The sequence below is a fragment of the Macaca fascicularis genome, chromosome 2, assembly GCF_037993035.2.
Source record: "Macaca fascicularis isolate 582-1 chromosome 2, T2T-MFA8v1.1".
Lineage (NCBI taxonomy): Eukaryota > Metazoa > Chordata > Mammalia > Primates > Cercopithecidae > Macaca > Macaca fascicularis.
In genome coordinates this window covers 31278572-31566929 of record NC_088376.1, presented here as the reverse complement: position 1 = coordinate 31566929, position 288358 = coordinate 31278572, and the positions used below count along the sequence as shown (strand labels likewise).

Genomic DNA, 288358 nt, shown 5'->3' with positions numbered 1-288358 from the left:
CTCAAACATCATTTCTTTTCTCTAGCTTCCTTCTCTCACTTTTCCTTCCCTGACTCCAGTGTCTCAAAGTTTAAGTCCCCTCAAAAGCAAAATTTGTGACAAGGCCTTGGACACAGTTTGTTTAACTGGCACAAGTAAGGGAGTAGAAAAAGTAAGATGGGAAAGGAGAAAAACCAATGGAGTGTGCATGAGTCAATCAATCGGTTATTGCTGTGGGCAACTGGGACTCAGTCCTGCTCAGACCCCTGAGGGTACTGCACAGAATATGCCTTGGAATTGTCCCACTGTGGAACAGGGAAGCTGGGTATTTATTTGCCAACTCTATCCCTCATTGGTTAAGAAATGCTTCTGGGGTTGGTAAATCCCCAGCACTTCAGGCTGCCCTGAGCACAGCTGAGCAAGACCCACACTTGTGCCACAAAGGAAGAAAGCTCTTCCTCAGACATGGAAGCAGAAAGGCTCAGGCTTGAAGAGGGAAGCTGTCAGCATGCATAGAAAATTCACATTGCAGCTTCAGGGAAACTCAAGTGGGACTGATGGGATATGAGACTGGTAGGATGTGGAGTGTTTGCTACCCACACCATCCTATAGTTAATTCCTCCCTTACAGGTACCCATGTGACACTTTACAAATTTCTTCATAATAACCCTGATTAGTCCATACTTGTTTGTTTGTGAAGCATGTTTTAAGCACATCATATGTTTCTGTTTTGTATTCAATCCTCACAACAACACAAGAGGCAGGTACTATAATTATCCTCATCTAATAATGATAAAACTGAGTCACAGGGATTAACTAATTTTTTGTTTATGTGCTTATTTCTGCTTCCAGACCATGAGCACCTGAAAGGCCTGGTCTTTGTGTTTTTGTTGTTTGTACTCTCCCATCCAACACACTGACTGGCATTTCAGGAGTACTTGGTACATATTACTTGAGTCAGGTTATTCAGAAGACTCAAAGTCACAATGGAACATGGAAAGAAGTACATGGCTTTAATCAATGTCATTTTTAGAACTGCTCTTCAATAATTAATTAATTTGATGGCAAACAGGTTTTCTACTAACATTTCTAGAAGTGGGCATCAAGATTTGTCAAGAAAATGAAGTTATTTTAATTGTTAATTTTCAAAAGCACAGAGGACAATATTTTAAAACTTTAGCCTATTCTGTTTTATTAATCTTGAAATGTTTTATTTTATCTCATTTGTGGATTTATCTTGTGGCCGATGCTCAAAGCATTGCTAAAAGTGGATGTTGCTCAGTCAAGATACGCAAATATGTGCTGCTGTAACAAACAACCCTAATATCTCAGTGATTTCAAAGAACAAAGATTGGCTTACACTCACACTTCATGTCTGCTTTGTGTTAGCTGTGGGCTCTGATCTGTGTCATCTTAACTCTGGGACCCGGGTAGATGGAGCATCCACTGTCAGGAACATTGGCGGTTGCCAAGGCAGAGGGAAAGAACACTATGGAGGATATAATTCTGATAATGAATTTCTCAACCTGGAGATGACAGATATCAGTTCTGATCACAATTCACTTGCTAGAACTAATCACATGGCACCACTACACCATAAGGAAGACTAGAAGTGCAATCCTGCTGTATGTCCTAAAGGAGAGGAGTCTGGACATTGATAAACAATATTAACAATTATCATAAGCACTCATTTTCATCATTATTCAGCCTGACACTGATTGGATAGTCTCCAGCACCTCTTCCCTGCTATCCAACTTCCTCATAGCAACTACTATAATATTTCTCAAATATATTATGTCATAAAAAAGAAACAAAACCCCTTGATATATCTTCATTGCTACCAGGGTAAAATCTGCCTTGTCCTTGACAAGACCCCCATGACCTGGCCGCTGCTAACTGCACTGCCCTGCTCACGTGTCCATTTATTTGTATATGCTGTTCCTCTTCCCTTCTTCCCAGCTCTGCTTTGCAGAGTGTCAGGAGATTAATTTTGAACCTTGCCTAATGAGATGGTAGGTTGGATTGGCAGATCTTACTACAACTTTGTCTATAAAAGATACACTTGAAATTTTCTTAAATTCTAGGAAGTATAGGCATTCTTTCTTTTCTCCTTTCCTTCCTTTTTTTCTTTCTTTCTTTCTTTTTTTTTTTTTTTTTGAGACGGTGTCTCTCTCTGTCCCCCAGGCTGGAGTGCAGCGGCACGATCTCGGCTCACTGCAAGCTCCGCCTCCTGGGTTCACGCCATTCTCCTGCCTTAGCCTCCCGAGTAGCTGGGACTACAGGCGCCCGCCACCACGCCCGGCTAATTTTTTTGTATTTTTTTTTTTTAGTAGAGACTGGATTTCACCGTGGTTTTGATCTCCTGACCTTGTGATCCACCCGCCTCGGCCTCCCAAAGTGCTGGGATTACAGGCGTGAGCCACCTCACCTGGCCCTTCCTTTTTTTCTTTCTACAAATATTTATTTGAGTATCTACCAGGCGTCCTGATGGGTCCTAGGAATATAAAGTTCATCCAGACATGGTCCCTGCCTTCATACGGCTTATAGTTTGGTGGGGGGAGACATACTAATCACACTGCATAAGTTTGAATTTGATTCAAATACAAATTGAAATAAATAAACTAAAATGAAGATGAGTTACACAAGATAGAAGGTTGCTTCTCTCTCATGTCACTGTAGGTAGACCAGTGTTGATACTGTGCCCCACAGTGTTAGTGACCCGGGTTCCTTCTATCTTGCTGTTTCTTATCCCCAGCATGTGACTTCCACTTCAGGGTCCAAGATAATGGCTTAGTCTCCAACCATCATGTCTGTATTCCAGCCAGAGGAAGGAGAAAGGTATAATGAAAGGCATGTCCTGGAAAATGAACACATCACTTCCACTTACAAATCTTTGGCCATAATTTAATCACAACTCCACACTTAGCTGTAATAAGGGCTTGTAAGTTACGTGCCCTGTTAAAAACTGGGGCTTCTGTTACCAAGAAAGAAAGTGAAAGCAGACCGAGGGACCAGGCTTGGTCTAGAAGATTAAAGAGAAACTTAAAAAGAATTGAGATCTGAAAAATAGGTAGGCTTTAACTAGGGGAAGAGTGACCAGTAAGAATAAACATCATGTGCAAAGGACCTGTGACAAGGGAGAGCCAGCCTGTTGGAAGGACTAGAAACAAACAAGCAAACAAAAATCCACAGTGTCTGAAGTACAGAAGAGGAAGGAATGTGAAGCAACTTGAAGGAATGTAAATGACCCCTAACTATGTTGTCAGAGGACAATGTTGCAGAGCCCTGGAGAGCTTATTAGGGATTGTGATCTTCACTCTAAAAACAATGGTATGTCATTAAAGGTCTTTAGGAGGACAGTATGATCAAGTTTACATTGTAACTTGTAGGAAACAAATTAGAGAGGACAAGAGTAGATGTTAAAAGAGCAGTGACCTCCAGATGAGAGATGAATGTAACTTGATCTAAGATAATGCTAGGAAAGAAAATAAAAATGGGAGGAGTCAAGAACTATTTTTAGAAGGCAAACTCAACAGGACTTAGGTCTGAATTAGTGTGGGAAAGGAGTGAGGAAGAGAAGAAGGAAGGGATAAGAATGGAGCAAGAAATAAGAAATGAATTTAAGAATATTATTTCTTAAATACGAAAATGAAAACTGGCATTCAGGCAATGCAAGGGGATCTCAGGATACTTGTGCAACATAGCACACATAATGTACTATAATGTAAAATCACTTGAGACATGAGGCTCATACAGGTCAATTGTAAGTTGTCTCTCTTAAGATTTATTTTAAGAAGTGCATCTAGTCTTCATGATTTGCATTGAAATTGTTTATTTAAAATTATAAGTTGTCTCTCTTAAGATTTATTTGAAGAAGTACATCCAGTCTTCATGATTTGCATTAAAATAAAAATCCATTTTGCTTTTGGTTTAATATTTGCTATCAGTTTCCCATTGTAGGAATTAAAAGAAATCTACTCTATTCTAGAGGCAGTACTGACCCTCCAAAACGTGTAATGGGGTCTCTACAGATTTTGAAGTGATGAAATCTCCATTTCCTCTGCAGCCCTCTCAAGTTCCTCTTGAAGAGGAAGTGAAAGTTAACTCCCAGTTCTTCCTCGTCACAGGAAGACAGCTGACTGGAAAGAATATATATAAATGGATTATATTCAAGAGTGCCTTGGAAAAAGGAAATACTGGTCATTCAACCTACAAAATTTATTTGGCACTATCCTGTGTTAGGCCCTAGGCATAACTGGAATGGTCAGACTGGACAAACTGAGTCTGTCAAGAAGGCATCAGGAAGAATAAAATCATGATGCAAACTATCTTCTTTCCTTTGTCTTGAGATTAACCAGTAGTTTCCATAACTCAGTGTGCACCTGATTTTTTTCATTACAATTACAAAAAGAATTAACTTTAATTTTTACACTTTGATGCAATGCTAAGGGACTGTTTGGACCACAATTTAGTCTCTGCTTCGAGTATATTGAAAATAGCCCAAAGTAGCTGTCAAGGCATAAACAACTCAGGAGGAAGCATTGCTGTGGTTTTACTGAACAGATGGTCTGATGACGTCAGTGTCTCCAAATTACCTGCAGCCAAAGCAGATGGAAAAATTACCATCGAAGCCCAAGCTTGATGGCAGACAGGGAGTCACAGAGAACTTCAGGGGAGAAAGTCCTATGGGATGATTTTTTTGCTTTGTTTTCAAGCTCTACTAGGAATCTTTTCCTCTTCCCAAATTCCTTGAATAAAATCACAAGAATTACTACAGTTGGTCCCACAAACAACCACCACGAAGCCAGGGCCGGCGGACATGGCATTCAGTAATGCCTCTGCCACTAAAAAATAAAATTGATTCTAAAAAGAGATTATTAATTGTGTAAAAGTGTTGATGTAGCTGAAAAGAAACATCTCAGCGCTATAATTGAATATGACAGTTCTTGGAAAATCATCATAATGGATGCATATTTAGCTCTGGACACATTGTATTTTGCAAGATTGACGTTCCATCTTTCTCCAAAAGGCTGCATTACGATTAACATTTTCACCTAGGACTGACTGCCCAGCCCTTTATCTCTGTTGATCTTATTTCCTTGTTTAGTATTGTGTTTTCACCTTTTCCTGCATGCCAGTGTCTGGGTCTTTACTTCCTTTATGCAAAGTTGTCAGCTGCATTAAAGTGATGCATTCCAGCCTTAACTATAGATCAGCCAATCCGTGCTGGATTATCTTGAGTTCAAAATCTAAAATCTGAGTCCGAATCATAGAGCTTTCTGTTTACAAATGAAGAAGTAGGCATTCGAGTTTCCATACTTGTCTGTGAGCACAGAGTGGGGAAGTGCCTGAAGGCAGAACAAGAATGCAGGGGTCTACTTTCTCAAGCCTCATGACCTCTATAGCTCTACAAACCCCAAGTGTCCCTAACTCTTTTCTCTCAAGGGATACAGACTCTGATATAATAGGATTATATGCTTCAGACTCAAAGAGAATGCAGTAGGAGCTGAAAAGCAAATTTTAGGTGTATTTTTCTAGAACACTATTGTCTACTTTTCATGGCAGCCTAGCATGGTGCAAGGTCGTCTTGGTTTCAGTTCCAGGAAAAAATACCCAGCGAGAAGAATCTGAGTACAAGAAATTTTGGGGAGATATGGTCCCAGGAAGCAAATGTGGGGAAGAGAGGAAGCAAGACAAGGAAAGGAAAAAATAAGCCTCAGAGTCATCCCAACCAAGAGGTGAGGGAGATGGGGTATGTATCCTCCAACTCTCATCTGTCATTATATGAGAGCTGTTTCCAGGGGCATTAACTCCCTTTGCTTCTGAGACTACTGGCCTGCCTCACTGGGATGACAGAAAGCCCTCAAGTGGAGCATGGCCGATGCTTGCAACAGAAGGCAGTGAAATGATGAGTGCCATGTGGGGTGTGGGCAGAGTATGGGCAGCAGTTGCTATAGTCAGATTTGGGTTCATATCTGCATCCATTCACTTGCTGGATGGTCTCAGACAAGGTACTTTCCTTCTCTAATTCTAAATTTTTTCATCTGTAAAATGGGGAGAACAGTACCATCATGTAATATTATAAGCAGTAAATGGAATGATAATCCAGTAAAGTGCTTAGCACCATTCTTAACACAGAGGAGGCCCTTGATATGTAGCATTATTATCATTATTCGTTTTCTTGACTGCATCAAGTGCCTGGGGAAAAAATGAAATTTAGAATCACATCAGGTGCTACAGCAGGTAGAGCACTTAGGTCAACGTCCAGATTTCACAGCAGAGGAAGCTTGAGGATGAGGGAAGTGGCTGTCTGTCCCAAGAAGAAAAATCTTCTAATAGAGTGTGGCAGAGCCAAACCTGTACACTAGAGCATCTGGTTCCATGTGCAGTGCTCTTTCCAGCACCCTGAACTGACTCCTTTAGAATTATTTGTAGAATATAGATCTAGGAGGAAGAGTGAATGATCATTCTGTCCTGGATGGCAAAAATGTTTTCCTCACAACTTTGTTAAGTTGGCAGTGGCAGCCTTCTTGTCTGTGTCGAGAAAGATTCTGATGACATGGTGCGTGAGGTAAATGTGTGTGACTGATTACCAACGTCTGCCATTGACCTGGGAGCACACACTGGCTGGGTATACACTGATCCTGTTGGGGTTGAAGTTATTAAGAAAGTTGACTGCTGGACTTGAATTTATCACCAAGGGAACAAGATAACCATTTTGTTTGTTCATTTTATTGCAATGATAGTGCTTATTGATCATAGAAAAGTTTTAAAGATATAAACAAGTGTGATGGTTAATACCAAGTGTCAACTTGATTGGATTGAAGGATGCAAAGTATTAATCCTGGGTGTGTCTGTGAAGGTGTTGCCAAAGGGGAGATTAACATTTGAGTCAGTGGGCTGGGGAAGGCAGACCCACCCTTAATCTGGAGGGCACCATCTAATCAGCTTCCAGCAAAAAACAGGCAGGAAAACATGAAAAGGTTAGACTGGCCTAGCCTCTCAGCCTACGTCTTTCTCCCATGCTGGATGCTTCCTGCCCTCGAACTTCAGACTCCAAGTTCTTCAGTTTTGGAACTCGGACTGACTCTTCTTGCTCCTCAGCCTGCAGATGGCCTATTGTGGGACCTTGTGATCATGTGAGTTAATACTTAATAAACTCCATATATATTCCATTAATTCTGTCCTTCTAGAGAACCCTGATTAATACAAAGAGAAAGTAAAAATTACCTCTAAGGTACAGCAAAGAGGAGAATTGATCTCTGGGACTGATTCAGAGTAAGGAAGAAGGCTGAAAAACAGAAATTAATAATTGAAGGCCTTTATAAGGAGCCATCGGCTCCTCCACATCTGGATGCAGAGCAACAGGCAGCCAGGCATTTAGTCACAGGACCAAGGAAAAAAGAATGAAAGAAATTTTAAAAAGCTAAATCACCTCAAGTTGACCTATAAATTCAATGATACCAAGCAAAACATCAACAGGGTTTTTCACAGAACTAGAAGCTGACTCTAAAATGTATCTGGAAGAGTGAGGGGACAGAGTGAAAGCATTTCTGAAGAAGACTGGGGAGATGTTTACCTTATGGATAACCCAAGTTATTATGAAGCAACTGGAAGGAAGACAGTGCTGAACTGGCACAGCAGTAGATAAAGTGACCAGTGGAGCACAAGGCAGTGTTCCCAAACAGACCTATGAATACATAGAACTCTGATAGATGGTAGGGGCGGCTTGGCAGTTGGGAGAGGAGGAACTGTATGTTAAGTGCAGCTAAAAATGTACTTATCCATATGGATAGAAATGAAACTGGACTCCTACCTCACACCATACCCTGGAATTGCTCCTGACAAATGAAAGTCTTTAACAATCAAAGCAAAACTTTAAAATTATTAGGAGAAAGTATAGATTAATATTTTTTGACCTTGGGGGAAGGAAAGGATTTCTTATTTAAGACATGAAGAGTGCAGCTGCAAGAAAATCTCAGTCAGGCCAATGCAGAGCCCCAGAACAGAAATGTCCCAAACCTGGTACCTTCACCACGTTCAGTCATTGCCTGGGGCAGGCTGAAGACACTGTGGCCACCAAGAGGACACAAGTGATTTCCAGGGGTGTGGCAGATGAAGGCCATCAGCTAACTGCCCTCATCCCAATAGGTTCTCTCTTGCGGGAAATCTGAGTGGCTCATCCCCATGGCTGCCACACGCCAGGATTGAGGTAATCTGGCTGTAGGATTGAGATAACCATAAGTAAAACAACTCCAAAGTCCCACATTTGGATTAATTACTTCAGGGATGAAGGATCATGACATGCAGGTTCTTGTTAGCTTCTTTTTTGGAAAATGGCTCTTTCTGAATCTGTCCCTAGATTTGAGTGTCTACCTTACATTGGACACAAGCTCTTTGTTCGCTGACTTACTGCATGATTCTCCAGCAGTCATTGGCTGTGTGACAATGTTATTTTTACTTTATGCAAAGACTGAAAGATTTGTGAAGTGGAAGTGGAAGATTGGGAAAGCACAGTCCAAGAAAGTGTGCATGAGGTGAGGTGAGGGAATTGTGGTGGATTATGTCATGGACACAAAGTATCCCATAGCGGTATGCATAGACCTTTGCAATGTGACTTTGATGCTCCTCCGTCCAAAGGTGAAGTCTATACCCTCTTCAAACTGAGCTGGCTCTGTGACTTGCTTTCACCAATAGAATGTGGTGCAAGTTATGTTGTGCAGATTCTAGAGCCTAGACTTCAAGAGTTTGTGCAGCTTCTTCCTGTTCTCATTTGGAATCCTGCCCTGTGGCCACAATATGATGATGAAGCCCAGATGAAAGACCACACAGAGAGAGAGGTCCAGAGCCTAGCTAACCTTCCATAGTGACCCCAGGTAAGACCAGCAGAGAAACCACCCAGTCACAACTCACAATCATGAGAAATGATGCGTTCTTACTGTTTTGAGCCACTAAGTTTTGGAGTGGCTTCTTAACGACATAACAGACAACTGAAACTGATATAATCAAGATCTTGAATGGATTCTGAATATAGAAAAGTGGGGTAATCATGAGCAGGTGGAGACTTATTTATTTATCTTTCTTTTTTTTTTTTTTTTTTTTTTTTTGAGACGGAGTCTCGCTCTGTAGCCCAGGCTGGAGTGCAGTGGCCGGATCTCAGCTCACTGCAAGCTCCGCCTCCCGGGTTCACGCCATTCTCCGGCCTCAGCCTCCCGAGTAGCTGGGACTACAGGCGCTGCCACCTCGCCCGGCTATTTTTTGTATTTCTTAGTAGAGACGGGGTTTCACCGTGTTAGCCAGGATGGTCTCGATCTCCTGACCTCGTGATCCGCCCATCTCGGCCTCCCAAAGTGCTGGGATTACAGGCTTGAGCCACCGCGCCCGGCCATTTATTTATCTTTCGAACATTCAGTGGGCATCTAGTATACACCAGGCACTTTCATGTGTATCTCATTTAGTCTTTCTAACAGCCTTATGAGATAGGTGCCACCACATAGATGTGGATATTGAGGCACAGAGGGATGAAATAACTAGCCCAAGGTCATGTGGCTGGAAAGTGGCAGGTCTGGGACTTGACTTTATGTCTTTCTGGTTCCAAAGTCCCTGCTCATGACCACATCTCTACACTGCCACTGGCACTTAAAATGAACCCATTGAAGAATACTAAAAAATAAACAGAAATAGGGAAAGAACACTCAAGCTTTATAACTCTTGCTTTCTGTGTTTATTTCTGTGTTATTGTAAGTTATTCTTCTTTATGCTCCAAACTGATAAATGGTTCAATAACAGGTTTAAGGTGGGTTATGAGGGAAGGAGATGCAGGAAGGTTGAGCTGGTACAGACTGAATAAGAAATTCATCTCTTTGCCCCCAACACATTCCAGCTGAAGCTCATTTTATTGTCGTCTAAGCTCTGTCTAAATTGTTCAATTTATGTGACAAAGTCTTGATGGTATCTCTTTAAGGCTGTCAGAGGAGCCAATGCAATGTCAATTCAGAAGTGAAGTCATCGTTACAAAAGTGCCTTTGGTGGAAAATGACAATGTGGGAAGTCTTACCTGTTCATTTGGAACCCTATTATCTGCATTCCTATTCAGACTTCTGTTTCAGGAATTCCTTCTTTGAATTATTATTGTAAAAAAAATGGATGTTCTGAGATTGACCAGGGTTGCAAGAAATATAAGGACTGGAAAATTCAAACATACTTGTGAAAAATAAATTGACTTGCATTTATTAATAATTCATATCAAGGCAGAATGCCTTCTAAAGCAATCATCGACATTCATTTATTCATTCATTCATTCATTCAACATAAATATGTGAAGGACTTACTGAGTGCCAGGCATTGTGCTAAGCACTAGAGATAGGAAGACAAATGTTATCTGTTTCTAGCACTCAAGTGCTATGTAGTTTAGTTAGAATACAAAATTAAACAAAAGCCCAACACAAATTTTCTTGTCATTTTCCCTAAATTTGAGGGAAAAAAATCAATAATCTAAAAAGTTGCTTTGCACTGATTTTCTAATTAATGTGATAGAACTGCAAAAATTCAGCCACTCACACCAATCTCCTATAAAACCAAAGACTATATAGTTACATACCACATGTTTATTTCATTTCTAGTAAATGCTAACTATTCTCCCAAATTTGTCATCTAGAACTTGGTAGAAATTTCTTTCTGCATGGAACCGTAAAGGAGATTCATGTTATGGATGACTATAGAAGAAAATAACTCAGAAATTCCTGTAAGGCAAATGAGCTTCATTCCACCTTTTCTTTTGTGCCTCTTGGATTGCACATTAGCACTCTAGCTTAGAAATGTATCGATATTTGAAGACCAGCATTTTAAAAATGAGAACCAGGTTAGAAAATTGGCTCCAGAGGCGAGTTCTACAGTCATGGGCAGGGAATGTTCTGGCCTCTGCTGAGTGGGTTTACATGTGTTCCTTATCTTCTTTGTGCCTTGCCTTCCTCCCTATAAAATTAAGGTCGGTGTGGATGAGCTAATATCCGGGATCTTCCCCAGAGTAAAACTTTTATGGCTAAAGCACCCTTATTTGTTTTCTTTAGATACCTATGGCATCTTCTTAAGAAATTGGAGACAGAATTCCTCAGGATAAGCTTTATTTCACTTTGCAATCTTCATCTTTACCTGTAATTTTAAAGTTTTTTAAAGCTGAATTTTCTGTATTGTTTTCCAGGATAAGGAATATGGGGTGTGTGTGTGTGTGTGTGTGTGTGTGTGTGTGTGTGTGTGTGTTGTTATAGTTTAAGATACAAGAGAAGATGGGCACAGTTCACCATGATGAGACTGACACTTCTTAGGATTTGGGAATTTTGAGAAACTGCTGGCTTCAGTGTTAGCCATCTGCTGGACTTATATAATCCACCCAGCAATAAAACACTAGGCTCTCCCATATGCTCTTCTCTGCCCCTGGGTGAAGGAGTAAACAAGGTGGGAGTTCACATATCTGTGTTCCAGCCCGGATTTGGCACCTGCTAGCTGTGTGACAAAGAGTAGCTTTCTTAATCTGAGCCTCAATTTCTTCATCTGTAAAATGAGCTACACTTATTTATGTTTACCTAGAATGTCTGGGATCTGTTTAGGTACATTTAACACTATCTTAAGAGTTTAGGTAAATTTTGTTAAAAATAACACAATTAATACCAAAATAATTTCAGCATGTAGTAGGTCTATGTTCAGTTGCACTTCAGTGGTTAAAAAAGAAGTTGCTTTTCCAAACATGGTTGACCTAGTGCTTTGCCTGTGACATCCCTAAAGTTGTCTATCATGATCCATGCTGCCCTAGCTGTATGCCAGCCTTGTCCCCTTCAATATCACCACTTTCATATTTGTAGCTTCAGGGACCCACCTTTGCCACACCCTAGAATAGAGCTCTTCTATTATTACAACAGAGGAAGAGATGAGATAGTCTAGATGGCTCTTCCTTAGAAATTCATCCTCTAAAACAGACCTTTGTACAATTTTTAGGGTAAGGAGTTTTGCTGATGGTATGAGACATGAAGAACATGTACTCCAAGGTGGAGTCTCCCATCCTAGATGCTGCTGACATTTCAGGCTCACTAACTGTTACGAAGGGCTGTCCTGCGCATTGTCGGATATTTGCAGCATCACTGGCCTCTTCCCATTACATGCCAGTAACACTCCCTTCCCCAACTGTGACAACAAAAACATTTCTAGATTTTGCCAAATGTCCTCCAGAGGGCAGAATCACCCCTGATCGAGAACCTCTCCATGAAGGGCAATGCCTTTTTGATGTATAAACCTCCCCATTATCAAAAGCAGACCTTGAGACCAGGAATTGGGTGCAAGTAGTTTATCTGGGAGATGATCTTAGGAAGCATTGTGAAGGAGTAGGGAAAGGAGTAGGAGAAGGGAAACCCAGTAATGGGTGAGCTTATGCGCAGTTTACTGCTGTGGGCCTCAAGAGGTCAGTTTTACTGGGGACTCCTGGGACTATGCAGAATGCACCTAGGAATTGCCTCCCAGAGAAGCAGGGAAGCCACGGTGTTTATTCTTCAATCCATGGGGCAGTAGCCCCACCCCCATGCCTATTCACCCAACCCCCAGCCTTTTTCTTTTTGGTTCAGATCCTTTTTAGTCTTATAACAGCAAAGCATGTTTTGTTTTTCTTTCTTTTAAATGCCTGATTAATAAAAATATTCGTTGTAAATAATTCTATTTTTTGAATTCTCAGATCCTCTAACTGTAGTTAGGCTAAACAATATCCCAAATCTCCCCAGCACTAACATTCAAGGACTGTCTAGTGATTTGAGGCCAACCCTGAGAAATAAATGGAAAGAACATAGTCTGATGGCAGAGGTATAGGGTGGGTGGAGAGGCACTCATCCTTTATCTTGCAAATTGAATACGGAAATAATTGCAAAAGAACAGGTAAGACTTCCCACATTGTCATTTTCCACTAAAGGCACTTTTGTAACGATGACTTCACTTCTGAATTGACATTGCATTGGCTCCTCTGACAGCCTTAAAGAGATACCATCAAGACTTTGTCACATAAATTGAACAATTTAGACAGAGCTTAGACGACAATAAAATGAGCTTCAGCTGGAATGTGTTGGGGGCAAAGAGATGAATTTCTTATTCAGTCTGTACCAGCTCAACCTTCTTGCATCTCCTTCCCTCATAACCCACCTTAAACCCATTATTGAATCATTTATCAGTTTGGAGCATAAAGAAGAAATCCAATTTTAGCAAAGAAAGCTAGAAATAGCTGCCAATCATCTCAGCAAATGGTAGACTGGTGAGTCTCCTTTATTTATTTACTTATTTTGTTTTTAAAATGAAAATTGTTTTCTTAACATTAAAATTGTCTAAGAGAATACCTTGTGAATCAAAAGATTATATTGTTTTCTGGCAATGAAAGCTTTGATAGACAACCGCTGACTTGGCCATAGCTCCTGCTTTCCCTCTAAGGAGTTCAAAGCACTTTCAGTTATGCAATATCACCTTATTTCATTTTGTAAAACTGAGGCAAAAGAAGAGAGAGAGGATGAATACACATGATCCTTTATTTGTCCAATTAAGGTGCAAAATATTAAATATTATGGTAAAAAAATAAAATATTAAGATACAAAAAAATAAGTGGGTCGGCCAATGTAACCCGGAGAGTCTAAGTACTATGACAGGAGCCTCCTGAATCTTACACTACATACATTCCATAGATGTGACCCATGACCCTGGCAGGGTTTTCTCTTTAAGTAATCTGCATGTCAGAAAACATGTGCAGGATTCGGAACAGAAAGCTCCACCAAGCAGTTTGAAAAGTGTATCTCTAAGGCCAGATCCAAGGTCTTTGGCATGATTCTTATCCTGATCAGAACAAAGTGCAAAGATTTCACACCAGCTGAGACTTTTTAACATTAAGAAAGAGAAAACAATCATCCCCTTCCCTGCCAGGCATGGCAGTGCAAAGACCAGCAAAGTTTACCTTTCTTGAAAACCCATGATCTGCTTTTCAAGGGGATGATGAAAGCGCCAGGAATAGACAATGGTTCTGAAACACTGGCTGACTTTTGAATATTCATGACTATTCTGATGCAAATGAATATCTCAAATTGAGCTGTTTTTGCCGAGGTGCTGTTGGAAATGTATACGCTTATGAAATTGCTTTCCTAGTTCTGCGTATCTCCAAGAATGGCTTCCTATGCTTATTTATAATTCTCCTAGAAGGATTCCCAGGTGTCAGCCTTGAACTGGAGTTTTAGCTGGTTTCTTTTCACCAAAAACTAGGGCTACAGTTCAGCTTAACCCAATAGGAAAGCCTTACTTTGTTTTATAGTAGCCCACATCTGATAGGCCCTCCCTGTTCTGCCAGTGGCCCGAGGCTTATCACACATCAAATTGTTTTTCCTTTGAGGTAACCTCAAACCAAAGCTCACTGTTCCCTGAAGAACAAAGAGAGAGTGAGAACGTTGAGCCAGTGCTTGGGAGTGCTCAGAGGGTCAGGAAGCCAGGAGGACTGTTTGGATTTTGCTGACTCTATGCACTAGAAGGGTCTCACCGTGGTGGGCATTGGGCGTGGCATGTGGCTTTGCCAGATCAAAAGACTTTGAAGAAGACACATAGACTTCATGGGCTGATGGAGACTTTAGAGACCTCCAAAGCGCAGTGAGTGTTTCAGTTGTTCCTGGGAAGCTGTGGGACCTCCTTCCCTCTTCAGCTTGGATTTAGAAACAGTGACTGCCGGTCAGGCCCAGGACAAAAATGGGAGGCAGGAAGGGGTGGTCACTCCTAGAGGGAAAACATGGGTCATTGTGAAGTCAAGGACAGTTTCTGAAAGAAGACAGTTGCTGAGCTCTGTCCAAGGCCAATAAAGGAAGCTGCTGGGAGCCTCCTATGTCTCTCACTAGGTGGGGTGAGCTTCTGTGCCTCAGATACCCGCTGGGATATGGCAGGGAAGCCTTGTTCCAGGGCAGTCAGGTTCCACAAGAGGAGAGGATGCTCTCTTCCGGGTCTTTAATCTGCCTGGGCTCCTGGGACTGTCACTAGGACACCGCCTGAAAGGCCGTGCATGCGGCCTCTGACTCCATCCTTGTGTAGTCATTGGAAGTTTACTTTCTTGCCTCCCAGTCTTCCTCTCTCCAACCCAGGCTTCACCCACAAATACTCCCTGTGCCCATGGAGAGGACACTCCTCTCCACACCTGACTCATGGTTATTCAGTGAGTACTTAACTATGTTCCAGGCCCTGTGCAAGACTGGGGACACAAAGTGAATTCAACGCAATCTTATTCTGTTCAGTGCTTCTTGGTCTATGAATCCAAACTTCTTTTCCACCCCCAATCTGTCTCTCTGTTCCATGATTATTCTCTTGCCATATCTTTGCCTGGGTGTTTTCTTTACCTAGAGTGCCCTCTCCTCTCAGCTCCAATTTTGCAAAGCCTACGCCCACTTCTGAGGCATGCAAGAGTTGTCTTCTCCATTCAGCCTCCTCTGTTTTTTTCCTTTTCTCCCAACTTCTGTGTCATATCTGTTCTGTGTAATTTAGCACATAATTTTAAATGGCCTTACTTTGTCTAGTGACTATTTTGAGTGTGTAAACTAGTCTGGTCTCCCTAACAAATACATAAATTCTTCAAGGGTTGGAGCCCTATTTTACAGTTATTCTGACTCTCTTCTCAACTTTCCATTCCCAGTCTAGCACTCAGCAAAAAGCTCAGTGTATGGTAAATGTCCAATAACTACTGTTGGTTATTGTCAGAGTGACTCTAATGAGGACAGTGCACTGCTCCTGACGGTCTGTCAGCAGGAATGGAGGTGGGTAGGTGGTGGGAGGGTGAGGAACCTGTCTGTAGCCCAAGTTTCTGGTCATATACAGCAGCTCTGTCTCTGAAGTAGCCCCTGAATATAATATAAGCAATGATATCAGCAATTCGTAACTAAAAGGCAGAGAAACATTTATACAAAGAGTAGATCTCATTAATTTTCTTTCAGATCATGGGAAGTTTCTACTCCACAAAAAGTTCTAAGAGTCATCAAACATGACCTTCATGTGACCTTTGGCAAATTCCTTACCTTTCTGAGCTTCCTCATATTTCATTATCTACAAAATGGGAATAACAGCACCTAACTGACAGGGTTGTTGAGGGGATTAAATTAAGTCATGCATGTAAACCATTTAGCCCAAAGTCTGGAAAAGAGTAGCCACTAAATGATTAATTGCTATTGTACTTGTTATCATTGTTATTGTTGTCTTGTTAAACCAATATTTTCCAAAGTCTGATAAGGGGATTATTAAGTGGTAGATAAGATAGTTTTAGCTGGTGCATTGACTGACTTTAAAAAATTTTTAATGTATGCTAGGAAAAATATTTAATCACATTTGCAACTTCATGGATAGTATTTCTATTTAATTATTTACTGCTGCATAGCAAACAATCTGCAAACTTCCTGGCTTTAAACAATGATTTATTTATTTAATTTGTGGTCTGGGCTAGGCTCAGTCAAGTAGTTCTGCTGTTCTTCACTCCCACATCTGGCCCCTGAGCATAGATGGCTGAAACGGTTGGGGCTAGCTGGGACTCTCTCCTTCAGTGCCATCTCTCCAGCAAGGTGCCTGAACTTTTTTACATGGTGGCTCAGGGGTCCAAGAGCAAGTGTTCCCAGAGAACAACTGCCATCATGCAAGTGCTTTTCAAGTCTCTGATGGCGTCTTACTGCAAATGTCCCATTGGCCAAAACAAGTCACATGCTCAGCTCAGAGTCAGCATCCAGGGATCGCACAAGGCTGTGAATAGTAGGTGATGTGGTTCATTGGGGGTCACCAATGTAGCAGTTTACCACAGCCATAATTTACCCAGGGTTGCACAGCTATTAAGTATCAAGGCAGAATCTGTGGTCTTAATCAACATTCAGCTGTCCTCAAGTAGTGTTTCAATGATCTATTCTCAAACTAGGGACTTAAAGCAGCACATATTGTATTATGCTCATTGATTTTGTAGGCTGTAAATTCAGATAGCTCACAGCAAAGATGGCTCATCTGTACTTCATAGTGTCTAGAACCTCAGCTGGGATGGCTTAAATTTCTGAGAGCTGGCTGAGATGGTTCAACCAGAGTCATATGTATGGAGTCTCAGTTCTCACTGCCTGGTGACTTCCTCAGTTCTCCTCCATGTGACCTTCCCACATAAGCCCTAGCACCTGGGCTTTTTCACAGCATGGTGGTCTTGAGTATTCAGATTTCTTACGTAGTGGCTGGCTTCTCTTTAGAGAACAAGGTGAAAGCTGTCAAGCCTCTTAAAGAGGTCATATTCTATTGGTCAAAAAATGTCACAAGACCAACCCAGAATCACAGAAAGGAGAAACGGACTCTTGATGACAGAAGTAGCATGAATGTTCACAGAGGGAAGGAATTGATGGTGGCCATATTTGGAGACTTTGTACCACAGTATGCTTAAGGACTAAAATCCTTAATACTAATTTAAGACTTTTTAAAAATAGAGTTTAGTTTTTAAAGAATTAGATTCACAGAAAATATTGAGAGAAAGGTACAAGGATTTCCCATATATTCTCTGTTCCCACACATGCATAGCCATCATCAGCATCCTGAACAAGTGGTATATTTATTACAGTTGATGAACCTACACTGACACATCATTATCATTCAAAGACCAGAGTTTACATTAGGATTCACTGTTGGTGTGCATTTGTTTAAAACATTAGATAAATGTAAAATGACATGTATCCACCTTCACAGTATCATACAGAGTAGTTTCACGGCCCTAAAAATCCTCTGTGCTCCTCCTATTCATTCCTTTCTCTCTACTAACCCCTGGAAACCACTGATCTTTTTGCTATCTCCATAGTTTTGCGTTCTCCAGATTGTCATGTAGTTGGAATCATACAACATGCAACCTTTTGTCTTCTTTCACTTAGTAATATGCATTTAAGTTTCCTCCATGTCTTTTCATGGCCTGCTAGGTCATTTCTTGTTAGTGCTGAATAATATTCCATTGTCTGGATGCACAGTTTATCCATTCACCTACTGAAAGACATCTTGATTGCTTCTAAGTTTTGGCAATTGTCAATAAAGCTGCTATAAACATTTGTGTGCAGGTTTTTGTGTAGATATAAATTTCAACTCTTTTGGGTAAATATCCAAGAAGCACAATTGGCTGACTTGAATTTAAGGTTTTAAAGTTAGTCAGGCTGAAGAAAAAAATAAGTTAATAATGTGAGACTGAGCCACTTGAAAATTTCTACAAAACTGTTGGAAATTTCTGGTTTTGTAGATCAGGTTCCAATATTGGTAGGTTTACATGGTTCAACCTGGAAGTACAGGGGTCCTAGGATACGGCAAAGATCTCAGTAGTGACATGCAAATAACTAAAGTTTGGGAAACATCTCCTAATTGAAGTATTTTACCTCCTAGTGACTTTTATTCCCTCACATGTGTTTGACTAAAACTTGGAAGATGCCTATTTGGACAATGTGTTTTGTTGTTGGTGATGGTGGTGGTGGTGGTTTAGAAAAGGGGTGATGTAGACTACAACATGTCAGGTGCCTATTGAACATTCATCAAAATGTCCTTGGCCCAAGGGACCACAAACTTCCCTGGGTTTGCTACAAGCCAGACACCTGAGACAGCTGGCAGACTCTTTGAACTTCCTGGGGAAAATGTCTTTGATTCTTTTTGGTTCCCAATTTTCTACATCTTCAGATATGTCAACAGAAACTCCATCAACTTGGTGAGACATGAAAACCATTTTCTGGCATAAGCAGGTGCAAGACATTGGAAAATGAATCATTTGAACATTTGGTTATAAGGGGTGTGCATCTGAGGAGATTATTCTCCAAAATAGACTGCCCAACAGTTGAAGAGACTTCTCAGACTAGGCTCTGACGATGAATCAGAACTTCAGAGATGGTGAGGGTAGGATTTAGACACTTTACAGAATTTTACTCTGTAGTTAGTCTCTACTAGGTTAAAAAAAAATTTCCCTCATCACCATCCTCATTGTTTTTCAGCCTGGCAGTCCATCGTCATGGAAAGAAAGATTGTAACCAAATACGCTGTGGATCTTCAATTAAAATATTCCAATATTGTTTGAAGGTTTGGAATTGGTAAAATAATTTTAGGGTTGCTTTCTTTCATCTCAACTCTTTCTGAGTGAAATTTGTAGGAGAAAATTTTTATTCAAAAATAGTATCCAGAATATTTCAATGTTCCAAATAAAGTCAGCACCAAGTCCACAGCCCCCTCCAAAAAGAAAACAAAAACAAAACCCCAAAATACTCCAAACCGTTTTTTGTAATGGAATTTCCTGAAGAAAGACTTCAAAAGGTCTAACTACCTCCAAGACAGCTTAAGTCACACTCTTCCCTTAAGTCTCAGTAATGTACTTGCCTCATATTCTCAGTGGCTTCTCAAGTTATTTTGGCTGCTCAGCTCTGACAGTTAAATAAAAACTTGATGATAGAAGAGGTTTCGTTATGTGTGTGAACGTATTTTCTTCAGCTAATCAGTGAACGGCAGACTAGAAGTCATTCAGAGGCAGGAACAATAACGTCAAAGCTAATTCAGTCCCTCACAGGTCAAGACTGTGACCATAGCTATAACCTTTGTCAGACAAACAAATGCATAGCACTTCTGTGCGCATCTTTCCTGTTCAGAAAATCACACCTTAAAATAAGTGGGCATTGATTTCTCTTGCTCCCATCTGTGTTTATCTTAGGTTCTTTCACTGGGGGTAAAGCAGAGATGGTGTTGTTCCTGCCTGGCCAGTAACTCTTCCACACTTTTCACTCCTACAGCATTTCAATAGCACATGTCAGGATCACACTTGTTATTACATGCTTATTACTCATCACTGATACATTTAATTTTATTTTTGTTTTTATTTATTTATTTTTGAGACAGAAGCTCACTCTGTCACCCAGGCTGGAGTGCAGTGGCACAATCTCAGCTCACTGCAACCTCTGCCTCCTGGGTTCAAATGATATTCCTGCCTCAGCCTCCCAAGTAGCTGGGACTACAGGCGAGTGCCACTACATCTGGCTAATTTTTGTATTTTTTAGTAAAGACAGGATTTCTCCATGTTGGCCAGGCTGGTCTCGATCTCCTGGCCTCAAGTGATCCGCCTGCCTTGGCCTTCCAAAGTGCTGGGATTACAGGCGTGAGCCATCACGTCTGGCTGATATGCTGAATTTTCATATCACATTATTTTTCTCTTATATGAACATCCCCAAATATCAGAGTCTTTGTTTAAGGATCTTTATCTTTTCAGAAAGATAAACTGATTTTACAGTTAAATTCTGGAACCAGTTATTCTTAATTTTTCTCATTTTTGATGCAAGTTATATAGAGATGACAGATTTTATTGTGATTGCCCTGGACTGTCAAAATGGTCTTAAATTTAAAAATTCCTTCATCCAGAAGTTGTTTAAATATATATTTATTTAGCAAACAAAGCAAGAGTATGCAGAATAACAATAAAGCTTCCTCAGGGATTACACACGACTAATTTTTTTCCAGTGAATGCCAACTAGAACTAAAATCGCCTAGTGAACCATGTTCTGCCTGTGTCATCATCTTAATTGCCAAATCTTGAAAACCTAGCAAAGAAAAATGATGTCCGTAATTTCTAATTATAAACATGTAAGGTGGGGTGACCTTGAATGCTAAATTTCCAATTAAGAGATGCAAATAAACAGTCACATCATGTTTCACAATACCAGCCATCTGTTCCCAGAGACTCTAGGTTCTCCCTCGCTGTAAGAAATAGTTAAGTAAAAGAGAGAGTGAGATATCTTCTTTTATAGCCAGTATAGATTAGAAATCATACCACACATATTTTAATGAATATAATTTTATTACTCTAAGAATATTTTATTGCTTTTTAAAAATGATGGCCAAAAGATCCTTGTTTAATATTTAGAAATGTATGAAGTAAAAAGTGACAGAGTACCCTGTAATTTCTCTATCCCCATCCCTACTTCAGATAGAACCACTTTAGACTCTTCAGAAAATTTATTTTTCATCCTTTTGCTCACTTGAAAAAATGAGTTCTGCCTTCTTCCTTATTGATTTCCAAGAGCTCTTTATATGTGGCATTTAACTACATGAGATTTGTAGGTGTGAGACTAAATGCTGTGAATAATAAACAAATCTTGTGTAAATAGGAATAGAATAAACTCTCTACTAAGCAAAATGTTTTGTGGAAGATCCTTTATGTGTTTTAATTTTGTATGGAAGTTTACCCTCGTTGTTAGAGAACACCCCTTCCAAAGACTGGACACAGTGATTACATTTTGTTAACATCTTGGCTTGGCTGTTTTGGGGATAATAAGGTTTCGAATTGGAATCTGTTCCCCAGCAGTTATTGCCTGCATGGTTATACTTTACAAAATGCATGCTCTGCCATCAAGGAGTTGGAGGATAAGTCCCATCTTTTATATGTGTGCTACACATAGGGACTGCCTTCCAAAGAGTACAGTATGGACAGGGAGATAATGTAAATTTTCAGTGGAGAAACATGTCCAGCATGACCGCCGCCGTGTAATCAACGTTAATATTAGTAGTGGTAAGTCATGCTCACAGTATACAGCGTAGATATGATGTGATCAGAATGGCACTTTACTTCTGTGGTCTCTCTCTCCAAAACTGATAACCACAGTCTAACCATGAGAAAAACACACCGAACAAACCCACACTGGCAGATATTGTACAAAATATCTGATTAGTACTCCTCAAAACTGTTAAAACAGGTCATCACAAACAAGGAAAATCCGGGAAACTGTCACAGCCTAGAGGAGTCTAGGGAAATATGACTACTAAGTATATATAGTACAGTATCCTGGATGAGATTGTGGGGAAGAAAAGGGGCATTGCTAAAGTTGAAGGAAATAAAAATAATGTGTGGAGTTTCATTAACAACAATGCATCATTATTGGCTTATTAGTTGTGACAAGTGTACCATAAAATATAAGATGCTAATAACAGAGGAATCTGGGTGTGGTAACTCTGTACGATCCTTGCAAATTTTCTTTAAATCTTAAACTATGCTAAAATAAGTGTGCTACAAAAAAGAATGGCAAATATTTGAACTGACTCATTTCCCCAGTGAAGCTATAAACCTGATTTAGACTGATTGTGACTATGACACCCTCCAAGGCTGACCCTGAACTTTATTAATTTAAGAGCAGGAGCAACGAAACAAAATCGAACTTTGGAATGATTTTCTAGGGAAGCTGAAGTTAAGGTTAGTAGTCAGTGTGGCCATATGGCCAGACCAGTGAAAATACTGAGCTGGTAGAGACCATAAAGGTGACTCCACTGAACCATTTCATTTTGTAGGTGAAGCAATTGAGGCCCAGAAAGAAGGCATTCACCTAGGGTTTTGTGAACACTGACATTGAACCCATATTTTCTGCCTCCTATTTCAGAGTTCATTCTCCTCCCTCATGCTTCTTCCTGAACCCTTCTGCTCAACACAAAAACTTGCTTTTGCTTTCCTCCTATTTTATCCAAAGAGTGATGGGGGTGCCACATATCCTAAACATTGTATTTAAAAAAGAGAGAAAAATAAATGAAATTTGGGATTAAGTTGAGACGGGTCTGAATACCAGCACTGTTTTGGTCTTTGAGCCTATTTTCCTCACCTACAAAAATGACTCCAATAATCCCTGCCTCTCAGGATTCAGTGAGATTCTGTACATAAGACCTAGTACAGAGTCTGGCCACCCAGGACCCTCAATAATTGATGGTTTCCATAAAAATACATCTTTGTATACCAATGGCAGTGATAAGATGCCATGGGCCCTTAAATAGCACATATGAATTACGTACTAACTGTATTCATGGAAGCTTTTCCTAACCAGGGATCTTCCATAAAGCCAGCTACTTCTGCAGGCCTTCCTCCTCACCACAATGTTCTCTGTTAGAATCAAGGCTAGTGAATAGGGAGATTTACATGGCAAATTAGTGCATGAGTTTCAAGAGATAGCCTCCTCCTGCATGGGGGCTAGGAGACAGCAGTTTGACTAAATGCATCATTATTAGGATATATTTTTTAAATCACAGGTTGGAAGCAACATAATTTGAAGCCTTGGAATGTTCAGCTTGGTCTCTAAATATTACATTGATATTGAATTGTCTCTTTTCCTCACAGCTGATAAAAAACTGAGACTTGTGTTTCAGATGGCAATTAATAAGGATAATCTCCATTCTTCATTTGTATTTTAAAGCAAAAAGCAGCGTGTGCATTCTATGAGTGATCTTGTGGCTTGCCTTTGATGGCCAGCCCCAAACACTCTTACTTATCGTAGAGGCAGGCAAGGAAATGTGGCAAGACAAACCACTATTGCATAGTTTGTCAAAGCTTAAAATATTTTTAAAAAGTAATGGATTAGCAGCTTTCATCATGGAGTTCTTTAGGAGAACATTTCTAACATTGCAGAAAGGTCTTATGAGCTGTTCCAGAGGATAATTTCCTCAGGCTCTTCTGTTCTGTAGATCCCTGAAAATCTTGTCTAGACTGAATATCTATTAGTCAGGATAGGCTAAGTTTTGCTGCAATAACAACTTCCAAACCTTGGTGGCTTCAAACAACAAAGGTCTATTTCTCAGTCATATTACATGTCCAGTGCAGGACCTAGGTTGAGAAAGAACCCACCATCTGGAAAATTGTCAATCACTCTGGCAGAGGAAAAGAAAGTTCTGTGGGTCTTGAACCATCAATTGATGCCCCAGATTAAATGGCATGTCATTTTCATTCACAACTCATTGGCCAGAGCAAGTCATATAATCCCACCTAACCACTAGGGGAACCAAGAATTTCAAAGAGAAAACCTGGATATTAGTGAGCTGGTCTGTTAATATCAGTTGACATGATCACTTATTCATTTTTGCTCGTGAATTTATTCAACAGATGTTTTAATATCTTCTGGTAAGTCCTGGGCATATAGCGATGAGCAAGAAGGCATGATTCTTGTTCTTAGGGAGCTTACTTACTATTTGCCAGTAAATGACGATTAAAAGAACAATGACAGTGACAAGATATAAGTGTTCTGATAAGGAAAGAACAAGATGCTTCAACATTAGAAAGCAAACAGTTTTCATGGGTATCAGGGAGATAACCAGAACCAGAGTATTTGTTTGAGTTAAAGAATCCGGAATCAGCACTGGGATAGGAAAGCAGGGGCTTTTGTTTATTCCTTCAATCTCTCCATGTGCAGATTTGCTCCATTCCTGAATGAAGCCCAAAAGAAGCGTTTAGCTAGCCCTCCATGCCAAGTGGTCATTCTGACTGCAAATGCCTTGGGCAGGTTCCTGGAGGTTACATGGACACTTGCCTATGTGGTCACACTAGCCCATGCTCACAAGATTCTCCATGGTACCCTGGGCTGGTGTTCCTGACACAGAGGCCGAGCTGGGCAGCAGGTGTGCAGGCCCGTCTGGATTTTCACACTGGAGCAGCCAAGAGCCCAGGGTCACTTCAGTGAGTCTCCATGGCATTGTGGATGGAGGCAGCAGGGAGGTGCCTCCAGATCCTGCCTGGATCGCTCTTGCTCCCTTCCAAGTTCCCTGGTACCTTGCCCTTATCTTCTGACCTGCCCATCCACAGAAGAGGACATGTGGCTGAGTGTCACAGTTCAGTTCCTGTTATCTGGTTTAGGGGGTGTCTACCAAGTACAAATTCATTAAATCCCCATGATGTGATTCTTTTTCTTTATCCTTCCCTTTAAATTCATTAATTCATTTATTCATTCAAAATAGACATGCTGGGAGACAGCATGACAGTTACAAGCATGGACTCTGAGGTTGGACTTCCTGAGTTTGCATCACAGCTCTGCCACTTGTAGCGTGTGACCCTGAGCAAGTTACTTAACCCTTCTGTGCCTCATCTACAAACTGGGAATAATAATTTACCTACCTCAGATGCTTGCTGTGAGGATTGCATTTGTTAATAGAAGTAAAGTGCTTTGAAAGGTACCTGGCACATAGTAAGCACTCAAATTAGCTGTTATTATTTTCAGTATTGTCATTATTATTGTTCCTAAGTACCTGCTGAAGAGCTCAGCAGCACACTTTTTAATTAGGGCTGAGGAAGATACGAAGTCAGTGAAGCAGCTGTGTAGCATGGTGGCTAAGGTCCAAGCTCTGCAGTCAGCCAGACCTGGATTCAAGTCTGGGCTCTACCATTTACTAACTGTGTGACTTTGGGTAAATTATGAAGCTCGTTCATGTGTAAAATGTCGATATTCTCATGGTTTTCATGGGAATTGGCTGAGATGATGCATGTACCTCAGCACTTAGCACCTACTGACCACTCAGTCTGGCTATAGAAGCAGCACTAGGGGGCAAAGAAGACAGTTAGTGGATGCTAGACAAGGAAAGAAGCACGTAATAGATGGCTGTTCTTGAGATGCGGAGGACAGTGAGTTGGAACCATGCAGGGCAGAAGTATGGGCTCCAAAAAGGAAGCAGGGATTTCTGAGGGGGTGATCATAGAAGGTTTTTTGTATGAGATATCATGGAACCTGGGCCTTGAAGGGTGGGTAGGGATTGGTCAGGCAGGAAAGGAGGAAGCAATCCACATATAGGAAGAGGCAGGCCTTGAAGCCCAAGCTAATGTGATCTCATCTTATTGGGTAAACAATGGGGAGCCATTGAAGGATTTTGAGTTGGAGAGTGACTTGGTCACTGAGATCAAAGAAGGAAGTGGGAGAGTAACTTCACAGAGCAATGGGGCAATGGGGCCAATTGACATGTATTCAAGTAGAGCAGATACAAATCATAACAGTGGCATTTAGAGCACTTACTGTGGGCCTGGTGCCATCCTAAGCCTTTACTTGCATTAACTTGTTAAATCTTCATAGCAATTCCACTGAATGGGTATTCTTACTATTCCCAAGTTACAGATAACACAGAGTGGTTAAGTGATTTGCTTAAAATCACACAATGCAAAAGTCTAGGTCCAGGATTCAAACTTAGATAGCCTGGCCCTGAGCCTGTGAGATGCCTGCAGTTTTGTGGGCACCAGAAAAGGACAGAGCGAAAGGGAATATACAGATGTTGGGAGATGTTGCTTCTCCAAGGAGGACTGATGGGAAGAGTGATTTAAAATTCATCTTGGGATATAGGAGAACCCTGTTTCTCTGAAACGTTGAAGAAAGGGGAACTATGAGTAGAAGAAGGCAGTGTAGGATGAGGGCAATTGAAAGACCTCCTGGGAAGTAGCTTAGATGTTCTGACTCGAGGAAGAATTGAGAGGGAGGTGGCAGAAGGGTGGTGCTTATTGGGGGTTTATTTAAAAAAGGGAGCTTTTGAAACAGAGCCCCTGACCATATAACCTAACAAAAGGTTTGTTGTGCCAGACTAGGCACTTTCTGAGAAGGCAGTGCAGCCAGAACTGAACTGGCTGCCCAATTCCAAGCTCTGTCATTTTCTAGCTGTGTGACTTCGGGCGTGTCACTTAACTTCTCCATGTCTCAGTGTCCTCATTTGGAAAATGAAGCTACTTACCTCAGAGGGTTGTTGAGAGGATTGGATCTGCTAGTTAATGGAGATCACTTAGGGCTTAGGATAGTTAGCCCTGTGCAAGTAGTAGCTATAATTATGGTTATTGTTATTTTTTTCTACCATGCCAGAAATATTTTTAATAGCTTTACTGAAGTATAAGTGGTATACAAAGAACTACAGATACGCAATATGCACAATTGATGAGTTTGGACATATGCAAAAACCTGTAATACCACCACTGTGATCAAAATAATAGTCACATCTATTACCTCCCAAAGTTCCCTTGTGTCCGTTTGTTTTTGGTGTGTGTGTGTGTGTGTGTGTGTGTGTGTGTTAAGAACATTTAGCATGAGATCTTCCCTCTTATCAAAATTTGAAGTGTCTCATACTGTATTATAAATTATAGGCACTATGTTGTACAATAGATCCCTAGAACTTAATCATTGAGCGGAACTAAAATTTTACAGCCATTGAACAACAACTCTCCACTTCCCCAATCCTCAACCCCTGGAAACCACTATTGTATTCTGTGCTTCTGTGAGTATATTATAGATAGCTCATACAAGTGGAATCACTCGCAGAAATCCTGACAGCTCAGGGCAGAAAGGAAATAGTTGTAGCTGGTGGCCCAGGGCTCTCAGGGCGAACCCCACAGCCTGGTGGCTGGAGTACAAGAGCTTCCATGATGCTTCAGGTTGTAGGTGTGCAATGACTACCTTTGGTCAATGCACTTTCTTCTTTTTCTGGTGACAAATTCCAGAATCACCAAGGAAGCCTTTTGATTCTAATTCCTGTCGTGAGAACTGATGTGTTCAGTAGCATGCTTACAAATAAGATACCAAGCCCAGGGGAAACATGGAGGCTTATGAAAAAATGCCAGATACACTAACAAAGGAACTTGGGTAATCTGTGCTTCAAACCACAGATGCTACCACCCCCTCATCAAGGTTTCAGTTGGTTTAAAAGCCTTCTCCTCAATTTCCTGTTTCAGGGCAGATCTTCTATCTTATTTGCCTTTACCATCTGCCATCTCCCCGCCCTCACTCCAGGGGCATTAGAGATTCTGATCACTAACAAAACTGAAGGTGTTGGGACAGGTGACTTACAAGGCTTACAGACAGCAAACCTTCTGTGAGAGATGGAATTCAAAAGGATTCCATTTTAATTTGAGAGCATACTGTGTTACATCTGTAGGATGTGACACACTCAATTGATAACTACTCACTATATCAGCAATATTTTGTACTCAATCTGCCAGCATCTCAGATGAGATTAATTTCAGAGGTACTGTCTTTTGATGCTGGGGAGCCACATTGGCGACCCCAGTTCACCTATTGACTTGGGTCATTGGAATTGGCAAGAATCAGGCAGGTGGAGAAAATGTACCTCTCAATTCTCCACTAGATACTCCCATGCAAACACACCTCCACAGGCTTATTCCACTAATTAAAAATTATTTGGATTTACAAATACCTGTGTACCTTATGGAATTCTTACCATTTGTCTTTCATTACCCAGTTGAATCAGAGTCTCTGGGGGCCACCTGAATTTCCTAAAGCCGGGGCAGAGGTGAGAAAAGAGGTGAGGAGGTTTTCAGAAGCATTTGATCTTCTTTGAAAATTTGCCCAGGATCTTTTGGCCTTCTATGCTGAATGCCACTGAAAGATGACCACAAAGAAAATGTCATAAAGAAGTTACAGAATGAGTACTTATGTGCAGAAGAAAGCATCTGAATTTCTTTAAAATTCAGTCACTCAGAGGACCATCATTTATTTAATAAGCATTTATATTCAATGCTCTCAGCCTTGTCTGCACATTGGAATCGCCTGCCAATATTTTAAACACTCTGATGTCCAGGATACACCTCAGACCAGTTAAACCAGAATCTCTGGAAGTGGGATCCAAGCATCCATATTTTTGGAAAGCTCCCCGCTAGGGAATTCCAAGGTGCAGCTGACATACATGGTGCTGAGTCCTTTTTTGCATGTATTAATCCATTTAATTCTCACAGCAATCTTATAAGAGAGGTGCTGACGTTGTTCCCATTTTACAGATGAGGAGACAGAGGCACAGCAAAGTCTCATGCTTTGCCCAAGAACACACAGCTGATAAATTTCAGAGTGTGGATTTGAACCCAGGCCATCTGGCTCCAGATTTCATGCTCTTAGCCAACAGGTTCATTTCCTCTCACTACATGAGAAACACAAGTTCCTGGCAAAGCCTCTTACTGTAAAGTAGCCATGGAGCCAGGGATGGAGGCCCTGATCTGTTTTCCGGGAAGCCGAGCAAAAGATCTTACCAAGCAATGCCACATTTATAATTAGTGGTTTCAAAAAATTTCTACCAGAAACTGCAAACTTTCCCATTCCTCCCACAGACTGAGGGTAAAATTTCCAACTTTTCCTTTCCTTTCCCATATCCACCCAAAAAAAGGTCAAGAGCTGGGATCCAGCCGGAATTAAGTGGAGCGTGGGTGTAGTTCGTCAGCTGGGTCTTCTATTTGTGGTTAAGGTCCAGCCCATCAGGTTGAAGGCTTACTGACATGTGTGTGGGAATGAGAGGCTCATCATATGCTTGTCTTAAATTAGTCTGCTGCTTCATTAGATGGACTAAAGAGCTAAGGAAAGAGGATGGGGCTGCAAGGGGAATGGTATCTGGTCCCAGTTCCTCCCCAAAACCAGCCCTGGGACCTTAGTGAGTAACTTCACTTCCCTCTGGGTTTGGCCACCTCTTCTGTAAAATTAAGAGTTGGATTCCATTCGAAGTCACATCTCAGTTCAGCCAAGAGACATGCTTTTCTTGGCCCCACAGTGCTTTCAAATTTTTTGAATTAATTGCCAACATTAAACAATTGGAATCATTGACATAAAAATCTAGATTTCCAGCTTCTTTTGAAAAATTGGAAGAGATGTTCTTGCCACATTGGGTCCTATAGGGCAACCATGAACTGAAGTTGAGAGCCATCCATTCTCTTTAGATGGGACATACTCTCCCCAGGTTTCCATTCCTCACGTAGCCAATGTCATTGTTTACTTACCTGCCTGGCCCCTATAGACTACAGGGAAATCTGATCATAGTCCCTTCCAGAAGTCGAAATACCTTTATCTGTGGGATCTTATAACCTGTAAGGCAGGGATGAAGTCTTATAGATTCGGGCTTAGTCAAAATTTTCATATAAAGATAAGGACGATCAAAGGAAAACTAATAAATGGTAATGTTCTCTCTTAGATACTTGCCTATGCTTTATCTTTAACCTCAAAACATATAATTCATAATGTTTGGCATACTTTCTGTGTATTTTTATATTCTGGCTCACTTTTGGAAGGCATAAGCAGAGGCAAAACAAAAGCCATAAAAGGTTATAAAGAAATTGCGTGGTCAAGAAGAGAGAGGACACCAGGATAATGTGTTCACAGAAGAACAGTCTGAAATTACAGAGGAACTACCCGTTCTTTAAAACAAAATAATCTGAAATAAATTCCAAGAAAATATGCCAGGTGGGTGCTAAATCTGATGTTTACACACAGTCCACATTAAATAAAATTCTATTCTCTGCTAGGATGTGAAGTTTTTAGGGAGCTAGGCTATTTATTTAGAAGCTTTCATTTGACCAAAAGTCACTAGAAATCACACATAAATTTAATTTTGTTGACTCTTCAAGCTCTTCAGATGGACAATAATAAAAATACAGCTAGATGCAAATAAATTACTGTAATGTAGCCTGACCACTCACAACTTTGTTTTATGCATTTTGTTTATTTTTATTGAATATTTGTGAAAACAAAAGTAATATATACATACATAAAATACAGTAGAAAGGCGAGAAATGAGAAGTAAATGTCTCTTCTCCTTTATCTTTTATTATTTATTGTAGTAAAATACATATAAAATTTACCATCTGGACCATTTTTAAGTGTACCATTCAGTAGAGTTAAGTATATTCACATTGTCATGTTTTCTCTCTTATTTTAACCCTTAATATTAACCCCAGTTATATTTTTCTATATTATTTCAGAAAAATATATGCACATTTTAATTATTCAGACAAATAAATTTCCTTGAATCTTCCAAAGCTTTGACATCACCATAGACCAATCTTGCTTGTTCTTTGCAATGATTACAGAATACTCCGTTTTTATAAATAGAACACAATTTACTTAACCAATTCTTTATTAGTGGATACTTAGGCCATCTTGAGATCTTGGCTACTACTGAAAAGAAAAAAAATCCTATAGTAAACATATTTGGTCCATACATCTTGACCTATGTACAAGTATGTCTTGTGGATAAATTCTCAGCAGCCCATAAACTGAAACATTTGTTTGGTTGAAACTTTTCTATCTGAACATGGATATAGTTGCATAACACTTTTTAGATTGGGCAGAATACTCATCATAAACTATAACGACATAGGTGATAAATTTCAGTGGTAGCTTGGACCCTGGGATTAGATGACTTGCCTGCAAATCTAGGCTTTCACAGACTAGCTGTGGGGCCTTGGAAAACTTGCTTACAACATCACTTGCTTCAACTTCCTCATCTGAAAAATGGGATAAATAATACTACCTGCCTCTGAGGGTTGATGGAAGAATTGCTGAATGAATAGTACCTGGCACATAGTAAGCATTATATGCATTAGCTATTATTTTAGGTCTCTTAATCATAAAATTTGAGCTTGATATTTTAGACATGATAGCTCATCAGATATTTTCAATTAAAAGTTTTCAAGATCCCAGCATTTTATTCTATAATTCTATTCCCAAGGCATCTGTAAAATAGACAAAACCTCACAACATGCAAAAACTAAAAGGCCTTACCTGTACTCAATCAATTCTTGTTTTCTTATGTTTCTTTAGGAGTACTTTGATTTCTCTTTCTTTTTTCTTATATTTGGCATGGAAATTGCACTTAATTTTCCTAAACTTACTCTGGGTCAAATGAAAACCCAGGATGACTTTTTGTGAGAACAGTTCTTTACCACACCCTAAATGTCTGATAATCTCCTCCATACTTTGCATAATAATTTTGACTTTGTTTTGTTACTTATAATGACTCATTTCTTTTCATAATGAGGATACAGCCAAAAGAATACCTATGATGTCCTTCTCCTCAGTTTCCCTGAGTTGGGTGGGTGAGAGAAGAAACCTGCAGATTTACCAATAGCTCATCTGATGGGTGCCACTGGCTACCTGCCCGGATTGTGAAGGTCTTACTTTGTGTCACGGAGCCCAAACCACTCACTCTTTGTTCCAGACTAGTTCTTCCTTGCTTATTTTTATCTTTACAGAAAGCCTCTCCTGTCCCTCTCTATTGCTCTGATTAATGGTCTTTTGTTAGAGTGACAAGGATGATTCAGGTGAAACAACAGAAACACTGGCCAAGAAGAGGTTGGTTGGCAGGAAAGATGGTGGGATGGCATGTGGACAGGTCTTGTGCAGATGGATTCTGTCCAGTGTAGTGGCCGTAGCTGGGTGCTGTGGTGTGCACCTGTAATTCCAGCTACTTGGGAGACTGAGGTAGGAGGATCCCTTCAGTTTAGGAGTTCAAGGCCAACCTGGGCAATATAGTGAGACGCTGTCTCAAAAAAAAAAAAAAATAATAATTCAAAGGCCTCTTAGCTCCTGCCGTTACTTTGTGGCCACAAGGGGTCCCTCTGCCCTAGATTGTCAGGTGATGGCAAAACATATAGTCTTTTTAAGGTCAAAGAAACAATAAGGGATTTTGTAGACTTCATTTTAAAGCCTCAGATGCAAGCTGACTTGCTGTGAGTAATTACAGTTGGAAAGAAGTTTTGTTGCTGTCCTTTGTTGTTTGTTAGTAACAATGCTTTGAACTGATTTCTGAAAAGGTGCATATCCTAGGGCAGTGGCCCTAATGCCCTGAACTGCTCTGACTGAGCTCTGGCCTCAACTCCAGGCAGAGCTGAAGGATTCATGCTGAAAGCTAACAAAGAACCTAAATATTTTTTGAGCACTGATTATGTGCCAGACTTTGTTCTAGAACCTGAGAAGACAGTGAACAGAGTGGAGAAAGCACCAGTGTTCAGGGAGCTTACTTAGTGGTAAGAGCAGTTATAGACAGATAAATAGCCAATAGAATTGGTAATGGTAAAGAACAAGAAAAATAAAGTGGGATAAGAAAGGTCAAGAATGACAGCAGTAAGAAAATGAAGTAAAAGACATCATATTGAAAAGGAAGGTTTGAGATGACATAATTTTATATGTAGAAAATTCTAAAGAATCCACTAAGACACCATTTGAACAAATAAGTTGTTCAACAAGTTTGCAAGATACAAGATCAATATACAAAACTCAGTATATTTTTATATATTTTCAATGAACAATATGAAAAAATAAGAAAATAATTATATTTATAATAGCATCAAATAGAATAAAATATTTAGGAATAAATTTAACAAAAGAATTACAAAATATGTACTCCAAAAACTGCATAATATTGTTGAAAGAAATTAACAAAGGGCTAGATAAATAAAAAGGTGTTCTATGTTCAGGAATCAGAAGATTTATTGTCAAGATGGCAACGCTCCCTAAACCGATCTACAGACTCAATCCCTATCAGAATCCCAATTGGCTCCCTTGTCATCATTTACAAGACAATCCTAAAATGTATATGGAATTGCAAGGGACCCCCAAATAAATAAAATAATCTTGAAAAACACGAACAAAGTTGACTTTCTGATTTGATTTAATTTGATTTTGAGATGGAGTCCCTCTCTGTCGCCCAGGCTGGAGTGCAATGGTGCGATCTTGGCTCACTGCAACCTCCACCTCCCGGGATCAAGCAATTTTCCTGCCTTAACCTCCCGAGTAGCTGGGATTACAGGCATGTGCCACCATACCCAGTTAATTTTTATATTTTTAGTAAAGACAGAGTTTCACCATGTTGGCCAGGCTGGTCTTGAACTCCTGACCTCAAGTGATCCACCCGCCTTGGCCTCCCAAAATGCTGGGATTACAGGTGTGAGCCATCCTGCCTGGCCCACACTTTCTGATTTTAAAACTTACTACCAAGCAACAGTAATCAAGATAGTATGATACTGGCATAGTATAAACATACAGGTCAACTGGATAGCCATTGCAAGTGAATGGATTTGGATCTTTACCTCTCACTACATATGAAAATTGACTCAAAATGGATCAAAGGCTTACATGTGAGAGCCAAAACATAAAACTTTTAGAAGAAAACCCAGGGGTAAATCTTGATCTTGAATTTGGCAGTGGATTCCTTGATATAACATTAAAAGCACAAGCAGCAAAAGAAAATATACTTAAAATGTACTTCACTAAAGTGAAAAACTTGTGGGCCTTCAAGAACCTCAAGAGAGTGAAAAGACACCCCCAAAGAATGGAGGGAAATATTTACAAATCATATATCTGATAAGGAACTTAAATCTAGAATACGTAAAGAACTCTTGAAACTGAGTAAGAAAAATCCAATTAAAAATGAGCAACAGATCTGAATAGGCATTTCTTCAAGAAAGATGTACAAGTAAGCACACGAAAAGAGGTTCAGTATCATTAGCCATCAGGGAAATGCAAATTGAAATCACAATGATATGCCACTTCACTCCCACCAGGATATTTATAATTTAAAAGTCAGATAACAAGTGTTGACTAGGATGTGGAAAAGCTGGAAAAAATGTTAAACAAATATTAGTAATCAGACATTACTAGTGTGAATACAAACTGGTGAAGCCACTTCGGAAAACAGTTTGGCAGTTCCTCAAGTGATTAAACCTACTTACATTTGGCACAGCAATTCTCCTAGGTATATACCCAAGAGAAATGAAAACATGTCCACACAAAAACTTGTGCATAAATATTTATAGCATTATTATCCATAATAGCCAAAAGATGGAAACAACCCAAATGTCCATCAATTGATGAATAAACAAAATGTGATATATCCATACCATGGAATATCATTCATGCATGAAAAAGAATGAAGTACTGATACATGCTACTATGTGGATGAACCTTGAAAACATTATGCTAAGTGAGAGGAACCAGTCACAAAAGGCCATATATTATATGATTTCATGTATATGAGATGTACAGAATAAACAAATATATGGAAACATATATAGAGACCTAGTGTAGATTAGTGGTAGCTTAGGCCTGAGCTTAAGGCTGGAGTGAATTTGAGAGTAATAGCTATAGGGGACAGGGTTTCTTTCTGAGGGGACAAAAATATTCTATAATTGATTGTGGTGATGTCTGCACAACTGTGAATGTAATAAAATACCATTGAACTGTGTACTTTTAAAATGGGTGACTTTTATGGTAGATGAATTATATAAATATAAAGCTATTATAAACAGAGAGAGAGAGAGAAAAGGAAGAAAGAAAGGAAAAAGGGAGGGAAAGTGGGAGGAAACATGTCAGCATCAGAATTTGAGGGAAGTACCAGTAGCTTGAAAGAAAAAACTAAGGGAGTGACAAGGGTAGAGAAGAGGGGACTCTTTCAAAGGGGAATATGCATCTTAAAAACCTCTTTAATAGGGCGACATTTATTTCAGCTGAGACTTTCAGGAAGGGAAGAAATGAACCATATGGATATCTGGAGAAAAAGAGTTCTGGGCGAGCGATTAGCAAGTACAAAGGCCCCTTGGCAGGCATGTGAGTGGTGCATTTGAAGAGCAGCATGGAGATGTAGGTGGCAGAGGCAGAATGAGTGAGCGAGGCAGGGAGCATGATGAGGTCTAAGGAGCAGCGGGGGCCGGATAATGTGGGGCTGGCAGAGCCCCATTGGGACGACTTTGGATTTTTACTGAGTAAAACGGAGAGTAATTGCAGGGATTTGAGCAGATAACATGCCCCGATTTCCCATTTACAAAGATAATTCTCACTGCAGTGTGGCAAATAGGCTGTAAGGGATGGAATGTGAGGGAAGTGGCAAAGCCAGGGAGGATGCCATTGGCACAGTTCAGGTGAGATGGCTTTCTGTTTCTGTGCTGTGCTTTAGTTTCTCTCTTATAATTAAGGGGACAATAGAAACAGAAATTTAGTAGGAACAGAACCTACAGTCTGAAAGCACACACCACTTAAAAGCAAAATTTCCTGGAAGAGTGTGGACAAATGGCCATCATTCACAGTGCATAAAAATGTTTGCTTCCAATTTAACATTCTGCATGATGTCAATTAATGGCATAAGTATGTGTTTGATGTCTTTCTCCCCCATTAGGCTGAAAGCTTCACAATGGTCAGAACCATGTCCATTGTGTTCTGGGACATTGTGCTAAGTCCCTGGTGACTAGGAGACGGTCTGACACAAAATACATACTCAAAAAACAACAACAACAACAAAACGAAAACAAAAACAAAAAACAAAACTCATTGAATGAACCAATAAATGAGCAGTTGTCAATCATCTTGTCCCTAGTTATTTCAGTGTGTTCTAAAGGCAGTAGGTGACCACCAAGCATCTGTGTCCTCCTCTATATTTCCCAGCCTTCCTTGCAGTTAGTTGTGGCCATGTGACTGTTGATGGCCAGCAAAAAGTGAGCAGAAACAACAAGTACTAAGATGGTAGCTGGAGTGTATTCCGCATCATTCTATTCTCTTAGGAGACGGTCTTGCAGGCTACAAATTCTAGATGGCAGAGCCACAAGATGGAGTAGGACAACCTGACCTATGTAAGATTTAACAAGCGTTAGAAACAAACTTTTTTTCAGTTTGTCCAGTTAGATTTTTCTTTTGTGGCAGTAAATATTATTGCTTTAACATATTGTTTCCCCCACATTTTCCGAGTACAAACCTTTGTAGTATATGCCAAACTGCTGGATTATTTTGGATAATGACAGTTGGAAATTGCCTGCTGCCTCTCAAGTTTAATTTTTCTTGCCACTGTCTCCTTCTTACAGGGCAAGATGTTAATGCTTTTCAGATATTCTCAACACATTTGGAATCACAATAGTAGCAGAGTGGCATATTTCATAATTTCTGTAAGGCACTCAGTGGAGCTGGACCCAAGGCCCTGGTGATAATAATGGAGGCCACCTAGTCAAGTTCTAATAAATAGGGATGGACATCCTCTCATAATTTTTCCAGCAATTGGAGGTGAAAGTGTGAAGTCTTCATTCAGCTGGGAAAAGACATTGGCAGATGTTTGGAAGAGATGAACTTTGGCTGAGCTCCATTGTAAATGTTCTTGGCTTGATTTGTTCTCTTCATCTCTTTATTCTGCCCACTCAACTCCTTTCTCAGTTTCTTGTTACCCAGAAAGTAGTCTGTGGGATCTAGTGATTAGGATAACTAATGTTTTGTGTTTTATTTTTAACACTAAGCCAGCAAATCCACTATTTTTACCTATTATATCTGGAATAAAAGAACACAACGAGAAGTTCAATAAAAATAGTTTATTTTAGTAAGAGAAGGAACAGCCAGACAGGATAGAATTCACCCCCGAGAGTATTTAGAGTTCTACGTTAATCTTTTCATCTACTAGTTACCGTGTACTGACCCAAGTACTGTAAACAGCTTTTCAACAGTAATAGCAGTTACCATTTTTAAAAACTTGCATACCTCCTCCTCTGCACAGAGCAGTTCACTCAAATAGTTCCTAAGGGACAAGTGGTTTCTGGAAGCAGCTGAAAGTGGAATTAGTTCTGGTAGCCTCAGGACTACCCCAAGGCACAGAGAGGGTGACCCAGGCTGCGGTGGCACTCCATGCTGCGGCACTCCGCTGGCTGCTGGCTTTTTCATATCCCTGCAGGATACTCTGAACCATGGAAGGAGCCTATGCAAGTGAAGCATGCCCTGAAGCTTAAGCTTAAGCTGATTAGTTTCCAGGTAAATTCACCACTGCTCTCAACACACAAGGATCCGTTGATCCTATAAGGCAGGGACAAATTGTTCACCTGAAGACTTTGACCCACAGGAGCAAAATATTTGTTCCTGTAATCCTTCCATGGCCCAGACAGTTCATATTATTACCGACACTTACAGGTCAGGAAACTAAGGATCATGGAGAGAGGTATCTTTTCCCAAAACCCACAGCCAAACAGTGGGTAGGAGTGCCGAGATTCCCACCGGCCTCGCCCTTTGCACACACTGAGGTTCGCCGTCACTAGTTCCATTGTTGGTCTTTCTGGCCAGGAGAGGACGTGAGAGAGCAGAGGAGAAGCTTTGACAACGGAGGTGATAGAGAACCTTGGAAGTTCCTCCTCACAGCCTTCCTCCTGCCCTGACTTCCCATCAGCTGAAGAGTGTCTCCGCTTCTCCACATGCATATTTGTTTGTGCTTTATGAATTTTTTCCTTCTGATGAGGTCCTTCGTGAAAAGTTTACTTCCTTTGTTCCTGTAAAATTGGTAAGGGTGACATGCCCCAACTGCAAACCCAACAATCACCCACGCTCCTGGGGCTCCCCTGGGTCCTTCAGCCAATGTGATTTGGCCCAATGCCTCCCACCCCCTCACCCAGCAATGGGTTTAGGCCCTGTACCCTACATTCCTGTCATGATCTTATTCACTCATTCATTCATATATTCAAAAATATTTACTGGCTGTCAACTTTGTGCCTGGCACTATAACAAGAATAGCTGGGAACACCATGACACTTCTTCAGTGTGGAAATATTTCACCCTCCTCTGTGATCGTCAGGTTTGTATGCGTATGTTTGCTTGTTTGTTTTAGAGACAGGGTGTCTCTATGTTGCCGGGCTGGAGTGCCGTTGCTATTCACAGGTGCAATCGTAACACGCTACAGCTCCAAACTCCTGGGCTCAAGCAACCCTCCTGCATCAGCCTCCCAAGATGCATACCACGTTACCCGGCTCTGTGATGGTTAGTTTTATGTGTTAACTTAGGCCCAGTCCCCTGTTACTCAATCAAATATTAATCTAGGTGCCCCAACAAAGGTATTTTACAGATGGTAGTTGAAGTCCAAAATCAGTTGACTGTAAGTAAGGAAATTTTCCTCAATAACCTGAGTGGCCTGATTCAATCAGTTGAAAAGCCTTAGGAGCAAAGCTGAGGTTTCTTTGAAGAAGAAAAAATTCTGCCTAAAACTGTAGCTCCAGCTCCTGCCCAAGAGTTCAGCCTGCCAGTCCTCCTGGACCTGTGGATTTTAGACTTGCCTACCCAGCCTTCAGAATCACATAAAGCAGGTCTTTGCTATAAATGTCTTAATATATGTCTCCTATTGGTTCTGTTTCTCTGGGTAATCCCCACCAATACACCTTGCTTGACACCTATGAAGTTATCCATTTCGATCGTGCTCACTTTGTCAGTCTTTGGCTTGCAGAGAAAGATAAGCGAAGTGTTAAAGTTGGCAAAGTAACTTGGTTGCCTTCGATGGTGATCTCACCTCAGTAAAATCTGAGGCAGGTCACCATTTTAGGTGACTTCAAAGTTTCTGGGATAGGATGGAAAATGGGACGGGAGCTTAGAATGGGAAAATCAAATGCCATGCCATTGCTGGCCCTAGTTTGATTAGCCACCAAGAGGCCACTGGGCCTCACAAATCTGTTCCAGGGAAGTCCTCTCCCATCAACAAAGCAAAAGTATGTGACACAAAGTGTGGATTACTCCCTGAAAGGCCCATCTTAGTTGCTTTTAAGTAACAAAGGTGTCTCTACTTAAGACTTTAGTAGGTGCCTGGCTCATACATTGTTAATGTCTTTGAGGAAAACAACTGAGGAATAGTATTGTCAAAATCTGTCATGGGCTCTAAAAACTCGGATTTCTATTTCCTGGTGTATAAAATTTGAGGAGTGGACTTCCCAAGTTCCTTTCCAATGCCAACATACTTATGTTTCTCTTTGATAAACCTGTCAGTTTTTATTACCAATTAGAATAGTCTACAAAGTAAAAAATGTTTGGCAATGGATTTGAGTGGGCACTCCTCAGAGAACCTGAATTGTGGAAAATCAGCCTTATCAGGAGGCCTGTGCCAGAGTGGGAGAGCCAGCCACAGTCCCCTAGAAAGTTACAAGCCTACCTTCTGAGAGACATTTGCACAGTTACGGGAATTCTTCTGAAACGGAGAACTCTGCCAGTTGCTGTTTATCACAGTTTCTCGGTTTGCTTTTCAAGTACGAGATTGTGAGAGAATTACCTTCATTGCTAAGACAATATTTGTTTCCTTAGATTCTCAGTGAGTGAACCCAAGACCTGGGGCCAATATGTACAGGACTTTGTAGAAAAGAAAGATTTTGTGAGGGAAAGGAAAAGGGGGTCTTCTAAATTTGGATTGACATTAGTTTGATGAGTAATGGAAAACAACCAAAACCAAACTAATTCTTTGTCAAATCCTACCACAGAGGCACATTTCAAAAAAAAGACATCAATGCTCCTGAAATCGGGGAAAGCGCCACCACAGGAATTTCAAATTTCCATCACCACAAACATCCTCCAGCGGTCAGCACCAAAGCCAGATGACATGACCTCCAATCCATCTGTAGCCTGAAAAAATAACTTGTTTCAGTTATTACAAAAATTTAACAGACTTTATACGACTTGTTCCCAAATCTATATAGATGGTGTGATAAGAAACCAAATATAAATTATATTTAAAAGCCCTACTGATCCCTAGTAGCTTTCAGTCTTTTGACCACTCAGATCACTGAAAGCCTAACTGCTTGTACACCAAGAACCATTTTTGACTTTGAAAGAAGGTCCTCTGAGCACAAAGTGAAACTGCCTTTGCAAAGATTATAACTGAGGAGATTATGACAGTGAAAGAGATCAGACCTAACCGACTCCATCTTGCTTCTAACCTTTAAACTGTCCTTGTTCATTCCTGGGCATAGGGAAAACTAACCTTAGAAAGAAATGTAGTTGTTTATAGTTTAACTCTGAAACAAACTTAATAATAGCCCTTTGCCTGGAACCAGTCTGCCTTTGTAGGACTAACAGATTAGCTACAAGATGAGAAATTACGGTTTAGGGACGATGCAACCTCTGACTACAAGAGTCTGAACCTCCTCAAATTGCTCCTGGGAATACCATCAGTATTGTAAAAGTTAAGATTAGTGCCCGAGATATTTTGCAGACTCTGTACTTCATGCACCAGCTGATACCACCCAGACCAGTAATCTGGCTCAACCAGTTCTTTGATCCCACCCAGGAACTGAAGACAGCAAGAAATACTTACTTCAACCCCCTATGATTCCATCTTCAACCTGACCAGTCAGCACTCCCCACTTCCTGAGCCCCTGCGTCCCAAATTATCCTTAAAAACTCTGATCCCCAAATGCTCCGAGAGATTGATTTGAGTAATAATAAAACTTCAGTCTCCTGCAGAGTGAGCCATGCGTGAATTACTCTTTCTCCATTGCAGTTTCCCTGTCTTGATAAATCGGCTCTGTCTAGGCAAGGTGAACCGTTGGGCAGTTAAAAAAAGTTGGATCCATTGTATTGTAAATGAGGAAGAAGCAGCTATGCACTATCAGGCTTGCCTTGCTGGCCGGCCCTTGGCTTCGTGGAGTCCCTCCAAGCCCACAGTTGCTGGTTCTGTCCACACACTCTCCCACCCCAGTTGTCAGACATGAAAGACATCCCCAGCTGTCTAGGGCGAGAGGGGACACAGAGAGGAAGCTGCAAGGCCTGCCTGTGTTTGTGCCTTAACCTTTAAAAGCAGAGCCCTGCAAAAGGACAAGGGCAGTTTAATTTAGATCTTTCTGGAGCTTAAACTCAGCTCTTTTCTTTTGTTTTTTGGATTCCACCTTGTTGCTCTTTCCTTTCTTGCTGGGTTGTGTTTGCATTTTCTCCTGAATGTGTGGTTTCTATCTCATCCAGCAGATCTAAGGTAATTTCAGTTTTGTTTCTAAAAATGTCATTGTCTGCTTCTTTCCCACCCTCTGTCTTTTGTCTTTGGATTATGTGAATATTTAGCCGCATAACACATAGAGATTCTCTTCCCAGTGCTTTATTTTAGGACTACCCGGATCAGATGTAGTCAATAAAACACTCATCTCTCAGTTTTTAGCTCTAATATGATGTCTAATAAATAGGTTAAGTGACATTACATGAAGCAGAATTGTGGGCTACTGCATTTTTTTTGCCTGCATATTTTTTGGTACAGGAGAAGTAAGACACTAGATTTTGGATATGCTTTCCTATTTTCTTAAACAAACTCTAACAGTTGTTATCTGTCAAACCTAGGGGACTTCAAATGCTGATACTTTGTGGCTTCAATATGACTACATACATAATCTGGAAATAGTCTAACCTTCATTTAGTAAAAGCACACATTGTTTTTTTGCTGCAGCATCTCAATGTTGGAATAATCTCTTATTCTTAGACTTTATGTCTTTCCATTCTTAAGTCATCCTGAAACTAGCTCAATACATTGAGCTGGCTATGTTGTTTTTCAGATGGATTTCCTGAATTGCTAGCATCAAGTACTTTGCTCTCTTTTCATGACACCCCACTTCTATTTATAGCCAACAGACGATCAGAAGCCAGGGTCAAGGACAGTTGTTGTTTGGTCGAGCCCAGCTGTTGAACGCTGATTGGTAACTGGCAAGGTGTGGTAATTGCCATCTGGCCATGCCAGGGTCCTGATAGCACTGCCAGCATTTGTTTAATTCAGGCAAAGCAGCTAACTTCAGCTTGCTCTGCCGAAGCAAACCTGTGTTGGACATCTCAACCAGTAAAATTGGTTCCCAAGCTTAAATCCAGCTTGAAAATTTAAAGCAGCACCATATGCGTCATTGGGGTCTATCATGACACACTTTATGTACCCCTTGGTTAGGATTCAGAGACAGAAGCATGTAGTCTCAATTCCTTTCTGACAAACAGCATTGAGTACTTTTGCAGAACGTAAACTAGAAAACCAATTTCTGTAGCTCAGAAAGATGAGTATTTTTATGGCTTTCCATACTGGAAGGGAGAGATGCATTAAATCAATCAAATGAATTAACATGGCATCACGGAGCAATATCCTCCAGAAATTAGATCAGCCCCTAAAAGAAATCAAGTCATTGTTAAATGGTGGAGTGTCATTTCTGTTAGTGAGTGACCTGCCACTTGTGAGGGTTGATGGACTGGTGGGAAAAATGCCACTCTTGGTTTAAACTTTACTGGGATTAGTATTCAGAACTCTTGGCAAGATTTATGCAGATCCTTCTTTGTACTTGCAAATTACTTTCACTATAATTTCAATCATTATTAATCAGCAGGCATTGTGTGAATGACAGATGCTATATCATCTCTACAAAACAGTCCTCAGGATCTGATATTCCATAGTCATTTTCCCCATGCAAGGACCAACAAAGCCCAGCATCTTCACCATCTTTCTGAGTGAGGTTGGAATGTTTTCCCTTTTTTAGGAGAGGAAATTGAGTCACGGTAAGAATAAATGCCTCTCTGGGAGCCAGGATGACACCTGACCTCAGTTTCTCTCTTAGAAGTAAAGGACCCAGGCAAGTGTTCACAAGGAAATGCATTTCCTTCCTGGAGACAGTGATTTTACTTTGAGGATAAAAATTAGTAAGATGTCTTCCTCATAAAAATCTTATTGAGGCTCTCAGAATATAAACCTTGATATTCTCATGTTCAGAGACCCTGCTTTTAGGGACCTTGTGTGGTTTGGTGGCCAAGAGCATCCACTTTGGGGCCCACGTGGTCCAAAGTTGAATCCTAGCTCTGCTACTCACTTTGTGACCAGATGCTAGCTGGGAGAGGTGGGTGTCCCTCTGAGTCCTGAGTTTCTGTTTGCATGGCCTGGGCTCAGAGGCTCGCTTAGGGCAGAGCACAGGTCAGATGGGCTGTGGGTTACATCTGCAGCCTGGGCTCTGGTTGTTCCCACCCCTTCCTTTCTCACCCATCCAGGACAGAATCTGTGGTTAAGAACCGCTGTGTGGACACATAGAGTGAATCTTTGTCAAATATAATATTTAGTAGCTGTATAATTAAATTTAAAGGTATCTCTGACAAAATCCCAAATAGTCTTACCAGTAGCCTTTCCAGTTGTGTGTAGGAAGTGATTGTGTTTTTGACTGGTTTTGATATGAGAAATATCACACACAAAAGAAAATCCCAACCATTAGGGTATTTGACTGATAAAATATCTTACTGTAAGGATCATGAAGAGATAATTCAATACAGATGGTTAATGAAGATATTTTTACTTTATTGGTAATTTCAAGAAATACAAATTCAAAGAACTACAAAATCAAATTTTCACCTGTTACGTTTGTAGATTTAAAAAGAAAATTGACTACTGGTGAGGATGTAGAAAGATGCGCAATCCCGTTCATGGTTGGCCAGAAATTTGATACAATTTTTATTATACATTGACAAATAACTAGGAAGTTATCCTCCAGAATATACAGAACGAAATAGTACCAGAACAAAAATAGTACCAAACTTTCTTCCAGTTATTAATACTGAGTGTTATTAATACTGGGAAGTTATTTGTCAATATATAACAAAAACCCTTTAAAATGTTTATATCCTTCAACGGAGTCATCTATTTTAAAGAAAAAATAATTTTATAAAGGAAACAAAAAGTTATACTCAAATGTATCCATTGCAGTGCTACAATTTTTAATGGTGAGAATTGGAAACAAGCTGAGAACAATAAAAGCGTGGGTGGTTAAATATGCTACTTAGAATGAAATATTATGCTGGCATTAAAATGAAATTTTAGTAATAATCTGTGGTCATAGCTACCATTTATGAAGGGTTTACTATATGCCAGGCCCCAAGCTAAGCACTTTGAATATATATTATTTTATTTAAATCTTATTACAACAGATTAATTACCTCCCAACTTCCAACAATTTTATTTATCACCTCATTTAAACTCATTGACAAATTAGAAAATGGCGAAAACAGTGTTAACATGAGTGAATTCTCTTGATATTCCTTTAAGCAAAAAAAAGAAGAAAGTATACAAAGTTGCATGCACAGTAGTCCCCTCTTATCTGCAGGGGATGCCTTCCAAGACCCCCCACTGGATGCCTGAAACCTCAAATAGAACTGAATCCTATATATTCTCTGTTTTTTCAAACTGACAGCCACAACAACTACTAAGTGATATACATCATGGATACTCTGGACAAAAGGATAGTTCACATCTCAGGAAGACCTAGTGGGACAGTGTGGGAGTTCATCAAGCTCCTTAGAATATTGCACGATTTTAAACTCATGAATTGTTTATTTTTAGAATTTTTCATTTACTATTTCCAGACTGCAGTTGACTGTGAATAACTAAAACCTTGGAAAGTGAAGTGCAGGTGAGAGGGGACTGCCGTAGTTTCAGCTCAACTACAGAAGTACAATAAACCCACTCATAATCTTATAAGTAGGGATAAAACTCCAAACTGCATACAGTGTAGGTTTGTATTATTACCAACTTCCTGAAGTATCAGTGGGGGCTGGAAGGTAGAGGACAGCCCCATCGCTAGTCATGTTTTGTCCAAATGCATTATTCTACAGCTGTGGATACATGAAGTTTAGTGAGAAATTTACCGAGATGTTGAGTGATTTTTTCTCTGTATTGTAGCATTATGGGTAATTTATGCTTTTCTGGCTTTTCCAAATTTTTAAAGCATTCATTAAAAATGCTTTGAAAAGTTTAGAAAACTTAAAGCAATTTGTTTTACTAATTTTTTAAAATAAGGGGGCAATGGCATCTGTATTCTTTACAGTCCTTTTAGATCTGACAGCTCAGTAATTTAGACAGGAGAGGGAAAAGGCAAAGCCCAGTGGTCAGAGGGAGATGGGAGGCGTGTCCCTTTCCAGTTACAGTGAGGGGGCACGTGACGCCTGTGGCAGCATCTGTGGTCACATATGTTACAAGTGAAAAAAATATCACAATGCGGTTGGTAAAGCCTTGGGCATTACCCAACCTCATGTAGCTACCAAAATGCTTATTAAAAAACTATTTACAAGAGAAAGAAAGACACTATTAAGGGGTAAAACTAGTTTTCTGTATTCTCTATGAATAGAGATGCTCCCCCAAGTCAGCATGAGAGGCTAATTAGGGAACAGCGCTCTTTGACAAGAAACAAGAAGCAGGCTGGTCTCCTTCTGCTGTCTGCAAGATCTTTGAAAACTGAACTGAAGTTATCTTTGAGGCCGGCCCAGCATTTGTTAAATCTGAGGTTCTGCAGCTGCCCCCGCTGCAAGGCGTGCTTCCAGCTCCTGCAGAAACCCAAGCAACCAGGGGAAAGTGCCGGAGGTGGTGAGCAGAAGCAGGAAGAGGGGCGATCCCCCTGCAGGATGGGATGCCAGGCCCAGGGCTGGGCCCTACAGGAAGTGCCCAGCTTTTGTTGAGGTGGCTGTGCCAAGCAGCAGAGGGCCCGCCCTTGTTTGCTGGGGTTTTCCTACTGGGTTCCGTAATGAGGTGGCTTAAAAGCAGAAGAGTCAGAGAACCCTAAACCCTGGCTCAGGCCTGAAGGCTGAAGTTAGGTGCATTTAGAGAAATCGTTCATGTATGCAGGGGGCAGCTGGAGCAACTGGGAGACAGAAATGCCAAGTATTAGGTTCCAGATGGGCTCCTAGCAACATCATGTTAACTTTCCAGAGTGCTTTCACCTTTCTTCAGAGCCACTCATTCATTCCTTCAACTGATGTTTACTCAGTATTGTTATAGGCAGTGGAGAAGCCAAGAGAAATAAGACACCTTTGCTGCCCATCCAGGTAGGAGACAGAGAACCAACAAACACATTTCAGTGTGGTGAGTGCTGTGGTGGGCCCAAGACCAGGGCACTGTGGGCACTCCCTGGAGAAGAACCTCGCCGAAGCCAGGGGTTCAAAGAAGTGATAATATCTGAGCTACGTCTTACTTTGATGCATCTCGGACTGTAATGGATGCAAAAAGCACTTGCGCATCTTGTTAAAATGCAGGTTCTGATTCAGCAGGATTGGGGTGGAGTCTGAGATTCTGCATTTTTAACAAGCTCCCAAGTAATGACAGTGCTACTGGTCCAAGGTCCACACTTCAAGTAGCAAAGTCCTAAATGGTGTCTAAGAAGGAGTTAGCCAGGTGGAGAAGTGGGAAAGGATATTCCTAAGAGAAGGAACATCCCATGCACTCCACTTAGGAAGCAGGAAGGGTTGCCCCTTGAGGGAAGCTGGGGTTTTGCTGCATAGGCTTGAAATTGCCCTGGGCTTGCCTCTTTATTCTATTAGGGGTTTAATTCATTTAAAGTTTGAATCATTCATTCGAGTCTTTAAGGCTCAGCCCTAAACCTGATATTCTGAGAAATATATTCCTAACACTCACCTGACATGTGTCCTTATTGGTGCCTAAAGATCTTTTTTCCTTAGTGATCTTTTCCTATCATGTAGATGATAAGATCCTCGGAGCAAACCCAGTGGTGATGATCCATCAACATGATTGAGTTCTCAGGGTCCTAGGCTATAGCTGCACAAGGGAACTCATTGCCTGTTCACACCATAGCTAGCACCGTGCCTGCTACACACAAGAAGCTAGTGCTCATTACATACTGAGTTTAAAATGAATGGATGAATTAATATAAATACCTCAGGCAGAGTTCAGTAAGAAAATAGCAGAGTGGTTGGGAGTACAAGCACTGGAGTTACAATGCCTGGGTGCAATCCTGGCTCTGCAAGTGCTAGCTTCATTAACCTGGGCACATCCTATAAACCCTTTGTGCCTCAATTCCTCATCTGCAAAATGAAATTGATAGTAAATGCTGCCTCAAAGGATTGTTGAATGCAATAAATAGCATAATACATATTGATTACTTCCAACAATTATAAACATTCAATAATTGTTATCTGTTATTTTTGTTAAGGGCTGAAGTTGACATTAGCCAACCTGTCCACATATTGACTGGGATAGCTTGGTGAGGATGGAAATGTTTGTCTGAGGCAGGGATTATGGGTGAACTTATGAATCTTTGCCATGGCTGCCCTTCATTAACACATATTATGTATTATTTTTCATAAAATACTTATTTGAAGCTAAAATAGGAAATCACATACATAACGATAAAAGCAGAGGTCTTGGCGGGATTCTTCAAACGGGACCCTCAAGTATGAGCTGGTTTCATGAGACCACCTCTAGTTATTAGGGGTTGCTGTGTGGGAGAATTTTATTCTGTCTGCCTGTGTAATCACCTGAGCTGGCCTTTTGGAATTTTAGATGATGTAATAAAAATAGGAATGTTTGGTCAACAGGCAGCCAGTAGATATACACCTGGCTGAAATTGTATGTCATATGGATGAGAAGGCTATGGAAACTTGTGACTTCACAGCTCAATACTTTTGTGGATTATTTACAGTTTAGAGTGGCTATTGAAAGACTCTAGGGTTGATACTGTCTTATCTTCTTTTCTTTTTTTATTCATAAATACTTAGACCTGCACTGTCTGGTACAATTGTCACTAGCCACCTGTGGCTATTTAAACTAATGACAAATAAAATTAAAAATTCAGTTGCACTAGACACAATTCAAGTGCCCAATGGCCACATGTGGCCAGGTGTCCCTAAACTGGACAGCACAGATAGAAATATAGGACATTCCATTGGACATTACTGTCAGAGTGTGAGCTGTAGACTTTAAGAGTTGCAGGTTGTAACTGAGTTACCCAGAGATGGCAAAATCCCAGAACTCATGCAATAAGGATGTTGCAGAATCAAATACGAAAATTAGGAAATGTAAAGGGCAAGTTTGTGTTACCTTTAGACAATAAAGTTCGACTCTACAGAGTTTTGTTCAATAGCTATTAAATAACCAGGCACTTTATGTAAACTAAACAAAGGGCTCTGGGGAAGAAAGCAAAGCCTGTCAGAGACAATCACTGGCCCTAAACTGCTTGCTGGTGAGTTGGATAGATACTGAGTGCATAGAACATAGTCCAAGGACGTATGTGAGGAAAAGCTGATGAAATACTGAGACTGGAGTGAGTTCAATACAGGAGGTGATGCTTGACTTTAACATGATAGGAGGCACAAGTGGGACTGAGTCAAGGAGATGGTAATGGGTACAGCATGCTGGGGAAACAGAGAATAGGTAACTCCAGATGAATTAAAAATATTAATAGGACTCGAATGTCAATCTAAGGTGATTAGACATCACTCTACACAAGGTGGGAGCCATAGAAGGATTGGGAGCACACGAGTGCCATCATGCAGGTAGTATTTCACCAAGTTGAGTCTGGCAGGGCTAAAGAGCTGGACTGGAAGAACCAGCCATCTTTGCTGGGATACCAGCCCAGAGGTTGTAGAGCAAATCCAGGCAAGAGGTGAGAAAGGCCTGACCAAGGTCAATGGAAGGGAAAATGAAAAGGGAAGAAATGAAAAGGGAAGAAATAAAAAGGAAAATTCAAAAGGTTTTGACTGATTGGAAAGATAACTGGCAGAAATGTAGCCAAAATGGCTTACCTGTTTTGGATGTTTAGGGTTCAAGAAATACCTGATGGTTTGGAACTTGACAGGTTGCTTCTCAATGCAATTTCACTGAGTCCTATTACACCTTCTTAGACTGCTATCTAATGTTGTTGTGTGCATTTGGTGTCCACCTAACTCCAGAGTAAGCAATTTGGGGCCAGTGATTATGTTTGCCAGGCTTTGCTTTCTGCCCCAGAGCTCGTAGTTTAGTGCCATGCGTGGAAAAAGTGCCCAGTTATTGAACAGCTGTTCTACAATTAACTATAGTCAAGCCCTATTGTCTAAACTTATCCTTTAAATATACTGAGGTAAAGAGAAGGAATTACTCATTTTAAAATAAAAATTCTGATAAAATATTCCATTATTTTGGTAAATAGAGATGACTGTCTATGAAATGCCAGTTTTCTGAAAAATGGGGGTACAAATACCTACCTCATAGAGTGCTGAGAATTACATGAGATGCATGCAAACTAGCATGTGGTGAGCCATCAGTAAGTGTTGGTTCATTCTAATCTAATGAACTGAATTCTGCATGGGATCGAAAGATCCACATGTGATTTTATACCTGTTATCTCCCTACTCACTCGTTTGTTGGGTGCCATAAAATGAGGGATGTTCTGGGGTTCTTCCAGATCACGCCAGGCAGAATTGTTAAACACCTTGTTTGCTCAGTGCTGCAGAAGCCAGGGAGGGGCCCCAGAGATAATTGCTCACCCCAGTGTCTGGCTTTCCCCTCGCCTGTTCCTGCTTTTGTTACTCTTCTGGAGTGGGATAGTTGTCAGGGGAGCACCACAGGATAAGAAACATAACAGTAATAAAGAAAACTTTCCAGGAGGAAAGGATGCAGTTTTTGTATGTGATGCGGCTGGTTTTCATAAGCATCAGAAAAACAGTGTCATTGCCCTCAAGTTCAATGTCAACTTCTGCCAGAACCCACCCCAGGTAGGGCCATGGCACTGTGGGAAGGGCCACAGCTTCTTCCAATCACTGGAAGTTGGGTGCCTTCCAACTAGTTCTCCCTTATCTTATATATTGAGGTCAGACAAAGCTATTTCATAGACTATCTTCAGCTTGTCGAGAACTCTCGGGGGCCCCCTTTTGCCTAAACAGGAGGCCTGAACTCCAAAGCTTTGTTTCTCTCCAAAAACCTCATCCACCATGTAGACTCAATCTTACTTTCTCATTTTCCAAGTCCATCCCTATCTTCCATAAGGAAGAAGTTCACTATTTCATGTACCGAAAGATCCAATACCCACTGCCCTTCTGGCTTTGGCCACAGCCCTCACCCCGGATGACTTCTCTTTTGCCTTCTGCTTTGCTGCATTTCACTCATCCTTCTACAGAGCTAAGACCCACTTCTTTCAAGATGCCTTTTAAAATTATTCCAGCCGGTAAGCATGTCACCTTTTTCTGGATTCCTACTGCACTTATTTACAGTGACAAAAATTTACTACTCTCTAATTGTCTCTTGTTTCTTACTGCTGTTTTTTCCAACTAGATTGAAGTCAGGGTTTATGTCTTGCCCTTCGATTCACATTATCAAAATTGAAGGTGAGGGCCCTTTGGCATTTAAAAAATCTTAATTCTCCTTCAGGGCTTTCAAAGCGACCTCTCAGAGACTTGGCCACGGGGCAGAGCTTCCATCTTTTCTCTCCTTCCCCCACCTATTCCCAGTCTTGGCTTCTCTCAAGTCCTGATTTTAGATGCTTTACATACTGAGTAAACTTTTGTCTGAAGAAAGGCTTCCTTCGCTAAAGCTTGAGAACTACACAGGTCCCAGCCATTGGAAACTTGAGAGTTGGCTGACTAGTTATAGTGGTGAGGAGTATTCTAGATTGACCCATTCTGCCTCATGTGTATCTAAAAGCTCAACTACTTCAGGGAAGTAAAGTAGAGAATGGGGCTCAGCCCTTGGGAGATGTAACCCCACACATAGAAAAAGTAATTTGTTGCTTGTAGTAAAGTTGGAAAGCACAAAAAAGTATAAAGAAAATAAAAATAATCTCGAATCTTCCTACCCAAAAGGAACACTTAATCTTGGTGTACTTTTTGGTTTTTCAGTCACACACATTTCACATCAATATAATTTGTCCCAGTTGGGATCATCCCACATATTGAATTTGGTGTCCTCCTCTTTTCCCATACAATTATACCACGATCACTAAAATTCCTCTTAGACATATTTGTGATGGCTCATTGTTGCAGATTGGTTCACCAGGAGGCAGACTCTGAGATACAGACTGGCATGGAGGATGTTTATGAAGGACCGCCCTTGAAATCAACATCTGCCAAAAGGAAGAGAGGAAGAAGGGTTAGACAGAGGGAGAGGCTGAACTGTGATGTAGGCCTTACCCAACCCCATAGGGGAACTCTGGAATTGGGATGGCCCTCTCAGCTGTCCTAGATTGGAGCAAAGGGGCCAGACCTTTATATCTCCAGATGGACTTCTCATTGGTTGCTGCCCCAAAAGAACACATGCTCTTGGATGAGGCAGTCTCCAAAGAGAGTTCACAGCTGAACTCCATTTGGGGCAGCAGTCCCATCATCTGGGAGAATAGTCCCTTCATTCCTGAAGGGGGATCAGAGCAGCATGTCACAGCCTCCACCGCACTCATAACACTACCCGTTAACATAACACTCATAACGCTATGCACTGTAGTGCAGAGTGTAGTTTACTGTGCTTTCCATAATGGCTGAAATTGAGGACTTACTATACAGCAGCGTTGTGCTGGGTGATCTCACTTAGACCCCAGAACTGCCCAAAGAGATTATTGTTAATGGCATCCCCTTTGACTGATGTGGAAATAAGACCAGACACTAAGTGGGTCCCACAGCTGATAAGTGCGGGAAGCCAGGACTTGAACCCTAAGCCCTAGCTTTATTTGTTTTAGTAAGTACCTAAATGAATGTTTCTAGGTAAGAATTTCAGTTTCTATGCAAAAACGTTACTGCATATTAAATGAAAAGATGCATACTGTACTGCATTTCCCTTTCATCTTCAGAACAGACTAGAAAGATGATTTTCAGAAATGGTAAACATGATCATTGCTAGTCCAAGGTGAATTAGAACACTTAAATAACATGAGGGCATACTTTCAAAAGTTGTGAATAAATGACAATAAGAACTGTAAGGGTTTACTTACATCACCTTTGATTTAAACTGATTTATTCAAAACACAAAGCAGCAACTATATGTCGATGTGAAACCTCAAGCTCAACCTGCCCTTTTTTTTTGTCTACTTTGTGTGTAAATTATTATTTCTACTACATGTAAGCAGGAAGGGTAATGCTAGGCCTTCTATGTGGCTGTCTAAGAGCCATTTATGCGCATTGCAATTAGTGTCATTTTTGAAAAGCTATTTCAATTAAGGGATGATAAAAATTACCATTTTATTCTTCATATTATTGTAGAATTTAGGATTTTTTGGGTTAAGTTTACTTTCCATTCTTACCTTCATACAACCATTTTATTAATTTTTTTCAACCAGACTGCCTAGATTTTTAAATATTTTTTAAAGAAAATCTTCCAAAATAGAGGTTTTACCAATTTTTTGCATTGCTCTATTTGCCATACTATAATCCACACGTGCTGCTGATGAGTCAAGATCAATACTCTTTCAGGGTAATTGCATTTATTTATTTATTTATCCCACTTATGCATCAGCACAAAAATTAAAATTCAGGGTCAGTTATTGCTGGGGAGTGTTCTCCGCAATGTAATTTGGTTGCTAGGCAACCTGTGGGCGGGCGTTAGCAAGAGGAAGAGAAAGCTCCTCCGCCAGCAATTCAATAGCAGTATTGGCTTTCATTTCAAACGTGCTAAATAATAGGGCCCTGCAATTTGCCTCCGTCAGCCCAAGTTGCTTACTTTTCTTCTTGAATGGAAAATTAATCTGGTTTAGTGCCGGGTAACATTTGCAACAATACTTCCTCTGCCAGGCATTAAAAGTTTCCCACTTTGGGAAATAAGAAAGTTCTGTGTCTTTCTTCATGTTTTATCAGGTTTTGTTCCCCCTTTCTTTTCCTTTTCCCCCTCTCTCTCTCTTTGTTAAGAAAATGCATCTGTTAACAGTCTTGTAGCGCAAGATCAAGGCAAGAGGTAGCAGAGCTCAGGAAAAAGAGATCAGGACAGCCCTTTATTTCTGAGGTGTAGGTAGGGTTGGGTATAAGGAGTCCTCCTAGGGTCTGAGGAGATAAGAGAATTGACCTAGGCATAGAGAGTGCTTGGGGAACTTGGCCAGAGGTCAAAGTCGACCACATTTCTATATCAGCTCAGGTCCGGCATATCCTCTACTTGACCCCCGTCCACACATAAAGCAGAACATAACACCTGGCACAGAGTAGATGCTCAAGAAACATGTGTTGGCAACACACAAATCCTAATGGAATGAGCCTGGATACAGGAAGTTCTATCAGAACAGCTGCAGTCAGTCATGGCATTGTTGGGGAGCATGTTTTAGGCCTTATGTAATTTCCTGTCTCGGGATGAAAAAAAATGGACTAACAGCCAAGGCTGGCAAGCTGTTCCTGGTTGAATGTGAACCAGGCTCCAGTTCTGCATCACCAAAAACCCTCCTATGCTTTCCCCCTTTTGAGTAAATTAATTTTCATCTGCCTGCTCTGAGTTTGCAAGAGCTATTGAGAATGGGTCAGGGTTACCTTCAGAACAGATTTAACAGGATCTCTATGCCTTTGCAAGATTTAAAAACCTGGTCCAGGCTAGGGATACCAAGACATTATTTTGAGGTTCTTTGGAAACGTGTCTTCTCTCCTTTCTTCCTTTCTGTTGCCGTAGGTAATTTAGAGCCTTATTGTCTTAGGGCTAGCTCAATCCAGCCTACTAACTAGGCTTCCTCCTGGGACACTCCTCTTCCAGTCTACCCACTGTGTCCTCACAACCTTCTTCCTTCCATATGAGGTCGTTGGTAGAATCTTCTCCAATCATTTGTCTTTTCTCTTGATACTACGTGCATCCACTGTTGTTTCATAAGATCATATCAGCTCTTTTCAAAACCACAGACGGCAGAAATCCCAGGTCAGTGTGCCTTAAAATGGAAGCCAAGCCACCTTGGTGGTCTTCAGAGATTTTCTCTAGGGGCTGGGAGCTCTCAAAGTTTGAGTCCCTGTGCCCTTGTAGTTTTTCACTTGAGCAGCTCACCCTCTATAGTGCTTGTATTATTGAATTTTTGAACTCAAGCTTGTGGTTTACACTGATCTTATAATGGGCAGTCAGAGGGGAGAGGCACAAATAGGAGAAAGAGAGAAGAAATCAGAGTTAGATTTTTAGAAGTTAGGCATGCAAGGAAAGAGAACAAACGGAACCATCAGAAGAATAAAGAGGAAACAAGATGGAAGAAGCCAATTAGGGCCACTGTAAGGACTTAGTGATCTTAGAGCAAAAACCATGCTTTCAGATGATTAAAGAGAAATAGATGGCAGAATAAGAGAATCAGGAATGCTGAGAAGAGGTGAAGGCCCTGAGCATATGGATTTGGATAAGCCTTTTGGGGAGAGGGGAGTGCATATTACAATTAGCAGGCATTGACCGGGGCAAGACAGATCACAGCAACTGGAATCTCTCTTCCTCTCATCCTTTCTTCCACTTCTGACATTTTCCATTCTTTTTTCTTCTCTTTGGGGTATCTTACATTTCTTTTCTCTTCTGTGAATGAATCAATTAATCAATCATCCTCCCTTCTCTCTTAAACGTGTTTTTGTGAACTGTAGGTCTTGACCTATTAACAGGTGATGAAATCAGTTTTGAAGCATTTTCAAAACATTGAAATACAATAGAATAGTAGGCTAGGTGCGGTGACTCACGCCTGTAATCCCAGCACTTTGGGAGGCTGAGGTGGGCGGATCACCTGAGGTCAGGAGTTCGAGACCAGCTTGGCCAACATGGTAAAACCCTGTCTCTATTAAAATACAAAAATTAGCCGGGTGTGGTGGTGTGCACCAGCTACTCAGGAGGCTGAGGCAGGAGAATCACTTGAACCCAGGAGGTGGAGGTTGCAGTGAGTCGAGATGGCACCACTGCACTCCAGCCTGGGCGGCAGAATAAGACTCCCTCTCAAGAAAAAAAAAAAAAGAAATAGAATAGAATATAGAGAATAAAAGACAATAAAATAGAAAATATTTGTGTGCAACTTAGGGTCAGGGTAAACTTGTTTCAGTTATGTGTGTGTAAAATTATTTCAATCAGTCCAGAAAAGTTTGAAGGCAATGATATAATTTACAACTGAGGAAATTTCTTTATTTTTTGGTGTAATTAGTAATGTTTTCGATGAGAACTTTTAAGAGGGTCATGTTGATAACGTTTTAATATTTCTTTCTCTCAACTTCTGTCCCAAACAAAAATAATCTTGAATTTTTAAATTACTTTTCCCTGAATTTTTTTTTTCTTGTGTATTAGCACCCCTGGAAAGAAAATATGTTTTGTAGGCGAAAAACGTCCTAACACTCAGAGTTTACACAGAATACGGACTTCAGTTAAACCTGTAGGCAATCTCCATTTGCTGGATACAAATTAATTGCAATGGGTGGGTTGTTGGCTCAGAGAAGGTGAGTTTTATTAACACTCTCTTGGATGCAGTCATGGCAGGCAACAGAATGTTGAGACATGCAATCAGTTAATTTTTTGTAAAATATGGCAGGCATGGCCTGGAACTAGGAGAGATAAGTGGAGAGTAACCAACCCTGCCTTCAAGAAACTTTCCTCCTTGACCACAAATCTATATTTTACTTCTGGTTTACTTGATATGTTCCTTTTCACTAAACATTTTAATAACATACACCTGTATAGTAATTTCACCATCATTTTAAATTTTTTCTGTTTTGTAAATTATAAAAGTGATATGTAATATATAGAAATATATATATAACAATTTGTTATATATATAACAAATATATATATATATTTGTTGAATCAAAGTCAAACAATACAGACGTGTAAAGGAAAAACTCAAAAAATCCTCTTCTCACTACTTCACCACTCCCCCACCACACACACATACATAGCCCCCTGTTTCATGTCTCACTTCAATATCCTTTTGGCTTGTATCCCTCTAGATAGAGACAAATGCTATGAACATTTTAATGTGCACACAAGTCACCTGGGATCTCGTTAAATACAGGTTCTAACTCAGCAGGTCTGGGGTGGGCCCTGACACCCTACATTTCTAACAAGCTCTCAGGTGATGCTGATGCTACTGGTCCAGGGATCATGCTTTGAGTAACAAGGGGCTAGACTGTTGCACTGTCCTATACAGTAGCTAATCACCACATACGACTCTTTAAATTTAAATTTCAGTTACTTAAAAAGGAGAGAAAGTATTCTTTTACAAGCTGCCTCTTCTTTTTCTTCTTAAGTAGTATATATTACCTTCTAATCTCCCCCAAATGATTTTTAAATTTTATTTTTATTATATGTTTACATACAGTATTTAACAAAAAATATTGAGATCACACATAATTTTTGGTGCATATCTAATTAAATATTTATAGTGAGAGAAGGATGATTATCTGCTTATCATTTATTCAATTATTCATTCATTCAATGACAGTTGTTGAGTATCTACTATGATAATCTAGACAAAACACAAACCTTGACATCAAATTATTTTCAATCATAAATTGAGAGCTCAAAATTTGTAGCCTATCTCCATATCAGTAAAACTACCCACAAACTATCTTTTACCCATAACTGGCTATCCTCTGTTTAAGGAACTGATACACTCATAGAATAAGATCCCGTAGTCTTACAAGGATGGATATGATTTAAACCCAAGTGATCTTAACTGGATGAATTCCTGAACCCTGATTTGTGCCCAGGCCAAAAAAGTTCACTTTAATCAGTTGCTTTTATGGAAAGAATATTCTTGTTGCTTTTGACTTATAGAGTAATGCAAGTTTTCTTTTTAGAAAGCACTTAAGAATTTTTAAAATTTGTTATTAATCAACTTATTGAGGCATGATTTACTTACAATAAAATGCACAGATTAAAGGTATATCATATGATGAACTTTAACAAATATATACCCTTGTGTATATTCTGCACTATCCTGATGTTGAATATTTCTGTCACCCAGTATAGTTCCATTCTGCCTCTTTGCACTCAAGCACAACTTCCACTCCTACTCTCCCTCCCTGCCCTAAGAAACTGCTGTTCTGATTTCTATCATTATAGTTAAGTTTTGCAGGTTTTAGAACTTTTCATAAATGGAATCATATTACAGTGTATACTCTTTTTTTTGTCATTCAGCATAATGGTTCTGAGAGTCATCGTGTTGTTGTGGTGTTGGTACTTTGCTCCTTTTTATTACTGAGTAGTATTTCATGATATGAAGGTATTACAATTTATTACTCAACTGTGATCAACATTTGACTTGCTTCCAGTGTGAGGCTATTCTGGATAAAACTGCTATATACATCAATGTACATTACTTTTTGTAGATATGTGTTTTATATCTCTTAAACATCTAGAAGTAGCTGAGTCATAGAGTAGATAAACATCTACCTTTAGAAGAAGTTACCAAATTACTTTCCAAAGTGGTTGTACCACTTTACATACCCATTGGTAATGTACCAGCGTTCATTTCTCCACATCCTCATCAACATTTGGTGTTGTCAGTCATTTTAATTTTTACCAATTCTAGTAAGTTTCTCATTGTGGTTGCAATTTTCATTCCCGTGATAACCAATAATGTTGAATGTCTTTTATTTTCGAGCTCTTTAGCATTTGTATAATTTCTTTTTGAAACGGCTATTCCAATGTTTTGCTCATTGGTTTGTTTCTTATTAATGGATTGTAAGAGTTCTTTTTATATTCTGGATACAAGGCCAGGGTGAGGTATGTGTATTACTAATGCTTTCTCTCAGCAACTGGTTTATCATTGCATTTTCTTAATGGTGACTTTTGAGAAGCAGAAACTTCCTAATTTTGATGGAATATAATTATCTCTTTTTTCTTTTATGGCTAAAACTTCTTATTTCTTAAGAAATCTTTGCCTACCCCAAATGGCAAAGATATTTTCCTGGAGTTCTTCTAGATGTTTTATAGTTTTAGCTTTTACATTTAGGACTATGATCCACTTTGAGTTAATTTTAGTGGATGGTGTGAGATAAAGGTTGAGATTCAGTTCATTCCACATAGATATCTAGTTGTTCCAGCATCATTTGTTTAAAAGACTATCCTTATCTTTTTCCATTGAATTATCTTGGCGCTTTTGTCAAAAATCAGTTGATTGTATATGTGTGGCATGATAGGTATAGTTAAGCACTGGTATATTTAAGCCCTAGTATATTTGTATATTTTTTTTCTGTCTTAAAATCTTGAATGTATTCAAGCCTGGGGTGATGACTGGAACTGACCTAGATGAGAACAGTCAAGTAGTGTGCATTGCAGGACATTTCCTACCAAGCTCCTCATTTTCTGATGCTCCTCAGTGCTTCCACATGGAGATTCTACAACAGGCAAAACCCTGAGCTCAGTCTGAGAGGGGCCTCTTAAAACTCTGTAGTCCCATTCCCTCACCCATCACCTCATCCTACCCCTCCTTCAAGTCCTGAGAGTACTAGAGGAGAGGACCTCTCATGCTTTGAGGCAGAACCCAGCACACCGGTGGCAATGGTCTGGATGGAGCCTTCCTCATGGACCTGGAGACTTCTCTCTGAACCACCCTTTCTGGCCCTTTCTGTTGGGTTTAAGGGGGCCACAAGTTGTAGGAGACAGTTGGGGTATATTTAAATCCTGCTCTATAGTAAGTCCTACTTGATGAGGTTGTAAATCGTGGTTCATTGCTTCAGTTGCTTTGTTTGTGTTAAAATACTCACTAATTTCATTCAGCAAAGAAGAATGATCTAAAGAAAGAAACTGAAACTTGGAGTTAGATTCCAAGACTTGGATTGGACTTCCAATTCTTTTACTTTCCTAGTGTGTACTCATCATAAATAATAGGAGTGCTGTTAGTGACACACAGGATTGTTGTGAACATCAAATAAGAGCACTCTGCAAACTGTGTATTCAAATGATATTTTAAGCATCTTTCCTTCAGTAGCCCCAAAAGTTGCTATATTCAAATCTGAGTCATTACTTAAATAGGCTTTGTTGAAATAAAGTGCATAATGACTTTGAGTGGATCCACTCTCTTTAAAAACTCAGCGAACATTTGCTTCCTGAGTGATTCCCCTGGAACCTTGAAATACATGAGAAATGATTCTACAGAGGATAACTGCTGCAAGCCTAGGTCATAGTCAACTTGTCATTTGTTAAGGATTAATGCTTTTGCTGAAAAAGTATCAAAAATATTGGCAAGACCATGGGCTGGACATAGAGTACTTTCTTTATGGCATATAAACAAAAACAAAACTTTTCCCCAAAAGGCTACATAATACCTTACTTCATGTATTATAAAATATGTATCATTATATTTCCCCGATATTAATTAATTTCAGTAAATATTTTGTTGGTAAACATTTTTCCCTAACTACAATAGTGATGCAAACTCATTATAGAAAACTAGGAAACTATAGACACGTATAAAGTTGAAATTGAAAATTGCCTAGCATCTTCGCACTGAGAGGTAACCATTACTAACATTTTAATGAGTATTTTTGTAGCCATTTGTACTCACATATACACGTATTTTTAGAATTCATATTTTTGATATAGTTTTGCACATTGCTTTTTTTCTCATTATAAGCAGATTTCAATGTCAATTAATATGTTCAGAAAAATAATTTTGAAAGCTGCCAAATATTTTATCTATACTTAGAATTTCTAAAAATTATTTAAATATTGTTTTTTCTAATTATTGTTAAATTAAATTTATCAAAATTACATTTTATCTACTTAAATTTGTAACTGTTGAATTTCAGTTGCTGAAATAATTCTGTTTACAATAAGAAAAATAAAATATGTCCACTCAAATACACACACTAATTTTAAAAGTAGATCATGCATTCTTAGCAGGGACAATATCAACTAAAAGGAAGTAAAAAATTGGTTTTGAGTAAAAAGAGCTTTCTTTTTTTCATGGATAAAGTATAGATATAATGTACATAGAGCATATAAACAGATATGCAATATATCAGTAGTATTAAAATTTTGTGGAGGAGAGAGATGATTAGGAAAACAAAGTCTAAAAAGATTTCTTAGGATGTGATAATGAAAGATAGATTGAGAAACACAGATAATCTGGTAGAATTAAAATCCTGTAGGGCAATGCAATTGCTTTAAACTTATGCTCATTTCAAGGAAATAAGCTTCCTCTCTAACATACAGAAACTTCTGATATTCTATCTGGTAACAGGTGGTCATTTCTTTTTGAGTACAGGATGCAGAAAGAAGAAAATATTCAAGTTAAATTAAGGTTAAAATTTCACACGTTGTAATTCCATTTAAATAATAGCACTACATTTTAACACTATTCATTGTCAAATGGAAAACTCATTTTCTTACCTTAAAACCCAGAATCAATCATTTGCCTCTTAAAACAAAGTATTGTGGTTATTTTATTTTTATTTGAATTTGACAAACTTCAGTGGTTTTCCAAGAGTATCAATTGTAGTTTTATATGCAAATCTAATAATTGAAAAGACACAATCACCACAAGAACAAAAATGGTAGCAAATGACTTAGGTTGTCTTTTAATAATAGCTTTATTGAGACATAATTCACACCTATAAAATTCCACCTTTTAGAATGAACTATTCAGTGGTTTTTAGTATATTTACATAGTTGTATAATCATCAGCACTATCTAATTTCAGAACCTTTTCATCGCCCTAAAAAGAAAGCCCACACCTATTAACAGTCACTCCCCATTTCCCTTTCCCCACAGCCCTTGAAACCATTAATCTACTTCCTATCTCTATCAATTTTCTATTCTGGACCATTCGTAGATTTGGAATCATACAACATATGACCCTTTGTGACTGGCTTCTTTCACTTAGCACAATGCTTTCAAAGTTCACCCATGTTGTAGCATCCATCAGTACTTCATGCTTTTTTTGCTTTGAATAATATTCCACTGTATGGTTATACTATGATTTGTTTATCCATTCCTTAGTTGGACATTTGGGCCGTTTCTACTTTTTGGCTGTTATAAATAATGCTGCCATGAACATTTATGTATTAAGTTTTGTGTGGACATATGTTTTCAACTTTCCAGGTATATACCTAGAAGTGAATTGTCAGGTCATAAGGTAATTACGTTTATTTTGAGAAACTATGAAACTGTTTTCCAAAGCAGCTGTAACATTTTACAATCCCATCGGCAATATGTGAGGGTTCCAATTTCTTCACATCTTTATCAACATTTGTTATCGTCTTTTTAATTTTAATTACCCTTGTGGGGCTGAAGTAGTTTTAATTTGCATTTCCCCAATGAGCAATAATATTGACTGCCTTTTCATGTGCTTATTGGCATTTCAAATGTCTTCTTTGGAAAAATGTCTATTCAAATCCTTTTCCCATTTTTAAATTGGGTAATTTGTCTTTTTATTGTTGAGTTATAAGAGTTCTTTATATATTCTGGATATAAGTCCCTTATAAGATATATGATTTGGAAATATTTTCTCTCATTCCTTGGATTATCTTTTTACTTTTTTGATGATGTCCTTTGAAGCACAAAAGTTTTAAATTTTGATAATGTCAAATGTATCTATATTTTCTATTGTCACTTGTGCTTTTGGTGTTATACTTAAGAAAACATTATTTAATCTAATATCATAAAAATTATTTGTTTTATTCTAGTAGTTTTATAGTTTTGCTTTTACATGTAGGTCTTTGATCCAGTTTAGGTGACATTTTGTGAAATATGGCATAAATCAGGTGAGAGTCCAACGTCACTGTTTTTCATGTGGATATCCAATTATTGCAGTGCCATTTGCTGAATAACTTAGGTTTTGAATCAAGATATAATAATGGTCGATTAACAGGTTAAGATCCTTGTCTGAAACAACCTTTCTCTTTTTCAATTCTATCACCCTTTTTTCTTCCTTTCCTTATGTGTAAAATGCCATTTATTGTAATAATATTTGGAAGTCATATCTTTTACTGAAGACTATTATTACCAAAGATGGGAAAGTGAAGTGTCTGGCTGGTTATTTCCTCATCTACAAAATTCAGGGCTTGGGCCTAGATTTTTGAGCTCACCGATACCCTGATTAATATGAATTTAGCATACATCTCATCCACATATTGTCACTTTAAAAATAATTAACATGTTATAAAATCCTATAGCATTAAAATTGCTATCAAGTAATATAATGTTTCTTCAAAAGGACTAAATTTAAACTTGGAAAAAAAATAGGATTCTGGTGATGGTGAGGGAGGGTTTTTAAGGGAGAGACAGTGAAACTTATCAGGTGCAATAGATAATAATCTCCAATAAAGGAGCTCTGGATTTAGCAGCAAGGACATCATTGGTGACCTTTGAGGGAAATCTCAGTAATTGGTGAGTGAAATGAGTAATTTTACGTGTCAACCTGGCTAGACTGTAGTTCCCAGTAGTGCCCACCTAATCTAATTGTTGCTCTGAAGGTATTTCGTAAATGTACAATCAGTTGACTTTAAGTAAAGGAAAATTTTTTTGATAATCTGGGTGGTCCTCATCCAATCTTAAGAGCAAAGCTGAGGTTTCTCTGAAGAAGAAGAAATCCAGGCTGCTGGCCTGCCCTGCAGATTTCAAGCTTGTCAGATTCCACAACTGCATAAGCTAATTTCTTGAAATCTCTCTCTTTGTATGCAAATACATATATATGAATGTACATACACACATAAATGCTATTATATAATATACCTAATATGCAAACATAATTATATGTAATATATAATTATATATTATGATATATTCCATACACACATATATACACACTGATTTTATATATCTATAAAATATATCTGATTTTATATATTTATCTATAGATATTATCTATCTATCTATCTATCTATCTATCTAGACAGAGAGAGAGAAATGTTTGCCAGGAAAATAAAGGGGAGACCAGAGGGCAGCAAGTAAAGCATTTTGGTTATTTGGGAGAGTGAAGGGGTTTCAACTAGTTGAATGTAACAAAGTATTGTATTTAGACACTCCACAATAGAACCCTTTGGTTATATTTAATAAAGGTTTTTTTAATAGAACTAACTTTTTTTACATTTATCTCCCTTCTTTTTTGTAAACATGCATGGAGTAGTTTAACTTTATGATCTCATGGTATAATTTTAGGATCTGGACTCCCATTAAAAGTTTCTCTTTTTCACTGAGTGCCAACTACTTGGATTGCACGCTTAGTAGCAAGAAATGATCAGTCAGGCTCCATAACATCTTCCTTATAAATTCCCCCTTTTTACATGTTAGCAGGCATCATTAAAAAAGTCACAAAAGAATCATCGGGGGAAAATCATAAAAACAAAAACTAAAAATTGTAACTTGTATACTAGCCATGGAATCATGGCTATCATGGAATCATAATTAATCATGGAACAACATAATTAGAAGTTCATTGGATAAAGTCAAGGAAGTATGTTCTTTATAAAATGTAAGGAAGTACTGATAATGCCAGAGAAGTAAGGATTTTGCTTTCTTGTCTAAGTCCACAAAATGATACCGTCTTCTAATTACACGTTACAAGCGTAAATTTACATTCTAAAGTGCATGCTGTAAGGGAAAAAAGAAAGGATTTGGCTTACTTTTGTACAGAACTGGATACAGTAGTCTACAGACAAGCTGGCATATGTTGACATAATTTGATTAAATACTGTCTAGCTATAATTTAAGTCCTGTTACACTCTATTGATTGCATCCTAGGGCTATGTTGGCTTTGAAAAACTTCAGCTTTGTTGATGAGCATCAGGTTTACTGGCTACTAAAAAAAATGTAGTTAATAAACCGGTGAAACTGCCTGAGTCTGGTCGTGGAGTTTTGTTCCAGAAGAACTCCATGAACATATTATATAAGCATGAAATCTGAATTTTCTTGAGTCTAGTGACTTTCAACCTTTTTGATGTCTTAGATATTGTTGTGTCATGCTTAGTTCTCAACATGAGAGTAGAGTATTTGTCAGGGAAGACTATGGCAATAATGTGTATATAGATCTCCAACTGATTTTAAAATTTGAAGAAAGCCTCCATTAATTTGTTGAGATTATATGTTAACGGATATAATTCATAGTAATCTGGGGTCTTTACTTTTCTTGAAAATTTTACTTTTTACATTAAACATCATATAAATCACTGAGTGGTGTGTACTATCATTAGCTAAGAGGTTACTGGTTAGTTAGGTTATATTGTTAAGTGCATTCTTCTTAATAATTTTTAGTGTTTATCCTTTGGGAGGACAGAAAAACAAACTGCATATGATAGAAGCCCTTTAGAAAGGCTGATTTGTGTTGTCATGGTTTGATAAAATGGATTTTAACAGACAAATCTGTTAAAGTAATAGATTACTGAAAAGTAATATATTAGTATCAAAGTTTTTCTATGAGTAGCTGTATAGAAACTTGTTGCTGCTTGATATCTTTTAATTGTGACAGTTGCTATAAATAATATGAACTAAACCACAAAATTATGCTGAAATACAATTTGTTAATTTCTCATGAGAGAAGGTGGAGATTATAAAGTTCTTAATGGAAGGGACTCTAATTTACCTATTATTTATTGTCACTGGTAGCATAGGAACTGGTACATAATAGGCATTATACATTTTTATGAATAAATTAATAAATTGTTTTTTGTTAAATCACAAATAATAATAAACTTATGAATAAATTAATCAATTGATTGGAGCCATTGGCTGAGGAATATTTATTCTGATCCAGCATTGGCCCTAATAATTAGTTTTTAATAAGGTGATGGGTTGATATAAACTCTGGCTTTCAACTATGAAACTGTATGCACTCTTAGCTCAGAGGCCAGATTAAAATTCAATCTGATGAAAATTGGAGACCTGTTATGAGGTAGTGAGAACTCAACTGTGGACATATTGGAGAGTTGACTGATTAAAGGTAAAAAAAACCTCAATAGCCTCATCCAGTCATCCTCCTATTGTAAAATAGAGGGGATTTAATGACTGTGTGTTTGGTGTTCTCTTGATGAAGACCAGATATCCATTGTTTGACAGACTGAATATTATGCTCATTTGGTCAACCCACTTTTTTCCTAATTTTGCAGGGGGTAGATATTATTATGAATGCATTCTGGCTTATTCTTAAGATATGCTACTTTCATCAGTCTGCTAATATTCCTCTCTCCTAAGTTCAAGCCCCAGAAATGGGCAGTTCACAGTAAGTTTTATTAGATTTTACAAGAGATGTTAAACACTTAGAGAGCAAGCTTTCCAGCTTTCCATCTGACATCCTTATTTAGGCAAATTATTATATGCAGTTGCCTAATTGTTAGTCACAGCAGGCCTAAAACTACAAAACCTGCTTGAGATATGTTTGTCTAGAAGCTGTTCAATTTCAATTGTCAGCCTCCAACAGTAATGTTGGTAGAATAATCATGATGCATTTCTAGTATACCAAAACTAATCTGTAGTAAAATTAATCTACTTATTTTATTTGGTCCTTTCACTCAACAAGTACAAATGGCACACATGCATGGCTAAGTCCAAAAGGAGATACAAAGTACGAGAAACAGTTCCCGCCTTTCAAGAATTAAATTCTAATTGGTTGATTTATCTTACCTATTGAGAAGCTAGGGTAGCCCCATTAATGAGAGTTTATTTTGGCAAAAACTACCAAAAGAAGTATAATTTAAGTCTTAGAATATAATTTTAAAGAGAGAATCAAGAATAAAGATATTTGCTATTTTTGCTAATTTACGTTGTTATAGAGATACAAACCAATGTAATAAGATAAGAAAAAATATTATATAATACAATTAAAAAAACAAAATAGAAATAAACATGTATCTTTGAGTATGGATAGAAAACTATCTGAGAGAATAAACTAGATGATTAAAAGTGGTTGTTTTAATAAGTGGGGCTGTGAAGTTAAAAGGAAATTGACTTTTACTTGTTCTCTCCCTTCGCTTCAGTAAAGTCTGAATTTTATGTTCTACCACAAATATGTATAATTGATTGCATTTCTGAGTTAAAAAATCAAGGAATTAACATAAGCATGAAATGGTAAGCCAGAAAGAGAAAGTGGGTCATAAAAACTGAAGACAGGTAAGAAGCAGATTTTTTTATTTTTTTATTTTGTTTGAGACAGAGTCTCGCTCTGTTGCCCAGGCTAGAGTGTGGTGGTGCAATCTTGGCTCACTGAAAGCTCTGCCTCCTGGGTTCACACCATTCTCCTGCCTCAGCTTCCTGAGTAGCTAGGACTACAGACTCTCAAACCACCACAACTGGCTAATTTTTGTATTTTTCAGTAGAGATGGGGTTTCACTGTGTTAGCCAGGATGATCTCAATCTCCTGACCTCGTGATCCACCTGCCTTGGCCTCCCAAAATGCTGGGATTACAGGCGTGAGCCACCGCACCCAGCCAGAAGCAGATTTTAAGGGCTGGGGGATGGAGTCAAAGAGTGGAGAGCTGGTAGGGTGAGAGCAGAAAATTATCACTAAAACGGAAAGGGTGACTGGGGACCATCCACCTGTGACAAAACTATGACAATGAGCTTTTATGTGCATCATGAAGTGTGGTGTGCTTATGTGTTTAAATGGTTAGAGTAAGGCTGAAAATGGGAATGTGCACAAATTAATCTATTTCAAATGCTTAAGCATGGAAAAGTACAATCTGATTTACATTTTCCTATAACCTCTGTATTTAAAAATATTTTAAACATATAGGAAATTTGAAAAAAGGTACAGTGAACATCTATATACTCTTCATCTAATTGCACTAAATGCAGTTGCCTAATTGTTAGTCACAGCAGTTGTTAATATTTTGTGCCCTCTATGTCTGTTGACATACATTTTTCCCAAAAACATTTGAAAATAGGTTGCAGACATCATGGCATTTCACCCCTAAATATTTCTTCATATATATAACACATATAACTGTCAAATAGTAATACTATCTATTGGTTTTACGCCTCTTAATGTGTTCCTGACCCTGTAATAAATACTTTGCATATATTAGCTAATTAATCCTCATAATAGTCCCTTGAGGAAGATCTGACTGATGTCCATTTTATTGATGAAGACCAAGATGGGAATCAAGCTGATCCCTGACTGACTCCAAAGTCCCTGCTTAAAAAAACAAGGCAGAATATAGTTGAGGCCTTAGTGAGTGAATTGACACTAAGTTTCCATTGAACTTCAGAGCAGGGAGCAATCATGGCAGTCCTCAGTGAAGCATTGTTACTGCTTCATCCTCAGATTCCACAGTGGTTTAGAAATGTTTTCCAGAAAGGGATACCTTAAGCTGAACTGACACAGACGGTTTTCTCTCTTTTACTGTTATTAGGAACTTATGGCCTGAGATCACTGACATTTAGATATCTATTTTCCCTTTTCGTTTCCAGAAGTAAAATTAACTCTATGTAAACATTTTCTTCACATCAGCTTCTCCTTATGTATAACTGCAATTACATGCTCCCAAATCAAAGGGAATTACAATACATATTATATGAAATTTATGTTACTCTGATGGCATTAACTATTTTCCTGGGGAAAAGTAATAGATTACTATCAAACATTTTCTTTGAATAGCCGTGTAGAGACTTTTTAAATCATAGGAGCTGTCATAGCAGGTCTCTTTCTAATGTATATAGTAATGTTATGTGTGCAAATATATCATCTGGAATGTACAATATCATAAGTGCGAAACTAAACATGGTTCATAACTCAACAAAACAAAAGTGAGACTGTGCCAAAACATCTTTGCTCTTCACATTTCCCATTGCAGAAACATTTAAAGAAAGATTATTTCTGAAAATGTTCATGAGTCAGAAGTGGGGAATGAGTAATTCTGTGCTTTGGACTTTATTAATGTTTTACTGCTGAAGAGATATCATCCAGTTTTTTCAGTAAAGTGCTGAGTGACTGCTTCATCCTCAGATTCCTCTGGATTCTTTAAAAAAACTTGAAGATAATTTGAACAACTGAGTTACTGTTATCCTCTGAATTTAGCACTGAGTTTTCTTGATATGTTCTAATAAAGTGAACAATTATTTAATCTAATTTTTTCCTGGGTGGAAATGACTACTAGGGGCTGAGGGTTACAATAACCTTAGAATATAATAGGTCAACAATATTCTTTAGCAAGTAGAAAACAAGGTTAGGTTGACTCATTCAAAGTCAGAATATGCATAAAAATATATTAGTTTGTTGACATTTCAGCTTTTTTGGTGGATTTTAAGAAATCCATCATAATGAAAAGGTCAACAAAAACTATTCATGAGGCCCATGATGGGAATGAATTTTATGTCTTATAATTTGTACATTCTAATGGGATTTAAAAGTCTCTAAATCTCATTCTTCTGTATATTATTTATCCCCATCCTCATATTTCCCCCATAAATTATAGCATTTTTGGCTCTTCTTATAAATGAGTCAAGGAATTTTTTCAAAGACCCACTTTGAGATTCCATATTTTAAGACAGTAGGGCCATGCTATTTTAATTCCTAGTTAACCACTTATTACTGGGCATCAACTGTGGTTCCAGCATTGGAATTGGAAAAGAAAACAAATCATCTATTTTTTTCCCTTTTCATGCTTAGAGCTTACAAATGGACCTCATTTTCCCATTTGGCACACCCAGGCTTTAGTACAGTGATCCTGGCTTGCTAATAGCAATAGCAAGAATGAACACAATCTTTTCAGGGAAGCCTTACTTTTAAGGTGCTGAAGCAGAACAAGGGTTTTCATGTTAGAGTAAGAGGCATCTCCTAAATTGCATAGTGGGGACTAGATTTTAATCTATAACTTCATCATGCCATTTTGTTATTGGGAGGAGCTAAATAACACAAAGACCTATCCCTTGAGAGTTATGTTAAAAACAAAATGTTTTCCCTCCAAATACATAGCCTTTGAAAGCTGAAGCGGGTCAGGGCTGTCATAGAACTGAAGAACCTATTCCTTCTGCTGTTGAGAGCACTATCAGCAGATGGCCCTTAGCCCTATGTAGAGTTGACCTTCGTTGGAGAAAGTCACCTCCCCCAGGTCAGGCTATCTTTCTAGGGCAAACCATAACTAATAATTGGCCAATGGAGAAGTATAAAACCTGGCACCATTGCCTGCTCCAACTTGGGACAACTCTGAAGGGCCAACTCTGAAGGAACTCTGAAGGGGAGTCAGCTCCTGAACTCCCCGAGGAGAACTCAACCTCTCCTCTTCTGCGCAATCCTGCTGTTTTTTTCTTCCCCTTTTACAGTTGTTTATCCCAAGAACACTCCTAGTAAACCTCCTACACATTAATTTCCATCTCAGAGTCAGTTTCCTGGAGAATTATTCTCAGACAATGACTGTGTGAATGAGAATTCATTCAATTTTTGACAGAATTTTGTAAAACACAAAATGAAGGATCCTTGGCTATCAACAGCTTTGATACATATTTCTTCATTCAACTTCTTCACAGTGGACATTTCCTTTTTATTTGAGTTTGATATGAATAAAACCCTTTTCATGATGTGGTACTGACAACCTCCCCCACCTCCCCACCTCCGGTTTTCTTATGTTTTTCACAATGCTGAATACTGTTTGATGTAAGATTCAAGGCTAAACTTTCAGAGTATGTGATGATTTTGAGGCTTGATTTACTGCTCTTTGGCCTTGGTTTGTTTCCGTTTGATTTTGGAGGATCATTAATCTTCCCGGGAAAGCCTCCAGGGGTGGAAGGTGCCCTGGCCATTCGTTGATGTAAGCAGAATTATTCAGATGCTCATGTATCTTCCCCTCTTCTGACAATCTTTATCTTGTCTCCAAATGTGGCAATATTTAAAAGAAGAAAAATAACGCTAGAGGGCAAAGGCATAATTGTTTGAGGTTTACCACAAGGATGTAACTGGGGCTACCACTAGTTTGTTGGTGAGATGACAAAGGGCGCTGAGCTCTGGCTCACTGGCAGCTGTTGACCCAAGGCTGGAGAAAGTCACTTCACAGGGCACTGGAATTGCTCATCATGCAGCGAATCCCTCACAGCCCGTGGACCCACCAGTGTGCTGATATGCCGGCTCTAGAACCTTATAGGTGCCTCTGCCCTCTCCAGATTTCTCCCCTGTGGATGCTCTTACACCTCCACATGACCTCAGTCCTGGAGTCACACTGGGAATCTGAACCAGATTAGTGGGACCCTATACACTGAATTGTGGGGAACAGCATAGCACAATGGTTAAGTGGACATACACTAGAGCCTTGTTTCAATCTTGGCTCTGCTCCTAACTGTGTGATCTTAGAAAAGTTATGTAACCTCTCTGTGCCTCAATTTTCTTGTCTGCAAAATGAAGATGATAACTGTCTAATTTACAAGGTTGTTGTCAGGATTATATAAGTTAATATATGTCTAGTACTTAGAAAGGCACCTAGTACATATTCCTCACTGAATGTACTTTTTGAAATATAAGTAAAAATCTGTATAAGTGATAAAATAATGCAGCAAGAAGTACATTTGATGTGGAAATATAATCATAGAACTAGCTCTATCAACAAGCCCAGAAGTCTCCACTGATAAATTCTAAATAGAAAATACAGACATAAAGTAGAATGTGGACCCTAATACTCTGAAGTTCCTCTACTAACTGCATTTGTAATAAAATATAAATCAGAAAAATAATTCTAGGGGAATGGTGGATACATGGGCATTCTAATGTTGGCAACATGGCCAAATTTATGTAGTATTAAAGTTGGACTTTAAGAGCTAAGAAATATAATGACATCCAAAGAAAATACAGTTTTTCATAGCCAACAGAAACACAAATATAGAATGATTAATTTTGGTGTATCTCAAACTTGCTTAAATCAACATATCTTCTACTCCTGTTAATGGTATGATTAAATATCATGATGCAAATCACTTACCCATGAAGCAAATGAATCCCAGCTGGTGACAATGAGCTGGACAGTCATAATAATTTGTTTAGTATACATACACCCATTATGTTTTCAGACAAAGGGAGGAAAATGAAGCACAAATTTTTCTTCTTAGCAAGGCATCATTTAAGCATAAACTAGAATATTCAAGATGTTCAGGCTTAGAAAACATGAGTATGTCTTGGGAGGGTGTATGTGTCCAGGAATTTATCCATTTCTTCTAGATTTTCTAGTTTATTTGCATAGAGGTGTTTATAATATTCTCTGATGGTAGTTTGTATTTCTGTGGGATCGGTGGTGATATCCCCTTTGTCATTTTTTTGTGTCTATTTGATTCTTCTCTCTTTTCTTCTTTATTAGTCTTGCTAGCGGTCTATCAATTTTGCTGATCTTTTCAAAAAAACCCAGCTCCTGGATTCATTGATTTTTTTGAAGGGTTTTGTGTCTCTATCTCCTTTGGTTCTGCTCTGATCTTAGTTATTTCTTGCCTTCTGCTAGCTTTTGAATGTGTTTGCTCTTGCTTCTCTAGTTCTTTAAATTGGGTTGTTAGGGTGTCAATTTTAGATCTTTCCTACTTTCTCTTGTGGGCATTTAGTGCTATAAATTTCCCTCTACACACTGCTTTAAATGTGTCCCAGACGTTCTGGTATGTTGTGTCTTTGTTCTCATTGGTTTCAAAGAACATCTTTATTTCTGCCTTCATTTCGTTATGTACCCAGTAGTCATTCAGGAGCAGGTTGTTCAGTTTCCATATAGTTGAGTAGTTTTGAGTGAGTTTCTTAATCCTGAGTTCTAGTTTGATTGCACTGTGGTCTGAGAGACAGTTTGTTATAATTTCTCTTCTTTTACATTTGCTGAGGAGTGCTTTATTTCCAACTATGTGTTCAATTTTGGAATAAGTGCGATGTGGTACTGAGAAGAATGTATATTCTGTTGATTTGGGGTGGAGAGTTCTGTAGATGTCTATTAGGTCCGCTTGGCACAGAGCTGAGTTCAATTCTTGGATAGCCTTGTTAACTTTCTGTCTTGTTGATCTGTCTAATGTTGACAGTGGGGTGTTAAAGTCTCTGAAGAGACCAATAACGGGCTCTGAAATTGAGGCAATAATTAATAGCCTACCAACCAAAAAAAGTCCAGGACCAGACAGATTAACAGCCGAATTCTACCAGAGGTACAAGGAGGAGCTGGTATTATTCCTTCTGAGACTATTCCAATCAATAGAAAAAGAGGGAATCCTCCCTAACTCATTTCATGAGGTCAACATCTTCCTGATACCAAAGCCTGGCAGAGATACAACAAAAAAAGAGAATTTTAGACAAATATCCTTGATGAACATTGATGCAGAAATCCTCAATAAAATATTGGCAAACCAAATCCAGCAGCACATCAAAAAGTTTATCCACCATGATCAAGTAGGCTTCATTCCTGGGATGCAAGGCTGGTTCAACATATGCAAATCAATCAACGTAATCCATCATATAAATGGAACCAAAGACAAAAACCACATGATTATCTCAATAGATGCAGAAAAGGCCTTTGACAAAATTCCACAGTCCTTCATGCTAAAAACTCTCAATAAATTAGATATCGGTGGGACATATCTCAAAATAATAAGAGTTATTTAGGACAGACCTACAGCCAGTATCATACTGAATGGGCAAAAACTGGAAGCATTCCCTTTGAAAACTGGCACAGGAGAGGGATGCCCTCTCTCACCACTCCTATTCAACATAGTGTTGGAAGTTCTGGCCAGGACAATCAGGCAGGAGAAAGAAATAGAGTATATTCAATTAGGAAAAAAGGAAGTCAAATTGTCCCTGTTTGCAGATGACATGATTGTATATTTAGAAAACCCCATCGTCTCAGCAGAAAATCTCCTTAAGCTGATAAGCAACTTCAGCAAAGTCTCAAGATACAAAATCAATGTGCAAAAAACACAAGCATTCTTATACACCAGTAACAGACAAACAGAAGCCAAATCACGAGTGAACTCCCATTCACAATTGCTTCAAAGAGAATAAAATACCTAGGAATCTAACTTACAAGGAATGTGAAGAACCTCTTCAAGGAGAACTCCAAACCACTGCTCAATAAAATAAAAGAAGACACAAACAAATGGAAGAACATTCCATGCTCATGGATAAGAAGAATCAATATCGTGAAAATGGCCATACTGTCCAAGGTAATTTATAGATTCAATGCCATCCCCATCAAGCAACAAATGAATTTCTTCAGAGAATTGGAAGAAACTACTTTAAAGTTCATATGGAATCAAAAAAGAGCTCACATTGCCAAGTCAATCCTAAGCCAAAAGAACAAAGCTGGAGGCACCACGCTACCTGACTTCAAACTATACTACAAGGCTACAGTAACCAAAACAGCATGGTACTGGTACCAAAACAGAGATATAGACCAATGGAACAGAACAGAGCCCTCAAAAATAATACCACACATCTACAACCACCAGATCTTTGACAAACCTGACCAAAACAAGAAATGGGGAAAGGATTCCCTATTTAATAAATGGTACTGGGAAAACTGGCTAGCTGTATGTAGAAAGTTGAAACTGGATCCCTTCCTTACACCTTATACAAAAATTAATTCAAGGTGGAGTAAAGACTTAAATGTTAGACCTAAAACCATAAAAACCCTAGAAGAAAACCTAGGCAATACCATTCAGGACACAGGCATGGGCAAGGACTTCATGCCTAAAACACCAAAAGCAAAAGCAACAAAAGCCAAAGTTGACAAATGGGATCTAATTAAAGAGCTTTCACACAGCAAAAGAAACTACCATCAGAGTGAACAGGCAACCTACAGAATGGGAGAAAATTTTTGCAATCTACTCATCTGACAAAGGGCTAATATCCAGAACCTACAAAAAGCTCAAACAAATTTACAAGAAAAAAACAAACCCATCAAAAAGTGGGTGAAGGATATGAACAGACACTTCTCAAAAGGAGACATTTATGCAGCCAACAGACAAATGAAAAAATGCTCATCATCACTGGCCATCAGAGAAATGCAAATCAAAACCACAATGAGATACCATCTCACACCAGTTAGAATGGCAATCATTAAAAAGTCAGGAAACAAGAGGTGCTGGAGAAGATGTGGAGAAATAGGAACACTTTTACACTGTTGGTGGGACTGTAAACTAGTTCAACCATTGTGGAAGACAGTGTGGCGATTCCTCAAGGATCTAGAACTAGAAATACCATTTGACCCAGCCATCCCATTACTGGGTATATACCCAAAGGATTATAAATCATGCTGCTACAAAGACACATGCACACGTATGTTTACTGCGGCACTATTCACAATAGCAAAGACTTGGAACCAACCCACATGTCCATCAATGATAGACTGGATTAAGAAAATGTGGTACATAAACACCATGAAATACTATGCAGCCATAAAAAAGGATGAGTTCATGTCCTTTGTAGGGACATGGAGGAAGCTGGACAGCATCATTCTCAGCAAACTATTGCAAGGACAAAAAACCAAACACCACATATTCTCACTTATAGGTGGGAATTGACCAATGAGAACACTTGGACACAGGAAGGAGAACATCACACACCGGGGCCTGTTGTCCGGTGGGGGTATGGGGGAGGGATAGCATTAGGAGATATACCTAATGTAAATGACGAGTTAATGGGTGCAGCACACCAACATGGCACATGCATACATATGTAACAAACCTCCACATTGTGCACATGTACCCTAGAACTTAAAGTATAATAAATACATTAATTTCAAAAAAGGAAAAAAAAGAAAACATAAGTGTCAGATAATAATTATTTCCAAAAACTAATCCCAAGAAAAACAGACTTCTTGTTTTTATCTTCCCTTGCTTGGTGAAAGAGCTGCAGTTTAAATTATTTTAAAAATAGCAGGTGTGATGAATACTCCTACTGACTGTTAATCTTTGAAGAGATGCAGGTGCTGGCCACTGGTGGAATCAAAAATATGCTCAGAATTGTTTTGACATCTGTATTTATAAAACAAATGGTGGCAGGGAATTGGGTTTCTGATAAAAGCAGCTCTTTTTTGTTATAAGTTGCATGTATATTAAATATTTGTTTACAGTCTTTGTTTTTTATGCATTCAAGTTTAAGTAAAACCAATACAAAAGAAATAGATGAATGAACATATGACTTTAAGATTAAAATTAGTATTAAAATGTAAATAAAATGTGGAAAGTGTTCTAAAAAGAACAACAACAAAATAAGAGGCCTCTTAACGTCCTTTGAAACCTTCAAATGCCCTAGACGCTAATGGTGGGAACTCACCCATCATCATGTTAACTATATTAACCATACTCCCAGTCAGTGATAATAACTTCACTTCTACTGAAAATTAAGTGAGTTTCTAACAAATTTGCAATAAAAATATTCATTGATTTTGTTTTTCCCTTTTTATATTTTTGAACCAATATTTTATTTATTTATTTAAGATCTGAAACATTTTCTATAGCCTGTGAGAATCCCCTAGCGTTTGGGCATTGCATCTATGGTGTCTAAGGAATAAAACAGCCCAGTTATGAAGGTTTCTGGATCATGGTTTCCTCATCTGTGAAGGGAGTGTTTCTCAAACTGAAATATAAAGCAGCTGTTAGCATGTAGACTCTATCGTGGGCTCTTGATGAGGGGTCAGTGGAGGTGGGAATGAGGTGAGTTGGCATTACAGCTTCTGGAGAAGTGTAAGGTAGAGAATGTGACTTTGGTGAAGTCAGTGTCTCTAGGACTCTAGTATAGCCAATGTTTTCCTGAAAAAAATTCTGAGAGGTCAATTCACACCCCTTGATGACTCTCCTTAGGTGAGACCCTAAAATTCTCTGTGGCCACACTATCTGATGTGCTAGCCACTAGCCACATGTGGCTAGTTAAATTTAATTAAAATAAAATAAAATAAAAAATTTAGCTCCTCAGGTACACTACCTAGGCAGATTTCACATAGTGATAAGCCACACCAACCAGTGTCTACAATATTAAAGAATGCAGATACAGATCATTTCCAACACGGCAGAAAGTTCTACTGGACAACACTGTTCTACAGTCTTGGTGTCTGGTTTTCTTTCAGAGGAAACCACTTGCTCTTTTAACAGATAAATAATTTTTTTAAAAGAATTTCATTGAGGTATAATTTATACAACCTAAAACTCACCCATTCTAGGTGCATGAGTCAATTTTCAGTAAATTTACTAGGAATCTTCTTCTGAACCACAGAACACAGAAAATGATTGTGGTGACTGTTTTCCCAATTCTCCCAAAATGAAGAAAAAAAAATATGATAGCTAACACAATCCTAGATCCCAAGGTAATAAGTTAATATTAATACATTACATACTATGAATGGATGTCTTAGTGAATTGGGACTTAATTTCTCCTGGACTCCTAGGTGAGAAAGACAAAACACAATTTGGCAGCATTTAAAATTACATCAAATAGAGATGAGAGTAAGTACAGCTGAATTTTCCTAAGTGATAGCTGTGGTGCAATTGCACTGTATAACCAAAATTTGGTAACTGTTGTGGTCATGTTGCAATATAGCATAGCATTTCCTTTTCTTTCTTCATAAACAGAAGTATCTTTATAAAAAAATGAGACTTTAAACCCATTCAAACATGGCTAAACTACTTTGAAACATTTAATTCATGTAATAGTATTTAGTGTAATAGTACACTACTGTATGTACATACTGTAATAGTACAGTATACTATCACTTAATATAGTATGTAACAGTATCCCACACTATACCATTATGGCAATATCAATATTGCATTCTTTAAAATTCAGGTGTTTTCTTTGTCATCTTTTCTAATTTTGCACCTTCCAAATGCCTGATTTTTGCTTATTTATTATATATTCCTTTATTTTTTCATCTGGGTTTTACATTTTTTTTAGTCAATCTATTCTGAGTTGATTTTTGTTAACTTTTTTCATAGTTTTAATCAAAACTCTGTATTTTCTACTGGTGTGCCATTAGTATAAAGAAATACCCTTGGGGTTGGGTGTGGTGGCTCACACTTGTAATCCAGCAATTTTGGGAGGCCAAGGCAGGTGGATCTTGAACCAGGAGTTCAAGACTAGCCTGGGCCGCATATCAAGAATCCATCTCTACAAAAATTTTTTGAAAAAATTAGCCAGGCATGGTGGTATACGCCTGTACTCCCAGCTACTTGGGAGGCTGAGGTGGGAGGATCGCTTGAGCCCAGAAATTTGAAGTGGCAGTGAGCTATGATTGCACTGCTGCACTCCAGACTGGGCAACACAGTGAGATCCTGTCACTAAAAATTAAAAAGTAAAAAAAAAAAAAACAAAAAAAAATGGCACTGAATTTTGTGACTCTGTTAAACTGTCTGATATTTTTCTGAATTCCTTAATGCTTTTGTGGCTTGTTGTTTATTTCTAGTTTTTAGACATAGCTGCATTAACTTGCTAAAACAGAATTTATAACAAAATTTTGTTCATTGTATTTACATATCATTGTTTCCTTTTAAAGTACATTATGCTAGTATTTATATTTGGCTTTTACTGTTAATGCATTTATGCTCTATTAAGGCAGTAATCCTTTACTTTGCTGTATTTATTTTGCTTATTTTTGGTGATTAATTTTATTACATATTTTATTCTAATATACTAATGATACATTCTTGGGGTAAATCCTGCTTTTTCCATATTGGACAATTTTTTAACCTATTACATTTCATTTGCTAAAATTTTGCTTAAGGTTTTGCACCTTTGTTTCATTAATGATTGTCTAGCCCTGACAAGCTTGAGGCTCAACAGATTTACTTTAGAAACATTGTTCCCTAAGGAAACCTAACACCTTAAAAATATTTTTGGAGAGCAATTTAAGCAGCATAAAGCATTATTTATTAAAATTCTCCAGTTACTGCATCAGGGTCATAATATCTAACTTTTCCTATGTATGTTTCAGGAATTGATCATGTTTTTTAATTGCATATGCTTTTATTACCTGTTTGTGAGAAATCATATGAACATGATCACTCAATTAGCCATACACTTACATCTAAGAACAACACTCTTTAACACCTAATAAAATCTATGCTGTTTTAACTGTCTTTTCCCTGATTTCACTAACTTGTAATTCCTTTTTCATTGGGTCAATATATCAATTTTGTCCGTTTTGTCAACATGCAAACTATTGTTTTGTTGGTTTATTCCTATTGTTCCTCCTTTATATTTAAAATGTCTGTTGTATTTTTATATATTCCTACTTTGTTTTGGTTCATTACATTGTTCCATTTTAGAATTCTTTAATACAGAATTTATGAATGATGTTCTTATTCTCACTTTCTTATTAATGTATATCTAAGAGACAAATTTCCTTTTTAGTACATTTTTGCTAGCATCTCAGGCTATTTAAATTTGTTGTTACTATAGCTTTACACAAATTAATATGAAATTTTTAATGTTTATCTCTGTGTAATTTGTTTCTGTGCAATTCCATTTTTCCTATTTAAGTATAATTATCTTGTTATGGTGTCATATGAGAATACGGTTTTGTAGGTTTCATGCTATTGTTTCCTGCACTAACTCAAGTGCATATTTTCTCTCCCAGTATATGATTAATTTGTATAAGTAGAATCTTTACAATCCCTTGCCCTATGATTCCATAGTTTCCATGTGTCTATTTTTCTACTTTATTCCTAATATTTGTCTGCTATAGTTTCTCTTTTATTTGAGCACAGATTCTACCATTATAGCTTTAGTACTGAGAGCTGCAATTACAATTCTATGAGTTTCTTTTTATACTTGGCGAGCTTCTCCCAGACATGTCTTGAACAAGGACTGGCTTCAAGGGTGACTCATGTGGTCACACAGGGTCCTGCTCTCAGAACTCGGTTTAATGCTCTATTGTTACCTTCTTGAAATTCTCAGTAATTTCTGAACAAAAGGCCCTGAATTTTCATTTTGCAAAGGGCTCCTGCAAACTACGTAGCTGGTCCTGCTCATTCCTTATGTTCTGTGACTATGCTGAACTCGTTTTTATCACAGGCTGATTGGGGAGGATTTGTTGGGTTTTCTGGATAAGTCATTCTATCATCTAAAACACAATCCTCTTCTAGCCAGGCAGCTTTGAGAAAGTCCCCTGGTGAGCTCTTCCCATTTCCTCATCCCCAGGGTGAAATCGCTGCTAAAAGTTCTCTTCTTGTGTCTCCTTCGCTTCATGTCAAATGTTCCTTTACTACAGTAGTCCTCCCTTACCTGAAGTTTCGCTTTCCTCAGTTTCAGTTATCCATGGTCAACTGCAATCCAAAAATATTAAACTGAAAGTTTCAGAAATAAACAATTCATACGTTTTAAATTGCACAACATTCTGAGTAGCTTGATTAAATCTCTCAACATCCCCCTCCATCCATCCCACGGGAGACATGAATCATCCCTTTGTCAAGCATATTCACACTGTATATGCTACCTTTCCATTAGTCAGTAGCCTTCTCAGTTATAAGATTGAAAAAAAATTGTGTTATATATAGGGTTCAGTACTATCTGCAGCTCAGGCATCCACTGGGGACTTGGAACATATCCCCTGAAAATAAGGGAGTACTACTCTTCTTCCAGGGCAGCTCGAGGTCAGGTGCTAAACCCATGAGACTCACCTCAGGCTCCGCTAGGGCTTTTGCCTGGAGCAGCAGCAGCAGGAGCAAAAGTCAACTCTGCCCCAACCTCTCTCCCACAGCCAAGAATCCTCATCCCCCTCAGCCTCATAACACAGAGGACTGGGTTTGCTCCTGTGCACTGCATTTAAGGCTTACGACCTTTTCTCCCATACTCCTCTCTGCCTTAGCTTGTCTTCACTGTGGTTAGATCTTGGGCAAGTCACTTCACTTTTCTGTGCCTCCTTAGCCTGCCCATCTGTAAAATGGAGAAAATAAAATTAGCTGTTTATCAGAGTTTCTGTCAGGGCTAAGTGAGGTGAAGCATGAGAAGCTCTTGAAATAGTGCCTGGTGCATATTGAATGTTCACTGATTCTTCACTGTGATACATGGTTAACCCTCAAGGATATCCCAAGATGGCAGTACTATTTGAACACCGATGTGTTTTTTTGTCTTTTTGTACAGGGACCTTAGGAAGGGAAGCAGAAAGGAAGGGATTCGTGGAGTGCAATTCTCCAAGCCCAGGTGCCCCGAGCAAGGGAATAGCTGACCAGGATGACTGAACTGGGTCTCAATCTGCTGAAGATAATAGAGATGTAGAGGTGTTCACATAGCTACCATTCCTTTTGGACTGGACTTTCCAGGAGGGTGTCCTGGCATTTTTTTCTCCTCAGTATTCCACAGTGGTAAAGTTAATGGACTTCGGAGCCATACTTGGCCCTGAGCAAGTGATATAACTTTGCTTATGCCTCAGTGCCTCATCTGTACAATGGGAATAAGTATGTTCAACCCGCTCCTCTTTCTCATCTCAGCACGGCATTCCTCCTTCCCTCTCGCTCACTGAGGGAGACGATGTGGCTCAGAAGAAGGTGAGCCCGTTCTTTGTTATCACTGATAGACCAGATACCCTTTGCTTCGCTTTTCTATCTTCAAACTTCTCTTTTTTAGTATAGCTGCTGCTGAAGGCTTACATTATACTCATAGGAATCTCACCTCCAAATCCTGGAAACACAATTTTGATGAAATAAGTCTGTGAAACCTAAATCTCAAAGCAGGCCCATCCCAGAGTCCCTCTGTACTCCCTCTGAAGGGCCTGTGTTCAGGGATGTGAGGCTACCTCTCTGATACCCTGCTTAGCTCATGATGCCTGCATGTCCCATCCTGAGGGCTGGATTACTATAAATTGACTCACACAGGGAAACAAAATAAGTTTTTGTTGTTTCATCTCTGCCCCGTATTCCACGCATGCCAGAAACAAGTAGGGCTCCCAAGCCAGCCACACAAGGAAAGTCCTAATTCTCCTGACACTTTCTTTCATTTTGATGCTTATGAATAATCTTATTTCCAACCCATGAGCCCTATTACTTGCCCACCTTTCTGGATTCGGAAATGGTTTTCCCCATTACAGTCTCCGGTTCTTGAGCTACCCCAGCTCTTTGTTGATGAGATTATGATTTAGGTTTTGTATTCTCGATGTTTTACGTTTCATTGTCTTCAGAATTATCAGCTTGTATTTAAAACTAAGACTTTTTATAATATGCTGTGTGCTGAGGCGTGAGTGGGTATACAAATAATCCCCCAAGCCAACGTAATACACAGGAATCAGTTGCCAATAGCACTGCAAAGAGAATATAGTTGGTATGTACTAACAAATATCCATATTCTGTGATTGAACAGACATTTTATTATATTCGAAATGGAAATAAGGGGGTCACTAGCTGGGGCTCTGGAAAGTGGGTACATGGACATTTTTATCCTGAAATATTTATTGCACCCCAAACTCTCCTTTAATGGGACCAGGGAGAAGGGAATTACAATAAATATAGATGAGGCCGATACTTCCTATGTGTGCCAGAGATAGCTTGTGGGTCTGTCTAATTGACCTTTGGGGAAATTATTTGTGAGCTCCAGTTGCTGTCTTTCCAATCAGCAGTCACACTGTCCGTTAAGGTTTGCAAATGTTGGTCTGCATCCACCCTGGCAGGCAGATCAGGCGGCAGGTCAGGAGACAGGTCACCATTTTTATGCCTGTGTGGCCAAGGAGGAAAATGAAATCGCAAAGGTTTAAAGGATTTGCCTTATGCCAAGCAATGACCAACTGGCAAGGGTTCTGATCCATACTCTCAGCTAGAGTATCTCGGGTCTGGGGGCCAAGTCACATAGCCAGGCTGCTTCCTAACACCCAAAATTAGACAGAAGGTTTGAATTTCTCTACAAGTAAGAGTGAGAAGAGTAGACTGTTGGAATGAAATGTTTACTCACCACTGCAGAGAATAGAGCTTATGAAAGACTTAAGATTTAAGCTGAGTGTTTAAAAGGAAAAGAGAGACAGAACAGAGATAGTTGAGATCATTTTTATGGCTGAAATGTCACTGTAGATTAGCAAGGTCTTCTTAGAGGAACAGATGAATAAAATAACATAGAGATGGTTCAGTGTACAAAGTGTTTATGGAAGCAATAATGCTGAGTTTGACCCTGGAGAATACGATGATAAAAAAAAAAAAAAACCAAAACACTATTTTGGATACAACATAGAGTTAAAACCCCAAGGTACCCATCATCAGAATTGGAGATTGAGGGTGATTTAAAATTTCTCCATGTACTCTAACAGCATTAATATTGTACTCTACCAGACATTTTACTTGCCCCTAACTATTACAAACACAGCAAATGTACAGCATCAAAGAAGTTACCATGTTAGGAAGAGGGTCATTCTATAATTCTTCAAGTGGAAAATCTACCCCAAGTAGAGAACATCCTGAGATCTTTGGCTCAATGATAAAAATAAACTAGTGAACCTAATTTAAAAGGTAGAAAATTGGACCAGCTAGATGAAACATGTGAACTGAAACTGCAGGAATATATGATTACAAAGGTATTCCATTTCAAAACAGTATATAGGCAATTGAACACCCCCGTGAGAAACACGTGTTTGGAAGAGGGCTGAAACGTTTCATTACACCACACCACATAGTAATTCCACGAAAATGAAGAGTAAGAAAACTGAAAAAAAAAAATTCTAACATCTAATTTGACTTCAAAAAAAGTTTTTAAAAATCTGTGATTAAACACCCAGAATCAGCAGGTCAAAGGGAGCCATTCATTATGACCTTTGCCTTCAGGCTGGAACTTTTTATACCATCCCTGTAGATAATTGTCTACCTTCTTAAGGTTCTTGTGAAAAGGAAATTCCAAAGCCTTGTTGGTAATGCATATCAGTGTCTGATGTCAGAGCAGGGACAATTTCCTTTATGTGGCGCCCAAAATCCCTGTGGCTACAGCTTATCCACTTCCTCCAGTTCTTGTCCTTGTCCCAGTTGAGTTCAAGATCCTCTATTTACAGGGTCACACGATTTTAAAAGAACATTTAAGGCCTCTTCTTCTTCATCTTGTCTTAACTAAGGTTTAATAGTGCAAGAAACATTTGCATAGGGACTAGTGAGTAGAAGAGGAACTTAGATGTGTCTTTGCTTGGGCTACCCAGCTTCCCTGGAATGACCTTCTGACCCCTGTCCAGCAAGCCATCTCCATCACTTTCTCCAAGGCCTAGGTTCTCTCAAGTCTCATTGCCCTCCCAACCCTTCTCTTAGGTATTTCTCTGTCTCAGGGCAGACATTGAGCCAGACTATAAAATCGCAATGTGGCTTGCAACCTCTCCTCACTTACCCAAGCTCCCCTCTAAGGTTTTTTGGAATAAGGGTTCGGAGGCAGCCCCCCTGAACCTTGTCCTGCCACCTTCTGGGTAGCAAGATTAACCTGTCTTTTCTCTCTCATGTGAGTGCCATATGTCTCTGCCAAAAAGAACAGGGTGACATTTAGCTCATTTTTTGCTAATGAGCATAAGTGGGAGCTGTCTAGGGAAGCTTCCTTTTGCCAGGTAATTTGTACATTTTAACAGCAACCTTCTGGAGATTGTGTCGTCTCTTGTGTTGTGTATTGTTGATGGTTAGAATTTCCAACTAATTAAGAAAGGAGTCGGGCAGTGTGCCAGGCTGAAGGGGTGATGTTTTTGGTCTGGTAAGGCTTTGTTAATCTTACGTCTCAGAGATAGGTCACAGTTTTTACTAACTCATAGCAGGGCCGGGACTGTTCCCTTTATTATTTTTAACTACTTTAAAAACTGGAACTGTAATGCATACATAATGAAAAATAAGCCTCCCTTCTCCTACCCCAAACTCCCAGTCACCTTCCCCCAACAGCATCAAATACAGTCCTTTTCACACAATACATATATAAATCATAAATACTAGCAACATGATATACTTATTGGTATTAGTTAATAAGGAAAAACAGGAAGAAAAGTTGGAAGGGACAGAATAAAACATATTCAGCTGAACCAAAGAAAGAGGCCTTATGAAATAAGAAAGGTTTTATAAGCATATGAAAGGCAAAGATGGATTTTAAAACAGGCTTATTAATTAAAATCAACAAATGTATGGAGGATATATGATATGTCAGGTCCTAGGCTGGTGTAGAGAGTTTGAGGATTAATCCTATGTAGTGTCAAACTCTGATGAGCTCATTTAGTATGGAGAAAAGATTTGTAAGTTATACTCTGTTGATCTCAAGCTCATGTGGGGAAAAAGACTCATACATAAATAATTGCAATATATTATAATGAAGGCCATTGTTGAGGTATGTACTAAGTGCTTTAAGAGCCTAGAGGAGCAATTAATTTTCTGGAGTCAGAAACATCTTATCAAAGGAGGAAGCATTTGTGTTTTTTTGAAGGATGCCTCTGAGTTCTTCCGATGGAGAGAGGGAAACAGGAATTCTAAACCTAGCAAACACCATAAGCAAACACACTGAGGTTGAGACTGCATGGCCTTTTCAGAGAAGTAGATCGACATGACTAGCATTTATGGAGCATATCTAGGTAGGAGACCATGCTAGAAAAGAAGATTGGGCCAGGTTATGATGGAACTTGTGCATCTCCTAAAGGGAACCAAGTTTGTTTTAAAGTGAACTGTTGGAGACTTTGGGGTTGAGTAGTGATCCTCCAGGACAATGCAGATGGTGGTTTGAGAAACAGATTGAAGCTGGGAGGGAGTAGAGGCAGGCAGGGTTGGGAGGTTATTGCAGAAATTCAATAGACAATAGTGCAATGAGACAGTAAAGCAGGCCATTCTGGTGGGAATGGGTTTGAAAGATACTTCTCAGTTGATTTACAATGCCTCAATGGTTAACTGGAATAAGAGGCCCTGGGAGTGGAAGATGATGCTAAGTTCTTCATTCAGTCTACAGCATGGATAGCATACCAGGAAAACAGATGTTTAAAGGGCAGATTCAACAAATTAAAATGAAGGTATGTTGAGTTTAAGATTCCTGGGGCACAGTCAGGCCAAGAATCTCATCAGGGAAAGAGAGAGTTTCAACAATAAAAGGAGAGTTAGCAATACTAAATGTTCCATAAACGCCAAGACAGGTAATGACTAAAAAGTAGCCATTGAGTTTGTTGATTAGGATTTTAACCATGATCTTTGGGAGGACAGTTTCCGTAGAAGGGGATGGAAGCCAGTTACAATAGGCTGGTAACAAAAAGATATAGTGAACATCAGAGAGAAAAGAATTTTTTTTTTTGACAGAAATTTCAGTGTGAGGAGCATGGAGAGTGAGAAGGTGTAGCTTGAGAAGGAAAGAGAGTTGAGGAAAAATTTTTATGAAGGGATGTCTAGAATGTATTTGTATGTGGAAGGAAGCAAAAAGCATAGAGAATGGACCAAGAGAGGTGACAAAGCAAGGCAGAAGAGCTGGAAGAACTGCCTTGGTGCTTCAAGGTTTACAAAGGAAAGAGAAGCTCCCTGAGGGGTTGGTCTACTCTGCTTACCACTTGCCTCTTTAACTCAGAGACTTACTTTCCCCTGGAATCTCACGCTGCTGCAGCCATCACACTGGCTGTGGGGGTGGGAGAACGAGTTCCTCTGTCTTTCAGAGGCCGTCACTTTATCCATGATGGTACAGCTGAGAGGAGCTATTAATACCTAACCCCTCTTTATTAACAACTTGGGGGAATTAGACCATAAAAGCACATTTAAACACAAAGTCCCTATCCTCAAAGCCCACAGGCTCAGCTTCATGGGGTTTCTGATGAAGGCAACTTCTTCCCCTCCTGGCTCTTGGAGGTCCTAGTCTTCTCCTCAGTCCCTTGGATCACCCATGAAGACTCAAGGCACCAGACCCGAGAGACAGTGGTCTAAGGCTGTCTTCCAAATCCCTGACTCCTTCCTGCCCTTGTATGATTGAAGCTGGGATTGGCCACTCACTCAGGGTAGACCCCATTCCAGCTTCTGCCCACTAGAGGGTAACAAAACCCCTTGTTCCCAAAAGATCAATCACATCAGAGCAGAAGAGTCCAATAATCATAGAAAACATACATAGATGGTTTCTGATTTAGGGTTAACCTTAGACAGCAGGGGTGGTGGGTGAAGTAAGGATAAGTGGAATGGAAAAAAGTTAAAGCAGTTTATTTTTTGCTGCATTTTGTGAAGCAGAATCCTAGGACAACTGGTGAGATTGAGAGCCAGTGGGTTAGTTGGGATTTGAAGAGTAACAGTTTAGAGAATAAAGATTTATGCCAATTAGCAAAGGATAAAATATTGTTCAATATACCAGAGGCTCTGCTGAAGACAGAAATCATACAGATGTAACACAGCCTAGCTATATGATTTTTTTTCCAAAGCAGAGTGGCAGCTGGGGGCATGCATGGAGAAAGCCATAGTTAGATTTATTCAAAGCTGTATATTGTCAAGGTGGGCACAGCAGAAGGACAAGAATGTGAGGGATCTATGATGCTAGTGAGAATGTGGTTTAATTGAAGGTCTTGGTCATGAGGCCCAGGCTAGGCTGGGGGAAAAAGTATAAAAAGGGGTGCTGATAGACTAAGGGATTGGGAAGGCGTGGAGAAAGTACAGGTCTTGCTAAGACTGACAGGTGGGTTTGAGGGAAGTAAGAGAATGGGACTGATGAAAGCGCAGAGTTTCTGGCTAGACAATCAGTCCCTGAATTTCAGATTTCAGAGATGAAATATTCCTGGGGTTGGGATTTGGGAGTGGGTAGATGAAGGGAAGTAGTTTGGGAGCAACACATCACATATTGGGATGTGTAAAATGATGTGGTCATCAGATATTCTGACTTCTTAAAACTCATGAAAATAAACCTGTCAATAAAAAACAGATTGACAAGACCCAAAGAAATGCAGAATTTGGAAGGCATTTGCTAAGCTTTGCTTATCATGCCATTTGGAGGTGGGACAGGAAAAAAAATAGGTCTCTCTATAGAATTCATAAAGAACAATACGTGAAGACCTCAATTTGTGGATGTCCTTCCCTTAAGAGAATGAACTAACTAACTAAATAACACGTTTTATGTTCCAGATATCTGGCTTCTCTAGAAAAATAAGATGGTCTTGGCAGCACTTAGCCAAGATTCCCTCAAAGTAGCAATAAGATTCCTCACCAGAATACCTGAATCTAACATTCCATGTTGCCATACTACACCTGGCTGGGTATCAGTTGCTATTTATCAGTACGTTCACACATCTTTTTTAGAGTTAAGAGGAAAGTGAAATATTTCTTGTAGCAAGGCCCTAACAAAATTAGAAAGCCAGAAGTGAATCAGGAAGAGTATTACTCTGATACGCAAAGTATATCGTTGTTGAAAAAACATGAATTATGATGCTATTATGAAACAAATCCCTCCAACTTCATTTATTACATTACCTACCTGGCCCCCATACACATTTGAGTTTGCAATGACTCCTGTAATAAAATAATGGTAGACATACAATCAAATACATGAGAGAGAATTTATAAAACCAGTGTAATAAGTAACAGTTATTTTTGAGGAACTCATTAATACAGTCCCTCATATTGTATCCTTTTGCTGATAGAATGATCTTTTCAAATTCCCATTGATTAACAGATTCCCTCAAAATGCTACCAATAGCCACTGAAAAAACTTAATGAACTCACAAAGTAGTTTCTCAGTGGCTGAAAAGCATAGCTGTAATTCCCTGAGTGCCTAACTTCTTGGCAGCCATAGACACTTGTGGAGGATGGATCCAAGGAAAATGGGTGAAGGATCTTTAGTGTCAGAAGAGAGGAAAATATGGAAATGAAAACTTTTGGCAGTCCTAACTTGCCACATTACTGCTCAGGAAAAAAGGCAATCAATTGCTACATATTTCTTGTTGTTGAGGATCATGATAAAATAAATATAATTTAAGCTGTAGGAGCATAATAGATTAAAATCAGCCCCTTGGATTGACTCAGGAAGCAAATGAGTAGCCAGCGTGGACTAGTACATTGATATAATCTGCTATTTCCTTAAAGCATTTTGGTCATCTACTTTCTGCTCTAGTTAGCATTTATGTTAAGCATATGAACAGCAGTTGAATATGAAGGCTCAGAGGTTGAACTGCATCTTTGGAGAAATAGAGGAAATAACATGTGATTGAGGTTTGAGAAATGAAAATTGTCATAATACATTAAGGAAGAAAATAATCTGAAAGCCAAGTACTTACTGAATCAGAAAAAAAAGTTGGAGAGTCCTAATATTGGAGCCTGTGAACTGGAAACTAGATATGAATTCATAACCTACAAGGGTATAAATGATGGCAAGAAGTCAGTAAACTGAGTCAGTGTTATTTTGAGAGACTGAAGGAAGGTTCTTATGGAACAGGGAGTCTGAATAGTTCAAGTTCTGGGCATTAAATTGATGATGCAAATAGAAGACAGTTTGGTGAAGAGTGACAATGATTAAAATCTGAGATGGATTGAAATATGAAGAAAATTTAAAAGCGACAAAGCCATGTACTGTTGGCATGATACAGTGAGATTTTAAAGGTATCTACTTTAAATATTATGAGCAGGTTGCTCACCAGAATCCAACCATTAGCAAATAGATAAAATAAATTGGCATAAGCATCATGGAGCTATTTAGAATGGGCATTTTATTAATGTCTTGCCTATATTTTATTGCCCTGCTCTGAAATGTCTGAGGGAACCATTAGACAATATTTGCTGAGGAGTGACTATTATATTTTGGCTCTTTTTCTAACTCCAACTTCTATGAATTTCACAATGCCATGAAAACACTTCAGCAAGAATTTTGGCAAAATAGTTACAATTTCTTCAATAATATTGCTTGTGTAATATGAGGAATGGACAGCAACCACTTAGTGACTGCAGAGAGACAAGCAGGAATGAGGAAAAACAATTACTTACTACACTATTTGTGATGAAAAATCTGAGTTTAGCTTATTAAAAAGACTGTTGTGAGCCAAGCATTGCACATGTCAGAAGAACATGCTGCTTCCCTTCACCATGTCTGAGATATGGTACCTACAGTTGGGCTGTTTGTGGGATAAAGAAGTACTGCTATAACATCAGCAGGTGTGTGACCAGTGGCTTGTGGGAGACAAGCACTTATGGGGATAAAAAGGAATCTGGCACAGGCCTTGGGCCTCTGGCATCATTAGTTACAGGTCTGCCAAGATGCTTTGGGAAACATTTTAATTTAAATGTCAAGTCTATTTCAACGAAGCTCCCTGGTTTGACCTGTTAGGAGTCCAGAGTGAGATGGATAGGTGCTCATTTTGGAGGGCACTGGTGAATCAGCTGGTGCTTCTATAAAAAAGCATCCTGGGGGTTAAACCTCTGTTAAGTCCCTACTCAGCCCAGGAAACTCACAGTGAGAGCCACCGGATCTATGGCTGTCATAGCATTTTACTAGTGACTCGTAAATGCAGGAAAGATTAGATACTAACAGAAAAGGCAGAGACACCTCTGGGTGTTTATTAAAAATATCCAAATTAGGGAACTTGAAGAATAAAGACGCCAGCATTCTTTTTTTTCCTCCCCCGAAGCATACTCACAGGCTACTATGACTATAAATTTAATAAAGCAGAGTTAAGAGCCTGATTTGAATTATTTCAATATTTTTTCCTCCAAAACTATCACAAGACAGAAAAAGAAATTTTTTTTGAAACACAACTAGAAAAAAAAAAAAAAAAAAAAGAAAAGAGATGAGACTGAATAAAACACTAAAGCATTGTCCTTCGATGTAAAATTATTTCTGTTAGTGTGTAGGCCCAGGTTGGAAAGAGATGTACAAAAGCTCGTCTGATGGGTTACAAAAACACGAATCCAGAGGATCTGAAGAATTAAAACGCCCCCAAGAATAATATGAAAGTATTTTATGTCGCTTCAGGGGCAAGGGCGAGTATGTATACGTACGTAAAGCCCATTTCCTCAGAGGCTCCTAGGCAGTCTGTTACAACACCACGCTAATGAAAGTCAGGTCTTTAAGTTCACTCTACTGCGGACTATCAGTTTCTCCTTCGCGCCCTGCGGGGACTCCATTTCTGGAAAAGAAAGCACACGAGTTGGGGAAGGGCTGGGGTGCTAGAGAGGGTAGGAGGCTGGAGCCCACGGAACCTGGGATGGAGAGGTGGGTGAGCCCAGGCCTGGGGCGTGGGGTGGCGCGGGGGTGGTGGTGGAAGGGCTGGGGTCTCACGCTTCGGAGTTTTGGGTCTTGTCTGGCTCCAGGGAGGGAGATCCAGGGGAGATATTTGCGAGCGGAAGCCACACGACCACTGTGGACTTTCAGGCCAGTCACTCCGCCTTAAGTGGGTGCCGGAGAACCAGAGGAGGGGCTGACTGTAACGCTGCAAGTGGGATCCTGTCCCAAAAGATGAGCCTGACCTAGGCTGGGCCCCGCAGGCAGGCAGGGCCAGCCGGCATCCCTGGTAGGGGAATCGGGAAGGTCTCAGTGATAAATCTCTGTGTGGAGACTCAGAGGGCACGAAATAGGCTCTGCTGATGTCCTCTGCCTCTCACAGCCTGCCAGCCACCCCAGCCTTCACCCCTGCCTCAGCATCCTTCCAGCTAGTTGAATCAGTCAGGAGCCCAACAGAACGGAATTGGTTTCAGTGTATGAAATGGGTCTGACCCACTGGGGAAGTCAGAGAGGAGCGTCCCGAGCTGGGTGGGAAGGAAACGAGTTCAGTGCGCGGGGCTGGGGCAGGAATGAGGCGCAGCGGCCGAGATCCTAAGCCCCAGGACCCTGGTTCCGGGCTCCGAGGCCTGCGCGGTAGTTGCCCCTCGGGGTTCCGGGCGGGTGACTGACAGTTGCAGCAGCTCGGGGGAGGCGAAAGATAGGCAAGGAATTGGGTCTCCAGTCCACTCGGCTTTGAGGTACCCGCGGCCCGATGACCCGGCCTCGGTGACAGCAGCCGCGACGGCGGCAATCTAGAGCGGGAGCTGGGCGGCTCGCGGTGGGTCAGGGGGCGACCGAGGAGGGACCACGCGGCCTGTAGGGGGCAGCGCCGAGCTCAGGAGGAGACAGCAGCCGGCGGGTGGGGTGGGTCTGGGCTGCCCCCTCCGGGAGCTGCCCTGGGGCCGCACGGCGATTGTCACACCCGGCCGCCCCTGTCCACCGTGCGCTTCCTCTCGGCGCCGCGGGCCTCAACCGGGGCTCTGAGGGACGTGACAGAGCTCGGCACGCGGCGGCCTTTGGGGAGTTAGGGTCCGGAGAGACCCGCGCGTCGCCCCCCGCCCGCCCGGGCCGGGAGACCTTCGGGAGCCGCCTCCGCGTGTCCAGAGAGCGTCGGGGCGGCCGCTACTTCCCCTCGTCCTTCGCCGGAGGTGGGCGCCTTTTCCTGCGTGGCGGGTGCTCCGACCCCAGTTGCTCTGAGCCCCGGGGGAGCGCGCCCCGAGCCCCTGACGTGGGCGCCCTGTTACTTCGAGCTGGGTGCCTGGGGCCCCTGAGGTGGGCGCGGGTTGCCCCGGGGTGGGCGCCCGGCCCGCGCGGGTTATTTTTGGCGCCCGCAGAGGCGCGTGTGTTGGGGCGTGTTTTCCTTCCCCAGGTGCCGGGAGCCGGGGCTCCGCCGGCGCCCGAGCTGACTCGTCTCTCTCTTCTCTCCGCTGCAGGAATCTTTCGATAATTCTGTCGCCGCGACTTTAACCGTGCACAAGGCGAGAGCTCGAAACAAACATCACATCTAAATTAAAAAAAAAAAAAAAAAAAAAAAAAAAAAGCGGAAGAAGCGGCCGAGGCGGCGGCGGCGGGAGGAGGAGAGGAGGAGAGGAGGAGGGGCCGCGCGCGGCGGCCCGAGGCGGCGGCGAGGACGCGGGGACGCGAGGACGCGGCTTTGTGCAGGCGGGTCGCGGGGCGCCCATGGCGGAGTGCGGCCGGGGGGGCGCCGCCGGCGGGGCCCTGCCCACCTCCCCGGGCCCGGCCCTCGGCGCCAAGGGCGCCCTGAAAGCCGGAGTAGGGGAAGGCGGTGGCGGGGGAGGTCGCCTCGGCCACGGGCGGGCGCGCTATGACAGCGGCGGGGTTTCCAACGGAGACTGCAGCCTCGGCGTGTCCGGCGACGAAGCCCGGGCCAGCCCTGCCAGGGGACCCCGCGGCGTTGCGCTCGCCCCGACCCCCAGCGCGGTTGTCTGTCCCGTCCCCCGGGAGAGCAAGCCGGGCGGCCTGCCCCGCCGGAGCAGCATCATCAAGGTAGGTGGGAGAAGGGCGCTCATCGCCCACCGTCAGCCGTCCTTGGGGTCTGTTTCCCCCCTGGGGGAGTGGTGGTGGAAGGAGGAAGCCCACTGCTAACAGGAACCACTGGAGCATGGGTGCTTGGGGTGGTTGAGCGGGGATTGGATGCAAATGGTATGTGGAAAGAATGGAGAGGTGATCCCTAATGTGCAGGGGGAGCTGTGCTCAGACATCCTCAATTGAACTTGGGGCTGTCACCTCTTCCAGGATTGGTCTGGCATTAGGGCCTTGTACCTGCCTGGGTAGGGCATACTCTTAGGTGTAGCCTAGTCTGGTTAACAGACTCCCTGTAAGATTTCTATTGTATCTTAAACACAGATAGGGATTATATGAAATGTGAGAACGTTTTCTTAAAAATCCCAGGCGGCGAACACAGGGTGAACAGAGATTATTTAATAGGTTTCTTCTGATCTGTATCTAGTTAGTTGTCTCTTACAAATGTTTACACTTGGAGGGTGCAAAATCTCCCAGTCTCCGGTCACTAAGTCACAAAGAAAAATAGACTAGATTTCTGAACATAAATGCAGATTTCCGCTTTCTTCGGCTCGAAAGCTCTGAGAGATTACAGTTCCACATGATTTAATCTTTTTCCTTGCTGCAGTAGGCAGGCCTCGAGTTCTGTGGAAGTTCTTTTGGGCAGTTTGCTTGGTTTTGCTTGCACAGTGTTAGCGGAAGAAAGCGATTGTTTTGAGCATTTTAAACTCAAGAAGTGATATTAGGAACTCCCGAGTTTGTGTTGGTTTCATTCTAATGTTACATTTTGGTCCGCTAGGTAAAAATACTTCTTGTGACGTGAAGTGCAAAAAAAACCAAAAAGTTGATGAGCTAAGAAGAGCAGAGCCTTAGGCAAGACCAGCTCATTCTCAAGTTTGGAGCAAATGAAAACATTGCTTTCTGAAAATCAAGGAGCTATCAGGACAGGGAGCAGCAAAGCAAATTGACAGGCTGCACCCACCCTTCCTGTGGCTGATAAGTGGTGGGAGAGAGGGCAGAACGTGCTACAGTGATATCTGAAATTTCATTGGACCTACAGAAATCGTCCAAGTACTGTGAAAATGTCTGATGGTGTTATCAACTTATGCAGTCATCTAGTGAAATATACCATCTTGCTACTCTATGTAAGAGGCAGTTGTGAAACTGCATTTCGCTTTGTCATCTGTTTGCACAGTTTATGTCTGGGCAAGGACACAATTTGAAGGGCTTGGAGATCAAGTGTATTAACTACCTGCAGCACACACTTAGAGATAAACTAAGGAAAGTAAAGTGTCTTTTTGCTGCATACATAGCTTTTAGTGACTTACGTTTTCTTTTACTCTGTGGCTTATGTTTCCATGGATGTTGCTTTCAACTGTGCATGTTAATCCTATTGACAGAGTTATGTGACATTTCTGTTTTTATTTGTCATAAAATATTTGTGGTGATTTTGCATTTTGGTGTTAATAAAATTTGAGGTGAAAATTCCAGAGAAGATAGATACCAGCCTACCTAATTTTAACCCCTTTCTTTTAATTGTTTTGAGAACTTTTTGCATTTAAAAAAAATCAAACTTTATTAGTGAGATTCATAGTGAGATTCATAGTGTAACTTACTGAATTACAAAAACGTTTGTTTTAATTTTACATTAATGCGCGATGAGCAAGAAGGATGATTTGTTAGTATTTCTGATATGTGGAATTGGGAACTTGTCAATGGATATCATTTCTTCATTGAAGGCTCTAGAAGCACATGGGGGAAATGATTAATTGTTCAAAAATCACTGATTTTAGAAATGATATCGATAACACGTTGAATTCTGAAACTTTCAAAAATATTTTGTCATTTTTCTTCTTTGTAAAGAAGGCATTTGGCTTCTTGTTCACCAGTGTACCCCTAGATACAAAGTGCCAGGAACGTAGTAGCAGCTCAATAAATTGCTTATTGAATGAATGGAGAAAGTACATATTTTCTCTGAGTTCTGTTAATTTATAAAATAATTGTTTTTGGATTTACCAGTGTCATAGTTTGTTCATTGTATTGTACCTCCAAAGAAGGCTTGACATACTCCTTTTTCTTGCCTCTATTTTCACTTTGCATTTTCTTAAACTTCTGAAAATTATGGAAGTAGTGTTGAAAGTTGATCAAGACTGGGTTACAGGAAAGAGAGGATGTTATATTTAAATAGCTAACTACTTGGTATATTTCCCCTTGAATTGGTGCCTTGGAGCATCAAGATTTTTGGAATGTATTGTGGTATTTTCTGAAGATAACTTCCAGCATCAGGACAGTACCCTAATAGAAAACAAAGTCTTTAACATCAAATTTCATAAAGCAATGAATACTGCACAGATAGTTTTGTCATGTGAATGGCAGAAATTACGTTTCACTTTTGTTTTTTTTTTAAAAAGAGAATAAAAAGCTAAAGCCCACGTGAAAAAGCGATAGTGACATGTTTCCATGGTTTCCTTCTTTTTTTTTTAATATAAGGGATGAATGCAGTCAGGTGGTCTCTGAGTAGAGGCAGGAGTAGATTAGTAAGCAAGGTGGTAATTGGGGACTTGAGGGAATAGCAGGGAGTGAATGCTACCTGGGGAACTGAGGCCAGTATATATGGGGTCGTATTAGTTGAAATGTTGGGCTTCTGAACTGTGCTTCTCTCCTAGCTTCCATCTTCATTACAGTCTTGACATCCCTCTTTGATGGAGATCCTTAAATCAGAGGGAGAAATAATGGCCTAAATGTGGTATAAGGTGGGCAAAGAAAAGGGACTGTTGCTAAAGTGCAGGGCATATGCAGAAATACACTGCAGGCTGACCCAAATCTTATTCCTCCTTTAAAATAATTGATTTGGTACTGCATCTGTTTTGTAAATGTGGTGTTGAGTAAGAAATTGTTGTAAAACCATATTTTCTGCCAAAATAGATGCACAGATCTATACTAAAAGAGCTCCTTGGTTATGTTAACAGTGTTGATTAAAATTCAGAGTGAGCAGCATTATAGAACCTTTTACAAATACCTTGAGATGATAAAGAAATCATGGAAATCATCACCAGACTTTTCTACTTTTCCTTAGCTTATTGAAAATAACGGTAGACTTTTGCGATTATTTACAAAGGCCCATTACTGGATTTTAGAGAAGAAGCCATTATGTTTGTCATCTTAAGTAATCTAGTAAATGAAAACATCACTTTCATTTTCTCTTTCCATAATTGATTTCATCACTCTATTCAATATAATCTATGCTTTATTTTGAAACAGTTAATTTGGTTAATTGTTCAGATGGCATCCATTATTTGCAAATAGCTCAATCCTTGAATTCAAGAGCTTGGTCTAAAAATATGAAGTAGCATTTTAGGCCTTAGATTTCTGTTTAAGTTTAGAAAGAAATGAAGTTAAAATGTCTATTGCTGTGGATGATTTATTTTAGTCAGAACTAGTTAAATACTTTGGTTGATACTTTAAAAAATGAGGTATGATTTATATACAGTAAAATTCACACTGGTTTGTGTCCAGTTTTGTGAACTTTGACTAATACATTCAGTCATATAATCACCACCATCATGAAGATATAGGGCACTAACATCACCTCAGAAATCTCCCCCAGGTCTCTTTGTGGTCCTCATCCCCAGAAAATGGCAACCATTGATCTTTGGTTCTTTTTTAATCAGTAGGAAATTCAGCCATTGCATTATTTTGGTATTTAGAAGCAATAACAGTAGCCAACATTTGTTAAACACGCACTACATGCAAAACATGTGAAAAGTGCTTACCGTAATTCTCTGACTTGGTCCTGTGCTAACCACAGAGACAGGAGGAAATCAGAGTTCAGAGAGGTTAACCCCGTGCCCCAGGTGCTGGAGCTACTTCTTGTATCCTGCTTGGGTATGGCTGTACTCCATTGCTTCCTCACATTGCAGTGGCAGTTTGAATTTTCTGTGTAGTCAAGGCAGCATCAGTGACTTGGGACCTCGGATTTGATTGTCCGCTTTAAATGTAGGAGATATTGGAAGAAGGAAAAGAATCTCTGTTTCTGCTGGTGGAAGAAGTTGGCAGATAATATAGCCAGGCAGCTGTTTAGTCACCTGTTGTGGCTGCTTGACCAGGGCTTGCAGCTTCACAGGGACCAATGGTCTGACCTTGCCCAACGTGGCAGCCCTTATTTTTCTTAATGTAATTATTGCCATTATCATGGTATCTTGTGTAGGAGAAACACTTTTACTATCTTTATACTAATATGTTTACCTATGTCTTGACACTGAGCTCTCCAACATGGACAACAAGCAGCCTTTTCACATCTCTTATACACATTTAAATGAAATAAAAGTTTTATATGTGTCTTGGCCCATGATTTAAGTAAACTAGGCTCCTTGCAGGCAGAAGTTGGGCTGTATTTACCAGTTCTTCACAGATAACAAACACTCAGTAACCATTTTTTAATTGGATCTTAAAAATAATATATGCATTTGACTTTACACATTTTTTTTTTTGAATGGGGGGAAACAAAGATACCATATGCCCAGCAAACCTGTGGGCACATCGTAAATAATTAAACAGGCAGTAGCTGGATAACAAAATGAATTTGTCTGGATAGATAGGGAGCCTGGATCATTTAGGTCAGAAACATCTAATGGCCAATCAGCAACTCCCCAATTTACTTTGTGCTAATACATTTTAGACTACACAAGATAACTGTTGAAAGACCAAAGCATAGTTGCTTGTTTTAGCCCGCTCAAAGAGCTTCTGTCACAATTCAGTTTAGGTTTTCAAAAGCACAGTATGTTAATTTTCATACCCTAAAATCTACTTGCTCCCTATGGCTTTCCTCCTTCTCCATTTTCCAGCCTCCCCCAAATGGTTGTATTTGATTTACATTGTTTTTCACCAAATCCAAATAGGCAACTAACAGGAAATTGTTTATTTTGTTAATTGCTGATTTCCGCCACTTAAGTTACTCTCTTAGAATGCTCTATCCCAGAATCTATTCACCTCCTTTTATAGTTCTTTGTGCTCTGCAAGGAGCCTAAACTAGAATGTTACTTTCTTTTTTAATGCTTAAGTTACCCAGGCTTCAATATTCAACAAAATAGGGCAACATTATTTACAGCCTAAATGCAGATATAAATGAAGTATGAACATTTATAGTTTTTCTTCATACTTTATACTTATGTGTTCAAGAATAGATGCTTCCTTCCTTCTTAATACTAAGTTTTGGATGCCAGTTATTTACTTATCTACCAGACTTCTGGATTAGTTTAACTTCTTTTCTGTTCTGTATTGGTGAGATTCAAATATTTTTACCAGTGGTCCACAGGATCTGTGACTGTTATGTTTATAAACTGCCTGCCCAGCTTTTTTCTGCTGATAAGAATGGTAAATCGAGAGGGTTGTGCTTAGCATGAGTGTCATTTGTGACTCAAACTGAAGTCAGAGCCACTAGAGCCAGCCACTATTCTTTGTATCAGAATAATTCCATAGCTTTAGGGTGCCCAAAGTGTATAACTCATTGCATTGAGCTTCAGCAACAATTATGTGAATGCTCCATACTTCTGGCAGGACACTTGTACCCACCCATTCCAGAATGGCAAACCAGGGCAGGTTTTTAGGCCCTCTTAACACTAGCACTTGGTCTCGTTACTGGGGTAATTAGGTAAAATGTGTTTTAGCTAGTAATCTCAGCTGGGCTGCATCCTGGGGTCGAGGGCTGACCCCAGGCCATGTGTTGCATATCTGGATTATTCAGGAGGCAGAATAGTGGTGGGAACAATAGAAAGTCTGTAGTTAGGGGCTTGGATTAGATCCCGGCTTCCCCGGTTCCTTTCTTTATGGCCTTGGGCAAGATACTGAAGTCTGTATGTCTGGTTACTCCATCTCTAAAACAGGTGGAGTAAAACCTCCTCTCATAGTATTGTTGTGAAGATTAAAAAAGATGATGTGTGAGCAGTGTGTATCACTTAATAAGCATTAGTGTGTTTTTCTGATTTTTAGTTTCTGTTGTTTAGAGTTACCCTGAGATGAGCAAACTCCTTTAGAGAGATGAGCAGACTAACATGGCCATGCTTGTTTTGGAAGTTTTGTCTTTTGAAATATGCAGAATGTGCCTAGGGAAATTTCTCAGACATGTTCCATAGATGCTCTCAAGAATTGTTTTGGTGCCCTTCTAAATCTGATACCTCAGTACAGCTGCGCATACATGTAAATAGCCCCAACTATGAAATCAGAGGGTATTGAACATACAGTTTCATTGTGCCAAGCACCAACTGTCTTGCTTTGCCCAGGACAATCCAGATTTACATCTTTTGCTGTGACAAGATTATTAATAGTGCCTCCTTTAACTCTCAAAGGCATCTCATCTTGGACGATAAATAATATGGTCATACTTGTAATCTTTTCACAAACTGCCTTACAGCCTTATGCTGGTTCACAAACTGCCATGAGGTTCCCCTGTGTGCCTAAACTTAGCCTTTATGGTGACGCCTCTCTTTCCTCAGGTTTCCTTCTGTGTTAGTCATCTTTAAGGTTTTCCTCAGTTAACCACTTCCCAGTTAGAATGAACGATTTCTCCGCCTTCCAGGCACCACTCTCCCTGTATCTCTATACAGTCCTTCTGCCTCTTAGGCAACTACATCTTATTCATCCTGAATTTATGAAAACACCTAGTTTAATGTCTTGTGAAAAGTATGTGTTTAAGTATATATTTGTTGAATAAATGTGTGAATGGATAAATAAGGGGACAAGAATGAGTCTTAGGAGTTGGACGAAGATGTTACTTAGACTTAACTCCAACTGGTTTTGATTAGATTATAAAAGTCAGTGGGATGTGTGCTTCAAAGAAGAAGTATATTCATGTACATAGTTTTGAAAACAAAGGAAATACCTTCATTTAAAGTTGAATCTAGGAATTTAGTTGATTCTGTAACTGTTCTGTAAGATGTTAATATAAATGATCTCTCCCTTTTGTGCCCTGAAACAAGAATAGGCCTTTGAAATTTTCTTTTGATTTATATTCTACTGTCAGAGTTTACAAAGGATGGCAAGAGAGCATTATTGTTTGCTAAGGGATTTAATCTCTTTTCTGGTATTTGGTTTCTTTAAGTGATACCTGTAGTTTTTGCTCAGTTTTTGTTTATTTTTGAGGAACTAAATTACTTAAACTTGATTGTCATTAATATTGGCTAGTCACATGGTATTCATTGGAAGTGCTATAAAATTAATAATTAGAAAGAAAATACATAAGGAATCTGGAGTACTGATAGAGTTGTACTCTATGACAAAACATCCCTCAGCATGTTTTGTCACGTAATGGTAGAAATTCTGCCCTTTGTTGCAGTGCAAGGATTGGGTGAAGAAGAGATGCTAGGAGATGCTTTGTATGCATTATCTCATGCAAGTCTCACCAGAACCTGCAAGGAGACATTATCATTCTCCTTACAGACAAGGAAACCCATTCTACGAGGTTTGGGAATTTCCACGCAAGGTTAGAGGCAAAGCCAGCTGCAGACCAGGTTTGACTGTCCACGTTTTGAACTGCTCCATCACCCTCTCCCACTCCATCCTCTGGATTACTTTGATTTTTTCTTTCTTCTCCTACTTGCCCAAGCCATTTTGACTTCTTGATCTTAGCAATTTCTACCGGTACTAAAATAGACAACTAATTTTTAATGAGAAAAGTTTAGCTTTTTGTGGCCGAATCTTGCGATGAAACCAGTGTGTACCTAACCAACATGAAGCCATAGCCATAGTCCTGCCATCATGCCTCAAGTTTCTGTCGGATCCACAAACTAAGACCTTGTCCTTTTCCTCTCTACTCTCTGATGGATTAGAAATTCTTTAAGGAGGGTCAGTTTCCATTTTTGTTTCTTTTTTAACAAAAAGTCAATTTATAGTTCTATGCATTTTAGGGTCCTGGAAGGTAAAGCAGGTAACAATTAGTAGCAGTTTGTTTTTTAGGTGGGCTTCTTATGGTATCTATTCCAATTATTGTTTTGGAATTGTCAACTAATTATAGAATTTTAGAATACAGTGATACAACATATTACTGTGTAGTCAATATTCAGTATATTTTTGGAGTGTGCTAAATGTACTGATTTGGATATTGCAGATATTAACATCCCAGAAACCAAGCAGCTGGGTTTTAAAGTGATTAATAATGGAGATTCATGAGATTTTCACAGCGGAAAGAGATCATGTAAAATTCTTTTGTAGTTAGAGATACACAAGGCCATACTGATTAGTACATTTAGCTCCTAGCTATGGTTGAATTCATTTATTTGCATATCAGCATAACAGAATTGGAAAAATTTGTTATGTAATACTGCAGTATGTGAGTATTAATAGAACAAGATGTGGTCTTCTAGACAAAAAAAAAAATAGACAGCTATTTTTTGTGAATTTGTTTTTTGCTATAGATAGCTGCATGTGTACACATGCTATACCTGTGTATGCATATACCCTGAAGACTGTTTATAAATAGTAAAGATTAAGAGCAAACCAAATAATGTAGTGGTAGGTTGACACAAATCCTGTGTCTCTCTCAGAGACTGATGGACTGATGGGTAGCAGGCATATGCTCTTTAAGTTGAAAATGCCCAGGAGTGGGTAGGCTGTTACCTATGAGCATTGCTGATGAAGGCTCTGTTGCTTTTGACCAATTAGTGTGGTCACAGAGGGTTAAGTGACCTCATTTGCAGCATCAGAATTACAAGCCATATGACTCTCTCCATATGGTTTCTTGCTGCCTTTTATTTTTTATTCTAAACTCTGATATTCTGTAGGCATAGTAAATGTATTTTTTCAAGTTATTTATATGGTTTAATGTTTATTATTGAAAAAAATAAAGGATATTGCTTAGATTTTTATTTCTGTCAATCCATGCTAATATCTTATATTAAATGCCAATAAAATTATTCAGATGTTTTCATATTGAAGCCAATAGAATTCCTGTTGAAATACTGGTTTTGAGAATGTCTTCATCTGTGGAGTATTTGATGGTTTGTTGAAAGAGATCTGTATGCTCTTTCAAAGCTTTTCCTGGTTTATATATATTTCCAGAAATAATTTTCTATACATTAAAAATATTAGCAGTAGAATTATTGTATCATAGGACATGTGTATATTCAGCCTTAGTAGATACTATTAAGTGATTTTCCTAACTGGTCCAGCCAATTTACACACCTATCAGGTTATATGAATGCTAGGTGCTCTGAATGCACACATTTGGTATTATCAGTGTTTCTTTGTCTTTTTGCCTTTTGATTGTAACTATTGTGATGGTTATGTAATGGTACTTTACTGCGGCTTTTTGGCTGAATTTCTCTCATGGCTAATGATGTTGAGCACCTTTTTATATGTTTCTTGGCCATTTGGATATTCTTTTTTATGAAAATGCCTGTTCAAGTCTTTTGCCCATTTAAAGAGTCAGATTGTTTTTGTTTTAAAAAAAATGGTATGTAGGGCTTAATTTACATTTTCTGAGTATGTGTTTTGTGATATATGTATATTCAAGTTGTTTATATGGTTTAATGTTTATTATTGAAGAAAAAGCATATTGCTTAAATTTTTATTTCTATCCATGCTAATAACTTATATTAAATGCCTATATAAGTATTCAGATGATATGTATGTTTTGTGATATATATATCACAAAAGACATTTTCAAGATGTATAGATATGTTGAAAATGCCTTCTCCTATTATGTGACTTGCCTTTTCACTGTCTTAAAGGATATATTTTAATGAATAACAATTCTTAATTTTAGAGAAGTTCAGTTTATCGATATTTTTCTTTATGGATATTATTTTTGTGTCCTTTTTCAGAAATGTTTACTTAGCCTAATTCTATGAAGATAGTCATTTATTTAACCACTAGAGTCTTATTGTTCTATTTTTCATGTTTAGATCTGGATTTTATTTTGTGTGTGTGGTGTGAGGTAGGGTTAAATATTTTCTTTCCATATAAATATCCAATTAATTCAGTACCATTTATTTGAAAATAGAATCTCTTTCCCACTGCACTGCATTGGTCCTTGGTCCCAGATAAAGTGGCCATTTATGTGTGGGTCTGTTTTTGGAGTCTATTTTGTTATATACACATAAAGTCCTTATGTACTTACCACACTGTCTTTCTGGCTAGGTATATACCTAACAGAAGTTACTCCATATGTATATTGAAAGACATTTCCAAGAGTCCTTAAAACAGCATTAATTCTAACAGTCCCAAATTGGAAGCAACAACTCAAATGCGTATCTTATAAAATAGCGTATCATACAGTGGTATTCCTTTTCCTATGAGGAAAAGGAATAAAGAACACAAACAGCAGATGACTACCCCATGCACTGATTGAGTCTCCCAAGCATAATGTTAAGGGAAAGAAACCAGCCACAAAAGAATATATATTTTTGATTATACTTATATAAAGTTCAAAAGCAGCTGAACTAATTTGAAGTGGTAAAAGTTATAATAGTGGTTACACTTGGGAATAATAATTGATGGGGAAGCAAGGGACCTACTGGGTACCGGTAATGTTTGGTTTCTGCATCTGGTTGGTGATTCCAAATGTAGGTTCACTTTGTAAAAATTCATTAAGTTTTACACTTAGGATTTTTTTCTGGAAGTCTATCATATTGTAACAAATTAAGTTTATTCAAACAATTAAATTGTGAGCATTAATCAAACTCAGATACCAATTGGTTACTTCCTCCTCCTGCACTATTTAGGGCCGTGCCTTTTACAGTTTTCTGCTGTCTGTGGATCAGCATGTGAAATGTTTCTGCTGCTGTGGACACTTGTACATGGTGAGACCTGCTAAAGCCCTGCGCTGGTTGATGGCCTGGAGAGGGGTTGGGTGGAGAGAGGGGCAACTTGCTGGAAGAACCTGAGGACTGGATCTTCCTTGGAATATACTGAAATCACCAAAGTAGCTGGACCTGGGTGGAAAGTTGGCACAGTAGTGAAGAGTGTGTTGGTCACTGTAGTTGTTTTATACTGCAGGTGTGATTGCTTGGAGTTTTTATGATTTGTTCACTGTAGTTTTGAGCTTCAGGTGCATTAGAAAGTTTTAATATTTGAAAATATGCTGCTCATAATAAAACTTTGAGAACCACTCATGTGTGGAGCATCTGCTCTTCACATAACAGTTTTCTAGATAGAGCTTTTTGGTCTCAAAAGCAGTTAACAGACCAAAAACAGTTATTCAGATATATGGACAAAATGGAGAGTTGTTTGATCACCACTGAGTAATAGCATACCTAGGATCTCAGGTTGTCGGTCAACAGAGAGTTTTAGCTTTACTGAACACTTATGCTCTCCAATCTAAATATTCTTTTGGGTAGGAAAGGAGGAAGGGAAAATAATAAATCTTCAGATGGGTCATTTTAAGACACTGGAATTACCTGGATTCTAAAACATAGTAATGTGAAGACCCCACCTGGCTGCAATTGAATCAGAACCTCTGGGAGTTTCCTAAAGTGCCCTGGGAGATTTTCAAGTATAGCCAGGGTAACAACAGCTGTGAAACCTTTCTTATCCGTTGAGTTCTCGACTTCCCTGTGTAGCTTTCTTAGCTATGAGAGAACAAGCAGCTCCCGGAATCCTGCAGATGGTAGTTGGTGACCATGTGGCTGGTGGGGTGTAGGGGGCAGGATTAAACCTTAACTTGCCTCAGTGGAGTTTTTCTTTAAGGGAGTCGAGCTGTCCTTTTTTGGAGGGGATATAAAATGTCAATGAAGGGGAACAATTCCTTAGTCAAATTTGGAGAAATAGATTTTATATGTGAAAATGACAGTCTGCCCTGTGTGTCATATAAATGTATTTTTGATCTAGGTGAAGGTAAAAATTATGTCAAAATTAAAAAAGAAAACAGCCCTGGGTTGGTTATTTGGAGCCTTAATCCCCCTGGATTAATCATCACTGTGCAGCTCCTAGTGCCTGTAGTTTCTGGCGAGTCCCTGGGCCCTTGTCCATCCCTCACAAGAGAAAATATATCAGTGTACCCATGGCATTCTGCAGCATGTAGGAGGAGCTTCCCCAGGAGAAATTGTCTTTGGAAAGCATAGGTTGACAGAGGCACGAGCACTATTTCTAGAGAGAGGTGATTGGATGTTTCACTTTGCTAAAAAAGTGTAGTAAAAACGCTGTTTACTCACAGAAGATTATAAATCGGCACTTGCCAGACAGGTGTCTGTTTGTAAGGGTGATTTATGCGGGGAGGATGTGACCCAGTCTGGTGATGTTCCAATGCCCCTCCTGAGGGTGGGCTGACAGCCTGGGTTGGCACGTCATGACCTTTGTGTGAACGTGTACTTTCTGAATTCTAGAGCATTTTCCTCTTGCCATACCGACCTTTGCGGTAAGGAGGAATGAACACTGAACTCCTGAAGCATCTATAAAACACATTTTATCGGCTGCAAAGCAGTAACATGAAGATTTCAGTCATTACTTGTTTGTAACCTTAATTATACGGTGTGTACTCATTTTCTCCTCAACTGGACTGCACAAGTTATTAGAGGTTGTCATTCCCATTTATTTTTTTAGGTTGGTTTTTTTTCTCTTCCGCATTGACAAAGATGAGTCTTCTAGCCAAGAAGCTTGTGCCCCTCACTTGTCTTGAGTAGGCACCAAGGAAGAATAGTGCCCTGCGGGGAAGGCCAAGTCCTTGGAGACTCCTGTTTAGAGGCTGGAGAGGCACCAACAGTTTGGCAGCAGCAAAGTTTTCTGAAGCTGTCCCGCTCTTGATTGTGACCCAGTTGTTAACATATATGCCTTTGACAGGCAGTTTTATTTATGTACTCTAAATGGGAGGCATAGTAGAAATGAACTTTAACATTCTTTGGGGAGAGAAAATCTACAACCTTTTTTTTTTTTTTTTTTGGAACATTTAGTACTCAGTAATATTTACCAAGTGAAGAATCAGAGAGGTTTCCTTTCCTACAGCATAATTAGCCAGATCTTCATACCCATCTTCATTGTTAGGAAAAAAAGTATGGTTGAAAAAGATTTTAAAATAGTTAAATAGCCCTTTTGTCCTAAAGAATAGCTGCCGGGTATGAATGCTACCCAGAGGGGTCTGGAAGCAAGAGAGTGAAACAGTGCAAGAGAAACAGGCACATAGCCACCTAGCGAGCGTTCTGCTGGGCTCCTTACTGGGAAGTTGGTGAGACGTGTGGCCTCTGTGGCAGTGGCCCTGACCTGTCCTCATCATTACTGGTTGCCAGACAGTAAAGTAAGACAAGGTGGAGGATGGCTTAGAAGATATCACCAAAATAACAGGGCTTCATAAAGCTCCTGTCCCCAGATACAGTTTGGCAACTCTCAGGGCCATCATTCCTGGGAACAACAGGGCCACAGGATCTATTATGTTCTAAAATGGCACTTAAAACCTTTCCACACCAGGTCACACATGGAAAATGATACAATTGTCTAGATAACATGAGGAGATTGCTTGGGGCCAGAGGCCCCAACCAGCTGTGGCAGGGGTTGGAGGGTGGAGGGGGAGGGGGCTGCAGAGACCCATACCTTGGCAGGCCACTTGGCAGTAATATTTGGCAGTAACCACTAGTGCTGTGCTGGGGCGTGCTTGTCAGGAGGTTGTGCCTTAAAGGTGGTAGAGTGAAGAACGGAGGAAAAATGAAAGGTACATTAAGCTGCAGAGTGCTATGTATCTGTCACTGTCGAGGGGATGCCCTTTGCACCATGATTCCAGTGGCTAACTCACTTTAGTGGTGAGTTGAAGCTTGGCCTCAAGGCATGTCATGGAGCTGTAGCCACTGTGGAAACAATACTGGCGAACAGGTTAGCCTGTATATGGATGGAGCATCTCAGCAGGGAGAGGAACAGTTGAGCATCTACCTTCACAAGAGGACTGCTTTCCTATATAGAGAGGACTGTTAGTCCATCCTTGGGCTTTTCTGCTGTATCTAAACAGAGCAGACCATTGGGGTCATGTTTGAAAACAGCAACAACAGAGTATCAAGTAGGTACAGAGGCTGAATTCCCTGAATTTTTGTGCGGAAGTTCATAGCAGAGACCTGGACACTAGTTGGAGAGCTGGCCTGTGGAGACCAAGAGCTGCAAGTTGAGAGTCATGAGTTCTGATTCGGGTCTGCACCTCTGCTTGGTTAAAGTGTTAAATGTGTCAAGAAGACTGTGATTTCTCCTCTTTTTTCTGTAAAAAGTGTATGAAATCTTGTCTGCCTGATTTCTTGTATGTCTTTTTGGGACCAGGGCAAGTACTTTTTGCATGACTGACATGGTAAGTAAAACCTGTATAGATCTTGGGAAGAGCTCTTGGTCTGAATGAATCAGTTTTTGCTATTTTACTATTGATTTGATCTTTGTGTGAGAAAGATCTGTGCTGTTCCTGAAAATTCACTTATAAATCCATTAAAATATCCCCCCGTCAAAACACCCTAACAAGAAACTCTATCCTATTTTAGAGGGCACGTTTACTTTTTCCCATCTCTTATTTGAAACATTGTTTTCAATATTCCCTGCTTTGCTTTTTAAAATATCATGTTTTAGTTTTTTATTTTTATTTTGGTTCACTCTGGCTTTGGTTTAATTACCCTTTTAAATGGAAACATGTAACTGCAGGCCCAGTCCATCGTTTGTATTAGTTTGCAGCACTCTGAACTTGGGTGGGTTGGTCATGATTGTTTTAGTTGCTACCGGAATAAGACTGTTGAGATCTTAATCTCAGAGTCTTGAAGGATTCTGTTACTGAGGTAGCAGCGACTGTGATACTAAAGAAAATAGCCTTCATTTTTTCTTCTAGACAGAGGTAAAAATTCAGAGAAGAATTCAAGGAGTTAGGGCAATAAGATTAATTTAAACAGTTATTTCTATATGTTGTTTATTGTCACTAGACTTAAAAAGACAATAAAAATTTTAACTGATAAAATTGCACATTATCTTTGTTTTCTTCATAGAGCATATCAAATTCAGATGAAAGAAGATATAAACTTTCCATCTAGCATGTATTTTGACTTTTAAGAAAATCAGTTAAACTATCTTACCGTGTTCTCTCTACAGTATATTGAAATAAAGCTATATGTTGATTTGCTCATTTCATTAGGATTATTATCCTAATGTTTTAAAAGGTTTTTAAAGCTCCTGAAGCAAGATGTTATAAAAATGCAAAAAACTTCATAACCAAAAAAAGTCTGGGAAAGTTCATTTGTATGCTAATAACAGCTCATATTTGCATAGCTCTTTTATCCCTACAGGCCAATTTTAACATCAACTCAGTGGGCTCTCACAATGCTCCTGTTCAGTGGACATCATCAGTGGCCTCCATTTTACAGGTGAAAAAGTGGAGGCCCATATAAAATACACGTGGTCCCACTAGACTTTGGCAAGGTTGGGCTTTGGACTCAGATCTGCTGGTTACTCTCCAAGCCACTTGGGTACCTTCTCACATTTTATATGTGTAAATTGGGAAGGTAGCAATTCATTTCTCTGTCACTTCAAAAATAGAAACTTAGTATCATCAAAAGATAATCTTGGGGTGGCACTGTTTGAGGTGGTGAATTGTTTGCTAGTTGAGAAACCAAAGAGTTGTTTTTCTTCTATGAAAGGAGCTGAAGTTTAACGCCTTGATCATGTGTTGCTGGCCCACTGGTACTTAGAAAAATTAACTGCTCCACTGCTTATTTTGATAAGGCAGAGCATCTGTTTGTCCTTGAAGTTTCAAAAAATTATATTTATGCACTAAGTTTATTTGGCAAGTCAGACCTGTTTGTTCCAGTAAAGCAACAGTATCTCCCCTGGCCATTCTGGAAGCCACCTGTTGCTTTCAAGAGTTACATGGAAGGGGCTGCTCCTGAGATACTGAAGACTCTTCAGAATGTCAGGGCCACATACTGGGGCCATGTGACCCATTGGGGAGCTGGTGCTGATGAGGTCAAGGTCCCAGGCTGTCGTCCTCTGTGCAGGGAGCTTCGCAGAGAGCAAGACTCCACTCCATAGTCCAAGTCTGCATCCTCGACTTGGGCAGTGTCCACACAAATGGGCAACTGTTGGCAAGGGCATCTATGTATGTCCAACCTGTCACCACTCCCTTACCATCCTTAGTATATAGTCTTACCACTTGTGTCTCAGAGAAGCCCTTTAGCCTTTGTCTTGAGACCTGTACACTGGTCTTCCTCTGTTAATTAACAGGCAGGGAGCTGCCTCTCCTCCCAGTTGTCCCTGCACTGTGGATCGCATCCTCTCCCTCCTGTGTCTTTAACTTCTCTGTCTGTGCTGTGTTTCCCCCATCAGCCTGTAAGCATTCTCAGGTTCTAAAAAACAAGAAAGGTAGTAGTAGCTTCCCTCCAGCCTCCTGAGCTCTCTGTTCAGCGATCTCCTAAACTCTCTTCTCCCTATTTTCAGCTGTATCTGAAGAGTATCTGTGATCTCCTTCTCCGTTTGCTTTCCTTCCATTCACCCCTCCACTCTGCCCTGCTTGTGAAGGTCATCAGGGCTCTCCATGCCACACAGTGAATAGGCCTCTTCTCTCATTCCTTGTCTTATTCTGGACAGCTCTTCCATAGCCATAGCTGCAGTTACCCATGGATTCACTGGTGACTCTCACATTGATGTTTCCAGCTCAGATTTGCCCTCTGAGCCCAGACACTGCTGTCTGCTCAGCATCCCCTCTAGCATGCTCCCAGCCATCTCACTACAATATATTCACATCCAGCCTTCCCTGTCTTATCCTGCCCCCTCCTCCTATCTGGTCCTTTTCTGAAGTTATTTAGTTTGGCAAATGACACCACCATCCATTCTGCTTTCTTTGTGGCCATTGAATCGGACTGGATGAAAGAGAGAGTATTTTTTTAAGGAGTTGGCAAGGTTAAGAAATTATAGCAAGCTCTTTCATAGGAGAAGTGCATTTATGTTTTTGAAGAGAAATGATCAGTTCTGATAGGGGCTGCTGTTAAAATTAAACAATCGCATGATTTCCATGCATTTACCTTTTTCTAGGAGAAATGATCAGTTCTGATACATGCTGCTATTAAAATTAAACAAGTGCACAATTTCTATAGCAAGAACATGGGCTGAACTGAATTAAAGTGATTTAACTCTTAAGTGTAACTTTCTCTCTAAAATGCTTTGGGGCCAGGCACGGTGGCTCACGCCTGTAATTCCAGCACTTTGGGATGCCAAGGCGGGTAGATCACTGAAGATCAGGGGTTTGAGACCAGTCTGGCCAACATGGTGAAACCCTGTCTCTATTAAAAATACAAAATTAGCTGGGCATAGTGATGCATGCCTGTAATCCCAGCTACTCAGGAGGCTGAGGCAGGAGAATTGCTTGAACTTGGGAGGCAGAGGTTAGAGTGAGCTGAGATCACACCACTACACTCCAGCCTGGGAGACAGAGCTAGACTCCATCTCAAAAAAAAAAAAAAAAAAGAAGGCAGTGTGTGTGTGTGTGTGTGTGTGTGCGTGCGCGCGCGTGCATGTGCATGCTTTGGAAGGAATCATACAAGTATGTAGGGGTTAGCCTGCCTCTACCCTCAACCTTCGTTAATCTTTGAGTCTCTCTTACCATCATTTGCCATGCATTGGTTAATTTGAAATACAAAGCAAATGTAATTGGGATCTGGCTCAGATGCATTTGTTTTTCATAGGAAAGGTATTATAAGTTAGGAATTGGGCATTATTTGCATGCCAGAGAGGGACGATTTTTAAGTATTTTGAAAAGGAGTATTCAAGTGTAGCAATTATTTTCTTTTAAGATTTCAATTTCAACTGTGATCATCTTTAGACTTGGATATCAGTTCTCATCCTGGTACCCATGATTAACAGTTTTTTCCTATTGACTTCTTTCTTGTTATTTTGAAGTTTATTTGAAAAAAATTATTTTTTATGCCAAAGATGTTACTAAGGTATTTTGCTGCAGGTGAGTATTGGGTAGGATGCAATGACACTATGTGTGGTCTGTAAGTTGTCATGGGGGTGACTTTCATGTTATGGACTAGTTTAGTTCCTCTTCGATAGGCACTGAAACAGGCCTGTCCTACCATATCATCACAGACATCTGTCTCTTATATTGGAAAAATGCTAAGAAGGCAAAGTATACCGGAGCTCCTGCCCTTAAATTTTACTTTCATTGCTGAATATGATGAGGCACAATAGCCCTGTTGCTGGTTTTACAGCAGGGTTCTTGCCAATGAAAGTGTGGAATCGGTAGGAGTTCTGATGTGTCCAGCAGTGAGTGCTCAGATGTATGAGAGGACCGAGCCCCAAAGGTTCAGCAAAGTCATGTGTTATATGGTCAAGTGGGAGAAGTCACACCTAGTTGGAGAGACCCCGTGAAGCTTTATTTCTGGGAAATGGTCAGGTTGGTTTTGTGGCTGAGTATAGAAGGAAAGATTTGAAGCAGTTTCTGGTACATGATATCATACACACTCAAGGTTGCTGGCATTTCTTCTAATATTCTTAAGCAGGTTTTGGCAGGACAGGTCCCTTCAGCCTGCACGTGGGTGAGCCCACTGGCATTCTTCATTACAACCACATGGTAGTTTTTGTTGATTATGTGCATGTGGAGACTATCAAAAAAATTCAGCGTTTGTGATCTTTTTTTGGGAAGTACAGTGGCAATGGATATCTTTGAACTCTAACATTGTGATGGTAAGAAAACTTTGGTCCTGTGAAGGAGGAGCACTTAGATGTTGGGCCGCTAATCTGGCTTTGCTGTTTTGGTGAAAAAAGTCCCAGGTGTTGTGGGAACTTGGAGCTTTCTATATCCCTGCTTAGTTTTGTTAAGCCTGCTGGCCAGTAATCCTGAAAAACATTTGATGCGTTGACTGCCTGCACAGTTGTCAATTTGGCCAGAGTCAGAAACATGAATTTTAATCCTTAACCTTTTCAGGAGATCTTGACAAAAAAAAAAAAAAAGCAAACTTTGGAGTTCATTTTGTTAACACTTAGGGTTACGGGTTTTCTAGAGAACCAGTTTGGGGTATGTGTGTGTGGCGGGGGTGGGGAGAGAATGTGCTTGTGTTTTAAAAAAGGGAAAACTGTTTTCACAGGGAGTTGTTTACCGGTGGGTTGGCTTATTTGGTGCCTCTCTTCCCTTTGAATGAGGCTTGTCTTTCAATTCAAGGCTTTGCCATCAACATGATGTATGCTGCTGAGAAAGTAGGAATGCTTTTGCCCGGCTGCCATCCTGGAAGCACAGCCTGAGAGCAGACAACCAAGTGCATCTGCTGGCCAGTCAGAAATTGATATGGTTTGGCTGTGTCCCCACCCAAATTTTGTCTTCAATTGTAGCTCTCATAATCACCACATGTCATGGGAGGGACCCGATGGGAGGTAATTGAATCATGGGGGCGGTTACCTCCTTGCTGTTCTCATGATAGTGAGTGAGTTCTCACGAGATCTGATGGTTTTATAATGGGCTTTCCCTCGCCTTAGCTCTGTACTTCTCCTTGCCGCCGCCATGTTAGGGAGAATGTATTTGCTTCCCCTTCTGCCATGATTGTAAGTTTCCTGAGGCTTCCCCAGCCCTGCAAAACTGTGAGTCAATTAAACCTCTTTCTTTTATGAATTAACTAGTCTCAGGTATTTCTTCATAGCAGCATGAGAAAAGACTACTACAGGAATGGTACAACTCTGGCAGTCTTTTTGCAAGCAGAAGCCTGTATACTCCAGGAGAAACTAGAGAATGCTTTTGAGGGTTATTTTGGTTCTGAGAGTCCCATTGAAATGTGGACTGAATCCTCTCCTTCATGACACAGACAGCATCAGTGGTGCTGTCCTTGCCACAGAAGGCCCCAGGGTGTGTGGGCACAGCGAGTGATGCAAGTGATGTAACCAGAAGAGGTTTTGGGGGATTTTCACACTTCTTTACACATGCTATCCTAGCTTGGCAAAGTGGTCTGTGATTCCCCCACTCAGTACTACGTCTCTGTCTTTTATCATTAAAAGAAAAACTAGAAGTCAAAGCTGATTGGCTGTCAAACACCAGGCTCCAGTTTCAACCTCCGTATCAAACCAAAATAGCAGCCTTCTAATGGAAATTTTCTTTTAGTATAAAATGTACTTTCTTTTTTATCTGTGCTATTTACATTCATTTTAATTTTTTTGAAAGCAGCCAGTTGATTTTTGCATTTAAATGAGAGAAGTGTAATTATTTACAAAAATTTAAAATTTTCTATGTAAAGGAAATAAATTTCCAATGACGAAATTGGGTACCAAAAAATTAATTGCAAAATTTTGTAGTTATGTGCCTGTGTTTCTGAGAGGTTTTCATCAGATTTTCAAAGGGATCTGAAATTAAACAAGCAGCCAAACAACTGATTCAGAGCAAGCTTCTGCTGTTGCAGCAGCTCTAGCTCACAGTTTAGACCTCCTCAGAAAAGCAACAGCATACAGGGAACCTATTAGTTGTGTACCCCAATCTTTGGTGAACCTGGAGGGAGGTAATTGACGGGGAGGCAGGGGCCCTGAAAATGGAGTAGGTGTTGATGAGTGCCCATAACTTTCCAGGCCCAGCCAGGGCACCACTAACCATCTTCTCCTTTGGCAAGAAATCCAGATCCACCTGGAGAGGCTTTTGGGGTAGGGAGGACTTTATATGCAGCAGGACTGCATTAATGACTTTCAGGCCCTTTTCCTTTGTAGGCTCCTTCCTCCATTAAAAAAAAATTGAAAATTATGACTGTGTTAGTCAAATCTGTTAATATTATGTATTAAAATGCTTTATCTGAGCTAAAGGTCCTTTTTTCCCTTCTGATTTTAAAAGAAATTAAAACGTTTTTGTGAGCCCCTAAAAACATTGTGGGGCTGTAAGCATTGTGCCTGTTGTACCCAGTGAATAAGTTGGCCCTGAAGTATGCAGATCATCCCTTGATTTTTTTCTAAAATGTATAAGGAAGATGTGGAATATACAAGCGAATATGTTCTTTTTACTCTCAATCTATTATTTTTGAATAAAGTTGAGATAAATCATTAGCATATTATTAATTTGCATTTTGAAGAATTTTGAGTTAATATGGAACTTATATCTTTGATATAGATTTCTTATATTGTTAATTTTTGCAAAGGTAATCATTTCAAAATTTTAATCAAATTTGAGTTTTTAAAACTAAAATTTTACTGTATTAGTATCAGTAATGAATACTCTACAGTTGGAAAATATTTACTCTTCTGAGTGTATTTGCAATGAAAAATATTTTAAGTGTTCTTTCCAGTTTATTTGTTTTGTGAATATATGTAATACTTTTTACATAATACATTATTTTCTAAAATAAAGGTTCATAAATTAGTTTTATATAATAACTTATATGTCTTTTCCTGATTCTGAGAAGTTTTCTATGAATTCTTTGAGTAAAAATCTATTTTAAAAAATAACAGGCAATAATTTGTGACTAGGAAATTTCAGAGTGGCCAGGAAAAGCATGCTAAAAATAGAAACTGTTTATTTACTCTGTGCTCCACCCAGTCTAAAACACAGCCATGTGGTTGCAGACTTGGGGAAGGCCCTGTGGTAACTTGGAAGGTGTTTTTCCCCCACCGAGTTGCAGAGTTTAAGAGATCATTCTTATAACTTCTGAATCCTGTTTCCTTTGTTTAGCAACTCAGATAAACGACTTTTGCAAGCTGTTATTTGAAAATGAGTTTGACCATATTCATTCAGTTTTTAGTTTCTTATCATCCTCCTTTCTTCTTATATATTTAATTTAAGCCCTGTTTCGTGAAAGGAAATTTTGAGATTGGAGGTTTTACCAATAACTTATACTCTCAAAATTTGTCAGTTTATAATTTAAACTTTCAGGTGTTTTTCATTATAGTCTAAAAAAATAGCCACTTATTTGTTCATTTTGTTACAAAAGGGGCTAGATTATGCATTTAGTTCTTGGGTAGGCTTATCACCTAGGAACAACACAACTTTATAGGACTGAATGTTAACCAGACAAGCCTGTGATTTATGTGCACAGAAAACACAAACCATAACCACCAAAAAGGCAGCCCAGTGATATCAGTGTTGGGTCAGCCACACATTTTATTAGTCAGATGCTTAGAGCATCTACCACCATTCAGGACTCCTTGCCCAAATGCTGCTGCTTTATTGACTCTGTGCCAAGGTGTTTGGGCACTGTGATGCCCAGTTCCCCAGAGCACTCCATTAGGGGCTGGTGTGAATAAGACTGGGGGGGGTCACCTATAGGCCTTAGTTTCCTTATCTCTAAAATGTATATAGTGATGAGATTAGCCTCACTGGGGTTTTGAGAGAATTAATTGAAGTCATGCAAGTAAAGCTCAGCTTTCAATAATTAGTAGCGTTTTTTTGTTTGTTTGTTTTGTTTTTTTTGGTATTAACTTACAGCATAGCAAAAGTCTAGATTTACTTTAGGAGTTGTGCCCTTGAAGTAGAATTTGGTTGTTTGCTTTACCTGCCTTCATGATGACTGCGCAAAAGAAATAAATATCAGTTCATTTCATTGTATTCAATTTGTTTTGTTTCAAAACAAGTTAAATGAATCTTCAATTTTTTTGTTCCAGTTATATCTATTCATGTCAATATTTTATTCCAGATGATGTTTAAGCAAATATAAGTGAAAATACTGTGTGGGCTGATTTGACACTGTTTGTCATTCCTATTGTATGTTTGACTCCCGACCTCCATTTCATGGGTTTTCTGTCTCTCTATTTAAACTTTTTATTATCAGAAATGGACACAAATAGAGAGAATAGTATGGTAAACTCTTATGTACCCATCTCCCACCTTTAGCAGTTAACAGCTCATGGCTAATATCGTTTCCTCTGCATTCCTATCCACTTATCCTCATCCTGTGTTATTTTAAAGCAAATTCCAGACACCATATTATCCATAAATATATTTTTTTACCATCCACAATATTATTATTATACCTGTAAAATAGTAGTAATTCCTCAATATCATCAACTATCAATAGTGTTCCAATTATTTTTAAGAGACATAGCTTAAAAAAATTAGTTTGTTTAATTTAGGGTCCAGTTAAGGTCCCATACATTACAATTGGTTGACGTGTCTCTTTTTTCTTTTAATGTACCCCAGTCAGTTGCTCATTGCCTGTGGGCAGGGGGATATAACATCCCTGGATTAGCTGAGAGCTGTTAGTAGCTAACACTCAGGGCAGTTGCAGGGATTTGGACAGGGCACCCACCACATGCACTGCTTCGGGGGGTGGTGGGTAATTTTCAGGCACAGGGAACAGCATAATCAGAGACCCATGAATGCACAGCACAGCATGTTTGGTGGAGTGACAAAGGTTGGCAGTGTGGGAGGTGGGCAGCTCAGGTTGGGGTGTTGGGGATTGAGGCTGTGTTCCAGGTGTTTTATTATACATTTTTGATGGTGGGCTTAAAAATAGCTTGTTTGTTCAGATGAAGATGAAATTAATAAAAGTGTAATATGAGTAGAGACTATTGGAAATATATAATGTATCAACATACATTTATTTTCTGATGTGTAATTTGGAAAATTATGGTAGTACTTGAGAAGCATCATGACATCTTAAGTTAACTAGATATTTGGAGCAAAGTATGCTTCAGCCTTCTTTCTATTTTTTCTCATATTATAAAAGTAGCGTTAGTATATGATGATATCCCAGAGGGCAGACCATGGTTATCAGTGTGTCTCAGGAGTGGTATAAAAGAGCTTATGTTATCTGCCTGCTGCACTTACGTAAAATAAATATTTTGCTTACTCAAGAGAGCAGTATTTTAATGTTTTTTTCCAGTACATTTAAAATACTTGAAATTGTTATCCTTGTTTTGAGTTTCAGTTCTTGGTGTGGTAACTTAAAATGTACACTCTCAATATACAGGTTTTTGCTGTTTCTTAATAGCAAGGACCTGTGTTCAAATTTTAGCTCTGACACTTACTGTTTGTTGAGCAAGTTATATAACTTCTTGTAGCTTCCTCATCTAGGAAAAGGGAATAATAATAGTGTTCCTACAGAGGACTGCTGTGCTGATTAAATGAGAGTGAATCTATAACATTTAGCAAAAGGTTTGGCACACCAAAGCACCCAATGGTTTTAGATATTGCTGTTTTTACTATTAGTGTTTTCTTATTAAATATATTTCAGGATCATTGATTTAAGGTACACTAAGCAGATAATGTCTAAGGTATTAAGAGGATTAGGAACAAAAATATTAACTTGTATGTGTCCTGGGATTGAAATTTGCACACCACAACCCAGATATTCTTTTATTAATATATTCTGTAACTTCCTTTCTCTTCTATAACTGATATAATATTTCTCTGGAGTCCCATTTCTGTTCAGCAAAAGCCAGGGAGATGTTAAAAATAATTCTGTCTTTTTTGGTTTAAAACAACCTCCATTAGCTTAAATGCCATCTTTTTTGAATAATTCAGAAATTTAAAGATCAGGATGGTTTCTTCCTACTTTAAAGGCTCTTCCCCTCCCTTCCCTAGGAAACAATATAATTGGTCTGACTGATTACCATTATTGTTATTTGGCTATGGCCCACCATGATCACATCACACCCACAGATTCTGCTTTCTGTCACCTTACCAAGATGAATTAGCAGCTAATTCATAAGCAGCTCTCCCCACCTCTCCTGTAGCACCAGTTTTCACTCTCCACTGGATTATTCCCATCAGCATCAAGCATTCTGATATTTCTTTCATATATTCTTGATGCGACTTCTCCTGCTGGCTACTGCACAATTTCTTTGCCCCCTTTGCAGCAAAAACAATTTGAAGAGTTGTCAGTGCTCACTGTCTTCAATTCCTTGCTCCTGTTTTTCTTAAAGCCACTCCCTTGAGGTCCTCACTGTCACTATTCTCCAAAGCCACTCTTGTCAAGGTCACCAGTAACCTCCAAGTTCCTAAATCCCTCAAGTCAGTTTGCAGTCCTCCCCTTACTTCACCCATCAGTAGTGTTTGGCATGGCTGATCATTCCCCATCTTGGTACACTTACTTTGCTTGGATGCCAGGGCTCTCTACTCTCCCAGTTCTCCTCCTGTCTCACTCATCAGTCTTTTCAGTCTCCTTTGTTGACTCCTTCTCTTTGCTTGCAGCATTGGAGTGATCCCAGCCTTCTTTCTATCTGTTCTTTTCTATCTGTTCACACTACCCTGATATTCTCATCCTGTCTTGTGGCTTTAAGTGCCATTTATATGCCAACCACTCCCAAATTTACATCTCTACCCCGACTCTCTTCTATGATCCAAGCACATATGTCCTACTAGATTTTCCACTATATCGCACTAGATCTTTCCACTTTTCATACCTGAAACACAACCCCCCTCTTTTCCCCACCCAGCCTGCTCCCATCTGTAGCTTTCTTTCTTAGTTTGATGATATCCTTTCAGTTGCTCAGGCCTTGGAGTCTTCCCCACCCAGCCTGCTCCCATCTGTAGCCTTCTTTCTTAGTTTGATGATATCCTTTCAGTTGCTCAGGCCTTGGAGTCATCCTTGACTCCTTTCTTATCTCATGTACTACCTCAAGTCTATCAACAAACACTTTTGGTTTTATCTTCAAGATTTACCTAGTGATAGCGTACTGTAGGTATTATTCCCAATATAGAATTTGTAATGGGGCCGGGCACGGTGGCTCACCCTGTAATCCCAGCACTTTGGGAGGCCAAGGTGGGTGGATCACTTGAGGCCAGAAGTTCAAGACCAGCCTGGCCAACATGGTGAAACCCTATCTCAACCCAGAATACAAAAATTAGCTGGGCGTGGTGGTATGTACCTACAATCCTAGCTACTCCGGAGGCTGAGGCAGGAGAATCACTTGAACCTGAGGGGCAGAGGTTGCAGAGAGCCGAGATAGCGTCCCTGCATTCCTGCCTGGGCCACAGAGCAAGACTCCGTCTCAAAAAAAAAAAAAAAAAAAAAGAATTAGTAATGGGCACAGCTCTGATTTGAATACAGGTCTGTCAGGCTCCAAAGTTTTCTCCATGGTTTTGCATTAATATATTTTTAATTTTATATTAGCAAAGTTATTTTTATTTTAATATCATAGCCTAGTGGGAGAGTAGGGACACTATTTAAAACCAAGGAGCAGAAAAAGAATACTCCAGAGTATCTTTAGAATTTACTTAGTCTCCCTAGTTCTAGGAAATCTGAATCTAACTCATATATTAGATTGTATTTTCTTTGGAACAAACCCAGATCTTTAAGAAAGAGGAGTTCAGAGCCTCCTTTCTCAATTAACTAATCATCTATAAGCTTTACTTTTGTCATACAAAGGTGCTGGACTCCCAGAGTTCATGCAGTCACAACTCAAATGGTGAAGAGGAAACCTGAGGCCGGGCGCGGTGGCTCAAGCCTGTAATCCCAGCACTTTGGGAGGCCAAGGCGGGCGGATCACGAGGTCAGGAGATCGAGACCATCCTGGCTAACACGGTGAAACCCCGTCTCTACTAAAAATACAAAAAACTAGCCGGGTGCGGTGGCGGGCGCCTGTAGTCCCAGCTACTCGGGAGGCTGAGGCAGGAGAATGGCGTAAACCCGGGAGGCGGAGCTTGCAGTGAGCTGAGATCCGGCCACTGCACTCCAGCCTGGGTGACAGAGCAAGACTCCGTCTCAAAAAAAAAAAAAAAAAAAGAGGAAACCTGAACTGTCTCTAGTTATTTTTAGGTGTTCCTGATAATCAATTTTCATGCAAAATGCAAATTATCATTTATTTGTCCCTTTGTTTTCATGAATGCAGGTTAAGCATCTGTAATCCAAATATCCAAAATGTTCCAAAATCTGAAACTTTTTGAGCACCAACATGATGCCACAAGTGGAAAATTCCTTACCTTACAGCACCTTTGCTTTCAGTGTACATAAACTTTGTTTCATACATGAAATTATTAACAATATTGTATAAAATTACCTTCAGGCTATATGTATAAGATGTATATGAAACATAAATGAATTTCTTGTATAGACTTGGATTCCATCCCCAAGATGTCTCATTAGGTACATGCAAATATTCCAAAATCCAAAAAAATCTGAAACACTTCTGGTTCCAAGCATTCCAGAGAAGGTATACTTAATATGTAGCAGTATATGGATGCCTTGCCTCATAGTCAGCCTCCTCAGTGGTTTAATGCAACCGTTAAATTATTTTTGTTTTAAAATATTTGATCTGGGTTAGAATTTATGGAAATACTTCACGTCAGTTTTTTGTTTTTTTTTTTTTAAATAGCCAAATAGTGTTTCAAAATTGTATCAAGATTGTGATTGGTGTTTAACTTTAGAAGCAAAACTGACATGGAAGGAAGAAAAAGGTAGGTAAAATGGTGAATTTTGGTATTGATGTGTTTGGACATCTGCATCCTTATCAAAAGAAAGAATGTATATAGTTGGACAAAATTGAAGGTCCATATGATATATTTAGAAAATATCACTTGTTAGTGGTTTAACATGTGTATAGTGGTTTTACTTCAAGCACTTTCAAAGATTTGAGTTTGTTTCTCCCCTCATAACTCTTCAACAGTCATATTAGTTTGCTTTACCATTTTTCTTTGAAGGGAACTGAGACTGATTCAGTTGTGCAAGGTGATGAGCAACATTGCTCAAAAAGCCAGAAATAGATTTGTGGGCTCCTGACTGTGAGACCAGGTGCTCTCTCCACTGAGTTATTCTGCTTTCTTTGACTGTTTTCTTTGCTTTAAAAAATATTAATGCACAATTCTGAATTACTGTTGACTGTGAGATAAATTCATGTTAGATCTATAAATAATGCACTTTCCAACCAAACCAGTCAATGGAACAAAAACCTTTTTGAGACATTGGTGTTGAAAGATGGCCTCCTCCCACCAGCTGACTGTATTCTCATCATCCCCCACATCTGTCCCATTGTTTCTGATGCTAGTACCAGGCTCCTGTCTCCAACACGTGCTTAGATAATTACAAGAATTAACCTTTCTGTTCTTCTCCCTTTCCCCCAAATCCTTTTTCACAGTTTCCAGAATAGTTCTCCTACAGCACTACTTTGTGAAATTCTCTCAACATGTTCTATGATACCCTTTGCTCTGAGGCTGAAGCTTTAACCTTCCTCTTGGTTTCCAGGACCTCCCATGTATCATCAGTGCTCCTGTAGCATCCTCTTCCACTTCCCACCAACCTCTGTCTTGGCCAGACTGGGCCTCGCAAGCTGACATTACTTCACCTCCCTTGTAGTCTTGTAATCTGTACCCTATTCCAGAATTACTCTCCCTCTCCTTTTGGTTAGCAAGCCCAGCTCTTCTCTAGGGACTTTTCTTACCCATTTGCTAGAATTTTGGTTGTAGGTGTTGTAGGTGTGCCCTGTATCTTTTATCTGGTAAGAGTCTTCTGTGGGTTTACTAATATTTTCATTTAGAAAATAGGATCACTACCTAATGATGTAGGGTGTGGTGTAAAATTTTTCTCAATTATATTTTCAGATTATTGCTGGAATTCTGTTATGATTAGTAAGCAAATGAATTAATATTTTAATGGTTGACTGCCTTCTGATATGTTTACCTCAAATATCATTTTAAATTATAGATTTAAATTTTAAGAAAAACAAATATTTACATTTAGTCAAAGATTTTGTGAAATGTAGTGACCTTGTTTTGAGAAAGAGAAATGAAGTGCAATTACTGAATGGAATATGAATATATAAATGTATATGTATGTGTATATATGTAAAAAATAGCTGTCATGTAGTCACTATTTTTGTGACAGTGTGTTGATAAAAAATCTTCATAATAATTTTGAGGAGAACACTAGAGGTGCTAGATTTAGAAATCAATGATTTTATGGAAGAAAGATCTGCCTGTAAATTTTGCTCCTGTTATGAAAAAAAGGGAGACCCTTATTTCAGATTATTGAAATACAAGGGACTGTAGCATTAATGTAACACCCACTATAATGTGTTTTGTTTAAAAATGTTTTCTTCAACACCCTGTGATATGTAACTTGCAATTCTCTGATCCTGGGGACCTTTAGCAACCATGCTCTGTGTTGTCATGTTTTAAATTTGTGGCTCTAAAATGCAATTCAATTGTGTTTAGCCAGTGTTGATCTTTTTCTTTCTTCTTGTTTAATTTGGGACTTTCAGTGTATGCCATTATTTATGAGAAATGCTTTAGTTCTGAGTTGTGGAGAAAGTAGTTGGAGATAAAATTAAGGTAACTCTAACATAGATCTTAATATAGTCTATAAAGTTTTCATGAGGATAATACAGTGAGTTTTATATGTGGAGAAATATATAGAATAGTGAGTGGAGGAATTAGGGAGCAACATATTCAGTTTAATTGTCTTAAGCACTAATATGATCCAAGAGAAAGGTGAGTTTTCAAAAGATGTATTTCTTAAATTCATCTGTCATTAAAATTAGTATGTTGAATTGGATTCTCAGCTCATGAATTAAAATGTAAGTGTACTTACATGATAAATTAGATTTAAATTTCAAGGTTTTTTTTTTTTCTCTTGGTGGTCCAATTTCATTGTGTTAAAATATGTAGGTATCTGTCTTTTTGAATAGATTTGGTAAACTTTGGTTTTCATGAAGTTAAAATGAATGATTAAAAATTTGTATAGAACTTGTTAGAGTCTTCCTGTTATAGGATTTAGGGGGTAGGTGTGATTTAAAGATTCCTAAAATATTCCTTTATTTATTTTATGTATTTTTTATTGTTTTTAGAAACAGGGTCTCACTCTGTCACCCAGGCTGGAGTGCAGTGGCATGAACATAGCAGCCTCAACTTCCTGGACTCAAGTGACCCTCCCTCCTCAGCCTCCTGAGTTGCTGAGACTACAGGCAAATACCACAATGTCCAGCTAATTTTTAAATTTTTCTGTAGAGAGGAGATCTTGCAGTGATGCCCAGGCTGGTCTTGAACACCTGTCCTCAAGTGATCCTCCCACCTCAGCTACCTAAAGTGCTGGGATTATGAGCCACTGCCGCTGGCCTAAAATATTTGTATAAATTGAAAGACAATACTTTTGAGTTTAAGGAAATGAAGATTTGATCTGCTTATAAAGCTGTCTTAGTAGATGGATGTTGGAACAAATCAATTAAAACATATCTTTTATAATGTGGTAAAGAAAAATTAACGTAAGCTGAACAATGCATAACATTAGTGAACATTCTTCTCACTATGAGGTTCATGCTTTTGATAAAGCTCTAGAAGTTGCTTCAGACGTCATTGAAATTTGTGTATTTACTCTCACCTTGCCTATTTATTTATTTATTTATTTACCTTGCAGCCTTTTTTATTTTTAAGGTGAGAGATTCTGGGTGCTAATATCCACACATTCACTGTACACTGATATTTAGCCAAAACATGAAATAGAAAAAGCTGGCATATATTTACTGTTATAATCTTTGAAAATTTTCAGTATTTCCTGTTATACTTATTCATGCTCCATAATTTTTTGGCACTGGAAACAGTTACTTCCCTGTGGTTTAGATATATTTTTTGTAGTATAGGTAGGTTTCTTTGCTGCTCTAATATTTTTCCTTTTAATTTTATTATTTTTTTCCTCTTCTTATTCAGATAGTGTTTCATCTCTGTCATTAGGAAACTACTTCTCATAGATTTATTCTGTTTATGCGTTTTTTCCTTCCAAATTTATCAGCTGAACTATGAAAACATTGTTTCTTAAAAGGTTATTTTGACATTATTTGGGTCAGGCCAGGTTTGACATAGGGAAAAGGACAGTGCTTCTCCTTTGCCTTCCCATCCACCACTAATGAAAGGAGAAAGAAGTAGAGGCAAAGGATAGAGAGAGGAGGATCACCTCGTTCAGCTTACATTTCAGATGCAGGGAATGCAATAAATAACATGAAGAAAGTCCAGGCTCAACTCACTCACACCTCAGGAGGTGATTCACAAGCATGTAACACAGCCTGCTATGGTTTCCATTATTCATAAATAATCAAATCAAAGCATGCTTAGTAAGGGCCCATAATCTTAAAAAGCATTCTGTGTTTTCATCTGACTAAAAGTTTTTCCTTTGCTTGTTGCAGATGACAGCCTACTTTAATATTATAGCACCAGCACAGTACAACTGACTCAGTAAACCTGCCACACTATGGAACAGAGGTTTGGGGAAGAATGTGGAATGTGAAATCTAAGCTTATTCAACCTCTTAAAACAATGACTATCCATATATTTTGCTTTTGAGCTAGTAGTTTCTCACTTATTTTGGTTAAAAAAATATAACATCCTTTGTTGGGTTATAGGTTTCACTGAGGCAGATGGGTTTCTGTAGAGAATTAGTCCCGACATCTACTGAGAGTATCTTCCCTCCAGCATTGAAGAAGGGAAATAAGAAAATGGCCCATAGCATAGAGGAAGGATCAGGTGGGAAGCAGCTTCTCCTTAAATTATTTCTGATGGAAAAATATATTCTGGAGCTTGGCATTTGAGTTACTTATTGCCAAAACTCCAGGAATAACTTACTGTCAAGAGCACCCAGTATGTTAAAGAAAATATTCTAAAATAAGTAAATTAGTACCATCCATGTAAAGAATCAGTGGTGTTGTGGCCTCAAATGAATGTGCTTCATATGATGGTATCATCTTTTTAATTAAGAGGAAAAGTCGAAATAATTGATGAACATTTGCAATTATTTTGATATCAATTACTTAAAGAGACTTAAACCGTAAATATATTATCCACAAAATTTTGAAAGATAAAAGATAAAGATAGTTAAAATCCTTGATTTTTCCTCTTTGGTATTCAAGGCTGTGTGGTAACTTATATCTTTGGCTTCCTTTTCTCTTTTGTGGTCGCACATTATCCATGTGTCATCCTGTACCTCAGAGGGTAGAGGAACAGCTTGTGTGTTCTTTATGTCCCCCCTCCCCTAGCCTGTGTTCTTTGTCTTACAAGCCCCTGGGAGACTCATAGTTTCCTCAGTAGGTTGCCTGGCAGTAACCGGAGAATGAGATAGCTATGCTATAAAAGGCTCTTCCTTCCTTGGCCCATCCTTTTCCTGGTACTTAGCCCCTTTCTGTCCTTCACATCCGGATGTACATAGGACACGGTCCCATTTTGTTAAGGACACACATCCTCTGTGTAGCAGTGGATTCCTCTTCCTTTCAATTAGAGTCACGTCTGAAGGATCTTTTTAGCTTTCTGGACTATCTGGTTACCTAACCAATAAATTAGAATAATTAGTCCTATTACTAGGCTCAACAGTAATGAGGAGTCTTAATAGCTTTTGTTTTAGGTCAAAACTTGCTCATTTGGTTATCTACAAACTATATAACACACCACCTCAAACTTAGTGGCATAGAACAGTGACCATTTTATTATGATCATGGATTCTGTGGATTGACAGTTTGAACAGGACACATCAGAAATGTCTTGTCTCTGCTCTCTGATGTATTCTGATGACTAGAAACTGGAGGGTTCACTTCCAGGATGGCTTCCATACTCACATGTTGGGCACTTTTGCAGGGACAGCAGGAATGTTGGGCTCAGCTGAGAATGTCAGCCAGTGTGTCTATGTGTAGCCTCTCCACTTGATGGTCCCAGATAGTTGGATGTTCCCCAGAGTAAGCCTTCAAGGAGAACTAGATAAAAGCTGCATGGCGTCTTCTGACCTAAGCTTAGAAGTTACACTGAGTCACTTCGACTGCATTCTTTTAGCTACAAATGAATCATAGACCAGCACTGATTCAGAGAGATGGAAATGAGACCCCACTCCTTGATGGGGGAGTGGCAGGTGCACACTGAAGAAGATCATGTAGGATGCAATATTGTGGTGGTCATCTTGGGAACTTATGCAAAAGGGAAACTCAGTCATCTTGATGTTTTGATTCCATAATGCCAGTCTTCTATTTTCTTATGCGAATCATTCAAATGTCTCATTATTTGAAAATTTGGTATTATGTAGAAAAAATTTGGATGAGTACCTGAATATTCCCCTTTTTACCTATGTGTATTACCATCTGACAGATAACTTTTGTATTACTGCATGAATCAAAGGAGCAGTGTTCAACACAGTCTTGGTTCATACCCTTAATCTGAGAAACTAAAATAAGACTGTAAGATTGTGCCAGGTTATTGTAAGGAAGAACAGATTATCACTGTGAACTTTACAGTCAGCAAGGCATTTAAACCAGGAAGACAAAAGGAGAGAGATGTTAAAACAATAGATTTTCTGCTTTATATGAAAATCTCATCTTTTAAGTAGCTGGTTATTGAAACATTACATATTTATGACAGAGAAGACTTTTACCTGTTAATAACAAAATTCAATTTGTGTCTCAGCGATAAAACAGTTTCCTCCTCTTCTCCTATTTATGATAGATTTTTATGTATGAAAATGCAATTAATTTAAAAGAATAATAGGTGAGTCTGGTAACTAAATAGGAAAATAGTCTCTTTTTACAATGGAGGGAAAGTCCCCTATTGCTAATGGCTGTACTGTAAATAGCCACAGAGAGATGCATTTTAGGGTTTGAACATTAGCTTCATATTACTGTAATAGTTAAGGTAATGGGACAGAATTGTGTTCCATAGGATGTAGAATTATAATAACTTTATGTGTTGAAGGAAGAAGGCTAAGCCAGTATAATGACCTGGGCAAGGATTTCACTTTGCTGGGTCTCAGTTTCTTCATCTATAAAGGGCTGAAACCTCACCTAGTTATATAATTCTTTGACTTTGTTGCTCTTTGCACTCACTCACTGGAATAAAGCAGTCAAAGTTAATGTTAAATATAGGAGTACAAAGGTCATTCAGCTAAGTTTCAGAAAGTTAACAAATCCTTATCACTTTACACTTCACAGCATATATAAACTTGTATCCATTAATCCCAAAAGTTAAACAGAAGTACTTCAGGAAAACTCTGGATTAAATAAATTATTTAAAAATATATGGACATCATTCTTAAACTTAGAGCAGTTGTTAACCATAATACTTAGCTGTGAAATATTGTAATTAAAATTTTTAGTTTTATTCGTTTGAATCAAAAAACTGAATTCACTCATTTGGAGCCAAAATTTAAATTACTAAATAATAATTTAATAGGATATATTACAGATGAATTTCTGAAACTTGTTCTTCTGAGTTTAAAGTGTCTTTATATACTAGCTAGTTTGAAGTCTAGGGGCTGCGATATTTTTGTACTATTTGGTTATAAGATGTTAGGAATTTGTCCATTTCGCCTGCGTTTTCAGATTTATTAGCATAATGTTCATCAAATTATCTCGCCTTTTTACAACCCACTGCATATGTAGTTTTGTTCCTCTTTTCCTTACTAGAATTGTTTGTCCTTTTTTACTGATCAGGTATGCCAGAGATTTATCAGTTTCATAATCCTTTTAAGCATCAGTTTGTGGCTTTGTTGATTTTATGTATTGTTCTGTTGTATCCCTTTTCTGTTTCATTAATTTCTGGTTTTATCTTTATTATTTCCATTATCCTTATTTCTTTACTTTTTCTTTCTTTGGGTTTATTCTTTTTGCTATTTTTTTGACTTTTAAAGTTGTATGCTTAGCTCTTTAATATTTAGCCTTCCACTAGCTTATGAATTCTGCGCCTATATAGTTGGCTTACAGAAAAAGTATACTCCTTATGACTGGCCTTTTTTGGAGTCTGATTAAGGGGGACACCTGTTTTCTCGGAGGTGCTTCCCTCCGAGTGAGGAAGAGTCACCTGAGGTATTGGCACATGAATAAGTGTTCTTGGGAATCCTCATCGCAAAGATTCTGTGAACATGGACTTCTGAAATGGTATTTTCTGTAAGCTGTGGGGTCAGAATTAGAGTATAATCTTGTCAACCCCAATTTTATTTTCCTGACTGCCTCTGAGAGTAGAAATCAGTGATGCAAATATCCTGTGTGTTTTTACACAAATTGAAATTATTTTTCCATAATATTTTGTTAATGGTGCTAGTTGTGTTTGTAGTTGAGTTACTTTGTCACCTCTAAAGCATCTTCCACACTGTAGCATGTGAATGGAACAATAGGTACTTGAGTCACTTGATCATGGATTCCAGATTCTGGAACAGCCTCTTTAGAAGGCAACTGAGGATATTATTTACTGATTTGAGTGGCTTTAGAATATCATTTAACTTTTTAAAATTATATTTATTAGATGTGATCTTAATCTTTACATGTTTTTCTTTTATAAATGAGATAATAATAAGGCATTATTAGTGTTGTATAATTCTCAAGGGTATTCCACATAAACATTAAAAGTTAATTTATAAAACTTAATTTTATTGCTTACTATGATTATATGATAAATTCTCGCTTATTGAGAATCTGAACTGGAAAGGTCAACCAAAAATTTAAAAGCAGATATGTAAATTAGGGTGAGAGATAACAAGAGCAAGTGCTTTGAGCCCTGTAAGTGGCTATTACATACTAGCAAGGCTATTGATGAGGGTGGAGAGGACCTTTAGGGAGGGCATGCTTAAAGAATGCAGGAATGAAAATACTTGTATGGTGTTTTAATTCATTTTAAAACTATATTTTCTTCTCATTTAACCATAGGCCACTCAGTTCCTCAAATACTATGAATAAATAGGATTTTATTGGATTGATAAGCACTGTATTACAACCACTACGAGATGAGAATACAGTAAAACAGTTTGAATACTAATTTCTTGCACCAAATCATAATCTATAAACGTGTTTTGGTAATTCCACATTTATAGCTTTCCTTTATTTTTGTCCTTTAAAGGAAGTTTGGTGTGGTAATGGCCATTAAAACTATTTCTCATTTCAGTGAAAGTTTGAATTAGGAGTTTTATGTAGATGAATCAAATAGATTAAGGCCATTTCTTAAAAAGGTGCTTAACATTTTGACTGAAAAGCATCTTTAAACATTACAAGTTTTATTTTATTTGTGGGCCCAGCTCATATGATAAGTTTTCCTAAGGGCATGGAGCAGAGCTCTCAGCTTCTTAAGTGTGTTTATAGCAACAGATATATGCTCAATGGTAGGGAGAGAGCTAGTCAGATGTTTTAGTCATATATTTTTTAAATGGACAATTCCAGAATAAGGTTGCCTTTGAAAAGTGTCTTTCAAATAATTAGTGTCAAGTACATTATTTTAGTTTTAATTTAATCATCTGTTTCATATATAAGAAAGCTCTCAATATCGTGACCAAGGGATTGGGGCGGTCTGATGTATTGGAAATGTGACTTACTTGCTCCAGACACTTTGAGAAAGTGTGAGTTGGTGAATTTCACATCCATTCTTGGCAAGCTGATAGAATATCTAGGAAAGGGTAAGATTATTGAACACATGAGCTGAGAATAATCTTTTGAGGGAAACAGTATCTAGATTTTCCTAAAAGGGGATCTTATTTCGGCAGACTTTCAGCATTCTTCAAAGGCTGGGTGAGGATGTGGATGAGAAAAACAGGAGATGTACTGCTCCCTGTATAATACAACAATGTGAAATAAAAGTATGGCAGACTTTGAGGGAACAAGATTCTAAATTCCCAGAATATCACTAACTTATTTTCATATACAAGTGCAAATTTTTTTCTAAAGACAGGTGTAAATCATTCTAGTATGATCTTTATAACCACCACCTTTCTATTAATCAGGCAATCATCAAGAAAGAATTTGATTGTGAAGGGTACAGGTTGAACTGTTCTTTAAGTAAGGACACAAGAAATATTAAGATTACTATGGAAAAATCTCATCCAAGAAACTGGAAGCTATGGGAAAAAGAAAATTAAAGATTCTTTGATTTTAGTAGGTTGGTTGAGTTATACATATTTTTAGCAGAGCAAAAAAAAAAAAAAAAGAGAAAATAGTTGCATGCTACTATTTAAAAAGAATGTGATACAACTATTTTTAATCTATGTCAGGGTAGGAGGAAAATTTATACTTTTTAATAGTTATGAACTTTTAAAATTCCTATGAAGCAGAATCTTTACTGCTAGAACAATTTGGCTCTGCAGTTTTTGTTATGTTAAAACTTATTCAGGAAGAATTTCAGTATTCAGAATTCAGCACTCTGATTTACAGTTTTAATAGGAATGCAAAGTCAAACCTATTTTAAGCATATAACCTCCCTCAAAGCTTTAAAACAATTCTGAAATTTTATAGAGTTCTAAAATTGGTAACTTTAAAGATTTAAAATCACTTCATGCTTTTCTAACTGGATGGAACTTTCTTTGATACATTGTGTATCAACTCTCATGAAAGATTATTTCCTTTCTCAAAAGAAATCATTCCTAAGATCTCATAATTCCACCATATATAACTATGGAGGAGGCCAAATTAGGGAAATACGTCTTCCTATGCATGTATGTGTTTATACTCTAATATTGTTTAATACAGGGCTTAGAAACAATATTAGGTGCTGTTGAAGATAATCCTGTACGGGATATTTCTGTCAGTATTGTACTAAATATCATAATTGGGAATGGGCAAATGAAACTCTACCTGTGAATGGGCATAGAGTATTTTCCTAGCCCATAGTAATTAAAATAGAAATATTATGTTTTAAGAAAAAAATGTTAGAGACAGCTAAGTATACCACCTCAAGAGGGTAATCATAGTACAGGGTTTAATAAAAGACAGTCCTTCCCTCACCCACCCTCCATCAAGGCACCCATTAATACCTTGGACAAACAGAAAAGCTTCTGGAGGCAAAATATTGCATATCAAACCTTGATTTCCCTGTCAATACTTACTGTAAAGGTGAAAAAAAGGATTCATTAGAGAAAACAATAACCCCTCTATAATACATATTTAAAATATAGCAACCTCTTTCTAAGAATGAATTTAAAAGATCACTAAGTATAGGAAAATATTTTTGAGTGTCAAAATAAGCTTGGCTCCCCCACAACCACCAACCAGCCATTAAAATGTGATTTGTGTTGGAATCCCTGACCAATCAGAGTGACTTAGACTCTACAACATCTAGGGTAGGGGTCTCAGTCTTTTGTCTCCTGTTGGAGGGATAAGGGAGAGCTCAGTCCATAACAGTGGCTGTTCACCACCCTGGTGATTTGAGAGTGGAGGTGGGAGCAGTCAGCTGGTCAGCTGGAGGGCAGATATCACATCAGGTGATCTAGCAGTGAGGAGAGGGGAAGATCAGGGAGGTAGCAGCATAGCTGCAAAAGGAGCAAGGGAGCAATGACAGCAGAAGGCTGAAGGCCGGTGAAAGTGGCCAGGGTTGCACAGGTAGAGGCTTGGATTTCTACCTGCCATTTCCTCTTGCCCTCTTCAGGGTCTTTAGCACAGCACCCACCTCTCAGTGGACTTTTACTGACAAGGAATTCTATTCTTTCAGACTTTCACTCTTCTTGTGTCAGAAACACCTGGTGGCATGGGGTTTGGTTCATTTGCCCTCATACACTCACATAACCACTTCTGTTAGTACCACCCTTAATTAAATATTTTTTTCATTTGTCATCAGATTTGGGGAGTTTTCAGCCATGGCTTCTTCAAATATTCTTTCTGTGCCTTTCTCTCCTCTCATTATGGAACTCCTATTATGCATATATTGCTATAATTAATGGTATCCTACAACTTTCTTAGACTACTCATTTTCCTTCATTTCTTTTTCTTTCTGCTGCTCAGATTGGGTAATCTTAATTGACCTGTCTTCACGTTTGCTGATTCCTTCTGCTGTTGAGTCCTTCTGGTGAAATTTTCTATTAAGTTATTATACTTCTCATCTCCGGAATTTCTGTTTGGCTCCGTTTAAAAAGTCGTTTTGATCTATTTATTGATCTTCTCTATTTGGTGAGACATCATTCTCATGATTTCCTTTAGTTCTTTGTGCATGATTCCGTTTATTTCTTTGAGTGTATTTAACATAGTTGATTAAAAATCTTTGATTAGTACATGCAATGTGTGGGTTTCCTCAGGCAGTTTTTACTAATTGCCTTTTTTCCTGTGTACGGGCAATACTTTGTTCCTTTGCATATCATGTAGTTTTGTTGAAAACTGTAATTTTTAATATTATAATGTGGCAACTCTGGAAATGAGATTTCCCCCAGGGTTTGTTGCTGCTTATTATAGTTGTTGTTTTTGATTTGATTAGTGACATTTTTATACTAATTTTATAAAGCCTGTATTCTTTGTCATATAGGTCCGTTGAAGCTTCTGTTCCATTAGCTTAGCAGTCAGTTAGTGATTGACAGAAATTTCCTTAAACACCTGGGACAAAATACCACAAACAACTCCTAGTCTTTGTACTTGGCTTCTGTGTATATGTCAAAACATGTTTTAATACAAACCAGGCAGTTTACAACTCTGCCTTAGCCTTCACTTCCTATTTGCACAGAGCCTGGAGGTCAGCCAGAGGTGAGAGTTTAGGGGCGTCTCAGGTCTTTCCTGAGCATGCGCTTGGCCCTAGCAAGTTAACTTTTCTACAACTTACAGTCACTCTCTGCTGGACTATACCAGTTAAAGGTCATTGGAAGAGAAAATGCAGAGTGATAGATTTCTCCTTTTACTCTATAAGGAACACTGCCCTGTTTCCAGCAGCAGCATGAAGGTAGTTTACTAGCATTGTTCAGTATAAGTCAGTGATTGCAAATAACCATGATATTCTTAAAGCAATGATTTTTACTAGGTATTAGAGTATACCTCTAGGTCAGGATTTTAGATTTTATTTAGCTTGATTTCATATATATGGAATTTAAACCTACAGAATACAGGGTTTTTTTTTTAATGTAAAATGATTTAGGCCAGTATGGTTAACCAGCATGTACACTTAGAATTCCAAAATTCTGTTTGCACATATATTTATCTTAGTCAGTTCGAGTTATAAACATGAGCTCTATTGCTCATTTTCTTTATTGCTGCTATCTAATATGATGTTTTTAATTTCTTGAGATGCAATTCTCATACCATACAGTCTATTTTTTAAGAGCATACAATCCATTAGTTTTATTGTATTTATAGTTATGCAACCATTACCACTATCTAACTGCAGAACATTTTCACGTCTCTTTTCATACCTTGCCCAATAACAGTTACCCCCAGTCCCTGGCAACCAGTAAATTACTGTCTCTCTGAATTTGCCCTCCCTAAACATTTTATATAAATGGAATCATACAATATATGGCCTTTTCCAACTGGCTTCTTTCATTTAGCAAAATATTTTTAAAGGTTCATCCATGTTGCAGCATGTATCAGTACTTCTTTCCTTTTCATGGCTGAGTAATATTCCATTGTGTGGGTATGCCACAGTTTATCTGTTCATCAGTTAAAGTACATATGGGTTACTTCTACCTTTTGGCTATTACGGACTATGCTGCTGTGATCATTAATATACAAGTTTTTGTGTGGATGTATATTTTAATTTCTCTTTGGGTATATATCTAGAAGTGGAATTGATGGTAACTCTATATTTAATTTTTTGAAAAACTGTGAGATTGTTTTCTAAAGCAGCCCAATCTGCTTTTAGGTGACAAGTTCAAGTTCACAAAGAAAAGGAGTGGGCCATATTGACTTATACTTCTATAAATGAAGTGTTTCAAATATTGACAATTTGCAAGGAGGATGTCTGCATGAAAACAGCTAAAATTATTTTTTTTGATCAGCTTCCCCAGGGCTTCTGAGTGTTACTGCCATGCTCATCAGAATTACGTCTTTTGCTGATTCTTCATGATAATTGATATTTCTATTTAATCAACTTTAAGTTGCTGTCAAACAGAAAAAGCCCATTATTCATAATCAAATGCTCCAGAATCAGACAGATGCAAGGGCTGGCTTTACTACTTCATAGCACTGTCACTTTGAGGAATAATGCCTTTTCTTGAAGAAAAACTTCATTTTCCTCCTCTATAAAGTGGGATTAACAGTATCTACCTCTAGGTGTTCCTGTGTTAGAATGAGGTCATGTATGCAAAGCAGTTGCCTGGCATTTCCTAAGTTCTAAATAAATGTTAACTATTGTTATTATTATTAATGTTTTGTCATTATTTAAATGTAATTTTTGAAAGATAAATAATGTCTTAAAATACTCTCTGAAACTACTTAGAGACAAAGCCTATTTTAATATAGTGATCAGATTTTTAATCTAGCAAACAAAATCATTTGTAATCAAAATCTTTTTTTTTTTTTTTGAGACAGAGTCTCACTCTATCACTCATGCTGGAGTGCAGTGGTGCAATCTCGGCTCACTGCAAGCTCCGCCTCCCGGGTTCACGCCATTCTCCTGCCTCAGTCCCCCCAGTAGCTGGGACTACAGGTGCCCGCCACCACACCTGGCTAATTTTTTGTATTTTTAGTAGGGACAGAGTTTCACTGTGTTAGCCAGGATGGTCTTGATTTCCTGACCTTGTGATCCACCTGCCTCAGCCTCCCAAAGTGCTGGGATTACAGATGTAAGTCACTGCGCCTGGCCACCCTTTTTTAAGGTGAAGGAAGAATGGGATGTGGGTAGCTGAAAAAAATCAATTTAAAATATTTCTTTGCTAGTTATTCATTTTGTCCTTGATATGTATTTAATTTAAAGCAATTTATTTTTCTTTTCTTTCTTCCCTGAAGCAATGTAATTTGAACACAGACTTATTTTTTTTATTAGCTAAAGTGCAATGTTAAACAAAATCGTCATCCCTTTTAGCACTACTTTTAAGTTACTCTTTAAGGAAGAACTGGGTAAACCCTTCACAGAATGTTTGCAAAACATCTGATTGCACAATATGGTGTAAACTGTCGCATTTCTCTTTCATTTTTTAATAGTGACCAAAGTGAATTTTTTTCCAGTGATTGCTCCATAATATTATGCTAAAAATGTGTTGTAAATAAAAGATTGATAATAAAATACAAAAAGCATGAAATAAACAATAGAAGACAAATATGAAAATAGTCAAGAATGGTTAGCAAACATTCTGATTAAACCTTTTTTGTTAGTTTAAAAGGAATGCATCATTGCTTAGTCTTTGTTCTAAATGAGATGTCCCATTATCTGTATCTGGAGCATCAACAAGTTTTTATGGCTTGGTGGCATCAGAAGTTTAAGAGCTAAAAGGGACTTTGGTCGTAAAGGTTGGGCTAGCACAGGGTTTCTCAGCCTGGGCACCACTGACAATTTTGCGTTGATAATTATTTGTTTTTGGGGCTGTTCTGTGCATTGTAAGATGTAGGCTCTACCCACTAGATGTCAGTGGTGCAGGGTTCCCCCTGCCTGCCCATTTCCCCTGCTCCCACCACACACAATGAGAACCACTGATCTGGAGTTTGTCAAAGTGTACACTCCATGCAGCACCACTCATGTTGGAGGGGCTGAGATACTCCAGGAAAAGATTCTGTTGTCAACTAAGTTTGGGAAACCCTTATTTAGACAACAACAAAAAATTGTCAGAGCTCTCAATGTGATATGTAAAGTGAATTGCCAAGAGGCGAACATGCAGCATGTCTCAGCTTATTTGACAGCAGCCCGTTTTTCAAAGGCAGCTTGCAGGATGGAACATACTCCCATTCCTGTGCTCCAACTCTCATTTTCCAGGTGAGGAAATTGAGGTCTAGGGAGGTTATATGACCAACCAAAGACTCTGCATTACCTAATTTCATAATTGCTGTGTGAGCATGTACTGCACGCTAGCTCCTGTGTTAGGCACTGGAGAGGCAACGGTGATACACAGGATAGGCAGACAGACCCAGTAACTACAACACAATGTGGTTAGTGCTAGGAGGGAGGCCCTCCAGGAGGCTGAGAGAGCACCTCGAAATGGGCACTTCATTCAAATTGAGTAGATGAGCTGAGTCCATGTTGTGCATGTTTTAGCTGAGGCATCTGTGGAGATAGACCAGTTTGGGAGACCAGGCAGTAGACTGCCTACAGAGGCCGATTTTGCATTCTGTGTATAATAATTGAGGCAAGGGACCATAAGAGAGCCCTCTAGGGATGAGAAGCTGAGGGTAGAACCTTGGGGGAAATCCATGTTTAAGGGTGCACCAAGGAAGAGCAGCCCCAGATAGAGACCACAAAGGACATAGGAGAAAGTACTGAGCCACGCAAAGGGTGCAGTCTGATGTTGCAGAGAGGCAGCTGCAACCTGCAGGGTTGAGGGCCTGGGCTCTGGAGCTGAGCTGGTATTTGAATCCTAACTGCCTAGCTCGCAGGGTGTGTGATGTTTGTCACCTGTTGCATTACTTCCCAAAGGCTCAAGTTATAAAAGGGGTGTAATTGTAAAGCCTACTTCATCTACTTGTTGTGAAGCCTAGCTAAAGTATGGGAAGTATGGAGTACCATGCTTGACATATAAGAAATGCTTAGTAAATATTGGGTGATGCTATCCTTATTATTATCAAATGACATGAGGACTCAGAAACATTCATTGAATTTGCTATCATGGAGGTTGTGGGTGACCTTGGCAAAAATCCATTTCTGTGGAGGGACAGATGGTTTGAGAGTGAGTGGGAGGTGAAACAGCAGAGGCTGTGAGTTTAGAAATTTTCTCAAGGTTAGTTGTGAATGGGATTGGGCGGGGGGGTGGGGGTGGTGGTGATTGCTGCACGACAGACTTGGAATTTGAGTGCTGGGTTAAAAGAATGCCACAGGGGAGGCTTGGGAAGTTTAAATCTGAGGGTAAGACGCCGGGAGAGATGAAGATGGTGATGCTAAGCAAGGAGTGAGAGACAACTAGGAAAGCAAGGAGCTTGGGAGGGAGGGGAGGAGGGAATGGGGCTCAGGGAGGAGGAAACAAACTGCCCTGCACTAGGACTTGCCTCAGAGCCTATGGAGGCTACCAGAGTTAAGATTTGTAGGTTCCTGAAAATGAGGATTTAGTGGACCATTTTGACCTTCTGTCCTTAATGATAACATATTTTTAAATCCTGAAAGGCAAGAAAAGAGAAATTTCCCAAAAAGACTTCTGAGAAGGCGGGCAAGAATCAGAGCCTCCTGGTGAAGTTATCAGACACTCTGGGAGTTAGCTTGGAATGCATACTCAACTCACTTGCAATCATTCTTAACTTTTAGAGAAAGCCTCCCAAATTTAACTTTATTGAACAGCAGCCATTGGCTGTTTTCCTGATTTCTCTGTGCACAGATAGAACTTCCAGCATCTCCTCCTTTTCTGCTGACCCTTGATGTGCTGTTTTTCTGACCAGGAATAGCAAACTTTCCTCTTTCTCAGTCTCCTGTACTGGGCAGGAGGAATTCTCGCCATCTCCAAATCTTGGAGGACTGGGGAAGTTGAGTCCTTCTGAAGCTTGAAGAGAATGCTCTCTGCATCCTGACATAGGAACTATTTGAGTATAAAGAAGATGCTGCATGCATACATTCAAAGGAACTAGTGAATAGCTGGCATGCATTTTGATACTGTGCTAATTGGTAGCCCTGAGGTCTTTGGGCTTTGTTTATAGACTTCTCCCAAGACCCTCCAAGTAAGGCCTGCATGTTACTTCTCACAGGCTCTCAGAGAGTCTTGGGAAGACAGAGGCCTCTCTTTTAGACACGGAGAAGTATTGTGGGAGGTGACTTGCCCAAGGACACACAAGACTCCTGTGACTTTCAAGTTAGAGTGGTATTATGCAGCCAGAATTCGCCTGGTGTGACTTCTGTCTCAGAACCTAGAACAGTGCTCTTCTGCAGTAAAGACTCCTACTTTATTCCCTTTTCTCTTAGTATAAAAAATTTAATGTGGGTTAGAGGTTTTTATTATTTCTCCATTTAACTTGAGAAAGCAACCTCATGGGTTCATATTTTTGTTTCCCTCCTTTTAAAGGCAGGCGAGATTTCACGAGTAGATGAAAAAACACCCAAATTTGAGGGAGTGTTCCAAGTACATAAATACTTGTGGCTGAGAGAAAACAATGGCCCTCCCTCAAATACTGCAGGGAAGAACCAGTATTGGGAGCAGCTGTGTTTGAAAGTCTCCTAATTGTTATTTATTCTATCTGTAGATCTATAGTCCAACCAATGTATGAATAGGGCCTTGGCTGATTATATCTCTGTTTTGATCAGAACTGCTATAAATAAAAGACTTGTAGTATACTGTTTTCTTAAACTCCTAGGGTTTTACCACAAATCAGAGTTGTTTCTTGTGATTCAGCCTTCTTCAGCCTCTGTTCATCTCTAAGAAATTGAACCTAGAGTAGTAAACAAGTGATACTTCTGTAAACTCCCTAAGGGATGACTCCTCAGATCTGTGAACCCCATCATCCCTCCTAATCTCAAGTCACTTATTTTCTTATGCTTTGTGGAGTTCTCCTATAAGCACCTGAACTCCAGCATGTCCCAAATGATTTTCTCCTTAAGTCTGCTGCTCCTGCATGAGTTCCTATGTCCATTAATGGCATTCTTTATGACACAAGCAAGAAATCTTGGCACCATCTTTATCTCTCTTTTTGCTTACTCCAGTGTACATTTGACTACTCCATTTCCAAGATGATATTCTAGGCATGTCCGTCTTCTATTTTTTCCTCTGTAAAGGCAGGTAGTAGGGTAGGATCCATATCTTTACCTTCAGTACCTTTTGCTTGGAAGATAATGCTTCCTGCTGGCCAGTTCCCATTCCTCAGCCCAAATACTACATCTTTGGCAAGCCATTCCTCTCTGAATCTCCTTCCCAGGAAGATGCATTCACTTCTTCCTCTGGATTGCCATTTTTTTTTTTTTTTAACTCTAATGCTCATGAAACTTTGTGGTAAATTTTTATTTGAAGGTCTGGCTCTTCTGCTACATTCTGAGATCTTTGAGAGTAGGAACAGTAGATCTGTGTCTGGCACATATGTAAGCACAAAAGCTATTGACTATATTTAATTGACTTGAATTAGAAAAAGATGTGTGAAATAAAAGAGGAACAATTAAATGCTTATTTGTATTTGATCTCATTTTAGTATTTTTCTCTTTCCATTTCATTCTCTCCTCTCTCTTAGAAAAAAGCATGTAAATGTTCTGTTCCTATAAAAACAATTTAGAGACTTTCTTTATCAGCAGACAGAATAACCTGGTTACATTGTCGATGTTCTGTCTAAATGAAGTTTAACTAACAACTGTTAAACAGTTAAAAATATTTAACTAACAAATATTATTTATAGGGAGCAGGCATTGGTCTTGGAGTCTGAGGGTCCAGGTTCCAGTTTGGTTGCTGCCATTTATTACGTGAATGACCCCAGGCAAGTCTCTTTTTCTAAGGTTCAGTTTTCTCCCTTGCAAATGAGAATAATACCTCCCTGACAAGATTATTTTAAGAACTTAATGAGACATTGGATATGAAAGCATCTTGTATAGTGTAAAACACTAAATTCTGAGATAGAAAAAACTTATGATTGCATATTTGTGTCCCCCCAAAATTCATACATTGAAATACAATCCCCAGTGTGATGATTTGAGATAATTAGGTCATGAGGGAGGAGCTCTCATGAATGGGATTAGTGCCCTTATAAGAAGAGGCCAGAGAGCTAGCTCACTGTCTTTCTGCCATGTGAAGATATAAGGAAAAGGTGGTCATCTGCAGCCTGGAGAGGGCCCTCACCAGAACCCGACCATGCTGGCATCCTGATCTCACACTTCCAGCCTTCAGAACTGTGAGAAACAAATTTATGTTGTTTTAAGCTACCAGTCTATGGTAATTTGTTATGGCTGCCAGAATTAGGATAGCTCTTAATTTTCAGTTGAATCTGAATTTATATGTATTTCTTAGGCCTGGATTTGAAAACCATTCTGCTATATGGTTTAGGTAGTATCAGCTGTTAGCATATGCATTGTCTCAAGGACTGACTTTTCAATGTCTATCTTTATTTCAGGTTAGTAACATCCTTTGTTTGGTAATAACATGCATATTATTTCACCTGATGTTTTCCTAAGACAATTAGATTGAATTTTTTTCTTCTCACTTAAACATTTTGGAGTACTATTAGTCCACTTCCATGTTTCAGATAATATTGAATTCAGGGTGTACTTTTTAAAATCTTGGTAATTAAATTTAGCAGTTTTGTTTGGAGGTATTTATTTTCATCTTAGTAATAAGACAAGAAATAAGATGTTTCATAATTACCATATTTTGTTTGGGATTTCTTCTGAATTTTCTCTCTCTCCATGACAGTTCTCTTTTGGGAGAGGGCCTTCTCTCTACAGTCATATGCTGGTAGATAATGCATGGTAGCTGATCGGTGCTAGAAAATACAGGAGATCCAGAGCATCTTACTCCCTTGAACGTATCTTTTAGCCACAGGGAACAAATCGAAGGCATGAATGACAACTTATTAGCTGTAGATGGAATCCGTAGCCCAGTACTGCTTAAGAAGAAACAGCCCCACTCTGTCCTGCCATGATGGCTGTTCCAAGTCAAAGGAAAGGAGAAGTCTGTTGGAGAAGATTTTCTTTCTTTTTTTCTTTTTCTTGTTTTCTTTAGTTCATCCATTCATTTTTTTTCTAATATTATGGTACCCAAAAGCAGAATTTGTAGTTAGTACTCTTGGCTGTAGAAATTCAGTTTTGCTTTTCCTTTAAGGCTGATTCCAGCACCACTTTATGAGAAAAAACTGTCATAGTTTCACATTGCCTCTAAGAAAATGAAACGCACCTAAGTATTATTGGACAGCAAGAGTATTTTTACAGTGGTTACTGCTCAGGAAATTTGAGTGAAGGACTGCAAAAGCGGAGCAAAGCAGACCTGAGAGAGAAGGCAGCAGTGCTCCCCTGCGACATGCTCTGTCACTGGGCAGGGAAGACGCTGCTGCTACGTCTGCATAGCTTCATTCAAGAGCACTGGAAATTGTAAGGTGTTTGTTTTGTTTCATTTTGGGAGTGGTGGAAGATTAGCCTTTGTGCTTCTCCTCTAAAGAGTTTTGTCAAACACAACTACTTAGTTAAACAAAATCCAAAGTAAGCTATCATTGAAATATGAAATATACTAACTAAGCCAAACAATGAAAGATTATACAGGGAAAGGCCTTCCTCCCCATTTTGACTTCAGCCACTCAGTTTTCCTTCCCACAGGTGTGTCCTTCCAGAGATATTTGACTCAAGAATCACCGCATATATTCATGTGCCTGCTTTTTCATACACTGTAGCAGCATATTAGAATATTGTTCAGCATTTTTTCTTTCTTTTTTTTTAACCTTACACTATTTCCTGATGTTTTCCAAGTAAATATTTTATTCTTTTCTTATGATTGTGTAGTAATCCATTGTATAGATGTATAATTTATTTAGCCATTTTCTTGAGGAATATTTAGGTTGGTTTTCATCTTTGATTATTACCAAAGTTCATGGAATGAAGGAGCTGTTATAAAATTATCTTCTTGGTGAAAGCTGCCCTTTAATGTGCTCTGTTGACAGGATTGATAATTTGTCCTAGATAGAAGAATAAAGAGAACTATGCAGGAGCTCTGTTTCCAAAACAAGTAAAAATTACATCTGATGAAGCATAAAGGAGACTGAACAAGGACACAAGAACCACACAAATTGTGTATAAAATATGCAGCTTCAGTACATTGCTGCCTGGTGTCTTGCCCTCTCAGACAACTGACCCCAAGGGTATGTCTTACAGAATAGTTGAACATGTTTAACAGAAACGTTCTTGGTGTTGTGGACCTCAAAAGACTTGATGTGGCTGGCGTGGTGGGTCACACCTATAATCGCAGCACTCTGGGAGGCCGAGGCAGGCAGATCACCTGAGGTCAAGAGTTCGAGACCAGCCTGGCCAACATGGTGAAACCTGTCTCTACTAAAAATACAAAAATTAGCCAGTCATGATGGTGGGTGCCTGTAATCCCAACTACTCAGGAGGCTGAGGCAGGAGAATCGCTTGAACCCAGGAGGCGGAGGTTGCAGTGAGCCGAGATTGCACCACTGCACTCTAGCCTGAATGACAGAGTGAGACTGTTAAACAAGCAAGCGAAAAAGGTTTGGTATATGAATAAGGAAAGGAGCCCTAGATATTGGGCATGCAAAGGCTTTTGTGTTCTCTGAAAAGGTCATGCAATGATAGAAGTTACCTGAGACACCTGTAAACTAACGACCCACAGTTAAATCCACATAGTGTGGCTAGTGCTGTGGTTTTGGGTAAATGCAGGATGCTGTGGACAGTGGGTGCCTAGAGCTACATTTCATTCAAGTGCTGGAGAAGCAGGAGAGGTTGACCCTCAGGAAGTGCCTGCTAAGCTGAGCCCTGGAGAATGTGAGGAGTATAAGTTAGGAAAGGGTAGGATAGTGTGAGGAACTGTGTTCTAGGAGAGGGAACAGCAGCATGCCCAGAGATCATCATGGCCCATTTGAGCTTCAGAAGTGTGCCTGTTGGGGGTCCAGAGAGGAGACTGGCAAGGTAATCAGGCATTGGAATCACCATAGTTCTCAACAAGTGTCAGGGAGGTTGGACGTAAGGCTATGGGAGGCCAGTGAAGACCTTTATCTGGAGTGGGAGATTATTTGATTTGTGTTTAAAAATCTCATCCTGCCTGCCAGGTGGAGAATGAACCAGAAAGGGGTGGGATGCTATGTAGGAAGCTGTTGCAGTAATCCAAGTGAAAGGTGATGGTGACCTGAATTAGGAAATGGCAGTGCAAGTAGGAAGAAGTAGACATAGAAGAGCTCTTCAGACAGTGGAATCAACAGGAGTTAGCAATTTTGAGACACGGGCATGGAGGCAGAGACCCTCAGCCCTCTGGTGGTTCACTTTTAACAGAAAGATTATGTGCAATGCATTTAATATTCATGCATCTTTATGATACCATCCTTGCTATTTCTTTTGGACAAACCTGGAAATAGACTTGCTGAGTCAAAGGAAAGATTTTGAAATCTTTCAATAATGTGGTCAAATTGCCTCCAGAAAGGCTGATATACCAATTTACCTGTCCATTACCAATTAGGGCACTAACTTCAGCCTCACTGAGTATTATCACTTTGAATTGACACCAATCTGATAGGCAGAAAATACATATCTTTTCTTTGTTTTAATTTGCATTTCTGTGAGTACTGGCAAAGTTGAAGTTTTTTTCATGCTTATTAACTAATTATATTTCCACAAATTACATATTCATGTTTTTGCTTATTTTCTCCCTGGGCTGTTTATCTTTGTCTTTTTTATTTCTAAGAGCTCTATTGCTGTTTAGTTGCCTAACCCTGTGTCTTTTTTAAATTTGTTGCAGGATTGCTCTCATTTATTTATGCTTTTGTTTATGTTTTGTGGATCGGAAAGATTTTTTTAAATGTATTAAAATATTTTGTTCATGCTCTATGCCTGTAGTTCAATGTCAAGAAAATTATTCCTCAACCCCAGGTTGAGGTATAAATATTGAGATTTTTATAAATATTCACATTTATTTTCATTTTTTACCTTCAGGTCTTTAATTCATCAGGAATTTTCGGATATAAGATGTGTTATAGGAATCTATCTCTTTTTGTTCCGAATAATAAATTTTTTTTTCTGAACCAAAAATTGGGACAGCCTAGTCTATGTAACAAAGAACATTTATGCATTTGTGTGGCAGAAACAGTCTTAGAGAGTAGATGCAATAATATTGGAACTTCTGGAACATTTGATGTTATATATGTTGATAGATTATAGAGAGATAAGATTTAAGGACTAATACTTATACCTGGGCAACATCAGGGAACCTGTGCCATTATTAAAAAATTAAAAAAGAAAGAATGGCTCCCAACACCCATTCAGAATAGAATGTTCGAAATCCAGAGTGCATGAGAAAGTTCAGGATCCAGATCGTAAAATATTGCCAATGGTTTATGTAGCGCAACCTGCATTTCACCAATAGCTCATCTTATCCTTCCTATCTGAAGCACTAGTTCACATCAAAATGACTTTTCAGGTCCGTGGTGTCTCTAATCTTTGTATGTTCGTAGGTTTCTTTCTATGTAGAACATCTGAAGACAACTCATTCTCTTGAGGCCGTCAGAGCAAGACCAAAGGTTGTAGGGCCTTGACCACAGTACTAAAGCAAAGCCTCAAAATGACTTAAGGAATCGTAGGAAATAAAATGCCACAGTCCTGGACATTTATCATTTGGCAGCAAGCTAAACATTTCCTAAAACTTTTAGAAGTAATTTAGGTGCCTAATGGAAATTTTCTATTTTCAAATTCTGGAGTTGCTTAAACTGTTTAGGAGAAATTTAGCTGGAGTCTGGTGATGGGACTGTTTGTATGTGCTTGACTAAGAGTGGCTGTGTTGTCCACATTAGCATGACCGTGGGCTCTTTATTGAAGCCCTGGTTCCGGTTCTCAGTAAGGGCCGTTTGCAAGAGTGAGGTGGAGTTTGGTGGCTTTCAGGCCACCCAGAGTGCCATGTGTATCTGTTTGATAAACTCTGTGGTTTGTCTGTTCTATGTGTTTTTGCCAGATTGTTTAAAAAAAAGAAAGAAAGAAAAAGCAAACAAGCAGGCATCATATGTTAAAAGTTTATCTTTTAGTTTTGGAAAATCTAAGTGTAATTTTATTCCTGAAAGAAGAAAAAGTTGTTTCCCTGGGGAGATAATTTTGGGGTGCATAGATATTTTTAAGGCTGTAGATATGAAATGAAAATGAATATATGACTTTGTCAATACTTTTTTTCAGTAGGGTAAGCCATATTTTTTCAAAAAAGCAAGGCTGGAATCAACTACTCTTAGCATATCAGAGATCAGGAAAAAATGAGTATTGGAAGCCATTCTTTTTTTTCTTCATAACAGCATAGGCTTTCTGATGTTGTCCAGGTGTATGTATTAACCCTTCAGTCTTATCTTTATAGTCCAGGATTTTTCAACCTCAGTACTGTGAACATTTTGAGCTGGATAATTTTTGGCGGGGGGAGCGGGGACTCTCCCTTTGTATTATAGGATGTTTAGCAATATCTGTGGTTTCTACTCACTAGCTAGTCTCTACCCACTAAATGCCAGTGCCACCCCCATCAGCCATGACAACAAAAAAGTGTCCCCAGGCATTGCCAAATGTCTCCTTAGGAGCAGATTATACCTGGTTGAGAACCACTGGCATAGCCAATGCAGAGGAAGCAGGATTGGTCAGATTGGAGTTTGTATTTGACTTTTATATGGTCTATTTTCAAGTAAATTGTCTTCAGAGCAAGAATAGGCTACCAGGAGGAAACCTCTAACTAAACTTCATGAAAATATAATTAAATTTCATAGCATTCCAAGGCACTAACTAAATTTGTTATATTGAAATGGAATCAGTGAACTGAGACCTGAGGACAGGTTGAGAACCTGGGAGGTTATTTTCTAGAAAGACTGATCTCAGTTGATTTCAAGCAAAGGGCAGGAATCATGTGGTATTTCTATGGTGAGTCAGTTGTGGTCATTAAATTTAGTTATTTGCTGTGCTAATAGCATAAATCAAAGAACAGGAAACTTCCTTCCTAAAATATCCGCCTGCCCTGCGAGGTTGTGCTGGCTGCATCAGATTTGCTGTTGTGGCCTTCTGTGGATGGTTGACCAATTCAGATGAAGCATCCCCCTGCTGTGGAAAATCTGGAAAATCAGCCAAAGTTTGTTTCAAAAACCTTACTTGACTACATATTTTAATGACTCCACGTTATACACTTGACTAGAAATTAGTGGTGTGTGTTTTCCTCGCATATGGTTGAATTTCCCCCTCCCTGTTGCTGACTTTAAAAGATGTTTCTTTTTTATGAACACTGAGAGTACAAATCAAACAAAAGCCAAAGGAGCCACATCACAGGCTCAGTCTCTAGCAGCAAATGTTGTACTTGCATTAATTTTGGATAACAGGTTACAGTTTTAAATTGGATTTTTTTTATAATGCAACAGAAATTACTTTATGAGAAGTTGGTTTGAAAGGTGGCAATTTATGTGTAATTTGATGTTCCATATTAAAATATACATGTCTTACATAATTTTTAGTACTACTTTCAAGCATAACTACCCATATAATGCAATCGTGGTAATTCATTGTTACATGTATTTTTACTAATTACTGAACTGGAGTGAATTATAAATCTCTGCCAAAAACATTGCCTTGCTTATACTGGGCAAGCAATTAATCATGTTTGGATCTGTTCTTTAAAATTTTTGATGATTTTATAAAGCTTTTGGATAATTAAATTAAGATGAACTACTTCCACGCTGTGTAAAATACCTTGTAATGCAGTTTTAAAGGGCTATAAAATAATAATTAAAACTTAGAATTACCAGCTTCCAATGATCATTTCAATAATCATTGCTGACAGAGGAAAGAAGAGGTATTATACAAAACAAGAAAGCGTTTGGAAAGAAATACAAGAAGCCTCAGCTATCCTCATTTTCTTTCTGTTCAGCCTTACTGTGTTGTATCTGCAGTAGGAGTTGACTGGATGGTAGAAGGGGAAAGCCATAGGCTAAGGGAAGACAGTACACTTATGGAAGATTGTGTATTAACCATTTTCTTTCCCTAACAGATTTTGATTGTCCCTTATTTGAATACATTTCTATGTGAAACCAAGAAATAGTAATCTGTTTTTTTTGTTGCATGTATAGTGCAAAGGTAGCTTGAGAAGCAGTATGATAGGATGGCCACCAGGATGTCATAGCTGGAAGCCTTCTTGGAAGTGCAGGGAGCAAGAACGTCTTTTGAGCTTCTTTTGCCTGTACCTTTTCTCCCTTTGTTTTGTGCCCCACCCAGGCATGAGTTCTTTAAATCAAGGATTTCTATTCAGTTTACTGTTTTCATATTTTTACCTGAAACAGAGAGAGATAGCTAGCACTGTTACTCTAAAACTAGAGCAAAAGAATTCAGAAATATGAAGAAAATTTATGTAAGTGTTTGAGGGAGAATATTAGTTTTGTTTCTGACTTTTATTCAACTTTAAAAACTTAACAGCTAGCTGTATCATCTGACCTTGTCTCCATCTAAGTATAGAGATTCCTAGAAATATTGTGAATCCATGCTATATGTTTTGGTTTCCTGAAAATCAACTAAGGCCCATACATGCTGTGCAGATGTTGAAAGTACAATTCTCCCTGTAGATAGTGAAGGGTAAGCGGGTAATCACACACTCTTTCTTGTCATATTTTCTTTTAGGGCGAGAGTCTAGTAGCCACTGGAATTTGGACTAGTAGTCCAAACTACTAGTGTTTAGTCTTCTAGAGTTTAATAGGTCTATCGATATAGAAACAAATATAAATCTTTAGTCTGTGCATTATTATCTTTAAATGCTTATTTTAGAAAAATCTGCTGGTTGAGTTTATTGGGACATGGAACTAATGAGGTCAAAGTCATGGGTATGAGCTCTGCTGCTAGCACTTAGCTTTGCCAGATTCTGTGATTACATAGACTGCCTTGAAAGAGGTGGTTTTCAAGGGAGCAGGTTTAAAGAGAGAATCTTTCATTCCACAGTTATTTGTGAATGTTGTGCTGGACAGACACCTGTAGACAAAGCAGACCACAAACACATAAATAAATGTGAAAACTATCAGATATGTGCATGCAGAGTATTAAAATTGGGTGAAACAATTAAAAAGTAGTTATTTCTATAATAAAATTTATAAAGATGGATTAAGCTTCAGTGGAACAAAAATGAGGATACAGTTATAGAGCCTCTGAATATACACAAATCCAGGTCTCATTCTGTTTACACTGCACAAAATATTGGGGACAGCTTTTCTTGGGGAGATCCTTTTCATTATTTCCACTCCATGTTTTCCTACAAAGTAACATATTTAGAAAACCTCAGAAAAACGTTTGTTTCTAGGACAGCATAGAAGGGGAAGAAACAGTCTATTTTCCTTGTGGGGCATTGGGGGAACAGAGGGAAGACCCAGGCACATGAGTGGTGGGTGGTACCTGAGGGCTTGGGGTCTAAAGAAGAAGAGTCATACTATTAAAAAACATCCATATTTGAGACAGTGACATTCAAAGCCCTAAACGAGTGGGGTTTGGAGGAGACCATGGAAAGTAAGAAAAGGACACACAAAATGACAGGAAGTCATGGGATGTCTGGATTACCATCTTGTGTGAAGTTCCTAGGCAGCACCCTCCCTCGTCCAGATGTCCCTCCCGGCGGGCCAGCACCTCCATTGAGTTCTGGCTCCTGCCTTTCCCCATTGTCCTTCCTGCGTCTTCTTCAAAAAACTTTCACTAGAATGACTTTCCTTGCAGCCTCTGAATCTGTTCACTTCTCACATCCGAAACCAGCCCTTTCTTCCTCTGTTTAGTTTCTCTCGTGTCCTTTTTAATCAAAAAAAGGTCAACTCTCTCTCTCCTTACTGTCTCTTTTCCTGTGTTCCCACAACTGTGTAATCTTGCGTTTGCTTTTGCAAAGGCCACAGCTAAGTTCCATGTTGTAAACTGAGTTATTTTAAAATAGACCTTGCAACAGTAGGCACTGGGGGCTACTGGGTGGAAGAGGGGCGTGGGTTGAAAAACTACCTATCAGATACTGTGCTCACTACCTGGGTGACAGGATCAATCGTGCAGCAAACCTCAACAACATGCAATTTACTCATGTCACAAATGTACTTCCTAAACCTAAAATAGACGTTGGAAAAATAAAAATAAAATAAAATGAAATAAAATAGGTCTTGGCATCAGATAGGATAGAGGTTCGAATCTTGGCTCTGCTACAAACTGAGTGATATCAGGCAAGTTATTTAACCTGTCTAAACCTCACATTATGAGATATGATAATAGCTTCTTTTATTATAAAGATCAAATGTGATGAGTATGTGATATATCATAAATTGTCCAATGCACTTAGCATTGTGCCAGCCCACAGGAAGTGCTTCATGAGGGATGGCTGCTGCTCCTACTTCTACTAAACAGTGTTGTTGCAGTTACTACTAGTGGACCTGCTGCTGCTTTTAATTTTGTAGGCCTGCAGTCCTCTTTATGCTGTGAGCCCTTGGCTTCCACGTCTGTACTCTATAGACTTGCTTATTCTAACCCTGCCTGCAGCTTTCCTCTCCTTCTGACCTCCTTGGCCTTTTCCCACTACTGAGAGAAGGGGGCTCCCATGAATTCAGTTCTTGGCCCCCTGTTCTCACCACTTTGCCATCCATACTCACCGCTTTAACTCCCTTCTGTATGCTTATGACTCTCATGTTTATCTCTATTGCCTGCTGACATCATTACTGGGATATCTCATGTCTCCTTCACTCATCACATGTTAAAAACCCCCATCACTTCTCAATTCCACTGTTGCATTAGCCTCCTGACTATTCTTTTTTCTTCCATTTTTGGCCCTTTTTAAACTAAGTTGCCCCATAGCCAGAGTGATTTCTGGAAAAGGCCAATCAGATGATTCTCTTTTAAAAACTGTTCAGCCAAGCACCCCACTCTAGCCCCAGCCTTAGCAGTACCAGCTCCAGAGTCTCTCCGTGATAGTCACGACGCCACTGTCTACTTAGCACCCCATGTCACAGTATGTGCTGTGGAAATATCCATGCCAGTAGGACAACTGAGTATACTGCACGCTTTTTGCCTCGAAGCCTCATAATGTTGGCTCTGCCTGGAATATCTTTCCTCCTCTCTACTTAGCTCACTGTGATTCTTCTCAGCACAAACTTCATCTTCGTAAGGCCCTTTCTAATCTTAGTTGGGCTGAGGGCCCCCCTCTGTTCTCCCACAACACCTCAACTATCTCTCAGCCTATAATTGTGACCCATTTTTTTTTTCAGTTAAATAAAACCCAACAGAATGGACTAGAAGAGAAAATGCTGTTTTGTATATTTGTCTGTACTTGTATACAGGATTGTGGTATAAGTTTTTTCAAGGTCACAGTGAAAAAAAAAAAAAAGGGCTTGGAAAACAGATTTGTGATGCTATACTGAGATTATCTGTTCATGTTACTCCATGATTTGTAAACTCCTTAAGAACCAGGACCATTGTTATCTTTTTAGCCCTAGTGTTAAGCAAAGCTTTAGTCAATAAAAACTTGTTTAATGGAATCTGCTAATTCTTGAATAAGCAAAGATGAGGAGAAATCGTGAAGTATGTGAATACCTAGGATGAAATAAATGATTTGTGAAAAGTTACTTCTCTGAGTCTAAATGGGTTAGTAACTGTGGGCCCCCAGACTGAGCCTCCTTGTCCGGTGGACCAATAGAACCCTATATAGGAAATCTGGAGTGAGAATCTGCTGAGGAGAGTGCCTCGTTCTCTTTTGTCAAATGTGTATATGCAGATTCTGCAGTTACATAGGGGAAAGTCAGCTGTTTTTATTTGTTTAGGGAGACCGAGCTCCTACCACATTAGACTGTGTGAATGGCTTTTCCTGCAACCAGGATGGTGGAGGAAGGAAAGGGTGACAGGTGAAAGGTTTCATATCAACTTCCCCTTACCTTTTCCTGCGGGCAGGCTAGAAAACAAGCTGTGAAGGAGAAGGAGTGCATCCTTCCCTCTCGGGCTCACTGATGCATTTTCAGCACCGAAGCATGTGGCAGGAGATGCAGGATGCTCCTTTAAGAGGTCACCACATTTCTTCTGTCCTAGCAGGGAGCCAGACGTGACTCGAACACGCTTGCCACTTTTCCATTCTTCTCATTGTTCTGTTCTCTTTTTCAGATTTTTATTTGTTCTTAATACTTTTATTGCTTTCATGTTTTCACTGCTACTATGCCTTTTTCTTCCTCATTTCATCCCATTCCTCCCTTCCACCTCCCTAAAAGCAAAGAATAAAATAAACAACTGTAAACAACACTTGTAAAAGAGAAATTAGTTATCAAATGACTTCCACTTAATTTGGGGACCTCCACTTAATACAGGGAAACAAGTTTTAGTGTCATAGACCACGTATCTAAAAATGATAGTGTTCCTTAAGGGGTCATGCCTAACTTATCTTTATCCCTGTAGGCATAGTATGGTGCTGTGCATAGAAAAATTAGCTCAATAATTGTTTGTTGTCCAGCTAGATTGAATTAATAAAGATTAAGTGTGATGCTACAGCTACATTCTGTTTGACTTGCCCTGAAACAGTTTCCTTGCTCTCTCTTTCATGTCCTTATCTGCCTCCTTCTTTTAAACATTGTGAGTACTTTATTTTATACTCCTGATACGTTGACATAAATGACAGTCTTGACAGATTTGATATTATTAAAAACACTACTGAATAATATGCTTGTGCTTCTTGAAGTCAGACACTTCATTTGTGAAAAGTTGATTCTCTATTAACTGTGAGAACAATTATCCTCTGTACTAACTCTAAAACCCTTCCATTGACAAATGGCCTCCTGAGTGTTGCTTTAGGTATCCTCAAAGCCACCTAACAGGAATTGCCCCAAGAAGACTTGAGTGCCAGCCTATCCTGAGGCCCCAAGCTGGGAGAAGTTTGAGTAGCAAATTATAAAGGAAACAGTTTTCAAAGAACTTTCTCGATTGGCAATAGCATTATTTTCAGATTTTACAAACAATGCATATTTACTATAAAAATCATACTGCAGAAAGGCATATAAAAGAAAGTGAAAATTACCTGCTTTCTATGATCTGTCCTTTTTAGTGTATACTCATCTCTGTTTTTGCATACATATATATTTTTTAAAAAACATTGTTCTAAAATGTTATTATCTGCTTAAAAAATAACACAGATATCCATGTAATCAGTGTAGCTCTATATCCTTGTTTTTAATGGTTGTAAGGTGTTTTATTGTAAGGTTATTCCATAATTTTTAAACTATGTTTAGGTTGTTTCTATTTTTTCAGCATTATAAAATAATTTTCTAATTAAGATCTGTTCTAGGTAGCTTGATTTGTGCAAATAACTTAATCACCATTTGGATCCTTGCTTACTTCTGTGAAAGGTGGAGTTGAGCTTGAGCTTGATGATCTCTTAGGTATTATGTTTAAGGTCACTTTTTATTACATATGGTTTCATGCCTTCAATTCATAGCTTTCCTTGGCAGAAGTGGAATAAGCAGTGGTTAAGGGCATGACTGTTGTAATCACAGTGCTTGGATCCAAATTCTTTTTATTGCACTTACTAGCTGTGTGACCTTGGGAAAATTGTACAACCTTTTTGAGCCTCAGCTTCCTGATCTGTATATGGAGATGGTAGTACTAACATTATAATGATGTTGTAAGGATTCAATGAAGTGTAATGCACATAAAGTGCTTAGCATGGTGCCTTATATACATACTAAACACTCAATACAGGTTAGTCAATCTTTTTATTATCAGGATTTCCACTTCTAATGTGTCAGAAGCCTACCCATTTTTCAGTGGGGAGCCAGATGACTCTCCATCTTTCCAGGTGGTCAGGCCAAGAACATTGGAGTCATCATTGACACCTGTTAATGAGCTGAACTGTGCCCCCTCAAAATTCATCTGTTGAAGTTTTAACCCTTAGTGCCTCAGACTGTAACTGTACTTGGAGATAGGGCCTTTAAAGAGGTAACTAAAGTTCAATGAGATCATTGGGGTGGGCTCTAATCTAACATGTGTCCTCATAAGGGAGATTAGCACAGGCACACAGGGATAAACAGACATGTGAAGACACAGAGAGGAGATGGCTATTGGCAAGCCAAGGAGAGAGGCCTGGGAAGAAACCTGGAGCACCTTAATCTTGGACTTACAGTACCAGAACCATAAGAAAATAAATTCATGTTTTTATTTTTTGAGGACTTTAGTTAATAATAATGTATTCCAGGTTTTTGTTTTGTTTTTTTGACAGAGTCTCGCTCTGTCACCCAAGCTGGAGTGCAGTGGCATGATCTTGGGTCATTGGAATGTCCACCTCCCGGGTTCAAGCAATTCTCCTACCTCAGCCTCCTGAGTAGCTGGGATTACAGCCACCCACCACCACACCTGGCTAATTTTTGTAGTTTTAGTAGAGCCGGGTTTTCACCATGTTGGCCAGGCTGGTCTTGAACTCCTGACCTCAGGTGATCTGCCTGCCTGGGCCTCCCAAAGTGCTGGGATTACAGGTGTGAGCCACCGTGCCCAGCCTATTCCGAATTTTTTAAAAGCACACATTGCTGTGTGCTTCCCAGTTTCCTCTGCCTGGAACACTCTTCCTGCAGATAGCTGTGGTGCTCAACCTCACCTGGTTCAGGTCTTTACTCAAAAATCATCTTCTCAGCAAGACTTTACCCTATCACCCTGTTTAAAATTACACACACACACACACACACACACACACACACACACACACACACACACAGCACTTGTCTTCTCTTTCTTGCTTTCCTCCATAGTATTTATATTATATATCTTACATGCCATGTATTTTACTTGTATTTTTAAATATTGTGTTGGTTTTTTATTGTAAGTGCCCTGAGGGGTGAAGTTTTTTTCTGCTTTGTTCCTTGTATATCCACAGGATCTAGAACATTGCCTGGCACATCGTCAGCACTCCATAAACATGTTTGGAATGAATGGACTTGTTTTTTGGCTCCCTTCCAGTCTCCTGCTCTCACTTTGTGTTCCTATAGCACCACCTCTCTTGTGGCTTTTCATATATTCTGGCTTTACTATAGTGTGTTGTCTGCCCCAACCCCAGACTGCAAAGTCCTTGATCAGAAACAATTCCTCATATTCCTTCTACTGTGCAGTGGCACACTCTGTATAGGAGGTGCTCAATAAACAGTGTAATGAATATATTAACATCAGCAGTCAGCAGGAATACAGTCACTCCGTTTCCATTTCTTTCCCCCACACAGCAAATTTGTAGACCCTGGGGTCATGGTTCCACTTTATGAATGAAGTAGAGACCTTTCTGACCCAGCACACATTTACCCATCACTTCGTTTTATCTTCTACAGGTTTATTCACATCCTCTCTACCTTTCCCTCCTTTCGCTTTCTCTTAGAACTCTTCTCTAGTTATGTCATACATTTCACTACTTTTCTTTTTTCCGCCCTCACATTGGATCCCTTTCTTAGCTAACAGATGCCTATTACTAAAAAGAACAAGAACAGTGGTGGTCCATAAACGTTAATCACCAGAGAAACAGTGTAAACTTTTGAGAGCAGTAGGCTTTTGAGTCCAAGTCATGAACCTTCCAGACTGAGGTAGCCTTTGTGGAAATAGAAAGACTTAAATTGGATGTTGGAAATGGGAAGGATTTGGATAGAAGAGAAGAAGGGGAAAGGTGGTTTAAATAGCGGGAAATGAGAAGCAAAAAGGAGGCAGCGGAGAGCGCACCTTGTTCACCAGCTTTCCCAGTGCCTCAGTGGGCCTAGCGGACCCTTCAGAATTCCACAGGAGAGGATTTCCAGTCTTCACTCTCCTTCAGTTACTATTATTTTTCTTCATATACTAGATGGAGTAGGAGGATCAAAATGAAAGCTTTAAAATTTATTTTTAATTGAATTTAAATTGTTTTCTGTTTGGTTTAACTACTAGTATTTCAACAGTAAGTTTCCCTTACTTTTAAGTTGTCTGCCTACATTATTTCAGCTACATTGTGGATTAAATAGGCTTTTCTGGGTTGGTCTGCGATTATAAGGACTATTTATATTACAGCTTTTATGGGAGAATGAGTTCAGGGTTGCAAACAACCGACCTATGTATAAACTTTTGGAATACAACTTAATGGCGGACTGTTTTCTTATAACTGTTTTAAATTTTGTTTTGTTTTTTTATTTTGCTTTTCTAGTCTATAAATGGAATATGGTGTGTCTTCTTTCCTTTGATTCCATTGTTACTCTGTGCAGCTAATTAGAAAGTTTATAGAAGTTATAAGCCCTGTCGTAAGTCATTTTACTTCAAATTTCTTATATTGTAATATTTTAAAATAATTAATACTTTCTTTCCGCCTTTTAATCAGATAATCAGGGAGAGCTTTTCTTTTATATTAGTTTTCCCACATAAGAGTAAATGAATGAATATAAATTAAAGTTTTATTCTTTTTTTTTTTTTTTTTGAGACTGGATTTTGCTCTGTTGCCCAGACTGGAGTGCAGTGGCACGGTCATGGCTCACTGCAGCCTCAACACCCTGGGCTCAGGTGATCCTCCCACCTCAGCCTCTCAAGTAGCTGGAACCACAGGCACATGCCACCACAACTGGCTAATTTTATTTTTTTATAGACAGGGTCTCAGGCTGCCCTCAAACTCCTGGCTTCAAGCGATGCTCCTACCTCAGCCTCCCAAAGTGCTGGGATTATAGGCGTGAGCCACTGCATCCAGCTAAAGTTTTATTCTTATGAGTCATCATTATTTTGTGTGGGAGCTCAACCTAAACTGCTAAAAGAGCAGTAAATAAAGATTTTCTTAAACTCTCACAGTTGTGAGATTGGACGACAGAAGATTTGAACTCCTCAAGAGAAGTGATGGTGTGGGTTCCTAAAACCACACTCAGATAATGGGGCTGGAGGAATAACGATTCCTACTGTGACTGTCAGAAAGGCCCATCTGCAAAGCCTTTGGGTTGACACTTCCTGTCTGTTTGGTGTTTTGCTCTTTTGGGGAGTATTCCATCACATCCATGGGGTAGGAGTGTTTTAGAAACAAAATATCCTCTGCTTTTCAACAGTTTCGTCTCCATTTATTTTAGTATTCCAAATAATTACAAAATTTACCCCAAGTCAGAGAAGAAACTACCTTTGCCACCAAAATGTTCATGATTACCTCAGTGACTGGCAATATTTTAATGCTCTACCCACCCTACTTTCCAGAAAGCCCTTTCATTCTTTCTCTAGAGAAATTCTAATCAAAAAATTAATTGCTGGTTGAGAGTATTTCTCCAGTTACAAAAACTCATTTCTTAAAATTTAGCATTTAAGAGAAGGCTAATTTGGAAGTTAATTATGGTTAATATGATATCAATAATTATTGTCTTTTCATTAGTTTTATAAAATAGCTCATTTGATTCATTAAGGATTGTTAGGGATGAATAAAGAAAAACATGTATTTTAATTGTCCTCCTTTCTAAATCATCCAGCAGATATTTACATTGCGTTGTTTTCCTTAGAAAGCATTTGAATTATGCAGGAGTGTTTGTAGCAGCATGATTGTTAATATCTCAAAAGCAACCCAAATATTCATCAACTTATTAATGGATAAATAAAATGTGATACATCCATACCATGGAATATTTGGCCATAAGAAGAAATGAAGTACTGATGCATGGTACACAGTGGTTAAACCTTGAAAACATTATACGAAGTAAAAGAAGCCAGACACAAAAGGCCATATATTTATAAATCCGTTCATATGAAATGTCTACAATAGGACAAATCTGTGGGGCAGAAGGTAGATTACTGGTTGCCTATGGCTGGGTTCGGGGTTTCGGGGGACAAGGGGAGTGACTGCTAATGGGTGTGGAGTTTATTTTTAGGGTGATAAAAATGTACGAAAATTGATTATGGTGATGATTGCAGAACTCTGTGAATATACTAAAAGTCATTGAATTGTACACTTTAAATAGATGAATTGTGTGGTATGTGAATTATATCTCAATAAAGCTATTGTTTTTAAAAAGCATTTCTTAGTATTCATTCACTACTTTCATTTAATGAAATGGAAGAGACTTTAGAGGTACATAGCATGGTCAGTGAGAGAAGTAAATATACAGTGAGTACATGAATTTACTAATCTGAGGAAAGTTCTCAGCATCTCTTTGAAACTCTAGTTAGGTGGGAATGAATAGAGAACAAATTCCCTATTCCATGAATTTGAAAATATCATTGTACTTGTCTACCAGAGATAAAATCCCAGAGTTCAAATGTACTGAGAATTTTTATGTAAAACCTGAATGAAATGTTTTAAAAAATCCAATATATTTAATGAAGGTACATAAACTATTTCTGCATCTGATTTAAGAGATGACCTTGCTATGCATTTGTCTCCCGGCCAACTATAATATCATAGTTTGCCATAAGCCATAAAAGGCAGTTCAGACAACACAACTGTTGGGTGCATTTTGGACTGCTACATAGCATTTATTATATGCATGTATGACAAATAATATGTATATATCTTAATTTTTTAACCATTCCCCTATTGATGGTCATTTAGGTTTTTACCTAATTTGGGCTATTATGAGTGGTTCAGTAGTAGAATCCTAGTACACGACTCCTTGTGAACATGCATGTGTAAAGCTTTTCTCTATAATAGAAAATGAAAGAATTGCTGGGTAGAAGGTATGTCCATTTCTACTGCCAGGTTACCCTCTCACAGGTGCCAATGTGCTCTCCCTCTGGCAGCTTCCTTACACACTTGCCAACGCTTGATATCGTCAAACTTTATCTGTGGTATAAAAAAAAAAAATCTTGTTTTGATTCACAGTTGCCTTTGCATGAGTATTCATGAGGTTGTTTAATGGCACTTCAATTTCCTCTTCTACAAATCATCCTTGATCCTATATCCATTTTTAAATATGGGTTTATCTTTTTCGTATTGATTAGTGGGCATTCTTCATATAATTTGGATATTAATCTTCTGTCTCATAGGAATTGTAAATGTTTCTTCCTCTGTGGCTTGCCTTTTAACTTTGTTTATAGTATCTTTTGTCAGGCAGAAGTTTTAAATTTAGATGTAGTCAAATTTATCTTTCCTTGTGCTCAGAAGCCCCTCCATCCTCCTCCCACTTTGTTTAATTCTCTGCTGTTGCTGTCTTGAAAGTCTTGCATTTTCATTTTTCACTGGGCACACAAGTAATGTAGTCATTTCTGCTTCTATGTTATTTTAGGCTTAGGTCTTTAATTCCTCTGGAATATTTTGGCTGTGTGTTGACTTGTGTGGAAAACAGATCAATTATTTTGTATTTTTTGCAAATGGACAGCCAGTTATTTCAATACCATTTGTTTCGTAGTTTATCCCTTTCCCATCATTTGGAATGCCACCTTTCTTATATTTTGAATTCCCTTGCATTCATTGGACTGTCTCTGGAATATGCATTTTGTTCTATTAATCTGGCCATCTATTCCTGTACCAGTATCATGATGTTTTAATTACTGTATCTTCACAATGTTTTTTGGTATCTGGTAGGACAAGACCTTTGTTCTTCTTTTCTAAGATTACTTCAACTATCTTATATTTGTTTGCTTTCCTTTTTGGTATCAACCTCTCAATTCCTTGCAAATTCCATTTGGGATTTTGTTAGGGATTACATGAAGTTTATAAATTAATTTTGGGGAAAATAACATCTTCATAATACTTAGTCTTCCCTTACAGGAACAAGATATGTCTCTTCTTTAATTACCTTTTGTCCTTCACTAAAGTTTTATCTAGTTTTTCTTGATAGGCTTGCATACCGAGCATTTTAAATTGTTATTTTGAATGGAATTTATTTCTAAGTTTTTTAAATTGGTGGTTGTTGATGTATTTAAGAGCTAATAATTTCTGGTTTTGGTTTTGTATTTGATCTCCTTGCTGACATCCTTGTAGATCTAATGTGGATCTCTTAGCCTGTTGATTCTCTTAGCTGTTCATGTAGAGACTTTAAAATACTGACAGTGTTGTGTCTTTATTGCTCATATTTGTTTTATTTTGCTTTTTTTCTGATACTGCTTTGGCTAGAATAAGTCTTATTCTTCAACTGGGAAGCTTCTATCATCTCATCATTAAATAAAAAGTTTACTATTGGTTTCTCCTAGATTCTCTTTTTCAGATTAAAGAAAACTTCTATTTCTAGCATGTTGGAGTCTTACCATGAATGTGTTTTGCATTTTATCAAATCCTTTTCTCTACAATAATTAATACAATCATATGGTTTTTATCTTTTAATTTGTTAATGTAGTCATGACCTTCCTAGAATTTTTCTCTTCTAAAACCACCATTGTATTTCTGCTTGTTCTTGATATATTGATTAGCCAGGATTTTATTTAGGCCTTCTGAATCTTCATTCATAAGTTTGAATGATCTATGGTTTTCTTTTTTTTTGTTTTGTCATTGTCTGGTTTGGGTATGAGGGCTATGATAAACCAAACAATACACATGACAGCCACTCCTCCACCCCAAATAATGATTCTGTCTAAAATGTCAACAGTGCTAAGTTTGAGAAACCCTGTGCTAGACTCAAAATAAACTGAGTGTGTTTCTTTTTTTTCCTGAGTAGTTAATGTAACATAGAATTTACCTACTCTTTCAGAATATGGTATAATTCGCCTAAAATGACCTGAGCATTGTGCCTTTTTAAGAGGTAGATCTTTGAGCACCTTTTCTATTTTTTCTTGGATATTCATCTCAATGGTTTGCTTCTTGAGTTAATTTTGGTAATTATATTTTCCTGGAAAATTGGTCATCTTTTTTATTTTTAAAATTCATTTATATTAAATTTTAACATATTATCTGAATTTCGAAAGTAATAATTCTATCCTTTTTCTTTTTGAAATTCATTTTGCCAAAGATTTGACTGGCGTATGTGTCTTTGAAATCACCAGGTTTAGGTTTTATTCAACTCTACTATTTTCTGTTTCTTGATTTCTCATTCATTTTTTATAGCTATATTAATTTCTCTTTTCTATATATTTCTTTCCCTTGTTTTTAACTTTTTGAATTGAAAATTTTGGCCACTTTTTATTGTTCTCATTTTCTAAACAGGCATTTAAGGCTATAAATTTTCCTAACTGCTACTTTTCTAGTAACACATAGGATTTAGTGTATAGTGCACATATATCATTCATTTTTAAACTGCTGGTGATTTCATTTTCACTTTTTTACTTTGACCTAAACATTTTTGAAGTGTTGTTAAATTTCCACATGTATAGAATTCTTTGAGTTGTTTAGATCTGTCAGGTACTTTGGCCTGTATGTTTTCTGTTTGGGAATGTTTTTGAGTGTTACTCTGTGGCCTAATACAGTATCATTTTTTTGTGAATATACAAAAAATTAAAGCTTGGCAAATTATTATTCAGATGTTTCTCATCATCTGATGAGACCCTGGTGCCTGCCATGGCCTAAGTGAGAAGCCATCTATGTAGATGGGGTTCTATGTGACAGATGATAGAAACCTGAGGACTTATGAATATATCATCCATTCATTTAAAGTAAAGAACCAAACACCGCATGTTCTCACTCATAAGTGGGAGTTGAACAATGAGAACACATGGACACAGGGAGGGGAACATCACACACCAGGGCCTGTCGGGGGTGGGAGACAAAGGGAGGGAGAGCATTAGGACAAATACCTAATACATGCAGGACTTAAAACCTAGATGACGGGTTGATAGGTGCAGCAAACCACTATGGCACATGTATACCTGTTTAACTCAAGGAAATACAAATATAATCAAAGACGCTTTTATGCATTATTTGTAATAGTGAAAAATCAGAAGTAAATGTCTAGTGGTTAAATAAATGAATAAATATGTGGGCTTTAAAAATCATATTTAAAAAGAATATTTAAGATTATGGGGGAAATTGTTCCTGGCATCTTTATTTAATAAAGCAGGATACAAATTTGCATATGGTATGATCACATGTTGAGAAAAACAATACATGTACATTAAGTATATGCATACAATAAAAGGTTATTTTTGAGTTATTTCTTGAGTGATGATATAATTTAATTTTATTCTTTATATTTGTGTTTCTGAATTTTTACAATGATTATTTACGTTGTAATGAAATACATGTAGTTGGAAGCATCTTTTGCGAAACAATTTCTTTTGTCTATCTTGTGTATAATGCAAAATTGCAACTTGCGGAGGGCAGCTTAACAGGATGTGTTAAATTTTGAGTATTTATATTCTGTGACCCAGGAAGTTCACTGCTTTGAATTAATCAGAAGTTCCTATAAAAGTACAGAATGATTTTACTATCTTGTTTGTAATAGTGAAAAATTGAAAAAAAAAATGTAATTCTAATACTCAGTATAAACCTAGTCAAATAAATTGTATTATATATAAAAAAGGAAATAATAAACAAGTCTTAAAAATAAATTGGAGCTTTATGGGTAATGACATGAAAAACTGACCAAGATATATTATGTGAATGAAGCAAGGTGCAAAACACTATGCATAGTATGATTCCATTTGTGTAAAAATGGGGTGGTTGTGTATGCATACATCACATGTAATGCATTATAATTTTCTGGAGTAATACATAGGAAATAGCAATACCTACCTGTGAGCAAAGGGCTGAATATGTATCATTTCACTTCATGTATTTCTATCATTTTGAATTTGTACAGAAAACATGAATTACTTCAAACAAATTTTAATAAAAATTAAATTTAAAAGGTAGAAAATTATATCACTGTAATACTATTTATGTATTTCCTTTCTGTGTGTGGTAGTAGGCCCACCTGTGTAATGAGCATGTAAAATAGATAGGATCACTGCCCTTGAAGAGCTTGTCCTCTAAAAATCTCTTTTTCATGGATATAAGATATTAATGTTATTATTTTTGTGATGGTAACATGATAATTTGCTAGAAGTCAAATGGTTGGAATTTAGTCGTTTCTGACTTCAGTAAACAAATGCTGATTTCACTGAAATTTATCGTGTACAAGTTGGATAATCCCAAAGTGGGTGTTACTTGTCTGAGAAAGGAATTTGATGAATTAAAATTAGTACCATTAATCCAGACTTTAAAAAACTCCATATTTTTTTTTATCAAACATAATAGAACTTGTTTGCACCATTGTATCTTTTATAGTAGACACAGAAATAAGTTTTAGGAGAATTTGTTATTTATGATGGGTCATAAGTATCATATAAAGTTAAAAAGATCCAATGTAAATATTTCAATTTTGAGTTGATTTGATGTAATGTAACTGATGATTTTTAAAATACCTGCTATTTCACACAATATTAAGATACAATTTTTACTCAGTGACATATACATTTTTTGAGCAGTACTGTTATCCTTTCTTTAACGTTTACTGTAAAATTTTAAGTGAAAACCAAGCTTAGAAAAGGATGAACAATGAACCATTAATTGTAGATAATTATGAAACTAGATTTTTAAAACAATGTTTGTAAAAATGTCCTATCAATTCAGCTTATATACCCAGCACTTGCATATTTCCTCATTTTATTTCTGGTATCTGAAAATGCATTTTGAATACAGTAAATGTGGGTGGGTACAACATTCAAAATAAGACTGTAATAAAGCAAATTAAAAGTGCAAGCAAAAGAATTCCATCTGCTATTTAACTTAGTAGATAGGTTAAAACCATTGTTTAGGATCATTGGCATGTAATTGAAATTAGTGACATTTTGAATGATGATACAAATATTAGAAAGAAAAAAAAACTAATGGACCAATTTAATGTGTCAAACTCTTATATATAAAAAATAAAGTCACTGTGAGTAACTGCAAAGCTTCCACTTTTACTCCCTTTTCAATTCATGCATTAGATTTTATCTGACTCTTTTTTTCCACACCTGGAAGCTCTACATTGGTATTTGTTTTCTATAAGTATTTGTTTAAGGAACTGTTGAGAACGCACAGCTGTGTCAGGAGCAATGATGAAGGCTGGGTTTACAGAATTGCCAGATCAGGCTGCTGGTTCCCTTTGGCTTTGCCCTCTGTGGAGCTGGATCCTATGACTGTTGTAGACCTTTCCCCTTAACTTGTGTCCCTCTTTTGAGATTAGTTATCTTTGCACTCTGTTTTCCACTACCAAAGCTACATTTCTACACTTTGCTCATCAACACCTCAGACCATCTTTGGCTTTATATTATCCTTCCAGCTTCCCAACCAGTCGCGGAGCAAAGGGTGCCCCAACTCTGCTCCAGTGCTAACCCCTTCACCTGTGTTTGACAGTGTCACCCTTTCCACTGCAGCTCCTGCTTCCACATTTATCCTCACCCTCAAAGATCTCTGGCCCATTCTCTCTGAATTCTACCATACACCCAGGCTTCCCTGTCGTAGTATCTTGTGCCTCTTGCCTCTTAGTCTCTTTTGCTCCTTTTTACTACAAAACATGTTGAACAGGTGGTCCACTCCCCTATCTCTGCGTCTCTCCAAACCAATTTTCATTTCCACCAATTTACTGAACAACTTTCTTCACTGTTACCCTTGATCTTTATTTTATGAAATTCAAAGGTCTCTTGTTCATTATTTTTTGCTTGGCCTTTCCACAGCACTAATGTTGCTGACTATGCCCTTTATGAGAATTTTTATTCCTTGTGGCTTTTCTCGCATTATCTCTCTCAGTTCTCTTCCACCTTTCATAGTCTTCCTAGCCTTCCTTGCTGGTTACTTTTCCTTCTCTCTGACTGTGCATGCATCACAGACCTTCCCTCCTGTCCGTGCTCTTTTCTATCAATATGTTCCCCCTTGGAGAGTTCTCACAAGCAGCAGATATCATCACCTCCACACTGATGGCTTCCTCATTGTAGTCGTATCCTCGAACACCTACTTGGACATCAATACCATATCCCATCTGTATTCAGAACTTTTCAACCAGATGTCCCACTACAATGTCTCTTCCAGCTTGAGAACCTGTTATTCTTTAGATATAAGAAGGTCGGCTGGGCGCTGTGGCTTATGCCTGTAATCCCAGCGCTTTGGGAGGCCGAGGTGGGTGGATCACGAGGTCAGGAGATCGAGACCATCCTGGCGAACACGGTGAAACCCCATCTCTCCTAAAAATACAAAAAATTAGCTGGGCGTGGTGGCGGGCGCCTGTAGTTCCAGCTACTGGGGAGACTGAGACAGGAGAATGGCGTGAACCCGGGAGGCGGAGCTTGCAGTGAGCTGAGATCCGGCCACTGCACTCCAGCCTGGGCGACAGAGCGAGACTCTGTCTCAGAAAAAAAAAAAAAAAAAAAGTTCATCTTCTCCATAAAACTAGTTCATTCATCAAAATTCTTTCCTTCAGCATATCACCACCATCATTCAGATATCTGTAAAGAGGACAACCTTTATTAGTGATTTAGCTGCAAATCTAGAAGTCTCACATAAATCAACCCACTCCATTGTCCTCTATGGAGTCCCTTGCAGATTTATGTCAGCTCCCCCAGCACAGTGCCGCCACACTGGTCCATCTTACCTCACCTGGCCTTCTGCCTGTTAACTCCTGTCCCCGTCCCTCAGGGTCATCACTGCCTAGTGACAATTTCTAAACACCATCGAGAAGCACTAATCATCTAGCTGTTCCTTATTTGCTTTGACATTTGCTTAGCTCCTGGACCTGACTCTCAGGGCCCTTGGGAGTTTGTCCCTCCCTCTGTCTCCCACCTACTCAGCACCACTTGACATTTGGTGAGCTGCGTTTTTTCTTTTGGTAATTTTACTTACAAAAGCCCTTCTTGTTTGTATTGCCTGCTTCACTCCATTCTTAGTCCTACCTACCTTTCAGGGACCACCAAAATATCTCTGAATCGACAACATCTAAAATCAGTCCTGTAATTGAGTATTTTTCATTTATGTCTTGTATGTGGATAAATAAATGGTCCCCTCACCTTCCCTCAGAGGCCTTTCCATATACTACCACTTCCTAAAAAATATTATAGTCTCCATTTTCCTTACTGTGCTTTAAACTTAAGGGTGAGATTATATTTCATCCCCTTCTCTGTCCCCTCTGGAGTGCAGTGGCGTAATCTCAGCTCACTGCAAGCTCCACCTCCCGGGTTCACGCCATTCTCCTGTCTCAGTCTCCCCAGTAGCTGGGACTACAGGCGCCCGCCACCACGCCCAGCTAATTTTTTGTATTTTTAGGAGAGACGGGGTTTCACCGTGTTCGCCAGGATGGTCTCGATCTCCTGACCTCATGATCCACCCACCTCAGCCTCCCAAAGTGCTGGGATTACAGGCATGAGCCACAGCGCCCAGCCCGCCTTCTTATATCTAAAGAATAATTTCAGTAACTACTTCATGGTTATTAATTGTTGAGTATCAGTTTAAATACTTAGCAAGTTGAGAAAATATAAAGAAAATAAGATTTCAAACAATCCAGTCATCTGTATTCAGCAAAACACAAAAAGTCTCTGTGAGATATGACAGGGCCTAGTGTTCATGGAATGAAAACAATGTTTTCTAAATGAAATATATGCTGTTGAGGTATGTGTCCTCGTGTTTCAGTGGAGATGGAGACCCCACACTTTCCTTAGGATAACCTTCTAACATTTAAAACATAAGATGATTTCATTGTATACTCACGGTATTTAGTTTATACCACTAGCAAATGTTGAGACTGGGACTAGAAGTTGAAGTTCTTATATCAAATCCAAAGACCTTTCCACTGCACATTTCCATATATTCTATTCACTCATTTATTTATTCAGCACACACTTAGTGAGCACCTACTATGTGTCAGGCCATGCTGGGCAATGAGACAGAGCCTTCAGAGAGCTTAGTCTACCGATAGAGACTGAGGAGTCAACATAAAGTTGAAATGCAGTGGGATATGAAGTGGAGAAAAACTTTATCTTAATGTTTTGTTTTCAGACAAGGATTGAAGGAAGTTTAATGCTGAGGGAAAATGCTAATAAGGGAGATGACAAAGATTCAGGTGAAAAGTAGCTGGCAGAGTGGTGTCCCTTTGAAGGCTGTGTGAAGGGAATGGGGCCCAGGGCGCAGGTAGGGACATTAGCTTCCTGCCAGAGAGGAGTGGCATTTCCAACCAGAGTGGAATTCAGAAAGCAGCACCAGAAGCGGAGGAAGCATTCTCATTTGATGCCTTCTATTATAGGTGAAATAAGAGACAGGCTCATTGAATAGCAATGAGTGGTGGGATAGGGAGGAAGGTAGAGTGTGTGAAACCCCCATGTAGGAATTAGAAGAGTCTGAGCTTCCCAGGACCCAAGAGGGGCAAAGGCAGGGAGGGAAAAGGGCCTGAGACAGCTCTAGTGCATACCTGGCAGAGGAGTAACACCAGGTGGATAAGGGATTTGCTTGGTAAGAGGTGAACACCCCTTTCATGTTTGGAGCACTGATGGGTGCCCAGCATTTCAGCTTCTGCCAGGAGGAATCTGGGACTGATGAGCAAGTTGAATGGCAGTTGAAAGATCCAATATCTGCAGGGGTTATGGGGAAGCTCAGGGAGCATGCAAGCCCAGGAGTAGGTCAGGATAGCACCAACTGCAGGGATAAATAGACATTTTCCTCTTACGGCAGTAGATGTGTAAGGAATAGACAGTTAGTTGAAGGAATAAAGAGAAAGGGATATTAGAGAACATATGATTTTAGAAGAGATTTATTTTGAAAGGGCATGGTCAGTTGATTCAGTATTGAAATGGAGAGCTGAGCTAGCAGAGATATCCTGGTAAGTTCTGGTCAGTACAAGATGCCTCTCTCCTTGAGTGATGACCAACCTTTGCTGCTCAGCCTGCCCCATGACCCACCTGTTAGGTTCTCTGGAGTCTCACTGCAATCAGGAGCCCCATCCAGGAGCTTTCTTTTTTATTCCCAAGGACCTTTCATGTTTGATTCTTATGCTATTATAGTTCTCCGTATTAATAATTCAGAGTCAGTTGTTTTTAATAACCTAACTATAAATAATTTGTGAAGATAATTAAAGGAATGGATATACTCATTGATATTTTCATAATCCTTACCCTGCCCTGTGGCATTGTCTGTTACTGATAAAACTTGATATTGTAAAAATTTTGTATGATGAAATTCAAATGAGAAGGGGGGAAAAGGATTACAACTGCTTTGAAAAAGAAAATGAAGAGCACAAAAAGGAATTACTAGGGCCTTTCTAAACCAAAAAGAAAAATTCATGAATAAAAGATTTGGAAAAAAATCCTCAAAGTATTAAAATTTCCTTCTTATTCCCAAAGATAATTGGAGCTAGTAGTAAAAAGCAAAGAATATATGTGTGTTTATATATACACATACATACATATGTACATACACACATTTGTATGCATAAACACTTGCAAGTATTTGAACCAATATATCTTTTCAAACTTAAAAAAACTAATGGGAAATTACGATCAAGATTAAATAAAAATAGCTTCTCTTGAATTAATAGTATATTGGGTAGATGTAGCTAAGATATTTTTTCAACCATGAAAAGCAGTAAGGAATAGTTTGGAAAATAATTGGTTTAGATTGTTTTACATATTTATGTAAAGATTTTCATTATCACAAATTTTAAATACTATAAATTTGAAATTTTAAAAAGTTTTGATTATTTAGTGCTAATGAAGGGTAGAGTGACCTAATACATAGGTAATGCTAAAAGATTTCTATTTGTCTTTGAATTAATTACATTAATTTAAAATGGATCACACATCTATGTACATATATACATACACACGTTAGTATTTTAAGCAATGTATTTTAAACTTTGAGAAATATAACAAGCCATCATAATCATGAAGATGAAAAAATAGCTTGAGAAGCTATTGAGATATTTAATAGCTTATCTTGAGAGAAAATGTGTATTAGTAATTCATGAATTATGTTAGTAATTCATGAATAGATATTATAAAATCAAATAATAAAATTGCATGTTCTGATCCTATGCCAGCAAGTATACATACCTGAGTATAGCATTTATGACTTTAGATTAAAATTATGTTTACTAATCATTTTCTCATCCTTGTGACTGAATTCTTTGAAAGTAGGATAGAGAGCAATCTTATTTAACTCCCAGCATATACTCATAAAAGTACTCAAAAGGCCCTGTGATTATAATGCTTACACTTAGAATATCAAGTCTTAGACTAACCTATGACCATACTTTAATTATTATCACCATTCTACAAATGAGTTGAGGCTTGAGAAGGTTAAGCAACTTTTTTTTTTTTTTTTTTTCCCAAGTCACACTGCTCCTAAGTGGCTGGTGAGGAATTGAAACCTAAATGCTGGAACTCCAAAGCCCACACTGTTAACTACTGAGCACAGGCAGGAAATGTGTTGGCTTATTTTCTAATACCTGGCACTGTGCTCAGACATTGTAGTCAGTCAGAGTGTTTGAAATAAAGAATGTAACAGTTATAATAATTAAAGTTACCCAGGATTAGCAAATGATTTTTTTTAACTTTTAAGTTCAGAAGTGCATATGCAGGTTTGTTTTATAGGTGAATTGAGTGTCATGGGAGTTTGATGTGCAAATTATTTCATTACTCAGGTAATAAGCATAGTACCTGTTAGGTAGAGATTTTATCCTCACCCTTCTCCCACTCTCCATCCTGAATTAGGCCCTAGTGTCTGTTGTTCCCTTCTGTGTATCCCTCTGTCCTCAATGTTTAGCTCCCACTTATAAGTGAGAACATTCAGTATTTGGTTTTCCTGAATTAGTTTGCTTAGGATAATGGCCTCTGGCTCCATTTATGTTGCTGCAAAGGATGTGATCTTGTTCTTTTTTATGGCTGTATAGTATTCCATGGTGTATATGTACCACATTTTCTTTATTCATTCTACTGTTGATAGGTATTTAGGTTGATTCTGTGTCTTTGCTATTGTGAATAGTGCTCCAGTGAACAAACACATGCATGTATCTCTATGGTAGGACAATTTGTATTCTTTTGGGTATATATCCAATAATGGGATTGCTAGGTTGAATGGAATTCTGTTTAAATTCTTTGAGAAAACGCCAAACTGCTTTCCACAATGGTTGAACTAATTTACATTTCCACTAGCAATGTATAAGCATTCCCTTTTCTCTGTAACCTCAACAGCATCTGTTATTTTTTGGTTTTTTAGTAGTGGCCATTCTGACTGGTATGAGATGGTATCTCATTGTAGTTTTGATTTGCATTTCTCTAATGATTATCGTTGAGCATTTTTTTCATATGCTTGTCAGCCACTTATGTATGTCTTCTTTTGAAAAGTGTCTGTTTGTGTCCTTTGCCTACTTTTTAATGGGGTTGTTTTTTGTTTGTTAATTTGTTTAAGTTCCTTGTAGATTCTTGATACTAGACCTTTGTGGGATGCGTAGTGTGCAAATATTTTCTCTCATTCTGTAAGTTGTGTGTTTATTCTGTTGATAGGTTCTTTTGCTGTGCAAAAGATCTTTAGTTTAAGTTCCATTTGTCAATTTTATTTTTTGTTGCAGTTACTTTTGGTGTCTTTATCATAAAATTTTTGCCAAGACCTGTGTCTCAAATAGCATTTCTTAGGTTATCTTCCAGAATTTTTATAGTTTTAGGTTTTACATTTAAGTCTTTAGTCCATCTTGTGTTGATTTTTGCATATGGTATAAGGAAGGGATCCCGTTTCATTCTTCTGCGTCTGGCTAGCCAGTTATCCCAGAACCACTTATTGAATAGGGAGTCCTTTCCCTATTGCTTGTTTTTGTCTACTTTGTTGGAGATCAGATGGTTTTAGGTATGCAGCATTATTTCTGGGCTCCGTTCCGTTCTGTTGATCCATGTGTCTCAAGACAGCCAGTACCATGCTGTTTTGGTTACTGTAGCCTTGCAGTATAGTTTGAAGTTGGGTAATTTGGTGTCTCCAGCTTTATATTCTGTTTGCTTTGGTTCAACAATCACCTTGGCTATTCAGGATCTTTTTTGGTTCCATACGAATTTTAAAATAGTTTTTTTTCTAATTCTGAGAAGAACATCATTTGTAGTTTGATAGGGATAGCGTTGAATCCATAAATTGCTTTGATCAGTATGCCCATTTGAATGATATTGATTCTTCCTATCCATGAACATGGAATGTTTTTCCATTTGTTTGTGTCATCTCTGATTTCTTTGAGCAGTGTTTTGGAATTCTCATTGTAGAGATCTTTCACCTCCCTGGTTAGCTGTATTTGTAGATATTTTATTCTTTTTGTGGCTATTGTGAATAGGATTGTATTCTTGATTTGGCTGTCAGCTTGGTTGTTGTTGGTGTATATTAATGCTACTGATTTTTGTACATTGATTTTATATCCTGAAATTTTGCTCAAATTGTTTATCAGATCAGGGAGATTTGGGGTAGAAGCTATGGGGTGTTCCAGGTATAGAATCGTATGTCTGCAAAATTTGGATGCCTTTTCTTTCTTTCTCTTGCCTGATTGCTCTGACTAGGACTTACACTACTGTGTTAAATAGGAGTGGTGGGAATGAGTGTTCTTGTCTTATTCCAGTTCTCAAGGAGGGAATGCTTCTAGCTTTTGCCTATTTAATATGATGTTGGCTATGGGTTTGTCATAGATGACTCTTACTATTTTGAGGTATATTCATTCAAAGCCTAGTTTATTGAGGGTTTTTAACATGAAGGATATTAGGTTTTATTGAAAGCCTTTTCTACATCTAATGAGATATTCATGTGGTTTTTGATTTAAGTTCTGTTTATGTAATGAATTGCATTTACTGATTTGTATATGTTGAACCAACCTTGCATCTCAGGGATAAAGCCTACCTGATCATGATGGATTAGCTTTTTATGTGTTGCTGGATTCAGTTTGCTAGTATTTTGTTGAGAATTTTTGCATCTATGTTCATCAAGGATATTGGCCTGAAGTTTTCTTTTTTTGTTGTGTCTCTTCCAGGTTTTGGTATCAGGACGAGGCTGGCCTCATAGAATGAGTTAGGAAGGAGTCGCACCTCTTCAGTTTTTTGGAATAGTTTCAGTAGAAATTATACCAGCTCTTCCTTTTGCATGTGGTAGAATTTAGCTGTGAATCTATCTCGTCCTGGGCTTTTTCTAGTTCATAGGCTTTTTATTACTAATTCAGTCTTGAAACTTCTTTGGTCTGTTCGAGCATTCAGTTTCTTTCTGGTTCAATCTTGGGAGGTTGTATATGTCCAGGAATTTATCCATTTCTTCTAAGTTTTCTAGTTTGTGTGCATAGAGGTTTTCATAGTAGTCTCTGAGGGGTTTCTTGTATTTCTGTGGTGTCAGTGATGATATCCTCTTTGTCATTTCTGATTGTATTTATTTGGGTCTTCTCTTTTCTCTTCTTTATTAGTCTGGCTAGCAGTCGATCAGTCTTATTTATTCCTTCAAATAACCAACTCCTGGATTCATTGATCTTTTGTATGGTTTTTCATGTCTCAGTTTCATCCAGTTCAGCTCTGATTTTGGTTCTGTTCTTCTGCTACCTTTGGTGTTGATTTGCACTTGTTTTTCTAGTTCTTCAAGGTGTGATGTTAGGTTGTTCATTTGAGATCCTTCTAACTTTTTAATGTGGGTGTTTATCTGTGACCCAGAGATTCTGGTATTTTCTTTGTTCTTATTACTTGCCAAGAATTTCTTGATTACTGCCTTAATTTCATTGTTTACTCAAAAGTCATTCAGGAACAGTTGTTTAATTTCCGTGTAATTATATGGCTTTGAATGATTGTCTTGGCTTTGACTTATATTTTTATTGTGCTGTGGTCTTGAGAGTGTGGTTGGTATGATTTTGGCTTTTCTGAATTTGTTGAGGTTTGTTTCATGGCTGATTTTTGTTGTGTGGTCAGTTGTAAAGTACATGCCTTGTGCAAATAAGAAGAATGTGAATTCTGTTGTTTTGAGGTGGAGAGTTCTGTAGATGTCTGTTAGGTCCATTTGGTTAAGTGTCAAGTTCAAGTTCCAAATATCCTTGTTAGTTCTCTGCCTTGATGATCCAACATTGTCAGGGGGGTGTTGAAGTTTCAGTGTTGGAGTCTCCCACTGTTATTGTGTGATTATCTAAGTCTCTTCATAGGTCTCTAAGAAATTGCTTTATGAATCTGGGCGCTCCTGAGTTGGGTGCATATATATTTAGGTCTTCTTGTTGAATTGAATCCTTTACCATTATGTATTGCCCTTATTTGTCTTTTCTTGGATCATTATTGGTTTAAAATCTGTTTTATCTGAAATTATAATAACAACTCCTGTTTTTTTTCTGTTTTCCATTTGCTTGGTAGATTTTTTCCATCTGTTTACTTTGAGCCTATGGATGTCATTGCATATGAAATGGGTCTCTTAAAGACAGCATACAGTTGGTTCTTGACTCTATCCAGCTTGCTACTCTGTGCCTTTTAATTGGCGCACGTATCCCATTTACATCCAAGATTAATATTGATATGTACAGATTTGATCCTGTCATCATGTTATTAGCTGATTATTATGCAGAATTGATTGTGTGATTGCTTTATAGGATCAATGGTCTATGTATTTAAGTGTGTTTTTGTGGTGACCAGTAAGTCTTTCCTCTCCATCTTAAGCACTCCCTTAAGGACCTCTTGTAAGGAAGGTCAGGTGGTAATAGATTTCCTTAACATTTGTCTGTCTGAAAATGACCTTATTTCTCCCCTGCTTATGAAGCTTAGTTTGGCTCTGATATGAGATTATTGGTTGGAATTTCTTTTATTTAGGAATGCTGAATATAGGCCTCCAATCTCTTCTGGCTTATAGGGTTTCTGCTGACCTGCCCCTTCTCTCTAGATGCCTTTAACTTTTTTTTTTTTCCCTCATTTCTACCTCGGAGAATCTGATGACTGTGTCTTGGGGATGGTCATCTTGTATAGCATTTCACAGGGATTCTTTGCATTTCCAGAATTTGAATGTTGGCCTCTCCAGTGAATGATCTCTTTAAACTACATAAATTGCTAGGAATCTCTGTATTCCTTAAATACTTTAAAATTATGCTTTAAGATAGTAAAGTGGAAAAAATGAGTTTTAAAGAGTATTGCTCATGAAAACACTGAGAACCCTACAGGGTGATCAGGAAGAATCACCAGGGGAGTGAGAAGACTGCTAACTTAAATACCTCTGCTGCTGCTGTCAGTATTCTGTTGTGACCTTGGACCATTTACTTTCATATACTCATTCATTCAGCAAGTTTTTATTTAGGTTTGCCCGTTTTCATTTAGGTCTATACTGGTAAATAGAAATCGTCATGATTTTGCTCTCAAGGAGCTTGTAGTCTAGTGGGAAAGACAGACATTCATTATATAATGAGAGAAATAGATATAGAATTGCAATGATGACAAGTATTACACAGAAGAGGTATATGGTATTGTGAGAACATGTAGTAGGAGAGTTAGACCTTATTATGGAGATCCAGGTATTGACAATTGTTCTGAAATCTGAAGATTGAGTAGGAGTTGAACTAAGCAAAGAGAGGAGAATAAGGAAAGGGCATTCTAGGCAACTAGAGCAGCACAGGCAAAGGCTCAGTAGATGATGGGCCTTGGGAAGTATCAGGGAGAGTGGTGGGGAGAGTGAGGCAGGGCATGAGCCAGGACTTGGCAGGTAGGGACCAGTCCTTGCGGGGGCTTGTGGGCTATCTTAATGAGGGTTGTCTCTATGATGAGAGGGGAGGAAAATGTTAAAGAGTTTTAAGCAGGCAGGAATCAAGATCAGATCTCATAGCTGCAGTGGAAAGTGGACTAGAGGGCAGGACTGGGTGACACTAGCAGGCTAGGAGGCCATTGGAGGACCTCAGAGACATAACGTCGTAGTGGAAAGGATAGAAGTGGATGGGTTTCAGCAGGATTTAGGAGGTAATGTCAATGGAAGGAACAGAAGGAAGAGTGGGTTAGTCAAAAATGCACCTAGGCTTTAGAAAAATGGATAGTGGAACTCATACTGAGATGGGGAACTCCACCAAAGACCAGCTGTGTCTAGTTTACTATATCCTGAAATTGAGGTGACTTTGAGACTAACAAAAAGAAATGTCCAGGAGGCACCTTAACACACAAGTCAGATGTTCTTGAGAGCTCCAGACTTACATTTCCCAAAGGGACATGATCTCTCCTGCCTGGGTCTTCACAGCACTTTGTATGTCTCTTGCTGCCACCATTAACGATTTCTGTTTTGGATCATGATTATCTTTCTGTGCCATCTATTATTTACCAAGTGAAGTCTAAGTCCAAAAGTGTTTTCCTAGTAGCACTAAGATTTAGTACCTTTGAAAATACAGTTATGTCTCACTTTACATTATAGATGAGTATTGGGTTGTCTTGAAATTGACCTTACAAAATTGAATATTTGTAGAGGGGAAGGGCTTAAATCCATGGCCCAGACACTTGGAATTCCTCCGGAGTCTCCTGCTTCCATTTAGTTTCAGTTCTGGTACTGGCGCTTTTTCCCAATTACAGGCTTCTAAGGTGAGCAGGTCTGCTCAAGTAGAGGAAAGGTTGCTTACTTCAGGTCTGGCCTGTCTAGATGGGGCAGTAAGGCATGGAGAATTTCAATCTGAGCTCCAAGACTATTACCTTCCTCTAAAATGTCTCAAAGAACAAAAAAAAGTTCTTCCCTTGAGCCTCAGATTAAACTAAGGCAGAGATAGAAAGATGGACCCTTGACATACAGACTTGTCATAGGGTTTGTTTGGGGCCAGCTCCCCAGGGAAGTCTTGGTGACCTTTCTAAGTAATAAGAGAGATTGAATCTATGATTTGGTTCCTTATTCGCTTACTCATGGCATAGCTCAGTGAAGTCCAGAATCACTCAGATTTCAGGCCATTGCTCTTTTAATTAGTAGGTTCAGCTGCTTTGAAATATCTAGTTTAGAGCATAATAGCAGCTTATTAGGCACTTCTGTTATCATAGTTTGGGACCTTTGTGAGGGATCAGAATTCCTAATTACAGAATCCAGAGGATGTAGCTTTCTTGACTGTTCAAACTGGCAGAAGGCTCTGAGAGGCCCAGATGGGATAAGACTTGTTGGTGGGGCTTCTAGGTCATGGTGATGCTCAGACACAGGCCCATATTGGAATTATACCATGGAGGTTATTCCAAGTGGTTGGGGGATGGGGTGGCAGGGGGGTGTGTGTGTGAGGAGGTGTGCCCTTAGCTGAAAGGCTGGAAGACTGGTTGGACCGAAGTCCAGGATGACTGCATTGGGAAAAGGAAGTCACTGGACTGAACTCCTCTGAGTGCATGGGGCAGAGTTCATCCTGAGTGCCATCATGCCCTGCCTGAGACAGCAGGACTCTGCTAGGCCCCATTTGCCAGAAGGGAGGCTTCTGCCAATCTCTGTGGAGGCCTAGCTCTCCTTGGCTCAGGTCTGGTATGGTGAGGCTGCTGGTGGTACTCTGTATTAGGTTGGCTGAAGCAGACAGTGCCTGTAGTGCCTTAATTCCCATTTTAGAAAGAACTGGTAGGACAGGGAGGGAAGAGTTCAACTTTGCCCATCCAGATGATTGCTTCTGAGAAAGAAGTGGGCAAGGAAACAAAATGAACATCTCAAACAGCTGTTGAAAAAAGGAGGGATGGCTCTAAACGAAGTCACAGTCCAGATCACAATTGTGTTAGTCACAGTTCTACAGTAAAACAGAACCAGTATGATATTTGCACATGTATATGTGTGTGTGTGTCTGTGTATGTGTGTGTGGAGAGGGGTTGGGGAACATGGAGAAATTTTTAAGAAATTGGCTCATGCAGTTGTAGGGGCTGGCATCTCCAAAATCTGTAGGGAAAGTTGGCAACAGGCTGGAGATTCAGGTAGGAGTTGATGTTCTCTTAAATCCAAAGGGTGGAAACTCAGGCAGATTTCCTGTATTTCATCTGGAGGCAGAATTCTTTCTTTTTAGGAGAAACCTGTTTTTGCTCTTAAGACCTTCAACCAATTGGATGAGGTCCCATCCACATTTATGGAGGTTAATCTGCTTTACTTAAAGTCAATTTATTTACTGTAAATGTTAATCCCATCTAAAAAAATACCTTCACAGCAACATCTAGACTAATGTTTGACCAAAAAAATGCACACCATAACCTAGCCAAGGTGACATGTAAAATTTCACAACAATGCCCGTGGGACATTGTCATCTCTTAAAGGAAGAAGGGTCATTAGGTAATCATTTTACCCTTGAGAGAGTGGGGAGATGGAGGAAGGGACAGTGTTGTCCTTATTTGTGGGGCTTATTTATTTCAATCTTTAGCTACTTTTTGAACTTTGAGTCTTCCATTGGCCTGCACTAGGGTGGCATTTTGGTGGCTGGCCTATCATAGATCATTCCCTTCTTAAAGGCTGCTATCATTGATATTAGCCAGAGTCCTAAACTCCTGGTCCTTGGTTGGGGCCCATCTATATACATGAAAATACCTTAAGGATAGAATCCACATCTGTTCATCTTGGTAGTCCGTGTTGCCTAGTACCTTAGTACTGAGTCTCATATATAATGGACATTATTCATTAAAAAAATCAAAGTCTTCCAAGTTCACACAAGGCACTGTGATAAGTGTTGGAGTAACCATTGAATACACACATACACACACAAAATACATATACGTATATATACACATATACACACATATATACACACACATACTTCTATATTTATTTATCAAGTGAATTATTTCACACCACTTTATGTTATGATTTGTATTTTCTTTTTCTCCTGAGTAGTGGGGAATGATTTCAAGCTAGTATATCCTAGAACATAGTCCTGTAAGTACTTACTCCCTGGCTGGCATTCATAGTTCCTGTGATTTGCCTCAGGTTACTTTTCAGCCCTCACTGTTCCCCTGCCAGAGCCTGAACTCAGACCACACCACACTAGCCTCCCTTCATAGTCACTCTGGAAGCATTTTCACTCTCATGACATTCCTTTTACCTGAAATGACGTTTCTTGCCAGTTCCTTCCTTTTTTAATCCATTCAGATCTATTATTCCATAGAGGAGCTCAGGTATCCCACTCTTTCTGAATTCTGTACATCACAGCCCTTTCAGAAACCTCTCTTACTTATGTTAGACCACTTAGATATTTCTTATAGCCTCTATAAGCTTCTAGAAGACAAGGCCTGTGTCTCATTCCAGATTGTAGCCTTGCTCAGTACTTTGTACTTGGCAGGTGTTAATGAAGTAAAACTCACTGGAGCCTGCAGTAGTCCTTGTATTATGTTTGATACATGCTTAGTCTGCTCAGGCCACCATTACAAAATATCCTTGACTGGGTAGCTTATAAACAATGAAAATTTGTTTCTCACAGTTCTAGAGGCTGGGAAGTCCAAGATCTAGGTGTCAATAGATTTAGCAGAGGTCAGGACTGCCCTCTGCTTCATAGATGGCACCTAATCTTGCTGCATCCTCACATGGTGGAAGGGACAAACTCCTTCTTGCCTCTTTTATAAGGGCACTAATCCCATTAATAGGGCTCTGCCCTCATGACCTAATCGCCTCCTACAGGCTCCACCCTTTAATATTATCAACTTGGGGATTAGGTTACAACATCTGAATTTTGGTGAGACATAGACATTCAGAACATAGCAATATGTAAGTTAGGAATCTGTTCAGCCAATACATATAATTTTGGACTGATTACCCAGTTTCTGGACTATTTCAAAGTTTGCTTTTCTTTGTGTATTTAAAATGTAGTAAGAGGACAGGAGAAGAAATGAATACCCTACCCTTTTTATTGTTGAGAATGGACAACTTAGAAAAATTAATCACAGATTTAAAACAAATGATGGCAAGACAGATTAAAAGATATTGTGACTTATTTATCTGTTGTCCTCAATTTCATCAACACTCACAAATTGATTAAGATGCTTTGCTCTGGAGGCTGGTAACAGCAATCCGAAACTTTATTTTTCTTATAAATAAAGTGTTTCAGTTAGCTGCCACTTAGGAACTCATTTTCTGGTGAGATGAGAGGACAGAAAGAGAAAGGCATATAATGGGAAGTAGCAAAGGGGTAGACTGAAGTCTGCCTTCATTTTTTTGCAGTTTAGCGGGTTTGGGTCTAGACTAGATATCACCACTGAAAGGGAGATAACTGGTCTAACGGTGGGGAAGTTCTGGCGTCCACAGTGTTCTTGGCGATGTAATGATGTAAGGACATTCTTACAAGCTCATCAGTTTTCTTACCATAGAGGCATTGGCATGCTCAGATGCCAGAGGAAATTGTGTCAGTGCAACAGGCCCAAAATCCTGGCAACCATTTTAAATGTCGGAACCTTATTGAAAATGACTCTTTTCACATTAGGAAGTTTTGTTGGCAGAGAATGAAGCAGACTTTGCCCTTTGCCAAAGCATAGGAAAACTTGTGCGCAATTTTCTTTTAGTCAGCCCTTGTTGTTCTTTTAGAATCTTCGGTAGATATGGAGATACTTGCCCAAAGAGAATAATTGTCAAGAAAAGGTAATTCTAAGGAATTATGCCTTGTTTTTGGAATGTTTACTCATTCACAGCACCAGCAATTTGTTTTTGTTATTGTTGTTGCCTTCCTGACTTTTGGATGGTAGTGCTGGACCATTCTAAGCCCAAGTAGGGATCTCTAAATTTGATTAGTATTTCAAAATCACCTCATGATGTGACTTATGCATTATAGGCCACATGTATTTTGTAGTTAAAAGCCTCAATTAAATCTACGGCATGAACTGTCAGTTTCTTTTCATTCTCATGGCTATGTTCCCCTCATCCCCCAGGGTATTTTGCATATAAGAACCCTATTTAAAATGTGGTTTAATTTGAACTACGTCTTTGAAAAGTGAAGTTTATCAAATCACTTTCAACCATGATTATCATAATTTATATTTACTGGAAATATGTTCATTAACCAGTAATATATTGATCAAGTAGCAAAAATGGAAACAAGTACATTTTCCCCCAGGTTACTTTCCATTTTAATTTAAGTGAATTTTATATCAGTTAGTTTTTTTTGTTTCTCTTTTAAAATCACAACAAACGTCAAAGGTTTATATTGATGATCTAGAAAAAGAGTCAACAGTAATCTAATGACTAAATTGAAAATCCATCTTCATTTTCACTGACTGGGAGAAATGTGTAACGTCAGTGTTAATGGGGCATCATATGGAGTTTAAAATAGTAATCAGGTTTTCTGTAAGTTTGGTTATTTGGTTCAGTTGTAATTGTTCTATCTTTGTGTACGTGTCTATAGGGGCATCTTCTGAAAAATTATTATTTCGTTTGCAGCATGGGCAAAAACTGTATTTGAAGGTTAATTTAATTGCTAACTTTCATATATTTGGGTTCCCTTTCCTGAGTACAAAAGTAGTTGTGGTCCACTTTATTTCACAGTGCTGTTTATACAAGAACCATGTGGTGAATTGCATCTTGAATTTAGTTCCTGAAAGTCTCTGCAAGGACCTTTGCTTGTTTAATTTTGCTGGGCAGTTAAAGATGTGTAACCCTGTGTATTGCCATTTGTGACTTTTCTGTCACAAAAATTTAGTATCTGACTATTGCTGTTTATTCTCCTCAGGAGTATGGTGACATCTTATCCCAACGCTCCTTTTAGATGTTCTATTCCCTTCATCTTAAATTATCCTCTTTTATATTATGCTGTGACCATAGGCCTCTCCAGATTCTTTGTAAGTAGGCTGGGTACGTATTTCTAAAAATACGTCTTCTGGTTAATAGTTTGATTTCTATGGAAGTGGTGCAAGGGAGAAATATCTGAAGCAGAGAATGCATTTGCTTTATGTCCAAAAACCTAGAGTCTGTTAGAAAAATGTATGGCACCTGGGAGACACTTTGTAAATATTTGTCCAGTTGAAGTGAATATGCCACATAAATCTTTCTCCAAATTTTTAAAATAAGACCTGTCCTGTATTGGTGCCTCTTTGCTTCGTATAGCCTCTGCCCTCTTTTTCATCTTACCAATTTTACAGCGGGTTTTTAGGAACTGTTGTTTATTCCCCAGAGAATTCTGTGAGTACTTCTGAGCCACAGTGTTCAAGTGACTTGGCATTTTTTTCTTTCCCTGTTTGGGGGTGTATGTGTTTTCAGGTGGAGGGGATGGTATCTGTCATCATCAGTGCAGCACATTTATCAGATCCCATTAATACAACCCAAAGCCAAGACAGAAATGCACACTTCTGTGTAAGGGATTTTCCAAGATTTTTTAATTGAAAAGCAAGTGTCAGAAGTAAATAGAGCTGGGATGGGGTATTGCCTGGGCCTGCCTGATTTGGTATAGTAGGTAGTATCTAGCGATTATATCTCCTCTTTTTCCTCTTCCTTAAGAGCCCCTTAACATAGTGGGATATGACTTCCTTTCTTAACAGCATTGACCACTTCTGCGTCATAGCCAAATTTTCTTCTCTTTCCCTTACTGAAAAGAGAGAAGCTATTCTACAGCTACATATTTTCTTATTTAAAAAATAAAGGACAAAAAAAGCTATATTCTTGGTTGTTTCTAAAAATTAAATCCCTTCTTCCTTCTTTAATGGCAAAAATAAATTTAATTCATGAGTATATTTTTATTTCTATATAACTGTGGCCTCACCCATATCTACATTTCTGTATTTTATGTAAATACTAATCTGTTATCTACCATTAGTGGGCTTTTGTTTTGAATTGTTTTTCCATGGCAATAGTATATTTTTGTCTTTAAGTTTTTTTTTATTAATTTAAAGATGATATAAAATATATACTACATAAAATTTTGAAGAAAAAATCCCACTAGGTCTAATTTCTCCCACACTGCTATTTTCATTAGTGCATATTACTTGTACACATATTGAGCATAGTTGTTACTAAAGGATGTGTTTTGTTTTCTTTAGGGTTTGACTTGTCATGATTCAGCAGTCCCCAATCTATTGCTCCTTTGGGTTTACAATGCCTAACCAAGTTTAAATGTCTATAGTTTATGGCCACGGTTCAAAGCAGAGCTAAGTGACTCTTGTGGGAATAAAGTCACCCATATGGGATATGAGCTTTGGTGTCTTTAGAACTTTGCTTGAACTTGGGCCAGGCATGGTGGCTCATGCCTGTAATCCCAGCACTTCAGGAGGCTGAGGCAGGTGGACCACCTGAGGTCAGGAGTTCAAGGCCAGCCTGGCCAGCATGGTGAAACCCCATCTGTACTAAAAATATAAAAAATTAGTTAGGCATGGTGGCAGGCTCCTATAATCCCAGTTACTAAGGAGGCTGAGGCAGGAGAATCACTTGAACCCAGGAGGCGGAGGTTACAGTGAGCTTAGAGGAAAACTCTGTCTCAAAAAAAAACAAAAAAAAAACTCTGCTGTAACTCTAACCAAATGAGGTGGCGAGAAATGTCCCCTACTAAGTCATTTTATAATGCTAATAATGACCAATTTAAACTCAGAAGTTTAATTGGGACAGAGACATTCTCATTATAAAGATCCTTTCTACTTTATCTAGAAAAGTATCCTGAAACATTTACAAGTTATCATTTGAACACATTCTGATTCCTTAATTAATGTGGAATATGGCTAACGCTTTCATTGCATTTTGCAGTCACATTTTCAAATGTAATGATTTTGTACGTCAAAGTGGGTCGGCAGCAAATTGTATTTTACTATATATTATGAAGACAATCAAAATATGAAAGATATTTATTTTCAACCATTTAAGTAAATTGTTCTTTACACTCAAGACAGGAAATGGGATAATTCTATAGTTCTGCCAGAAGCTATGTTTTTATGACTTTTGGTTCATGAATGCGTGGAGGGTATTTCTTTACTAATATGCAAAGCTTAAATAATATAGCCCCAATGACAGGTATTGTTACTTGTTTTTAGTAGAAATGAGGAGTAGCCGAAACAGAGCCAATTTGGTTTTTAAAATTCTGATGTTTTTAGAGAAGAAATAAGGCTCTGACAATTCTAAGAATAAGAATAACTTGCCACTAGCTATTTTCACTGGTTCTTCCTTTCCACTCTGCTTAGTAGACTTGTAATTGGTTGTAAACTTCTGGAATTTCAGAGAAATAAGGTTTTATTAAGTAATAAATCATTTCTGTGTTACTTTGATTAAAAGACTTTCAGTGTGGGCAGAATTGTTAGTTTGTTGTTTTTATATGGATCTTTTCAGGATTTATCTCTTTGTATTAATCTACATCGCTTCTAATCTCTGTAAATTAGAAAATGAGCTGATGATAAATCATAATTGACATGGAAAGTCAGAAAGAAGAGGATGTCACCAATAGAAAACAGATTATGACTTAAGGGTTGTTATTTAAGAATCAGACCTGGCCAGGTGCACTAGCTCATGCCTGTAATCCCAGCACTTTGGGAGGCCGAGGCAGGCAGATCATGAGGTCAGGAGATGGAAACCATCCTGGCTAACATGGTGAAACCCGTCTACTAAAAATACAAAAAATTAGCCTAGCGTGGTGGCGGGCGCCTGTAGTCCCAGCTACTCGGGAGGCTGAGGCAGGAGAATGGCGTGAACCTGGGAGGTGGAGCTTGCAGCGAGCCACGATTGCACCACTGCACTCCAGCCTGGGAGACAGAGTGAGACTCCTTCTCAAAAATAAATAAATAAAAATAAAAGAATCAGACCTATCCCTAACGCTAACAATTTCAGGAATAAATAGATTACTTGAAAGAAGCTAAGATAACTATTTTCATGAAGTATAAGCACAAGAAGTTTCATTCCCTGATTTCTGGGCATAGGATTGTTATCATCTGCAAAGAGAACTGTTTGTGGAATTCTTTACTTCTCTTTGTTCTAGTATGTAGTAGCTTGACCTGTACGTTTTAGTTATTTTAAGGTTCAGGAGGCTCTGGGAAGCATTCTCTGAATTTTAAGGCTGGGAATGGTGGCTCCACTCTGGGTGCCTGTATATTATATTTAGGCATACCTCTATATTAGCTTCTAATTACATAGTTTTGAAATTATTTATTTCTTTCATCTCCACTATATGCTTTTCTAGTACTTCCATAGTACATGGCCCACAATGCTTAATCATTTTTTATTTAATTGAAGTAAACTAAAGGCCAAAATAGAAAACATAAAATAGAGTCTCTTATCTCTAAAGTTAACAATATACTTGATCAGTGTGATATTTGATATTGCACACATAGAAACATCAAAGGGTAAAAGAGAGGGAAATTTTTAGCTTGTTATTCTTATCTGGTATCATTTTAGTTTATTTCCTTAGGGAGCTGAGAGGCCTGTGTCTCTTGTCTGTGCTTAATTTGTATACTCCCTATGCTTTTGTCTCCAAAAGGGACTTTATAGGAGGACATAGTGTTATTGCCTCTATATTACCTGTGCCCAGGCACTGCCAAGAGAAGTGAAAACTGTGCAGTGCCCAAGAGATCACATTTCACTTTATATTAACTTATTCTTAGTAAGAAGGCATAGGTGTGCTATGTTCACCTTTAGTAAGAGCACATGGAAATTAAGCATGGGATAGTGTACAGTCGTTTCCAGTGGCAGCTGCTGAGGGCTAGGCAAAAGAAACAGACCTGGTCATCAACATTGAGGGAAATGGGACAGTTCTCAATATTCCTGGCAGTCCCTCGGAGATACCAGGAGGAAGAGAACGAAACAACAAGCTAGTTCTGTCGTCCAGGCTGGAGTGCAGTGGCATGATCTCAGCTCACTGCAACCTCCACCTCCTGAGTTCAAGCAATTCTCCTGCCTCCGCTTCCTGAGTAGCTGGGATTACAGGTGTGTGCCAGCACACCCAGCTAATTTTTTGTATTTTTAGTAGGGACGGGGTTTCACCATGTTGGCCAGGCTGGTCTCGAACTCCTGACCTCAAATGATCTGCCCACCTCAGCTTCCCAAAGTGCCGTGATTACAGGCATGAGGCCCCTCACCAGGCCCCCAAGGGGTTCTTTGGCTCCTGCGTTAGGGATGGTAGAACTGCTTTTAAAACTCTAATGGAGGAAAAGCAAATGATAACCTAACAATTGACCAAAAACAGTGACCTATTAGAGAAACATGGGATGGAGATCAAGCTGACAATAGCCCATCAAGTTTATCAGGAGCCCTTGTTACATACAGCTCCTAAATATTCGGTATAACTAATCCATGTTTACTTTTTACAGTTCATCTATCTCTTTGCTTTATAGAGAAGCCATTTGATATAGAAAGCTGTATATTTTTAAGAGGAACTAGAGGAAGAAGTCTGACATTTATGGGGTCTGGGTGCCAGACCCCATAAATGTCAGTTGTTTTTTTTTTTTTCCTGTACCTTCATTGTGTCATTTGACTTTCACAGCAACCTTGTAGAATAAATTATTATCCTATGTAATGGAAGAGGAAATCGAGGCCAAGAGAGGACAAATGAGTAGCCTAAGGTCATCAGCTCCTAGCAGGCGGAGCCAGACGTGGACCCAGGTCTGTCAGGTGTTAATGACAGTGCTCTCTGTTGGCGCACATTTGCTGAAATTCAGAAAGGCTTCCTAGCAGGAGAGGTTTGAAGAGCAGGCAAAGCAGCCCCTCTGCACTGAGTGCTTGGAAGGCCAGGGCTGTGTTCTGCTTGGTGACCCCAGAGCCCAGGAACGTCTGGCACGTGGCAGTCTTTTCAGTAAATATTTACTGAATGAAAGTCACAAGTTAAGGTGGAAAACTATTTCAGAAAGTGATAGATTATCAGCAGTATGAAATTTATCATCTTTACAACATTACTGATTTACTGAAAAATATGGGACATTTATTAATGCAGGCTCTACTCAAGTGGCTCTCCGTCAGTTCAAAGATCTGTGTTTAGAATTGGACAATACGTGAAAAACTGACACTAAATAAGATTCAAAATATGCCAGTAAGTGTTCTAATGACTAAAGAGACAAATGCTGCCTTTGGAGAAAAGTAAACTGATTACAAGCCTAAAAGTGTATCTTAAAAAGTAATGTGATACAAATTTTGATTCATGTATTCTCTTACTTCTTTTCTCTCAAAGTTTAAAATATTTGAAAGTTACCATTATGGAGATTCAAAAGCACTATTTATCTTTTAATAAATGTAAAGGACAGCACAAACAACTTTCAATAGATGGATAATTAAAGTAAATACAATAATTTATAAAGTAAACATACTATGCCAGTTCTTGGCCAGATAAATGAAGCTATTAGCTGTGTGCTTTGTAAGGATTTTGATGGACAAGCAAGCTGAACATTGGTATTTCATTAGTAACCATATAACCATGGATTTGTCAAGCCCGGGATCTGATGGAAATTCTGCTAGGCTGAAGAAACCAAGTTTTAGTCAAATGAAGATTTTTTGGTAAAAGTAAAAAGGTCATGGAGTGTCTCCGTTCTGCACAACTGTATTGGAATTGGTTAAATAACTCAGTTCCTCCTTCCCCAGTAGATACGGGCGTCAACACAAGAACCAGATACATTTAAAAGCAAAATACATCTTTTTCTTTTAATTTGGTCAGGGTATATTTAGAACCAACAGAAACCAACCAGTTCTGTCATGGTGAAGGAAAAAGTGCTTTTTTTCCCCCCAGAGAAAGCACCCTTCCGTGTAAGTGCCTTTAGTGCTAATTGACTTTTCCTTAGAAATTCATTTCACAATCTTAGTAAAGATACACCAAGTATTTTGCAGTTTCACACAACTTTTGTTGAGATTGACCATTTCCTTTTCTTGAGGGAAATGGAATCCCTCTTGAGTTTTATGAAGCCATTGCTGACGGTGGCTGCGGTCTGGGTAGTCTTTCAGCAGACGGCGGCATCAGTTGTCAAAAGGAACTTGACATTTATGATGTCTGTACCACAGGTTGAAAGAAACTACCATCTTTTCTTTGGCTGTATCTGTACTGCAGTTCTATAAATGGTATAATTTTGTGGCCTTCAGGAACTACAAATTATTTTTAAGTGGTTATCCTGACTGAGCAAGCTGATTTGTATCAACTCGGTAGCTGAAAGCGAAATGTAATTTGCATTTATTAAGCCTTTAAACTTTCAAGCAAAATATGCTTTTCATAACACAGAGGGAAGAAAAGGTATTCATCATGTTCATAAATTAACCTGGTTGTAATATTAGTTTTTAATTCCTTTTCAAGTTATGTTTGTGTCCTAGCATACATTATAGCTTCTTAGATAATATCAGACATATGAGGTCATTTAAATAGTATTTGATGATTTATTTGGTCAATTATTAAAGAGATCAAATTGGAGCTGTTTTTGTTTTCTCTCTCTGACTTTTTTGAGGACAGTTGCTTTCTCTTTATGGCATTTGGGGTAATTTGAGATGAGTGAACACTGGGATTTTTAGCAATTTGTTCATTTGTAATTTTTAAAGGTGTAAGACCCACAAAATGTTATTCTTCAAAAAAAATTTATATTGGCCTCACTTACATATATGAATGATAGTCCCTCTTTCCAGATATTCATTTCTGAGTTCAATGAATATTTGGCAAGTGCTTTCTTTGGGCAAAGCACCACACTAGAAAAATCAGGGTGAATTTGGAATTAAAATATGACAAGTCCCTGCCCTTAAAAAGCTTATCATCTAGACCTGCACTGTCAGATACACTAGCTACTAGCCCCCCTTCTGATTATGGAGCCCTGAAAAATGTGCTTAGTCCAAATTGAGCTGTGCTGTAAATGTAAACTATGCTGGGTTTCAAAGACTTGAAAAGAATCCAAGTATCTCAATAACTTTTATATTGATTACATGTGGAAATGATAGTATTTTGGATATTTTGAGTTAAATAAAATAAACTATTGAAGTTTATTTTACCTGTTTCTTTTTAGATTTGTTAATGTGACTAGTAGAAAATTTTCAATTACATACGTGGCTCTCATACATTTTTGGACACCATTGATGTACATATTGTCTCTGCTTCCTCCCAAAACTGTCACTAAGGGAAAGTATTCATCTACCTGAAGATAATTCAGTGTCTAACCCATAAATACAAATGTTTATGACCACAACAAACAATAGTAATAGAAGCATAATGTTTTTTTGTTAGCCCTTTAATTGGCCCATTATTATGTAAATACATAGGTGGATAGCATAGTTTTTTTTTTCACTGTATGATAAAAAATAGTAATGCTGAAACCAAGGTTCATAGGTGCTCAGACAGGATAGGAATAATAAGAAAGGAAAGAGTCGGGAAAGGATGGCTATTGTGTAATAGTGATTGCCTGAAGCATGTAAAGATGTCAAGGAAGCCTATCTGGGACTGTCACTCGACTGCGAATGATATAGGCAGAGGAGATAACTCTGATCAAATCCTCACGAAATGCATTGTAGGAGAGAATGATGATGATGATGATAGCAGTAATGTCAACCACATTAATTACACTTGACATTTATTGAAAGCATCAAAATCTTTAGTGGGAATTTGTATGTTATCTTGTTTAATAACAACAACCCTAGGAAACAGTACTATTATTGTAGTCCCTGTTTCAGGGTTAGCTACACAGGAAGGGCTGGTGCAGAAGACAGACCAGAGCCCGACACCCAGTCTTTTTCACTTAGATACTCTATAAAGGACTGCCTGAGTTCATGCATTTTAACTCCCTTCTGCATTGGTGGTCAGAGGCCCCGCGGAAGCATTAGAGGCATCAGCCAACCAACTTTCCTTTTATGAGAGAGCAAAGTGTTTGTAAGCTTGCAATGAGCTCTTAAAAGGCAGCTTTGTGTAGTTTTTACTATTTAGATCCAAGAGATTAACTTGGAAGTTAATTTCGGTGAACTCCTTTTTGCCTGTCCAGTAATTCCAGTAAATAAGACTCGAGGACTTGCATTGTAAAATTCTTAGTTAGGTCAGCCTCTACAGTGCTTTCACATTTATTATCTCCTTTGTGCCTTATCAAACCCTGTAAAGTAATTAAGAACAAGTAGTTATTTTCTTCATTTTATAAAGTAGCAGCTGAGATTTTGAGAGGTTTATTGACTTCCCAAGGCTGCACAGTTTGAGCATTGAGTCACTTTGGGTCCAACGGGAAAAAGAATATTTGAAATAGAGATAATTTAATCTAAGGAGTTATTACAGGTAGTGGAAGAACCAGGAGGCCAAATGAGATTGAGATTGGTGACGCTACCCAGAGGTTGTCAACAGCAGATAACTATCCCTACCTACAGGATAGAGAGACAGGGAGCAGGTGGTGGGGCTTTGGGAACTCAGAGGGGATGCAGCCTCAAGAGACACTCACCTTGCCCTGCAGAGAGAGGAGGAGGGAACCGCCCATACCCTAGCTTTGCCCTTTTTTCAACCCAGCCTTCAGTCTGCTGCCAGAGCCTCATGTGCATAACCCAGTGGGCATCCAGCTGAGTTGGGATCTGAAGAAGTCTTCCCTGAGGGCTATCCCTGTGGCTACTGAACAGAGCAGGGGAGGAGGAGGAGGAACTGACCTGCCTGGGCACTATTTAACCTCTGAAATGGGATGGTAGGTCCTGCTTCACAGAGTTGAGGATTCATAATAGTAGCTCAGTAAAGGTTAGCTCACCTCCCCTTTCCCTGGGCACAACTGCACTTACGGCAGACAGTAGTTACCATGTGGCTTGAAAAGCTGAGGTATGTGGTGGTAAGGATTATTAGGATTCTGATCACCTCTCTGAGTGCTGAGCTACTATGGATTTTTCTGAATCATGGGTTTTATTCTCCATACTTTATTCTCTTCATTCTTTGTGAAATGTTCTTTTTAATTCTTAAAGAAAAATTAATTCATAAAGAAAATCCATTATATCTTCTAACTCAAGGAACCTTCCAATTTTATCTGGAAGTATGGGATAGTGGGCCACAAGACATGACTGCCCCTGGAGAATGGATACAGGCCATGGATAGGGTTGGTTTTCCCATATTCCTAGTTGTATCTTATTTTTTAAAGTGTGTGTTTTCCAGTTTTAGTCTTATTAAATTAAAAGCTGTTCTACAGTAATGTTTTCAAAAGCACAACTAAATTACTTTAAAAATAAATTTATAATTGGAATAAAACATGGTTTAGCTAAAACTCCAGCTCTTTCCAGAGGACAAAATGTGATTTCTGTGTTGCCATTATAATTTTCAGTAAACCCAAGTGAATGTTACCATCATATTTAGATTGGGGGAGGAGGGGAGATTATTCAAATTAGATTAAAAGATAATCTAATTTTTAGATGCATTTCTTAAGTGCCATGAGCCACAGACTCAACTCAGCAGCCCTGCAAAGAATTTCTGAACTTGAAGAGTTGAATTTTCAGATGACTGAGGGATATTAGAGAATCCAAGATTGTCAGTGGTGACATATGTGGTAGTAGTGATGTCATATGTATGTAATACATTAATGTTTTGACTTAAAATGAGAGATACAATACACATGCATATGAATAGGGCAGAGGGATTGGGTGGCGATCGGGGTGGGGTGCTGATGGCCCTGATTCAATCACTAGAAAAACTGACCAGTGATCTCTTAAGGTCACCTGGAACAGCCCAACCATCAGCGCCTTCACCCTTCCTGGCACCTCACCTCCTTTCTTCAGCTCTGAAGACTCACGTTTAGCTTCTAACATCCCCCTTCTACCACTGTGTTCCCTTTGTGAAGGGAACACTACCTGCCCTCCACAGTGCTCACCACACCTCTGTTATCACATCCAGCAAATAACCCCCATTTGCATCTCTTCCCAATTTGTGGGCTACACAGGCATCCTGGTGAGATAGGTGAGAAGGCCAGAGTGTGGGAGAGGCGAGAGCTGAGACTGGAGAATCTGAATTAGAATGTCCAAAGGTGTGTGGTGAGCACAGGCCAGTGCCTGCAGGGCTCCCCTTCCTGGGAGCCAAGCAAGAGCAGGACCCTGCACAGCTAAGCAGGTGGCCAACACCGTCCTCCCCACAAGATCCATGCCCATCAGAAGGAAACTCCAGCCAAGGGCTGGGCAAGGACTCAGTTCTAGCCAGGCAGGCTAAGGATTGGATTAAGGATCCATGCCCATGAAGAGGCAGTGGGTAGGGAGAACTGTAGCCAGCCTCAGGAAACAAACACAAAGTAGTCATAAGGATTCAGCCACCATGCCCAGTGATACACATGGCTATTCATCTCCTGTGTTCAAGGCAGCAAGACTAAGCCAGACTTCACAAGCAGGTAGAAGTAGGTTCCTAGCCTGGGTAGCGTGGACTGCCAGACTGGACACGGTGAAGCCTACAGGTAGAAAGGTGAGGAGACCTTTGGTGAAGCCTACCGGTTGAAAGTGTCCAGACAGACTAGAACCGGGAACCTGCCTGATTGCCAGTCGGAATGAGAATACCCCTGTAGCTGAGATTCTACTTTGATTGTACTTGCATTTCCAGTGCCTGGGACTTAGAACTTAACACTTTATTAATAAGGCCACTTTCAGGTATAATGGTCATACATTTCAGTTTGCCCAGGACAGTCCCTGTTGATGTGGTATGTTAGTTGATACCCACTTTCACTTTTTTTAACTGTCCCACTTTAGATGTCATTCTACCTTGGGGAATATAGTTCACCAGTTGCTGGTGGTTCCAGCCATTCCTGTGGTTTGCAGGTGCTGGGGACCTCATATGTTCCCTCCTGTCAGAACCTTCTGTTGGGACACCATTTCATTCCCAGTGCTCTCTCTCCAAAGGTCTCTTCTCTAAGTAACTTAAACTTTAGTGAGTCAGTATAGAGTTGCATAATGGACTGAAGGGTCAGCTTCAAATCTCTAGAATTACAGCCTTGTTAGAATTGGTAATTGGTATGGCAGCCTGACTCTTGGAATAAGGATAGCATCCTGCTTATTAATAAGGGGATTTGGTAATTAATTTGCAGGTAGAATTTGTCCATGTTTTTAACTTCTGGATAACTTTAATGAAATAAAATACAGTATAATTAGATGTGGCATTTTAAACTTGCATTATAATACTTTTATGTAAAATCTAAGCATGCCTTATAAATGCCTATATTTTATCCTCACACCAGCATCCATATTAATGCAAGGCCCTTCCAGTTCCAACTCTTAAAACTACTACGCAGTGTGTACTTTGTAGGATTGCCTGAGCTTCTTGGTTTTATAGTCTTTACAAAATGGTATAGAGACCCTCTTAATCATATGTTCTGTGCCATATTATTTAAAACATGAGCTAGGTTCAGGAAGCTGTATTTAGAATGAATTTGATGCCTGTGTGAAATTAATTGTACATTTACCACTGGTAATTTTCTCTCAGTAGTTGGGACTTAACAGCAGTGAGGCCTGGTAATGGTGACACAAGATTCATTGAAGCAGTTAAATTGCTTTAGTCACTGGCAGCATATGCCATTTAAAATACATTAATGATGAGATTTTGCTGGTTTTTAAAACTGCTTTTTATTTTAGTTTGATGAGCTAATTAATTTGGAAGGGACTTGTGGTTTTAGAAAGGTATACAGTGATTCAGGAAAATGGCAGAACTGGACCTTCTGCAGTCCAAATTGGCATTACTCTATTTTGCAAATGCTCTAGACTAATCACTTGAGTGTTCTGGATTCAGGCCATGCAGATATTGACAGTTTTATTGATTTCTTAACCCAAGCGTGGCTTTTAATTTAAAAAAAAAAAAAAAAAAGGAGCTTACTATGGGTATGACGTAAAGTAAATAAATTTATATTGTTGCTATCTGCCAAGTAGATACAGAGACTGTGAGGCATGTCTGTGCCACTTCAGCAGATGTTTGTGTTAGGAAATCTTTCATTTGCATATAACACCCCTAAGTAGAAAAGCAGTGGATTTGAGATTTGCTACAATTTTTAAATTACTCATTAATTTTGCAAAGTGGATTTACAGCAATGTGTATTATAACATTTTGAGATAATTGTAATTATTTTAAAGCTGTTTTAAAAATACGTAGATTTCTACCTGGTGTTTGAAATGGTGATCCTACAAGTGGTACTCTTTGAGTTCATTCATTCATTCATTTATTCATTCATGGGATCAAGAGACTTAATATTTAGCTTCTAATATCCCTCTTCCACCACGGTGTTCCCTTTGTGAAGGGAACACTACCCGCCCTCCACAGTGCTCACCACACCTCTGTTATCACATCCAGCAAATAACCCCCATTTGCATCTCTTCCCAATTTGTGGGCTACACAGGCATCCTGGTGAGATAGGTGAGAAGGCCAGAGTGTGGGAGAGGCGAGAGCTGAGACTGGAGAATCTGAATTAGAATGTCCAAAGGTGTGTGGTGAGCACAGGCCAGTGCCTGCAGGGCTCCCCTTCCTGGGAGCCAAGCAAGAGCAGGACCCTGCACAGCTAAGCAGGTGGCCACACCGTCCTCCCCACAAGATCCATGCCCATCAGAAGGAAACTCCAGCCAAGGGCTAGGCAAGGACTCAGTTCTTGGGAACTTGATCCCCTGCATGAATTGTTCCAGCCAGAGGCTATTTAAACATCATATGTCCTTTAGTGTAGTTTATTTAGGGTGTTAAGGCAGAAGCAAAATAAATGCCTACATGTATAAGCTGATGATTCTTAGTGTGGTAAAACAAAAGAGATTTCTTTCATTTGTTGACCTTTTAAAATAGGTGGTGAGTTGTATTTGCACACAAAGGGGAAATGCAGATGATTATCAGTTTTGTACGTATTTGTATTTGTTCTGTCTGCAGCCCAGGAACATGCACTCTCAGGCTGCAGAGGCCTTCTCTAAGGAGGTGCTGACTCCCCTCACAACAGAGGCATGCTAGCTGTGCTTCGCAGTCTTGCCCAGAACTCACATGCAGCCTCCTTCTTCCTGATCCTTCCCTCAGGCTCCTGAGCTGCTTCCGACATTGCAGTCTCTTTACTACCTCAAATCCATGTAATTGTTGTTCTCTCTGATTGGCTTTCTCTTCTCCGCATAATATATTAAAATCTAATATTTGAAGTTGTGTATTTTAAACCATTTTGATTTTAGTATTTTAGCTGTAGACTTTGGATTGCATTACTAAAATTGGGCTTTTTTCCATCAACAAGTATAATTCTGCTCTTTTTTATGATGTGTTAGACAACTCTGTGTGTAGTGTGGCCTTAGGCTCAGTGGAGAATTCAGTAAGCCAAAAATAATTTTTTTTATGTGAATTCTGCTTCTTAAAAGTGTATGCTGTGGTTGGGAAGGTTTACAGATTTTACAAACACGTGTTGTCTCTATGGTACTGACTTTAAGCACAAAAGGATTCAAGAGAAGAGAAGTTAGCCACACTCAAGTAAAGTAAACCCTTTCACCGGAGGCCTAGGGTTTCAGCAAGACCTCTAGGATGGGGACACATTTGGAGATGAAAGGATAGGACAGAGAATAATATGGGCAGGGAAATCAGCACTGGCCCCAGAAGTGGCTGAGGAACGTAGATATCCTACTCTGGGAAGCTGCGATCTAACCTGGAACATGAAGGTGAGCACAGCTGCTGAGCTGTTCTGAGGCATAGGAAGAAACAAAACACTGAGTCCCAGGCTTAGCACATGGAGAGCACACAAGAACAGACAGAAGTAGCCATTGTTACAGGAATAGTTACAGTGAGAGGAGTGGGCTGAGACTCAGGGTGTGAGGAGACTTAGGCCTTCCAGTGGGCGAGACTGACACCACGTCCTGCTCTGGATTCAGAGCCTTCCGGGTAGACCACTCTCTTCCCTCCCAGCCTCCAGCTGGACACCTGTAGGCAAGTTACCTTATCTCTCTAGAACTGAAGATCTTAACAATACTCGTGTTACAGGATTGTTGAATACATAGTAACTGTGTAATTAATATATTTGAGTTATATACGATTCCAAATTCCTAGGCCAGAAGATTCAGACAGTGGGACCATAAGGGAACTGGGCCAGTGACGTAAGGAAACTGGTCAGGGAGCCAGGATGAATTTGGTTTTACAGGAATTTGAGGAAAGAGCTGAAAAAGAGATATGGTAGAGGCCCAATTTATAAACCAGAACACAGAGGATGCTGTTACAGAAAAAAAAAAGTTTTGTTACCAGATTTATCTCCATGTGGTCCTTTGGTAGGTAGTGAACATTTTGTTACGGAAATAGTCATTTGAACATTGACTGGTATTGCTATAAAATTGTAATTTATTTGATTTTTAAATAAATATTATAGATAAAAACAGCCAGTTGAAAAATCTTAAAATTTAATCATTTACCTATCTGTTCATATACTATCAACTTTGTCTTTGTACTATTTTACATCCCAAAGACCTCTTGTACTGAGATTTTTCGAAAAATTCTTTTGAAGATGCTTGGTATAAAAGTTATATGATCTGTCACCCCTCAATTGAAAAACAACAAAATGACTTATGTTTCTTTTAAAAACACATGTTCCTTACATAAACAGTCATTTTGATTAAGTTAAAGAATTAGCTTATTTTGTCTTTCTGTTAGTTCCAAGGCCATCATTGGCTTTATTAAGATGACCAGTTCATTGAAAAGAATTTCCATTCTGACTGTCAAAATTGGTCTGGCCAGAGGCTATAGAAGATAAGGCCCATTCCCTTTGAAAGTTTACCTTCTACTTGAAGAGATAAGACTAATCCACATAAAACAATTAGATAACTGAATAAGACTGTAATTAATTATGCTAAATTACAGGGTAGACACTATAAATACTGTAAGAGTTTAGAGTAGACAGAACACTGAGGGCTGAACTAGTGTGGCTCATGAATGGTTTGGAACTTATGAGTGTTTTGTAGAAAGCTGAGTTTCTTTTTTATGTAATTCATTATTTAGTTTATTTTCTTATTTTTCTGATCTAATTGTCCCCCTCCACACACACATTAATTTCTTTTTTTTTTTTTTTTTTTTTTGAGACAGAGTCTCACTCTGTTGCCCAGGCTGGAGTGCAGTGATGCAGTGGCACAATCTCAGCTCACTGCAACCTTCACCTCCCGGGTTCAAGCGATTCCCCTGCTTCAGCCTCCCAAGTAGCTGGGATTACAGGTGCCTGCCACCAGGCCTGGCTAATTTTTTGTATTTTTAGTAGAGATGGGGTTTCACCATATTAGCCAGGATGGTCTCGATATCCTGACTTCATGATCCACCCGCCTCAGCTTCCCAAAGTGCTGGGATTACAAGCATGAGCCACCATGTCCAGCCATACACATTAATTTCATATGCAGACAAACCATTCGATTAAAAAAAGACCCCAGGAAGAAGTTATTTTCCTACAAGACAAGATAGGAAATAATAAACAAAGTGATCACATAATAAATTGTCAGTGGGGCACTTCTCCTTAAAAATTTAATTTTAAAATAATTATGGAATTATTACAGTTTCTGACTAGAAGAAATTGTACTATTCTAGTACAACTAGAAGAAATTGTACTATTTGTTTGCTGTGGTGGATGTGATGTGTCCCAGGACAATGGCTTTGCCCCTGCTTGCTGATGGATCTCTAAGAAGCTTTCCTTCTAACTCCTGCATCAATCCCTGGATTGCATTTTTTTACCCTCAACCCCAAGCAGTGCCAGAGTTAAGGATTAAAAAATAGGAAAATAATTTTTTTCTTCAAAGTTATCCTGAAATAGTGAAGAACCAGCACAGTGTAGGGGAAAGAAAATTGATTGAGAAGGTACTCTTAAAAAAAAAAAAAAGAAGTTACTCTTAGAATTGATCACATTTTTCACATTATGTGATTCAGCTTGCGTATCTTTTAACATTCAATGCAATTTACTAGACAGTTATTACCAATTAAAGTTATATAACTACATTTTTAAATAGCTGTGTAGTATAGGAAGTCAGCAGGCTCTATAACGTGCTGAATATGAAACTACCATATCCACACTTGAGAAACAGTTTTCATGCCAAATTTTGCCACTTAGTTACCATTATAATAGATCATAAATTAAAATTTATTAGCATCATTATTTTCACTAGAATCTAAAGGATCACTAGTGTAATTTATAGGAGCTCAGTGTTTACCATTAAGTTTTTCACTACTGGAGAAAACTGATGAATTTTATTGCTGTTTGCATTGGACACAGATGTTGATTGTGGCTTTATATATTTACTTTGAGGAAATATTTTGGTAGTAGTGAAAAGGCTTTGCCAAAAGAGTGTTGTTGTGAAAGCAGTATTGTATGTCATTATGGTCTTATGATTTCACAATTAGAGATGCCATTGTTTTAAAGGCAGATGTAACCCATTACATTGAATTATTTGGAACCTTTAACCTGACCTTTGAAAGCTTCATTTTACAGAAATTGGAAATTTGTTGTCTTTACATGTAGCTGTTTTGGGTGCTGTAGGTTTATCCACATGGCAAATAACAGGAGAGTGTGAAATAGAAGGAATCAACTGAATAATTCCAGTCATAACGTGCTTTGAGTGAGGTCATTTGATCTTTTTTTAGATAAAAATATTCTGGAGATCATGGGGATCATTGCTTCAAATTTGTACTCTTATGTGAATACATGTACAATACTTAAATTATCATTTTAATTAAATTGATGGGCTTTAAAATTAACACAAGACTTTGAGAAATGTTTTTTTCCCTATGGGTGTGGGGATGCAGCCTTCTGAAGCTTTTTGAGAGGACAGCTGTCTTTGACAGTTTCTCAGTATATCTTGGGCATCACATACGTTTGGTTGTGCATCAGTTAAACAAGACTCAGAGGGAGTGACGTTCATTCTGTTTCTTCTCTGATAGGATTATCTTTCAACAAATCCTAAGTGTTTAGAGTATTGCAGTGACACATTTTGATGGTATTTCTCTTTGTTGTTCTTTCATGAAGAAATAATTTCAGCCTGAAATGTATTTATTGAACAGGATCTAATATAAAGTGTACAAAATTCCAGGCAGTGTTTAGAGCAGTTTTCAAATATGAATTCATCTTACAATTGTAACAACCCTGTGGTGTAGGAACCATAAATAACATTTGGGGAATAGGTATTATTTTGATGGCTATTTTACAGATAGAGAAAACCGAGGCACAGAAGACATGTAATGCCAGCTCACATCTTGTGGCGCATAGTATTTCTGTGGGTGATTCCTAAACTAGAAAATTGATAAATTATTGAATTATTTTGTTCTACTCTGGTATAAAGAAAACCATTTCACAGCTATCAATAAAAGTTCTTCGTGTGCTTGATTTTGCTGTTTTTTTTTTAAATAAAATTGTATTACTTATATCTATAAATTATGTAGTTTTCATTTCTTCCCTGTCTCCCAGTTTGTCATTTATCTTTTGGATAGCCTTAAAGTTTCCTTCAGAACTCTATAAAACATTTATCCTCTGCCTTTACTCTGGCATTTAAGGTTGACGTTTTTTCTTAGGAAGTGATAATCTTCCTCTTTGTCTTCTAAAGTTTATTTTAATAAGGCCATGATTCTAAACTTCTTAGAGGAAGGGAGATGAGTTTGCAGATCCCTTTCAGAATCCAATCACAGTCTTGTGGAGCCTCTGAAACTCAGCTGTGGCCTCTCAAAGACTAACATCTAAGTTAGAGATGCCTTTGTCTTTGAAAGCAAAGGTGAATTTAGGGACTATAGTCCTTTACAAGAGAATAACCTTTCCCATGAAACTATCCATTATACGTAGTACATTTGCAGGCTGGTGGCCAAGTAAACAACTTGTAGATGTAAGTGGATCACCTGTAATCCATCTGAACTAGAATTATCTTTTATTTTTTTCAATTGATACATTATAATTGTGTATATTTGTGGGAGTACATGTGATATTTTGATACATGCATACGATGTAAAATGATCAAATCAGGGTAATTGGGACATCAGTCATGTCAAACATTTGTAATTTCTGTGTTGAGAATATTCCAAATCTCTTTTGAAATACACAATAAATTGTTAATAACTATAGTCAACCTACTGTGCTGTCAAACTCTAGAACTTATTTCTTCTGTCATTTTGTACCCACTAACCATCTTCTCTTTATTCCCCTCCTTCCTACCCTTCCCTAGCTTCTGATAACCACCGTTCTACTCTCTACCTCCATGAGTTTAACTTTTTCAGCTCTCGCATATGAGTACATGTGACATTTATCTTTCTGTGCCTGATTTATTTCATGATGTCCTCCAGTTCCATCCATGTTGTTGCAAATGACAGTATTTTGTTCTTTTTATGCGTGAATAATATTCCATTATGTATACTTACACATTTTTAAAATCTCTTCATCCATTAATGGACTCTTAGATTGATTCCATATTTTGGCTATTGTGAATAGCTCTGTGATAAACATAGGTGTGCGGGTATTTCTTCAATGTACTGATTTCCTTTCTTTTGGATATATACACAGCAGAGGGATTACTGGATTATATGGTAGTTTTATTTTTAGCTTTTTTGAGAAACCTTCATACTGTTTTCCATAATGGCTGTACTAATTTGCATTTCCACTAACAGTATACCTTTCTTCACGTCTATACCAGCTTCTGTTTTTTGTTTTTTGTTTTTGTCTTTTTAATAATAGCCATTTTAACTAGGATGCAATGGTATCCTCATTGTGGTTTTGATAAGCATTTCCCTGATGATTAATGGTGCTGAGCATTTTTTCATATACTTGCTGGCCATTTGCATATATTTTTTTGAAAATGTCTATTTAGATAATTTGCCCATTTTTTAATTGCTTTTCTTTGCTGTTGTAATTAATGCTTCATTGGACGAATAGTTTGCACATATTTTCTCCCATTCTGTAAGCTCTCTCTTTTCACTCTGTTCATTGTTTCTTTTGCTGTTTTTACAAATGTAATCCCATTTACTTATTTTTGTTTTTGTGACTTGTGCTTTTGAAATCTTATGATAAAAAAAAAAAATCTTGCCCAGATGAATGTCTTGAAGTATGAATTGTTTCCCCAGTGTTTTCTTCTAGTAGTTTCATAGTTTCAGGTCTTACATTTAAGTCTTCAATCCATTTTGATTTGATTTTTGTATATGGTGAGAGATAGGGAACTAGTTTTATTCTTTGCATATGGATATCTGGTTTTCCCAGCACTTTTTATCGAAGAGACTGTCCTTTCCTTAATGTATGTTATTGGTGCCTTTATTGAAAATGAGTTGGCTGTAAATACATTGATTTATTTCTGGGTTCTCTATTCTGTTCCATTGGTCTATGTGTCTGTTTTGATGTCAGTACCGTGCTGTTTTGGTTACTATAGCTTTGTAGTATATTTTGAAGTCAGGTAGTGTGATGATGCCTCCAGCTTTGTTCTTTTTGCTTAGTATTGCTTTGGCTATTTGGGGTCTTTTGGGGTTCCATATGAATTTTAGGAATTTTTTTTTACTTCTGTGCAGAATGTCATTGATAAGAATTGCATTAAATCTGTAGATCATTTTGGGTAGTATGGACATCTTAACAATATTAATTCTTCTAATGCATGAACACAGGATGGCTTTCCATTGTTTTGGTGTATCTTTTTCAGTTTCGTTAGTGCTCTATCATTTTCATTGTGGACATATTTCACTTCTTTGGTTACATTTATTCCTAGTTATTTTTATAGCTATCATAAATATGATTGCTTTCTTGATTTCTTGATTTCACTGTTGGCATGTAGTAATGATACTAATTTTGATTTCACTGTTGACATATAGTAATGATACTAATTAGTAATGATAGTAATTTTGTATCTTGCAACTTTACTGAATTTGTTTATCAGTTCTAAGAGTTTGTTGATGGGATCTTTAGACTTTTTAAAATATGAGATCATGTCATATACAAACAAGGACAGTTTGACTTATTTCCTTCCAATTCGGATTCCCTTTCTCTCTTTCTGTTGCCTAATTACTCTGGCTAGGACTACAAATACTATGTTGAATAAAAGTGGTAAAAAAATGGGCATCCTTGTCTTATTCCAGATCTTAGAGGAAAGACTTTCAATTTTTCTCCATCATCTGAACTAGAATTCTTATTGATGTTTTTCTATATGTGATTTTCTTTTTTCTTTGGCTGCCTCAAAGCTTTTCTCTTTAATTGGTTTTCAGCAGTGTAACTGTGATATATCCAGATGTGTGTGTGTGTGTGTGTGTGTGTGTGTGTGTGTGTGTGTGTGTGTGTGATCCTGCTTGAGCTTCTTAGTCTTGAGCTGCTTAATTTGGAAAATTCTAGGACATTATCTCTTCATATATTTTGTTGCCCTATTTTTCCTTTTTTTCCTACAGGGACTTTTTTTTTTCACATATGTTAGACAGCAGCTCTTAGATGCTCTGGTTTTTTTTTTTTTAAATATGTATATATTCTTTTGTTTCCTTGTATTTTCATTTGGATAATTTCTATTGACCTATCTGCAAGTTTGCAGATTCTTTTCTTGACTGTATTTAGTCTGCTTATTACCCTATCAAGGAATTCATCATCTCTGATGTGGGGTTTTTTTAAACCGTATTTCCTTTGGACCATATTTTGTAATTCCCATCTTTCTGTGGAAATATGACCATCTGATCATGCACATTGTCCACTTTTTCCACTAGATCTTTTAACATATTAATCATAGTTGTTCTAATCTTCCCATTTAATAGTTTCAGCATCTTCTGAGTCACTTCTACAGTCTGGCTCTATTGATTGCTTTATCTCTTGACAATGTTTTTTGTTTTTGTTTTTGTTTTTGTTTCATTTTGTTTCTCTTTTTACTTTTTTGGTATGACCTGCAATTTTTATTGGATACGATAATCATGGTTAAGAGAGACTGAAGTAAATAATGTGCTCAGAAATGGGCATGTCTCTTCTTCCAGGTCATTAGTGTAGGGAAGATTGAGTCAGTAATTGAACCAGGTTTGGGATTTGTGTTGCCATTGTTGCCTTCATTGTACCACTGCCTTCAAATTTCTCCACTGGTGGGTCACTGTCACCTTGTGTTTAGTGTGTTAAGGAGGCAGGTAGTGTACTAGAGGGTTTACTCAGAGTTCCTGCTCTGCCCTCAGCTTTCAACTGTGAATGCCTGTGTCAGAAAGGGATCTCTTCCCATGTTCTTGTCCCTCCTATAATGGTAGACTGCTTGCATTTTGGTACTAGGCTTCTGGGGGGGTCAGGGAGAATTTTTGGTCCTGCTGGTCCAGTTTCAGTCTTAGGCAGCCCTGTGCACCTGGGCCTCAGGATTGGGCCTTCTCACCTGTCCTAACCTGCCCTGCCCCCTGTGGAAGCCAAACTCTGCCTGTATCTGTTTTGAATTGGGGCAGGTGATAGTTTTCTGCCACTCTCCTGGTCATAGCAGAGCTGTGCTTTTGTTGGTGCAGGCTCCTGATTACAAGAGGTTCTGCTACCCTCTGGGGCAATGGATCTTTGTCTGGTTCCAGAAGTGGATGGATTCTGCTTCTACCCTTTTCCCAGTGTTCCTGCTCAACCCCTAGTTTTTCTCAGGTTTACCCATGGAGAAGATTTACAAATGAGTGCACTCTTCCTGTGTCTGGCACTCCCAGTTACCCTAGATGGATATACTAGGCCACACTTGGCTTTTAGGAATTCCTTAAAATTTTATCTGAGTTCCTCTTACCTGCCTCCATGGTGGCCACATCTTCTTCCCATGCTCCACCAAACCCAAAACAGTTTCTTGTGTCCTGTTTCTCCTTGGAGGGGCGTGTCACTCATTGAATTCAGTTCCCTTGGTTCCTGTGTGACCGTGGCTCTCTGGTAGATATAAGAACAGTTATGATTTTATAGATTATTGGGCTTTTTCTTGTTAGGGTAGAAATGATACTCTGTTTTGGCTTTCTGTATTGTAAACCACCATCTGAACCTTCCTTGCCCCCGCTTCATGACTTTTTAAGTCACCCATAGGCTCTTAAGCCATTAGCAGATCTGAGCCCTCATAGACTCTGCCAAACTGGGGCAGGGGTGAGCTTTTGGAAAACAGAATACAGTAGAGGACATGACAGAAGAGGAGGGCCCACGGAGGAGAGGCATCCACAGGCCAAGGAGTTTCTGTTACTTGAAATAAAGGGCCCTTCCACGTGAGCAAGAAGCAGCATTTAACTGTACCTAGCTTTCCTTTATGTTATTTTATTCTTTTCAATTCATTTTATTTTATAAAATGACCTTCAGAGTGACTGTCTTGCTCCAAATTCCCCCTTTTCTTATTTCTTCTCGTCCTGGAGAGCACATCAAAGTTTTAAAGATGTGTGAAAAACCTTGCAAGATAACCCTTATGTGCCTGGCATGACTTATTCTTTCAATTCAGAGTTATTGTTATTGAGCTGAAGAAACGTCAGGCCTTGCTGTGCTCGTTTAATGGACCTCAAGTTCTTTCTTGGGGTTTTTTGTTTTATTTTGTGTTGTTTTGTAAAAGAAATTTTTTTAACCCCCAGTTTCTCAACTGTCTAATTCTGGATCCCCCTTGATAAACATGAAGATCCCCTACCTTTCTTTAATGTTACTTATATTTCAAATTAAATAACTTGATTCAAGCAAACCAGAGAGATAAACAGCCGCTTTGTTTTCATACTACACCCTCTCCCCATTCTAAGCCACCCTGTGCTCACACCCCAGCCCCACACCAGAATGACTGCTTAGACTTGGTCACTGTTTGGCCAGGGTATTGAATCTGGATATTAAAACATCATTTGCTCATGATTTTTTTGAGGAATAATCAAACAGAAAATGGGAACAGATGAGTCTTGAAAGACAGGAGTCTTTCAAGTGGAAGTCTTTCAGGTCTTTCAAATGGAATAGGAAACGAGGTAATTTTCTTCCAGCAGGGCATTAACTATCTGTGTGCCCTTAGACAAGACTGCAACTCCACAACTGGGTTTCTCGTTCCTCTTCTCCAGAGCAAGCTAAATCAATTGAATCAGTGCCAGACACTTTGTTGCCAGCAGAAGAAATGAGGTTCACCTATTCCTTATCCCATTTCAGGATGAGAATTTGTGAAATTACCCATGCCCATTTATGAAATTGCCACTACTTAAGTATCCCAGATGGTAATTTTAGTGGCCTCCTATTTTTAGCGACAACCTTCTGTTAAATAAAGTAGGCAGTTATGTTAGAAAGGTGTATGTTTTTCCATAGGACTCAATATGGCTATTTGTATTGTTAATGCTAAGTATGAGTTCTATAAACATTTTTATTTTCCCTGAATTTGCTGTGGTGCAGAATGTTTCCCTAGCCTCTTCCTAGTTCATTGCTTTACCTAAAATCATTCCTGGTATGAAATTGTTATTCTGTAAATAAGTGTTGGCTAATGTGCAAATGAACCTTTGTTTCTTTCTAGTTCTAAATTTTATGATTGTCAACAAATGCAAAATTTCAGGGTTGATATGGAGGTAGGTTCTTTGGAAGCAGTTTTCTTCCAGTCCGGACATTTTTTGTGTATTCTTTCTCTTGAGGTTACTAAGTGCTAATAGAGTAGGAGAATTGCACCAAGTTTCCAACTTTTGTTGTGTTCATCATTCAGAAGCTTTGGGTGATGAGTGCTCCTTCACAATATAACAGCCAACTCTGAGAAATCATTTATACTATTTTTAAAAGGTATTTTGAGGCACAACTGTCTCAGCAGAAACCTGCATTTTTTCCTCTGGTTTTAGATGGTTAATGCATGTGAGTATTATGTATTTAATGTTCTTCCAGTTAGAAAGCTATATGTATAGCACATGTAGTTTGAATAATTTCCATTATTTAGTTTAAACTAACTTGCATTACAAGGCAGCATAGACAATAGATCCCAGCTCTCTGCTTCTGACCAGCTACTCAGCTTATGCAAGTATTTGATCACTGCCAGGCTGAACAATGAAAACCAAGTTGAAATGAGTAAAAGTGGGATAAGGATTCTAGGAATTAGGCAATTTGGGGCTCAATCTCCTGCCATCGAACTCCAGTTCTCCGTACCTCCCACACAAGTGCTTCTGTCCTCCCCTTCCTGTTCTCCTGGCTGTGTAAGACCAGTTTCGCCAGCTTCTCCTGTAGTCACATCCACTTGTTGCTCCCAGCCAGAGATTCTGGTCCACCCATTGATGAGTGCAAGCTCGCATCTGTTTCTCTTCCTTTTTGGCCTCTAAACAAGGTGTTTTCTGATCACTTTATCTGCTAGTGAGGAAGGAGAAACAGATTCAGGCCTTAGTGTGCTATGGAGAGGACAGACGGTTCTAGGCGACAGCAGATGGAGGGAGAGAAAGAGACAGGAAGTCTCTGCTAAGGGGTGTCCTTGATGTCATTATATCTGCCCGTGCTTGGGTGGTCACCATGTTCATGTGTCTGCAATTGATGACCAGAAGTCTCCATTCAAAGCCTGGGCTGCTTTGTGAAAAGCATGGCGATGTTTTTAAAGCCACGGTATGGTGTTTAAGCTTAAACATATACCAAACATATTTATGGTATGCACCCATACATGGGTATGTGAGCATGTGTGTATGTTATTAACTTACTTTGCTATTAGGCCTTTTCCGTCTTAATAAAAAAGAAACCTGTTTATCTGAAATATATCATTTATAACAAATTAGAAAGTGTAACCAAATATTAATCAGCCTGTAAAAATGAAAGAATAAAAGATTACAATGTTGAGAAATTACTATATATTTCTTAATGGATCAGTGGATAAATACCTCCATATATTTTTATAATTGTTCTACTAATGTCGTCTTTGAGACACAATATATAAAGATTATAAAATTACCTTACTGAGTCAGTATATTGCCTTTATCAAAGGTAACTGTGCCTTTTAAAAACTAAAGACATCGGTTGGGCGCGGTGGCTCATGCCTGTAATCCCAGCACTTTGGGAGGCTGAGGCATGTGGATCACAAGGTCATGAGATCAAGACCATCTGGCTAACATGGTGAAACCCTGTCTCTACTAAAAAAAAAAAAAAACTAAAGACGTCATTCTGAAAAATAGAAAATTTATACATTTGTTTCATGTCCTTATGCATGGCTGATTACAAAACTAATTTCATGCTAACTCACTCGAACTGATATAGTACAATCTATGCTTTAGGGATTTGGAATGGCTGTAATATAATGTATCTTACAGATACAATTACCACAGTTTTTATGTATTTTGCACTTTATTGTTCTGAGGATATAGTTGTAAAGAAATATTCTACCTTGTGGCTTTTATGTTTTGTCTTGGCACTCAGATCACAAAAGCTTCTATGGTTCATTTTGAAACTTTGAGGAAAATGATACCCATATGATTTAAAGTTTAAGTTTAATTACCTTCTGCAAATTGCTTTTGGAAGTATAGGTAGTTAGAAAGTAAAAGTGGTTTTAAATTTCAGAGATAGAGTATAGCATAATAGCTTTTTAAAATATAGAGATTTTCTATCCAGAGCAGGAAAATTAGAATTGCCTTTGGATAATATTTAACAATGTTCTTTTCTTTGTCATGAAAGTGATATAATTCCAACTCACATCCCTATTTCTTATTTATGAATACAATGAATACTGAAAATTTGTCATAGATTTTATGCACATACTGAAAGGCAGTATCATCTTTTGGGTTTAAAATTGTGAAAGATCTTTTGAGGTAATTTGAGCATTTTTTTTTCAAATAGTAAAGATCTCTATACAAGGAAGGACTTAAATACACACACAGATGTGGATGTCAGCCCCTTAAGATGAGAACATGTTACCTTAAGCAGGAAAGTTGAACAGTGCCTTATTGGTGATGCTAACTTCTTTAGAAATAAGTGCTGCCTGAAGTTTTAAACTTAGTCCTTTTAATAATCTGTTAATATTAAAATACAAGGTGACACTGTTCTAAGCATTGGTGTATAGTAATAGGTTTTAATAAATCCAACTCTATGATTTTAGAAGCTCCAACAACTATAATCTAGCCCTTCATCTCAGACTTACATGTCTATCTGATGTATATTGATGACTGATCTAGTATGAGACTTTGGAGAGAGGAATTTCTGCTGGAATTCCCATTTAACAGATACTTAATTAGTTGGTACTTAGCTGTTTCTTATCATTTGGTACAAATAGTTTCCAGAAATAGTCTAGACATCTTAGCCCAAGTAGTCAGTAAATGGTTTTTAAACTTTAGTGTACATCCCCCATCACATGGAATGCTACCTTGAATGTAAATTCCTGGGCACCAGCCCCAGGGAGCTGGTTCCATGGGCCTAGGAATCTGCATTGTAACCAGGGGTAACCCAGATGATTCTGAGACGGGTGGTCTGGTGACAAGCCTTTGAGAAGCATTGGTGTAGGCGGTGTACATAGAAACAGGGCCTGTTTCATGGTATATGACCTGTACAGTTGCACAGGTTTCACACTGACTCAGAAGAGCCCTGGGCTTCACTTAGCTCTTCTGTCACCTTGAAATTCTTAATAATTTTTAATCAAGGAATCCTGCCTTTTCACTTTCCTCTGGGCTCTGAAAATTGTTTCTTTCTTTCTATTTTTTGAGACAGAATCTTGTACTGATGTCCAGATTGGAGTGCTGTGGCAAGATCATAGCTCATTGCAGCCTCAATCTCCTGGGCTCAAGCAATCTTCCCATCTCAGTCCCCTGAATAGCTAGGACTACAGGCACGAGCCACCATATCTGGCTAATTAATTTTTTTTTTTTTTTGAGATGGATTCTCACTCTGTTGCCCAGGCTAGAGTGCAGCGACACAATCTCGGCTCACTGCAACGTTTACCTCCCGGATTCCAGCGATTCTCCTGCCTCAGCCTCCTGAGTAGGTGGGATTACAGGCACCCACCACCATGCCTAATTTTTGTATTTTTAGTAGAGACAGGGATTCACCATGTTGGCCAGGCTGGTCTCAAACTCCTGACCTCAGGTGATCTGCCCGCCTCGGCCTCCCAGAGTGCTGGGATTACAGGCATGAGCCACTACGCCCCACCAACATTTTTTTTTTTCGTAGAGATGGGATCTCACTGTGTTACCCAGGTTGGTCTCAAACTCCTTGCCTCAAGCAATCCTCCTGCCTTAGCCTCCCAAAGTGCTGAGTTTATAGGTGTGAACCTCTGTGCCTGGCCTGAAATTGTTCTTCTTGATAAATATGAATTGCAATTATCCAATAATGATTTCATACCTGTTGGTATTAGGTTGTCAACTCCAAGGCCAATTCTGAGCTTTGGAGATGAATGAGTGTCATTCATCACAGGACCTAGAATAGGAAATCTTAATAGTATGATTTGTTTTCAAGGAAATTAAATTTCTATTCATAATCTTGAACATGGAAACCTATATTTATGTTATTCTAATATGCTGTCTTTTTTTCTCTCAGGATGGTACAAAACAGAAGAGGGAACGGAAAAAGACAGTCTCATTCAGCAGCATGCCAACAGAGAAGAAGATCAGCAGTGCGAGTGATTGTATTAATTCAATGGTTGAAGGTTCAGAACTCAAAAAGGTTCGCTCCAACTCTAGAATTTATCATAGGTACTTTTTACTGGATGCCGACATGCAGAGCCTAAGGTGGGAGCCATCTAAGAAGGATTCCGAGAAAGCCAAGATTGACATTAAATCCATCAAGGAAGTGAGAACAGGAAAAAACACAGACATATTCCGCAGCAATGGCATTTCTGACCAGATATCTGAAGATTGTGCATTTTCTGTCATATATGGAGAGAATTATGAGTCACTGGATTTGGTTGCCAACTCTGCAGATGTTGCAAACATCTGGGTTACAGGACTGCGGTACCTAATTTCTTATGGAAAACATACACTTGATATGTTAGAAAGTAGCCAAGATAACATGAGGACTTCTTGGGTTTCACAAATGTTTAGTGAAATTGATGTAGATAACCTTGGACATATAACTCTGTGTAATGCTGTGCAATGTATCAGAAACCTCAATCCCGGTTTAAAAACAAGCAAAATTGAGCTTAAGTTCAAAGAATTGCATAAATCAAAGGACAAAGCTGGTACCGAGGTCACAAAGGAAGAGTTTATTGAGGTTTTTCATGAGCTTTGTACTAGACCTGAAATTTATTTCCTTTTAGTTCAGTTTTCAAGCAATAAAGAATTCCTTGATATCAAGGACCTTATGATGTTTCTTGAGGCAGAACAGGGTGTGGCACATATAAATGAGGAAATAAGCCTTGAAATTATTCACAAATATGAGCCATCCAAAGAGGGTCAGGAAAAGGGCTGGCTGTCCATAGATGGGTTCACTAATTACCTTATGTCACCTGACTGTTATATATTTGATCCAGAACATAAGAAGGTCTGTCAGGATATGAAGCAACCTCTGTCTCATTACTTTATAAATTCATCTCATAATACATACTTAATAGAGGATCAGTTCCGAGGTCCCTCCGACATCACAGGATATATTCGAGCTCTTAAAATGGGTTGCCGGAGTGTTGAATTAGATGTATGGGATGGGCCAGACAATGAACCTGTGATTTACACAGGCCACACCATGACCTCTCAGATAGTTTTCCGCAGTGTCATCGATATTATTAACAAGTATGCATTCTTTGCTTCAGAGTATCCTCTTATCTTGTGTTTAGAAAACCACTGTTCCATTAAACAACAGAAGGTAATGGTTCAGCACATGAAGAAACTTTTAGGAGACAAGCTCTATACAACATCACCCAATGTTGAGGAATCTTATCTACCATCCCCAGATGTCCTGAAAGGGAAAATACTAATTAAAGCAAAGAAGCTGTCCTCAAATTGCTCTGGGGTAGAAGGAGATGTTACTGATGAAGATGAAGGAGCGGAAATGTCTCAGAGGATGGGAAAAGAAAACGTGGAGCAACCCAACAATGTGCCTGTGAAGCGATTTCAGCTTTGTAAAGAACTATCTGAACTGGTCAGCATCTGCAAATCAGTTCAGTTCAAAGAATTTCAGGTGTCATTTCAGGTTCAGAAGTATTGGGAAGTCTGTTCGTTTAATGAAGTGCTTGCCAGCAAGTATGCCAATGAAAATCCAGGGGACTTTGTAAATTACAACAAGCGTTTTCTTGCTAGGGTTTTTCCCAGTCCAATGAGAATTGACTCCAGTAACATGAACCCTCAAGATTTTTGGAAATGTGGTTGCCAAATTGTAGCCATGAACTTTCAGACACCAGGACTGATGATGGACCTGAATATTGGCTGGTTTAGGCAGAACGGAAACTGTGGCTATGTCCTCCGGCCAGCCATCATGAGAGAGGAGGTCTCCTTCTTCAGTGCCAATACAAAAGACTCTGTCCCAGGGGTCTCACCTCAACTTCTTCACATTAAAATCATCAGTGGGCAGAACTTTCCCAAGCCCAAAGGATCAGGTGCCAAAGGTGACGTGGTGGATCCTTATGTCTATGTTGAAATCCATGGAATCCCTGCTGATTGTGCAGAACAAAGGACAAAAACAGTGCACCAGAATGGAGACGCTCCCATTTTTGATGAAAGCTTTGAATTTCAAATCAACCTGCCAGAATTGGCCATGGTGCGCTTTGTAGTGCTGGATGATGACTACATCGGGGATGAATTCATCGGCCAGTATACAATTCCCTTTGAATGTTTACAGACGGGCTACCGCCATGTCCCCCTGCAGTCCTTAACTGGAGAGGTCCTTGCACATGCTTCCTTATTTGTCCACGTGGCTATTACTAACCGAAGAGGAGGAGGGAAGCCTCATAAAAGGGGCCTTTCTGTGAGAAAAGGGAAGAAATCCAGGGAATATGCATCTTTGAGAACATTGTGGATTAAAACTGTGGATGAGGTATTCAAGAATGCCCAGCCCCCTATACGGGATGCCACAGATCTGAGAGAAAACATGCAGGTGCGTGCTTGTGTTTAATTATTTACTCAATGGTTTTCCTACTTAGTACATCTCCATAGTTTATAAATATATTGGTTTTTTTAATAATAGTATATTTATGTAGTTTTTAAATTCCAATTAGTTATTAGAATGTTTACCACTAGTCTCTTTTTTATCATTTAAATTCCTAAGTGTACAATTGGTGTTGAAAATATTGATTACATATTAGGATAAGTGAGTCTCGTTGCTGTGTTACACACCTTTGTCCCAGTCTCCATTAATGACTGCTGAAAAGTTCCTCTTTTTTTCTAATAGTATAAATAGGAATCTCTGGGATTTCTGAATATTCCTTACCTGGAACACAAATTGATGATCTATCAAAATAAAAAGGATATAAGTCAAAGTAAAATGGATGTGATCCAGTCCTTTCTTATGAAGCTGTAATGCTGAGGAGATGGGAAGCCTTTAAATGAACTGTAAATCTATGTGTATGCAAAGTGAGCCTCCTCTTGATTTGAGAGGATAGCTAATTCTGTGAGTAAAAGAGGTGCCTGTATTTATTAGAAGTTTAAGATAGTAATTACCTCTGAAATATATAATGGCTAAAAGCAATCAGTTAGGAATTACATTTTTAATTAAGGATCGCCCACACATCTAGCCATACACTAGGACCCCTGAGTGACACAGAGCTAGACAGCAAGGACCTGCCTCATGGAGACAGCAGCCCTGACCTGTCATAGTGTGTGAGAAGTGGTGTGTGTGTGATAAGTGCTCCATGTCTGTTTATTTTGTATTTCAAAAAATTATATTTTAAAATGACCAATGAGAATGATGCCAACAAATAAAATCTGACTGAGAAAATTCAACATATTTTCCCTATCTACTAATTCTGTGTATACTTCATGAATAAAAAGACCTTCCCACAATAAGGAAATTTGTTTCTTTTCTCTTAAAGTAAAAGCATAACAGACATATGAAGGGCTTTTCCCTGTTTCTGAGGGTGAAGGTGGTTTGGTAAACCCTCAGCTCTGAGCAAGTGCATTGTCCACTGCCCAGTGGCTGCTGGGGTGTGTGTGACACAGAATTCCTTTGAGGATTTGTCAGAGCTCAAGCATTGTCTTTTCCAAAGCCTCGTCTGCACTGAACCTGACAAAGCAGTCGGTAGTGATACTGAATGAGCAGCTGCCATGCACAAGCAGTCTAGGCCATGAAGATGCAGTGGTGAACAAACAGATTGACTGCCTGCCGTCAAGGGGCTTGCATGCTAGTTGGGGGCAGGCAGTGGGAAGGGGAAACAGACAGGAGGCAGGCAGATAAACAAATAGAACAACTGCAGATATGAGTAAGTGGTGTGATAAGAGTGACTGGGGAACCGCACTTTAAATATCACAGTCATGATTGATTTCTGTAACTGAATATATCAATGTGATTTGAGCCAATGATATATAGTTTGATGTCCATATTTAAAGCAATATTAATAAAAATGAAATGTTTAAATTTAAAACTAAAGTGTTGTTCATTCCCAAGAACCTGGGTTATTTGAGAGCAGAAGGCACAGGCCTGCAGGGCCTAGATCTACCCCCTCTGCCCACATGCCCAGCCCAGACCAGGACCCAAGTGTGCCTGAAATAGCCCACCTGACTCTTATTATGATTATAATTGGCCTGTTATTACTCATGGTGACTCAAAGCCTGGGCCTTAACATCAACAGCCTTCAGCTAAAATCTTGACTCCTTCACTTACTAGCTGTGTGACCCTAGACAAACAGAGAAGGATTATAGCCAAGGCTCAGTCTTCTCATCCATAACATGGCTTGCTGTGTGGATTAAATGGAAGTAATGTGTAATAAGTATGCCTAGTATGGCTTAGCACTTGATAAGTGTTCAAAGAAGGCCAGCTCATGGCATTTTACAGTGTTGAAGGTTTTTCTTTCGTGGATATTTAAATGGCATACCTCTGGTGATTAGAAAAAAGAGAGAGGCATTGAGATCAGCCGTGACTCTAATAGGGGAAGGTCACAGGTAACCAAGGTCCCTGCTGGGCAGACTCACCAGAGAACAGTAGCATCCTCAAAGGTTCTTTAGATTTTGAGCCAGCAGGCATAAATAGATGAGAGATTCAGGTTTCCACCTTGCAAATATTTCTTTCCCTTTTGTATGGCTGGTATATTTGATACTTATTTTAAACCAGATTGGATTTTTCCCCCCTAAATCTTTACCCTCTTTGAATGCAGAAGCCGTTCTCTCTGTTTGCTCGTAGTTGCTTATCCGCATCAGCACTACTATGAACTTTGGGCTGAAAAGAGGCCTTGCCCTTCGGAAGAATTTGACTTATTTGCATTTTCAGTACTTTTGATAAATTGGTGTTACGAATGCCCATAATAGCATTTACTTTGGATAGTAGCCATTTTTCCCAGGATAAAATAATCATTAGCCAATTCTGTTATAACACTGCTAATAACTGTTGTACCAGGTGGTTCAAACGTAAACAGGTATATCAAATATAATATCCATGAGAAATTGAAACCCCCAGTTAATTACAAATGCTTCTTTCTTTCCATTTAACAGAATGCGGTGGTGTCATTCAAGGAGCTGTGTGGTCTGTCCTCTGTGGCCAATCTCATGCAGTGCATGTTGGCGGTGTCCCCCCGCTTTCTGGGGCCTGATAACACACCCCTAGTGGTCCTGAATCTCAGCGAGCAGTACCCCACAATGGAGCTGCAGGGAATTGTGCCAGAGGTTCTGAAGAAGATCGTAACAACTTATGACATGGTGAGTTGTCCTTTGTCTTTTTACATAGCCTGGGTGAGAGAGATGTCCTAAGACAACACATCAGACATACTTTGGAGCTTTTGCTGAAGTGCACTTTCCTATTTCATGCTTCATTCACCTATGCTGGAGAAATAATTCCCCTGACCTTGCTGTATTTGAAAGAGATTAGCGTGTTGTTGTTTTCGAAAGCAGAATTCGGAGACACCTCAGTTGGATTAAACATTAGTTAGCTTCTCAACTATATCTGAATTGATTTTTAAAGGATGCGCTATTTTCCACACAGATGTAGGAAAGAGTTTTTAAAAATCTTCTCCTGCAGCCAGTCATTAATTTATTTGTTTTCATTTTATTTTCATTTTTTCAACTGGTAAAGGCAAGCAATTTAACCTAAAAATGTAATGCCATGAGGGGCAGGTGCCTGTATCACATGACTCTGCACCAGGCAGTGGTTTCCCTTCTTACGGCAGCTGCTCTGTGACACCTGTACTTGTAATCAGCTTAACACTAATAGGGTATCCTCAGGATACCTAGAATATTACATTTTTGTACTTAAGATTTACCTTGAATTTTCTTAATCACATCCTGCTCTTATTGTAATTTTTTATTTACCGTAACTCTAAGAGAGATTTTAGTGGGTGAAGGACACCCATTTAAAGTGTATGATGTAGTTGAAGCTGTCAGTGACTCTTCAACCTATCAGGGTTCAGGGTGGTGTTGGACACTCCCCTCCCAGATGGGCCAGGCTGTCTTCCAGTACTGTTTAGAGTGCCTGGGGGTTAGTACCTCATCTGCTACCGCCTCCACTCCAAAAGCACAAGCTAAGATCACTAAGGTTTCTTCTGATGTAGCTTGCCGTGCTCAAGGACAAAACAGGATCAGCATCATAAACCTAAACAGAAATATTTTTGACTGTTTTATAAGTTGTCTGAAAGCTGTAATTTAGAGGGATTTATGCAATTCAAGGGAAAGAAAAAAGACGTTAGGCCAGCACTTCTCAAATTGTGACTACTTCATAGGTTTCTTAGGATGTTAGTAAATATCACATACAGGAAGGGTTTCATAGGATATTAGTAAATATCACATGGGGGGAAAATAATTTTTTATTATTTTCCTTGATTAAATAATTTTGGGAAATACTAGTTTGAACAAAAGTAATCAGTTTCCAGTTTCACAAATTGACTTGACCATTGGAATTCTACTTCTAAAAACAAAGGTTCTGAAGAATGTATTTTGGAAAATGCTTCTGTAGTCTTAGGTTGAATAAGTCTAGAAGTACAAGTCAGAAGAATGCAATGTTTTAAACAGCTTATGAGTTTATTACCTTTAAAAAAGTGATATTTGCACATTTCATAGATTCCTATGAAGTAGTCACACATTGTAGTGGGGGCTGTTTCCTTCCTAGCGTTCATGGTAACCTTAAGAGACACCAGGAACTGAATACTGGACACTGCAAGCAAATTACATAGAGTGGCACCTTCCTGCAGAGAGGAGGGAGGCCAGGTCAGGTGTCTGATTATGCTCGGGTGCTGAGTGCCACTGTGCTAAGTGCCAAAGGGGGCCACAAAGACTCATACGAACAGCCCCATCCTCGGGGAGCCATCGAGTCCACCAGGAGAGAAAGCAAGGCCGGGGACCAGCATCAACACAGCAAGCTTATGCTGAGATTCCTTTGGTGGGGAAATGGAAAAAGGGGTAAAAATGGAAAAGTTTGAAGAACTTTTACATGCTGTGACCCAGACTGCCTAGATAGTTCTTGACTTCTTAAGTTTTATGAGACACAGCCAAAAAAAGTAACCAATATTTATAGACGTTTTTTAAGCATAAGCCACTAATAAAAGCACAGACCTGTTTCATTGACCAAAATCTAATATGATTTACCCCCTAAGACATTTCTTTGGTTTCTGTGATAGTCATACAGTGACGTTTCTTCGTGGCAAGCTTTTTAACAGGGACTTCCTGAGAGTAGGGTGGTAGTTCCCCGTGTAGGTGATAACAGCATAACAGGGCAGGCCAAGTTCAGGGGCTGATTTCTGCTCCATCAGGAGTGTGATCATAGCTGGATTCTCATGGTCTGTGTTAAAAATCCTTATGGCCACCAGCAACCTTTACGGCACTCACAGCAATATTCAGCTCAGGAATGGCTCATTGCTCCTTGGTTCCCTGCTCCTTCCTCTTGGAATGGTAGTTGCTAGCACTGAATATGTAACTCTTATCTGAATCTAACTGTATGATTATATTGTTTTAGAATTGACAAGACAGAATATGCTAGCTTGCTTAAAATTTTTAAATTATAAAATTACTCTTTTATAATGTATAATTAAAATAGCTGTGCAGCCTTATACTGCCTTATTTATCGATATGTTCTGTTAATTCCATCTGACAAAATAAGCTGATAAAATTTAAAATTAAATTCAAATTATAGCTGCCGCAATATTATAACTCTTGTGATATTTTACAGTTCTTTTAGTGACTTAATGGTTTCTTTCCTTGTGACAATTTATTAAAGCTAGCCAGAATAGATTAAATATTGATGGGAAATGTACTAAAGGTCTCGGACAGCCCGTAACTCTAAATATAGCTCTTTATTTTTGTAATGTTATGTTGAGCTTGACCCAAAATTAACCTTAGAAATAAGATCTTATTTCATTCTGTTGACTTCCCATGTATAATGTGTGGAGGCGAATGAGAAGTAAAGGCAAGTTGAGAAACTCCTCCAGAACTCCTGTGTTGTGGCCAGTCTACATGCCTAAAGTGTGTCTTCCTGTGAGGACAGTGCCATGGTACCTCCTGAAATGTACGGATGTGTATTTATGCTATCAAGATTGTGATTACTTTTCAATTTCTAGACTCTATTAATAAAATAGTATTTCAGAAGTGTGCCAGTTTCTTTGTGAAAACGGAGAATGCAGATCATTGTCCTAATGGCTCCCGTGATTACCACCAACAAACAGGCCTTGAACACTGCTGGAATTGTGCTTTTACAGGACTTGTGGTGCTCTTGTGGCTCCCGTGGTGGGGTGAGCCTGGGACTTACCTCAAGAAGGCAGGTATCAGAGCCATTCAGGAGTGGAGAAGAGGAGACGTTCACACACATCCTTAGACTAGGCAGATTAAGGTAGTTTTAGTAGGAACAGGACTGGGATGGAAAGTGGGAATGATCCTGTTAGCAGTGCTGGAGTCAGAGACATGAGTGTGGGATAGAAGACACCTGCTGAACTTGTGCCTGGAGGCCTGGGGCACACAGATGACCTTTCTTCCTCCCAGTGGTGAGCAAGGGCCCTAGGGTCCTCTTCCGCTAGAACCTAGAGCAAGAAAACTGCACGTAGCAACCCTAGGTAGGGAAATTGTAGCAGGGCTGGAAGGGGGCCTCATGCAAATGGAGGCTTACTGGGCCTTTAAATGAGACATCTTTGTCCACTTAAGCTCAGTGTCCTTAAGTACTTCATCCTATGATTTAGGGACTCAACTTTTGAGGGCTCGTCTTCCTCTGGTCAACTTGTTCTCTCTGCCTCTCTTAATGGAAGTGACCCTTGAGTCCCTTTTTTCATACCTATCTACTTTTTTTCAACAGATGGGGGCTGGGCTCCATTATTAAGGCATGTGGTTGGGCTTTTGCCCACAACTCCATATTTATTGCGTTGAACAGTATATTTTATTATATCATACATCATGACCATAAAGTCAGAGGGTCGAACTTTTGTACCAAATGATTGATTTGCTTTAAAGATGTCATGTTTGGTTGTTTTGAAGTGGCATATAATAGAAATTTAATTGGTTTATTTCAATAAAACAGATACAGAATAAGTTACTGCATTTTTGGTGATGAATTCAACGCCCATTTATAAGCTCTTACCATGTGTACTGCTCACTCATCAACAAGTATTTATTGAGTGCCTACTGTGTACCAGTGACTATTCTAGGCAACATGAGGTAATATAAAGATGAAAAAGACTTTTTTTTTTCCCTTCAGGAGCTTATAATTTAGTTGAAGAGATGCTACAGTATGTTTATAGATAATGGTAAGATGATAGACAATAGATAGTAAATAGATATTTTAAAATATATAAATGAATTATTTGAATCTTCAAAGGAGAAAATGGTTAGTTTCAGGTTCAGGGATTAGGAAGATTTCAGTGAAACATTGGCCTTGAACTAGACCTGTAAGAATGAGTTGGAATTCAACTGGTAAAGAGGAGGCTATTGCAAGATGAGTTCACAGGGTGAAACATGCTCATAGGTGAAATATGCTCAAGCACATATTCTGGGAAATCCAGGTTTGCACTGTAACAAATAGTAGATTTTTGAGCAAAGGACTATGCTCAGAATTAGGTATTATGGAATTTGGGAGACTTGGAGTGAAACAGAACTCAGAGACCACCTGTTGAGCACCTTTATTTTGCACATGAGAAAATGGAAACCCTGTAGCACATCAAATTAACGACAGAACTGGAGTTGGTACCCAAGTGGTATCTCTGTCCAATTTTTTCTGCAATCCAGATCAGAAAAATTAACTGTGTAGAATGTGCAGATGAATGATCAATACAGCAATAAAGCCCAAGTAACTTTAATAATAATAATCTGCAGTTATTCATGTGGGACTCTTGAAGTTACAGGCACCTTATTTTTTGTTCTTGTGGCTGATAAATGTAGAAAATTCTTCATTTTGCATTACTTAACATATATTAAAAGGCAGATTTAATACACTTAAAGAAAACCGTAATCAATAGATCAAATTCCACTCAAAGAAATTTGATCATAAATATCTGAACACATTGTTTATAATTTCAGAAAACAAAAATGTAAATATTTTACTTAAAATATCTATAAATGAACTTGAATGCACCCACTATTGACAATCAAGATCAAGATTGAGCTTGTTCACTCATGTAATTAGGGGCTGGTAAGAGAAAATAAGGAATATGTAACCTGAGTTTAAGAGAGTCCAGTGACTATCTGGATACTCTTCATAGAACACAGTGTTCTTAAGAATGGATCTGCACTGGCATTTCAGTGCATCTCCCCTCCCCCATCAATATTTGTGATTTAATTCATAATCTTTAAAACTGAAGTGACTTTTACTATCCTTTTAATGTTGAGAGTGATAATTCCATTCTCTGCCTATCTTTATTAGATGCACGTTTACCAACTGTTGTAAACTTGAATTTTTAAAATTGTTACGAGATCTGTACTAACCTATAGAGATCAAGGAGTCAACATTCTTCCTCTATAGAGAGAAAACATTGAAAATTTAAATATTTTGTGATGTATTACATAAAAAGAAAGTTATTTTCTAAAGTTTTTTGTTAATTTTGCTGCAGTTTTTCTGTCATGGACTATGCTTTAGTCATTGTAATTAAATTGAAGTCGTAGAGAGGAAAAAGGAGAGAAGAGGAAAAAAATAAAGAAAATGAAGCCCACCTCTGTCTTACAGGCAGTACGGTGGTTCTTATACGCAGCAAATGGGCAGCCTCCACCTGTTCAGAGATTATACATGAATTCATTCTCGTCATTGTAGTTCCATTCTCTGTACTTTCCATTTGAAATTAATTTTTTTCAGTCTTTTTTTTGCAACTTCACAAAAGTCTTGATTTTAATTCCCTTGATTTAATTAAGAAAGCATCCTCTGAGGAGTCCATTTACCCAGTAGAGAATAGTATTTTTTAAAGGGCGGAACAAGATGCTTTGTCTGGGAGGATATTATTTGCTCTCTGTGAGTGTTTGTATATAAGTTGCTGAGTAGTCTCTTCTAACACATGACTTTAAATATTTCTTAAATAAAACAAGGTTCTTTAAATAAAATATGTGAAATGAAGATTTTTTTTTTCCTTACACAGAAATGTTGGCAGTTGACATGCAGCATCATGAACATTCTGTGTTAAGTTGTTGGTATGGTTTCATATACTTTTTCTTGTTACTTCTTTATTCAGTGAAGAGATATATCACACTTCATAATTAATGGAGTATGCTGGTTTGGACCAAGCCAGAGATGATCTGTAATAAGGTTACTATTGATCCCCATCTCCTTTGTGGCTTCTTTTATCACTCTCCTGCCTCAGAACTTGACATTAAAACCTTTTAATTAGAGGTGTCAACTTTACCAACTTTTATAACTGTAGAAAAAAGACCAGATGGAATATTGTGCTTCAGGATAAGAATAAGCTAAAAACGAATGAAAGAAGGAAGGGGGGCGGTGGGAGATTTGGGAAAGGTAGATGCATCCTACAGACTGATGATTTGAAACCCAAAGGCTATTGTTTAATTTGATGACTGGAGAGGTCCAGCCAATGTTTCCAAAATCAGTTTCTCTGAAATCATCAAAACCATTGACGAGCCATTTTGTAATGGTTCAAGTTATCAAGCCAATGGAAGTGAAAATAAATGTTTAAAAGATACAGTGTGCTGGTAGCATCACATATATCATCAGATGAGAAGTACCAGGCCACCACGGAGTAATCAGAAGCTGGAAGATTGGGAAACCTTTGGGAGATTGTGCTTCAAGCATGTAAGTAGTGCTAATTGTAAGATTTTCCTTCCAATCCAGTTTTCTAGCTTAACATGTCTCCGCAGAAAACACAGAGGAACACATATTTTAAAGTATTTTTACACACACACACACACACGCACACACCAGATACTAAGCAAGGAACAGGTGAGGAAAGAGTAGCACTTTAGGGGATGACAGTTCCCTTCAAAAAGACTTCATCACATAGCATCACAGAGCAGCTTTTATCAATTAAGTTTGATATCCAGCTCTAAATTCTCTGGGAGGATGACTTAAATAGAGTTCAACATGTTGTCAGATGGTATCCTCAGACAAGAAATGATAAATGGTATTAAGCAAGCCACTATGTCATCTGACATACTAACAGTCTGATTTAAAATTGCCAAGTAAGCTGGGAAACAAGAGCTGGGGTGCCATCCAGCCCTATTGGTAAATGAGAAATGGGACCCTGCTGTTAGCATCACTTCAGTTCCTGGATAGATTTCATTTGAGCCAGCGCCACCTGGAGAACTGTTAGGGGACAGTGGTTTAGGGCCATGTATTTGATAGGGTCTCCATGGTTTTACTTTTCTGTTTGGAGCATTTTTATTGCTTTTTAAAGGGGCAGAGACAGATTGCTTATTTTTCAAACACTTTATTTCCCCGAATCTGGTAGAAAATATGAATATATCTGAAACCCAAAGCTCAAGAAAAGTTAGAGAACTTCTTTCTAAATCTATGCATTATGGAAAAGAATACTACTACATTTTTTATAAAACTAAGATGTTCAAAGTACTGTAGCCTTTTTTCTTCCTATGCAAAAGTAGAGGAGTTACTTCCTATGTTCCCATCAAATTCTACATTGAATATTGGATTTTACTCCTATGTAATTTCTTCAAGGCTTATTTTTTGATACTTTTTTCTTCTTTGATAGTTTCTCTGTGTTTCTGCAGTGACTGAAGGTGCCTCCTAAGTTCTTTGCTAAGTTCTTCTCTCTGTCAAGGACCCTTACAGGAAATTTTTAAAAAACAGAAAGAAAAGGATTTTATACATCTTTAAAATTCTGTTGGTGCTCTGGAGATAATATACACATTTTCTTTTGGTCAACTGGCAGTTTCCAAAGCTGTGAGGAAGTACTTAGCTTCTTTACCCCCATTTATTCAGTAAACTTTTTGTCTTTACTAGACTTTGAATAAATAAACTTTAATTGAGTGGAGGAGGCCGTGCTGGCTGACTTTCCATTTCTGTGGCCCTAATTCTAGTTGAGCCTTTCATCACCTTAGGCTATGTGGCAGAGTTTGAGTTCAAACTTCATGCTCAGTCCAGGTGAAAAAGAAAATGTAACTGTCTTACCTCTCTTATGAGGGAGGTAGATGTCCCTGGATTTTAATTCTGTTGGTAAACTTCATCTATTGCATTCATTACATTATTCATTTTGGACTGTAAATGCTCAGCTCTTTAGGTAAAATACTCAGTCTCTCTTTCCCCCTCTTCCTTCACAAAGTGGCCACTAGTTGCCTGGAGAGGGTGTGGTTGCAAAGCCTTCTTTTTGTGTTCTTGGCAAAGAATGTCTAAACATCTAAAGCCACCATCCTCTCCTCCACTTTCTGTTCGCCTTGAGATGGGTACATAGTGCAGGGATTTCCCAGCTCCAACATGAGTCACTCAATACTGCAAGAGGTGGGCTTCCAGCTCCTTTCCTCCTGCCTCAGAGCTGCAGTTCCCTTGGCTCAGCCTTTGTAGTTGGAAGGAAGTCTCCTCTACCTTAGGGGATAACACTCTGTCATCTACAGGTTGTTTCTCCATGATATGGTTTGACTGTGTCCCCAACCAAATCTCAACTTGAATTGTATCTCCCAGAATTCCCACGTGTCGTGGGAGGTAGTTGAATCATGGGGCCAGTCTTTCCTGTGCTATTCTTGTGATAGCGGATAAGTCTCACGAGATCTGATGGGTTTATCAGGGATTTCCACTTTGCTTCTTTCTTATTCTCTCTTGCCACCACCATGTAAGAAATGCCTTTCATGCTCTGCCATGATTGCGACACCTCCCCTGCCATATGGAACTGTAGGTCAAATTAATCCCCCTTTTCTTCCGAGTCTCGTATATGTCTTTATCAGCAGTGTGAAAACAAACTAATACACTCGGTATGTCAAAATAATTTAGAAAATAGTTTCCCCTTGATAAATCCTGATTTTCAAGTCTATCATTTTGGTGAGAACCCAAGCAAAAATCTAATTTGACCTTTAAAACTGAGAAATGTCTCTGTGTTCATAAGATAGTTGCTCTTCATCCGAGCTCTGAAACTCGTCCTTTGAATAGGTGGAAAGCCCCAGGGAAAACATGATTCATAAACTATGGCAGCATCTGTGAAAAGAAATAACTTATTGACACTGTCCCCATCACACTTCCGAGACTGCTGAAGCCACCCAGCCTGCAGCCTTTCCCTCTCTGCTGCCGTTCATCCTCTGGTTTGCCTTAAAGACATTCTTCCTGAAATATCACCCAGAGAAGGGCCTGGGTATTTCTGAGAGAGTCCAAGAGGTAGAGTTAGAAGTATGATGTGACAACTTGAAGAACTAAGCCAGGTAGAAGGATTATATTATGGTCATCAAGAACAATGGAGCCAAATTGCTCTGTTACCTTGACTATTTGTGTTAGGTGAACAACATGTTTTCTTAGAGCATCCTGGAAAAGTGGCATCTGTTTGGTGTGTTGAGATTGATGAAGAATTTGAGTTTAGCCTAATAATTGCCAAGAGAGAAAAAAAGGAGGGTGGAGTGTGAGAGGAATAATTTTAAGAATATACACCTCATGCCCGTTTTCTTCTAGCAATTGAATCTTTCCAGCATCCAGATTTTTTATTTACTGTTGAAACATGCGTCAAACACTACTGGCAATAGTATAAAACCTTTTTAAAAAAACGTTTTTATAGCATCTAGAATCTGTGCGATATCTTAAATTGTGTAATTATTTTTGTAGTATTCACAGAATAGTATTGTCTCTACATTCAGTTTTGTGGATTATGATTGTCCTCTTTGTGGAAATTCAAACAGAAAAGCAATGATCAAAGAAACAAAGAACTTAATTGGCTTTCCATGTGTGGTAATTTGTATGTCTTTATGCAGTTTGTGAGTTCCAAATCTTTTCAGATTGACGAAAATGAAGACTAGCTGACCTAAAACATGTGACTCACAGCTCATTAATGCATTCAGCCTGCTTCTCCCTTTGAGTTGGGAGCCTCCTGCTCCCTATTACTTGGGACCCAGAGGAGAGCCATGTTGCTCCTTGATCCTTCACCCTGTTCTGTGGGCACAGAGGTAGCTGTGCCAGCTTGTGCTGGCTGCTTTGAAAGAAAAACAGATGTGTTCATCTTCGTCAATATAAGTTACAGAGACTAGTGATAGAAACCTGGGGAGCTTCCTGAGTGTGGGCTCCATTTGAAACCCCAAGCAGTCCCTGAGCCACACCCTATTGGAGGGCATAGGACACACACCTTTACTGTTGAATTTAATTAGTTGTCCTAATGGTGGCAACTTCTGACCAGGTAGGATGATGTGAAAACTGTCGTGGTTCTTCATTGCACCTGAGAATGAAGGTGGAACATATTCAGGGTAGAGTTTAGAAAGTGTGTAAGTTGCAGTGATAATATAATTTTATTGTTTAGAATCTTGATGTTCTTGATATCATTCCTTGGTTCTATAAATGCAAGATCCATTCATCAGGGATTTACTCAATCTGTTGCCACCCATTCTTACGTAGTTGAGAGAGGTATATGCTTTTTTATTTAGAAATTTGTCAGGGTCACATGTCCAGTGGAGTTGAGTTGGGAAGATTGAAGTTATATCAGAGACTTACATCAAATTGTTAGTGATGAGACATGGGTTTGTTTGTAAGTGCCATGATGAGCTGCTCTGTATTTGTGGACATGAGCTTTTGGAATGTGCAATTACATTTTATAAGAAAACTCTCTAAAAATGGAATTATTTAGATGGAATATACTTTATAAAATGAAGCTATTGAAATAACCAGTTTATATGAGAAATCAGGTATTTCAGAATTGTTTTGTAAATGTGATTGTTGACAACTACTTGGGCCACCTTCTGGCAGTAAGGTATGCTAATTTCTGACCCTTTTTCCTGTCTAAGGTGTTTCCTCACAACCTTTTGAATAATGAGGTAGTGATTTTTCTCCACAGCTGATATTTCTATAAATAACATTTGGCACTTCATAAGCTTTGAAGCTCATATTTTGTTGTTATGTTACATTTGACCTCATGTTCATAGGAGATACAATTCAGCATTGCCTCTCATTTTCACATGAGTGGGAAGACTCACCATCGCCCTCACCAAACCTCTCAGAGCAGCACACTTGTCTGGAGGGTGGGTCCCTCCTGCGCAGTAACTGCTCTGTCAGTGGGGACTATGGGAACTGTCACTTGTTAGTTTATTTAACAGCTCCTATTTTTCATTGTCTTCACTTCTGTTCCACCAGATTGCTGTGAAATAATTAATGCCACTCACCCCACCAAAATAACCACTTTTAATACCAGTAAGCTGATTTTACTACCAGACGAATTTATCAGGAACAAAAATAGCATTTAATAATGTTTTTAAGCCTTTTCTAACTTAATTAGGGCATTTAAAATTCTGAGCCATAAGAAAATTACTCTCACACAGTGGGTGGACAATATGATGTGCTCAGAGTTAAGTTTAGCTCTACAAGTTTAATTACCAATTAGCTTAAAACTAACATGTTAAGTAGTTAAAAACATTTGTGTCCCTACCACATTAGTATTAGTCAGAGCTTTAGGGCTAAATGTTAGGGATTTTTATATGGAGATTTTATATGAGATTATTCACCTACCTACAGAAATATTTAATTCAGATATTTTCTTTGAAATCAATGTTGATCATTCTAGTTTTCTTTGTAATTATATTCTGACACTGGAGAGACATCAGATGGAACCATACCATCATTTATGTACTTCTGTGGCATGAAATAACGTTAGCTTTTAACTCACTTATCTGGGACAGATTACTCATGCTGTAATCCCAACACTTTGGGAGGCCGAGGCAGACTTAATCCAGGAGTTTGAGACCAGCCTGGCCAACATGGTGAAACTCCATCTCTACTAAAATTACACAAATTAGTCAGGCATGATGGTGCATGCCTGTAGTCCCAGCTACTCAGAAGGCTGAGGTGGGAGGATTGCTTAAACCCAGGAGACAGAGGTTGCAGTGAGCTGAGATCACACCACTACACTCCAGCCTGGGTGACAGACTGAGACCCTGTCTCAATAAATAAATAAATCGATAATTTATCTTGTATTAGAAAAACCAAATTAAATCTTTGTAAATAGAAACAGCTATTTCATTATTTAGCTAAATATAACTGGGATGGTATGAATTTTAAGCTGTTTTCCTAAAACTAAGCCCTGTCTTTATTGTTAAATGTTAGAATTCTCCATAGCCAAAATTTTTTGGCCAAATATATCATGATATATGTTTATTCTTTTAAAATACCAGCTACACTTGATTTTTCATGTTCTTTCCTAAAAAGTACATGTAGCATATAAAACTATATTATCTCAAATACTTTTAGTCCAGTTTTACCAAGTGATGCATCATGTAACATTTTAGAGCAGGAGCTGGGAAACACCTGTTTTTGTGTAGTCTGAAAGCTGAGAATGTTTTTTACATTTTTAATTGATTGGAAAAATAAAAAATAATATCTTGTGATATGAAAGTCATATGAACTTCAAATTTTGCTCTCCATAAATGAAGTGTTTTTGGAGCTCAACCACCTCCATTAAATACTGTCGATGACTGCCTTCTCGCTACGGTGGCAGAGTTGAGTAGAGTAGTTGCGACAGAAACTAAGCATAAGCCTAGCAGCCTACAGTGTTTACTGTCTGGCTCTATACAGAAGAAATTTACCAGCACTTCCAAAAGTGGATTGGGTAAAAGTCCTTAGGGTATTTTGATACAGTGATTTTCAAAGTCACCTTTGCCAACCTAAATTATGACTTTCTCTTTCTTTCTTTTTTCTTTTTCTTTTTCCCTTCTTTCTTTCCTTTCTTCCTTCCTTTCCTTTAAAATGTACTCACTGCATTTTGAATTTGGATCCATAAGAATGGGATTCGAATTGTTAACCTGGTAGGAAGGAGGAGACTGTTATCATTGCCTGAGCACTCCTCTGCTGGAAAAAGCAACGAGCCCGAATGTGGTCCTACTCATTGTTACGGTCAGAAACCTGAAGAAACAAGAGGTGGAAACTAAAAGAGGAAAAAGCCAGTGGAAATTAATGTTTGCTCTGATTTTTATAGTGCCTGTGAGGCAAGCATGCTATGTCAGTGGGAAGTGGTGACAATCCACCTGGGCTGTGTGCTACAACTCAATAACATTTGTAACTAATTTAACCTCACACATATTTAGTGTGTATGTATAACCATGGTTGTGCTGCTTGGTAATGAGGCATTAAAAATGAGCCAGTCCAAGAATTGAGTTTAAATAGTACCCTTCTCTCAGCGAAATCAAGCATTTCTTGCTGAGGGGCTGAAGGACTGGGTGGAGAGAAGGGAATTGGGTAGTTAGTGAGCAGTTCTGCATTGTCTCTGAAAACCTCTCGTTTCCTCTCACCCTTTCCTAAGGCAAGGAGGAGGACTTTCTCTCAAACTGTAAAATCCAGGCTGTGCTAACCACACTCAATTTAAAGGAAGGGATTATAAAAGTGCTGGAGGTGGAGACTAATCCCATGAAACCCTCTCCCACCTGAGGAATGGGAAAGATGCTCTGAAGCCTCTGTGGATTCCCACACCTCACTGTTGTTTATGCTCTTCACCTCCTTCTTACACTCGTCACAACTTATAATTATACATTCATTAGCTCGATCCTTTTTTTTTCTTTTTCTTTTTAAGACAGGGTTTCACTCCTGTTACCCAGGCTGGGTTGCAGTGATGAGCTCTTGACTCACTTCAGCCTCTGCTTCCTGGGCTCAAACGATTCTCCTACCTCAGCCTCCTGATTGGCTGGGACTACAGGCACGCACCAGCATGCCCGGCTCATTTTTTTGTTTTGTTTTTTTGCAGAGATGGGGTTTTGCCATGTTGCTCAGGCTGGCCTTGAAATTCTGAGCTCAAACAATCTTCTTGCCTCGGCCTCCGAAAGTGCTGGGGATTCCTTTTTTAAAAGTACCTCTCTTCCTCTCCCTGAAATCTGAGCTCCAGGGTAACAGGGCCCATGTAGCCTATTCAACAATGCGTTCTCAGCACCGACAGCAGAGCCTGGCACACAGCAGGTACTCAAAATCCATTTTTGGTGAATGAATGAAAATAACCTTGATCTCCAGGACACAGATATCAGGTGCCCTTCTTACCATACATGTCTTTCCCATATGTCCCTGTATTCCCCGAACTTGATTTTTATTTCCATGCACACAAAAAGCCTTGGGGCAGGGGGAGCAGAGGGTGGAGTGGCTGCTCTTCCAGTCTTAGGTCTGTATGGAAGCACTCACATTCTAAGGCAGTGAGGGCTGGCTTTGCTAGTCCAAGAAGAGGAGGATGCCTGAGGTGCTTGGACAGCTCCAGATGCTTGTAGGGAGAGAGGGACCAGAGGCCGGAGAAACCAGTCCTGAGAAGGAAGATCTGAGCATCCCAGCTCCTGGATCTTTTACCTCTTGTTCAGACCCTAGATGTCTCCCCACCTTTTACCAGAGGATCCTTTATCCTATCTGAAATTCCCTCCTTAAAGATTCATATGCCCTTAAAAAAAAAAAAACCATATAGAAGAGCTTAGTGCAGAAGAGAGGAGGAGGAAAATGTGAGACCCCCTAGTTATTCACCTGGCTACGACAGGAGAGCAACCTGGTGCAGTTAAGCCACCTGAGGTGGGAACATCCCTCATATGTGTACAGTGTTTTCTGATTTTTCCCAAGCATGCTCATAAATCAATTGTTGCATGAGCTAATAGTCAGAGGCTGTGGTGTGCAATGATGTTAGCACATGGACTGGGTCACACGAGAAAAGGGACGCCTTGGGTAGGGATAGGCTCCATTTGAGCTGAGCAGAGAAATTCTTGAAAGTCAGATAGCCACTTTCCCCCAACTGCTACAGGCCCCCACTCCCCAACACCTACTGACCCTGGTGAGTGAGCCAAACCACATCTCCCAGGGAAGAAAGCCTTGGCTCCCCTTCCCCTCAACCACATACAGCATCCACCAGCTCCAGCTCCGCCTTGGGAAATCCTTGTCTTCATCCTTATCTCACCTGCCACCATGAACTGGCTCCCAGGGCAACAGAAGGTATTCCCTGGCATGTTTTACAAAGGGCATATCTTAATAAGAACAGTGGTGTATTCACAGACCACCCAGGTAGGTGTGCATGGGGTGTGAACACATATGCACAAGACTGCACCCTAGGAAGTAGATGAGCCCCTGCTAATGAGCTAGCTCCTGCACTAGTGCTTACTTGTGTGACTAGGGGCAAGGCTGTTTCTCTCTTTTTTATAAGAAATGGGGTCTCACTGTGTTACCCAGGCTGGTCTTGAACTCCTGGCCTCAAGCGATCCTCCAGCCTCAACCTCCTAAAGTACTGGGATTACAGGTGTGAGTCACTGTGCCCAGCCCAAGCCCCCTTTTAAAACTCTACAATGGACATTAGATCAAAACCTCAAAGGATTATAAATAAGACTACGTACCTGTAAATAGACTAGAACATAATAAATATTCAATAAATCATAGTCATTATGATTGTCATTATTAGTTTTCAAAGGCTGGATGCATATAGCTCCTGAAGCTTGAAGACCTTTGTGTGAGTTTATTTTAACATCACTCCAAATTCCAGAGCCACATTTGTGATGACCCACTTTGTTATTTATACAGAGCATAGTTATTCCATTTCATAAAGTCAGGTTTAAAGTTCAAAATGAAAAGCAAAAGGTAAGTTTTCCCATCATCTTGCTAGGCAAGTTGTCTCTCTGCTCTGAAAAGGGAAGATACTAGAACATGTGAGTTATGTGGTCAACATCAGGAAGAACACTACGGCTGGGTTTATACAGTAAATACTCTAGTAGCTGCTCAGATGCATTCTTCCAGCTCTGTTATTCCTGGAGAACTGTGGACACTGCTGTGTTTAAAAAAAAAGTATTGCTTTTCATTACAGAGAAGTCTTCAATTGCTTTCCTCTTTTAACTAACATCTGTACTTAGTTATCACAGACTTGAGAGAAACTAATGATACCTTACAGTAAGACTATGATTAAATTACCTTCTGTTAATTAGGAGTTTCTAAATCACCTTTTATCTCCTTGGAGAAAAGACTTGATATAAATAGGCAGTAATAAAAGTGGTACTATGTTTAATTCAAATTGTATCTTTTGAAATTTAATTAATTTAGTAGTAATAGTTTTAAATGAGCATGTCAGAACTAAAGGGTCCTTAGTGACTTGAAAGAGTTAATGTAGCATCCAGAAGTTCCTAATGTACTTTTCAGAAGTAGCTTGCTCACTGAATAATTGGGTTTAACCAGCTCAAGTTCCCTTTTCCTCCCACAGGAATGATTCAGAGCAGGTTTTGAACCATTCTCATCAGTTTTTTTGGAGACACTACCCTCTATTCAGGATGTAGCCTCTGAACTCACTATCTTTAACATTTCCAAGACCAAGGGAGGGACACTGAGGCCCTGGGCCCTCTTTCCAGGCACTTACTAGAGAGTAAGCCAGCAAGGTGGCTGTGGACTACATCCTCACTGGACTGCACCTGGCTGCTCACAGCACCTGTCGAAAGTTCCTTCTTAGTTGTTAAATCCATTCACCTACCCACATCCCTTCCTCCTTTCATGACTGTAGAGAATACTTGAGCACAAGGCACACATAAATTTCGTGCTGTCTAGGATGGGATGAGGATGTCGTGTAAGCACATCATTATTGTAGCTTAGAAAAGCTGAGAAATGTTCTATAGTGTTAAGAGGCTGACATGACCAAAAGCCTGGGAAAGGATGCGGTTTGTGTGTGTGTACATCCTTGAGGTGACCATGGTGCAAAGCAATTTATCATGTGCTATAAAGTAGATTGTTTAATGTGAGACTATTGTATAAGGCTTCCCACAGTAATCATGTACAAAATGATATATAGCATACCAAGTTCTCCCCTAACAAGACTTCTGGTCATGTAAGGTTGATAATAAAATAGAGAAGAGGATTATTATCATTTAAATGCACATGAACTCTTCATATAGAAAAGCACAGTATAATAAATTACCACATAAACTGGTAGAAATTATTATATAGCTTTTCTGGATAGTTTCATAATTGCAGCAGAGTTCCTTTGCAGGGTAGTTTAGCTTCTGTTTTGTTGCTCAATTTTCAACTTTTTTTTTTTTTTGCTTTTCCTATGAATATTATATTGTTCAGGACCAGAAACTACAAAATCAAATTCAAAACTCCTTCCATTTTTTGAAATTCTGTTTATTTCCTGAAATAAGATTAAATAACTTACATTTCTTAACTAAGTTTTGGTTAAAAGCTAAAATTTGAAATTTAAAAATTTTAAATACTTTCCAAAAATATAGAGTAGGATAAGTATTTAAAGTATATTCATTGACTTCATAACCAATCTTTTGGTACAACTGGAACCCCTCCAGCCCCCTTTTCAATTTTCCCCAAGCTATTGCCTCCGGTCTATTTAAATATGTTGGGGAATACATGGAGAATTCTGGTAATGCTAAATCTCAATTAATCTAGAAATAGTAGTGAATGCCTTTTAAATCTAAGTTTGGTTGTGACTTTATGGCTCATTCAGTTGTCTGCATAAAAATAAAAATTTCTTATCTAATTTAAAAGCACAGTTTTTGGTGACATAAATCACCCTAGTGCATTCATTGTTTTGATTCCTCTAAGCTCTGCCTCTATGATTTTGTCGATTGTTTTTCTTTTAATCCTCTAGATGTGCTTTTTTGTTTTTTGCCCACTATCCTCTTTGTGCTGTTTTTCCTTATCTTTGCTCCTTTTTCCTCTCCTCCCAGCCTAACAAATGTGTATTACTAAGGACTTCTAGTGGCTAATGTGGGAAGTGCCTCTCAGAAATACCCACAACTGTAAATGGTAGGTCCATGCAGTGCGCATTGGACACACAGCACCTGTAGAAAGTAGGAACCAAAGGCAATAAACTGGTTCTTTTGACTACGTGATACTATTTATTTCATGAGTGTTATGCTGAATCCAAATGGCTATTGAGTGAATGCAGGAGATACCTATGTTACACTTGTATATGATAAGCATATGCCTGTATCTTATGTTTGTATGGTGATTACATTCAGAAACTGCACTTAAAGTTTAACCTGTGAGATGTGCCTCCCTTCTAAGTGTGTGAATATGATTATATATTAATTTAGGGTGAGAAGTGATAGAGACATTGATTGTGTTAGAGGAGGCTTTTTATAATGTGAAAATTCAACTAGATACCTACAGACAAGACGGGATGTTATTTTATAGGATTTCATCTGAAATGTAGTACATGAGAGGTTCAGGCTGTGTCAGGGTTTAGATAAAAGTTATGTAACAGGAAAGACACATTGGTCCCTTAGGTACTACGCCAGCTCTGCAATGAGCTTTATGAAAAGTTAGAGTGTATTGGAAAAAGTTAGAGAATAGTTAGCTTCCCACATGTGGACCCTGGGTCACTCTTAATTCATAATTCATTCCAGATTTATATAGCATTTGGCATCTGTTCTCTGGCAAGAAATGATCGTTAAAATAGTTGAATACAGTGTTGAGGCAGACTTGTATGATGCCAAAACCATGCTTTGAAGGTGGCAGAAACTAAGAGTTTAACTTAGACTTCAAATAAAATTGCATAGAAGAATTTTGTAAACAAATTTTTTGGAAATATTTTGAAGTATTCTCCCTTCTATAGTAAGTTATGCTACAAATACTTGTTTTGAACATTCAAACGTGCTTGAATGCAGTTTATATGTTAAGTAACGATTTGAGCATACAAAAAATTTTGCATTTGCGTACGCACAATTTTGTGTGCACAAAACTGCACCTGGGTAAACTGAAATTACACACACACCCCTCAGACGTCCACCATATTCTTCAATTCAGCTCATATGTGTTATGAGCTACACCCTCTACATCTTGTGTTACAATTTTCCGTTAGATTTCAGATCACCCTCCTTCCACCACTTCACAGTGACTCACAAGCTGCAACTCTTCCAACACCCACTTCCACCAGCAACCTTCAGGTCTTTTTCAAGGTTAAGCGCCCTGTTGATTGTAGTATTTTTTCATTCTTTAACCATTTAACATATGCAGAACTGTCATATTGTTTTTATTCGATGTCTTTTTTTGTTTATGTGTCACTGCAAAATTTTTTAGTGTTGTGCCCCTAACCCACTTTCCTTATAAGCCCTGTGGTTTTTATGGCACAATTTTGTATAGTGAGGTGAGTTTTAGGATTGCAGAACTGTCGTACTGCAGTTACATTAGGTCCTTGAATAATGTCGTTTTGTTCAGCATCATTTCATTATAACATCGAAGAGGAAAAAATAATTGATTCCCAGCTGGGGCCACTTGTATGGAGTTTGCATGCTCTCCCCACGTCTGTGTAGATTTTCTCTAGGTACTCCAGTTTCCTCCCACATACCAAAGATGTGAACTTCAGATGAATTGGACAATCTTCAGGGTCTCTGTGAGTGAGTGTAGATGTGCCCTGAGATGGGATGGCATCCTGTCCAGGGTGGGTTCCACCTTGTACCCTGAGCTGCTGGGATAGGCTCTGGCCACCTTTGATCTGGAATAAGTGGGTTGGAAAATGAATAAATGAATGAATGAATGAATGCATATAAGTTATTGGGAAATAAAAATTTATCAGGTATTTGGCAGTCATCCAAATGCACAGCAATATTTGTTAACTGTTTTTGAGCTGTGTGGTAGTAGGAGGTTCCTCTGAAAATTTTCATTTTGCAAACATTTGTTGATTTAATACACCACCACTATGACTCCTGTCACTTACGAATTCACCACAAATTGAGTAAATAATGATCTTACTTGTTTTCATTAATCTTTCTTAAATGTATGTATAGTTTGCATTTATTTCAGCATTTAAAATTAGAAGTGTTTTGATCTTTATTGAGAGGTTTGATAATGTTTTTGTGACCAGAAATATGCTGTGGAAATTTAACCCTTGTTTGTATCAGTCAGCCTATGGTAAAATTGGTTTTGTTGTACCTTGTTCACTTAAAGTCACAGTTTCCAAGAACCTATTCATGTTAAGAGAGGACTTACTGTATATTTCTTCACAGTTACTCAAGATCACCAAATTACCAGGTCCACAACTTCCAATACTGTGGACTCACCCTCCTTCCAGCGCCTCTCTCTGTACACATCTGTAAATGTTTAGCATCCTTGTTCTTTTCCTGCCCTCTGACCACTCTTGCACCTGTCATACTAGTTATTATTCTCTCTGCTTATTCCAGTGATTTTGGAGCATCATGCAGTGTTCATTCATCTTTAAAATTCCTTCCTCAGAGATGTAGACATTCTTTCATCTCAGCTACTACCTCTGTGCAGAAAATTTTTGATTATCCGTGCCAGAACCAAGTTGTCACATAATTTCTGGTTGCTTCTCAAGATTCTTAGACTTCCCTACTGTAACCACCAGCTCAATTCAACTAGGGTGGAAGTTCACATCCTAAATGCATTAACATACTTAAAGGAACCGTAAAGCACTGTACAACTGTGGGGTGTGTAACATGTTTAGTTGTAAACTGTAAAGCACTCTATAACTGTGGGGTGTGTAACATGTCTAGTTGTAAACTGGAAAGCACTCTATAACTGTAAGGTGTGTTACAGTTTTTCTTATCCTGACTAGTTTTCCTCTCTTATCTTGGCTCTCCCTTCTGTGCCCACAGCAAATCAGCCTTGGAGTCCTCCCCCACGTAATCTCTTCATGTCATCCTTTCTTTCCAGCCCCTCTGCTGCCTCTCATGTCTCTCATATAGCGGTGGCCCCCACCTGCTTCGTGTTCCCACTTTTGTGCCCCCATCTGCCATTTCTTCCTTCACACTGATGCTTGTTCATGGTTCTGAAATTTTACTTTGATCACAACACCTCTGCTTAAAATTGTCAAGGGTTTGTGATTAAATTCAAACTCTACAATGTAGAAGTTCATATCTTATCCAATCTGGCCCTTACTCCTTTTCTATCCATGTTTCCTTACATTCTTTAACACGAGTTGAGATGCCTAGAAAGCTTAACAATATTTTACATGATTTCAAGTCCTGCCCTTCCGCATCATGCCTGCAGCGGGGTTCTGTGTGTGGCAGCACCCAAATATGCTCCTCTATATGTTTGTTAGCAGTTGAGTAGTGCTTTTTATGAAGCATATCTCAGGTTCTCTCTATAACTTTCTTTTATGTAGGTTTTTTTCCCCTGTATAAATTGTGTAGTGAAAGATGTGGTAGTGGAAATGAAGTTTCATAAGAAACCCAGGACAAGTTACTCTGGAAACGGTTTGTTATTTAGAAAGTGTTTTCATAGTGACCTTGCTGGAAGAGAGGATGACCACAGTTCTTAATGATATGGCAGACCTCAGCCCCTGGATGGGCACCAGCTCTCTGTCCTTCCCACAGTGGACTGCAGCCACAGTGCTCCCACCATGTGAGATGGAAAGGGGAGCTGGGTTTCATTGTAGTGCATAGCTGGCCAAAGACCTCTACAGCAATAATCTTTTAGTATTTCAGTTTAAATATGTGACTTTTATATTATGTTCAAGTATTTAAAAGTACGCTGTATTTTCCAACAATAACTTTATAAATGGTGCCTCTTCCATTAGTTCAACTTTGTAAGATTTTTCTGTACTTAGCAGCTTTAGTAAAGGAAAAACTTACCTCTGGATTTCAGTTGAGAAGTCTCAAATCCTGATGTTTTAGAATCAAACAAAATTTTTCACCCACACAGTAATAATTATTTGAAAGTGTTAAAAAGAGAGATTATATTGCTAACTCAGAGAGCTGTATCTTTCAAGAGTGCAGAAAAAAGCACCAAAGCTTACAAATTCCTGAGGGCATCTTGATCTTACTTTCTGTCCTATTCATGGCATTAGTGAACTGACTGGCTTTGCAGCGCCACACAGTACAAGGCTGACCATCCACCAGGGATGCTGAGCTTTAAGAGGCTGTTTTAGTCTATTTTGTGCTTTTAAAACAGAATATCACAGCCTGGGCAATTTATAAAAACTGAAATTTATTTTCTCATAATTCTGGAGGCTGGGAAGTCCAAAATCAAGGCTCGGTGTCTGGTGAGGGTCTTCTGACTGGCTCCTCATGTGGCGGGAGACAAAAGGACACACTAGCTGAACGCTGTGTGAAACCTCTTTTATATAAGGACCTTAATCCCATTGACTAGGGAGGAGCCCTCATGGCTTCATCACCTTTTAAAGGCCGTACCTGTTAATACAATCACATTGGCAATACTTGAATTTTGAAGGGGACACATTTAAACCATAACAGAGGCTGCCATTCAGAAAATTCTGACTAGATGGGAAAAAATTACTTTGGATTGAATTAGTTCCTATTTTCTGAAAACCTTATCCACGATCACATTTGCTGTTTTGTATTCACCCCTGGAGTCCAGAGAAGCAAGTCCTGCTTTGGTCCAGTCCTCCCAAGGTCATCCTGAGCCTGGCGGTGCCTGAAGCCACATCTTGCTACCTGGGTGTTTACTGGTCCACTGAGGCCTATCATGGATCTCCAAGGTGATCATGGCAGTTTGGGGGCATTCAGTGGTTAGGGCCAGGTGTATAGTCCATCATTGTTGTAAGTCCATTGGCATGTTTGAGAATGGTAATCTTTACATTTTTTGAGTTTGGAAAGATATTTCCCTGTTATGTGTCAAGTAATCATAGAATCCATGTGAAAGAACAAAGTTTTTTTTACTATCTAGCATTTTTCTTTTATAGCAACTTTAGGACATCTCAGACTTTGTAACTTCGTTAGAAACAGCTACAACAGAAGATGCAGTAGTCACATCTGTGTTGAGTAGGACAGGCAAAGAAAGGAGTTTTGAGATTGGGATTTTCTGTCTGAAACTGAGATTCAAAACAAGATAAAGGGGGAAATAATCTAGAATTCAGAAGATGTTATTACTAAAACTTCTTTCACCCAAGTATTTAAAATTATTCACAAACTACTTTTATAATTATTAACAAAATCTGTGTTCTTAAGATGAAGAGCAATTCAGTGAATTGTCTGAAATCAGACATAAGGTCCTTATATAAAATCACAGACTTGCTTATTCTGAAAATGGAATTTTCCTAGTTGATAAGCAAGTTTCAAAACAGAATATGAAGAGCAGTCTATAGAAATCTAGTAATATATAATATATTTATATAATAATAACCCTTAATATATACACATAATATAGCTGTGTCTATAAACAGAGAAATTTACTTTACACTAACATGGGAGTTACTTTCAAAACATAGCACTCTGATGAAAGGCATTTCTGGTTTCTTTCCAGCTTAATAAAATATAAATTTTAATTTTTACTTTGCCTTTAGTTGAAATTTCCTGCTTTTCATCTGCTCAAATTCTGTTTTAAAATCTTATATTAGAGGTGATCAAATTTATGAAATAGATTTCTAGGCTATGTTAAATCCATAGATTTTCCAAACACTTTAGTTCCAGAAATGTAGGAGGTACTGGTAACAGGCCACTAATATAAAATCCATTAGCAACAACTATATAAAAGCATCTTGCCCTGGAAAAAACAATATAAGCATCCATGTGGCGAGTTACTCAGGCTGGCAGCAGGGTGTCTGATTGCTGTGCCAAGGCTTACACCTGTGTGTTTATAGGGGCTTGATGAAATTCATGCATTTGCATTAATGCAGATAATGCTTATATAATTAACCACTCTACTTGGCTTTGCATTCATTAGTGACATATCAATGTAATATACACAGAGAAAACAAGATAAAGTAGTTTTTTCCTTTGGCTCATGCATTGATATTACTACCCACACATCTGCTTTTGTCTAATCTGAGATGCCTATTCTGGTAGTTTCACATTAAATATAAATTATTTATTATTTATAATAATGAATTGTAAAATAGAGACAAGTAATTTATTGCTGTCATTTTAAAATGTTTTCTCAAAGTGCTTTATAGAAATATTATTCTGAAAAAAAACTTTGGGTCAATGTTAGTAGCTGAGATGAGATTACTATATTGTGTGTAGCAGCTTTTAGGAGTTACAAAATTTCCTCTGCTTTTGTGCTTTCTTCTGGTTGGAACATCCTTTCGTCTTCACCTGTGCAGTTGCCACTCATGTGTCAAAACTTATCATGGTTTTGTGGAAAAAGCAGAGGCTTCAAGACCAAACAGAATACCAGTTTCATGACTTACTAATTAGAGTTATTTTACCTGTAGTACCAGATGACCTTGAAAGGTTGCTTATGTTTCAGGTAGGCCTTCAGTGTTCACATCTGTAAAACTAACCTCATAATTACTCACCTCACATGGATAATGTGATCAGTAAATAAAATAGAAAGCACCAAGTACATATTTGATGCAGAGATGTTGAATTACTTTCATCTTGATTCATTCAACCAACACTTGTGCTATTTATAATCACAGCTTGTTATAAAGCAGCAGACCCAGACAGAAAGTGGCCCCTGCTAGATCAGCTGGTGGCCCCATGTCATCTCTGCTGCATCCTCAGTGCCATGTGCACTACGTTCAATAATAATTGACGACAGAATGAAAGGGAAGCATCACTCCACTGAGCAGGGGCCTGAAGGCCCATTGCCTCACCTGTCCTTTAAGCCTGCTGGACTCTGCACCTGGTGTTCCTATGGAGCCTACAGTCCTGAGAGCTTCCTTAAGAGCACCTAGAGGAGCTCTTAGACTCAAGGAGAATTTATGCAATACTGCAAAAGTTGAAGATTAATATATGCCTGTTAAGAACAAGAACTATAAACTGTTAACCATACATTAATTTAATAATAAATATGTACCCCAAAACTATAAAAATATCCCAACTGGCAGTTCTTCCTTCTGAAGCAAGTAGTACAAATATTTGATAACAGGTGTGACAATATGAATCATCTCTGCTGAGGTCTGCATGTGTTTTCTGCTGCCTTGTCTACGCTTTGCTGATTGTTTACTATGGGCCTGCCTTCTCCTAGGCTGGTTCCCTCTGGAATTCCCTCTAATACAGTCTGCAAATGCCTCCTGCTGTTTACTTTCAAACCTAGGAGGAATGGCTTCTCACTATTAGTGTCCTCCACCCTGATGTATTAGTCATCTTCATATTTTATATACTACTCATGAATGGGGGGCGGCAGTGATATTCACTCTCATTATCAGCAGAGGAACTTCCTGTATTGAAATCTAAGTCACAAGTGGATCCTTCTGTGCGTGTCAACGTGGATACCATTACACCGCAAGTACTTCACCATTAAATATCCCACCAAAGGGCTGTAGCTTCAGAGTATTTAATTTTATCACATCCCATAGCTCACAGGCTACAATAGCAATCCCACCTTTTTAGTTATTGTTTATGCATCTGTTTTATTTCTGTACCATAGTCCTAGTGCAGCAATTGTTCTTTTTTATTATATACTTTAAGTTCTAGGGTACATGTGCTTCATACTTAGCCCTTAGCTCAGGGTCCCACACATAGAGGGCCTCAGTAAACAATTGTCCCAAGAATAAACAAATAATCCTCCAAGTGTTATAGAATTTAGGAGGCAGATGAGCTTCTGTATCTGGACCCTTGAGATGAATGTGCATTTATTCAGCCTTGCATATATTTTATAGCTGGAAGGTACATAATTATTTATCCTTTGGTGATACTTAAACTGGAAGATGATTCTAAGAATAATAATGCAACTTGTTTCTCTGAGCTTCATCACACCCAGCTTTTCAAGTGGAACTAAAATTAGTAATGAGTATTGGAAACATTGCCAGTGAACATATGAAAGGAAGGCATTCAGCTAATTTGGGGCTACCAGAAAATGCTCTGCCAGGCCTCCTGGATAAATGGGGAGTCAACCGTGACAGCTGCCACTTGAAAGTGTCTTCATTGCGCCAGTCGCTCCTCACGCATCCTTTCATTTAGTCCTCACATTATGAGGTGTAATGTCTTTAGTAAGCTCATTTTATGGGTAGGAAATTAGGGTTGTGAGATTAAATATCTTGTCCTAGATGACAAAGTTAATGAGTAATAGAACCAGGATTGGAACCCATGTAAATCTGTGCTCTTTCTGTTGCTATACCATTCCCCAGATGAGTTTCTTGTCTGCCTGTGTGAGCCTCTGCTTAATGCTGCTGTTTTGTTCTTCTCCACTCCTGCTTTTGCTCCTGTCCTCATTTGTTTCATGACTAGGTTCATTTCATTGATCATATTTTTTTTCCTTTTCCTGTTTGAATGATGGGGACACAGTTGGCCAGTTCTTTGATACTAAGCTGTGACAATCACCATCCTTGCTTGAAGAAGTCCTTGCTTCTTTGTATCTCTCATTTGGCTTGACATCAAAGCTGAAAAAGGTTACTGATGACGGTATGAACCTTTTCAGTATGCAAATTATGTAATGGCACAAACGACTTTATATCAGTATAATAAAGTTCTTAACGGTTCATTTTTATCGCTGCCTGTTCAATATGTCAAGCTGTAAAATAGAATATTTTAATTTACAGGAATGACTCAGATCTTGAAGAATGAATTTGAAAATACTGAATTCCAAAGGGCAAACTCTGCCATAGGGTGTGGACTTCTTGAGGACAGGGGTTGTATCCTGTAGGTGAGGTATCCCTGGTTTCCACACAGGGACTGCCTGCAGTAGACCCCAGTGATGATTAAAGATACATTATGAAGGCGTAAATAAATGCCTACCTTGGCCTTTAAACTTGTGATGTTTACCATTTTTTAAGAACTGTACAAGTTGATAAATACTGTTTGACTAACCTTAAGAAGCCAGTACATTTTTTAAGAGACATGTTGGTTATATTTTAAATAAGTATAACTTACCAAAATATGGTGGGTTTTGAGTTATACAAATAATCCAACCTACATATATTTAGTTACTATAAAATAATTACTAGGGCAGTTAGTGATAAATGCTATAAAGAAAAATAAGGCAGGCAGGTGCGGTGGCTTATGCCTGTAATCCCAGTACTTGGGAGGCCGAGGTGGGAAGATCACTTGAGCCTAGGAGTGTAAGACCAGCCTGGGCAACATAGCAAGATCCCATCTCTATAGAAAATGTTAAAAATTAGCCAGGCATGGTGGCACACACCTGTAGTCCCAGCTGCCTGGGAGATGGAGGCTAGAGGATTACTTGTGTCTAGGAGTTGGAGAGTGCACTGAGGTATGAATGTACCACTTCACTCCAGCCTGGCTGACAGAACAGACCGTGTCTCTTTAAAAAATAAATAAATAAAAAATGAGACAGAAATGAAAGGAATGGATGGGTGTTTATTACTTAAAATATGATGGTCATGTCAAATAGATGAGTAATATTATAATGCAAAATATTTGGACATTTAAATACAAATATGTAGATTTATACTAAGGCAGATATCATAATTGTACCCATTTGAGCCATGAGGGTTGTTTCTGGCTATCCCATTTCCTTTTCATAATGATTTTAGAGCCAACAAGATTACTTCAGAGGGATCTTTTCCTAGCTTTTTGGTGAGTAAAATAATGGATCAGCTGTTCACTGATTCTTTCTCTTCTTCAGGCTTGAGCTCTTAAAACAAGCACATGCAATTTGGAATAAGAATTCAAATTTGAACATTTTAAAAACCACTAATAGAAACATAAAACTACTAGTTTTAGAGGTACTATTAGTGATGGATGGTATCAAACAAATGCTATTTTTAATTCTCATTGTATGTTTTAAACTGAATTTCATATGAAGACATTTTGGCTAAAATGAGTGAAGCGTGTAGGTGTTGAAGTTTTCTATAAGATGAAGTTGAAAATTTTGTTAAAATGGATAACCAAAAATACAGTTTAAAACTCAGATCAGATTTGCATGCATATTTGTAGCTTTTCACGCTGAAATGAACTCAGTTCAGTATTAGCTCAGGGTTCAAGTTCAGTGTTGTACTAGCCTCACTGCACTTGGAAAGTAATACTATTCGCATCTTGTTTTAATCATTATGCGGGGATGCGTGATTTTATCATTTTTCACATGCACATTTGAAGTTGAGTAGTGGAAAGTCAGATAAAAAAGCGTTTGATATCATCATATCAGCCTGTTTTAGGAGAAGAGCCTTGTGCATGAATGCAGGAGGGTGTCTAGTTGTCAGGTGTAATCTCATGTCTGAATATTCCCTTTGCAGATGATTCAGTCCCTCAAGGCGTTGATTGAAAATGCAGATGCTGTATATGAAAAGATTGTACATTGTCAGAAGGCAGGTAAGTGAAAGTTTGTTTCCTCTCTTTAAAATAAAATTAATAGCATCATATATTTTGCCCCAAAACTATTTCATTTTTTGGATGCTATATCAAGAAAATCAAATAAGAAAATTGTTTTTCTATAGCTAAAGAAAATACCAATTCAGTGGTTCTCAGCCTTAGGTAACAAACTCACCTGAGGGGACCATTCAGAATACATCAACATTGGTCTGAGGTGTGGGGCTGGGAATTAATAACGATTTTAAATTCCCAGGTGTTTCTAATGTACAGCCAAGATTGAGAAACTCTGCACTAATCTCTTCTTCAGTGTTAACTGTGTTGCCAAAGCTCCTGCTGGTCACCCATGACTCTAGTACACAGTAGAATAGGTAAGGCTTGAGCAGAGGGAGAATGGCTTCTTGTAAAGGAGATAGGTACCAGTTACAACCTCCTGACACTTTTTAACACACGGGCATTTTCAAGTGCTGATAAATTCATTAATTTAACATCCAAATGTTATACCAGATTATAAAATTCTTCTTATGTAAACAATCATCCAGTTAATTTTAGCTGTGGTAAAACCAAAAAATTCGGTATTCTGCATCGTAATAAAAATACACAAAATGGAGTTCTTTTAATTTTCTAATGTTTTGAGTGTTGATTTGGGAGATTCTAATATAAAGAATATTTTCAAGTCATAAAAAAAAAAATCTGTCCTGACTTTCTGAGGCTTTTTGGTTGCTATTCTTTTAAACTAAGAAACTAAATCGCCTACTCTGAAAAAAAAAAAAAAAAATCCCTTATCTCAGAAATGAACTTGTTTAAAATAGATCAAAGATAAATATATGTGTGACCTTTTTTTCCAGTATCTATTGAAAGAATATTCATATTAGTGACTAATCAACAAACTCCATAATCCCCATCTTGTTTTACTAATCTTGTCAGCAAATGTTATTAGCAGAATGATCTTTCTATTTCTAGTCCTTTCCAGGCTAACTCTCCCTACAATCTACATTTAAAACAAGTTCTTCAAACACAATTTTTATCATGTCACTGTCCTGTACAAAATCATCCAGTTGCTTAGCAGGGTCTCTGGTAACAAATCTAAACTCCTAACTTCGCCAGGAGGAGTGAGGTCATCTACCAACAAGCCCACCATTTTGCCAATATTATATAAAATTTATTAAATCATCTGTTCATTCATTTAATAGATGTGTTTTGAACTTCTGTATGCATAAGGTACATGGTAGCCCTTGCATACCAAAACATGAAAAAACAATGATTGGTTACCTTCTGGAGCCTTCAAATTGAACAGGAGATATGGAAGTAAACACAGTAAATACATTGAATACTTACCGTGTGTTACTCAGGAGTCTCAGGTTGGTGTGTGAGGCACTGGGGAGACATTGGTGTTTGTGTAGAACAGGAGAGGGCCTGAGCTTTCAGGTACTGACCATAATAGCTGTGTGCAGAGAATGTCCCTGGGCAGACCTGATGGGAGGCAGTTGACAGTAGATAAGGAAGGTGCTTCTGGAGAGTGAGGAAGGAAGGGAAGGGATGGTGAGCCATCCACCCTCTGCTTTGGGCTGCCTGTCCCCATTCCCTGTGTTTTTACTTAATCAGATTTTCACATACCACTCATCTGCTGAGACTTCTTTCTCTGTCCTCTCTGCCAATCTGTACTTTCTTCTTTTTCAATTATCTCAACAGTCTTCTAGGAGACCTTTCAAGATTCCAGGATTTATGTTACCTAAAGCATTCTATTGAGCCCTTTAAACCTTTAATTTGCTTCAGTTGGTAGGGCTTCTTCAGTTATTGTGTATTTTATTAATGCATTCCATCTTGTAAACAGGATAATAACCTCCTAAAGCACTAAGATTGTATATCAAGTTGCTCTCTGTATCTTACGCATGACATCTGTTCTAACATTCTGCGCAGAGTAGTTGCCCAAATATTAACTGACTAAATATGATTTGATTTTAATTATTTGATTCCATTCAATGCATGTATTGCTATGAAAATTATGACCTTTGTGGAATTTGAAAAACGAACTGTTTATCAGAAAAAAAAACTATTCAACGATTTGAGTTATTGTCAATTCACTGGTTTATGAAATTTGATAATTTTGAGTATAATGTGGCTTTCTGTTTATGTTTGATTTCAGTAAGAGATACATGTGCTTGTACTTAAAAAGCTGAAGAATCTTATCTATTAGGGATTTTGATTAGGATGGGGGAAGAATAACCACTGTGTAATGGTTCAAGTTGCTCTGGGTTTAAAGATCTTTAGAAGCATATAAAGATTATCTTTTGGTTTCACAGTTACTGCTGAACGCCTACACAGCCCTTCTGTTATACCAAGTACTTATTTTAGAGTCCCTTGATCTTTTGTTTCTCATGTTTACAATTATGGTAAGGACATATACTCATTAGTCATATGAAGAATTGCTAATTTATATTGGGCTCAAAAGACATTTGCATAAGATCTTACTTTTGATAAGTAATTGTTACTCTGCTTGCCAACAGATATAGGTCACCAAAGTGCTGCAAGAAAGGATTATTTTCGATGTATTTCAAATGTTAAAGCACAAACATATATTTTTATTAGTTAAAACCTCATTTAAATAATTGAATGGAAATAAAGAGTCAGACCTCCACCTCCAAACACGTTAAAAAGCGTCCCCAGTTCAGAAGGGTTCAGGCTTCTGGCTGTGTAATCTATTTTTTACATAGGGACATGCGTATGCTGATGTTAGTACTGGGAAGAGGAAGCGTGGCAGGAGAGGAGTGCTGAGAAGTGAAGACCTCCAACCAAGGTAGGCTAGGAACCTATGCATCCCAGTAGTGGAGGACCCAAAGGGACTGCGGAAAGAGCAGTGGGAACAACTCAGAGATGCGCAGTTGGAGGCAGCCTGCCTGCATAGTCCTCTCTGTTAAGAAGAGAATGCGGTAGCAGAGAGAGTTGGGGTAAAAGAGAAATTTTAGTAATAAAACCATGTTGCTAGGATTATAAACGACCCAGTGAAGAGGAAGACATTAATAGATGAGACAGAGGTTCAGGATGAAAGATGTGAGGTCAGGAATGAAGTACAGTCATGAAACACTTGACCTTAGAAAGGGAGAAAGGCTCCTCGTCTGAGATAACACAGAAAGCCGTGACATTTAGAAAAATTCTGAAAAAGAGAGGAGTGTTTTCCATTGATGAGGTAAACAAGGAAGTGGAGTCATAGGAGAACACCAACTTCGGGGGTGAGGAAGTGAAAGCGGGGATTCAAGACAGGGGCAAGAGTATGGGGACTTTGCTCAGAGTCAGAGATCAGCAGTGCCAGCCAAAGGGACTGATTAAATATCAGATCCTGCTGGGGTGATGGAATGCGTGAGTCTGGGCCGCCATGGGAGTGAGAAGTGATGTGGCCATATAAGAATGGGTCTTTATAATTCAAACACATGCATACACGTTCTCAAGTAGGGGATTGGTAAGGAACACCAGCAGGAGAGCTGAACAGGAATCTGCAGAGGGAGAAACATCATGAAAGTTCATTTGTTAGACATGTATAAAAGTTGGGAAAAGATGTGTCAAATTCTTTCAGGGCAAAAGTCTTTTCCACTTTCTAACACCTAAGTCTTTGTCTCTTTCAATGCCAAAACTGTAACCCATTTTTGGATTATAATTTCCTTTCTAGTCGCTGAATTGGTATGCTTAATAAAGGATAGGAAGATGATCAAGAAGGAAACCCAAACTGCTTTCCCTCAGTGAGCTAGGTGTTTCTGTCAGGTGATTTTAAATGGAAAATAAATTGTTCTCTGGAGGAGGAAAAAAGCAAATCAATGACATCCTGTTAAAGATGATGAATTAACAAATGCTTTTAATCTCCACTCTAAAACCTCGTTAAAATGACAGTAAAGGTGTTTTTTTTGTTTTGTGTGTGTGTGTGTTTTTTTTTTTTTTAAAGCCACAAATCCATAAGGACAAAGAAAACGGGAGCAACAAAATTCTAGAAACTGAGTAACAGCTGAACAAGTGATAATTGGCTTAGCTACCCACTCAGGAACCTGAATCTAAAGCTGGTCGTGGGGGGCCTGACACAGCCTGACTCACAGGCCAGGCACCAGCTCAGATCTAACCTGGTGACCAGGTACCTCTGGGAACTGGGATAAAGCTAGTGATAAAAGAGAGAAACTGTCTGGAAGCTGGATTAATTAACACTTAGATTTCTGTGTCCTGACAGTAGGGAGGTTAAAAATAGCAAAATTCCCATCCTTCATATGGGGAATTTAATAGATGATGCTTGAAAAACAATTCTAAGTAAACAATATAAGCATGTTACTTAGAAATATGAACATAAATACTAAAGAAGGGAAATAATCAGCTAAAGGTGTTGAATGTGACTGCTTCTAGGGAGGGAGAATTGTGGACAATTATTTGGTTCTTTATGTACATGCATAATTCTAGTAAAAATAAAAACTAAATTTGAAGAAAAAAAAAAGGAAGGAATCAAGGGACAAAAGCTGCCGCAGGAACTGAGGATGTTCCCAAAGATGTGATCCCACACCCACAAGGCCTGGGACAGTGTCAGGTTGCAGAGGGGCGGAGAGCCTGCAAAGGACCCCTGCTGGCTTCCCTGTGTTCATGGGCATGCCCCAGGCAGAGGTGATGCCTGCATGCCTGGGAGGATGAGAGCCTGGTTCCTCTTTTGGCAGGAGAATCTGTTCTGTGCACTTTCAGAATGACTGTTAGGAGGGAGGATCAAACTAAATGAAAGATGACCCAGCCCTCCCCAGACCTCTTTAAATGGAAGCTTCTTTGCTAAAAGCTCCAACGTATTTTCATGCATGGCCAGGGTTGCATCATCACTGAGTAAAGTGGGATCGAAGAAGTTAACTTTCCTAATAATAAAAGCTTCAATTACCCTTCATTTTAATCAATTTAATGGGAAATTTTCAGTGGATCTTATACATCCCTGCTTTCTTAAATTTGATTTGCCAAAAATAATTTGAACATTTGTTTTGAAGACCCAGGATCATCTTGAGATGCTGCAGTTTAATGCAGTGATTTCTTGAAGTCTTTAAGTTTGGAGACCCCATCACCTGCACACACAGCAGCCTGCCTGCTGTGACTGTTCAGATCTGGACATGGTGTTAATAGTTTAATTCCATCTCCTTTCATTAAACTCTCACTTCCTACTACTTTGTACTGTATTTCTAACTGTCTGTTTGTATACCGCTCTTTTTTTTTGCTCTTATATTTGCTGCTTCCAGTCTGCTGAGCTGTTGATGTCTCCCCTGTGACCAAGCGATTTATCTTACATAAAAGAGGATGAGGCCCCAACACACTCCTGCATAGGGAAAACCGGCAGAATGTCAGGCCAGACCTACATTACCTGGATTTAATTGCTCAGAGACTTTTTTTTTTTTTTCCAAACTCCTCATATCTCAGTGTGCTCCTAGGAGCTGAGGTTATCAGATAAGTAAGCCATCACCATCTGTCACTTGGTTCATGCACATCATCTTGCCCAACATAGTAAAGAAAATCATCTGCGAGATTCATTCTGAAAGCACTTCACAAGTGTTCTGTTTGAAAATACAATTGACCCTTGGACAACACAAGTTTGAACAGCATGGGTCCACATATATGTGAGTTTTTTCAATAAATATACTGAGACATTTTTTGGAGGTTGGCAACAATTTGAAAAAAGACATGAACCATGTAGCATGGAAATATCAAAAAATTTAAGAAGATAAACCACAAGTGCATAAAATATATGTAGGTACTAGTCTATTTTATCGTTTACTGCCATAAGATATGCACAAATCTGTTATAAAAAGTTAAAATTTATCAAAACTTATGCACACACTTAAAGCCCATACATGACATCATTCACAATTAAGAAAAATGTAAACAAATGTAAGATACACTGTTAACTCATAACTACTAAAATTAACTGCAAAACATACTTTGCTACTGTAATAATTTCATAGCCACCTCCTGTTGCTGTTGTGGTGAGCTCAAGTGTTGGGAGTATCTGCTTAAAACGCTGTGTGATGCTAATCATCTCTGACTGAGCAGTTTATCATTCCAGTAAATTGCATTCCCAGTAAAAAGTGATCTCTCATAGTTATGGCATATTATTCATCATGTTTAGTGCAATACCATAAACCTCGAGTAACACCATGGGACCTATATGAAGTGCCACTGGTGATACTGTAAGTGCTCCCAACAAGCAGAGAAGAGTCATGACATTTCAAGAAAAAGTTGAATTGCTTAGTATATACCATAGATTGAGGTGTGCAGTTGACTGCCATTTCAGGATAAATGAATCCAGCATAAGGACTGTTCTAAAAAAAAAGAAAAGAAGGCCGGGCGTGGTGGCTCAAGCCTGTAATCCCAGCACTTTGGGAGGCCGAGGCGGGCAGATCACAAGGTCAGGAGATCGAGACCATCCTGGCTAACACCGTGAAACCCTGTCTCTACTAAAAAAATACAAAAAACTAGCCGGGCGTGGTGGTGGGCGCCTGTAGTCCCAGCTACTTGGGAGGCTGAGGCAGGAGAATGGCGTGAACCTGGGGGGCAGAGCTTGCAGTGAGCCGAGATTGCGCCACTGCACTCCAGCCTGGGGCACAGAGCAAGACTCCGTCTCAAAAAAAAAAAAAAGAAAAGAAAAGAAAATTCATGAAGCTATTGTTGCAGCCATACCAGCAGGTATGAAAACCTTGCACTTCTTTTGCAAAATTTTTTTTATCTCACATTGAAAATATAGCTTTTAGATGGGTACAGGATTGCTATACAAAAGGCACACCTATAGACTAATATGATTCAAGAAACAGTGAAGTCATTATATGACAATTGAAAGTAAAGGATCCAAAGCTGGAGAATTTAATGCCAGCAAAGGATGGTTTGATAATTTTAGAAAGAGGTTTGGCTTAAAAAATGTCAAGGTAATAGGTGAAACAGCTTCTGTCAACCAACAGGCAGCAGGCAAGTTCCCAGATGCCATTAAGAAAGTCATTGAGTCAAATTATCCTTGTTAGCAGATGGTATGATCTTACGTTTGGAAAAGCCTAAAGACTCCACCATAAATCTGTTAGAACTGATAAACAAATGCAGTAAAGCTGTAGGATACAAAATAAGCATGCAAAAATCAGTAGCATTTCCATATGCCAACAGTGAACAATTTGAAATTAACAAGTAATCCCACTTAAATTAGCCCCAAATAAAATTAAATACCTAGGAATTAACTTAAAGAAGTGAAACATCTCTACAATGAAAACTATAAAACACTAATGAAAGAAAGAGGGTACACATAAAAAACTGGAAAGATATTCCATGTTCATAGATTGGAAGAATCAATATTTTTAAAATGTCCATACTACCCAAAGCAATATACAGATTCAATACAGTCGCTATCAAAATACTAGTGGCATTCTTCGTGGAAATTGAAAAACAAATCCTAACATTTATATGGAACCCCTAAAGACCCAGAATATTCAAAGCTATCTGGAGCAAAAAGAACAATACTGGAGGAATCATATTATTTGCCCTCAAATAATACTGCAGAGCTATAGTAATCAAAATTGCATGGTACTGGTATAAAAGCAGACACATAGACCAGTGAAACAGAATAGAGAATCCAGAAACAAATCCACACATCTACAATGAACTCATTTTCCACAAGGGTGTCAAGATTATACAGTGAGGAAAACACAGTGTCTTCGGTAAATGGTGCAGGGAAAACTGGATATCCATATGCAGAATGAAACTAGACCACTATCTCTCTCCTTATACAAAAACCAAATCAAAATTTAAATCTATGACATCAAACTGTGAAACTACTACAAGAAAACATTGGGGAAATTTTCCAGGCATTGGATTAGGCAATGATTTCTTGAGTAATACCCCACATGCATAGGTAACCAAAGCAAAAATGAACAAATGGGATCACATCAAGTTAAAAGGCTTCCACACAGTAAAGGAAACAAACAACAAAATGGAGAGAAAACCCACTGAATGAATGGGACAAGGAATTAATAACCAGATTATATAAGGAGCTCAAACAACTCTGTAGGAAAAAGTGTCTAATAATCCAATTTTAAAATGGGCAAAAAGTTTAATAGGAATTTCTCAAAAGATGACACACAAATGACAAACAGGCATATAAAAAGGTGCTCAATATCATTGATCCTCAGAGAAATGCAAATCAAAACTAAATGAGATATCATCTCACTGCAGTTAAAATGGCTTTTATCCAAAAGTCAGTCAATAACAAATTCTGGCGAGACTGTGAAGAAAAGGGAACCCTCATACATTGTTGGTGGGAATGTAAATTAGTACAACCATTATGGAGAGCAGTTTGAAGGTTCCTCAAAGAGCTAAAAATAGAGCTACCATACGATCGAGCAATCCCACTGCTGCATGTATACCCAAAAGAGAGGAAATCAGTATATCAAATAGATACCTGCACTCCCATGTTTATTGCAGCATTGTTCACACTAGCCAAGATGTGGAAGCAACCTAAGCATCTACCAACAGTTGAGTGGATAAAGAAAATGTGATACTTATACTCAATGCAGTGCTATTCAGCCATAAAAAAGAATGGAATCCTATCATTTGCAACATGGATGGAACTGGAAAGTCATTATGTTAAGTGAAATAAGCCAAGCACAGAAAGACAAACATCACATGTTCCCAATTATTTGTGGAATCTAAAAATCAAAATAATTGAATTTATGGGGATAGAGAATGGAAAGATGGTTACCTGAGGCTGGGAAAGGCAATGGGAGGTCAGGGTTGGGGAGGTGGGGATGGTTAATGCGTACCAAAAAAAAAAAAGTTAGAAAGAATGAGTAAGACCTAGTATTTGATAGCACAACAGGGGTGCTGTAGTCAATAACAATTTTATTGTACATTTTAAAACAATGAAAAGAGTATTATGGAATTGTTTGTAACACAAATGATAAATGCTTATTAAGTGGATAGATATCCCATTTTCCATTATTATGCTTTACATGCCTGTATCAAAACATGTCATGTACCCCATAAGTATATATACCTACTATGCACCTATAAAAATTTAAAATAAAAATAAAATTTAAAAAACCATTGAGGAGAAAGGATATCTGCCTGAACAGGTGTTTAATGCAGCTATACCCTGTTCTAGGGGGGAAAAAAACGTCACAGAAGACATTTGTTAGTAAGGAAGAGAAGCAAGCACCAGGATTTAGGGCAGGAAAGGATAGGCTAACTATTGTTTTGTGCAGATACAGTCAGGTTTATGATCAGGACTACCCCTATCTATAAAGCTGCTAATGCCCAAGCCTTAAAGGGGAAAGATAAACACCAGCTGCCAGTCTTTTGGTTGTACAACACAGAGGCCTGAACAACAAGAGCTTCTTCTGTATTAGTTTCATTGATGCTTTGTTCCTGCAGTCAGGAAGTACCTTGCCAGTAAAAGAATGCCTTTTAATGTTCTTTTGATATTGGACAATGCCCTTGGCCACCCAGAATCCCATGAGTTCAACACTGAAGGCGATGAAATATGGTCTATTTTCCCCCAAGCACAATATCTCCAAGTCAGCTTGTAGATTAAAGGGTCATAAGTACCTTAAAACTCATTACAGAGGATGCTGTATGGAAAGGATTGTTAATGCTGTAGAAGAGAACCCCTGATAGAGAGGACATCATACATGACTAGAAGGATTCGAAATACTGTTGAAGATACCATTATTGTTAAGAAAAATCCTTGAAAGTCATCAAGTCCAAAACAATAAATTCCTACTGGAGAAAACTGTCCAGATGTTCACAGGATTTATAACAGAGCTGCTGAAAGAAATCATGAAAGAGATTGTGGATATGGCAAAAAAAAAAAAAAAAAGTTGGGGGGTGAGGGGTTTTAGGTTATGGATTTTGGAGAAAATCAAGAGCTCATGGACACCACACCAGAGGAATTAGCAGAAGATAACTTGACAGAGATGAGTGTTTCCAAACCAGTGCCAGACAATGAGGAAGATGTAGAAGAAGCAGTGCCAGCAAATAAATTGACATCAGACAATCTGGCAGAAGCGTTCCTATTATTCAAGACTGCTTTTGACTTCTTTTATGACAAAGATCCTCCTATGATACTGGCACTGAAACTAAAGCAAAAAGTGGAAGAAGGACTGGTACTGTATGGAAGCATTTTTAGAGAAGCAAAAAAGCAAAAAAGATAGAAATTGCAGTGCATTCCTATAAAGTTACACTGATTGTGCCTGCCTCTCCTGCCTTTCCTTCTGCCTCCTCCGCCTCTTCTGCCTCTGCCACCTCTGAGACAGCAAGACCAACCCCTTCTTTCCTTCGTTATCCTCAGTATATTCAGCTAGAAGATGATGAGGATGAAGACCTTTATGATGATCCACTTCCACTTGATAAATAGTAAATATGTTTTCTCTTCCTCATGGTTTTCTTAATGTTTTCTTTTCTTTAGCTTACTTTATTTTAAGAATATAGTATATAATACATATAATATACAAAATATGTGTTAATCAACTGTTTATGTTACCAGTAAACATCCGTCAGGTCCAAAGTAGGCTATTATTAGTAAACTTTTTGGGGAGTCAAAAGTTACATGCAGATTTTTGACTGCATGCAGGGTCAATGCCCCTAATACCCCTGTTGTTGAAAGGTCAATTATATTTGCAAAAGGAAACCCGAGAGCCTTATAACTTTTTGTTTTGTATTAGTCTGTTCTCGTACTGCTATAAAGAAATAGCTGAGACTGGGTAATTTAGAAAGAAATGGGCTCATGGTTAATTGGGTTATGGTTCCACAGGCTGTACAGGAAGCATGATGCTAGCGTCTTCTCAGCTTCTGTGTAGGTCTCAGGAAACTTACAATCATAGCGGAAGGTGAAGGGGAGGCAGGCCTATCTTACATGGCTGGATCAGGAGGGTTGGAGGAGGTGATGCACTCTTTTAAACAACCAGATCTCATGAGAACTCAAAAGGGGGGATGGTGTTGAACCATTCGTGAGAACTCTGCCCCCATGATTCAGTCACCTCCCACCAGGCTCCACCTCTAGCACTGGGGATTATGTTTCAACATTAGATTTGGGTGGGGACACAGATTAAAACCATTTATTCTACTCTGGCCCCTCCCAGATCTCATGTCCTTCTCACATTTCAAAATATAATCATCCCTTCCCGATAATCCCCCAAAGTCTTAACTCATTCCAGCATTAGTTCAAAAGTCCAAAGTTTCATCTGAACAAGGCAAGTCCCTTCCACCTATAAACCTGTAAAATCAAAACAAGTTACTTACTTCCAAGTTACAATGGGGATATAGGGATTGAGTAAGTAATCCCGTTTCAAAAGGGAGAAATCAGCCAAAAGAAAGGGGCTACAGGGAGCAGTGTCTAGGGGCTGTACAGAGCAGCTGGGCCCTGGACTTGGTCCATGAAACCATTCTTCCTGCCTAGGCCTTGGGTCTGTGATAGGAGAGGCTGCCAGGAAGGTCTCTGAAATACCTTTCAGGCCTTTTCTCCATTGTCCTGGCTATTAGCATTTGCCTTTTATTTATCAAATTTCTGCAACCTGCTTGAATTCCTCTTCTGAAATGGGCTTTTCTTTTCTGCCACATGGCCAGGCTGCACATTTTTCCAACTTTTATGCTCTGTTTCCCTGTTAAATATAAGTTCCAGTTTCAGGTCATTGCTCTGCTTGTGCATGTGAGCATAGGTTGTTAGAAGCAGCCAGGCTACATCTTGAATACTTTGCTGCTTAGAAATTTCTTCTTCCAGATATCCTAAATCATCACTCTCAAGTTCAGGGTTCCACAGATCCCTAGAGCAGGGACACAATGCAGCCAGACTCTTTGCTAAAGCATAGCAAAAGTGACCTCTACTCCAGTTCCCAGTAAGTTCCTCATTTCCATCTGAGACCTCCTAAGCCTGGACTTCATTGTCCATATCACTATCAGTATTTTGGTCGTAACAATTTAACAAGTCTCTAGGAAGTTCCAAACTTTCCCTCATCTTCCTTTCTTTTTCTGAACTCTCCAAACTGTTCCAACCTTTGCCCATTACCAGTTCCAAAGCTGCTTCCACATCTTCAAGTGTCTTTCCAGCAATGCCCTGCTTCTCAGTATCAGTTTCTGTTTTATGAGGCTTCAGGAAACTTACAATCATGGTGAAAAGCAAAGCGGGAGCAGGCATCTTCACATGGCCCGAGCAGGAGGAAGAGAGGGGGAGGTGCCACACATTCTTAAACAACCAGATCTCGTGAGAACTTACTCACTGTATACTACCAAGGTGGGATGGTACTAAACCATTTATGAGAATGCTACCCCCATGATCCAATTACCTCCCACTGGGACCCACCTCCAGCATTGGGGATTATATTTCAACATGAGATTTGGATGGGGACACAGATCCAAATCCTCTCAGTTCTCATTTATGTCAGAATGTTTCTCAGCTCTGTTTTACAAAAGTGAAAGGTTCTTTCCTGGGAATTCAGAGACCCATGTTCTGGTGCCCTCTGTACCATGTCTTGCTCTGTGACTTTAGTTTAGTCACTTGACCCCTCTCTGCCCCATTTTCCTTCTTCTAAGTGGCAGTGGATTATGTGATTCCCTGATGGCCCTATGCCTTCTAAATTACAGTGAACTAAGATCAGTTACATAAACAGCAGTTTGAGAATGGCTGGATTACAGTTACTGAAAAAGATTAAACAAGTCATCCCATACAATGTTACAAGACACATAAATTGTAACCCATCATCATTAGTTTCAAGGAGTAAAGTTAACACTTAACTCTGAAGGTGAAAAGCCAACCTTTCTGAAGATGAGACACAGGAAACCTGCATCAGACTCCCATACCCCATTTGAAATCCGCAACATCTTTTCTCTTAAAGACTGGGTATTGAACCACCACATCTTCTTCTAGGCATTTACTAATTAATTAACTAATAATTAGTGAAGTCAAGGGAAGAAAAGAAGTAACAGCGTCCTCAGTGGCCTCTTTCTCATTTTAATTCCCTCACAAGGGACCTGCATCACTGATAAGGGATGGCAGAGGAAATGACCACAAAGACAACAACTAGGCCAACTCATTCAGAGCAAAAACTTCACAATAAGCAACTGGTGTCTAGAAACCCGTCTCACCACACCCCAACCGTCCCTGTAACCTTCACCCTAATTCTGCTCTAAGATTCCCACATCATCTATTCACAGTCATGCAAAGAAAAGAGAGATTCCCACATCAACTTTCACACTAATGCTATTTTTCATATGTGTGGTCAGAATCTCCCGGGAATGCTTGTTGAAAATGCAGTCTCTTTATATCATTCCCAAAATATTGACCATTTGGGAGTGGGACTCAGGAATTTGCATTGTGGTGAGCACATTCAGGTTTTGAGAACTTCTCTTTTGAGGGTGGAGCAGAGCAGGCCCTCTTCTGAGTTCATACTCTTTCCCTAAGCCTCTCTCCTCTGTCTCGCACAGGGACAGTGTGAGTGACTGCTCTGACTCAGACATGCACCAGCTGTGTGATTGAGGGACAGCCAAATTATCTTTCTAGAGCAGCATAGAACATGGCTTTCACCAGTGACATTTCCCCTGTGCCACAAATGAAGGGGAGGGAAGTTTGGGGGATACTTGCCTTTCCTGGGGTACCTGTTCTGTGATTAAATCCCAACACTGTGCTCTCTTGTCACATCTTCCTCCCTCCTTCCTTTGTAAACCCGTAGAGTCTCTGAAAGCATCCCCTTGTATTTAAATAGCAATTCTCAGGGTCATCTCAGCAGGTGTTCTGCTGAAGAGGGGTCAGGAGTAACTCTCAGGCTATTTTTAACTCTGGCACTTGCGTAAATAAACCACTTGGTTATGAGAATTCCCATTATAATTGCTTATTAAAACTGAGAAGAACTATAAGTAAAGTCCACAGACAAAATGAATCACCTTTCTCATACAAATACCAGAAGGTTATGTATATACATACATATGTGTGTATATTAGGTATCCTTACATTTAATATAAAGTGATTTGGCCCAGATTATCTCTAAGGCTTTTCCAGCTCTCTAATTCTGTGGTCTACAAATACTATAGTATATTATAAATATATAAGGGATTGTAAAAGGGAATATATAAATAATTGAATAAAAGTGAACAAATGCATTCTAAGAATGTTTTAACAGTATTTAGAGGTAAACTTTCTTATAAGAATAAAGAATATAAAGCAACTTTAATTAACCTGTGTTCTTTTATTATAGGTCACTGTATTCTCATTATAGGTCAGTGCTGTGTCAATAACATATTAACATATTACATTAAAAACACAGTCATGCATTTGTGGAATTTGTTTCATGACAAGTTATTATACTAATTACTTATTAGAGATGCAAAAAAATGATGATAATGTTTCTACCATCATGGAAAGTTATAATAAAACACAACCAAGTGAGTGGTATAGATAACAGGTATAAATGAAATTTGAAGAAAGGAGCAGTCTCAGAGTCTTTTGTTGTTAGGAAAGGAGGCCAAGCTTGAACTAGGGGCTTGAGGGAATGCAGGATTTGTATAAGTTAAGCAGAAGGAACAAGGCATTTTAGATGGGCCAAAGCTTAGCAGACTTTATCATCAAGATGTACTTTCAGTGCACATGAAATGTATTGTCCTGGCTGAAGGGAAATATTTGCTTTTCAGGAAACAGTAAAAATTAGGATTGGAAATACAGGCTGGACTCAATGAAGGAAGCCTTTTAATTCAAGTCTAAAACATTTGGGATTGATTTTTTTTAAGCCAACATTTACTAAAGCCTAATTCATGCAACACTAGTCATGTTCCTTGGGCAAAGGACTTCATCATCACATTTTTATAATGCACCTTATCCCCTTTGGAGATTCTCAGTACACATTATCATGCTAAATATCCTCCAGTTTAACTCAGCATTTCTCAAACTTATTTGGTGATAAAGCCCTTGTCTCAAGTTCTATCTGTCAATTTCTTAAATACTTCGGGAAACTGTTGCAAGCAGTGAGGTCACTAGATAGTTTAGGACTCACTCAGGAACTCAGTGATTGATTCTGTCTCCTGTGCCCTCCGTGTTCATATACTACTCCCAGCAACAGAATGTGGATGCCTGAAGTATTCGTTTAGAAAGAAGTTGGTTGTGAAGGTCTGTTTCAAGTGTGACACATATGAGATCACAGCAGGATGGTCAAATGGAAATAGCTAGTAAGTTGTCAAAACAATTAGAGTGAAGCTTCGGATGGAGATCAGGCCTACAGATAGAATTGGCTGTCTTCCAAATAGAAGGGCCACTTGAGTGAATGAGTTATCTGTTGTGCCCATCACTTGTTGTCTGTGTTCCTCCTACTGGACTGGAAACTCCTTGAGGGGAAGGGACCTTTGTTTGTTCATAACGTTTCCCAAACGCCAAGAACAGTGTCTGGCACAAAGCCAGCACTCAATAAATATCTGTTGAGCTGAATTGAATACAGAATGCTGCGTATTTATTTGTTCAACAAACAAGCTCTTTCTCTCCATCTGACCAGAAGCTGGAGATTCCACAGAAAAACGGGATATGGATCCTCCCCTAAGAAGGCTCCAGGTCGAGTATTGGAGACAGGCATCTAAGCCACTCATAAGTGTAAGTGCAGCCTAGGGTGTAAGTGCAGGAGTGAGTGCACACTGCCCTAGAGCCCTGATCACACAGAAGAGGAGTGGGGAGGTCTGTCTGTGGGGATAGTTGAACCAGACTTTAGGGCAGGAGTTAAGTCAAGAAGGTTGTTTGTCTAAGAGCCAAGGCAAGTGGGCACAGACATTCCAGACAAACAGAAGAGCGTATGCAGGGCAATACAGCCCATGCCAGCAGCAGCAGTGAGTAATGTGGAATATCACATGGGAAAGACAGGAACAGCAAATGAGGCTGGAAATGGAGGCCAGGAACTAATACATAATATATAATACATAATATTAAGAATATTAAGAAGCTTTAACATTATATTAAGCAAACAGACTTAGTGTTAGACTGCATGTAAAAGAATTTTGTATGGCAAAAACCAACATTCTGAAGGTTGTGCTAACAGTACTTATTGATGGATTGAATGTGGCATAGGAGGAGAGAAAGAGATGATTTTTGGCTTCCTCTTGGAAGGATGGAGCTGGTATTTACCAGGATGCTGAAGACTGGGGCAGGCCTGGTCTTGAAAGGGAAGATCAGGGGTATGGTTTTGGACAAGTTAAGTTTGATATGCCTAGTTGACCTCCAAGTCTGAAGTTTAGAGAAGTCAAGACTGGAATCAATAAACTTGGGAGCTATCATTGCAAAGGTAATCTTTCAAGCTGGGAGACTGAGCTCATCTAAGAGATGACCGTAGACATAGAAGAGGGATCCCTGGCCCCCAGTATTTATATGTCAGCAAGATGCAGAAGAGCAAACAGGAGGTTAAGGTGTTCAAAACATTTGGGCATCCATCTGGGTTTCAGGTTAAGGTGTGACAGCTAGAGAGGTGGGAGGAGAACACTGATCTTCTGGAAGTCTAGTAAATGAAGTATTTCAAGAAGATACCATTTTTCAGATGTTTGTATTAAAGACCCCAGAATTCTATCACATATAAATCACGATGGATTGGTAAGGATATCGGGGAAGCTGATAACTCAGATTTGGGGGAGAAAGGGCATGTAAATTGTGTGCATGTCCATATCTGGGGAAGCCCATATGGGAGTAAATTTCAGAATTTCAAAGTTTATATACTTCCAACCAATAATTCCATTGTTTCAGAGATTATTCTATAAATATGATCAAATACTTCGGGAAAGCCATATATGCAAAGGTTTTTGTTGTAATATTGAGGACAACTTAAATGCTTACCAGGAGGGCCCTGGGACGTACATTATGATACATTCTTATAATGGAACATTATGCCACTGTATAAAGAATAAAGAATTCAAAAATTAGCCAGCTATGGCGGCACATGCCTTTAGTCCCAGCTACTAGGGAGACTGAGGCACGAGAATCGCTGGAACCTGGGAGGCAGAGGTTGCAGTGAGCCAAGATTGCACCACTGCACTCTAGCCTAGGCGACAGAGCGAGAATCTGTCTCAAAACAAAAAGAATAAAGAAGTATATGTGTGTGTATGTGTGTTATATATATACACACTTGTGTATATATGTGTATATGCATTTCTGTATGTGTGTATATATATTTGCGTGTATGTATACATATATATACTTGCCTCCAGACATATGTATACATATATAAGAAAGATCTTATATACATATATAGAGATATAGATAGTTGTAAAAGCAAGAGAAACCGTGTGCGTTATTTGCTAACATTTGCTTTAAAGAGGCAGGGAGAATATGCCATGTGTGCTGTGTGTGCATCTCTCAGGAAGGGTACCTAAGAAGGAATAACAGCGGTTGCCTGAGATGGGGAGGGAAACAAGGAGGCTGGGAGATCGGGAAAGGAAAGACAGTTCCCTGTATATCAGTTTATACTTTTAAAATTGTTAAACCATATGACTACATTATCTGTTGAAAATTAAAATCGAAAGAGGTGTCAAAAAGAAGGAGAAACATGGACAGGCTGCAGTCACGAGGACCTTGTGTGTTATGGTAATCATGCCAGACTGTGGGAGAGCAGGAAAGCATCGATGTGAAAGTGGCGATCCAAACAAAAATGTTCTAGGTCTAACAGAACGTGTGTGGCGATCCAAACAAAAATGTTGTAGGTCTAACAGAACTCCTCTGTGCATAATTGTGGTGAAGTCCTCTTTATTTCTCAGTGAAATGAAGTGAGAAGGGTCTTGCTAAGCACATTCTTCTTCTTATCCCACCCGGGTGAGTCACGTGGTCATGTGTTTAGAATGGTGGCGTGGTAATTAGATTCCACAAAGGGCTGAAAGTTATGCAACTTCATCTCACCTAGCTCTACCCAGATGGAAAGTGCTGGCAGAAGAAGAAAACCTCCCTCATATAATTCATTCACAAATTGTACTGCTGTGGATTTGGCATTGCAAGGATCTTGTCATCCATCTGGGTTTCAGGCATATATTTAAGAGACCTGGTTTATCTTTTCCATCTCATGTGGAACGGGATTTAACAGTGCAAAATCCATCTTAAAATAATTTGGCTTTTGTTAATGCCCAGATTGTTTGGGAAGAAGGCCAAGAAAAGGAGGCTACCAACTGGAACTATCTGAAAAGCAATTAGGCATTTCCACATCTCCACAAGGATTAGGATGTAAACACCCGCAGGTCGGCCACACACCCAAACTTCAGACCTCTGGAGTTTTGAGGCAGAGCATATAGTTTACAAAGCCTGTACATTTAAACAGGTACTGTATATAAATTATACGTATTCTCATAAAATTATCAGATATCCATATTTTGTTCTCTAAGTAGTGTGATATCATACGTACAAACCATGTTACGTTAAGGTATGTTTAATACCGTTGACATTCACCTCTTGAATGAGGTCCCAAACACACCTGTGTCATATGGTATTCCATCTTTCAGGAAATAATCCACTACACCTAATTTGGGGAATTTGAAATAAATTAAAAATATAAATATATATTTTGTCACCATTTAAAAGATTTTAGCTTTTGCTTTTAATTTGTTTTTTAATCTACACACAAAAATTTTTGTACTGATTGTGTTTGTGATAAAAGAGCTTTTTGGGACAGCAAAGTAAATTTTCAGTTGAAAAACTAATCTTTAAGTGTATCCATTTAAGATCAATATGTCTCCTCATGAAGAATTTTTAAAATTATATTTGCTTCTAAAATTTTAGCCATGTGCTACATGCTGTATTTTATTTTCATATCATTTAGATTGGTAGAGAAAATCCTAACCAGAATGTTTGAAAGGTCGTCTGCTTTACATTTGGCAAGAATAAATGGCATTCATTTCATCGAAAAAGGAGGTGATGCCATGTTTCTGACTTGGCCCTCACTTCCTTTCAAAGCAAAAACCTCTTTTTGATATATTTTTATTGTATATATCATATTTTTATTTTCAGGGCTGTTTGGTTTTCATCTAAGTTTGTTATCTGTGATGGGAAGCGGAAAACTTGATAGAAGTGGAAATTTCTCTTCACTATTTCCCAGTATAGTTGTATGCAGTTGTACTAAATGTTCTGAGTTAACTATGCCATCTTGAAAATTTTGCACCCATTTATTAATTTTTACAAAACCTCACATTTTATCAGCATTATAATTCATTTTTTGTCATTAAGCTTTTAAGCCCTTCAGGAAAAAACTATTTAAAAGATTTAAATTATAAAATATTTTGAAATAATAATTGGAAAATTATGTGTAATCAACACCTACACATATAAAAAATCTGGCTGTTTAGATTTTAGAGATAATGCTGAAAGAAGCAATAAATTTCTAAAATGTTTCTTTATATAAAAATTCAATAATATAATTTTGTGTGGCCATACCAATTTTTAAAATTTAACATTATAGCTCTAAAGCAAAGCTTACATGATTTGTGTAGTCCTCACCATGAAATGATGGCTTCATTCTGTTCTTTGTTCGCACAGCCTGTATCTTCCATTCCCTTTTGATGAGAACTGAATTAAACTCTCATTGACATCACCTAAGGATTTTCCATGTGTCCTTTCTCTGCTGCTTGATGACCTACTATTTATACCCTTAGTTCCCAAGTTCATTATCACAAAGAAATTGCAGCAGGTTTCCTCATGGTTAACATTCCAGAAGAAAAATAACCCACTGCTTTTCCCTAGGAACAGAAACTTGGGGTCATGGAGTCAAAGGAACTTAATGGTTGGGTCTTTGGCACAGAGCAACTGAGGCTCAAAGACAATCATTTTGTTGAAAGAGCGGCCACACCAGGCCAGCCAGGTCTGTGTATGAGACACTGATCATTTGTTAATCTCTGAACATAATTTACCCCTAAGCATTAATCCGTATTCCTGCATGTTTTATTGGATTCATGTAATATGCTCACAGCCTTCAAACTTTGATGTCTTTAAACACACTGTATATTCTGACTGTTAAATATATCGCACATAGCAATTGTGTCACACTTCCAAAGGACTGTTTACCTAGTTAGTGTTGGTTTTCAATGACGTTTTTTCCATTTCTTTGGCTAGAATTAACTGTTACCTCTTCTCACTTGGGTGGCAACATGGTTGTAGAATCAAGGAATCCTAGTTCCTTTCCCTCCCTCTTTAATAGCTGCCCCAAAATGTTATGTTTCACTTTTAAAGAAAACATGGACAAGGCCATACTATTTGAGACTTTTATAGTGCCTTTTAGTTTAAATTAGACTAGTATATGGGACATTGGCTAATAGAAAAAACACAATTATTTTGTTAAACAGTTAACTTCAAGATAATATGAACAGCTATACATGACTCTAAAATATACAAATTTAGGATGCAAATGTGTTGCTACAGTATTTGGAAGATATTGGAAACATACAGATAAATGAAACTTGTTTTTGAAAAAAAAAAAATCCTACTTTTTATCCCCTCATTATTATTGGCCTAGTTTCTATTTGTGAACCTGAAGATTGTTTTCACAGTGGGAATTCTTGTTACCATCACTAAGCAGAGGCAGCAGCAGCAACCTTGACACCGTCCCGAATCTGCCTTTCTGTTTATTCTCCCCAGTGTCTGCCTGGTGGCTTTTCATATGTCCAGCAGGCAATGCTCTGGCCACATAAGCTAACAGCCACACTCTGTAAGAATATTAGGACTCTTTTGGCTTAAATCAACAATTTTAAAACTTCTAAATATGACCTAAATATGCAGATGATCATCACAAAAGAAATTTTCTCAGGATCAATAAAATTCCAATTATTTTTATTAAGTATATAGGTTTTTCTTACCTATAATTCATCAATGAAAAACACTTGTGTCTCTTTCTCTCCCTTCCTTCATTCCTTCCTTCCCTCCCTCCCTCTCCTGTTTCCTTCCTTCCTTCCTTCCTTCCTTCCTTCCTTCCTTCCTTCCTTCCTTCCTTCCTTCCTTCCTTCTTCCTTCCTTCTTCCTTCTTGTCTTTTAGGATAGACAGTCTTACAGTTCTTAGATTTTCTGAAATACCCCTCTAATAATGACCCTCTGATACCTACTGGACATGGACTTTGCATCTCTCTGTCCCATCTCCCCATCTTCCTAATCGGGTTTTCTTCAAAATGATCCCTAGTCCTCTTGCATGGAAATCTGAAAATGTTTGTGGCTGGGCCCACTGCAGACCTCCTGAATCAGAACCTCCAGGGAGATGCAGGAACCTGCACTTTAAACACACCTCCAGCGATTCTGTTACTCGTTGAGGTTTGAGATGCACTCTCTAGTCTCCATGTGACTTCTCTGTGCTGCCTGTGCCCACTATTCTCTGACAAGTTCCCCCAGACCCTCCTCACATGCTCTTTAAATTCTCTGGATTACTGTAATCCACTTTTGCCTGTTCCACTGCAGTCACAGGTTCACACAGCTCCTTGCCCACCCACAGCTTTTACCAACACTGGGTCATGCTCCATTCGCATCCCCACAGTGGGAGTCCCTCATCTTTTCTCTTCCTGTAATTAAAGTGCAAGGAGTTTTAAAATAAAATGAACTTGACTTCTTGGGGGAGGAGAGAGGGAGTGTGACTTAGTCTTAAGCTTTTTATTTCTCACCTGATTTTCACCAGCTACTTTAAAACTCACTCTAGTCTTTAGACAGAATAGTATGACTTACAGAAGAAGGGATACTACTTGTTAGCTTTTTAGTAAGAGAAGGACTTTTTCGTTGGGCTAATGTTTCTTTGCTGAAAATATTTTGAAAAATGAAGTGGTTACTTAACTTCTAACCCAAAGAAGTTCTTTATACAGCACTGTTGTTGTAAAGAACTCTGAAGACCTCCTGTGACATGCTAGGAATAGATTTCCTAGAAATTTAGTACCGAGAGAATAATGCAATTTGCATCTTAGATATCTTAATGGATTTCTTTTGTTTTATATATATAGACTGATCCAGCTCAAATGTATAATCTCATTCTCTCCCTCCCTCTTTCTTCCCTTCTAACTGGTACCTGTGCAATAGCCCTTACAGCGTTCTGCCCACAGAATAATTATTTTACACGTATGACTATATTAGACAAACCAAGATTAAAATCCTTCTTTGCCACTTCCTTAGGAAAGTGCTGTAGCCTCTGTCTGCATTTCTTGTACAGCATATGTGAAGTGCCTGGCAAGTTGCCTTGCGATTCCCTTGGTTGTGTATCCTTAGTCCTTGCCCTGGCCCGAAAGGTCAAGGTGAGAACCCTTTTCCTAAAAAAATAAAATCAATATATGCTTCAAATTAGGATTAGCAAAATCTACTCTGGTGGATTAGCAAAGATCAGTCATTTCTAAGTTAATAACACAGAAATGTTTAAAAGACCAGCCTGACCAACATAGTGAAGCCCCATTTCTACTAAAAATACAAAAATTAGCCTTGTGTGGTGGCAGGCGCCTGTAATCCCAGCTACTTGGGAGGCTGAGGCAGGAGAATTGCTTGAATCCAGGAGGCAGAGATGGCAGTGAGCCGAGATCACACCACTGCACCCTCACCTGGGCAACAGAGTGAGACTCTGTTTCAAAATAAAAAATAAAAATACAAAAAAGACTTATTTAACAGAAACAGATGTATTATGCAGCAACTCAAATAATTAAATAAATGACAATGGGATTGATAGTCTGAGTTTTTTATTTTTAACTTAGTATTTCCAGTGTCCAATTTATTACCTTTTTGCCTGTTTTTTAAAAGAGCTTCACTAATAAAACATTTTGCATGTCCCTGTGAACTTTTATTGGGCTAGAGGTATTTTAAGAGGAGTAAGATAAGGGAGAATGGTCTCATTTTTTTCATAGACTTGTAAAATATGAGCTTTTTAGATAGCAGCCATGTATGCAGCTACACTTGTTTCTTTAAATGTTTCCCCATTTCTTCCTTATCTATATCATTTTTTATCCTTTCAACTCTGTTTCGTCTTCAAGTCCCCAGTCCTTCTCAAGGCAGCCTGTTCTGTAAGAGCCTCTGGCCCCTAGGCTCATACTTCCTAAAGTTTCTGAAAGGTGTTTTTTTTTTTTTTTTTTTTGAGACAAGAGTCTCGCTCTGTCGCCCATGCTGGAGTGCCGTGGCACGATCTCGGCTCACTGCAAGCTCCACCTCCCAGGTTCACACCATTCTCCTGCCTCAGCCTCCCGTGCAGGTGGGATTACAGGCACCTGCCACTACACTTGGCTAATTTTTGTATTTTTAGTAGAGACGGGGTTTCACCTTGTTAGCCAGGATGGTCTCGATCTCCTGACCTTGTGATCCTCCCACCTCGACCTCCCAAAGTGCTGGGATTACAGGCGTGAGCCACCGCGCCTGGCCTGAAAGCTGTTTTCTTAAGAGTAGCTGTTTGTCTAAGCTCAGCATTCCCTTCTTCTGCTGTTCCATACTTACATTATGTGAGCTGGAATTAAGCCCAGCATACCAGTTCCTGTCATTGCCTCATTACCTTACAGGTGATCAAATGTTCAGCAAGGCACCATAAACAGTCTGCCTCTAGCATAATGAGGCTTCCATGCAGATACCTTGATGTTAGAAAAATCCCTTACTATTATTGTTACACCTTGTGCCAGTTTTGAAATGCCATAAAAAGCCATCGTGAAGAGCCCACATTCGGTCAAGCAATTGTAATATGTGGTCCTGCTTTAGTTAATATCACTTCCATTTTTCCTCCCAGTTTCTTTTCCCATTCATCTTATAGTCCATGGAGTCATATTTCTTGTTTGTAGAGAGCTACCCCCTCCGTCCCACTCTTGTGTCTCTTTCCTTTCCTATAATTCCAGTCATGGATTCCATTCTGCAAACCTCAGTGATACTTGTGAGAATATGGTAGCTTCTGACTGCCAGAAACATAATGAGTATTAATTATTCCTGTTTGGAAATCCAGAACTCTTGAAGTCCAATATTAAAACTTAGAAAAGCCAAGCACATCAGTCTTATCATTAGGGCCCCAATGGGTGGATCTGAGTCATGCAGCACACTCCAAGGAGTCTCCTAGAGGTGAAGAGTGGGGAAAGTGTGTATGTGGCATTGGGGTGGAGGGGGCTTATTCAGTTAACCAAGTTGGGATGTTCTCAGGTACCATCATCAGCAAAAGAGAAGTTGGAGAAAAGGGGAGTGGTCCATGCGTTAGTTCCCTGGAGAGTGGAATGAATCTCACTAGTTACTGTTCTTTCCCGAAACCAGTGAGGCTACTATATCTTATTAGCATAACAGGAAGTAGGACCACAGCTCCTGGTTAGGTGAGAGAAAGAAACACAGAAGTAAAAAGACTAAATTGGCCATTTATTGTATTTATGATATGTGTGTCAGCTTTTGCTTGATATTTGAAGACACTAAGGAATAAAGTTGTTGTCAATCACCATATAAAGAGTTGCTTTGAAATGGTGTTGCATAGAAAGGGAATTAGAAATCGGAATGCCCAACTGAAGAGTAAAAGTGTGCAAAAGAATGTACAAAAGGTCTTGTAAAATTTACAACAGTGCCAAATTATTTGTAATAGCAAAAGTTTTTAAACCATGCAACGTCCTTCAGTAGTGAACTGGTTAAATAAATGCTGATTCGTCTACACAATGGAGTCTGTAACTGTTACAGAAAAGAGTGAGGAAGAGCTCTATACGCTGACATGGAGTGAACTCCACTATGCAACTGTGTGAGAAAAAGAAAATAACCAACGTGCAGGACACTGTACATAGTATGCTACTTTCCTGTAAGAAAGGAAGATTATGAATAATATGTACACATTTGATTACATTTACAAAGAGAATACAATAAAAAACTAATAAGAACATATACAGGGAAGAAAGATCAAGGTAGAGAAGACCATAATTGAGGCAAGACTTATCTGAATTCACCTCGATGTGTAGTTTAACTTTGGAATTATGTATGTTTTGGCATAATCCATAAAACAAATTACATCAAAAAAAAGTACTCCCCCCACCACATACATGTAAAATGAGAAAAAAGAAACACATGACCTAATTGTACATTGTCAGTAACATAACCACAGAGAGAAAAGAATTATTCCAGCTGACCCTAGAACATCATATTTTTCACTGAACATTCTCAAATACATATACCCTTAAGGACAAAAAAAATGCTAAGAATGTTTAAGTTGGATTCAGCAGTCTTACTATTAGCAGTTATATTGGTGTGATTAGGAATTAAGATTTTTCCATCTAATGGAAAAAAAGCATAAAATTTTTAAATTTATGTAAAAACCCTATGAACTAAATTTGAATTAGAGGATCTATAGATCTTGCAGAAATTATTTTGAACAGCAGTAGGGAATATTTATTTATTATATAAATTCTGGTGTAGAGTTGTAGCATAAATGCAGAGTTAGAGTTCAGGGTCTTTCTCCACTCCCCTCGTTGTACTGTGGGCTTGGTCTTTGACCTCAGATTGACCCTTTCTGTGACAGAAAATACATTACTTTGCATTCTTTCTATCCCTGGTCTCCACTGTGTCCTCAGTGGAGCTGAAATCCGCCTTCTGAAAGTCCAGATCCAGATGCTGGTCCCAGCCCTTCTTTCTGCTCCCTTGCAGTCTCCCATCTCTGAAGCTTGCTGAGCTTCCCTTCTCTAAAATAAGAATAACAGTGATCATAGGTGCCCTGTTTCCCTTCAAAACAATGAGGAACAATTGCTGACTTCGAAGATGCCTTCTGCCTTGTTGTTGCCATAATTTTTCAGTGTTTTGTCCCCATTATTACATTCTTGAATGGACACATTTATGAAATTCCACTGGAGGTTGGAATCATTTTAACTTTACCTAGAAAAAGAAATATTTCCAGTTCATTACCACAGATTGGATGGGAGGTAATATACTTTGTCTTTTTTATTTCTTTCAGCCATGGAATTCCATGAACACTTGCACAGCATAGGCACCAAGGAAGGTTTGAAGGAAAGAAAGCTACAAAAAGCAGTGGAGAGCTTTACCTGGAATATTACCATCTTAAAGGTATCTACAGAGTTGTTTCTGATGCTGGCGATTTTGCAGTCTTTTACAGCATGCTTCCCTCTCTTAGTATAACATGTCCTACATGGTACATGGTCAGCCACTGAGATTGTAGAATGGATGCATAAATCACATGAAGAACTCTGCCCTCCTAGAGTCTGCAGGCACAACAGTTTGGCATTGTAAATCAGATGAAGAACAGGGGAACTTCTATGATTGGCACATTGTAGGTTCTCATAGATAAAGCACTTAGTCATTTTATCCTTGAGACATTTTAAAGTTCATAAATGCCAGTTGCTATATGTAAAATAGAAAATATTGATTACAGAGGAATGATTGAGAATTTAAAGATTCTAGTTACTCAAATTTCATTTAACACTTGAAAGTATAATTATAGCTATAATGTTCATATAATCCCAGAAATAAATAGAAAAGAATTATATGGCGCATAATCAAAGGAAACACATAAAAGAACTGTTATTTAAAGAAATATTTCTTGAAGGGAAATGCCATCTCTATGCATATCTATTTTGGCATAACAGTTTTTAAAAATTAACTTTTTTATTTCTATTATAAAATAATATATTTTCATTGTCAAAAATGTCAAAAGAGCAATAATCAAAGGTAAACACAATCCCATCATCCAGAGACAGTTACTGTTGGCCTTTTGCTGTGCAGTCTCTCAGGCTGATTTTCTACTTTATATGTAATATGACATAATTTAAAAAATAATGCGGTGTATGTACCTCGAAACTTTTGAGTTTTACTTCAATAGTTCTTCTCAGTGTTATTCGCAGAGCATAAATAATAATAACACGGAAGTTATTTCATTCCAGATCTTGGACAATTAATAAATGTAATATCACTCTCTGGTGTTTGCCTTCCAAACTTTCTCCTTAGCTGAATTTGTAGGGAAGAAAGGAAGGCTTCCCTTTCACCCTCTGAAGCTGCCTTGAAAACGAACTGACAATTGACAGATTAGCAGGCATAAAAAGACCTACATATTATATTTATTTAAGGTGCAGAAGCATGGGGAATGACAGGAGGATGATTACCTAACAACCCAGTGTGATCATGATGCTTACAAACCCTTCTTCGTAGTGGAGGGACATGGGGGAAATGTGGCCGTTTTTGAGGGGTAGTAAATGAATTTTAGGGGAAATGAATGGGCCCAGTGCTCAGAAATGGGATAGTAAATGATTCTCTTTGGGAATCGAATGGTCTGAGAAGGAAAAATAGTTTGGGAGGAAGTTCTTTGTGCTGTAGTTGTGGTGTTAAATTTTCTGTCTCTTCTTCTGTAATACAAATTTTAATCTTCTCTGGTTAATGAAATTTCAGAGAGGAAATCAGAAGCATTTGTGCTCCTCTGTGGTGGGTTCAGTTTCTAGTTAGATAAGGGAATTTGAACAGCCTCATCTTTGGGAGAGAGAGGACTGAGAGATATGTGGTGGGGTTGGTCAGAGAAACCTTGAGCCTGCTTCCTTAGGTCAGCATGTCAGTGTCATCTTTTGGGGTATTGTTTTCTGAGCCCCAACAGATTCAATACCGTAAAGACATTATCACAGCTGCCATTTTAAATTTCCTCATTCCCCCTCAAGTTAAAAGCTGCATCCCTGGAGCTGACAATAATTTTCAGATTTGATGTAATAAAAAGTCTCTTCCAAAGCTAGTCGCCATTTGCATTTTTCTCATGTTAAACCTCTACTTATTTTTATAATTAAGATCATTTTCTTGACTTCTTCAGACATTTCCCTCTTTACTTATGTACTTTTCTTATATACCTATTTTGCTTAGAATTTAACCCTGATTGTTTGCAGATCAATAAACAGCAGACGTAAGAATTTACAACGAAAAAGGATTTGGCTTTATAATTTGCTGATTCACTCCTGGTCAGAGGTGGGGGGCACACTACAAATTTCCTGTAAACTCAGAAAATACAGCACAGCAGATTAAGCCCTGTGGTAGGAACAAATGATCACTTTGTTTTAATTTTATTAGAGGCAAATAAAGACCTAGGGACCAAACTTTGGCCTGTCAAGTACCCTTGCTACTCCTGTGCGGTCCGGGAACCAGCAGCCAAGGCCTCAGGGGGGAACTTGTTAGAAATTGAGAATCTCAAGCCCCACCCTGGTCCTGCTGATTCAGAATCTACATTTTTAAAAGATCCCCAGGTGATTCTTAGGCACATTAAAGTTTGAGAAGCACTGGGCCGAGAGCCACCAAAAATGGGAGCCTGATGTACATATTAATGAAAAACAGCTGACATAAAGCAGTGTGCCATATTTTAGAAGTAATTGGACCAAATAGATACACTGAAGAAACCTACTTTCTTTTGAATTGTGTCCAGGAGAGAGAATTAACACCTCAGACTTATGTTCATATGGAAGTAAATGTATAGGATGGGGTAATAGGTCTTTTTTTAATTTCCAGGATAATATTTGCTACAGATGGTGTTTGAGGATGGTAGAACGTAAGTGAGGGATGAGGAAGAATTGGAAAGATCTGTGTGTCATTTCTGTAGAATGGGGGGCTTTTTTCATTCCTGTATGTCACTGGTTTAAACTTTCTTTAGAAGAATGAGTGCTGACAGGGAATCTTGAACATGAATTTAGGTCTGAGTTGAGCTACCAGTATTTTCCTGGCAGGAGGGCATGGGATCTGTTGAGTTCCTCCCATCACTTTTTCTTTGCAGTGAACTTGGAGAGGTGGCAGTGCTCCAGGCAGATGGCCAGCAGTAAACACACAGCGGGAGGCTCCCAGTGGCACAAATGCTTAGGGAGGGTTTCAGATGACCCCGGAAATGCAGAGAAGAGGAAGTGAAGGAGGAAGCCAGGAAGACTGCTGAAGGAGCTCTGAAACAGGCCAAGGCTTGAGAATTACCTGGGATGCTTAAAAATGCCCTCCCCTAAGCCTAACCCCAGCCTTCCCAGACCAGAATCTCCAGGCTTGGAATCAAGGGATCTGCTTATTTAACAAGTTTCTTGGGGGATTCTGAGGCACACTAAAAACAAACCTTATCATTATTGTCCTAGAATCAAAAGCTCTCCTGATGCATCACCATAGTCATTTGAACCATAAGGAGGTAGGGTGGCCAGCCATCCCAGGAACAAGACATTCAGTGCTAAAACCAGGACAATCTGGGCAAACTGGGACCATTGATCACCCTGAGAGGAGTTCCTGCCACTAAAAATGTCCTTTCATTAAAGGATGTCTGTCCCAGTTTTTATGAATCTTTACTTGCTTTGTTTAGTTTTTTTATTTTGAAGGTTCTTTTAAAATTCAGAAATGAACAAAGAAGAAATAAAGTCATCTGTAACTGCCACGCCCAAAATTATCTACTATTAACATCTTGGCATACTTACTTCCAGTCTTTTTTTTTCTTGAAAAAAAAGCATTCATTTGTTATTGTAAATCTTATCTTTTTTAAAATAGAAAAATGTTTTTAAAAGACCCAAGATTATCCCTCTGAGAAATAACCATTATTAGATGTAGGTGACCTTATTCCAGGAACCTTTCTATATGAATATGTCTGGATGGATCAGTACATATTTTATTGATTCTAAGTCATACTTTTTTTTCACACTTTCGGTATCTTTGAAATTAGCGTACATCTTATAGTCCATGGCATCTTTGCATTATATCCTGGTTAAATTGGCAATGATTTTTCTTTGTTAGTGCTACATAAAATACTGGCACATCTCACAAGCACTAATGTCTCAGATATTATGAAATAAGTTATGTCAGTAGTTATAATTCTTTTTTTTCTTTTTCTTTTTTGAGTTGGAGTCTCACTCTGTCACCCAGGCTGGAGTGCAGTGGCACAATCTCGGCTCACTGCAACCTCTGTCTCCTGGGTTCAAGTGATTCTCCTGCCTCAGCCTCCCAAATAGCTGGAACCATATGCATGCGCCACCATGCCCAGCTGATTTTTGTATGTTTAGTAGAGACAGGGTTTCACCATCTTGGCCAGGCTAATTTCGAATTCCTGACCTCAGGTAATCTGCCCACTTCAGCCTCCCAAAGTGCTGGGATTACAGGCGTGAGCCATCGCACCTGACCAACAGAATTCTAATATAATTGTTCTTTAATATTTTTTAAGTACTAAATTTCATTTTACTTAACCATAAAGATGCTAAATGAATTGGTGAGCAATTTCTACCATAACAAAGATTTATTTCCATTTCCCAAAAGATCCCTTTGAGGTTAAGAAAAGGGATTATGAAAAATGTTAATAGAAGTCATTTTGTCGGGTATTTTTAAAGCTACATGTTTTAGTTATAAGTATTGTTGGTTGACCTGCTATGAAAGAGGACAATATGGGCTGGGCATGGTAGCTCATGCCTGTAATCCCAGCACTTTGGAAGGCCAAGCTGGGTGGATCATCTGAGGTTAGGAGTTCAAGACCAGCCTGGCCAACATGATGAAACCCCGTCTCTACTGAAAATACCAAAATTAGTTGGGCGTGGTGGCGGGTGCCTGTAATCCCAGCTACTTGGGAGGCTGAGGCAAGAGAATCACTTGAACCCAGGAGGCAGAGATTGCAGTGAGCCAAGATCGCACCACTGCACTCCAGCCTGGGTGACAGAGCGAGACTCTGTCTCAAAAAAAAAGAAAGATGACAATATGAGCATTCTCTAATATTACTAGATGGAGCATATTGGGTTTTTTTATTGTCCATGTTAAAAGTATTCATATTTGGTCTTAAAACTATAATTGCCATGTCACTTGAAGTTCAGTATTTAAATTGGTTCACTGTCACCATCAATCTGAGAAGGCACCCATGCTTTCCTGCAGCCTACAGGAATAGCAGGGAAAGGAAATAAAGCCAGCAGGTGTCATTGCCAGGCTTCTTATGATACTTGGACCCAGCTTTCTCTTCTCAGAGTTTGTAAAATGTCCTGTTCTAGGGTTTCTGCTGCAAACTGGGGAGAGGGTGTAATCCATTCCCACAGGCCTCCAATTGCTTCTTTGATTTAGAAACCAACTTTCAAACCTCCCTCCATTAGATAGTCTACATCATTCTTTTGTGTGTGTCAACTTTGAGACATAATGTTTGTAAAATAAAATTCACCAATTTTGAGCACAAAATCCTATGAGTTTTGACAAATGTATGTAAAGGCATAGCTTGGAGACTGCTTTTTCAGTTCCAGACCATGGCAATAAAGCAAACATCACAATAAAGTGAGTCACATGATTTTTTGGGTTTCCCAGTATATATAAAAGTTATATTTACACTACAATATGGTCTATTAAGTGTGCAGTAGCATTTCTGTCTAAAACAATGTACATAGCTTAATTTAAAAATACTTTATTGCTAAAAAATGCTAATAATCATCTAAGCCCTCAGCTAGTTGTAATTCTTTTGCTGGAGGAGGGTCTTGCCTCCATGTTAATGGGTGATGACTGATTAGGGTGGTGGTTGCTGAAGGCTAGGGTGGCTCGTGGCAATTTCTTAAAATAAGACAACAATGGAGCTTGCTACACCGATGGACTCTTTCTTTCACCACAGATTTCTCTGTAATGTGCAATGCTGTTCAGTAGCATTTTACCCACAGTAGAACTTCTTTGAAAATTAGTCTTCTCAAACCCTGCCATTCCTTTATCAATTAAGTGTATGTAATATTCCAACTCCTTTGCTGTAATTACAGCAATGTTCACAGCATCTTCACCGGAGTAGATTCCATCTCAAGAAACCACTTTCTTTGCTCTTTCATAAGAAGCAACTCCTCATGCATTACAGTTTTATGATGAGATTGCAGCAATTGAGTCACCTCTTCAGGCTCTATTTCTAATTCTAGTTATCTAGCTATTTTCATCACATCTGCATTTACTTTCCCCACTGTTGTCGTGAACCCCTCCAAGTCAACCATGAGGGCTGGGATCAACTTCCTCCAAAATCAGCTTCTTCCAAACTCCTGTTAATGTTGACATTCTGACTTCTCCCATGAATCATGAATGTTATTAATGGCATCTTAGAATGGTGAATCCTTTCCAGAAGGTCTTCAATTTACTTTACCCAGATTCATCAGAGGCATCACAATCTATGACAGCTATAGCCTTACTAAATGTATTTCTTAAATAATAAGACTTGAAAGTCAAAATTACTCTTTGATCCATGGGCTGCAAAATGGATATTGTATTAGCAGGCATGTAAACAATATTAATCTCCTTGTGCATCCCTATCAGAGCACTTGGGTGACCAGGTACATTGTTGGTAGGCAGTAATATTGTGAAAGGGACCTTTTTTACTGAGTCCCAACTGTGGGCTTAAAATATTCAGGAAACCATGTTGTAAACATGTATGTTGTCATCTAGGCTTTATTGATCCATTTATAGAGCACAGGCAGAGTAAATTTAGCATAATTCTTAAGGACCCTAGGATTTTCAGAATGGCCAATGAGCATCAGCTGCTACTTACAGCCACCAACTGCATTATTCCCTAACAAGAATATCAAACTGTCCTTTGAACCCTTGAAGTCAAGCATTGACTTCTCCTTTTGAGCTATGAAAGCCCTAGATGGCATCGTCTTTCAATAGAAGGCTGTTTCATCTACACTGAAAATCTGATGTTTAGTACAGCCACCTTCATCAATGATCTTGGCTAAATCTTCTGGGTAGCTCACTGCACCTTCTACATCAGCACTTGTTGTTTGCATTGCACTTTGATGTGATGGAGATGGCTTATTTCCTTAAACCTATGACCCAACCACTGCTAGCCTCTAGCTTTTCTTCTGCAACTTTCTTACCTCTCTTAGCCTTCATAGAATTGAAGAGAGTTACGGCCTTGCTCTGGAATAGGCTTTGGCTTAAGAGAATGTTGTGGCTGGTTTGATCTCCTATTGAGACCACTTAGACTTTATGCATATCAGCAATAAGACAGTTTAGCTTTCTCATCATTCATGAGTTCAGTAGAACAGCACTTTAAATTTCCTTCACAAGCTTTTCCTTTGCATTAACAACTTGGATAAATGTTTGGTGCAAGAGGCCTAGCTTTTTGCTCATCTTGGCTTTTGACTTGAACTTGGCCTTCCTCAGTAAGCTTCATTATTTCTAGTTTTTTATTTCAAGTGCAACTCTTCTTTTCACTTGAACACTTGGAGGCCTTTGTAGGGTTATTTTTTTTGGCCTAATCTTCATATTGTTATGTCTCAGGGACTTTTCATGTCATTAGGGAGGCCCAAAGAGACAGAGAGAGATGGAGAGTGGCCAGTGGAACAGTCAGAACACACACAACATTTACCAATTAAGTTTGCTGTCTTATAAGGAAGAGCACACCTTATAGTGCCCCAAATCAATTACAATAGTAGCATCAAAGACCACCAATCACATATCACCATAACTGATATAATAATAATGAAAAAGTTTGAAATATTGCAAGAATTACCAAAGTGTGACACAGAGACACAAAGTGAACACATGCTGTTGGAAAAATGACACTGTAAACTTGCTTGACGCAAGGTTGCCACAAACCTTCAATTTGTTTAAAAAAAAAAAATGCAGTATTTGTGAAGTGTGATAAAATAAACTATGTCTGGAGTCATGCAACCCCCAGCACAATGATGATAGGTGTCACCCTGCTCCCCCAAATTGCATTGTGCCCCTTTGTAGTAAAATCTTTTATGTTGGCAACCACTTATCTTATTTCTGTCTCTATAGTTTTACCTGTTCCAGAATGTCATATAAATGGAATTCCATGGCATCCAGTCTTTTCTGCCTGGCTTCTTTCATGTAGCATAGTGCTTTGAGTCATACAAGTTAATGTAGGTTTCAGTACTCCAGTCCTTTTTATTGCTAAATATTATTCTGTTTTATGGATATAACACATTTTGTTTATACATGTACCAATTTGTGGACATTTGTGTTGTTTCCAATGTTTAGCTATTATAAATAAACCTTCAATGAACATTGACATATCAGTCTTTGTATGGACATGTTTTTATTCTTCTTAGGTAAATGAGAGTGTGATTGCTGGGTCACATAGTAAATGTATGTGAGACTTGATAAGAAACTGCCACAGTGTTTAAAAAAAAAAAACTGATGTTCCATTTTGCATTTCCTCAGCAGTGTTACAAGGGTTTCAGTTGCACCACATCCTTGTCGACGCTTGGAATTGTCAGTTTTGTCATTCTAGTAAGTGGATGGAGGTTGAGCATCTTTGTGTGTATATGAGTTTTTAAAAATATATGACAGGCTCTGATGTGGTTTTCTTTATGTTTCTTCTGCTTGGGGTTTGTTGAGATTTTTAGATATGTGAATTTATAGTTTTTAACAAATTTGGAAACTTTTTGGTGATTCTTTCCTGAAATGTTTTTCTCTCTTACCCTTTCTACCATCTCCTTCTCTAACTCCAATTATATGTATAAATATACTGCTTGATATTATTATCCCATAATCACAGATGCTTATTCATTAGTTTTTAAATATTTTCTGTGGTTTAAAAAAAAATTTTTTTTTTTGAGACAGGATCTCACTCTTGCCCAGGCTGGAGTGCAGTAGCACGAACACTACTCATTGCAGCCTCAACCTTCTGAGCTGAAATGATCCTCTCATCTCAGCCTCCTGAGTAGCTGGGACCATAGGCACATGCTACCATGCCTGGATAATCTGTACATTTTTTGTTGAGACTAGTTTTGCCATGTTCCCCAGGTTGGTTTCAAACTCATGGCCTCAAACAATCCTCTCACCTCAGCCTCCCAATGTGTTGGAATTATCTTACTCAGCCATTTCCTTTTTGTTTTCCTTTTTAATTCTTGATATTTTTATTTCTATGGCTTCAAGCAATATTGCTATATTTTCAAGCAATACTTCTGTCTTCTGTAATATCTAATGTGCCATTAATCCTATTCAGTTTTATTTTTAATTTCAAATTTCTCATGTTTCTGTTCATGCTAGTCATATCCTCTACCTTCTTGAAGATATGTCATATATTCACAATAGCTGTTTTCCAACTCCTTCCTCTCTGCTTCTCAGCCCCTCATATTCTAGCCACTGTCGACTCCCTGAACTCCACACTGTGTCTTCTCACCCCAGTGGAACTGCTGGGCTCTGTTTGAGTTCCCCTTTCCTGCACTGCACCTGGAAACTGCAAGCAGTAAGCTGGACACAATTGTTTGTATTTCTTTTCTCAGGATCACTGTGTTGTACTATCTGAAAGTCATTGTTTTCTGCATTCTGTCTGGTTTTCTAATTGTATGCCAGCCACATTTCCAACTTTTCCTGGGTCATTTCTTTCTTCCCACCCTCTGCCCCATCTGCTATTCCATGAAACAGAGAGAATGTTCGCTTAGTTTTCATCTCTCTGGTTTGGTTGTATTTGAGATAGAACTTTCAGGACTTTTATGACTTGCCAACATGACTTCTATGAGTTTTAGTTTATAGAATGATGTTATACCCTTTTTTTAGTTTGGTTGCTGTTTGTGGCTTTTTGCTTGGCTTTATTTTTGCTCATTTCATTAGGAATGTGGAATGGAAATTCTGTAATGCATTTTCAATCCACCAGCTTAATCAAGACTTCCTCTACCTTTATTTTCCAGTTGCCAAAATATTCACTGTACTGGTGGTAATTTTCACTGTGTCGATTGATTGCCACTCCTAAAATGGTAGAATCTCATACTAGAAGAGTCCTGTTTTCATTGGTCTGTTTTGGTTACCAAGAGTAGAAACTCTCTCTGGCCAGCTCACAGAGGAGTGGCCACAGATGCTGGCTGCCACAAGGGATCATGAGAGGGACAGGGACCTCAGGGAACTTGGAGACCGGAAACTGCAGTCCAGCCTCATGACAATAGCAAGCTGTCCGAAAACCTGGCGGCCCCGAGGTAGCTGATCCTCTCTGTGGAACGGGGTCTTTCTGCTTATCTTTCCGCCTCTTATCCATTCTGCTGCTTCTGCTGGCTGGCTCATTCTGTTCACTCAGAGTTTCTACGGCTTGATAACTTTTTCTGGCCTTGATCTGTTCTTTACCATACCTTCTCAGCATTTATTTCAAGTACTCAATCTATTTGTATTTCCTACCTCAGCCTAGCCTTTTAGCTCCAGACCAGTGGTCCTGATAAACCTCCTCTTGTATTAAGTGTCCTTGGATCAGGTTCTTTCCCTGCTTTAATCCACTTTGTCCAGGAAGGTATTGTCAGATAGCACAAAATCTGGCTCCTTTTGGTGACTGTTTCAGTTGTCTATTGCTGTATAACAAACCACTACAAAACTAGTGGCTTAAAACAACGACTTCTTATTTCTTGTGATTCTGTGGGTTAGCTGGGCTCAGCCAGATGGTTTTCCTGCTCCATACAGTGTTAGCTGGGATCACTTAAGAGATTTTCTTCTGCTGGGAACTCAGCTTGGCCTGGAACATCCAAGAAGGCACTCACATGGCTGGATCTCACTGGGGTGGCTGGGATGGCTGGGCTTTTTTTATAGCATCTATATAATATCTTGGACTTGAATTAAGCTTGTTACAGCCCAAGATGTTTTCCAGATGAATGGCTGCCAGGCTAGCTCTCCTGACCTGTGCCCCTTTACCATCAGAAACAAGACTATCAATAAACCCTGAAAGTAATTAGAGATTCATTCTCTTTAGGAACCTAAGACTTCTGCCAAAAAAATAAATCAATAAAACAGATGGTTTTTGCATCTGGTAAGACATTTGTCTTGATTTTCTTCATTTTCACCTGAGGTACAGTGCTTATCTTGAAGACTTAAAAGACTGGCATTTGTTTCCTTTTTGAAGTTACCATGATAGTTGATGTATGACTCCTTTTATTGAGGCTCATATCTTTTAGTTGTTTTTATTTATTATAGGTAGAATATTATGTTGTCTCTTTTCCTGAAAAGCTATAATTGACTGAAAGCCATTTCTCTATTTAGTGTGTGAAAATGCCTCATAATGGCTCAGAAAATCAAACTACAGTAGCATTTGTCATTAGGCAGGCTGTTCTTTCTGGTCCATTTGAAACACAGTAAAACCTCCAATATTGGGACCCCACTCATGTGGAGTTTGTGATTACTCAGCTAATGTTTGACTGTGTAAATGGTGTGCTTGGAAGATTAATAGTGCGAAGGACATGCTTACGTGTGCGCTATTTTCCCTGGTGTTTCCAAGGGCTCTTACACCCATGGCCCAGCCCCACTTGCCTCTCAGTGTCCCCTCGCTCTCTGCGTCCTCTCTCCACACAGCTGGGCCACCCTCCCCTGCCCTCTGGCCCTGGTCACTGCCTGGAACCCTCTGCTGACACCCAACCTTCTGTGCTTAGGTCATGGCTCACCTCCACTGTCTGGAGATTCCAAAGGCTGCTCCTGAACGCTCACCCTACCTCTGCCACCAGAGTTGCCAGCTCTGTGCCAGACGAGGCCACTATCGTACTGCATGGTGGACTTTAGCCCTTCCCATGGCCAGGTCTGTAGCAGAGGGACATGCAGTCAAAGTCAGAACCTAGAACGCTTTGTAGCATAGAAATCATTCTGCTAAATGTTTGGGCTCCAGAGGTGCCATGTGTTGGAGTCACGGTCACTCCTCTGTGGCAGGCAGAATCAGCCCCTGGGCCTGCCGCCATCCTTTCCTGCCCTGAGTTTCCCCAACTCAGACACCGTCTCCTCCGTGGTGCTGCTGAGGAGCCCCCAACTCTCTGTCTTTGGTGAAGGAAACGTAAAATTGTTTATAAGGAGGAAGGCATTCATTCTGAATTTAAAAAATTGAATATTATATGTAAAATTACTAACTTTTGTACAAACCTCTGAGCACAGCCTTGGGAAAATTGGAGACTAACTGTAAAAGTGATATAGGCAAAAGGTGTGGCAGGCAAAGGAAGCCACACGGATAGTCAGATCCGTGCAGCCCACTGTCCTTGCATCATCCAGACACTGCCTCGAACCACAGAAACATCTCTTTGGATCCAGAAAAAACCAAGGGCAGGAGCTGTGCTTAGAGGGCTCTCCTTTCTGCTCCTGCACAGAACCCCTTATCCCCCTCCGGCAGCTTCTTTGCACCCTTTGGGGTGGAAGTCAGGGTGGAGGGAAGGCGGTCTTCCTGCTGTGGGGAGACAAGCTGATTTGCAGCTCATGTTCCATGCCCATCAAACATGTGAGTGCACATACAGGAAGCCAAAAGGACAGACATCACTCACTCTTAGAATGAGCCTAACATCCTGTACAACAGCCTGTGTGCTGTTGCTCTAGGTTTAGGTGACTCTGATGATCAGGGAGTCTTTTTTCAACCATAAGAGTTGAGACTTCAGTGGGAAATGGGCCTGACCAAGCTAGGAGGCCTTCCTTAATTCAAATGAATGTGCCACAATCTCAGCCAGCCTCAAAAGAGCTCTTGAAAGGAGAACTGTCAACGTATAATCATGAGAGGCGATTTAGAATCCGTAGCCAAGACTCCTACAATCCATTCATTCTTTTTTTCCCCCCTCCCCCCAGACAGAGTCTTGCTGTGTCCCCCAGGCTGGAGTGCAGTGTGTGGTCTTGGCTCACGGCAACCTTCACCTCCTGGGTTCAAGTGATTCTCCTGCCTCAGCCTCCCGAGTAGCTGGGATTATAGTCACCCGCCCCCGTGCCCAGCTAATTTTTGTATTTTTAGTAGAGACGGGTTTCGTCATGTTGGCCAGGCTGGTCTCAAACTCCTGACTTCAGGTGATCTGCCCACTTCGGCCTCCGAAAGTGCTGGGATTACAGGTGTGAGCCACCACACCCGTTTCATTCTTTTGTTCACTCATTTCCTCATTCAACAAACACACATTGGAAATCCATATTTCTGTTTCTGCTTTTAATTACAGGAAGAGTGAATTGTCTACACAGTTTTTGATGTGCTGGGTACATGAAAAATGTAGTGGACATTTCACCTTGCTTGCTTTAAAATATTGTATGCGGTCTGTGGGGTTCAACTCTCTATAGTTTTGGCCTCACAGTTTAGTTTATCCAACAGGAAAATAAAACAAACACACCAGAGAGAAAGGTGCGTGTGTTTCAGTGTGATTTGCTGTTCAGAATCTACCTGTAATCTCTCTAAACTCAGTGTCCTTTTTATGAAACGGGAATGGTAATAGCTCTTCCCCTGCATCCTGTCTTTGTGGAGCAGGTGGTATCAGTGAAGGTACCTAAATTCTGCTGGGTTCCTCTCTGTGTTCCCAAATAGATAAGAAAGCCAGGAATGAGGAGTATTTTCGTGCCTCAGACTCCCATAATGGTATAAGTACCCTCCTTCTTCTCCTCGCTCACACTGCATGTGATTTGGAAGAAAAGTGCCTGCTGGCCCCCAGGAAATGGCAAGTGCTAATCTTTGCTCTCTTCAACACCCAAGCATGTGGCCATTACACAGGTGGCAGAGGGCAGGGGAAGTCTTAGCTGCCACACTGGATCCCTGACCTCAGAAGTAAGACAACTGTTTTTCTCTAATAGATAGTTGGACAAAAGGACTTTGAAAACATTAGCCAGATGTAGAATCCCTGTTGTTTCGCCCCTACGTCTAAATAAAAGCAATGACTTGTACTTGCTAATTTTGGCTCCTAAAATGTAGCACTAACAGATGTGTCTTGAAATATTTTTAATATATTAAAAACTAGAACATCTTTTGTGGTCATACAGAAAGTATGGTGATTAGCCAGGGGTTGAGCACAGCTGGGGCGCGGTTCTGGCATTTGGAGCTGCCATCATTCTTTTCCTGGCTGCTGTGGCCTCTGTTCCAATCCCAGGTAAGCCACAGGCTCAGCCAGAAAAAGCATGGTCACGCCAGACTCGCAGCAAGAGCCGCTGGGATCCAGCCACTGCCCTTAGTTACATCTTTTAAAGATTACTAAGTAAGAACCTTAAATATTTTGACCTAAGGTTGTTAAAAACTCTTTGAAGATGAAAACCAAATAGAATAAGTTAAAAAAATTCAAACCAGAATGTGTGAAATCAAATGACATTTGAGTTGTTCAGCTGAAAACATTGCAAAGCCAGCTTTGTGGAAGGAGTCTTCAAAACCAGGCACCCTGTGTCAGTGGGTGGCAGTGTTTTAAGTAACCTTTGCTCTTTTCAAGTCTTTTGAATCTATGAAATATGAACACTACTACAACAAACACCCCCACCTCTTTCAGATTTTTTTTTTTTTTTTTTTTTTTTGAGATAGAGTTTTGTTCTTGTTGCCCAGGCTGGAGTGTAATGGCACAGTCTTGGCTCACTGCAACTTCCGCCTCCTGGGTTCAAGCAATTCTTATGCCTCAGCCTCCCAAGTAGCTGGGTTTACAGGTGCCCACTACCATGCCCAGCCAATTTTTTTGTATTTGTAGTAGAGACAAGGTTTCACCATGTACTCCTGACCTGAAGTGATCTGCCTGCCTTGGCCTCCCAAAGTGCTGGGATTACAGGCATGAGCCACCATGCCTGGCCAGAATTGTTCTTCACTCATGCTACATGCCTTACCTCCAAGACATGTTAAACATGTATTTTTAGACACATAGAACAAACTAAAAGTGATGTGGACAAAGTTCAGCAGCTTCTCAAGCCCAGATTTATTGCCTTTGGGAGTCCTTTGTGTCTTGCCTTGGTAATGTCCAAAGGCCTATTCTGTTCAAGATACCATGATGACTTCTCTGAAGTTGAGAAATGTAAGATTCAACCAGATGAAGAATTCTGCTATTACCACATTAATTACCGTATGCCATCTGGGGATTTTTGTTTTTAAATACCCTGTCATCATGTGGTAGATCTATATATGCTGACATGGAAAGATCACTAAGACATAACTTTTCGTGAAGAAAAAGGGAAACCAAAGAACAATATAGATTGCTTGATTGTATTTACATTAAAAGTAAAATAAGATAACTATTTGTAATATACATATAATGCCAAGAAAAAGACAAAACTCGTTGTTTAGGGGGCAGCTGTGAGATTAAAGGGGAGACTTTCACATTTTACTTTAATTACATTACTTTAATTGCATTCAACAGATGGTTATGGAGCCCTTACTCTGTACCTGGCACTGTTCTAGGCTCTGAGGATTCAGCATTGATCAGAAGACAAAAATTCCTGCCCTCGTGAAGTTTACATTTAGTGGAAGAGACAGACAATAAACCAAGCAGTAGAGTAAGGCAATAAGTATTATGGAAAAAGCAAGGCAGGGAAGCAGTAAGGAGAATTATGGACAGGAAGTGACAGTTCTAATTAGACAAGATGGGGCTGTCAGGGCACTGCTCTGAAGAGGGCATCAGAGTCAAGATGGCATCAATGGGAGGGGAGGGAGCTAGCCAGGTGCATTTCTGTGGCAAGGGCATTCCCTGCAGAGGGAACAATGAGTGCATAGACATTGAGGCTGGACTAAAGAGGACCTGACGCGTTTGAGGAACATTTAGGCGCGTACTATATCAGAGGCTGGGTGAACAATACAGGGTGGGTGGGTGGGTGAAGGAAGTCAGATGAGGCTGTGGGCAAGGACTTTGACTCTCACTCTGAGTTATTTGGGGAGCTGCTGAAGAGTTTTAAACAGAGAGGAAGGGATGTCCTGTGTTTTAATTTGAGCTCTCTGGCTGGCTGTCATGTTGAAAATGGAGAGGGAAGACCAGTCAGAATAAACTCCAAGAAAGATTATGGTGGCTTAAACCACAATGGTGGCAGTGAAGATGGTAAGAACTGGTGAGAAACTTTATATATATGTTTTGAAGATTATGACAATAAGACCTACTGACAGGTGGGATGATATATGGAAGAAAAAGGGAAGAGTAAATAATGACACCAGGGTTCTTGGTCCAGGTCAAGAATGGGGTTGCTTTGACTGAAGAGTAGCTGGTAGTAGGAGTAGTAGCAGGATATCAGAAACTCAACTGGACATGTGATGTCCAAAGAATGATGCCTAGATAGGCATTTTGGTAGGTACTAATTGTTATTAATAAAAATAATAAGAGCATACATAAATGAAATTAAAAGCAGAAAATGCATAGAGAAAAATCAATAAAACCAAAAGCCACTCCTTTGAAAACCTTATTAAAATCAATAAGTCTTTAGTCAAGCTAACTAAGAAAAAAGATGATACAAATTACTAATGTCAGAAATGAAATAAAGGATATCACCACAGATTTTATGGACACTAAAAGGATAATGAAGGAATATGATGAACAATTCTATACCCACAAACTTGAAAACCTAGATGACATAGGCCAATTCCTTGAAAGGTAAAATCTGCCAAAACTCACATAAGAAGAAATAGGCAATCTGAATAATTCTGTATCTATTAAGGAAATCGAATCAATAATTAATAAGCCTCCAAAACAGAAAGCACCAACCCGGATAGGTTTACTGGTTTCTACTAAACATTTAAAGAAGAAATGATACCAATACTCTACAGTCTCTTCCAGAAAATAGAAGCAGAGTGAATATTTCCTAACTCATTCTACCAGGCCAGTTTTATCCTAATACCAAACCAAAGACATTACAAGAAAAGAAAACGATAGACCAGTATCTCTCATCAACAGAGATGCAAAAATCCTTAACACACTATTAACAATTAAAATCCAAAAATGAATAAAAAGAATTATTCACCATGATCAAAAGGGATTTATACTGGGTATACAAGGCTGATTTAACTTTTGAAAAATCAACTAATGTCGTTCATCATATCAACAGGCTAAAGAAGAAAAAGCTCATGGTTATATCAGTAGATGCAGAAAAACCATTTAACAAAATTCAACACCCATTCATGATAAAAATTCTCAGTGAACTAGGAATAGAGAGGACCTTACTCAACTTGATAAGGAACATCTACAAAAATCATACTGCTTACATCATATTTAAAGGTAAGAAACTCAAAGCAATCCTGATAAGATTAGGGACAAAGCAAGGATGTTCTCTGACACCAGTGCTTTCAACATTGACCTGGAAGTCCAGTCCTAACTAATGCAGTAAGACAAGAAAAGAAAATAAAAGGTATATATCTTGAGAAGGAAGAAATAAAACTGTCTTTGTTCACAGATGATATAATCATCTATGTAGAAAATCCAAAAGAATTGACAAAAAAAAATCTCCTGGAACAATATAATAAGCAATTATGGCAGGGTTGCAGGATACAAGGTTAATATACAAAAATCAATTGATTTCTTTTTTTAAGAAAAAAAATTTTGAGACAGGGTCTCACTCTGTCACCCAGGCTGGAGTGTACTGGCATGATCATGGCTCACTACAGCTTTGACCTCCCTGGGCTCAGGTGATCCTCACACCTCAGCCTCACAAGTAGCTGGTACTTCAGGTGCACACCAACATACCTGGCTAATTTTTGTACTTTTTTGTAGAGATGGGGTTTTGCCATGTCACCCAGGCTAGTCTTGAACTCCTGAGGCTCATGTCTTAGCCTTCCAAAGTGCTGGGATTACAGGCATGAGCCACCACACCCAGCCAATTTATTTCTTATATACCAGCAAAGAACAGGTAGAATTCAAAATTAAAACACATGACCATTTACATTAGAACCCCCAGAAATAAAATACTTAGGTATTAATCTAACAACATATATATGACTTATATGAGGAAAACTATAAAACTCTTGTGAAAGATATCAAAGAATTAAGTTAATGGAGAGATATTCCATATTCATGGATAGGAAGACTTAATGTTCTCAAGGTATCAGTTCTTCCCAACTTGATATATAGATTCAACATAATCTCAATCAAAATTCCAGCAAGCATAAAATTAAATAAATCAACCAAGTTATTTTGTGGATATTGACAAACTGATTCTAAAGTTTAAAGAGAGAAGCAAAAGACCCAGAATAGTCAACACAATATTAAAGGAGAGAATAAAGTCAGAGGACTGACTTTATCTGACTTTAAGACTTACTGCAGAGCTACAGGAAATAAAACAGTGTGAAAAGAATAGACAAATAGATCAGCAGAACAGGATAGAAGAGCCCAGAAATAGACCCACATAAAATAGTTAATCGATCTTTGGCAAAGGGGCAAAGGCAATACAGTGGAATAGAGACTTCATCTTTTCAACAAATCATTCTGGAAAAACTGGACATCCACATGAAAAATTCAGTCTAGGCACAAATCTTACACCCTTCACAAGAATTAACTCAAAATAGATCATAGACATAAATATAAAACACAAAACTATAGAATTCCTAGAAGATAACACAGGATAAAATCTAGGTGACCTTGGATATGGCAGTGATTTTTCAGATACACCACCATAGACAATCCATTAAAGAAACAATGGGTAAGTTGGACTTCCTTAAAATTTAAAACTTCTGCTCTGTAAAAGACAATGTCAAGAGAATGAGAAGAGAAGCCACAGTCTGCGAGAAAATATTTGCAAAGGACACACCTGATAAAGTACTGTTTTCCAAAATATGCAACGAACTCTTAAAACTCAACAGTAAGGAAACAACCTGATTAAAACCTGGGCAAAAGTCTGAACAGTCACCTCACCAAAGAGGATATACAAATGGAAAATATATTAGCACCACATGTCACTAGGGAATTGTATGTTAAAATAACAATGAGATACCAATACACATCTATTACAGTAGCCAAAATAGAAAACTAACATCACCAAATGCTGGTGAGGATGTGAAACAACAGGAATTTTCATTTATGCTGGTGGGAATGCTAAAGGTGCAGACAATTTGTCAGAAACTGTCGAACTGTCTGTAGTTATTACAGAACTAAACATACTCTTATCATATGATCCAGTGATCATACCCCTTGGAATGTACCTAAATGAATTGAAAACTTACGTCCACACAAAAATCTGCATACAGATGCTTATAGCAGAGTTATTTTTAATTGCCAAAATTTGGAAGCAGCAAAGATTTCCTGCAGTAAATGAATGGATAAATAAACTGCAGTGCATCCAGACAATGGAATATTATTCAGCACTAAAAAGATATGAGCTATCAAGCCATGAGACGACATAGAGGAAATTTAAATACATATTACTGAGCGAAAGAAGCCAATCCAAAAAGGCTACACACTGTGATTCCAACTATATGACATTGTCAAAAAGGCAGAACTGTGGAGACAATAAAAAGATCAGTGGTTGCCAGGGGTTGAGAGTGGGGGAGGATGACTAGCAAAGCACAGAGGAATTTTAGGGTGATGGAACTATTCTGCATGATCCTATAAGGGTAGATAGATGTTGTTACACATTTTTCAAAACCCATGGAATATACAAAACCAAGGGTGAACCCTAATTTAAGCAATAGACTTGAGGGGATGTGGCAACATAGGTTCGTTGATTGTAACAAGTATACCACCGTGGTGCGGGTTGTGGCTACTGGAGAAGGTTTGCATAGGGAGGGAGCATAAGGGAACTCTGTAGTTTCTGCTCTGTTTTGCTGTGAACCTAAAACTGTCCTAAAAATTAAAGTTTATTAATTAAAAAAAAAATATTTGGAGTTTTAAAACACAAGTCAAAGACTAGTTACGGTCTATTAAGACTGTGAATGTATGTAGCAATTCTGCTTGTGAAGGGAAATACACTATTTAACATGAAATTATACTCCTGACACAATATGCTATATATACAGGAACCTCATAACTAGTAAATTTTCAACATGTGAGTTCAGTGACTAGTAAGAATGAATAAAAATGAAGCTCCTTTAGTTAATCTAAGCAAGGGAACATCTATTTATAGTTACTAATTAAAGGACTCTGTAAAGCAGGAAAACCATGCATGATAAGTGGTAAGCAGCAAACTTCTGTGGATTTGGGCCTCATGATGGTTTAAAATTGCCTTGCAATTTGATCTCACCAGTGGTTGACATTTGACTGTAGTCCATTTGCCAGCCAAGGTAAGTCCCTACCCATTGCTGTCTGCAGCTGGCCCCAAGCTCTTGCTGGACAGGAATGCCTTAAAGGGAACGCACACTGGAAGGCAGTTCAGAAAGAGGGAAACAGGGAGGAGGTGTAAGTAGGACAAAGAAGAGTCAAACTACAGAGGAATCATAAAGAAAATAATAGAATAAATTGAGAACCCAAGGGGATGGAAAAAAATAGCAAGCAAGGAGAATAAGAAAGAAGAAAAGGTAATAGTGTCAGTAGAAAAAACTGTTAGTGGAAGGCAGGTTAAACTTGGAAGGAAAAATGAACAAAAAAGCAAAGTAGGAGTGTTGGAATTTACAACAATAGAGCACCACATCATCTCTTCTGCTCAATAATTTTGGAATTGTTGGCTGATGCATTAGCCCAGTGTTTCTCAACTGGGGGTATCTCACCCTCCCACTCAAGAGACAGTTATCAATGTCTGCAAACATTAGGGTGTGCTAAGGGTGCTGCTCAATATCTGAAAATACACAAGACAGCTCCCCACCTCCAAGGAATTCTCTGATCCAAAATGTCAAGAACAAAGAGGGTGACAAACTGCGTTGGCCCGTTGTCAGCACCAGTTCCAGACTCCAAGTGACTGTGCTTCAGTTCACCCACTGTTTTCTGACCTATATCGTGTTATACTGCATACAGATCAAGTCGATGATCAGACCTCAGCAAAGAAATTAAAATTTGGCTGATAAATATATCCTGAGTAAAGAATCCTTTGCTTCACTCTTTCTTTCAGCAACTGCTCAGTGAGGACCTGCTGTGTGCCCACGGCTGTCAGCACTTACCAAAGGCTGTGTGGGCTTCAGAGATGGAGAACAGATTAGTGGTTCTTCAGAGCTGGAGAACAGATCAGTGGTTGCCAGGGTTTAGGGATGGTGGAGAGGAGGGAGTGGGTGTGACTTCCCAGTGGTGGTGGCGCAGTACTGTGCCTTGGTTGCCATGGTGGTTACGTGAACCCACACGTGATGAAGTCACACAGAAGCGTAGGCACACTTCGTACCCCTGTCAGCATCTTGGTTTTGACATCGTGCTATAGTTATGTGAGACATAACCGCTGCGGGAAATTTGGGAAAGGGTACACAAGACCTCTCTGTACGACACTTGTATCCTTCTGTAAATTTAAACATTTCAAAATAAAAAGTTTTTTTTTTTTTATTCAAACCTTAAAAGGGAAAAGACAAGACTGGCCAAACAACGAATGAAAGATGTAATTGTAACCAGGACAGACAGGAATAGTCCATGCACACAGAACCCCATGAAGATCTATAAATAGAAAGGGCCAGAAAAGCAGCATACTCTTGGAGTATGGTATTGAAACTGGGAAAACAAACTCACTTTTTATTAAAATTGACCTATTCAGATGCAGTGCCAATAAGAAATAATTATGCCCTCTTGTGGAATCAAAATACTTCTATTTTGGTGAAAGGTATGTATTGTTGAAGTCTAACACTAAGTTATGTCATATCTAATACTGTTTAATTGCATGTTTTGTTATAGGGACAAGCAGATCTTTTGAAATATGCTAAGAATGAGACTTTGGAGAACCTGAAACAAATCCATTTTGCTGCTGTTTCATGTGGACTGAATAAACCGGGCACCGAAAATGCTGATGTCCAGAAGCCACGCCGGAGCTTGGAAGTCATACCTGAAAAAGCGAATGATGAAACTGGAGAATGAGGAAACTTACAATAAATCATTATGGAGTTTATAACTCTAGGACCAATTATAGTCAGATGGGACATTTGCTTTGCACTCGCTAATGAGAATAATATTCGGGATTTTAAAGCACAACTGGAATAGCTAATTACAGTCTATTAAAACTGTGAATGTATGTAGCAATCCTGCGTGTGAAGGCAAATAAACTCTATAGCAAGCAATTATATTGCTGGCCAAAATATGCTATATTTGTATACAAAGACATTCTAACTCAGTTCCAGTATGAAGAACAGATTATTCACTCTAGCTCCATTGAGAAACATTTTCCTAAGTGAAAACAATTTCTTAAGATGGAAATGGATTGGATTGTCAAATTACTATTTATTGGAGAAAAAACTTGATCTACGCGTTTTTACTTATGTGGGGTTGCCAGAGTATCTGGGTTCTAGATGATTTTGGTGGCATGCTTGCTGAGCCATAATTACTAAGGAGAATGTAAGTGGACAGGTTCCCTGAATCCCCGGGGTCCTTGGAGAGCCATCGAGGAGAATGTGCAATTGGACTGAAGCTCCCTGGCTGAAGACACATGCCGAATCAGCACATGGGTAGAGATGATGTAAAAGCAACAAATCTGGAAACAATACATTGTAAATAGTTTTTCATTGTATGAAGTAGTGTTCACATTAAAAAGATGTTTTATGATATTTCTCCAATAGCAGTACATGTGTTTAATGAAGCCTTAACTTTTAAGATTTCTGGTTCAAAATATTCTACTCTTAAGCGTGGCCACTTGCTTGTTGAACAGCTTTGTCAAAAATAAGTTGCTTGTCTGGGCTGACCTTATTTTGCTTTTGGTAAGGTTTCAACAGCTTTAAGCAACAGCAGCTGACTGTAAAGTGAACCGAGATACCCACAGCTGCCCTCTTGATGCTTCTGAATCAGGTCTGTAGTGATGTGCGCCTCAGAATTTGGCAAATAGGAAGTCAAAAGCAGTTACAGGGCAGGAGCAGGTGTAGCTTTCCTCCAGTTCTACTGGCAGCAGATTCCTTCAATTTATGTTTGTCTAAGAAAATATCTGTTTTTCCTCCACTTTTGAAAGATAATTTTGAGCCAGCTGAGTTTTTAATCCAAGCTTTTATTTTCCAAATCAGTGAAACTTCATGCTTTCAAGATACTGAACACGGCTGCCTAATTACTGCTTCTCCCAAACCAAAACTGCTTTCAAATTTTGGAAGGGTCAATATTTACTCTAAATCTTCAACAATCCCTTCTTTTCTGTTCAGCGACTCAGGTATATGAGCCAGATAAGTGTATGTAATCTTCAGCTGAGTATCTTATTAGTGATTTCCTCACAGTTCAAGAGATGCTCAGGAGCTGATGTTGCTCATTTGTTTCTGCCCAGGCTCCTCAGCATCCTCTTAAACAATGCTTTGCTCAGTTGTCTTGTCATTTGCATTCTAATAATGTGCTTAAGTTAAGGTGTCCATCTCCACTGCCCTTCTCTGGATATAATTTGTTAGAAAATAAGCCTGTTACTTGGATAGTGGTGCTGTTCCCTGCGCACCCAGCTAACCACCAGCCAGTAGCTTAGGCTCTTAGCCCAGAAATGAACTCTACAAGGGGTAAAAATGAATAGGAAATAGCAGAGAATTAAAAGTAAACTTATATAATGAGAAATGAAATAATGTGTAACCTAGATTATTGTTAAAAATACTTAGCTGGTAAGTAAATAGCAATATTCAATTTAAAGTGAAAAATCCAGAAGTCATGAAAAATGTCTTTTAAAGAATAATGAAATTGAAAAAAAAATTTACATGTCTAGTAATGACAGGCATTATCTAATATGTGACTTGAATAACTTTGATAGCAAAACACATGTAATTTATTGTAGTTTATACAGGCTTAGAATTGATTTTAAAATTGAAGGAGTATGAGAGAACATTCAGTCTTACACTTTCTTTTTCAGATGCCAAAGTTGCAGATAAAAATAAAATGCATTGCCTGATGTCAAAAAGTCTGTTAGGGGTAGTGTTGGTGCTGAGCCCAGCCCAGGGTTTGCTCCACCTTTCCATGATAAAATGTCAACCTTCTTTTGACCCATTTCATCAGAGAAATGAGCCAGGTGATGGGAATAGCAGGCATGCCTGCGGGGAGGTGTTCCCAGAGCTGCAGCGTTTCTCCTGTTTATCTAGTAACTGCACCATCCTTCCTGAGGATGACTCCTATCAGCAGAGCACAAATTCATGGCCAGTTGAGCTATTCTGTTCTTTTTTTCCCATTCATATGGAAACAGAAAACATTCATTAAACTGGGCCAAGGTTGTGATTTCTGGACCTCTATAAACAGCTTTTTCTTACAAAGGACTGGTCCACTCTGGATTAAACCTGAGGAGGCCTTGTTATAACCTCACAGGTCAAATAAAAGTGAGATCCCTGCTCCTGGGTTGCATAAGTTGTGGTGACAGCAGGGGTAACATGTTTGCTTCCTCCCGTTATCTGCATTCCTTAAATGGGCGTGGGGGCACCCATTTAAGTTACTCATTGTAAATACCAGTAATTCCTTGTGAATTTGACTAATGCTTACGTAGGGCACATTATAGACACACACACACACACACACACACACACACACACACACACACTGCATTATTCCCAATTAGGAGGAATATATACAGTCAGAGGTAGCATGAAAACAACTGGTAAATCTCTGCTGAGGACACAGGAAAATTCAGAGTTGGACAAAAATGCACAGAAATCATGGAAAACACCTGGTCAATTCAGTAGGAAATGAAACGTCACACTAGCAAGCCCA

The 288358-nt window shown here is 38.8% G+C and overlaps 1 protein-coding gene and 2 long non-coding RNA genes across 8 annotated transcripts; 2 read left to right on the top strand and 1 right to left on the bottom strand.

Annotated features, from left to right (window-relative positions):
- Nucleotides 1-81084: 81084 nt before the first annotated feature.
- Nucleotides 81085-91423, bottom strand: LOC102121317 (uncharacterized). Of its 4 annotated transcripts, XR_006696219.3 has the most exons (4): nt 89936-91423; nt 89656-89783; nt 87942-88014; nt 81085-81448 (listed from the first exon to the last, which is right to left on the bottom strand). It is a non-coding gene; the product is annotated as an uncharacterized lncRNA (long non-coding RNA). The 4 variants fall into 4 exon arrangements; XR_006696217.3 differs by lacking the exon at nt 87942-88014; XR_012430656.1 differs by lacking the exon at nt 81085-81448 and having other exon boundaries at nt 81761-89783.
- A 109-nt stretch (nt 91424-91532) lies between these two features.
- On the top strand, nt 91533-286251 carry PLCL2 (phospholipase C like 2). 3 transcript variants are annotated; one of them, XM_005545687.5, is made up of 6 exons: nt 91533-91924; nt 205014-207500; nt 210047-210250; nt 238081-238156; nt 264007-264116; nt 285389-286251. In XM_005545687.5, the coding sequence occupies exons 1-6, from the start codon at nt 91598-91600 to the stop codon at nt 285566-285568; spliced, it is 3384 nt and encodes a 1127-aa protein (XP_005545744.1). In that variant the 5' UTR covers nt 91533-91597; the 3' UTR covers nt 285569-286251. The 3 variants fall into 3 exon arrangements, with proteins under 3 accessions (XP_005545744.1, XP_005545743.1, XP_065395944.1); XM_065539872.2 differs by lacking the exon at nt 91533-91924 and adding an exon at nt 138213-138328; XM_005545686.5 differs by lacking the exons at nt 238081-238156; nt 264007-264116; nt 285389-286251 and adding an exon at nt 211653-215630.
- On the top strand, nt 92826-165235 carry LOC123571908 (uncharacterized). Its single transcript, XR_010584920.2, has 2 exons — nt 92826-119165; nt 140084-165235. It is a non-coding gene; the product is annotated as an uncharacterized lncRNA (long non-coding RNA).
- Nucleotides 286252-288358: the final 2107 nt, after the last annotated feature.

Excerpts from the sequence above, each read along its gene's own strand:
- PLCL2 (XM_005545687.5), top strand. The coding sequence starts at position 91,598 with ATGGCGGAGTGCGGCCGGGGGGGCGCCGCCGGCGGGGCCCTGCCCACC. Across the intron at positions 210,251-238,080 it reads TCGTAACAACTTATGACATG|ATGATTCAGTCCCTCAAGGC; the intron begins GTGAGTTGTCCT and ends TTCCCTTTGCAG. Across the intron at positions 264,117-285,388 it reads GGAATATTACCATCTTAAAG|GGACAAGCAGATCTTTTGAA; the intron begins GTATCTACAGAG and ends GTTTTGTTATAG.